The sequence below is a fragment of the Hirundo rustica genome, chromosome 5 (genome assembly GCF_015227805.2).
Source record: "Hirundo rustica isolate bHirRus1 chromosome 5, bHirRus1.pri.v3, whole genome shotgun sequence".
NCBI classification, from domain to species: Eukaryota; Metazoa; Chordata; class Aves; order Passeriformes; family Hirundinidae; genus Hirundo; species Hirundo rustica.
In genome coordinates this window covers 36,399,608-36,687,965 of record NC_053454.1, presented here as the reverse complement: position 1 = coordinate 36,687,965, position 288,358 = coordinate 36,399,608, and the positions used below count along the sequence as shown (strand labels likewise).

Below are 288,358 nucleotides of genomic sequence, written 5' to 3'. Positions count from 1 at the left end.
TAAGATTCTTGTGTTATGCCAAATACACACAGATAGAATTCATACCAGAGGGTGCGTAATTTATTGTTTTCCACACCAAGAGGCAAGAAAAAATGAAAGGCATCCAGCACAGATAGCACTATATATATTGCTAAGATAAAATATAATCATTTATGAGACCCCCCAATCCCATAAAAAGACAAATGTAATCTTGATGCTTGCACCTACTGTAAGATTTTTTTTTTAATCTATGAATTTAATTATTTATACTGTAAGTGTTCAGTTGAGGCACTGTCTTTTAAATTGCATTGTCTCTTTGATTTTATTTCTTATTTGAGATTTGAGGTATCTTGTTCATCAGCACTTGTGTGCTCAACTAGTTTCATGTATATGGAAAGAGTGATATTATGAACAAATAAAAATAAAATAGCACACATTTATCCTCAGTTACAATATCCCATTTAGAAAAAAGATCCAATAAGCATACTGAGCCAAACTGTACTAAAAAGGGTACCTATTTTCATTAACTGAAATGTTTACAAAAATGTTACAACTACTAATTTCTGTTCACCTCACTCCCCATGCTGAATGAAATGCAGTGCTTAAAAATCACACCACAGAAGTTTTATAGAGCTTTGAAAATTTCTTCACATACAAATGACATTTAACATATTTTTCAGTGATGCAGTTTCTACATTAAAAAATTGACCTGTAGATAGCTCTCCCTAACTCTTTCCTCTACATCTCACCAGAATGTTTATACATTCATCAGTCACATACAGAGAAAAAGCTTCCAATCGGGAATATGTTTGAGAGAATGATAATTTGAAATAGGTAAGGAAGACAAACCCAAAGAAAACTAATTTCAGAACTTTTCACTTACTGTTCATAGATTTTCCAAAATATTGTATTCAAAACTTAACTGAAAAATCAGTGGTAGAGAGGGTAGGAGAAGGAACAGAAGGAGAAGGCTGTGGGTTCTCACTTCAGGGCAGGCAGTGGATTTTTAGCTTTAATTTATTTTACCTGCAGTTGGTAAGTTTAATTAACCAGGTATGGTTTGAATATGCAGGTAATTCATTAGACTAAAGCCACAGTTGCATACAGATGGTCATTTTGCTTGTTAGTACTGAAAGACTTGCTCATGTGCTGACCTTAAGACCACATGAAATCCCATGTCAAGTTTGTTTTGCCCATGACGGTAATTGATGGGTGATCTCTCCCTGTCCTTAACTCATGAGTCTTTTGTTATATTTTCTCTCCTCTGTCCAGTTGAGGAGGGAAGTGAGAGTCTTTGGTGGGCACCTGGCATCCAGCCAGAGCTAACTCATCACAGGGGTTCTACAGAAATGTTGGAAAGGAACTATTTATAAGTGCATGTAGTCGTAGGGCACAAAGGGTAAATGGCTTTAAATTGAAAGAAAATAAGTTTAGATTAGCAAATAGGAAGAAATTCTTCACTTTCAAGGCCAGGTTGGATTGGGCTTTGAGCAATGCAGCCTAGTGAAACGTGTCCATAACCATGGCAGAGGTGTTAGAACTAGATGATCTTTTAAATCCCTTCCAACACAAATCATAGTGCTTCAATACTCACGGCATTGTCAAAGGATTTATCACAAAGTTGCATATTGTAATACGGAGCAGACCATCTCATTACACAAACCTGATTAAATACATTAGTTCAGCATCTGACTATTTTTCCAGTAAGGTGAGAAGAGGTGAAAGGTGCAGAAGTCAAGGCTACAGCAACATGCAAACATGCTTTTTTGGCTATCCCAGGTATTACAGGAAGGGTACCAATAAAGTCCCTGAAACAGCTGACAGCAGACAGCCTTCACCCCACCCTCCTCTGTAGACATCCTGCACAGCATAAGGAAAACATGTCATGGGCAAAGGTCTCCAGAAAACTGATTCAATCTGTCGGCATCCAGTGGGTTCACAATTCCAACTTACTGTACCTGAATTAAAAATAAGTTTGAGTGAGGTCTCCAACTCTTCATCTGCTGTCCCGCAAAGACCTGAAGCTGCCCTTCACAAGAAGATGATGGTTGCTCACTTGTTTTAGTGGGTACATCTACCTCCCAGATATTCTGATGCTGTTTTAAGATAGCTCACCCAGGGAGACATTCCTTATCTCTTCCCTGCCTTCATAGACCTTCTCCAGAAAAAAATCTGAGATAATGCTCCCTGCTCCTTTCTGCCTGATATCAACAGGTATATCTACCTGGTTTTCTGTCACTATTTTTCACAGTTTCTAAAATACTTTTTGTCTCTTTCTACAGTTTACTAAGCCCAGTCCACACTTCCAAATTTATATTCTGCTTAAATCCTTTATAAATGTAAGTCTGACAGAGAAATCTCATGATGAATGCCTTTAAATTCAAGACCTTATTTTAGAATTGCTGTTCCACAAAACTGTAAAAAATCAGACTGAAATTATGTATGATTTTAAAGAAAGAAATATTAATGCCCTGATTGCCAGTTGCACAGATGTAATCTGAGTGGCAGTATTTTCACCAGCACCAAACCAACATGCTTCCTGTCAGAATCCACTTGCACAGACTGTATTCTTTAAACTGTTCATTTTCCTCCACTCCAGACACACTGAACTCATTGTTTTAATAATTAGCATTAAAAAGCCCGAACTTTAAAAAAAACACAAGAAGCATACAAGTAACACAATCCACATAAAAGAAAAAAAACATTTGTTCTTTCATTAGATTGACTTTTGCTTAGATGCACTTAAAATACCACATCATAAAATGTATGTGAGGAGACCATTTATTGCATCAACAATTAAAAAGTTTTCTCTTTATTTATTTGTATAGGACTAGCTACCCCACAAACCACTTGGCCAAACAACCTGTTGGAGTTCTTCCAGGATGCCTTGAGACATCCACCAAAATATCAAAAGCTGTAATTACACTTTCATCATATGTTCCAATTCGTCCAAGAAGAGTCAAGAAACATTAAAGACAACAATCTCATCTGAAGCTAATTACTGACAACTAGCTCAATACTGCCTATAGAACTCATCATCTTTGATTTTATTCTTTAAAGAACAGTCTCATCAGTTCCCATGTATCTCAAAGTATTTCTTGAAAGGATTATAATTTAGTGACGATGGATTCCAGGTCCTGGGTTTCTGAAATTTTTATAATTTCACTGTCCTAATAGGTTCTTCATAGTTGGTCCAAGTTTGATTATAACCATAATGACAAAATGATTGGTTGAGGGAGAGAAGAAAAAAATGAAGGGAAAAAAAAAAAAAAAAAAAAAAAGGGGAAGAAAGGCTGTTGAGTTAATTTAAAAAAAAAAAAAAAATCAGATAGGATTTTGTCCCAGAAAATTAAAAAATAATAATACAAAAAAATTCCAATCAAATGTATTTTATGATTTCTTCTCCCATTAAAGTTTTCAGCATGTTTAATAATTTTATTTTTTTACTCACAAAACATTTGTTGTTAAAAAGAAAAAGTACTCTTACTCATATTTTAGAGATAGGGAAATGAGGCACTTTGGAAAACTGCAGCAGAACAGGGGCTTTAAGCCTGGTCTCCAAACTATCAAATTGGTCTTCTAAATACCAAAAAACCTTTCTTATTGCTGTTCTCAAAAAGCATCTGCAATAACTGCAGGCTAACCACATTCTGACTGAAGCTGTGCTGGAAACCAAATTGATTAAACCAGTGGAAACATTGCTGAAGAGATTTCCCTAACCAGCATGGTCAGCTAATTTTCAGATTTTTCTCCTCAAGAGAGATGGTGGACAAGCTACTTCAAGGAGAAATTTTTCTATAAATAGTTATCAAATTTTCCATTTAATCAGTATTTATCAAAATATAATATTAAAAAAAACCCAAAAAACTCAGTAATACTACAGTGGTTTTGAAAGCCCTCGCTTTCACCCTTGGTGATTCCTTTGGCTAAAGTATTTTACTTAAGCAAAGCACACTTTTTTGGTCTAACTAGTGCAACAGGACTGGTGGGGACCTCTCTCCTTCTCCAGATGGGAGGAAATCTCAGCAGATTACAGATCTGCTATAGTTTTCTACAGAAAACACAAAGACAAGGCACCCTAAGAAACACTGGGTGGCAGCAAGGTATGCTGAAGACAGTCTTCAAAAACTTCTGAAACTGGCTGTTCTTTAACATTTGATCTATCCCTGCTGAACCACAGTCCTGTAACCAAGACCTACCAAATGCTGTGTTTTCTAAAACTTTTTGTACCAGAAAACCTTCTGCACTGAGATGAGCCTCATGACAGTACACTTTTCACATCTGAAGATAAACTTTGCATCTGAAGTTAAGCTTTGCTTAACTGCATGGCATGAGGCTCCCTCTAAGGTAATGAATGGCAATAACAAGTCCTGCTTGGGATCCTAAACCAAAAATGTAATGGGGGGGTGTGCATAGGACAGAAGCTTAGCCTCGTTGGTGTGGACTCAGGATGACCCTGGGGGTTCCAGGGCTATCAGATACTGGCAACCACGGGTCAGTGACTAGCCAGGAGTGGGATAAGTCCTTGGGAGCTGGGTGAAACCAGCCAGGAGTAACCAAGAGAGCAAAGAACAAGTGTCAAACATATGTCAAAACCACCATACAGGATAATTTCAAACGGTATGCGGAACTACAGACCAGTCAAGAATAAGATCGGTGCAGACAAGGCAAAAATCCTAAAGTGAAGCGGAGAGATTTCTCCCAAGGATGTATTTGGAATACTCAGAATGCAGACAACTCACCAGAAACTACCACTTTTGCCAAGATTTAAGATACTGACCTCCAGACCCAGAGTGCCAGTGGAAAGTATAATTTAAGAGAAAGAGGTACATAAAACTTCTATGATTCTCTATGTACTAGAAATTCTGTGTATGCCTCATTTTTATCTGCATTTACTTTGATGTATAATTGTCACTAATATTGTAACTTGACAAATAATAACCCTTTGGACAATTAAGATTTTAATTATACTAATGATAAATTCTTGTCTTTGAATAAAAAGCGGGTTCTTTTTGATTATTGTAAGATCTTGAATATGACAAATTTGTGGGAATTCGATGAACCTGTAACTGAGATACATGCAACTATTTCCTAAGAGTAACACGCTCACTGGTTCATCAGATTCAGGTTAATTCTTCCTTGGGGAGGGGGCAGGAATGTTTCAGAAGAGTCAGAGCATTCAATAGGCACCAGTTCAAAGAACATGATACTTACAGGAGTAGAACCATTGACATCAACATTTTTTCACCCTTACAGCCTCAGAAATGTTTCAAAAGTGATGGATTTCAAATCGATACAGAGCACCAACTCACACAGCACTCAAACCCCAGGTGGATGACACATATCACAGAGCACCATTAACATATGGTGCTCATAAACTATACTGCTGCCCGCTCATATTTGGAGAGTTTTATGGTTATGTTCTACACAGAGTTATCTTGTCTAAAGGTATCACACAGATGGATCAAAGCTATAAGATCTGCACCTAAGAAAAAACACCAGCCTCCTGGCCAGCTTCAGTTGTAATAAGTGCTAGGGAAATAATGCCGTTTCCAGCACACTGAGCTAGAGTTGAAAGGGCTCCATGAATTCCTCAAGGCTACACATCCATACAAATGTCACAGCCTGAAAGGGAGAGGTCAGCCACACCCCCTACCCATGGCTTTTTGCATCACCTTTGCTTTGCTCAGGGATGATCATCATTTTCAGGCTTTCCACCCTCCAAGTCCCCTGCAAGCAGGGTGGGCAGTGATCCCACACAACACCTGTGAAGTTGTTTCAGCAAGAGAACCTGGCCAGACCTAGCACCTCAAAACTGAGACCCTGCTCGGTAAGTCAAAGGAGGTTTGCCAGGATTTTACACCACTCATCAGGTGCTGCCAATTAAAAAGTCTCAAAATAGAGGAATTAATGCAATCATATAAAGAATAATAATAACATAATTTGTAAGTTACAAATAAACCCCTGCATTCATAGGGATTTTTGTTGAATAAATGGAAAATATGGATCAATGGTGGAAACTGATATCTAACATGACTTCTGCTTATGATTTTGGAGTAGGAGTTCTAAACTTTGGAATGGGTTTTTAGAATAAGACTTATTAACTGAGAATCAAATTCTCTAGAAATTGCTCATTTTTTCTTTTACCCTTTGTTTTATTGTTGGATGAAGGCACAGAAAATTTTGCCAAGAAGGGTAAAATCCTGTATAATATAGCTGCTCTAGGGATAGAAAGATGTTATATAAATCCTCCCAAAGGAAGGGATTTGTATTTTTTTGTGGAACTATAAACATAAAGCAAATGGAATTGCTTAAGAGTTGCTATTTGCCCTGTTGGTTCTTGTTCATCTTGTAAACTAAATGCAATAAAAGAACAAAGACTATTTTCCATTTTTAAGGATTGTTTCTCCATCAGAGCTATTCAGAAACAGTTGGTGAATTCAGATTGAGGAGGTTTCTGTCTTTCTTTCCTATACTTGGCATAACTACTCTGTTTTTGAAAAATACAATATAATGTCAAAACCTTACACTTTACTTTAGTGCAAGGTAAAGAACTGAACTTTACCTGCAGAGGAAAATAAACAATATACTTTAGAAAATTGCTAAAGGAAAATTTAAAATCATTCATATAATCCTTTATGGAAGCACTTAAGGTAATATTTTAGGATAATAAACACAGTGAAGGAATTAAAAAAATTATTTCCAATTTTCTTGAACCAGAAAATATTCTTTAAACAAAACAAACAACCTACATGATAAATAATTTAGTAGTAGCTGCTGAGTGCTTACTACCAGGAAAAAAAAATAATTATTTATGCACTGATTTGTGGAATAGCATGGGTATTTTAGTGATTAGGGTCCTTTGCAATCAGACTGATTATTTCAGACCGCTGTAAAAATTTATTAAGCCTCCATCTACATTTCCTTCTGTGTGTGTGGACAAAGCAAAAGTGAAACTGAGTTAATGAGAATAAATTTATAGTACTTCATTAGTAACCCATGTCAACTTGGAAAAAAAATGGGCAGATGTTAATCATGCAGTTCATTCTCCTGGGTTCTCCTGGTTTGTTTTCACTGAGTAAATGTATTGATGGAAATGGAGAGTCTCTAGAGAAAGGAGCAAAATGTGCAAGATTTATCCGTCACGCAGAAGTGGGAGGAAAACAAAAATTTTTGCTACTTACATGAATCCTACAGAAAACACATTTTCCTCCCTACAAGTTGGAACACACACATCACTCCTGTTCTTGAGACACACATATCAGAGTGAATTTAAAGGAAAATACCCCAAAATTCATCCTCATTGGCATACATTATCTGGTCTCCTGAGGCTATTTTTAAAAAATACTGGTGATGATACTCAGCAAAATTATCCCTTTTGAATATAGTACTATACCCAACCACTTAGGAAGACTTCTGGCCCCTGGGAGTTCTGTTTTATCCCTTTGTATCCCTTGTTGGGCTCACACATCAATTCACATCATGTACGCAGTTAAGCCAAGTGAGAAGTAGGGAGATTTTCACAAGGCACACTACTGGACACAATATATTCATATATTTTTTAAAACTGAAATGTCACACACCTTCCCAGATATACCTTGAGGAAGGAAAATAATTTTTGATACAATTAGCTGCAGAAACATCTTGCAACCTCTTTGCAACAATTTGTCACGACCTTTCATAAATCAGAACAGTGTTGTTTAGCAGCCAATGAAAACATCTGTCAGAAGACAAAGAAATTAGTCCACACTCACATGCAAAGACGATTAAAATCAAATTCAGACATTAATAATTGATCCCAGGTGTCCCTCTATTCTTTGACCCATAGTTGTCAGTTGTCACTGATGTAGTTAGATGGTTAGAAAGCTTTTTCTTTTTTTCCATGGTGATTTGGCAAAGTTCTAAAAGCTTTTAAGAGTCGAATCTAGGAATGCATGCAATAAATATCATTATTGTAGAAGCCACAACAATTAAAACCTTTTTCCAAATTTTAAATCATCTTAATCTGGAGCATTATAGACCATAAAAATAGTAAGTGTTTGGGGATAACTTTGTCTGCACTTTTTCTTTGGAAATTTTGAAACAGACATTGGAGGTGGGTTGCAAAGTCAGCAGTACATTTTGATCATTCAGATGTGCAGATGTGCAAATACTCAAGATGACATGCTTTTGTTTTTTTTCTTTCCACAAGACACTGGCACTTTAACAACTGAAAAACAGTAATGACCAAGTTCATCAGCTAAGAAGCACTATGGCTTCATAACAGACTTTCTTAATTTTTGGGCCTATTGCATTTTTTAACCATTTCTCTTCATCTTTTAAAAACCAGATCAACCTGATATACACAGAGGGTACTAATACCTACACTTTAAATTTCAAAAGCCCCCATTACCATACATGGAATGGAAGAGAGTGGTAAAATCTCGAAGGAGGTTCTACTTTTGAGCCATCAATGAATAACCTCTGCTCTCCGTTCAATATTTTGGGTTGATAAAGCATTATAAACTGGTCACTAAAGCAGCAATCAAAATGTTACTGGACATTAAATGAAAAATGCACAAATTAGCAGTCAATTAAGAATAGTCAGAGTCTTTCTTTTATCCACACTTAGATGAAGACTGTTGACTTTTAGACACACATGCTATGTGGCATCACCACCAGGATGTCACCAGGCTCAGATATAGAGACTTGTGTTACTACGGAGACAGCTAACCTAGCAAAGAGACTGGGCCCACGTGGTGACCCTTGTGGAGAAGCAGGTCTCAGTTTCATTTTGTAGACCATCATCTATTCAGGGCATCCTCTCAGTCCATAACTTAAAAATAACAGTTTGTAGAAACAAGCCTTAAAATACTCATTTCCCTTTGTAAGGAATTCTCTCCTGACAAACACACGCGCGCACAAAAAAGCATGGGTGTAGAATAAGTCATCCAGAGAGAGAAAAAATTACATTCTTAGCACACTGTGCACTGCAGTAAGCCTTCCCCTCATGTTATGTTACCTCTTGTTACATTGCCAGCTGAGGCAATTTGTAGTCTTTCTTATTTTTCCTAGAATTCTTCACAGGAAACCTGCAACCTTCTACATTTGGCAACAGCAGGCTGGACACAGCCAAAAGAGAAGAGTAATAATACTGCAAATTATTAGCCAAAGGCCGAAGAACCAATGCTTCTAAGCCACAAAAAATAATGCATCATAGTTGTGTCAAGGGTACTCGATATGTTTATTTGATGCAGAGAGAAAAAGAAAAGTTTTGTTGGCAGGTTAACTTCTGACATTTCCTTTTGCCCCAAAGGCCACACACTCACAAAATGACCCCAGAAAACAGCAGCATAAAAAGATTTCATGTAGGAAGTGTTCTGTTGCATCAGAGGCCTCTGTGGCTTATTTAGAAGAGTGGCATCTATGGCTTTGCAGAAATACTTGGTTGCCCTTGCAGTAAAGGAACAAACACAAGGTTACATGAGAATTTAAACTCACTGTCTCCTAACATCCAGTCAGGACTATGATAGCAGCTCTCAGGCTCTTTTGCTTTTCCATATCCAGCTGGAACTTCATACAAAGAGGCAGATTTCCATGATGTAATTAAATCTTGCTGGAAATGAGATTTTTCACATACTTCATCAAGCTTAAAAGCAGAGGCATTCAAACAGACTGCATCTTTTTAACTCTTGTCTAGCATAGTCTTGTTCTTCTACCAGCTCTCATCATTATCCATTCAGGAATTCTCTACAATTACCATTACATTAAATTAAATTAAGTCCACTATCTTTCTGCTATGATCAAAGTAGGTGCAGATGTTGAGATTGTACAAGACATAGTGTGCAAAAAATGGGATGGAGGCTGAAGCAAGATCACAACACCACTATCCAATAAACCAGATAATTAGTAACAAAGAGGTTACCTGCTCTCGAGATATCATCATTTCCATCTCATTTAACTTTTTTATTATCTTACAAAAGAAAATATCCTATCAAAAAACATTTCTCACCATTTTTTTTGCCTTTGGAAAGTCACCCAAACAAATACTTATTTTCTTATGAATAATATCATCTAAATGAGATCCCTACATAGCACTTATAGCCCTCTCTGTTGTTATCTATGAGACTCTCATGTTTTTCAGTAACTGAGGACAGTATTTTTCCAGAAGAACCACTAGAGTCCCTGCTAACAATTTTTTTTATTATTTTTATTTTCCAGTTCAGAAATGGCTTGCAATACAGTATGGAAGTATTTAGCACGCACATAAGAGTTAGGTAAGACTATTTCACCCTTTTTTCTTTTTCATGGCTAATTGTTTTCAAATTCCTGACAGAGTAAATTAGTCAGAAAGAAAATCGAGACAAAAAATTGTACTGGCATTTGGTATTCTGAAGGCCCTGTTCCTAATTTCCTCCATTCTTTCATGTAATAATAGCTTTGGTTAAGCCTCCGGATACATGGTAAATTGGACTGAGTTTGAGTTCTTCCTCCTAATACCTTTTCTTGTAAAAGGGTCCAATGCAAATAAATACAAAAGGTCACATTAATTCATCAGTTTTTTGGAGGGGGGGAAATAAAGAGTAAAAATTGATTAAAAGTTAGCAAAATATTTTCAGCTTTAGAGAAAAGAAAAAGTTCATTCAGTTCTCCGCTCGCCTCCCCTGTGATGCACGATGATGATTCAAATCCACCAAGGTATGCGCATGGAGCAAAGCAATGCTGGCTCTCCTTTCCTGTGACTCATTATACTTGGAAGATAATTAGGACTTGAACACCCACAACCACACTAGGTAGGTGACAGATTACTTTTCATGCTTTTTTAGAACCTGGGGTGGCTTTTCAGGCCAGTCTAAGAATGAGAAACAGCTTTCCACCATCAGCAAGGGGAGTAGGTAGACCGTAATGAAGATTCTAACCACAGTCAGATGCTGAGAATGAGTCTGAAAGTTGAGTTTTCAGTTGATGACAGGAGCTAAATCCTATTGCGTTTCCAATTAAGTCCCTAAGTGTTTCCAATTGTTATGTTAATATAGAAAAACTTTAGCATACCAAGTTTAGAAAAAGATACGTATATATTATATACACATCTACAGTAAGTCACGAGGGCACCACAATTCTCACAGGCTCAGGAGCTGTCCCTGCAGGGGACACATCAAAACCTTGCACTGACATAATATGTGTTGTTTTCCCCAAATTTAACCTCTATTTTCCTCTGTAATGATTATTTTCTTACCCCTCTCCTGACCGCCTTAGTAACTTACCTATCTTCTTTACTTTGTCTATAAACATGGGTGCAGTTTTGGTCCATCATATTGCTTGAATTTTCTTAGTAGCACTGCACCTGCAGAGTTTACAGTCTCCTACAGTCTGCTGCTGCTAGAAGTTATCCTCCCCCTGGTCAGGCTGTAGGAGAATTCTCCAGCTACTTCCAATCAACATGAGACAGATTACCAAAGACATACAATTTGAACTAATTAACCTAGCCTAGATCCTTTTTGCATAACCAGGTGTGGGGTCATCCACATGACCAACTTAGCTGGCAGCTGTGAAAAAGTGAAAACCTCTGGGAGGAAGGATGTGATGAGCAGCCAGTAACCATTGTACTTCCTCTTCCAGCTGCATCCACAGCTCTCCCTCTAAAACACAGTCCTGATCCCCCTTGCAAAGGGTCATGCTCTCCTCTGCAGACTAAGGCAACATGCTAGCAGGCTGAAATCCGAGAAGAGCAACTCCAGTACAGCCCTTCCTCATGCTGTCCCAACTACTCTTACCAGTCTCTGAGGACCTCCTCTGGCTACAACTTGGCATTTGTAGGCCATCTGTTTTCTCCTCTGTTTGTGTACCATCAACACCATTGGACTGTTCCTCTTATTAATGTTGTGTCCTACCCAAGTTTCCATAATTCTGCTCTGATACTCTTCCCCCTGTTCCACCTAAGCAGTGTTAAGCAAATGAGATCATTTGGGTGTCTTCACACGACGTGTGGTCACTCCCTGGGACAACCTCCTTCACCTGTTCAATTAGACAGAGAATAATTTGAAACAAAACTTTTTCTGAAGGTCCTTGTTAAATACCAGCCGCTCCAAAATCCATAATTCAGGCATCCCTGAAGCATTACCATGCCTATGCTGGCTGAAAATAGGCTCCCAGCAGTTTTCCTCTGTACCTTTGCAATGTGTCGTATTTTATGCTTAAGTGCCTTAGTACTGAAATACAGTACACTTGAAAACAGTCATGCCAAATTTTTAATTAAAAGCTCCTTTTTGTTATAGAATCACAGAATGTGTAGGTTGAAAGAGACCTTCAAGATCATCAAGTCCAACCCATGCCCTAACACCTCAACTAGATCATGGCATCAAGTGCCACATCCAGTCTTTTTTTAAACACATCCAGGGATGGTGACTCCACCACCTCCCCAGGCAGATAATTCCAGGACTTTATCACTCTTTCAGTGAAAAACTTTTTCCTAATATCCAACCTATATTTCCCTTGATGCAGCCTGAGACTGTGTCTTGTTCTTTCAGTTGCTGCCTGGAGAAAGAGACCAACCCCCACCCTATAGCCTTTCTACAGCCATCCTTCAGGAAGTTGCAGAGAGTGATAAAGTCACCTCTGAGCCTCCTTTTCTCCAGGCTGAACAACCCCAGCTCCCTCGGTCGTTTTTCATATGGCTTGTTTTCTAAGTCCTTCCAAGTTACTTCCAATTAGGTAAGTGAGCAAAAATCTCCTTTTCCAATTTATAGAAGCTCCTATTTTTGCAAGAAATATAGAGACGTTGCAAAGTGTGCCCCAAATGTGTCATCATCCAATAAAATTCCACACGTGCAAAAACCAGCCCTAAAATAAAGATACTATGCTGACGAAGTTATAGCCAGCAGGAGGAAACAAAAGGTAGTGAGGTACAAGTTAAGAATACTGTTACAATCTAGAGAAGGAGAGCCCAGGGTATATTTCAGAAGCTCAAGAATGATATCTCCTGGCCAATATTGTAATAGAATTCCCAAATGCATCCAAACAAGTTTTTACTTCATCTTAAGGGAGACCTGTGACTGTGCCTCTTCAGGTCCACTACAACTCTTTCATCACAAAGTTTTTGTTCGGAAAACCAGAGGAGGAAAGACCTGGAATACGTCTATGCAACATGAAAGCTGGGAGGAGACCCAAAGAGGGTGAGCTGCACAGGAAAACTGCGTCAGTCTTTGATGGGTTTTGAACAAACACAGGTGTGGTGGCATGGATTCCTAGTAGGATTTATGCATTTGTAGCAAGAAAGACCTTGAAGAAGCAAATTTAATTGTCAGATAGTCTAGAGGAAGACTCTGTTCCTCAAAACACATAATTACATAACCATATATGATTTACAGATGGTGAAAAAGTACAGCACCTGTCAGAGTTTGCTAAGCCAAAGCCTAAAACTGTTTATCCTTCATAACATGTTTCTGAAAAATATTTTTAATTCTAGGTCCACTGCCAAATGTGGGGACTAATCCTTTCACCAGAAAAATAGACTGAAGCCTTTACAACATTGCCATCAAACAAATGTTTATCAGCTGAGGAAAAATCCAGTGTCCTAGAGGGCATTTGTCCTGCTGACAGAAAAAAACAGGTAAGGTGTGCTAAAAAATGTGCTCTGAAGTCAAGTGAACATTGTAGTGCTTTGAAGAAAAACAGTGGTACCAACATGAATTATTTTAGGTAGATGAACCAGATAAGGTTTAAATATTTTCTTCCAGATTTTCTTCAAGATTCAAAGCAACACTGAAAGGTCTTCATAAGGTATGATCTAGTAGGAGTAAGAATACTGACGAAGTAAGTAGTGCAGCATGCTAGAAATACATCCATAAAGGGAAGCAGCTAGTAGTGAAGATGAGATATCTTCACTGTTGGACATTCTGGTGCCCAGCAGTCTGGTCCTGGGAGCTGAATGCCTACTAGCAGGTTGGAATGTAATTTTTGTTTAGTTGTAGCCAAAGAAAATCCAATGTTGCCAGGCTGCCCCACAGAGCACAACAGTGCACTTTCAGTGTGGATGAGTGGATGATGTGTTCCAAAACTCACTAACATACTAATGGAAATGTTAAACACAAAAGATCATAAACCTAAGTCTTGTTTAGGACTTGTGACTCCAGGTCACAAGATGTGCAGCTTTCTTCACTGATTGCTGGCCGTCATGGCAGACTTAACAGATTTCAGTGATAACTTCAGGATTTCCCTTCACTCTGAAATCTAAGCCATTTTTATTAGCTATCTAATGTTAGGACTTTGTCTCTGATACAATTTATTTACATGTTTTAAGAAATGGGAAAGTGTAGCTGAGGTGAAGACATGTGGCAAGAGTATTCCAGATGGCCAGGGCTGTAGGGGAAAGAAACTGGATTACACTGGTGTGTTACAGACCCGCTGGGAAGAAACTAAACTGAGTAAGTTAATGATAAATTATGAATGAAGTATGTGCCATGAATATTAACCACACACACTGTGTACTTTCTGAAACTGTCTGTCTCCAGAAGAATAGTTTTGTAGCCGCAAGACAGCACTAGTTTATTTAGGGGACAAGGGAACTCTGTAGGGAATAGGAGTCCTGCAGAACTAAAGAAATTGTCCGGTGTTGTGAAAAACAGAAAATTATTCCTAACTTATACAACACACTAAATAACAAAGACATTAAACTTTTATGGCACTCCTAGGGATGGATGGAAGCCTATTTCAATAGCAGATTTAATTCTCCCCAGTTACTAACCATCAAGATTTACAGGAACCTGGGGAGGTGAAAAGCTAGGGAGATGCAGAAGGAGCATCACATCCCAGTACAACATTAATTAATAAGTAACAGAAGTGTCTTGAGACTCCAAAAATGTGGGTAGAAGTATTAGTGTCAATAAGAGATATTTTTGGAAAGGATACCTGTGTGACTTCAGAACAATGGGGTTTTTAAGCGCTGGAATGAAACTTCCACATGGCAACCATAAAAATGAAAAATAAGTTGTCACTTTAAATTTTCTTTCCTAGGCAAGTACCTTATTTCAGACTCTATTGAGTGGAGAATCCTTCTTTTGAAGTTTTTGAGGATATAAAAGTGCATAGGCACTTCTTTAGCCCATAGTACCATATGCCTTAAAAAGTTTGCTCAATAATAACAGATATGAAGGCTGTGCTGACACAAAAAACTGAAAACACAATGCTCCTGACAGCCCTTCTAAAGGCTCAAGTGTTTTTGGTCAGACACCTCCTGGCATAAACATGTAACTTCACAGATTTCCATTGTTCTAAAGAAGGAAGAGCAAAGAAGTCACCAGCAACCTCTGCCAGTGCCTGACTCAGGAATAGGCACATTTCCTGCTTTTCCTTTTTGTTTTACCAGGAAAAAAGGAGTCAAAACAACACTGGTCAGAGCACAATGTATCCAGATTAGCTGTTGTGAGCAAATATGAGTCAGGCAAGTATGAATACTACCAAAGCCGCATGCTTTCTGTTAGGAGCTGGGCTGAGCTGCTGATGGTGAGCATGTGCAACAGGTAAGAAGTGCCTGAGATGAACACAGGGCAAAGACCTGGGACTAGTGGCAGGCAGATTCTAGCAGCTGTAGAAATCAATCATTTGCTACAGGTCTTAGACTTCACTGAGGCAAGAATAAAGTTTAATATGTACTTTTTGGCTTTTATTTTTAGAAGATTAACCTGCCTTTTTGTGAACTACATCCTTATTTAAGGCATCCAGAAAATTATGCTCCGGCTCTGTGCCTAAAAAGTCACACGTAAAACCTACCATAAACTTCCACTCTGCTCTAAAAGTGCCAGCAATGACACTTTAAAGGCAGAAAATGAAGGACATGTTTCCTGATACATGGAGTTTTATATGAGCAATATCATTGGCATAAAGGGATAAAAATAGAAAGCATTAACATTTTCTTTGAGAATTAAAAGCCTGAAAAAGTCAGGATGTGTAGATTACAAGGTTGTCAATCATGCAAGAAAAGTCTGTATAAAGAAGGAATATATTGGCAGTAAAAGTCATACGCAGTATTAAGGAAGTGACTTCCCCTTTACTTTTCCTAAAAATGAAAATTTTATCTAGGTTTATCTACACAGGCTAACTGGACACAAGCCATGTACTTTACTCTGCTTTACAAACACCTAAAATTTTTTGTTGGGTTATTTGGGTTTTTCTTTTTCCCTTGTAATTTAGCTTTGGAAACAGCTAGGCATTCCAGCAGCAGTTTATTCAAAACGTCTGCTTCAGCATGGGAGGATAATGGCTGCTTTCTCTTATTGTCTATGCTATGAAAACTTCAACAGATATTTTATATTTGCAAAACTCTTTGAGGTTTGTTGAAAATATTGCAGCTCTTTGAAGAAGGACTTCAGAATTAGAAGTTAAATGGCACTAATAATAAGGAAGTAATGTCAAACTCACAAGATACCATGCTGTGTATCTCTTGAATATTATTTTCCTCGCATATACAGACAAATAGAAGGATGATTATAGAATTTCCTGCTGTAATAACTTAACCTAGCTAGCAACAGCACAGATTATCCAGTAGCATATTCTTCAGTGCAGGGCTGTGATGACTTGGAAATTGGTGGTAAGGCACACAAGCTCCGATGGCCAGCAAGACCTGGAGCCTCTGTGGCAGCATCCTCAAGTCCCATCATCATTGCCCTCAGCTTGCTCTAAAGATGGGGAACAGACCCTTTAGAATGGCATGTGATGTATTTTCTGAGCATCTGCTGTGTAGAAGTATTGCTAAACCAGGGGGAAAAAACCCAAACAAATAAATGAAAACAAGGCTAAAAAGCAGAGAAGAAAACCAGATTACTTAGGTTGGCAGTGTTTTAAAACCTATCCCTATCAGCCTGAAGCTGGAAAGTGACAACGAGCACAAAATTCAGGCAGCTCTAAGTTAGGCAGCAGAGCCAGGGTGAGCAGAGGGGGAGGCCAGGCTGTGCAGCAGCCCAGCCTCACTGTGCTGAGTGTCTGGCTGGGGAACCCGCATCTGCAGCCCCTGGGGATGTAAGTAGCTCACAAGGCCACACACAGCTTTTGCTGGATAAAGCCTATGGTGAGCTGTGCTCACTGTCCTGTTTTCCAGGGACCTCAGTGCTCAATAACTACTTAACTTTTCACCTGTTCACTCCCTGTCACCCTTCCAAAGAAGCCCTAATGCCACCCAAAGTGTAGTGGGCAGCAGGTACAGAGTGTGTGTATCCTGGCAGGGATAAGCTAAGTGAGTTGCAACAAATGAGGTGCTACAGTCTATGACACAGGAAAGCAGGCAAATGATTAATAGTCCAATGAAAGATTATCCTCATCTGATATTTCCACACTTGAATGAAATCCATCCCAGCTGCAATTTAATGTAATGCTTGTCTGTTTGGAGTTCCTAACAACTCTGCCTGAAGTACTTTCATAATTGTTTGCATTGATTTTCCAGTGATCTTTAAGAATTAGTATAAAAATACCTTAGAATCTTAAAGATTTTAAGCTGGAGGGTTCAAGATACTTTGTTTTCCAAGTCTAGATACCACGGAGTGGTAGGAAAACCCTCCAGCCTGCAAGAGAGTAAAATAACCTGCCAAGTCATAGCAAAGTGAAAGGCTGCTGCTCAAGTTGCAATGAAGACTTACTTCAAGGCCAAACTCCTTTCTGTAGCTTAAGGAGAAGAGAAAAATATCTTTCTTAGGTCTAACACCAAACACCAGAGCCTTTGTAAAGGTAAGCCATGCCATGCCATACCATCTGCAACTTGCTGTTTGTCGATAAATTATTAAGCATCATTTTCTCTTCTTGTGACTGCAGTGACCAAAGGTTACAGGAAATTTTCTGTCCTGTCTTTCCCTATTCCTTTCTCACAGTTTCAGTAAGCCCCTGCAAAAAAAAAAAAAAAAAAAAAAAAATAAAAAAAAAAAAAAAAAAAAAAACACACCAGTATCTCTCACAAAAGCAAAAAAATTATATTCTGTAATTCTCTGTAAGGCAAGAAAATTCACTGTAAAAGTTCTTAACCAAAAGGGCTACTACTGTGACAGTAATATGGAATAATCAGGGGGAAAACTTGTCATTAACAAGTCATTGTAAGATCTCTGAATTCTTCTAAGATCTATTACTCCTTTTCACCAGTTTTTCCATGCCCATGGCCTTTGAAAGAGCAGGAAGAATTCATTATTTTCTGACAAAAAAGGTGTGTGAGAAGGAAAAAAAAGGATAAAAAAGAGGAGATCCAGAGGAGAATGTCAAGATCTGGTGATGTTCAGCTCATACAGCAAGTTTAGAAGGTCAGAGTTTATAGGGACAAATGGTCCCTCTCCTGCAGAAAACCCTGTTTCTGCAGAAGGAAATCGGCCGACTACTTCATCAGTTATTCAGGATGGCAGTTCAAATCGTCCTTCATTTCCTTCCTCTTTCCATTATATTTCGTGTACCTTCTGATATATTGCTATTGTATGTAATAGCAGGTGTCCTACCTTACAGTAAACTTCCTAAGGAAAAGACCAAGGAAAACATCTGACAAACCTGAAGACATAATATTTTTGGTACCTTTAGGGGGGAATCTTAGGGGAACACACTTTCAAGCTGTGCCTCCCACCTCTCACTTGAGTGGAAAGGCTCAAGGAGAAAAGACTTAAAGACAAGCTTCTCCAGGGAGCTGGAATACTGCACCTGCAGTGAGTGCAGAGAGAATGCTTTATGTCAGTGAAGTTATTAAGACCTTTGCAAATGTTCCTGTAACCACAGTCCTGGTGGATTTTTTTCTTTTTGGTTTTTTTCTGTTAGTTGGTTTATGGAGGTTTTCTGCTCATTTCCCTTTGTCTTTTTCCTTTATCTTTCAGACTGAGTAGACAGTAAAATAATGAGCTTGGTATTCACCAGATTTAAAGAAACTATTAATAGATAATGGGGATGAGGCTTAGATTTAAAGATAAGGTATTAATAGATAATGGGGAGGAGGCTTGGACTAAATACCATACAGGAAGGGAGGCTCCTTTGAAAAGCATTCCATACTTATAATTTCTCTTACAGTTAAGGTAATGGTATGATCCTTTCAGTTAACCTCTGAATATAACCAGCCATCTTCATTCCTATCTCTAATTTCTTTATCTGACCTTTCAGAAACCAATCAATCATAAGAACAGTGAGGATTCATCACAGAGCATCCCTGTCAGAGCTGGGAGGAAGGAATAATCCCCATGGTCACTACTATTCTATCCACATGTACTTAGTAAACTTGTCTCTCCGGGGAGAAAAAGAACTTTACAATGTCGTAACATTTTCATGGACATTTTGTAGAATTTTCTTTTCTGATGTTTTCATTAACTCTCAACAAAGTCAGATAAAGAAAAACAAGTAGAAAACGAAACAGAAAATTTATCCATTATTCCTAGGTTCTGTCTTACTACTGGGTGAGTCTTCAGTTGTTACTTTCACACTACTTTTTTAAAACACCTTTCTGTAAGTGCTTGTGACTTCATTTAAAAAAATCCAAATTTGCTCTTCATTGTGGAAAACTGCCTTTTCTTAGCCAACAGGATACTTCATTTACCTCAGGTCTTTAAACTTTCCATCACCCAAGTCAAACAGAGCTACCAGGTTTCTAGATCTAATTTTGGTGGATTGGCTATTTTCTGAGCAGGGACTTTAAGAGGTTGAACACAGCTGAGGAAAGGAAGTTCTGTAGACCAATATTTCAGCTAATGCCTTCTTCATAAGGCATCCAGCCAAAACATTCATCTGCAGAATTTCCTTCCTAGTTATAGTGAGATTTCCTAGTGATAGATAGAGCTTTCAAGAGACCAACTCTCACTCACAGTCTCAAAGGCAAGGAACGAGAACTAGAAACAATATATAATCCACACCACAAACATCTGTACCCAGTGTCTTTGCAAGTTTTCTTCATTTTGTGTGGCTGCTCATCTTTCTCAAGCATTTTTCAGGGGCCAGCCACCTTTGCTGGGGAATTCCCCCTCTTCTCTTCCTTGTGAAAATACAGGTGGCAATGATAACATTGCTGTTCACTTAGGATTTGGACAGTGAGTGTTCACTGTTTTATTGAAGAAAATTTATTTAAGGGTACATTTCATAATTTTTTGCATGTTTATTATGGGAATAATTACCACTCAAAAAAGTGTGTTTCTGATGTTTATGATACAATTTTCACTTTTCAAAATAAAGGCAGCACTTGACCCTTACCTCGTCACACATGTATTAAATAAATTGCTCTGGGTTAAATTGCTCTGATAAAAACTATCCTCTGGGTTTAGATGAAATATTTGAATCTTAACTGTTAATGTCCAGCCTGAATTTGCCTCAAGTTTACACTGAGTCTGTTCTACTGATTCTGGTGGAACTATTACATTTTTCAGTAAATATGATGTCAGTATCAGAACAGAAAAAATATGCTTTTCTTGATTAGTATGGACAAATATCTAGATTTTTTCCATTCATATAATTAAACTCTATGTTAATAAATGAATTCCTTATATTAAAAGCTACTCCAGCTAGATTAGACCACAGATGGTGTCTCTGTCTTAAACAGAGTACGGATTTTGTAAGCTAAACATCTAATACTGTGGGTAAGGCAGGATTACGTTGGAGACACTGTTAATTTAAGTGTCAAATGCTTTTAAGAGTTGAAAGCGTTCGCTCGTGACTGTTATGAGTTCAGCATATGTTATAAATTATGTGCATATAATCTAAAAAACAGATGATTTCTGTGTAATGTCTTATTTCAATTAAGACATTAATTGACCAACATGTTTTAAAAAATCAGGATTAGGATAGGTGAGGCTTCTTTCCAGTTTAAAGAGAAAAATAATTTTTAGAGGAATCAACCAAATGGTTCCCTGGTAAAACTGGTAACTTTATTGGGAGAGGCAAGGATGTCTATTGTTTGATGCTTCAATGTCATTCATAAATTTACACTTGCATCACATCCAGGTAGCCTGCAGTAGCTGAAAATTCAGACGGAATATCACAGTATTTCCTTCATGAAGGTGTTGGACAGAAACTGGATATTTTGTCTTAATACCTTTGACTAACTTGATACCCTATCATTTTTACTGTCCCATGTGGACTGTAAAACAGTCAAAACCCATATAAAAAAGAGCATTGAATTTATAAGGCCTTCATTCTGCACCCATTTCTTACAAAAAAAAGCTGAGTGGCTTTGAATATCAGCTGTACCAATTTCAAATACTTTTAGTCCTCAAGGAAAACAACAATACTACAACCTAAACCACCTCAATTACACAAAAAATCCCCACCAAGGCTACACCAGAGATCCCTTCAAGCAACCCAAGCAGCTTCTCTGCAGCTACCAGGGTTTGGTAAACGCTGTTCAACAATGACACTTCCTGGCAAAAGAAAAACTGGGCAAGAAAACTGAACAGGAGTGAGTATTACTTTATGATTCAGATGCATATAAATTGAATTACAAGTCTGGAACACCAAATAACAAGGAGCTGTAAATAAAGGTCATAAACATTTCGTGTCAAGATATACACAAAGAAGCTGTAAAGCAATGTCACGTCTGCACTCTAGCCAAGCATACATGAAATGAACTATTAAGTTTTGTCACAGTGCTTTCCAAGGTATTAAACATAGCAAATAAATAAAAAATTATAGACCTTTCAGCCCATACAAGCATGTAGAATAAAGACTTCTCATCCAGTGTCCAAACAAAATCACTCTCCTTATTCTCCAATGTAGTTTGTTCTTTTTTCCTGGCCATTTTCAAGTGCTTGTGCATTACTGGTTTCCCCAAAAAGCCAAAGTATGAAAAGTCACAACAAAGACTGACCCTCATGTTATTGTTGACTTTATGGAAACCAGAAAATGCTGACATATTCACATTATGGCTTTGTTTCTTACAACTTGGAACTCCACAGAGCACCTAAAACTATTATTTCTGTGGTCTAAGTCTCCCCTGAATGAAACTTCAATAACCTCTAGCAATGAAACATCTCAGAGTTTAGATTATGCTTTCTAGTCCTGCTAAATGCTTTATAAGAATTTGAACTTGAAAAAACCAAGTGCCCTTTTCTACAGAGGAGATCCCAACAAAGATCGTTCATTAGGGAGAAAGAAAATGCCACCAAAACAGCTCTTGCTGCAATAAGGTTGACACTTGCAATGTTTACAGGAGAGAAAACAAACAGACGTTAACTTCTCCCTAAGTCTAAAACAGGCAGTCAAACCTAAAAGCAAAGCCAAGGTCTTCCAATTCTCACTCTACTATCCAAGCCACTCGGTCTCAGTTGCCTTAATTTGATGCCTCAAGGAGAGGTCAAGGTACGGACTGCCTCTCAATCTAAAATATGCTGGAAAAGAGCTGAAGCAAATGTCAGCCTTAGCACAAATAATGCAGCCAACTGATGAATGAACTGAGGGCTTTGGACCCACATTTAACTGAACAGACCAAAAATTTCTTTCAATGGTCTTTGAATGAAATCTTTAGGGAGAAATCCTGGTTCTGCTGGGGTGAGTAGGAGCTTTGAGTTCCTTAAGCGATGAAGTCAACAGTTAAGCAATGAAGCAAGCAGTCCAGAATTTACCGCAGAAAATATTCAGGGCTTCTCACCTCCAAGTTCAGTTTTCACATTTAAATTCTACTGAGGATAACTACAGTAGTCTGCCAATTCCAATTCACAAAAAGGCAAGGAGGGCCAGCCAGACTCCTTCTGTGCAATCTACTGGAGACAGCATCACAAACTTTCTGTGTCTCACTTCACATCCTCTGAAGTAGCAGACCACCACATGTGACTCACAGGCACAGCACAGGAATGACTCCAGCCACAATATTGTAGGTGCTCAGACTGCTATGGTAAGGACCACAAATAAACCTTATAAACAGAGAGGAGAAAAAAACTCCACATTTTTCTTGTTTACACAGGAGACACTATCCTGCTCCCCAGGAAGCCAATGATAAAACACTCACTGACGTCAATGGGAGTGCATTCAAGACTCAGTTTAGGTTAAAATTGGGTAGCCTTCAAGTAGTAGTTTTTGTCTTCCCCTTTACCCTCTGTATAAAATTGAACAACTGCATCCTCAATAAATCATTCATGTTTGTCAGCTTCCTGCCTCTCCCTGCATGGTGGGATCCAAGCAGCCAAACTGTTTATAGATACATAGACTTGTGTATGATTTTAATTTTCTTCGGCTCTAGAGAAGAGCAAGGCTTGCCAGGGGTGGTTTCTGTCACTACAGGATTCACTCAATTTCTTCATTCCCATCATATTTTTAAAAGCAGTGGAAACGTTCAGACCAAGACTCCTGTGGGTGTGGCAGTACACAGGATCCATAAATATTTGTGAAAGCTCCTATAAGCCTTCCATAGTTTTAAGAACTTAATCCAAAGATTTTCAAAAAATAATAAGACACCCACAGATACAAGAAAAGGTCTTGTCAGGTCCTCAAAAAGCATAAAGCAACAAGGATGCATAATGTCCCATTTATCTCAGAAGTTATTGGGTGCATAGCCTTCTTGATTAGAATTACTCTAAATCCTGTTTTCATGTATTTGCATCAATACCTATTAATCACACAGAAAACGCAGATTGCAGATCTCTGCCCCTTGACTTTTGCTGAAGCATATCTGGGCTCCTAAAAGTTAGTGTCAGTGTTGCCAAATGGCCCAAAAGTGATGATTTGGAAAGAGTTGATGCTACTGAGATACTGAACGCTGACATCAGAGTTAAGCATGCATTCTCACTTTCAACATCCCATTTCAGCTCAACAGTCACAGCTTAAAAAATTCCCTAATGCTTCAGTCCCATATACATTCACCTACAGATTTCCAACCACTCACAAGGTTTCACTGAGTATCTTATTTCCTTTGATTTATGACTCTCTTCAGTAGGCAAGAATTGAGGAAAAGCCTGAAAATCTTGGAGAAAACCAGAGAAATAATGTAAGTATGTTTACATTTGTTACATTGTTTCAGTATGTGGCAGTTGCTGCTTGTTGAGTGAGCAAAAGCCTCAAGGACTACAGTAACTGGAAAAATTAATAAAGGAACCATACAGGGAACAAAGCAATTAGGAGAATGTTGACCAAATATCTTTTCATCTTTCTCACACATACACATGTTTGATAATAATCAAAGGGGAAAAAAAAAAGCTTTTATGCCTGAAAGAAAATAGAGCCTCTCTACCCAGTTTGTTGCATATTCATCTTTCTGCAGAGTGTGGCATGACTCTTTCCGAAAGTCACTTATTGAAAATTTCAGTATTGTTTCAGCTTAATATTGAGACCAAGTTGCCTAAAAATATATGACTTCCTGAATAGCTGCACACAGTTCTTTGACAGCATTTTTGCCTCACAGAGATGTTACTGGGGTGGGCTCTTCCCCTCGTCTTCCCAAATATTTTCTTTATTGTGATCTAAACTTCAGAGAAAGATCCAGGAGGGTAGCTGTGCATCAGTCAGGCCCCACGCTGGCTCTCTTTAGGGGTGGGGAGCAGGCGCTCCAAAGCTATCCTGCATGGCAAGTGGGGTCTGCTCTAATTACTAACAGACTGCCATAACAGGCACCAATCTGAAGATGATTAAGTCTTCCCTGACAGCACTCCAAAAGACACTTACTCACCCTCCTCCAGCTTTCCCCTTTCTTTATAGGTGAAGAAAGGCCACAGCTAATATTGCTGCTTCTGCAGTAAGGCCAAAAAATTAGCAGAAAAAGTGATGGCTAACCACACAGCTCCATGGTATAAACTCTGTTAATGAACATAAAACCATTTCTAATGTACAGTTAATAGCTTCTGCTCCTGAAACTGCCAACATCTGCTGATTTATCATTTAGCTTACTTACCACCATTTCAAAGCCTTATCTTCAAAAAACAGGGCAGATGAGCACTGTGTCCATTGTCTAGGATTAGTACTTAGCTTTGGATGTTTTTAGCTTATTCTCTATTGAATAAAGTGTGCCATGATTGCCAAGGTTTCCTGTACAGACACACAGCAGAAAGAGAGCGAGCTGGAAGCCTCCAAGCACTGCAATCTTCTCAGAGAGCACAGCTTTGTTTGCAGTTCAGTGAAAAGGATCTGTCTGATATGAGCAGACCTTCACTGAGATGTCTAGGAGAAGACACCTGTACAGCAGAGAAAGCCAGCTAAAGCTGAACACAGAGAAATGCTTTGGCACACTGAATAAATTCTGCCCAGTCACATCTAAGAATATCCTCAGGCAACCCAAAGGAAGTCAGCAGAAAGTCCAGTAACTTGAAGAGTGGGAGACCACAATATAAGCTGTTGGCATTTACAGAAATTAAAAACATAAATCAAACAAGAAAATAACACCTTTATAAAGAATTTTATTTATTAATAAACCATATTTCCATAATCTAGACCATACACTGGCACAGGCAGAAACCCATCAATTTTCACTTTCTCATTCAGGACAATTTACGGTCTCAAATAAAAACCCCATGAAATTAAGGTAAGTGTCTAGTGAGTACAGCATTTTCTTTAGAGAAGTATATACCGACAGATAAGTCTTAATGAAAGTAGTTAAGAAGAAGACAATGAAGAGAGGCTTGTCACATGTCCACGATATTGTCAGAGAATTGTTGGTTCTCAAACTTTACTGAATATTTTCCAGCAATGTACTTAGCATGTGACCTCTCTGTGGCTCCACAGTTTCCCCAACTGTTTTCATAGCTCATAAACCGTTTAGGAAGTGTTTATAAAAACTGCTTGAGGAAACCGTGCCACAAAGAACTTGAGCTTCATGTCTCAGCAGTGCAGCTTTGATTTAGTTCTCTTCGATGGGATTTCATTTCGCAAATGCCCCACTAACATCTGCATGCAGGCCCTCTTGGGATAACACCGAGACAGAGTGCAGTTTTATGTATATTACTTGGCCAAGTTCCTCCAGCATGTGATGGTTGACTTGCCTCCCTCATGAAATCACACATGCAAATATTCCCCGTGCATACACTTACTGATGGCCACTTTCAGTGATCTCTGCGTTGGGAAGAAATATTATGTCATAAACACCATTGCAACATCTGCGACGGATCCTTTTGGAACCCGACACGGCCCACCAAACCCAGAGAGCACTCTCACATCACAAGTCCATGACTGACGGTGCTTGACCTACTGCCCTGCAAGCTCACCCCAGCTTTTTCATGCTTGCTCTAACAGGCTGTTTGGAAACACACAGCCAGAAAAGTGTCACAGACAAGCTCTCAGTATATAGCTCTCTAGAGAATGTTTGCAGAGTGCAACAATGAAACATGATCATGCAAGAACAATGAGGTTAAAAACCAGCACTTTACTATGCTTAATTAACTAAAACCAACATTAGGAACATTCTAGTGGAACTCTAGTCTTCAGCCACAGACTCATGACTTCCTGTGTCTTGGGCACAGGATAATTAGCAATTATCAGTAGCCTTTGAATATGCTCAGGATAAGGAGATTCACCCCTACAGAACGACTCATCATTGAATTTCTATACTGTAGCTTCCAAGTCAAATGTCACCAAGAATTCTACTAAAGTAAGAAATCCTTTAGTCATAACACATTTTTCTTACAAGTTAAGAGGAAAATTCTATTGGTAAACAAGTAATAGACGCAGCTCCAGTAGATACATTTTAAATATAGCCATCATAAACCTCTTTTAAGTACAAAAGGAACATCACAGGGCAAGTTGATGGCCCTGACTACTTGTCTAAATAGTCCTATACCCCACCAAGATCATCTTAAAATAGTTGAGGATAAAGCTCTTCAATCCTGTTCAGGTACCTATCTCTGTACACCTAAACTGGGTACTAAGCTTGTGAAAAAAATACCAATACTATGTGCAATAAAGTGCCATCAATAACTGTGGCAAAGACTTTATTCTCTTACTGGTAAAGATTAAATGTCCTTAAGCAAGACAAGCCCTATTTGTAATACAGATAAATTACGGCATAGACATAAAACTTTTAGCACATACTTCTGACAATAGAACTTTTCCAGTTCAAGGCTGCTTTAGGATACTAAAATAATGTTATTTAAACCCAGGAATTAGTTTTGTGATTTTTGAATGTCTAGTCAAACATACACATTCTCACCCCTGTTAATTAGTTATCCACTCCTAAGCAGTAAATAAGAAGCAGTCACTACCCTTGAGGAAAAAGCAGGACATATGTATCAGGTGTTAGACATAAAAACCAGCTTCAACTGTTTATTTGGCTCCCAGGCTTAGCCCAGGAATTCAAATGAAGCAGTCAGTAAAACACAGCTAGCTCCAAGGACCACAGGACTCTTTAGGAGTTATCAGACAGCACAGAACTGCATCTTTCCTTAGACTTCAAGTTACAATTAAGGTCAAGTCATTCAGATTTTAACTCCATCTAGACAGCCATGAAAGGGACAGGGGGAAAATGGGCACACCTTCTGCACAGTCTTGACATCATTTCAGAGTAATGAGTAAGCTGTGCTTGTGATATTGAGAAGAAATTGTAGCATGACCTGCGAATATATATATATATTTAAAAAAAAAAAAAAAAAGTCAGACCCACTAAAATTTTCAGAAACCTGTTATTGGCTACCTTCAATCAAAAAAGACCTCTTGTAATGCACACACATACTGTTATCATACTACAGGAGCTCCTTTATTTTTCTTTCCTGTTAAAAAAAGGAAGCCCAGATAATGCTCTCAGCTGCCCTCCACCTTAACTGAATGATCCAAACCAAATGTTGCTTATTGTTTAGATAGTTAAACAGAGAAGAAAAAGCACAAGGACTCAGACCTGAGAGATAAGATGAAATGAAAGGGGTCTAAACTGTAGCAAAGTGTGACCATTATTTCTTATGGTAGTTTTTAACTTTCTTGGAGCAATCAGCCACTTAGTGTGTAGCTGGTTGCTACAGTCTATATATCTGAGAACAACCACAATGAACTTAACTTCACAGCTATGGCTTTTGTACTTAAAAGAATGGCCAACATATCCAGTAACAGCTGGAACACTCAAAGTATAAGTTCTAAAATTTAGGTTTTATATGTACTTTGCTCCTATTAAGGTTAACTATGATTGAGGAGGCTCATTTTGCAAATGTAGAGAAAAACAAAAAATATCATTCAATAATGATGAAGGAAGGCTTCAAGCTATTATCAAATCCCTGCTTATGAAAACCACCAAGATAATGTAAGAGCTGACACATTAGTGTCCCTACTTCACAGCAACTTTGTCTTACAAGAGTTACTTCTTCATGGACAAAAGCCAGGCAAGAGTCGCATCTGCCTTGTTCAATGGAAGAGATTGGAAAGTCCCCATATTTTCCATCAATTGAAATCCTATGACACAATTCCTTTGGATCAAAAATAAATCTAGAATTTTTTGGGGGAAAAACAAAGATGAGCAACCAACCAAATTCAAAACCAAATCCCCAGAACATGATCATCATTTAAATATCCTGTGTTCTGAAAGTCTGTGGTCACCAGTTGTCTTGAGAATGAATGCATTTTTTGCTCCTTAAAAGACATGCAATCAGATCATAAGTGAACACAATCTAATATCAGCATTGAAGAGGATACAAATACATGCAAGCGGAGTGTTGCCCAATTCCTCATTTCTTAATTAACAAAATATCTACTGATCTCGCTATTCTTCTTCCCCCTACTATCCACCTCTGTGTTTGGCTGTCACAGAGACAGACTGAACATTAACAAGTCAACATCACCATCACATTGCTGTTTGTTTGTTTTACTACAAAAAAAAGCTGTGATATATACTATATATACTATATATATACTATATATATACTATATATATACTATATATATACTATATATACACTATATATATACACTATATATATACACTATATATACTATATAGCTGTGATAATACAGAAACAAATATCAGCTTCAAGTATCCTCCATTCAAACATATGTTTGCTTGCAGTAGTTTCTCTAGATAACTGACATTTGCCTTTGTGCTTTCTCAAAGTACCTGTGGCTTTATCAAAATGTAAGCCAACCTAAGGATAAGATACATCAAGTACACTATTTAAATTTACTGTGCTCAAGAGGGGTAATTCCCTCTTTGTGGAGTTAAGCTGCAGCCCTTCAATGTCCATTGACAAGCAGGAATGAAAGGGGCAATCAGCAAGAAACACTGTCAGATCGGGACAGCAATTCACAAGGGGAACTGCTCTGGGAAGGCTCCTTGATGGTGTTTTATGGTCATAGTAAAATTTTTTTTTCACACTTCTTGAAGTTCCTCACCATGCTATGGATTGCTGACTATTTTGGTTTTTTTTTTTTAGTATGAGCAAACTCAAGTCTATTTAAGAAATCCCTCTTTAGTTACCTTCATAATACATTTGCCTTATTACTGAGCAGTTAATGCTGCAGACATACACTCACACATCTACAAAATTAATTCACTGTCTTGCTGTAGCTACACTATTGGGCTGTAGCTGAATAGTTTTCTTTCAGACAGAAAATAGATGAAAGAATAAATCTTTAAAGCAAATTGAGTATTTCTATTATAAGTAAAAACTTGTAAATGGGTCTTTTTCTTCAGGGGGTTAAAATAGTAAAGTTAAATGAAGATGGGGGAATGAATCCTTGGGCAGAACCAAGGTGCCACTCACCGATCAACATGACTGCAAGACCAGCAGGATGACCAAGAGAGCACCTACTATTTCCTCCAGAAAACTGAACAAAATTATTTGCTTGTAACGTGCCAAATTCATGAGCTGTGATTGCAATAAAGGTGTGTGGTGTCTTAAAACCAAAAACATAACACCATTCTTCCACCTTAGATAGCAGGAGTAATGTGGACTTGAGCAGAATTCAAAGAATTTTTATGGGTTTTTTAAAATGTCGTTTCTAAACTATGACACATCTGTCATTACCTTGGTAATCGTCTTGCAATTTTCCATCCCACAAAAGTACGACGCTTCAACTGATGTAGCATGTTTTTAACTGGATGTCTGCCCACTACTTAAAAGGCGTCTTGCTTGCTTGACACAGCTATCTTTCTGCCAGCCTTGGAGTACAGACAGCCTAGTCTCATGTGGTTTCACTTGTGCATTTGTTTCTCCCCTTATTGCAGATTCCACACCTGAATATGTAATCTTCAATGGTGGTGTGCGTGCTTGGCCGGAACTAAGAAAAAATTATTCTCCTGCCTTGCATTTCCCAATGCATAGACGAATACAAAGGATTTGCACAGAGTACGTTTGACCTCTGGCCACTAGCAATATTTCAGCAAGGCGGCTTCTTTTGGGAGAACTGAGGCAGAAGAGAAAGAGGGAATTCCCACCTTTTTGCAATAGGTCTTGGACTCCAATAATTTAAGGTAGGGTGATCAAATGACAAACAGAAATGTCCCACATCTCATGCTCTTGAAGGACAGGATCATTTTATATCAAACGTTCTTTCAATGGCTTCCCCACTTTTCATTACGAAATGACAGTATGAAAGGATATTTAAATAATGATCATAGCTGTTTCCTCGGCTCAAAGGTACACATCTAGTGTTGAAGAACAAACTCCCACACATTAGGGACATCAGAAGTGCTCCACATACTATCAAATCTAATACACTGTTTAGTTTCTCATTGTCTGCTTTTCAGAACACATTTTTGGCCAAATAATTATTTGTCTTTCTGTTTTATATTGGTTAAAAAATTAATTATAAGGCAAGTCTGGTTCCTATTCATGTTTACCATAGTACAAAACCAGATCAAACCTAACTTCATTGATTACTTAGTAATCACACTAACAAAAGAAAAATGCCACTTAGATATCCTCTTTCTACCCTCCTCTCAGCTACTAAAACATACAATCCTTCGGTTACATCATTGTACAATCAAAAAACCCAGTTTCAGTATTTTAAACCCTAATAGTGTATATTTCTTTTCTGAGGGACTATGGGACAAGACAACACTCTGCTTACATTTATTTGTATCCCCATCACTCTATGTGGCAACCCTGAAAGCAGAGCTTCACAGAATTTTATGGCCTGACTCTACATTACACAAAGAAAGAGCTCAAGTCACCTTTTATGAGTGCTCAGCCTGTAGAGGGGAAATGCTGGCTTACCTTTGCTGGAGTAAAAACTCATTAACTCAAAACAAAAGCCAAAACAAACTAGGAGAAGTTACAAGAACTTCAAGAGAAGCTTCTACCCAGTACAAAGAAGAGTTTTCTGACAAGATTATGCCTTATTCCAAATAACAGAACAGTGCTACACCCACAGTGATTTACAGCTTCACAGCTGTACACACAGTTTCAGTGTGAATATGGACAAGAAATCACAATCCTGCAGTTACTAGTAAGTTACCAAACACAGGAGTCCAGAGAGAAAACTTGTTCAGGTACAGCCAGAAATTTGAGTGGTACACGAACACCAGTGCTTTGAACACCTGATCTCGGCATACTCGTGCATTTCAAATGTAGCAAGTTATTGCTTCCTCACTGATTGTTAATACATCTGTATGTTTGCATTATGTCTGACAGCAGTTGCAGGCCTCCAGCAGCATTTTAATAAGGTATTATATGTGTATTTTCTGAATTCGACTAAGAAATTTGCCCTACAAGACACTCCCAGGAAATAACAGAGGGGGGAAAGCTTCAAAATCCAAACAAAACAACCCCACAAGAGCCTCCTATTGTCAGTATAATAATAAGAGTACATTAGATTAGATCCCACTCAGGAAGATGAAACCTGCACCCAGGATAAAGCTGCACACTGATGAAAATTTGGCCACCTTAGAGAGCTTTCTCTTAGAACAAAAGCCCCTTCAAGAGTCAGAAGGTATGGAAAGCACAATAAAGAAGCTGTGTTTATTTCCCACTGGACTTTGGCTGTTGTTCCAAATGGCCCACCTCATTGTTTTCTAGGGTCAGACAAATGCTATGGCACCAATATGCTCACTAGTGCTCCATTACTCCTAAATATTGGAGAGTCAGGAGACTCTCATTTGCTAGGGAGAATTGTTCTTCTTAAATAAGATGTGCTCACAGTGCCTCCACTTCACTGACTCAGGAACCTAATGCACCTCATGAAAGAATAATAAAGAAATACCAGGGATTTATGTATTAAAGGCTGATTAGATTATTCTTTTATTTGAATAACTCTGAAAAATAGACATAAGACACCATTTACTTCCAAAGAAGAGACAGTCCACCAAATAGTTAAAGACAAAAAGCTATGCCAAAAAAGTGCTGTAGCATTGGTCAGATGATATGCAGTTCCTTCTTATCACCTTACAACTGTCTTTGGAGCCAAAAATTGCCCATATATTCTGCGAGCCAGAAGGAGGAAAATGCAAACCAGACATTTCTGAACTATTCTAGAAGGCCATGGTTATATCCTCACTTCTACCTCCACCCTGAACTCACTTGCAATGTGTCAAACACATGGCCACATTCGACATTTTACACATATCAAGCCTGCCAGCCTCACCTGTGAGGCAGTAGGTGAGCACCAACTGGATGTCCACAAATTGAGCACAGATTTCTCATGTGGATGCAAGCCTTATCAGGGAAGCAGGGAGGCGGAACAGAACTGATGTTTTGAGCCTTTTTTCCTTCTTCCCAACAAAATTTGGTGGCTGGAGTATGAAATTTATTTGGGGCTTTAACATAAAGACAGCTACCTTGTTTATTGACCAAAGTGCAGGATGCTTTCTTCATGTGCTCAGAACCATTTGCTTGCAATGACATGTATAAAAGCACATGGTGGTTAAGTACATGTGCTCATTAAATGGGACCCGCCTGATGAGGAACAGTGCCCCCCCCTGAGAGGAGACAGCAGTGTTTCTAGACATGCAAGTTATTTACATGTTTTAAATAAAACATGGCAGTCTGTAAGTCACACACAAGTGCAGAAAATGGCTTGTTTATTATTGAGTTCAATTTGGAATTCCTCCTCAAAAAAAAAAAAAAAAAAAATTGCATTGAGTGAGGGAAAACCCAATGACACAGTTTCAAGTTATTGAAGAGAGATCTATCAATGTTAACAAAAATACTAAAATTCATTCTAGGAATCCAACAATTTTTCTGAGAAGATTGAAATATTTTAAATCTGCTGAGGTTTACTCTTTCCGCAATTTATCTTTTTGCTTTTAAACCCTCTAAATGGTAATGAAGTTATCTTAATTTCCCTAAGGAATTTAAACCATGTTGTTTCTTCCAGAATCATATTGAGAACACAGCACTTCTTGATAGCCTTCACTTACTGAACACCAGCCTTGAACGTAAGCAATTTTTTTAACCCTTGCTTTGCATATGGACTACAAGAAAAAAAGCCCCTTGCTTTTCTACCCTACTCACCTTTCATTTAGTCCTCAACCTTCCTGAGGAATTTTGCTGTATTATTTTATTCATGAAAGAGACAAGTAAAAAGCTAAGTGGGTAACTGGGCAGTGTACTAGGTAAGTCTTTTAACTTTCACTGGTTTTAGGCCCACCCAAGGGTCGGAAGAGAATGAAACCAGGTGGTCTAACTGAAGTCCCATGGCAGAGATATGCTATATGGCCAAAGCAAAATAAGTGATCCCACAGAATCTAAAACATATCTGTTGACTCTTTGCAAAGAAATGAAAGCTGAAATGAATGGAAATTAAATTATCTCCTCCCCCCAGAGACAGTCATCTTCCCAGGTCAGAGGTATGCAAAGGAAATTTGAGAGTTCCCATGTCATGGCTTGCACCATAGCTATGACCAGGCAGACAATATCACTATTTTTTTCTCTCCCACCCCACCATCCTGACTTGGATCTTCCAAATATTCCTCATAACAGAACTATTACAATACAGAGGAGGAAAAAATAATATATGCAGATTTAAACGAAGCATTACTTGTGGAAATATGCTGAAACTGGAAATTGTGTGATTTTTTTATAAAGGAAGAGCATATTGTTACATAGCCTTACTGAAACATATGGTTGAATTAATTCTCAGAAATGATAAATAAACACTAGGAAAATAATTATGAAAATTTTCAGAAATTGTTGGTGGGAATTGGAAAAGAAGAGATGGCAAAAGAAGATTGTCAGATTTGCAACGGAAAGCTAGCTGAGAATAGATACTTTCAAAAACAAGCTTATGTTTTACAAATATTTACAGCAGATGAAAAGGCTAAAGGCATTACTTATATAAGAGAAAAAAAAAAAAAAAAAGAAAATATAAAAAAGAAAAAGAACCAACGATCCAACCAAAAAAAAAAACGACATCAGGAAAAAGCACAATTTTATCATTAAGACTAGAATGAAAATTTCTAAGCTTTAATGAATTTGTAAGTCCTGCCTAGGATCCTTGCACTGATTTTATTAGAATTCAAGTTTGGCATTAACAAGGATGAGTTCTACCACTTGTGTAATCTGTAAACATACATAAAACCCAGCAAATATAGCATACAAATATTTTAATGCTTGCAATATTTTAAAAAGTCGATTATTTTTCTCCAAGACTGTGACCAACTACCTTCCACATGAGCAATAATTTGTCTTGAAAATTTATCCTGTTTCATACGCAATCAGAAAAGCACAAGATATACAAAGTTACTGCTTTAAGGTGTAGAGTTTTAGATCACCAAAACTGCAGAATTAAATATTTTGGCCTATGATGGAGCAGATATTAATCCATCAATTAATATTGGGGGTTTTTTTTCACACTAGCCACAAAATATGTACACAATCACTGAAAAATACCTGCTGAACAGTAGTAACTACTGAATCAGTAATACAATCACTTCTGTTTGCCTACATGGGCCCTTCAACCAGCTTGCTCTGTAAAGAAATGTTTTTATCTAAAAGATGTTAATGATTAAGTCATGTTTGTTATGCTGACTTGACCAAGGTGGTTATCCATATAGAATTTACTGAATTCCTCACTTTTTACAACATTTAAGAAACAACCCCGTATTTGAGCCATTCAGTTCTGTTACAAAGAGATGCAGGAGTGAGATCAATTTCCTTCCCTTTTTGTTGCTTAACTCTTGCCACCAATCTCAAAAATGCAGGATTCTCAGAAATACCTGTAGCAGCCCTCACTGTTCCTGCTCGGACTGCCACAGAACAGGACCAGCACACTCTAGCTCTGTCCTGCATGCTCGTGTATATCTGCCTTTTGCCAGCAGAGAAGTTTAGTTTATCCTTATCCAAGATAATTTCCACTGTGCATGCTGAAACTCTGTTTCTAGTTAGTCCAACACTTGACCATATTGTTAAAAATACGTAAGTACATTTTTGCAGGAACTGAATATTAAAATCTTCTAAGCCAACAAAAAACCAAAAAATATGGATATGGTAAAACAAACAATTTCCAGGGAAAAGACTCACATTTTTCAAAGCTTGTTTCCCTGGATCCTTTATGACATGATTTTGATAGAAGCAGTGAAGTGGAATTTGATTTTACTTTCCCTTTCCCTATGGAGTGTTGGGGTGAGAAGACAGACGTGCTGCCCGTAACAGTGAGCTCAGCTGCATGACAAGCTGCACCAGGTTTGTGATCATGTATACAAACAGAGCCTGAGAAACCACATCTGTCCTGTCTTTGGGGTCTTCTACAGAGAGCAGCTGATGACAGCTCGAACAAATACATGCCATTTCACTATGGACAAATCCCTTTGTGTCACACACTTCTGCTATTATAAAAGTAACGATAACAAAAATGCTTTATCCAACTACAACATGCCAAGATAAAATACGTAAGCAAACTGGCTCCTCCCTCCCAAAACAACCCCAAAACATGTCCAACAAGTACCTAGATCCTCCACTGGTGCAGCTGTATGGTCATCTTGATAGTTGAGCTTATCCATTTTAGCCTGAATTTACTCTTTGGCATGGAATTGTTCATCCCGTGAGACTGGTTTTATGTTCAAAGCATTCTCAAAGCTTTGTTGCCTTTGTGGCACATTTTGTATCCATCAACATCAAGCCACAAGCTCCATTTTTTGCTCGTTAATTATGCTTATGCTGCTCTGCTCTGGCTTTGTTCATTGCAGAGCTTTGATAAATGAGCTCTCTGCCCCCACCATTCCGAGGACGCAGAATTCCCATCCAGTTCAAAATTAAATGATGAAAATAAGGAAATGGTTTGATTTTTATATTAGAAATTGACTAAGTGTGCAAGAGAAGGAGGGTAGGGGGAAAAAGGGAAAAAGGTGGGGGGGGGGGGGGGGGGGGGGGCGGGGAGGGTAAAGGAAAAAAACCTCCAGAATTAACCAGACTTGACTAGTAGCTCTGACTTCCTGGAGCCACTCAGGTCATTTAGCGCTGGATATGCTTCCAGCTATAAAACAACTTTGCACTTCATTTTTGCACCCATGGGCTGGGAACCTCAGCCTCAGCAAAAGCCTGGTTTTACTGCTCTGCCTAGGGTTAGGGTTACGCTTAGGATTAGGGTTGAGAAAACCACAAAGCCAGGAGCTCCAGGCACACTGCAACTACAAAAGGCCTGCCAAGGGCAGTTCAGCACTGCCCCAACATTGCTCCTTCCACACCGTGCTCTGTGGCACCTCAGCCTAGGAAAATGTTGATTTTACTGCTCAGCTTAGCGTTAGGCTTGATTAAACCACAGAACCTAAAGCTCTACAGACACTACTACTACCAAAGTCTTTGAAGTTTGAAAAACTGTAAAGCTCCTCTTATTTAGATGACTTTTCTTTTGAGTGCACCTTTTTTCCTCTGGTTAATAACTGCACAAGTGCTGCATGAAGCTACACAAGTGCCACAAGACCACTAGGAGATGTCCTGGGTTTGTGACCAAGTGACACATTCACTTTTAAAATTAACTCTCTGCACTTCAAATATTCTAACAGTACAGCTACTGTATATCAGCTCGATTCTACTTCTATGGAGCTGAACTGAAAAAAGCACCTAAAGCTAGATTTTGCACAAAAAGTACAATGCCGTCTCCTTCCAAAAACCATGAAGGAGTAAAATAGAAGGGGCTGGTGGACTAGGGATGAGGGAGGTAGAGAAAGAAAAAAAAAATCCCAGTCCTAAAAGCACAAGCCCATGACTGCTCAGTTATTTACTAATGAAAAGGTCCTTATAAGGGTGGCAGCACCTGCTTCTTATGGAGGAAGAAAACTGCGTATGGGTTCTAACCAGTAAAATTACTGTGGCCTACACAGATTGATGAGATGACAGGAAAGCAAGAACACCACAAAGAAAAGTGATTTCAAATTGTTTTTCATTACCAGCCAAGATTTCTGGCTTAAGCAGGTATAACATAATGACAAAATATGTCAAACATCAGAAGTTACCTGGTCACTCAGGCCACTCCAGGCTCCAAGGTCAGGTGTAGGGCAGCTGACTTCAAGCCAGTACAGAATAGGCTATTCCAGGTCTCTGCTCACCAGAGGGAGCATTTGTAAAGCTGTTTCCTGTGCTCTTTGCTCAGGCCGTGCTCAGAACAGGGAACATCATGAGCAGCACCAGGCACATCAGAGCACAGTAGCACAATACCATGGCTAAGAGGGAGTGTGTTTCTTTCACTTATTATGCTAATTCCCTCTTTTTGTCTGTTTTCTGTCAAACAAAACATCCTTCACTTTTTACTAATGTATTACAATAAAATGTACCTAGAGGGACATGCAGCTGTGTTTAAGTTCGCTTAATTTCCTTGTTCTCAGGAAACTTTGTGAGTTTCAGGCGTGGAATAAATAAGGAAACAAAACAGACTTGAATCAGAACAAGAATTTTGTTCCCATGAGCTGTTTCTTTTGTTCTTCTCCTGTTTCTGTCTCTGTGTCTGATTTCTCCTAAGTTACCACCAAGAGGATGGCACAGCCTTTTTATTTTGCTAACTGCAAGTCACTGTTGCTCTAGGTGAAACAAATGCAGTTTTTCTCTGTATTATATGTTGCCAAGCACTTTTACCTGCTGATTTAGACTTATTTATCCATTGTAAACAAGGCAGCAATATCTTGTATTCCTCAAATAGACATTTCAGGAACAAACATCATTGGGCAAATTTTGCACTAAAATAAATACTGGAACATTGAAATAAATACTGTGCAACATCCCAAGATTAAATAGGCTCACGTGTAGATGCACAGCACTTAAAATATGACACAATTTGCTTTGAAATAACTGAGAAGACGATGCAGATTTCTGGGGCAATCAAAACTGCTATAAATGCCGCTCCTGCCTGACCAGGTCATACAAGCCCTTCCTTGAATGCACACCTTGGGCAGTGGGGCCACACACAGGCCTTTTCCAGCCTCTCCTTTGAATCAGTCACCGTTGAAGCAATTCAGATTAAAGGTGGTACAGCCACTGTGTGCCCCTGAAGCACATGCACCAATGTTCTCTGCATACATGGACTTCTTTGACCTTATGCTTCTCATGTCTGACCTGTGTTTCCCCTGCTCTCATAAAAAGCCCCTCTCACTCTACATTTTAGTCATTTATGCAAACCATCCTTTTGGGATACTCCCCTTTTACATTCACTAGTGTACGTTACTAATCCAACAATTTCTATTTCTGTGTTGGTGCCATTTGACTTTTCAGCCACCATGAATGAGAGTCCTAAATATCTAACATTACAAAAAATTAAATAGGTTAATTAAATATGCATATGAAAAAACCAAAACAGACCAAGCTCATAGGTATGGCATTAGCTCAGCTATTACCCATTTGCAGAGTATTATCACAGTTTTCTTATTAGCTTAGTAGATGTGCCTACTAGATGCCTATACCAACTAGATGCCTATACCAGCTTTGCATGCATTTGCATGCACACAAAAAGGATCTTATTTTCTCAGTCCTAAGTCCTCTCACTGGTCTGAAGGAAGCAGGGAAGTAAAGCTGAATAACTCTTCCAAGTAGTTACCTGTTCTAATGTGAAGGTCTTTAAAGTCTTTATTTTTAGAGGCAGTGAATAATTTCAATTAAATCTCACACTTATTTTTTAAAGGTAAACAAACATATTGATTTTTCAAATATTTACTTGGAACTATTGCATTTCATTTGATTTTAGACTTGCTGATAATGGAGAAAACAATCAATAGAATACTCAACAGTCCCTTACTGCAATCACTTTCATACCACTGCAGAGTAGAAAACCAGCTAACCAGGCAGTACACTAACCCCAGAAACATGTGAAGCCACATCAAAGTCAGGGTATTTCGGTGTCTTTCCTGATGCTTATGTCTTCTTTTCATACACTTAGCTAAGGAAAAGCCCTGAATGAACCCTATGCCTAAGAAAAGAGAGTGGAAAAAGCTGAAGGGAGGGTTGTTCCAAAATAAAAATAGAGTTTACAAAGTGTGGTGACTTGTGTAACATGCTTTCATTCTTACTGACATGCAAGCCAGGCACATCTGATATTCAGCTGGCTTTTTTTCACACAAGATAGTGGGATTATATCAAACACACTGTGGCTCACCGCAGCAGAAAGGGAGGTGTGCCACATGACTTTCATTTGACCAACATGAATAAACATGTCACTAAAAGCTTTCTTAGGAAACATTGTCTTCTTGAAATAAAAAACATATTTTGAAAGAGAGCCCACAACAGAAGTCATGGAATCTTTAGTCTTTGCGTAATAGGGAACATTTTCTGGGATAACCATCATGGTGCAAGTCATTGGGACAGCCTGGTTGTTGGCCTTCAAGTAACAATGCACAAGGGTTCCAGATACTCCATGTTTAGCAGCTGTTAAAGGTACCTTGAAATATCAGGGAAACTGAAGTCCAGCTAGAGTGACTAGCTGTTAGTTTTTATGCTGGCAGTGGCCCAAATTGTGTTCATTTTACTCACAGGAGCCATCCAGCCGAGGTCAACGCAATGACTCACAGGGACCAGAGCGCACAGGACTTGGCGCAGAGTGACACAGAAGTGCAGATGTGGAGACTACTCTACAGCCAGAGACAAACAAGATTCACAAGGCAAAGAAGGTTTTGAAGTTGTTTCTGCTGACCTGTTCATGCACTGAGACCCATCCAGACAACCACAACTCCCTCACGGTAGAGTTTATTGCTAGTGTGTTATTTATGGTTTCAATAACCTCTATCCCAAGAACTCACCAGTTCAACAGGACCCACTGACATTTTTTCTGAGCACCTACTGCGAGTTAGGTCCAACTATTAGGCCTTGAAGAGAGAATGCAATTATAGATTCACAGTTCCCAAAAGAGCACCTTAACATGTTCACATTTCCCTGTATCCACAGTACAGGAAAGTATCTTTCCCAAGACATCATGTGGAATCTCAGACAGTTTTGTTACTCGAGATTAACCTTCCAATCCTATTCCTGATATGTCACCCGCATACCAGAAATGAGATCTTAGAGGTTAACTTCTAATTTTTTATATATTTTAACAAGCCAAGTTGTGGAAATATTTTGCAGCTGTATTATTTTCCAGTACACGTTTTTTTCAAATTCATAAATCTATTCATTTTGAGTAGATACTCCCAGATGTCACAGCTTCTTCTCTAGTATGAAGGACCTGGAAAACTCTGTGAAGAACCTCTGAACAACTGCAGTTTTATGAATTTTCATTCCATTTGGAATACGTCACAGTCAACAAGTTGGAAACGCCACCAGCTTTGACTTTGTGGAGCCTTTCTATGATTTTTCTCTCTGAGGGCATTTTTGACACTCCCCAAAGAAAGCAGGAGTTCCAACCTACAACTCCAAATGGATCACTAGAGGCAAAGATCACCTGCAGAGTAGCTTACTACACGTGCTACTCCCACGAGCATACACTCTGCTTAAGTACTCTTTCCAGGTTCTTCCTTGACAGTGGTTTTTTTTAGAACATCCCTTCAAGGGGAACTTCCAAACCACAGAAACGGAGAACATTACGATCTACTGCTGACTGTGATTTGCACTATCAGTTTGGGAGAGAGAATAAAAGAAAGACAAAGGGAAAAAAAGAGAATGGGAGAGTGAGAGTTTGGCAGAGGCCTGTTAGTGATTTCTACACCATCCAAACTCTGGATATGAAATATAGAACAACCTGGGAGTAGACCGGAGGAGATTGAATATGGCATATTTTGGATGAGGGGAAAGCCTATCAGCTAAAGAATACTGGGCTGGAAATTAGATCAGCCTCATCTCTGACATATTCTGACTTAGCGCAGAAGTCTTATTTTATTCAGTTTGGTATTGTAGTTCAATTTTATGCATATAGACTTAATACAGGCCTTCCTTTAGCAAGGATGTGATTATCAGCTTCAAGATTAACAAAATAAAAATATTTTGGTAGACATTTTAGAATTTCCTTACAACTAGATCATTTCAGTGAAATGTATGGGCTTTTTTGCCCTCAGTATTTAAGTTCTAAACCATTTGGGGAAAGAGACTGGTTGTATTGCTGACTTTTCACATATATCACATATATATTGCTGACTTTTCACATATATCACATATATATTGATTTTATTCCTTTGGCCATTAGTTCTTTGCAGTCATACTGGCAACATTAGCTGGCTTTTATCAGTAAGTCACTGACACTTCAATATTCCACTTTAAACCAGTAAACACTGGTTCATCTAAGTGCAAACAAATACTTTTTCAGCAATCAAAGATAGATATTTGCTGTTTCAGCAGAAAAAACCCAGGTTCCCAGTTTTCCTGCCTGGCTCTTGAAACAGGACGGTTCTTAGTCTGTTCCTATGCACGTAGCATCCACCATCATCTCATACACAACCCCGTCATACAGGCACACATAACAACATCTCACCCTCCTGTTCTTTTGCCTTAGAAATGAGAGGTGACACAGGTGAAGACAGTCCTCTCTGGAGACTGCCACTGGTATGTCAAATCCACCTCATCCTGGCCATGCCCTCAGTGGACAGACTTTAGGTAGAAAAAGGCTGTTTGTGAGCTCAGGTGAAATGCCCCCAATTTTTCTCATTAACACCTGGCAGTACTAGTAGTAATTTCTTCCCATCCCATCCTACAATGGTGTTGCCCTGCTGTTGTGTCCCTATCCCTCTGGGAATGAATCCATATATGACACAACCCAACAGATTCATTCAATGTACAGGAAGGGGCTACTTTGTGTGCTAATTGAAGTTTAAAGGACATGAGAGTTCACATATTAAACATGACTGGAAGTGTTTCTAATTCACAACTTTAAATGTAGATCAAATGTTTCCGACCTTATCTCAGCTTAACAATAGATTCAGGTACAAAAAAATCAGAGGGGGAAAGTGGTTACAAGCACATTCCTGAGGAGAGTTAATAAAATATTCCCTGTCTATCAAAGAAATATCTATACTTGTACTCAAATTTTAAATAGATGTTAGCTTTAATTAATTTTAAATACCAGAGTAAGGAAATATTTTTTTAAAAAAATAGTAGAGTACTACACCCCTGCTCACTAAGAGAAATTAGACATCTCCACCGAGAAAGAGATAACAGAAATTGCTTAAATCTGGCTACATTAAAAGCTGGAAAAATACTTTTTGTCTATGAATGTTGTCAAGACTGAGCTATTAGCATTTCACCATTCATTTACATTACTTGCTACAGAAGCTGACCATCACAAAGTATTTGCAGAGTGCATTTGCATTACCTGGGTAATTCTGGGCAAACCGAAATAGCCCACTTGCTCTGGAATTTCAGTGGTTTTCTCAGACAAATGATAAATGAGTTCTGTACATGCCAAGTTACTTGCATCAGTGTGTGTAGCCTGATTACAGGGTAATAGAATAAAACACTAACACTAGCATCAGACATATTGCTTATTTGATGGTTCAGCTCTTTTCTAACTAAAGTGCATCCTACTAGATTTGTTACAGGCCTCCCTCTTGCCATGTGGAATCTAAGGAAGAGCCTTGAGCTAATCCCAAAGAATACTCTCATAACCTAGCCCTAGGCAGATTTTACACTGATCCTTCACACTGCAATCAAACCTTGTTTAGTTTTGTAGTCTAAGTCTGACGGCATCTGCTTTCTGTCAGCTACAGAAAGCCATATGTGACACTGGGCACTGGAAAGCAGACAAGTTTTGTATTTTCATAGGTTACACCACATATTCAGGACATCACAAATGAAGAGACAGGTTTTCTTAACGTTAATCAGGGGCAGGATTGTGTTCCATAACACCAGAAGTTTAGACATGATTTAAGCCAGTCACTACAAAACTATCGCTTAACAATTGACTCATCTCCTACAGGAATAGCTCCTCTATTCAAGAGCAAATGACAACAAAGAATATTTTGAACATACACAAGAGGCCACCGAAGTGACTCATGCTTTTACTCTTTTGTTTTAGGCTTCTCTATGAACCTTGGCTTTCCTGTATCTTTCCCCAATCTAAGACAGAAGGAGAGAGCCAACACTCTGGCAAAATTATTGGCCATTCAGTCATACCTGCTGAGCTGGGAAAGAGTTCATGGAGAAATAAAGCATTTTGGAAGGCCTGCAGGACCAAAGTCCTCAAAGTAACCATGCCAAATGTAAACAGCATGAGTAGTCTTGTGTCAGCTCTTGGGTTATCTTACTTAGCATTTTATTTTTCTTCCATTTCTCTGGGAAAGTGAGATTTTGTAAAACACCTGGTCAGCTTTGCTAGTTGAAAGGTAGTGTAGGGAGAGAATTTCCAGTCAAGTTCAGTATGATCTGATCAGCTTTGCTTCTTGCCATCACTCCCTCACACAGACAGTTCTCACACCACCATTCAGCTTTAGCTCCAATACCTGGCCAACAATATATGGACATAATACCGCCTTACGCAATGTTGCCCTTTCTAGTGCAGCCATACTTGTAGCACTGTTTTTTCTCATCCAAAATATGACTATGTTTGCATTTTTTTATTTGCATGTAAAAAGACATTTTGGCTTCTTCCACTAACTGCTCTAGCAGCTTAGAAAGTAATTTTTAGCTTTTCTTTTTTATTTTTTTCTTTCCAGGCATCTCCATTCTCTAAGTCAATTTACAAGAACAATCCCTTGTAAATGTTGCCTCTCATATTTATTGTGGTGTCCTAATTATCTCATTCTTTGCAGTATTTCAGGCACCCTGTATACCTTGCCTAGCAGCTACATGCTGTTGCTGACATCAGCATAATGTCCTTGGTGGGAAATTATGCTAGTTAGAAATATAAAGCAACAATAATAAATTCAAGGGAAAAAATGCAAAAATGCTCCATGACCTCCCTGACTAACTGTTGTAATGGTCTGAAAACTGCAGATGTTTTTCCACTAAGTTTTTACAATGTTTGTTTTGAAATGATTCTTTCTTAAATCATGTTGTTTTCCTGTTGTAATTTCTGCAAAGCAGATGTGACATCTTGGGCTTAAGGGCTTTAAGCTGATTTTGATGGCTCAGTCTTGCTGCTATTCAGGCAGCACAGAAACTTCTCCTGCTGTGGAATGGGATTCTCTGTGTAAAGAACAAAGAATCACCTGGGAGGAAAGGGGTTGTCCTCACTGTTGGTGTTGGGACTTGGCTGCTGGATTTAAGGAAAAGATCCATCTAGTGCCTAGTCCCATATAGCTAGTTCTTAGAAACTGGAAGAACACAATGGGCCGTTATCAGCTGGCCTAACACATCTCTATTTTCAGCAGCCTAAGGACCCTCATATGCACACAGAGTAGTGTTACAGCAAAAATGGGTCTGAGAATGGCAGGAACATGGATTGCATCCTTGGAAGCATTTACAAGATAATTCTTTCTCCTAAAATTTAAAAAAAAAAAAAAAAATCTACAGGACAGTTAGGAACTGGATCAAATATATTACCCTCTTATATAACCAAGTTACAGTCAGAGCAGAAAGTTTTCTGCCATCATATGTTCTCAGAACAACTGCAAGAAAAGCTATGAATATCCAGCTGGTGAGAGTGATCAGGAACCGTAAATGCCTTGTCTGTCTGCCAGTTAAGCTGCAAATATTTTCAGTGAAGTTCAGAACAAACTTGTGTAGTTTTTTCCCAGTCTACAGTCTTAGGTTTCACCAAAATCTACAAAACTAGGAGGTTTATACCCCCAAAACCAGGTGGTTCTTATGTAGTACTACAGGAATAATAAAGGAGATGGTTTTTCTCCCTTCCACATGGCCCTGCTACCCTCCTCATCCTCAAGGCCCTCTTACAGACTCCCACCTCTCAAAATAGTTCTCCTTGGGCAGGGAGTTCAACTTGTGGTTGCCATTCAAAGGCTTTTGTGACAAGTACAGGTTGTATTCTGGAGTTAGCCAGACAGGCTGTGGCTTGTACAGTGCAGTGAACTTGAACACTCATTAAACACAGCTCCAAGACAGAGCAACATACCTTATGGAGGCAAAACAAAAGCCAAATAATGATGGCCTTAGGCCATCATTAGAGCATCTTACCAAATCTGGGATAACCAACAATGCAGAAACATTAAAAATGGTGATTTCAGAGCTGCTTGGATACTTAAGATATTAATTATTTTGAAATATGCTTGACAGGTCAAATGCTGCCCATAAATTTCCAGTGATGGCTTAAGGGCTATATAGGCATGATTGAAAGAAAATTATGGTCATAAGTAGACAGGAACTGAAATAAGAAGTTAACCCAGGGTGGCAGGCAATAAACCCAGAATTAATGTTTATTTGATTTTTCAGTATAAAAATAGCTAGGTTTTTCTCTTTTTACTCATGCTGAAAGGGAAGCTGCACAATGTGGAACAGTGAGACCATGCCTTCGTCAAATCCACCACTCAACAAAATTCTGTTACAGGTGTTACTCTAACTTAAATCTCTGTGTCCATATTTTATTTCTTTTTCACCTTGAATCAGAGACAAGACAGCAAGCAGTGTAGTCCCATAAGGCATAAAGAAGGCTGCTCAATAACCAAACTGAGCCCTCCACCTCCCTAAAGATTGTTCTTTCCAAGCTGTTCAAATATTGAATAACTCCAGAATATGATTACCCCCTCTACTCTATCATGTGCCAAAGTTAAACTAACCAAGCATTGTAGTATAAGATAGTTCCTTGAACCAGCTAAACTTGCACATTGTTTATCTCTCTACCTGAAAGGACCACCCAAACAGAATACCAGGTAAAGGTTATTGGCCATGCTCTGTGAAAAGGAAGGTGCAGGAGAAGAGGCTGTAGATGACACAGCAGTAAGGTGATTTAGTGAAACACAAAAGAGATGGAAGATTTCTGCTCTTTTCCTGGTTATAGCCACTGACAGCTGTAAGAAAAGCGGTCACATAACTTATTTGGCCTTGACTCAGTGCATTCTTAGTAAATTGGAGGCAACCCCATTGAAATGTATCTGCTGCCTAAAGGCTTTTTGAGCCGGACAAAAAAATGCAACACTTTATTAAAATAAAACTAAATTTTTATATCAGAAGAGGGTGAGGTTTTTTTCTTAGTGTTAAAGATAACAAAAATAGAGCACACTACTTTCAAGCAATCACAGAAAATTCATTTGTCTAAAATGTAATATTATAACTTGGTTTAAGGTCAAAAAGAATAACATTCCATTCACTAAATCTGATGCTAGTAAATATCCTTCTATTTTACACCAATGAATAAAGTCTTAAATGAAGAGATGCTATCTGAACCTGGGACTATAACCAGCTACTAAAGATTATTTCCTTTCCAGATAAACTCTGAGACATATAAAAGTAAGAAAATGCTAAATAATCAGTTGAGACCAAAAAGGTTACATTCTTAGATACCTTTTGGAGAGTGTTTTAAAGACCATGTGGGGAAAAGCTGATGAATTTAATAGGGTATTTTCTTAATGTGGGTCATATTAAAGACTAAGGTTCTTAAAAAAAAAAAAAAAAAAAACAAACCCATAATTGCCAGTGCCCACTAAGCTTCGAATATGGTATTTCCTGTCTGTTTCAGTTCAGATCAGTATCGGAACCCAGTTTCCCTGCATTTTCTGCTCTGAAGTCCTTCCACAGCCGTTGTCTGGAATACAAGGTAAGACAAAGCATGTTTTCCATATGCAGTGAAAAAGTCACCACCCCTGTTCAATTGAAGCAAGGAGTGAGACATTATTATTTACCGTCGATGGACAAGGGTGAGCCAGACTCTCCCAGCTTCTGATTCTAGTGCTGTATAGCACCATCTTCAGACAGGTCACTCACAGGGTGATCCTCAAAAGATGACTGAGTACCAAACTTTTAGTGGATTTAAGGGCTCACATCCCAATCCGGGGAAGCACTGTATAGGATCATGTGGCTTTCTAGACCAGGATTTCAACTCATGTGCTTTCCTTTCAGCCTGTAAAAATGGACAGAAAGCTGTAAGGAAAGGTCAAAAGAAAATTCGACAAGATTGGGAATAATATTCCCAAAATCCCATGTTTTTTTCTTAAGTGAAGTGCCTGAATACCTTCTGTGCAACTCCAGCCTTAGTTTCTTTTTAAGCTTATAGAAACAGAACTTCAAATCCGGCTCTGACATACCATTAACTTCTTTCCTGGCCATTCACACTGTAGCACTGAAACAACAATTTTGAGGCTTTCTAGAGATATTTGAACTTTCAGGGAGAGAACAGAGATCCAAATGGTAAAAGAAAATTATGTGAACCAGCAGCAAAAATCACTCTCTAGAAGAAGGGGGTGATGGAGTTTCAGCTCTGTTCAAGAACCATAGAATGGTTGAGACTTGCACATGTCAGCACTTGCACATGTCAGCAGTTCATACATTTGAAAAGTTGTAAACTGGTGTGACAAAACTGAGGGAGAATTGAGGAGAATTCTTGTATCATTGTGTATAAACAAATGGCTTCAACCCACTTACTGGTACCACTTACTGGTACTACCAGTAAGCCTCAGAAAGATCCTACAAATTCTTGATTTCAACCATCTAGAGACAAGAATAAGATGAAAAATACAAAATATTTATCAGAACAAGCCTCAACCCATCTGCAAGCCTGAGCACATCCATGGTGGAGAAGGCATTTTGCCACAGTAAGGAGCCATACCACTAGGACAGCTGATGAAGGTGTACTGGACTGTGTTTAAAAAAGGGGGAGGCTTATCCTATACTTTGCAGGCTTTTAAGCTGCTAAAAACACTTTATAAATTCCTCTGGCACCAGGAGCTACATAAGGAAAACATAAGTTTTTCTATATGAGCATAAGAGCTTTTAAAGCTTTCAAGGAAAGCTCAACTCAGTGCTTATATTATGTTTCCAATAAAAGGAGAGAAAAAAAGAGGAAGAGAGATTTTTGTATGCAACAATCCTCATTTCAAGCCATCGGTACCCTCTGAAAGGATTTGCTATACTTACACAGCTGTTTTCCAAATGTCATGCAACCCAGTTCCAGGTGATGGGTTTGTCACTGCAATTTTTCATCAGTACACTAAAGAAAATGCCAAAACCCAAAATTAACAACCAACTAAAATGAAAAAGACTCACACCTATCTTTACCCACTTACTTTGTGACACTCCACTCAAGCATATGAAAGAAGGTCAACTTTTAAACCTACTTTCTATACAGCCTCCCCTCAGTTCACTGCACAGTCTTGAGTATGCCATCAGAGCTGACATATGCATTTCTGAAGAGAATAAGTTTGTGCGGGGAAAGAAAATCCCAAAAAACCCAAATAAAAATTAACTAGTGTTTTGGGGTTTCTGCAGAACAGTTCTAATCTGACATTTAGTTTGCCTGCATTGTGTCATACAAAAAAAGAAAAAAAAGCCTCAGCTGCTGTCACTGGCTGCATGTCATAAAGAGAGGCTGTGTTTTGCACTGCTTAGACACAGTAACACCAAGCTGCTTTAAGCCACTGTAGAATTTAATGTCAATGTGCCTCTTGGAAACACAATAACACCATAATTAGGGCTGGCAAATAACTTGCTACTCATTAGCTAAGAGAAACAGAAGCAAACTTAAGTTGTATTTAAATTGACTGTTTGTTGTGTGTTGAAGGTAAGCCAGCTATTCTTACCAGTGGGAGACAAAGTCTACAGACATAAATAAATATGCATTAAAATGTTTATTTATGAACAAATGCATGGACTTCAAAACAGAGATACCTCAGGGAACACTGCTGACAGGCATTACATATCCTTCGAACCTTGAAATAATCAAATGCTAAGTATTGTGCCCACATGCTATTTTTAACTCTTAAAATGTAGCATTGACCACAATTAATACATGTGTGTATATTGTGATTAAAGTTTAAAATTTAAGAAAAAAATTAAGAAAAAAGAAGATTTTTAAGGGTTTCCATAAGAGTGAGGCCCCAAAATATTTTTAAGCAAGAATTATAGGTGACCTGAGACAATATGGCTTTTCAAAACAATGGAAAGTGTGTATAAACAGCAGTAACTAAGTAGCAGTGTTACTAACCTCAATTGTTTTGATACAAATATATTCTTCTTAAATAATTATTTGATTTCTACTTGGAAAATATCTATTTGTGGTACACAAAGAGCTTTTAGACAATGTGTGACTAAAAATCAACTTTTAAACTGGAAAATCTTCATTAAGCAGACAGAAAAAAACTAAGATGCAAGTAGGTCACCCTTCACTCTTACAAATTTCTCAAGCTGTCATCCAAACAGCACATAATCAGGAGGGCTGTGTTTCAGAAAACTAGACTCCAAGAGGGAGGACATTCAAACTTTCAGGAAGCTGGCCAAGGCTTGCAAGTATGGGATTGATTTCTTGCTCTCAAACGGATTTCCAGTGTATCTTGGCTTACATTACCAAAGGGATTCCAAAAGTCTAAAAATCAAACTTAGTAACAAATTTAGCATCAAATATTCATCAAAGAATATTTGCTTAACTTGGAAGCACTCAAGACCATCAGCATGTACGCTTCCTAGTTTCCAGTTAATAAAACTCTCTGGTTTATAGCAAAACAAAAACATCTTAGCTTTACCACAGATGAACAACTATCTTCTAGTGGCACCCCCAAGGAACACCCTCAGGGAGCCTGGGCAGCGGGCAGGCTTCCATCACCCACTCCAAATGGTGCTCGCATTCCTGCTTTTCTTCCATCTGCTGGGAGTAGGACACGCACAGACAGACTTCCTGCACGCACGCAACAGAAGTAAACTGTACCCATGATGAGACTGCCACACCAGCTCTGTGGGCTCTGTCTCGCACTTGCGCACCACTGTCTTTGGGTAAGCAGAAAGGTCCAGGTGAGACACTTGGGCGCTGCAGGAATAGGGCCACACTACACGGATGGAAAATACCTCCATCTGGGATATAGCCACCGAGGGAAAGGAGTGGTGAGTCTTGTGCAGCAAGCGTTTAGAAACTTTTCTAGGTCACGGTCCAAGGGGAGAACAAACCATGGGGACTGCAGCATTTTCTAACACAGGAAAATCCATTTCTTGAATAAAAATATCCTGACGGTTTGGCACACCTGTAGTTGAGGACTTTAGTGAATAACACCACTACGCAGTAAAATGTGCTTTCTATTGTGTTGCATGAAGCCAATATTTAGACTAATTTTACTTGACATTTTCCACTTCATATCATTACTTTTTCATCAATATGGGGGAAAAAAAGTAGTAAGATAGATTCCCCTGAGTAACATTTTTTCAGTATGAAGAATTTGTATAAGGGATTCTGGCCAAGATACAAATATCACATAAAATAATCAAATGCAATACCCTCTCCACCCTCAGCAAGTTGAAGGTAGACCTGTTTTTTTTATTTCCTTCTCCTCTGTCCTATTTGAGGTACTACCATGACCCATTGTGTTATGAGAACAAATGAGCTCCTGGTTTGATTTTTTTTATCTGCTGTACAGCTCTAGTGAGGTTTTAACTGCAGCTCACACTAGCAGAGAACATAAATTCCTATCACTAGCATATTCAATTTTCACGCTACATAGTGTGGCACGGCAGTCTGAAGGCCTCCCAAAAACATGCAGTTTAGACGTACCTTTAGCAAGATAGAAGTACAATTTTGCTGAGGAAGAAACTCCACAGCCTTAGCCAGATATTCAGGAGTGCTATGGATGCTACAGGTACAGTTCCTCCTTCAGCTGTTCATCCAGAGAGGTGAAAAGACATAGGTAAAAGCTGATAAAATTATCAACTCAGTATTTTACTGTTCACCTGAAGTGCGGCTGGGAATTCCTCACTTACACAATCAATTTCTGCCAGTTTTAACCAGCAAAGTTCTGTTCCTTAAGACAAGTTGGTTGAATTTTTCCTTATAAAATGGTGACGCAACTTCGTGCAAAATACCAATATTATATCTTGAATAATACAATATATTCAGATTAAGTTTCAATAAAAGGACATACAGTTACTACAGGAAATTGAAACTGCCCTACTTTAACATAAACTAAAATTTTGTGCATCTCCCTCTCAGTCCAGCATTAGTCACTAACGAAGACAGAGTACCAGAATAAAGAGATCCAAGGTCAATTTCTAACCCAGGTGGCCATTTCTAAGTGCTTCTGTGTGACAGCTTTCGGCAGCAGAAAAAAGGCAACTGGTCATAGTTTTGTACATACACAAATCATTAAGATTTTTACTTGCACTTTATACATATTAATCAGGCACAAACAGTCCCAACAAATGCCATGATCAGGAACAGAATTCTCACACTTGAAAAAGAAGTTTCTCCTTTGAGCTATCAGCATCTCAAGGACGTACCAGGAAGTGGTTATTTAAAGAGTTTTCTGATCTTTACCAAGAACTTTTCTGCTAAACGAAAAAGAATGTACAAGCACAAAAGCAGCAGTGCTTTGTGTTATGGTTCTTGAGGAAGAACAGACTTTCCTTTTCTTCCCTTTTCAGTGAAGGATCTTCTACACTATGTGCAGTCCAGGAACATCTCTGGCACTGACATTTTAATGATCCTATCCCACAAATTATTCCCTTAACCGATTAACCTTATTGTTGTAACACTACACTAGTCTAATTTCGCTTCTAATTTGGCAGAATTTTTCTGTCTGCCAAGACCACTCGTTACTTTGAAGCACTGTTTGAAACTCAGCTCCAACTATACAAAGAGAGTTCTTAAAATAGCCCATGAACTGTGTGAGTTAATGCCAGAATGAAATCAGATATTTGTCTGTGCTCTTCCAGCTATTTTATTTGATGTCTCCTGAGAAGAACCCAGAATCTGCATTTATTTACTATACTTCATATAATGCCTATGTATGGAGAGAAGGGCTTGATGGGTATATATAACTGTGATAATCTCACCTGTGAATTCACAGAGGATAAGATCATGAGCACTCATTCACATGAATGTTCCTTTTATGAACTGCCAACCACGGGATTACGTCCCAGGACAGAAACCTACAAAACAGGAGAAAGCAAATACACACAGCAACAAATACGAATGAAGTGCAATCAACGGTTTAAAGCACAGTATCCAAGGGTGCACAGAGGACATGTAGAAAGACCAGTTCTTCTTGGGAAGAGATACTGGATGAGTCTCTGCTGTTGTAACTGTAGGTGTATCAGTTGTTATTCCTTTTTGTTGTTGTTGTTTTTGTTTTGTTTTAACTGTGAAGGTGTTCTGAAGCAAAGGATTTGGTAAGAAACCAGAATTTGCTATATATTAATTCACATTTTACTCAAGTAGCCTGAAGTCTATGTTTCAAAGAAGTCTACATGGACAAAGTTTTAGTAGGGTACATTTTTACTGTGTTGCTAGTATTTAGTACCGCTGCAGGATGAATAAATAAAATGTAAGCAGAGATGTGCCTGAAGGGGAGGGTGTGATTTACAAGCAGTAGGTAGACTCTTATAACAATGTTTTAAAGAGGTCATGCAACCATAAAAAGGATTCAGAAAGTGTAAATTTTTGAATGATGCATTATCTGATAGAATTTTCTGAAGCCACAAGGCCCTCCTAACCTCTAAAATAATACGTAGAACAAATAATGCCAAAAAATTAAATACAGGAAAAAATATTTGTTTAGAAAGAAAAAAAGTAACTCTATATGAAGACATGAGTTCAGCTATTTTAAATCTACATCATTAGATGTTAAGTTGGAACAACTTTTATTTCTTCAAGTCAAAACTTCTGGAATTCTCCTAAAGATACATCTTGGGTAGATAGCAATAATCTATCACCACATCATTATGCTACTAAATTAAAATAAGCTGTATTATGTGAAGTTTCAGGTAACTACTTTACCAAACGTTTGAAAAGCTACCTTTTAAACTAATGGGGAATTACTTTGAGGGTCTTCACTTGAACCCTTGTTGCCATTTTGATTCTCAAAAGATTTAAGAAACGGGACTTTGGGGTGGAAATTTGAGGTAAAACTAATAGTGATGTATTTTGTCCCAGCTAGGAATGCTGCCTGGTGAACCTTTCAGCAATATAGGAATATTGGCAAAAGTCTTCATTATCCCCTGAGAATGTCATCTGGATTACATCCTCTCTAGCAGTGGGATTAAACCACTTGTAAAAAAAAGAGATCCCCTTTCATTTTTTTTTTTTTTAATTTATTTAAAGAAAGCAACTATAAAACTAAACCCATTTAAAAAAATAAAAGAGGAACATTTGTGTGGATTTCTCAAGACCCTGAGAGTGAACTTCACAAGCACTTTAGAAAGAGTAACTGTTTGGTTTGTGTTTTCAATGTGTTGCAAACTCTCACTTATCCATGGGTCTGATCATGACATTCCTGTGGGGCAAAATTACTAAATGATGACAGCACACCACCAATAATTCTGCAAGTATGAGGATGAGAATAAGGGGTCCAACACCTACAGACAGAAATCTAGAATCTTCCCACCCCAAAAAAGTTCTTTTGTTGAACCTACTGAGAAATGGTCTTAGTTGTAATCAATAATTGCCCACTACAAGAATTTTGAAGACAGATGATAAATATAGTAAGTAAATCACTACACTGTATTTTTTCAACACTGACCATTTAACGGTATCAAGAGAAAGGTTTGGGGTTTTTCACCTCTGCAACTCAAACTGAAAAGTAATGATTTTGGCTGCAGTTTAAGCACACCTTTGAGTAGGATTTGGGATGTCTATAACCATGGAAGACAGAAGTTTATAGCTCCAGCTCTGATCTTAATATTGGCTTTCACAAGGGCCTGTGGGAGATCCTCTGACAGCAAGCAGGTTTGAAAGCAGCTGTGATTACAGTCACTCTGAGGCTGCCAAACACTGCATGTGAGGTGAGACAATGCACCATTCAAATTTTCAACGTTTTCTTCCAGCAGAGATTTTACATTTTGATAAAGAAAGAGCACAGGATTAATACACCACAGAGAAGGAGCATGGGGGGAGGGAGGAAATCAAGGGAAAGAACAACCCTTGGTTGTTTTAGCAGCAGCATGGTATGAACCAAAGGCACATACACTGAACAGCCATATGAAATGATACAAGACATTTTAGGTACAGAAAACAGACTAGTTATGGGAATCTAATAGTAATATGAGTATCCACATTTGCCGAGTATTTTAATCTTAATTTTACAGCAAACTATTTGGAGGGCTCAAATGCTCCCTCTTTCCAAACAAAGTCTTCACATCACTGCATTCTCTAGTAGCCAGGTCACCGCACACCCTCTCTGCCAGCACGCCATTCACACCAGCCAGTGCTTTGGAAGAAGTACACCATCTCACACTAGCACCATCTGCTCAACAATCTGTCCAGATCTCACACACATCACTTAAAACAGAGCCACAGGGGCACTCTGAAATAAGATGAGCTCTTTGCTGTCCACAGAGACAGTTGTAAACTACATTTGGCACAGTTCTCTGAATACAGACAAACGACGTTTCCTACTCCTCTAGACTGGATCCTGACATTTGATCAGTTCATAGTACAAATTCTTTTTACTAATCTCTTCTGTAATTATTTTGCAGTCATCGCATATCTTTGTGTTGGGCCATGCAAAACTTTCTTAAGAGTTCCTCATGGACTTAATCTAAAATAATAATGAAATAACCAAAAAACTATTTCCTCTCATTTGAGCACGTTCTGATTACTCTTACTAAGGAAAAAATTTTATGTAAGTGTCAATGAGAATGTACAAATAGAAGGATAGTTGTTTTGATTTGCTCCTTGTTTTTCAAGATTATATTTTTTTTGTCAAATGATGTTGATTTAGTTTGGAAATCCTGAAGTAGTATAGCACATGAACAATGTTACAAGAACTACAAATTGGTCTCTGTTGTTTAGTATTGTTTTAAGTTACCTTAAAGCTTTATAAATTAATTAATGACAATTTATGAGAAATTACTTGCAAGGATGAATACTACCAGACAAGGAATGAATCCAAAGCATCTGTGCTAAAAATTAAATCACTGCACCCTAAGTCCACGTCAGACCCCTTAAACCCTTTACTTGATTCTCAGATGTTAGCTGCCCATGAGTTTCTGTTATCTAAACAATTGTATTTTAGGTCTTATGCAGATATTTCAAAAGCAGAAATGAGGAAGACAGAACTCATTCAGTTCCATCAAGGGCTGCTTTGGATGACAGCCTTTGGCCAAGACCTGGACTCTACTCTGTCTGCCCATGCTCACATTAGGCTTAGTCTTTGTACAGCTGACCGCATTTTTGCCTTAACACTATTTACCCTATCTTTGCTATAAATTTAGGACTACAAATAAAATGGATAAGAAGACAACTCAGAGAGAAAGCTCGTTGCTCAACATTGTACCTCTCAGTATCACCCCCACTGTCAGTATAATACTGTAATTCATGATGATGTCATACCAGGGAACTGAAGGCTGCATTCAAGTTGTTCTATATAGTTGTTTCAAATTATCATATGCTCTTTCTCAAACAATGACAATAAAGTGTGACCTGCAAATTTAAAAAGCTGCATTATAAATACAACACACTTTAAATAAAAATAAAATACCCAAGCCCAATTTAACCATGTTACCCAAGCATGTCTTTAATATAATATTCATCTGGGACAAAAACGAACATGGATAGCCTTTCATTTTCTACTGTTTGTTTGGCAAAATCCTCCATTCTTTTACCTTAGTCATGACTGCTTTTGACAAGAGTTACTTGGCTGAGAAGCTGCAAAGAAACCCTGTAGAGCACTACTGTAAGATGTAACAGACAGCATCATAACCTTTCAACAAAAAGGGATTCCAGCTATACAGTGCAATAGCAGACCTGTTTCTGGAATCACTTCTCATCCTTTGTGCTGGTCACTGTATTGTACTGTTTCAGGCCACATTCCTTCCTGAAGCCAAATTAGAATCATAAAATCATTTAAGCTGGAAAAATCTTCATCATGTAGTGCAACCATTAACTGAGCACTGCCAAGGCCCCAAGTGCTGCCTCTACACATCTTTTAAATATGTCCAGGGATGGTGACTCCACCATTTCCCTGGGCAGCCTGTTCCAAAGTCTGTTCCCATTTTGGTTCCTATTATCCAATCTAAGCATTCCCTAGTGCAACTTGAGGCAATTTCCTCTCATTCTGTCACTTATTACTAGGGGAATGAGGCTGATCCCCACCCGGCTACACTCTCCTCTCAGGTTGTTGTAGACAGCCATATGGTCTAGCCTGGGTCTCCTTTTCTCCAGCTCCTTCAGCCACTCCTCACAGGACCTGTGCTCCAGACCATTCCCCAGCTCCACTGCTCTTCTCTGGACATGCTCCAGCCCCTCAATGTCCTTCTTGTAGTGAGGGGTCCAGAACTGGACACAGCAGCTGAGGCATGGCCTCACCAGTGCTGGGTACAAGGGGACAATCCCTGCCCCGGTCCTGCTGGCCACGCTATTGCTGGTACAGGACAGTACCAGCAATAGTGGTACTTGGGCTTTGCCTACTGCTGTAGTTCTCTACAGATGAAACAAAACTATTGTCTGCAGAGTAAAACCAGCAGAGATCTTGCTTCTTTGTCTTTCAGTATAATGGAAGTATCCATTTAAGTCACCAGGACAGACCTCACTTTTCCCCTGCCACTAAAAGACTGCACTCTACTTGGTAGTTAGGTTGCCAACACCCATTTTAGTACACACACATACAAAAGTGAAAAAGAAACTAGGGGAATCATAGATAAGATTTCTGAAGTTACCAAATGAAGTTGTATTTTCTACTTGATGTGAAAGAAGGAAGAACAAAACAGTCATCAACCTTATATTCCAAATAAAGTGCTGCTAATCAAATGACTGCCTTTCTTCTCATTTCACTTCCAAAGCTGTTCCCAGAATACATCTTGTTGCACACAAGCAAGCAAATAGATTTTGTAACAATTGCCACTGATTGTCAAGAAGATGCTTCTTGCCATTTTAAGAATGTCAGTTCTCCAGTGGTTGCAAGAATTTTTAAAATTGTGGTTAAAACACCAACATTTTTGTCACTGAAGCAATCAGATCTAAGTACAAAAAGAATCCCAGAATCTCTGTGATGTGACAGGAGTGCATTTCAGAAGCCCTGAACTTCGAAAAGGTCTGTTGAATTCTGGGACAGACACAGTGACGCCTTTGTCTGTGCTTCCCCCTTCAGGCAAGCTGTGAATAAATCTTTCTAAGCACTTTTCATGACTAGCCCAGGTTTACCAATGGCAGAAAACAGTCTCTGATGTACAAGCGTCCAATGCCATCCCAAGACTAGGTGGCTATATAATAAATTCAAGTTATTACTACTGCCCACTGATGAGAAACTTTGTTAGCAAAACCCTGGTGGAGGCATCCCCCACAGCAACATATACCTGAAAGAAGCCCTCTAAGTGGTACTTAAGCACTTGTTTAATACTCATTTCATGACAATCCTCACTTTTTCACTTTGCAAGATGCATTACAGCTCACTGCTTCTTTCCCTTTAATATTTAGGTTGTCTTACAATCTTTATTCACAGCAAGTTTGTCAAGTGAGCTGTCCAGTTACTCTTAGATCTAATTACAAGGTATGTACACTATACAGAAAAACAACGTAACTTTTATTTATTCTTTACTATAATCCAAGAGTGAAAATCCTCAAATACTTTCCAGACATCACAGGGATGTAATACCTTCTTCAGAAATAACAAACCCCTAAAAGGTCAATTCAAAACGATAGAGCCACAATCAACACTTTCATAACAACTTTGAACTTTGCAGTTATTCCTGACATATTCAGTTCACTTTTCACTTGATATATAATAAAAACTGCTGTTTCAGGCTGTCATGCTGTGCTGGCTCTCCAAGTATTGTATATATTGTATACTGCCAGCTATGAAGTCATGCTAAGATTGTGAAATACATCAAAGCAAGGACATTCAAAGTTTCTTCAGGCATTCTCATCTAATTTCCTCCTTCTCTGCTTTAGCTGCAGTTTATGCTGCACTACATTGAGGCATGAGCCGGAGATTCTCATAATCCATCAAAAGAACAAGATGCAGACTTTAAAGACATTTTTCAGAACTACTGTTAGTGGGTGAACCTCAAAGGCATGACTGAAAACACCCAGTATATTCACTAAACCTCAAGTCTTTGTGACGGTCTTTTCTGGAATCAGCCAGCATCTCTCTTTTTCTTCTCCTGAGTAATATGAAATATTTCATGCTTTTGGAAATCAAAATGTAGTTTTAATGGTCATTTTGTTTAGTTTGTTGTTTTGGGCTTTTTCAAACTCAAATGAAACTCTTAGTGGCTACATCAACTTTGTTTAACATTACTTGTGACAAACAATTCTTGGGAAACTTGGATATGAGTAGCTACAGTGATTTTTAAGAATTGGCAACAGCATTTAGGTTACTACTTCAACGTTTTTTACTTACAGGTAAATATGCTGCTAAAGCAGATCTTTTGGTCATGCCACTAAACAGCCTAAATGAGCCATAGTTGATGCTATCCAGCCACCACAGTTAAATCCTATATTAATTTTTAAACGTGTCTCATTTGTAACATAAAAAATGTTATTCCCAGTGATGATGTCTGGGGGGTTTTATAGTAAACATTTAAGCTGACACCAAGTTGCTTTAATTGCATTATAAATTGCTTTGATTTTTCTAATTAACACCTTGTGCTTCCATCAGAGGAACACAAGAGGTCACAGAGTTCTTGTATTTCTGGTAGAGTTCATCCACATATGCTCCTACTTGACCAGTTTGCTGAAACAGCATTGGTCATTGTCTTTGTTTCTACAGTAACTCCAAACATTTCCTTTACAGGATGCTATCCTTTTCTCCTATGAGCTACTCCTCTTTCTGTCAAGAAATCCCACCTATGGCTGGGATGCAGCCAATGCAAATAAAGGGGTCGATCGGCACTGAAACTATGGTTATTCCAATTTTGATCTTGCTATTGCTACAATAAGGCTTCGTCCAAAGGTTTTTCAAATGAAGTGACATGAAGAATTTGCTAGTGGCAAGGACCAAGAATTTGGTGGAAGTTCAGGAATTATTCCTGTCGTATAGCAACACAACTTTCTTCTGGCTTTTAGACAGATCAAGCAGTAACTCTCTATCCCACTGTAGCTCATAACACTGCCATAAAAGACAAGGATACTGGAAGAGCTCATGCATTCACTCTTTTGAAGTTTCTGGATGAAAGAGACATTAAAATACCAAGATATTCTGTATTTGTGCTGGGCTCTTGCAAACTGGTTCCTATGCCAGCCTAGCTAAATGGCTTTATGGGATGCTGTTTTCTACTGCCTGCAACTTCCCTGTTCAATTTGCTTCCCTAAATTTTGGCTCATTGGCTGGCTGTGCTTTGCTGAACCAACATCAGCTAAATCCATCTTTCTTACTCAATAGAAGAAATAAAATTAAACAGAAAATAATTTTTTACTTTGATAAAAGAATCTAATTAAACTATTCATTATGAAACTATTATTATACACCAATCAACAGAAAAAGTTTATAAGCAGCTTCTCCTCAGAAGACACTTGGCAGCCTATTGTATCTGTGCTAAGAACACACTCTTACAAGACTCCTCCACTGCTTTAAAAGTATATATATATTAAGTTACTTAAGATATTTCAGGTTAGCAGCTATACTGGTAAGACAACTTTATACTGCAGCTGGCACAGTTTAGAGGTCCGCTTTTATTTGAAATTCAACAACTTAAAAGACGCAATGGTGGCCAGACTTTGATTCACCAATCACTCATCAAATTTAAGAATGACCAGCCTTTTTTCCTTCCATTTATATTAAATTCTTCAGGACCTTAACTTTCAGGAATGGGAGGCATGTACATTTCTAGGGGTGAGGTTTGGCTGCTTCAGTAATTCCACAAATAAAATACAAAAAAAAGAGAAGAGTGTATGGGTTTGGGGATTTCTACTCCCCTCTAAATTATTGCTAAACAAATGTAATTTGTGGTCGGAGATGGAGAGGATGCAACTGTTACCCACACTCCCATTAGGACAGGCTAACACTTCTGCTAATGCATTTTTGCCTGCCAGGACTTTCAGTCTACCACATATTAAACCCCAAAGTTCTCTGGAGCCAGTCTAACCAGCTAGCACAGTCCTCCTCCTTTGTGTCTTGTCTGTGGCAGCACCAGCTCTATAATTCTCAGTCTCACATTGGATTCATGAGGCTGCCACAATCCTATTCTACTTCCCAGCTGTATAGACCCCCCGCTCTTTAGTGAATCCAAAATTTGAAAAAATCATCTCTCCCTTAATTCAGCAAGCGACTGCATTGGTCCTCTGTAGTAAGAGGGGACTGATCTTTTGTTTGCTTTCCAAGAGTAACATTGTATTTCAGCCATTCTTAAGGCATTCCTCAACATGCCCGAAGGCAAGTTATATTGTTCATTGATTGCTTTCCTAATTTCCTATAAAAAGCCAACACTCTGTTTTTTATTATGCAATACAAACAAAGACATGGGCAGTTCAGAAGAGCGTGGGGGTGGTGATGGTTCAGTGTTTTTTATTTTCTTCTCCTCCACTCCCACCAACTTTTTTTTTTTTTTTTTTTAATAGGATAACTAGACAAATATCTTAAAAATTCTCCTGTGTATATTAGGAATTAAAAAAAAAAAAAAAAAAAAACTAAGATCTAATATAATTTGTTAGTCTAAAAGAACATAAGGAAAATGTTATTGTCCAGTCTCCTGGAATGCAGAATTGTCATTGCAGAGTTGGAACAAATGTTTAAACTCCAGTTTTTCTGAATACTAAAGTCACGTTAACCTTTCCCATTACATTTTCCCTCTCTAAACACCAACTATCTATTTGGATCACTATAAAACAACAAAAACAATGTCAAATGGAGATAAAGACAATCCAGTAAATATCAGATTTTGACATGGGGTGTTTTTCCGAGCTTTCTTTAAGCCAATTTAGAGAGCCATTGAAGTTCTTCAACAATAGTTCTTCAACTATTCATAGAGCAGGGAACTGCATGAACTGAGGAAGTATTAATTAACACTTGCATGAACCAAGCATTAACAGATATCTCACAGAAAGTCTCCCTTGCTTGAACTAGTCTACTATGGTACACCTAAAGTAGTAATAGCAGCTATTTCAAAAACTAACCCACTATACAAAGCACTTGGTCCCAAAAAAGGTGCAAGAAAAAAACACATTCTCTAAAACTTTAAAAAGGCTGTATGTCACTCTAAATACCAATTCATTACAAAAAAAAAAAAAAAAAAAAAAAAAAAAAAAAAAAAAAAAAAAAAAAGAACCACAATAACAGCCACAATTCAATGTGCCATACCCTGCAAATATTAATTTTTAAGAGACAAAGGCAGCCAAAGCTATAATTCATCAGCACATTCAGAATGAATATATTCTCTCTTGATAAAGATATCCTTCAGCTTGTATCACAGCCATAAAGTATCTATACAGATGTCTTGTTCATAAAGACTCAGGATACATTTTGGGATTCATTATGAAGAAGCCTTCAATACTAGCAAAATACAGCCTTCTGTTGACAGGGTAACCATTGAGATAAACTGTCCCCTCTACCACAAGTGCCAGCAGTAGGACCATTTGTTGTGTCTTGCTAAATCAAAACTACCTAGAGCAGAACATGGGGTTAGAGAGGAAAAGAAAAGAGGAAGAACAGATTTGGGAAATTAGAGCCATATGCAGAGAGGACCAGAAGTCAATTACCTTTGACAAATGCACTTTTATAAATACTCAAGAACCAGAAAATTGCAGGGCCTATGATTTTATCATACCTGGGCCTCCTGTGAAACCTTGAAAGGAGACAATTCTGTAATGCTTCTTATTCTTAAATTGAAAAAAGTCCTTGAAGATGTCAGTTTTCCATATGCATTGTGTTATGGCTAGGCATTTTTTCAGTGGCACAAACTGAGGACTGAAGCTCGTAAGCTGCCCTCAGAACTACAAGAAAGGAACCAGCCAAAAAGAACATATTTTTAGAATTCTTTTTCTTGTTTCAAAGAAATTTAATATGATCAAGGATTGTTTCACAGGCAGAAGGTTCCTGTAAACAACTGTGAGCCCTTACCACCTCAATATTTCTCTACAGTCATGCACAAAAAGTGAAAGCCAGAAAGCTTCCTGATTTTTCCTGGAGGATTATCTTATGCCTGTCCCTCAGTATGAAGGGCTAAACAAGAAATACATATTAGAATTTGCACTAAAGATGTTTCTAAAAGAGACGGGAAGATAAAATAGCTTTTTTATTATTATTATTATTTAAAAATAAAGTGGAATAAAGAAAAACCCAAAACTATTTCACAATTACAGCATCGCTGGATGCACGTGGCAAACAAAAAAATGGATGTCCACTATTTGATGGCATTTCAGCTTCACTTGGTGTGCATCACATGCTATATCCTGTAGCAACAGAAAGTGTGAAGCTCATCATATGTAGTTTAGTGACCTTTATGCATAGAACAGGCCATAGTATATAGTATAACATTATGTATATATGAGTATATAGAATAACTAACATATCACTGTTAACCTTCACTCTGATCCTAGGATTAATTAAGCTCTTATTTTTTATTCAGCACAAGTACATCTCCTTTCATGATCAATTTTGGTGAGTAATACTGTATTCAAATGAAAATTTTAATTATACCGTTAAGATGCAGAGAATACCGTAACCACGAGCCTTAAAAAGTTAGGGTAAAATAGAAACATAAAAACAAAAAGTAGGGTGGAAAAGCTTCTAAATAAGTTCAAATGCCTCAATGTCTGAACTTCAGCAGGGTTACTCCTGATCAAGAGCTGTTCATTGAAAACTGAGAAAAATACTTACTACTAAAAGTAGCACTGTAGACACAAGTCAAATAAATCTTTCATATTTGTTCTTCATTTAGAAAGTTTCAGAGCATTCCCCAAAGATTATCTGGACTTCATTAATGTTTTCTCAGGTCTAAACTATACAGATATTGCTTCTGACCTAAAACCAATCCCTTTGATGGTGGACACGGCACCTTTTTAACCAGCATACAGCAGCAATCCTTCACAGACAATTACAATCAGAAGAAGGTAGCAGAATAATGATGCAAATCACAGTTCACTTGGGGGAGTTGGAGCAGGAACTTTGTCTCTCAAGCAACCTGGTTCTCTTCTGACAAGGAAAGATCTGTACAGGCTCTGTGAGTGAGCAGCCCCACTGCAAAGGCTCTGGAGTCTTGGTGGACAGGAGTCTAAACATTAGTGACTTCTGGCCTGGCAACAAGGAAGGCTAACAGCACAAGGCTAAGTGGCTGTACCAATGAGAGAGCTATCAATTTTCCAACAAAATTATTTCGTTTCCTTAATTAGGGAACTTCAGTCTGTTCTGAATTCATTGTTGGACAACCTCCTACTCCTTCAGGCCTCTTCCAACCTGGATGATTTATATTATCACCACGTTGTCAGGATCATGATGGTAATTAGAGAGATCACTTCTACCAGTACAGCATCTCTTAAAATAAAAAGCATCTGCTTCTGAAAGCCTTTGTGTCCAGAAAGTTTCACATCCTAGATTTAGCTTTAATTGGCCCTACCTTGCTTTGAGATCAGACAAGATATCTTTATTATAATTAGATATAATTTCTGAAGAATAGCACCTCTCACACTAGCCAAGTCAATCTGTCTTAACAGAATCCATGCCAGCATATTTGAAAGATTACATGTATGAATCATTCCTTTAAAGCAATTACTGTGATGTTTTTGTTGGAAAATTCTTGCATTCCTCAGAGTCTCGGTGCTGTTTCTTGCAACAAAACCTGCAAGCACAGAACATTGTTTCTGTTGTTTCACATCACCAAAATGAGTACAATCAACGGAGTGAGATTTCAAGGCTGTTATCAAGAGTCAAGCCAGATTGTCTTGTGAAAGGAAACCATCACTATGTTTGTCATACTTCTGATGGAAGGAAAAGGAAAGGGAAAGGAAGAGGAATTACCACCTCTGTAGTAATGTTTTTCCTAAAACTTACATCTGAAATGGAGAAAAAGTTACTCACTGTAGTGCTATACTAGACCATTGATTTATACTGTTGAAATACACACATTCAGCTAAAACATTCTGCTCAACCACCATTCACCACCAACTCAACCATACATGATGTAGCTGTGTTTACGCCAGGGTTGCTGCAGGAACAGTAACACCTTGCCCCTGGTGGGATGGGGAGGGAGCAGAACAAGGAGGAAAAATGACATTCAAATATTCAATAGCAGTCAAAAAAGTGTTAAGTGAGATTAATACATTCCAGCTAATAGATTAAAATTACTTCATACCTTAGGCATCTCAGAACGTTTAAAGGTGTACAATAGGTAAGTATTACTTTAAGGAAGCACCACATGGGAACACTTATTATGAAATCAGACTTCAAATTAAACACATGGAAAAGAGAAATGCTTTGGTAATTTACTCTACGCCTACCTCTAAAACTCCCTGTTTCATCTTCCGCGCTGCCTGCTCGGTTCTGTGTCAAATTGTCTCCTAATGTGCTCCTAAGTCCTGCCTGTCTCTTGTTACTGCACAGGCGTGTGCCAGGCAGCAAGCCAGCCAGAGGCATATGTGCTGATGGCTAACTGATACCAGGTGATTCCCTGCCTCCTGGAGTTAGTGTGATCCACCGAGGCAGCTGAACCACCCTTCACCTCCGTACGTTAATCCCGAGCACACCTGCGTTACGCCAGTTGCGGGCACTGGCTTCAAGCTGGTGCACCTTCACCCAGAATAAAGACCATTTCAATAGTTAGACTAATTGACTCCAGCCTCAGGTTTTCCATACAAACTTCCCTTTTTCCTTTAAAGTTGGTGAAACTCTTTCTTCTTTGTGAGAAGGATGAAAAAAATGAAACTACTTACGGGGTTGGCCTATTTGCATAAAATCAAAATTAAGTGAATACAGGAGTTTAAAAATACAGTACTTTAATCGTTTCACATTTATATGTGACATTATAAGATGAGCATGAATAGACAAGGAGTAATTCTTTGAAAAGCACCAACTTTCACGCATACCAGTAGAGGTTCCTTTTCAACTTTGAGCTGCGTCACCTCCATCACTGGAGATGTCCATGGTAAGCAGTGAGGACTGTAGTGGCAGACATTAACTACTTTCCTCTCGCTACTCAACCACAGCATCACTGGCTTTCTCTTCCCTTCACATCAGCAGATACAAAACACACAGCAGAGCTTCACATACCTGTAAACACAAAGCCCTTTCAACTCAGTGCCTCCAGGACTGGATTCATCTCTGTGTTACTAAGGCTCAAGGGCAGCCACTAGTTAGCCATATTGGGAAGATATTCTAACATGTATTTGTATTCTGACAGTCCACATACCAAAACACATGTATGACAAAGCCATGCAGCACATACAACTTACCTCAGAGTGGAGCCTGAAAAACAAACCAATATTCCTCATGCAGATATAAACCAGTCTCTCTGCCAGGTTTCAGTTCAATATTATGGCAGCCAGGCCCTCACACAGACAGTTTCAAGAAAGGCTCAAGAATCAGTGAGGCTGCTGCTTTCCTCTCCTCCAGCTTTCCCCCAGAACACAGGGCACATATGCACTGGACCCATATCCAAATGACACCCCTCTCTCCATAACAGCCCAACTGAAAACTGAGTTGTCAGCTGCTTCCCCAGAAAGCTCACAAGTTAGAACAAATCTCTAGAGACTGAAGCTATTTGGTAGCAATCAGAGAGTGGATGAATTTCTTAGACATGCACAGAAACAGCTTCATGGAAACTCTCCCAAGCCTGGACCAAAAAAGGCTTTTCTAATCAGATTTAGAGCCTCAGATGCTCCTGAAAAAAGGAGTGAGCCCTTCAAATTTCAATCCATCCAACAGAGAAGCAAAAAGGCACTGACATGTTAAGATAAACAGGGACAAATGCCTCTTCCACAGGCAACAAGTACCATAAAATACCAATATATTTTTGGGGATCCACATCCTTTTGTGCACCTGTAAGCAGCAAACAGGATTTCCTTCACATATCCACTTCACCTATAAAACTCCACCACTTCTTCACTATGCCAGCGTAACTTCTGTTCTTCCCCAGCTTACATCTAGAACACTCCTTCATTCTGTACCTTAACAAATCATTTCCACACACCAACAGCAACTTTGCTTCAGCACCCAGCCACTCACCTCCATTATTCAATGCAGAAAACCAGAGGCTGCTGCTCATGAAAATTCAGCTTCTCTTTTAGTTTTGTAGTGTAAAAGAATTAAAATAACTAACTGTACATAAAGCACTGCTGTTCCTTAGAGAAAAAAACAACCTGCACAGAACAGATCTATGCTCACACACACCCATCCTCAAAAAAGGGAAAAAAACTTTCCCATGGCATGCCAACAGCAATCCCATTTGGTTTCCATCACCTGTGCAACACTGGTAAGGATCAAAGCCTATATCACCACTCAGCCACATTTTTGCTGGCTCAAAAAGATAACAGCAGCATATCAACAATGCTTTACAGCTGCCATAAATGCTTCTGTCCATGTCTCAAAACAAGCCACGTATTTTCTTTCTATTGTTTTATTTGCTGGAGTATTCGGAAAACCTTTTATTTCAAAAGTGAAGAGAGGAGGACTTCCCTCACAGATTTCTAAACTCTAACACCGTTCCTTGAAACCACTTGGTGTGTAATCTAAAGAAAAACATTACAAGAAGGCTATAGATTTCCTTTTGGGCTTCAGGTTGCTTTCTCCAGCAAATCTTCTCTTCTATTGTCTCTCCACTGCTCAGCCTTACAAATTTGTGCAAGGGAACAAAGATATTTCGCCCTCTTCTTCTTGCACTCTGATTCTTATTCAGCTTAGTCTGAGCACTTTTCTTATACTCTTCCCTACTTTCTGATGTGGAAAACTATGGTCAAGTAAGAATCTGACAATTCCTTAAAATACATATTTTGTTGTCAGTGAAGCTTTTAAGAACAGGGTGAAGATTTCATGTTTTAATAATCTTTGCTGCTATAATGAACATGAAAACACCACCAAAGCAGCAACACTAGAGAAGGGTGTGAGTGCCATGGAGCAGCACGTGCCCATTTCTCTGCTGCTCCTGTTAGGAAGACTGGGCTCTTCTCCTCACTCACATGTGTTAAGCTTGATGGAATTTTGCTGGAAATTTTCTCTTGGAGTGACTGAGAAGGGGCATCTTTAAGATGATTTGGAACAGGCAGCATTATGCAGCTCCAAAAGAAATGAATACAGTTGGCAAAGATATTTCCACTGGCAGTCAGGAATGCCATTAATAACATATCTAAAAGTACAAGTAGAATCTCATCTTTATTACCTCAGTAATCCTGGAAGGAAGAGAAGCCAAAAAAACTTGTATGTTTAAAATTTTAGTTATGTGTTTTCCTTCATGTTTCTCAAGAGACAAATCTGCCTGCCTTTTTCTGTGTAGTATGAGGGCCAAAGTTTTCTCATGCATTTCATTCCAACTTTGTTCTTTATTTTATACCTTCATTAGTATATATATAACCTTTGTGGTTATATGTGGTTGTACCCTACAGTTCATTGCACTGAACTATGCATTCTCACTTCTAGGAACGTCATATGAAAAAAAGGTCAGGGATCGGTCTTAAATTTTAGAGTAAGCTGTTCATATAGACACATGCTATGCAGCTTGAATAGCAGGCATATTATGCTTTGTCAGCAAAACTCATCTTTGGTAGCAGTTATGCTCCTTAAAACAATTTCTAGAATTACCTCTTAGCATCTGCTTCTCTTTTCTTGCTATCTATATGCTGATGCCATTAATATATGGGTTATATGGCTGTACATTAATTCTGCTGTTCCTACTTTTTTATAAAGTAAGTTTCTGATATATGATATGGTAGGAAACACAGTGGAAAGTACCTGTGGTTAGGCTGAAAAAGAGAGATATTTGGACTGGCTTCACTTTTATGCGGAGCACCGTGGAAAGGCACACAGGAAAATGCCTCAGGAGCTGAAGTCTCTCAAGGCCTCTCCTCTTCTTCATAGGCTGAGCTAATCTTACAGTATTGCCTCTTATAAAATAGGAACAGGACTGTATCTGAAGTACAGCCGCCTAAAGAGGGAACAAAGCCAGCAGCTGGAATGCAGCAATTCCCAGCAGTTAGAAATTGTTAGAACAAACCCTTCCATATTAGCAGTTTGTACATTTTGAAGTTCAGTAAAATAATATATTTCATGCAGACAAGTGTCAGATTTAATTGACAAGTTATATATAACTTTGACTACATTCACAATTAATTCATCCCTCAACTTCTATGATATTGACTCATACCTTTCTGTTTTACCTTGTTTCCTCTACTCTTTTCTACTGTCACTGTGTTCTTGCTTAATCAATGCCTAATTTGCCAACAGAGGTCAGGGTCTGTTTGTATCTCATGTGTGTCCGTTCGTTTCATATGACAAGGAATCCTATAAACCACAGCAGTGTTCTTTAACAAGTAACTTGTTTCTCACTATCTCATGGCCAGCAGTTCTGAAATTTCACCTTTTATTTCAGCTAACTGAAATGAGAGAAATTACTCTTGCCATGCCTGTGCCACTTCTTTTTAGAATTCATCTCACTCTTGAGGAATATCTTCATTCTGGGAGCAGAAACAGGAACTGGTTCAGTTACAAGACATTTATCCACAATCAAATTAAACACGTGTTTTCTAGTACCATCAGATAAAGTATTTACATTCCTTTAAAAGCCACTTCATAATGAGCTCTGTCCATCCCATTAGTGGCTTCCAGTTGCCCTTGAATTGTGGTTCAAGCTAATGTATTGGCTTTTTCTTTTGTTTAAAGCACTGCAGAAAAACAGGAAGTATTACAAGAACTGGCAGTGAAACCTGTGATCATTAAAAACCCAGTACTACATTTTGCAACATTTTTGATGAATCACTGGATAAATATTTGGCAAGAGCACGAATTCTGCAAGCTTGAATTGACTTTTCTCACCCTATTTTCTTGTCCCTTGATGCTTTGATCTTGTGTAAAAGGAAGAATGGACAATAAAAACACTTACACAGATCTTCTGGTTTCACAGAACATGCTTTTTTAATTTTGACAGTTTTTAATAAGGTTTCTGATTTTTTGAAGAACTGTAAAAAGAGAAACTGTGATTTTTCCAGAAAAGAAAATAAAGAATAAAACCAAAAGAAAGATATCAAAAAGAGTTATAAAAGAGATTTTAGGATATTCCAGTTGAAGTTCACAAAAAGAAGTATCTCAAGATGTATGTTATGAAATGGATATAAACTTTATAAAGAATAGCTATAATTGTATACTGAAAACAAAGGCTTTTTATCCTGTCATAAAACTACACTTAGATAAAAATATCTACAATGAATGCAGAAAGATTTGCTGAGGATGGGGAGCAAAAATATGAAGTAACTTAAACAGATGTTAAATAAGATGAATCCAGAAATTAATTTTGAAGTTAGAAAAATGAAAAGACAGCTGAAACTGAGAGGGAAAGCACTGCACTGCCTACAAAGGGTAGAACTGTTTCTATTTCTCTACTTACAAAAGTTTTATTCTTATTTCTCTCTATAGACTATCAGAATTGTCCTTAGATTTTATTGCTGACTAAGCCACCAAAGACAAGTTGTTGTTCTACTAAAACTGTATTATCCATTGCACACTAGGAAGAAGAAAACCAAGAGGAGAAAAAGAAACATTGATACATATAAGAAATGTACATACGCCTTTTTAAAAACCCAAAACTTCTCTACAGATATTCCAAACTTTCTGATTCCAAGGTAATAGCTTTGATGAGAATAAGCAAGGCAGTGAAGAATATGTAGTTTAAGGTTTCCTCAGTTAATTCTTTTTTTCCTGAGATATGTGAAAAGGCAGATTTCCACCATCTTCTTATAAACAACTCACGCATCTGTACACTTTTCCCTAATGTGATTTGATATAGTCAAATGGTCATTAGAGTCTTGCAAAAAGTTCATACTGAACACTTGTAGGCGGTTTTAGTTTTCAGTTTAACAGGCTATGTTTGTCAAAAAGTTCCTAATTTTCTCAATGGAATAGTTTAGTCTCCAAGTTTTCTGTGGGTCCTGATTTTTAATACCTGTCCTTGCAAAAGAACCTTGAGAGAGAAGAACCAGACACACATAGTGATTCATAGTTTTTAAAAAGGCAGCATTTTTTCTTGGCACCCACATATAACTAAAAACATTGTAAAAGCAGTATAGATACTATTGAGAAGTTAACAATGTGAGGATAACTCTTCATATCTAGAAACTGATGGTCATGTGTCCTGACAGGTAAGAATCCATGGATTTCATAGCTGGAACTGTCTGTCAAGCAACCCAGCAGGGCCTGTGATTTTCCTCAGTGCATACCCAAGATGAAGCTTCCATGATGTGAACCATTTTCTTTGGGTCTCGATGTACAACACCTAAAGTTATTCCAAAAAAAACAGCAAATCATCATTCATAGCATGGAGAAACTCAACCTCACAAATGGCATTAATCTTAATGAGATACAGTATTCATCAAGACACAGAGGTCTCATGATATGAACAGCAACATTGCTTTTGGTCAATATTGACTGAAACTTTCAGACAGGCAAAGTAGGAATGTGGGAGAAATTCTTTCCTTGGGACCACCACCCAAAATTAAACCTTTGAGCGGAGAAGTCATGAAAAAGAACTTAATAAATAAAAGACGAAATGTTCTTTCTTTGGTTTAAAAAGCTGTAAAATTTATCTTTCTTGTCTGCTATTCTCAGTTACAGAATATCAGCACTCCTTGTTCTTCTGTAAGCAGAATATATGACCTAAGAGAAATGAGAACCAAGGGGGGAAAAAAGACACTTAAAGTTAGTGTCTTTTTATCAGTGACAAAATATTTTTCTCCCCTTTCTTGAGAAGTTTAGAAGACTGATGCTTTTTATCCTTTCAATAAATATTTTTCTCTCTTTCTATTCAGACTATTAAAAATAATAAGGGGAATATAATACAACTTTAAATGAGAGTTTATATACCACATGCTTTATGACAGCTGCTTTTATTTCACTTTAGATTAACAAAGCCTTTATGTTGAGACTTCGGAGCTGACCTTACAAAGAAGCAATACCATTAGCCCTGAAGCACATGTTTCCCATTTAATGTTTCTGAGGTAACATTCTTTGTGAAAGTGAGAGAAATGAGAATGCAAACTTGCGGGAAAAATAAAAGTCTGACTGTCCTCCTTTTGAACAGAATTAAAGTCAGTTTGGACACTTGAAAATATGAAGTGAGAGGCCATGGCCTTACAAAGAGTTTCTAAACGTGATCCCAAGAGTTACAGTGCTCAGCTTTCCTTTAGTATGCCGTAGCTCTCTGCCATTTCCTCTCAAGAGGATGAACATATTTTGCCATCTCAATTTGAAGTGAAAGGTGTCACTTACATCAATATTATTTCAGGTTTAGCTAGCACTACTCAAATGATTTATAAGCTCACCCAACCAGGAGAGCACTATAACAGTTAAAGCAAATGAACCCAACAAAGATATTAGGGAATACAGCAGAAAGGAACTGCATCTGCCATATCTGAAAGAGCCCTAAGTTACTGTTATGCATGGAAATCAAACTAATCTTAATGACATCTTACAACTGCCGTGTTCTACTGCTTCAGTGCAAGAGTAATGTACTTTTTTTTTCCATCAGTAAACTTAACAGAGCCTACCCACAAGTCCTCCATCCTTTTGTTTGATGGTTTCATGCATTAGAGCCCATTCTTTAGATACAGACATATTCAATAGAATCAGATAAACACAAGAAAGCGGTGAACAAGGGAGCAGTTTGGAAGCCAGTGTATGCTCTTTGTATTTGGGGCCTTATCAAATAAAAGAAAAACCTGTATGCACAAGAAAAGGAGAAAAACTGTGTGATTTGGAGGAGAAGCTGAGTGGAAGTTGGACCAAAGTTCCTCTAAACAAGGAGAATCCAGGTTCCAAGAGACCACCCCTGCACAGGCATCTGCGAACAGTTTAGAATCGAGACATGGGACCTTTCTTTTTCTCCCTCTCTCTTTTTTTTTTTTTTCTTTTTTTTTTTTAGAGAGAGAAAAACAATTATCTCTTGAATCCAGGTTTAAGCACTTAAATTCAAAATTCTAATTGAAAACCACTACTGTTCTCTCTTCCTACAGACACAGATGAGAATTCTTGGAGGCTGAGCAGTTCTGAAAACTAGAGATGTTATTTAGTGCAAAAGACAATGAAGAAGCAGACTGCTTGGAGCATCCCTGTAACACTCTTGTCCTAAGCCTCAGGGATTTCAGCTGCTTTTTGCCCCAGGACCAATATTATTTTCAAAGAGCCCACCGTAATCTGCACAATACCTTTTCCGAATCTTGCAGTGAATATGAATTTACATTCCTGCTATCAGATGCAAACAGACACACAGGTTTTCTACGGCTTCCAAGAAAAGCTTATTTTAACTACACTAAGCAAAGCTGTACACATATGTACCTATTCTTTAGACTAAGGTTATACTCCTCCAACCAATGTTCATGAAGTTCCTTTGCTCTACTTTTTGATGCCTTTTCCTCACCAGTGGAACACCTTGTCCTGCACTTTGTCTGTGTGCCATACATCTGAACTCTTCCCCTTCAGTTTGGGCAACCACCCCTTTTCGGCTGTTTGTTTTGATTTTGTTTTCTGTTGCATATTGGGGAAGAAGAAATAACACAGTATTGGGGAAGAAGAAATAAGAGAAGTATGCTCACTTGAAATTTTTGCCGTCAGATATCTGGTATTTCTTGGCAATATTCCATGTAAGAAACTACCCTCTCCCTGCACAGTCCTCCAGTTTCCTCTGATATATTAAACTTCTGACTCTAACCTTTTGGTTTCCTGTGTTACTCTGATGACATGGCTGCAGTTAAGGGACTCCCATGTCTAAATTTGTATTTCAGTAAGGTTAGATATGTTCAGATACAAGAAATCTGAAAGGTGAAATGCTAGAAATAAAAATCAATCATGTGCAAGTGCAGACTTAAGTACCCAATATGTCTTACTGAAATGACAGTCTGAATTACCACATATCCTTGTACTCAGGCCCAAATAGGCTATTTTTACCACATTACAGTCCAAATTAAAATTTACTTTTGTCCATGATTAAATATGAACTCTGGGGAAATCTTCCCTTTCTTTTCTCCCTTTTTGCTTTCTCAAATAGCTGGTCTTTATATCATTAAGTGGCATGGAAAAAGCCAATATTTAGATTGTTGTTCAATTCTCTGTGCTTGGTGATTTTGACTTCAATTTCTTTGAAGTCTAGAAAATAATTTTTCTTCATGCTCTTTGTATTCAAGGAAAAAAAAAAAAAAAAAAAAAAAAAAAAAGATAAAATATCCACAACTCTTTTGGTGTGCTAAGAATAGGCATGGATATGTTGGGACAGGAAATGCATGCATTCCACACAATTAAAATAGATTAATTTGTTAGCAATTCCATAATAATCCCCAAATGCAGAAATTCTAAACAGTGTGTGGTCATCGGGGTAACTCCTCTTCTCTTTGCTGCTGCCAGGCTCCACAAACCAAGTCTTCCATAACAGTGAATATCACAGGGGGACACAACATGTCGAATTTTGTGGACTAATATTGAACACTGCAGCACCAGCCGGTATGATATAGTGCATATTTCAGACAGTCCCTGAATTTCCCACCTACTAAAGCCAACTCCTTTTTTTCAAGCTCCTTCATTTTATGATTTCTCCAGCTTTCTCTGCATGATCTCGTATATGACTGCCTTTCCTGACGTATTTCCTGGATAATTTAGCCACTGAATTCCAGTTGTACACATGGTAAATAGAGAGCACTTTCTTAAATCAGGCTGGGTTTGTCCTCTTGCTAGAATAAGAATTCTCAAAACCAGCCTGAAGTCCCCAACTCTCCAGAAAATAACAGCCAAATATGGTCACAAAAAGGAATTCAAGATGCAGCTCTCTGACAGATTTTAAAACCCATACCGCTTCTATGCAAATTTATATATACAATCATTCCATTATTCAAGTCTAAAACAATAAAAACAAACCCATGCTTTCTCTTTACACCAAGATTATAAGTTAAGACATGAAAATATGGTCTTGTGAGGTTACGGAAATGCTAACAGCTGAAAGTTTTTGTTCCCACATTACAGTTTCCAATTTTTTTTTTTTTTAATTAGGCCTTTCTCTCATTTGAGACAAATGCCATTTCTGAAGAAAGAAATGTGGGTGTAAAAAATTGCTACTTATTTTTTTCTTCATGGCCCTCTGATGATCTTATGCTGACTCTAAAAAGAAGTTTTGCATAATCTTGTCTGAGACAATGAACAAGCACTGTTTGAGCTACAGGGGAGAAAATGTAAGGATATAAACTCACTGCATGATTTTATTTTTCCAATTCAAAACTGAACATCCTTTGCCGCCCTGAATTATTCTTGATGGTTCACTTAGCTGGGAGAGAGAACTTCTTGGGAGTCACACTTTGGTCTCTGCTGTACAGCTGTCCCCTGTACACCTCTGTTCTGAGAAAAGCCCTCTGGAACATTGCATGACAGAAATTTATAGCTGGATTTGCACCAGCAGTGCTGCTTTTGCATTGCACTGCAGATGGAATACTCTCATCTCTGCCACACAAGTTATTCACAGCGTGATGCCACGTTTTAAACTCGTCTCATGGTTTTGTGCAGTTCCATTGTAAAATACATCAGATGCTTAGCTATTCAGATAAAAACCAGAGCTGAGAACAGGAAGGGGACACAATAACTTCACTTAATTTATCAGAGTCCATGAACCTGATAGTTGGTTAGTGAGGCCATGTAATCGTCAGTCTTCCCTTCTGACCCTTTATCCCACTCTGCACAGGGAGCCCAGGTTTGCATCAGGACTGGGAGCACCAGCAAGAAAACTTTTTCCAGGATACCAGATGTCTGATAGTGGGGGAAAAAAGGAAAAAAAAAAAAAAAAACAACAAACCAAAAACTTTCTTTGGAGGTGGAGAGGCTGCTGTCTACTAAAGAATCAAATGCACAAAAGTTGCACCCATCTCTTTCCCTTGTCACATCAAGAAGGGAACAAGCCAAGCCTAGATGTGGAGGGAAGCAGGTCAAAGGGGGAGTAGGCCACAGCAAGACTTTAATGACCTGAATCCATTTAATTTGTAGTGGCAAAGTGGTTTGTAGACCTCAAGAAAAAACAAACAAACAAACAAACAAAACCCCAAAGTAAAATAAACAGTGTAAGTTGACTTCTGAAAACTTTCTTCTAATCCATATTTGTTTCTTTGTGTATCATTACTACCTTTAAAATTTCCAGTCTAAGTTTGGGTGAGTTAACCAAAAGTGTATGATGTCAGGAGGATCTGGGTTCACACTTTCTGTGTGCCATGTGGAGTGCTAGACCTGGGCTGTTTTATCTGAGGATACTCAGAAGAAGGCTTCCACTCTGTGCAGGTGACAAAGTCCGTCATGTACTGACATAAAACCACAGAGGAATTCAGAAAAACGTCCAATCATCCTGCAACTACTCAGCCCTCTGCTGTGTCTGAAGCTCAAGTGTGGCTTCCATTGCTCCTAGCTGTGTCGGTGCTCTCTGTATCTAGGCTTCAGGTCCGCAGCATTTGCACAAACTCATTTTATTTCTCTACACCTACAAAACTTTAATTTCAGGAGAGTGAGTAGTGATGCAGCTCTGTGTTTTCCATCAACAGCAAATTCCAGCCACTGAATAAGGTAATAGTCTGTCACACTTCAAGGACTGAAAGATCCTAGACACATTCCACAATTTATAGAGGTAACACATTCCTGAATGCATCACATTACAGATGCTACAGTACACACAGCACTGAAGAGAGGAAGCATTCTGATTCCTTATATTCTTTTCACTATGAAAGGCAGGTAGGAATTTTGTTCCTTTTGTCCCCTCATGCAGAAACTTCACTTTTTTTTTTTTTTTTTTTTTGACAGTTAATATTAAAAAGTTACAAGCATTGAAGTTAATTACCAAGTGTGGTGTTCTCAGTCCTAACCACATACCAGCTCTGTAGCCATATTCTTTGTGCCCCTTCCTGATAAGAATTTTAATAAACTGTCTACAGCAATTTTAATTTTCCAAAAAAGTCTGTTGTCAAAGCAAGCCACGCTGTCTTTTAAGACAACTTTTACAGGATAATTCTGACATTACATGTTCAGTGGCTTGACAGTATGAAATATATTGGAAGTTGACCTCAGATTCAGCTTGTTTGAAATGTTTTAAAATAGAAAAAGCATCGATGCAAGTTTGATATTCACAAGTATCATGACCATAAAAACCAAGAAGTGTAGTATTTCTAATTAATAGTCCACTTTCCTAAGCTTGTATTTCTAAGAAATGCTCTTTGCAATTCAACACGTTGCCTCTAAAGGGTAGGTATACAAAGAAAAGACAAGAGATTTGCAATCAGAAAAAAATATAAAAAGTATCAAGTTGCAAGCTATTGTGTATTTTAAGAAAAGTCCTCAACATACGTTGTTTCTATAGAAATACAAACACCCTAGAAAACCTGGAAAATAAGAAAATAAAGGAACTGAGTAATAAAGCTGCTCTGAATATGCACATACCCATGCTCTTGAGTAGGAATTGTCATTTTTACACATCCTTGAGTTGAACCTTTATAAGATTTGTATTACTGGCACACTATAAATTATCTTTTAAGGATTAGAGTGCATAAGAGTAACAGTGTGACCAGTTCAACTCTGTGCATCAGTGCAACTTCTGTGCATACTAGTGTTACAATGATTGTAGCCTTTCCAGGCATTATGGGAATATTTTTGGAAAGTATGTCTTCAGTCATCTGGGTCCCTATAGAGTATTGTACAGTATGATAGAAACACTTTTTTTTTTTTTTTAATTTTTATTTTTTTTTAAATGCAAGCAGTGCTGTTATTACTGTACAGAAATCTGTTCCCTTCAGTGAAATCACTCCCATTACACATCTGCAAAGGAGGTGGATACTCCCTGTATTTTTTAGATGAGGAAACTGAGAAACTGTACAGCTTCTCAGAATTAGGGAATGAGTGTTATAGAAATAACAGCCAGATCTGGGTTTCCTGAGCTTTCAAGTGTGCTCACCGTTCACAGGACTTTTGTCTCAGGGGCAAAATTTTTTTACACATGGACACATTTTGAGGCTAAGCACAAGGGAGTGAATGTGTATGATATCCCAACTCAGGTGGTCACAACAGAAGATGTACAAGGCAAGTCACGGAATTCATCCAACTAAGTATGTATAAGGGAAAAAGGAGGAAAAGGATTCTCAAATCTGTGTTTTCATTCTTTTTGCTTATTGTTTTTTTCCCAAATATGTGCCTTTGAAATCAACAGTTTACCAATTTGGTTTATTGGTGGTGAATTTATTGTCGTTTTAAAATATCATTTATGTCTGTGTAGTCTTCCTTGCAATATCACCTTAATTTCTTGGCCTATTTTCCATTTTTCACAAGAAGCCATGAACAGGCACAAACACACGAGCCTTGTGGCACAGTCTTACAGCCAGATCTGTGCTGTAGTGACTTATGTCCAACCTTTATATCGTGGAAAGCATTTCATGGCAACACAGGTGAAAAGAAAGCAGCTGAAATATCTCTAAATAATCTGATCAAGAGACAACATAGCACAATATGGTGTATTAAGAACATTCCTTTCATATTAAAAAACAAATTGACATGCTGCCATGGGGAAAATCATCACGTAAATGATGGAGAAGATGAGGGTTAGTAAGAGAATTAAGATACTGGCAGCCTGCAGCACTAAGTGACATGCCCTACTTTACATTGCATTCCCCCACATTTTTTAAAGCCGAGTCACACCAAACCTTACTAACAAGAAGAGTCTCTTCCTGTGGCTTGTTACAGTGCTGTTCTAAGCACATGAAGAAGCAGAGTGCTTAGAGGATTATCATTCCTGCCAACATAAGGAATTCCTGCGCTATTTCCACAGAAGAGTCTTACCAGATGAGCATGGCAGATACACTGCTTTCAAATCTGAAGTTGCCTGTTACTCGCAACAGAAAGACAAAGACACCGTATGGATCTTAGTGATTCCTTTGGAGAATAGAGAGGAGGAAAAAAAAAAAAAAAGAAAAAAAAAAAGCACAGCTGATGTTCTCACTGCTCTGATAGTTCTGTTTGATTTTCCTTCAAACACAAAGCAAGTCCTTGATCTGCCTTTCTGCCAGCAGTATTTGTCCTGAGCCCATAGTCCACTGTGAGAAGTACAGTGGGAACTTGAGGAGCTAGTTCCACAGTTGTACAGACAGACAGTGCCCAAAAGCTGGTGAAATTTCAGCATTAGTCTGCAGCTACACCCTGCCTCTTTTCCCATTAGCAGTGCCAATGGAGTAGCTAGCACAAAATCTACATAGCCACCTATACTGCAAAAAGAAACATGATCTTGTAGACTGCCGATAATCGATTACTTATGTTTAAAAATACTAAGGATACTAAGGACTGCATTAAGCAAAGGAAAAATAATCATCCATTTTAAGAAAACTTCAGTGGACTTTGTATGTGTCTTCCTTTGGAATCAGAAGATTCTTGCGTGAATGAAGTCCAAAGGGAGAAGAACATCACTAAATCTGTCCTGTTTCTCTCTCAGCAGTGACGTGCCTGCTGTTTCTTAGAAATTACACATCTAACAGAACTGAAGCCACACTGACTACGTGGACTGCATACCTTCCTGGATTTCTCATGTTGTTTGGGCAGGCTGGGAGCCTGTCTTTGTGTGTGGCAATCCATAAAATGGCCTCACTGGGTTTTCTCTAAGTAAGAGAAATTCATCAAAGCACATCTTAAATTACTTATTATGGCATCATCTTGGGCTAAAATGAGAGCCCCACATAAGGAAAGAAGTTGTAAGGGATGGAAAGGCGTGGGAACTGAAAGATGACACATAGTAAGAGATACCATGTGCCTAAAGAGAAACTACTATTTCAGTTTTACAAGATCTAGCCTGCTTGGTACACCCTAACAAGCATCACGGATTGCTTGTTTAGGATGTGTGCAAACCAACTGGGTGACCACAAAGACTACAATAGTACAGCAGCTGACAGAGTAATGTGAGTAAAATGTAACTCATTAACTCTATACATAATTACAAAACTAATGTCTACTTGCAAAGTACTTTAACCTTATTTTATTCAAAGACAAAGATGCTAGATACACAAATGATCATTATGTTCAATTAGATCAAGAATTCTACTTCCTTAGATTCCTGAAAGTTCCTCACTACACTTGCTAAGTATTTCCATGGGAGCAGTACAAGGCTTCTTTTATCAGTTACAAGAACTCTTTCTGCCTACCAATCTGTAATAAGATCAGTTTTGATTTTTCTTTTTACCACTTAAAAAATTAAGAAATACAAAAACAAAGCACACAAAAAGATAGGTCACCCACTGGAAGCAAGCAGTGCTAAAAAGCATCCTAGGCAACTTTATTGTATTCTGTACAAGATGATGTTCTGACAGTAAATTTTAAGATAGCTAAAGCCTCAATTGTCACTGGCTTATCTTAAAAGCTAGTGAGAACAGAAGACCTTGATTTTCAAGAGTCATGTAAGAAACAGTGAATAACACTTCAGTTTCTTAACTGCTACCTTTCCATTTCTGATGTTCAAATTCATTAATTAAGGTGCTACTATTTGTATTTTATATGTAAAGTAAAAATGTTTCTTGTCACAGAAGGGACAAATGCTCTTTACATTTCTTATTTCAGAAGATGCTTGAAGAGTCCTGTAACTATCCTGTGTTTTCTAATGCTGTGGCTCATTTCTGATCTGGTATTTTATTTCAGCATAGGACGACAGAGCAAGGGGACCCCAGCTGAGTTGTACAGTACCTGTGGAGCAGGCTGATACTGCCACCTTGGGGAGGACTTTTTCCACATTTGAGGAGCCCATGCAAGTGTCATACAAATCAGTTTGATTTCCCCCCCCCGTCATATCCTCCCAGGAAGACAACTTTTAAAATCCTCTGCCCATGCAGTTGTAAGACCTTCCAGATGTGTTCCAACTTGGATTATATTCCATTCACAATAATAACTGGAAAGAAATGCTTTTTTAAAAAATTAAGTTTGTATAAGCAAGTTTTAGAGCTCATTCAGGTAGTGCCTCATTTACACTACTCGTAATTTTACAGTCATCTTACCATTTTAAAAGCCTTGCTCTGCATCCAGCTGGGCATGCTGTATTTTGCATAAAACACTCCCCTGCTTCTGGTATTCAAGTTTTTTTGGTAGTCTAAATCCTTGTCCATGCCAGCTTAAATTATCTAGGTGGATGCAAATGCTAGGATATCCATGACCTCCGATGTCATAAGGGGCATTACTGTGCAAAGGAACAGTCCAATGAAAAACACAGATCGAGACTGGCAATTTAGCCAAAGTCAAGATCCATAAAAAATTATTATCCATAAAAATGAGACTGATCTACCCTTTTGCTTTGCAATTGAGTGACTCCTCATCCAGTCTTTTTTGAGTTTGTATTCACCAACGTGGGAAGCACATTACCAAACACTTTATATATAAATGTGCCTTGAGACACAAAGGCTATGCACAGCACAGAGCTCTAAAGCAGCGGGAACTGAGAAGTTGCCTCAGGTCACACACAATACAGGAAAAAATTTCATGTCTGACTTCTCACTAGAAGAGCCATGCTCAAGAGCACTTGTCTCTGTGCTCTCAAAAAACATTCAGTAACAATTTTTTTTTACACAGCCACCTTCAGCCAAGTAACACAAACAATGAACTCACTCATGACAAACTATAGGGATTTTACACGAGGAGCTCCGACCTTCTGCCAGAGCTCTGGTTGTGCTTGTGGCTCCACAGCAGGAGACAACGGGCTTCTAGAGGACCTGCAGTCCCCGTCACTGCTGTGACTGGCAGGAACAGCCCTGCTACTGTGGTAGACCAACACTTTCCCGTAGAGCTATAACTCGGATGATAAAGTCCCCAGCAGGACTGGGCTCTGGAAACCACATTTCTCTTCTCCTGCCACCACATACAGTTTACATACTGGATTTGTATTACTGACAGGTATCTTCGTACCCTTGGAGTAAACCTGTGCCCACAGCCCCTGGGATTTACAAAGAGATGGCTGATCCTTGTGAACAGACAGGACAAGCTCATCCACTCTTCCATTCTATAACTACAACCTGGTAATTAAAGCACAAATTCGCATTTATTTTCTAACCAGTTACTTTCCCACCTATGGAAAATTGTCAAAAAAAGCAAGTGATAGGGCTTTTCTGGACAATCTTCTGTCTCTGGTTTTAATGCTACTATAGCATGGCAAATAATGTATTAGGCTAACAGCCAACAGCTAATGCACATGACTGGCAGTTCTGCAAGAAGCCTTCGGTTTTCTTCCTGGTTCACAAATTATTTCTGTATTTTAATATATTTGTTAATATTTTAGTTCATCTTTGTTAAGCAAACATCTTTATATCTGCATACGATTTACACTGTGTTACAAAAATATTGCAATTAATAATTCATTGCAATAAGAAGAGAGTGTGCATTTGCTATTCACATGCACATATGAAGACACATTCAAGAACATGCAATACAAAGGAATCCCACTACTGCATTCATCATTTGTACATTTAACTGCTGGTGGAATTAATTTACTTTTAAAAATATCAACATCATGCAATAACTTAAGTGACTTCAAAAACAGTATTTGCGGCTAAGTTACAAAAACTCAGCAGTGCCAATTGCAGACCAAATATATGCAATTGAATGAGGATCTATCAGTAATTGATTAACCAGATTAATGTGTACGTAACAGTCTCAGCATGGTACGGTCCTGCTGTTAGTTTCAAAGTTCACATCTGAACTTCTTTTTACACTGCACATGTGGTTTATGAATGAAACTGGAATGCAAGAAGAAATTAAGGGAAAATAAGGTAAGTAATCCAAAATGAAACTAATCTAGGCATTTAAGCATAGACTGCTTACAGGGAAAAAGCCTCAAATCTTTGATTATGATTTACAAAAGGAATGGACGAATCTATGTCCACTACTTCCTATTATTATGCTACGAAGTGTACAATGTATATCCAGACTGATGAATAACTGAAGACAACCATTTCATGAGATGTCATTCTCAGAAGGAAATTGATAATTGAAAAGTCCACAAAAACCTCACTGTGAGTTCAGGAATATTATAATGTATCTATTCAATGCTGCCTGTAACAAAATTAGTATAATACTAGGTCATGGATCTTTGGTGCTGTATTGAAGTTATTTCAAAAGATTGATTTAGGCATGGAATTTATATGAGAGAGAAAGCTTAAACTGCACAGCAAGAAGCTAAATAAATTAATTACGCAAAATCCCAGTCTAAAATTATTCAAAATCTCATCTGTGTGTACCTAAACATAGTATCATTAAAACAAACAAACAAACAAACAAACAAAAAAACACCACAAAACAAAACAAAACAAAAAAAAAACCAAAAAAAACCCCTCTCTGAAGCTCACATGTCATGGAAACTTAAAATCCACTATTAGCCACTATAGTTTTACCTTCTGAAATACATCTCAATTTATTTAAATAACAAGTTTTCCTGTTAGATGATCAGCACACACCAAAATCCCTTTGGATACTGGGTTACAGAGGAGTACAGAGAGAATGAGGGGTCTTGTTTACGAACACATAGAGTAACTGGAAATGATGCCAAGCCAACTCGCTCTATCCACCAGTCTATGCTTTTCTTTTCCATTTACTGTGCTAATAAGTTAGCTTGGTATGCATTTCCAAAATCTAATTTTAATGAGATTGGCTATTTCAGCTCTTCTCCTTTTTTTTTTTTTTTTTTTTTTTTTTTTTTTTTTTTTTTTTTTTTTTAAATGGAGATATTTACCTGCATCAGAAAGACTTTTCTGACTACTATCTATGTCAACGTCAGTGATAGCTGATGAAAGACATATTTTAAGCTGTTCTCTGCTGTGAAAAAGGGCTCCCTTAAAATCTACTTCTCCTTGACTATTCTTTTTCCTAAAACAAGTAAATATTTGCATCCTGAAACACTGTCACTTAATAACAGCAGTACCTATTTGTCACCATTCTCTTCTCCCTTCCCTAGTTTGCCTCCTTTTCCTAACCTGCTACTCTCCCAGAACGGCAACTGTGTTTTCCACGGTTGTTTCCCAACTCCTCCCTTCTCCGTTGTCTCTCCACAACTCTATTTCGCTTCTTCCTGTAACTCTTCTAATCTTTCAGGCAAGGAAAACCATTTATTATTGGAAATTCTTGCCTTTTTTTTTTTTTTTTTTCCCCACCCATGCCGAAGTTGTCTGAAGCACTTTATGTTATCTGTGCTCAGTGACAGGTTTGTGGATAAAAGCACAGACAATGGCAGACAGCAATGAGATGACCATCAACCTTGTTGTCCTTGGAAAGACTCAGACTGGCAAAAGCGCTGCTGGGAACAGCCTGTTGGGCAGCTCAGACTTTGAGAGCCGTCTCTCCCCCAGCTCCGTGACTACGCGCTGCAGCCTCGGACGCAGCGGCCGCATTTTGGGGCTCGTACGGAGAAATGGCTGCGAGTCAGCTCTCCGTGTTCGAGTACTGGACACTCCGAGCTTCCCTCACAGTGCTCTGAGCAAAGAGCAAGTGAGAGGCACGGTGAGAGCAGCCCTGGCTCAGCACTTCGGGGAGGAAGGCCTGCACTTGGCTCTCTTGGTCCTGAGGGCTGACCTGCCTCTGTGTCCAGATGAAAGCAATGACACAGTCCAGCTCGTCCAGGTAACCAAAAACTAAACAGAAGTCTCTGCCCTAATGGCAATTCTTTCATCTTCAGGTGACAATAGCTACAGAAGAGTTGACTGCAAAAGTGGGGCTGTTTTCAACAACAGCCTAATGAATTGCGAGTGGCAGATATTAATTTCAGAACAAAGATTGTAATTGATTTTGAGTCCTCAACGAATCAAAGCTCTATCCTCTTTCTGAAACTGGCAACTCAAGACTTCCTTGAGCAGCTTAAGGGAAAATTTTGTATGCATTTGATAAATTTCATCCCTAGTGTCTAAAACAGATTAATCATTATAAATACACCAGGTCTTTTTAACACCCCACTTACCTTGGAAGCACAGACGTTCTTTGAAGTAGTTTTATATACCATAGCATTTAGGTTACAGAGTCAAAATCGCTACAGTGTCCTTTATCACCAAAGCAGGCTTCTTGTCACATACAGGAGTTAGCAGGATTGCACCAAAGTTGTAATTTCACTTACACCTGTAAACTAAAGCCCAACCTCTCTTACTCCTATTAAAATTTTCTGTACTTACTGAAAGAAAGGTAGCTTGTCTTCTCCATTCTCCTCCATCAGATAAATCACAGAAATTGAACACAAACTCTGGCCCATTTGTAAGGTGTTGCATTTGATTTGTGTTTTACCTGAATTGCTGACAATAGTTCAGTTTTATGGATCACAACTGGAACTGAAGTTGGTGTTACATAGAAATTCATTATTTATTTTTTTCAACAAAAGGTGATTCGGTGTTTGTCAAAATTTTTTTTCAAAGAGCTGTAAACAGTATGGCACTATTGATCTGTGGTAACTACTGATTTCAAACTAATGCATGACATGGCTAAGCAAGCATTTTTCCTTATTTACGTGAACATTTTTTAACTGGAGACATTCTGTTAACATCTGCAGCCAGGGAACAGAGAACTGCTAGTACTGCATGATGACATATTTCCACTGGAACTGGATGTCAGTGTCTCGGAAAGGTGAAAAAAGACCCAGAAATTTCAGCAACTCGGATAGCATGAACTGGATTACTGCCAGGAAAAAAAAAAAAAAAAAACCAAAAAAACTATACATGTAACTGGTCTGTTAATGTACTAAGTATATGAAATAAGAGTGGGGAAAAGAAGTAAGAGACAACTAGTTAAGATTTGCTTTTCATTACAGGAACTTCTGGGTCCCACATGGAAGGATTTTACTGCAGTTCTATTTACTCATGCAGACAAGGCAGAAGAGGCTGGATACAGTGAGGAAACATACTTGCACAATGCCTCAAGTACCCTGTTGTCACTTCTGAACTCAGTACAGCAGAAATACATTTTCCTAGACAACCACAACAGCGTAATTAAAGAGGAAAGAAATATTGTCTTAAGAAAGCTCTTGAATTTTATACGAAAAAATAATTATCAAGTACTACTTAAACACATCAAGGAGTGAAATTAGCTTCAAGGTGCTCACTTGTCTATTTTCTACAGTAGGTAACATCTTAGAAACAAGAGAAAAAGCCATCAACTGGAAAACTCCACATCCATACCAAACACCACTGAACACACAATCAGACCTCTTTAGATTATCAAACTACTTGCCTTCCACAGAGTATCTCACACTACTGCATTCAGAATCCTAGGTTCAATGACAAAATCAGAACAAGCTAGTGCTCCAAAATTAAGCTCCTAATATGTGTGGTTACAAATGAGATTTTGCACTACACCAGACTGTATATTTTCCAGTCCACACAGAATATGGATCCGGAAGAATAAAATTTAAAATCTAAAATTAAAAAAAAAAAAAAAAAAAAAAAAAAAAAAAAAAAAAAAAAAAAAAAAAAAAAAAGCATGAGTTCAGACTCAGGGGGCCTCTTTGCTCATTTCTTAAGCTTTCAGAAGTTCCTCTGAACTTCCATTTCTAAAAACAGCTCTCTGGTACTAGAAGCTAAGATTTATCTACTGTAAAAGTATTTCCCTCCCATGATTCAAGACCAGTTATAACTGAGTTCTTGAATTACAAGGATTTTACTTAATAAGACACGATTGCGTATACAGTTTACAAGGCAGATAAAATGGCTTCCACGTGCTTAGTGCTATTCAGTACATTTAAAAGAACTAATTACTATTGCTTATTGCCAGATGCATGAAAAAAGTTTACAGGCATAAAAAAACCTAATTCAAAAAGAAAATCTGTTCATCTCCTCTTTATGCATGTTCCTTTTGATTTTATATCATTGTCATTTTGTTTACTCTCTGCTTACTGGATGAAGTTCAAAGCCTGCAAAATTTAGAAAGATTCAAGTTTGTTTTTAATTTCACTAGTTAAAATAATATTTACTGTTTCAATGGTTACATAGCAACAATTTAATATTATATGCAAAATATCTGAAGTATCTCTAAATAGCTACTTTAAAGGCTTATTGTAAAATGATCCAAAATATTGATTTTCATATTACTCTAAGGAAGGAATTTAAAGAATTAATTTGAGGCTAATAGCCTAGCAACATGACTATTTGTATATAACTATTAAATAATTCTAACTGTAAAAACTGAAGAAGTTATTTCTGTTAAAGCCAAAGCACTTTTTGTATAAAACGACATTAAAACAAAACCAAAAAATCAATTAATTTTATACCTGTTTGAGCACTGGAAAAGATTTTTTTTTGTTTGGTTGCTTTTTTGGGTACTCTTGGGGTTGGTTTTTTGGGGTTTGAAGGCTTTTTTTTCATGTTTGATTAGTTCCAGGAATCTGTTATTAATTATTTCTTAGTCCTACCTATTGTTTTGGAAAGATACACCAAGGTGGACTAGATAATGAACTACTTTAGCAAAGTGGCAGCTTTGATCTTAATGAAATTATAATGGCTTAGTTGTGGGGACATGAAAGTGCATCCATTTGTACATCCTGGGACATAAACCACCGTAGTTTAATCTTCCAGTTACAACCGATTGCAGACTACAGAGAGAACGCAGGCAAGAACAAAGGTGCAGAGGCTTATAATACGTTTGAAAACTGCTTGGAAGAAGAGGAGAAAAACTATTAAAAAGTAACTAAAAGAATAAAGACAATTGCGGTCTTCACTAACCAACTGCTAGTCCTGCAATTAGCGCACAAGGAACACAGCAGAGTATTCTCCTCATTTCCTTTAGCTCTTGCTAAATAGAAGCTCTATACCTTCAAGCTGTCCAGAAAATTTACTTGCCTGCCTGTGGTCCCACCACAAACAAGCCTTAGCAATTAAGTTATGAGCACCGAGCGGTTAATAACTGCTGACAACACACAACCTCAAGGACAGTAAGCCTAGTGAATCAGTGAAATGCCAAAATGCTGGAGATGAAACATATTCTGGAAAAGAAGTCGAACAAAACAGGTCTTAACCATGCATTTCATGTTTTTTATTGTGTTTGCATCACTTTCCATTGCAACATCTGTAAAAGTTTCTAATAACCATTTATTTATTTAATTCCGCTGTTTGCCATGGTCTCTGCCCTGCACACTCCTTTCCCTTTCACTTCAAATGGAACTCCTTTGTATGTAGCAACACACTGGTCATTGGTGTGAAGATCAGGTTGGATTTGCTCCCAAATCTTCTTCTTCGGGTTAAGTTCCTTCTCAGGATCTCCTGTTTCAAAACAAAGAATAACCTCATAGCACACAACTCAAGGGCCAAGAGCTCTATGTATTTACACACCTATGACTGCCCACAGAGCATCACTGCACACACTCTGAAGGGAGAAAGCCCCAGCATTCCTTCTGATTCTCAAACTGAAAACTTTGATTGCAATTAGGAATTGTCTAGGAAATATCTCCAGAACCTCTCTGAAAATGAGGATCTTTCAAGGTTGTATCAGACAACAAGCACTGCCAAAAGAAAGAAATTGCTGTTGAGTTTATACTACAGACCAAAATAATTCCCAAGAATTAAGTACATACAGACCACAGAAGTACACTGCTCATCAGGACAGGTTTATCAGCATCTTAAGTTTAGAAATTAATGATGTTTTTATAAGCAATTAAGTGCATTTAGCAGATGCTGTTACAGTTGAGGAATACTGAACTTGGAGAAGAATAGTTCAGAGGTAGAATACTAGTACATAATTTTAGCCCCAAGTTTTAACACTGTTCTGCTACGCTTTGTATTGTTTGATGACAAGCTCTAGTGCCCAAAACAACAGAAGCAGTAGAGATTAGCTAGAGTTTCAGCAATTACAGCCTCAGTCTCGATAAGTCTCAGTTTCCTGTTTCTATTCATACGTCATAAGACACCTACACCCTAGAGGTATTGACAGTAACTAACTACATTAGCAAATCTGATTATTTAAGGATCTCTAATGAACACAAAATGCAGGCTTTTTCTACTAATGTTTTGAAGTATTGTCAACAAATTAGATAGCATAGTGAAGGATATTTTTCCTAGTTTTAAATAAGCATGAAATGCAAAGTACAGACAAAAAACAAGCTAAATAATCTTGCTGCAAAGATTAACTGCTGACATAATCTAGGTAAAACAAGACAGCCAATTCACTGTACTTTTATTTTCGGTTCAAAGGTAAAGTAAGTTTAATCGCTTAATTCTAATACAACACAGATTCTATTAAAAATTTAATTAAAATAATTTAATCATAAGATTGTTGGGTGCTTTTGACTTCTTGTGTGCCATACAGGGAAGACAAATGAAAAACCCCACAAGAATTGCACCTTTAAATGCTCAAAGAAACCTCATGCTATTTCATTATTGTTATACTGTATGTTTTTACTTGCTTGTAGAGCCATATTTGCAGCATTCTGCCAAAACTATCAAAATCAAAAGTTCCAGAACAAGCAAGAATCAAACCCCAAAACCTAGGAATCATATCTTCCCTGAGATCCTCTCACACGAAGAGGTCTCCAAGTGAGCAGAACACCAAGTACTCCCATGCTGCACTACAAAGTGTTCCCAAAGGTTAAGAAAAACTGTAAGAGTACAGGGACTTTAACATACTTCTTTCTGGTAGCTGGTTGAAATTCATCACTACTTGCTAAGTCCTGACAAAGAAGTGGTTAAATCAACTACTGTCATTTCAGCCTGCCTTATGCCTTATTGGTATTCTCCTTTAAATGTTTTCAATAGTTAAGTCTACTCACATTCTCAGTGCCGGCAAACCTGGGTTATTTCTGTCTGTAGATGAGTCTAATACTGCAGATTCTACACACGCAAGAGAAGCAGCCTAGGCTAGATTCCTCTGTGAAGTAAGCTAGCCTTACCAGAGCAGTATTTAACAATGCAGTCAATTTATTTTACAACCAGAGTGCATTTAGTATTTCAAAGAAAAATCAGTCATAACATTCATAATTATCTTTATAATTAATATATATTTTATTTATATATATATATTTATAATAATATTTATAATATATATAATTATATATAATATATATAATATATAATATATATATAATATATATATAATATATATATAATAATATATTTATAATATTTATAATTAATATTAAACAGAGGAAAAAAATTAAATCATTTAATTACTTAAATAATTACACTATTAAATAAAAAATATTAAATGCTTATAGATAACTGTGCATTTTCACAAAAATAAATTAGCTTAATGCTCAGGTTCATGAACAAAGACAAACTTGGATTTAGACCACAGCGAATGCATACAAACTAATAAAATCATTGAACAGAATGTTAAGTGGTCCATTGTACATTTTCCTTTCCCTCCTCAAATAGAAAAAGCACAAATATTTGACTCCTGACTTTTATTATAAAAAACACGCTTTGGATGTTAATAAGTTTCTTTGGAATCCTGCGTGAAGCTCCCTTGGGATCTGTGGTGAGCTCATATTAGATTAACATAGGCACCAATTTTAAATACTAGCAGAGCTTTAGGCTGTGCATTTTCCTATGCCTTCTCCTCACTGCATTCCTTGTTCCCAGAAAATATTCTTTAGAAGAGTTTCTATAAATAAAATAAATTGAAGCTTTTAATGGTTTAATCAGCTTTCCACTCTCTTTACCAAAAATGGGCCAAATAAGAGGTCCCAAATTTGTTACACGTCATTCCATCTTGCAGCTTTAATATTACAAAAGTTTCACAATAAGCAAGAAACCTCTCGGCTTTATAACAGCTCAACAACTACTGAAGGAATATATCTCAGCACAGCAAGGGGCAAAAGGACAGTGATGTGTGACTTGACTTAATGCCACTTACCCCACAATGGATTGTAACAATGCAGCTGAAGGAAAACATCCATACACTCAAGCTTGGATTAAAGAAATCTGCTAACTACAGGCTAACCACTGCACTCCAGCTTTTTCACTTTTTATTCTTCTAAAGAGATAGTAATTTACTAAATCGCCAGTGATTCTTAGACCTGAATGATAGTTTAATCATAAAATTTAAGTAACAGATTTTTGGTCCCTGTGGCATCAAAGCATCTGCTATCAGAAAAGAGATTTCACAGTTAGGTATAAATCCTAGTACTATTGCTATCTTAAGGCAATTACTGTGTAGGAGGTTATAGAATTTACACATTCATGATAGAACAATTCTTCTACAGTTTAAAAACCTGACCTTTTCCAGTGAAGATGAATAAAATATTGATAAAGTATTTAATGCAGAAAAGGCTCAAGAGACCTCAAAGATCCATGCACTGGAGTACAATATAGTGTTAAAAATTCCACTGAGGGCAAAGACATCAAATAAATAAACAGAACAGTACTCCAGGCAACAGCATTCCTTATTAAATCACTCCTCTATAACACTCAGGATGGTTCTAGGTAAACACTCCAGTTGCTACAGAAAAAAATTTAATTGGTTTGAGACAAGATACCTTTTGCTTACTTTGACTAAAATGGCCAAAGAAAATGAGTCTGTATCTCATGAATATTTTGTATAATGGAGAGAGTAGACTTAAAAATAGCTCAATTCCAAGCTGCTTGATAGACAGCTGTGTGCATTTTAGAATTGCTTTATTGTTGCTGGTGGTGCTTCTGTTGCTTCACAGACTTTCATACTTCGAACTTAAATAAGACCCAGCTGTCCTTTCTATTTTAACTTCAAGGACTCCCACTGAATCTTTATGCTTTACAATTACTTTTTGAAACAAAAAATTGATCACAATATAAATGGTTGCAATTAAGCAGTGAAATAAAATGACATCTGACACAACAAGGCATCTATCCTCCTGGTAACAGCATCAGAAAAGTGCCAGATGGTCTTTGAGGAGAAAACAGCAGCTAAGAAATGGAAGGTTTTAATACAAAAAAGGTGAGTAGAAGCTAGATGTTCAACCCCATTAAAATCTGTGAAACAGTTTCCCAGTGAGTTTCCCCATCTCCAAGTGAGTTTCCCCCTTAGTTTACAACAGCAACACTGAAAAGACAAGTACCCAACAAATAAATTTGCAGAAGCAGATGTCACCATGATTTTGTAGGTCTCCATCTACCAATGCTTTTTTTAATATCTTCCTACTCAAGATAGTAAAATTACAAGTCTGAGAATTCTTCGAAATAAGTTTTATGTAAGAAGAAGATAGATCACTCCATTTAGTACTATTAAGCATTAGGTAAATTTTCCAAGTCAATGATTAACTTAAATCTCATACCTACAAAATTTTCCAAGCAGCTCTTCATGAAGCATTAGAAAACAGTGCCACATTTCAGACTACAATCTATAGCCCTGGATATATGCAACAAAAGGGGTTGTAAAAACCTTCATTTGGCACTTACCAGAGCCCCACATCTTTGGCTCTCCACCACAAGGAAACTGATATAATCCACACAAAATCCTGTCTCACTGGCTACAAGGCATAACTTCAGAACTAGAACACCACCTGTACCCTATCCTATATCTTTTAAGGATCAAAAAGTCAACACGGTGCCTGCATACCATAACACCTGGGAATAATTTTAGAACAAATATTTCTGTAACTGATTTGCTCTAGGAAAAGTTTTCTGCCACTGTAAAAAAGCCAAACAACTGGAGTCAAACAGTTCAATTATTTTGACAGAACTCACTTCGTTAGTCATGTGCAAGAACAGATATGGTGGTGAACAGAAAATAGCGCTACCACCAGCTCTCACATTTTCAAATGCCAGGTATATGAAGCTACTTGAGATCTAAGGTTGGAGGAAGGGTGGATCGCAGACAAAAGTAAACAAAAAAAGACACTCAACCTGAGCACAGGGCATTTTTGAGGGGTGAACTTGTACATTGTTTTCTAGGGCTTATGCACTAGAAGTGTTTCTTCTACAACTTGATGCTCTCTTGCACATTCATTTCCACAGCAACAGAAAGCAGTATGAGTGTATTTGTTACCTGTGATTCTCACAGGTAACAAAGGTCCAACATTTAATCCATCTTTACTCACTATAGGTGATAATGACTAGAAGCCATGAGTGAGTATTCCTACAATTTAGTCAATGCAATTACTGAAGCATTTAAGATTTCAGTATAGCTAACTAATTCTGCATCTCAACTAGCAAGCTTGGAATATTTTTAAGATAGGAAACTGAAACTGAAGGAAAAAAAAATGCTGACTGATTTAGTTTTAAAACACAGTATTATTTTAAAGTATTTTCAACTGGAGCATTAAATCACAGCAAGCTGAGCTGTTTTTCTGTTTCACAAAGCACCTAGATAAAGTATTGTTTCCTTTATCATATTCTAAGCAAAATACATATTTTTTTAAAGCATCACAATTTCAGTCTCGAGAAGTATAAAAACATACATATACATATATATGTATTTCTGAAAGTTATTTCATGCAAATATGTTTAAGCATAGAGCTTGCCAAGAGGTTCATAAATCAAAACTCTGCTGTACAGCTAGAAATTGTCGGAAGTGCAATAGCTTAAAAAGGCTGATGTGGCTGTAGGCAGAAAATACAAGTTACAGCATTTTCTCACATGTGAAAGCCAACTTTTGAACAATAAATTCATCCTGAAGATGAACACTTCACTGATAAATGCACACACATACACTTTCACCCAGTATGGGAAATACTGGGAGTTGGACCATGTTTTCTCAAGTTAAAGTGGTGGAGTGATCCTGACCAGAAGTGCACTGCTCACCAAGACCTCTGTGATCCACTTAACAGCTGACCCGAGTAGATCTGGGCTTGGGCTGTGCTGCACACATTCCTCAATTCCTAGAGTGCAGGATAAACCTAGGCAGCTGACTGGAAGAGAGGAGTCGACAGGCAGTTCCCATATGGCACCAGCAGCAGCGTGTCCTCACCTTTATGGAACAGGGCAGCACCAAGATCTCACACAAATGTCCTTTATGACTGACAGCCACAATGGGTAAAAAAATAGAGCAATAACTCAAACAATGGAAAGGGAAGAAACTCTCCCTATGTGCAGGGAGTGCACAGCATGCTGCAGGTGCATTACAATCATTTGTGCCACATAAGATTATCCTAGTCTCTCTTTTCAGACTCAGCTCCAATAAACAGCATTTTAAATGGCAGTTTGGAATATGAGTGCCTTTTTTACTGAGATCATAATGAACCAGCACTTCCTGATGAAAACACTCATAACCATTATAAAAATAACAAAAAAACAGTGCTAACCAATACAGCAACAGAAGGAGCTGATCTGACTGCATCCCTTCCAGACTGAGAATAATGAGCTTGTAGGAGGGAAGCATTCATCAGCACGATAAATATATGATGCTTTGAGTTCCCAATATGAAGTCAAATATTAATCATTTTCATAGAGGTGGAAGAAATGGAAAAATAGATGAAAAATCATCTTTTGATAAAGTTTAAATTTGGTAGGATTCTCATTTATATTCTGAAAAAAAGATGGATTTACTGATTTAATTGAGAAAAAGTCCAATGTGTCTTTCTGGAAACCTAAAAAGACATTTTATTCTCAAACAAACAAAAAACCCCTGGTGTTTTGAATATTAAGGGCTCCTCTCATGAATATGAGACTTACAATCCCTTCTAACCCCTCCATACCTTCTTCCTCAAAAAAAAAAAAAAAAAAAAAAAAAAATTTCTACCCAAAGTTCCAACACTTTCATTACAGAGAGGAGCTGGAATTAGGAATTTAATACTTCATCACTTACACTGAGACACTGTGAAAGATGCTTTGCATTTGCATGTTGTAATTTGCCAAATACAAATATGTTTATTCATATATTTCAAAACTGAAATACTTACTAAGACTTAAAGGAATGGGGTATTTTACATTGAAGTTTTATACAACTTTATGATGTTAAATTTTTTTTGACAGATTATAAAGTATTTTCAATCCTTTATTTACATAATATTAACATGGTAATAAAAACCCCAATAGAATTAATTCAGAAAATTTCAACAAAAAACCCAACCAGGCCTAATAAAAGCTGGTTTATGTGCTTCAGCAGTGAAGTTACCTTGGCATACCTGTTTCTATCATTTTCCTGAATACCTACTTACCAGGAAAACCTTCAAAAGTGATTCTGTCCCCAGGTACTGCTCCAGGTGGGGGAGCCAGAATTTCCACCTTTTCTGGGGAGCTGGCACACATCACCATTGCTTGAGATACTACTCCTCTCATCTTTGCAGGCTTCAAGTTACAGAGTAGTATTGCCATCCGATTCTGCATCTTGGGGGAGTAAAACAGAAGGATGTGAGTACTTAAAATGCCATGTGGTTTTTGGGGACTGCCATTATTTTATTACAATGAAAGAATTATAGTGATGAGATCTTACCCTGACAAGTGAAGCTTAAGAGAAGCACGTAGCAACAGATTCACAATTTTAATGCCTGGACACCAGTAACGTAACAGTTAAGACCCTTAAGAGCTGGCCAGTGAATAAGGGATTAAATGTTGAAATGTGATGTATTTGTCATGGAAACATAAAATACACAATTTAGAAAATTAAAAACTAGGCGAGGCATTTCACTTGCATTCCACCTTTATTCATAAAGGCCATCAGTTCATTTTCAATATAGCACTATTAACCAAACAATTTCTATTTAATTATGATCATAATTTAATGATGATAATACTAAAAAGAAAAACAAAACTAGACTACAAATTAGGCCCATAGATAACATTTCAAACTGTATCCTAGAAGCATAGAGGTCTTTTACATAATGAGCTCACTTGAATCTTAAATTTAATCTTAGTTAACCCAAATGCCTTGAGGTTTTCTTAACCACTGAAAATAGCTGTATATACTCTACACTGAATTTGTTAGCACAAACCTGTAAAACTACATTTCTCCATTCGTTGTTTTATTTTAATAATTACAGTAGTAAACCAGAGAAAATATTCTTTGTTCAGAAAAACTACCACACTGTAGACTCTAAAACAAACCACACTTTCAAACTGAATAAAAATGAAACCCTGAACATTCTTAAGAGACAAAGTAAGGATATTTTAATTTCCATGCTACTAGTGCACATTCTATGTAAGTATTTAACATTTCCAGATTTTATTTTCTGTGCACCAAAGTACAAACTTTGAACAAAACCTGCATGATTAATATTAATAAAACTCATATGATCAACTACTTAAACACTGCATATTTTCCAAGGAGAACACCTTAAAAAGCAAAAATATAAATAGCCAAAATTAAGCAGTAGATAAGAAAAAGTTATCTTGCATAAGTCTCAAGCCAATCTATTGACTGAAAAATTCTCAAGTTACCGCTATGGAAATAAGTAGCACAAAACACAAAAAATGGTTGTAACATGTCAGTTACTAAAATGCAAATTGTAGCATTATTAACACTGAATAACAATTAATGAAGGAATGCTAATTACTGGGTGGACATCCCAATAATCTAGAAAGAAAAGATTTCAAGGCATCTAAGTGGAAGAAAAGGTTTCTGCTACAAAAATCAGAGTATATACTTTGTAACAGATTGAACTGTAATGTATCCTCTTACAGAATGGTTGTAGAATAGCATTTCTGGAGGATGATGGTGGCCTTTTGTCTTCTTGTTAAATTTAAGATACATTCCCTGCATTCCTGTTTCTCACTTCTGATCACTGACATGAGGTTCTCTCAGGTTAAAGAGGAGGAGGTACAAAAAGCGACACTGGAGAATTGCCTGAATTTCAAGAACAATTGCCTGAAACAGTAAATAAGCCAAATGGAGTGGTAGAAAAGCTGTCAATTCCTTCTGACATTTCAGAAATTTCCCCAATTGTCCCCAGCTGCCAAGAGTTCAGCAATGGTGTGGTCCACCTCAGGCCAAGATCCTTCCATATCCCTATTACTTGTGACACAACTGCTCATGACAATAGAGGTCCCAACTTCTGATGTTGCTTCACCACTATGTGAAAAAACCACAGCATTTCATATCTAAAGTGGGCATGCCAGAAGTTTTCACACCCATAAATAACTTGCACTGCATACTGAAATGTTAGTGAAGATACATACTGTGCTTCCTAACCAAAACTAAAATCAGATGATACAAATACTACAGCCTCAAACACTGCTAAATTACCACATCAAACACCAAAATCATGAACAGCTGAATTTTTTGTGAAGAAATTTATGGCTACGCTCCTTGATCTGATGTATATATTTTTATTTCAATATATGGCAGTAGACACATGCCAGGCCTTCACATTTTTGAACACTTCAAAACACACAAAAAGATGGAAGCTTGCCCCTAAGAATTTACTGTCTTAACAGAGACTTGCCAAAACCGAAAACAGACACGCAAACAAAAATGTTCTCAAAGAACATGCAAGGATGATTCCTAATTCTCTGTTAACGAGTACTTCAAATTATTTTTCCACTCAGAAAGAAGGTTAAAGAGAAAAGACTCCTGCTGCCATTTCATTCTATCCACTTCATGTGTGTAAGTCTATTTAGAATGGCTTCTAAGATGTTTTCTTTTACATGCTTTCTTGAAAGCAGACTGCTAAAAGCAAGCAAGTTGAGATTTTGCCCAGTGCAAATCCAGTAGGTGGACAACACTGGGTGATCAGTGCAGAATAGTTACTGTGCTCAGCTGGGTTTTTGGTTCAGTAACTTTCTGTAGCATCAAAACAACAATCACAATTTTAATTGTTTCCCATGCTTGCAGTCTTACCGCAGGGATCGTGTGAAAATAAAGATTGAAAAGACATTTAAGAAAGTGGAGCTTTTTCCATACTAAGATCTATTCTTTCATGATCCATTTTGCTCTGCTCTTTTAAATGCCAAGCTTGCATTTGAATTAAGGAGCAGCCTTCAGTCAATTCCTCTCACCCTCTAGAAGAGATGTGAAAGGAAAACTAAATCTTGAAGTCTTAGGTTGTTCAAAGGCACCCATAAACCATCTGTGCCAAATACCAAAGTGTATCAGCTAAAAAAAAAAAAAAAAAAAGCATAGATGCAGATTCCATTTTGCCCAAGGAAGTAAAAATATGCACTTTGTATTCCACAGTTGCTTAAGCAATTCATTGCCAGCTAACTTGAATTTACATGCTCTCTGCTTTACTTCATGCCAAATATTTCAACAGGTTATAAAAGAGAATTGGAAGGCAAAGGTTTCAAAAGTTTGGATCATACCAAAAAAGTTACTATGATTTCTGTACTACATAGTAGGAAACCTAAAGGAAGAGCAACATCTGTTTAGTTTAGGAGTCCAGTGTGTACCGACGGCAGAGGAATTGGAATAAGACCCCAGGATAGAAGCATTGCAATCAGAAACTGATTTGGGGTAAGGGTACTTCTCTGGTTTCTGGCCAATGTTGTTAAGCATTACTTCCATCTGCATTTTATTTTTGTTTTCATGACTGTACAAATCTTTTAGCAGAATAAAAACATATCCTATAAACAGATGAATTCCTTAAGATACTTTAGGAAAGGAAAAGCTATCTGTAAATAATTTTGTCAATACCTTATCCAGAGGAACATGTTTCACTAAACCGCTGACAACAGTCCTTGGGCTTGCTTCACCAACATCCACTTGCTCAACATACAGAGTGTCTGCATCTGGATGCTTTTCAGCAGTAATAATGCAGCCAACACGAAGATCCAGACGAGAAACATCTACAGGCTTTGCATCGCTACTTCCAGCAGCTGGCTGCTGCTTCTTCTCCTTCTTTTCACCTACTAGAGAACATTTTGTTCATGAAATAAACATTTAAAAAAGCACAACTAATGTATATGACTACTGCAAGGGAAAAGCAAGCTACAGTCTCAGAAATAAGCATAAATTCTGTGCAAAACACAAAAGAAGAGTAAAGAGTTAGCACCTCTGATACCAGTTTCCAGTGGTGAATCATCATACACACTTCAATTTATATTCTTATCTCAACTGATTACCACCTCCTGTTCGTAAAGTCAGCCTGAATTTAAGTGCAGCTAATGCGTAAGTGACACACATACACTGACAAAGGCCACATCAATAAGCCTGATCATCCCATTTCAATAATTAGCAATTGCCAGTAAGCCTTGCCACGGTGTTTAACCAGCAAAAGGAAACTAGGGGATCACAGTCCATCAGGTTATGAGTGCTCATCAGCACTGTACAGAGCCAGGAGCTGCAAAGTTACCCGAACTGCACTGTCACAGCGGCAATGCAACCCTTCAAGATGACCTCAGCCAACATTCTGCATTTCTCAAACAGAACAGTGCATGAAAATGCTAATGGCTTATGAGACACCCTGGTGTGGTGTCTTTATCTGAAGATCATCACACATACTGTATAGTATAAAAAACAGTGAAGCAACACTCTCCATACTCAGATGCTTATTTAAACATAGAACCATAAAATATGCAATATTCCTTTCAAGATGAGCAAGTCACATCCAGTTTGCAGATAAGACTGTGCTGTTCAGTAGACATTCAAGACTTGTTTAACAGCTATAATCTCTGGGAGATTAAAAAAGTCTAAGTTGTGCTTACTTCAAATAAGCATATTCTGTTATTCTTTCATCTCAGATAACTTACATATTAATGTAAACTAAACTCCCTTCTTAAGGGAGCAACAAAGGAAAAATAGACACAACATGCAATTTGATTTCATTCATTGTTCCAGTACTGGCATGAAATTAAATGATACATTCAATAATAAAAAGGTATTTTTTTTAATATAAACAACAGCTCTTCAAAAGTATTTGTTCATTTATGATAAAAGAAAAGCTCTAGTGATTATAATTGGGGTTTTTAAATGTAATCGACAATTTGATTTATAAAATAAGTCGTATATACAATAATAGTAAGAGAAACTGGAAAAAAAACACCAAGCAAAATAGCTAACATATAATATATTAAGATCATTTGAAAGACCTGCTAAGTTTATCCTTGGTATAATTCCACACTGTTCTCCATGACATTCCTCTACAAGAGGTGAAGTCCTTCCTCAAAAGAGAACACACCAAATGTGTACATGGTGTGTATATATACAGATACATACAAAATCTTCATTTCAATGCCACAGGCTAAGGAGAAAAATGCACTCCTCTGGCCAGTGTCAGTCAGTCCAGAATCAATAACCAGAAAAATCACAAAATAAGGTTTGCAAGAAGTAGAACAAATAATATGAGAATAACCAGAGAGGAAAGAGATGACATAGGTGACAGAAAGCAAAGGGATTTAAGACAGTCCATCATTTCATCAACTTCTAGACTTAAAAACAAATTTTACATATTGGTTATGTCAACTGTTAAATGTAATACTTTCAACTGTTGCTGAACTCCACAGAAATAGCCTGTGCAGGGCTACTATTTAATGTTTGTGCTATAATTCTAGCACTGCTTTCCATATGAGCTGAGTAGGTCAGAGCATGGTGCTAATAACACCAAATCTGTGGGTTCAATCCCAGTATGGGCCATTCTCTTAAGAGATGGACTTCACAATCCTTATGGGTCCCTTTCAACTCAGAATATTCTGTGATCTGTGTTTGTCTGACTGAATTTAAGCTACCTGTATTGTACTTCCCCACATCATATATAGAAAATTTTATTTTTCCTTACTAACTGAATACTTGCTCTGTAGCCACTGAATACTTGAGGGAAAAAATTAATTGCTTGATATAACATGTGGCCGCTGCTTTTGTATTTAGAGCTCTGTAGAATATTAATGTGTCAAAGGCTGAAATACATCAAAAAATATAAAATAGCTTATGAGTCTCTGTACAAATCACCAGAAAAACGTAAGACAATGCACTATCCTAACATCCAAATTCTGAAAACCTGCACGAATCTAATCATGGCAAATTGATAACAATCTGCATAAGAGAATGATTGCAAAACATCAGTTTAAGTTACAAGATACACTTGCACAAAAGTACAGCTGTCCAAGAGATATGCCTTTTTTCTTCTTCGTGGTGGTTTTTTAAATGAGGAAGTGCAGTTACATCAAACAGAATTTGGCATGTATCCCATGCAAGGAAGAATCTGTAGCTTACCTGACAGCCTTCATTAGCTTTAAGTACATTCAAGATTAAAGAGCTAGCACATAACTCTTCTTACTGCAGATGTATGGAAGCTTTTTTTTGTGCTCAAAATCATGCAAAAGCACTTGCATAAATTAAATACCTCAACTGTCTATCAAAGACAAGAAAAGTGAAGCACCTTTTTTTTCTACTTTTTCCTTCTTTTTCTTTTCTTCATCTTCACCTTTAATTTGATCTTTGGAACCAGAAGATGCTGTAACTGCTGTAGGTTGTGGAACATCCTCTGAAAATGAAGCTGTAGAAAGGGTTGTACCAGGAGGAACTGCAATCTGCTTTACTAAAATCAAAATCACAAAAGTTAGGGGCAGTACCAGAACTCTGAACACTGACATTTTTAAGTGTATAACATAAAGGAAAAAGCAGAGAGAACTGAAAATTTTACTTAATATACTAAACCACAACTCTAAGTAGTGAACCACACTACAAAACACATTTCAGAACACAAATATGATTATTATGATCAATTAAAACAAAGTGTTTGGCTATACATTTTTTAAATGCAAAGAAGTGCTAAATACAGGAAAATATGCAAGCAAACAACATCTCTTTTTGCATTTGATTTCAACATCTAGCTACTTTTTCTACCAATTCCCTATTTCCCATTTGTTTAGTTTCAGTTTATAGCTCTTGTCATACCGGAGACTGTTCCATAAATCAGTTATGCACAACAGTTATGTTACAGCGTATTCAGGTATTCAACTCAACTCCTACAATTAACTTTGGAAACTGAGCCTGAATAAAACAAAAGTTACCTGCAGCCCTAACATGATCTGCTGATTTCTCATTTCCCTTCTGTAAACTCTGCATATTACCCTCAACAGGTCTTTTTAATCTGCTGATACAGAATTCTGGACATTGCACTATCAATCTTACCAGATGAAAAGTGTAAGAATCACCTCTCTTCTACATTCTGCTCTTCAAGAATCTCATCAGGGCTTTTAATCCAATAATTGTACTGGATAAACATCATCAGTGCACTAGACAGTATCATCAAGGCTCCCTTACCCAAGAAAGGATAGGTAAGATGATCTTTTGAAGTTCCTTTCAATCCAGGTTGTTTTATTATTAGCAACTGATAAATCCTTCTGTGTCACCATTATAGAATTCTCCATTCTGCATATATGTTTTGTTTTGCATTTCAGATATTTACTAACCTTCCTGAAGAACTGCACTTTGTTAGTTGATGCCTGTCACCTTCAACACAGAAGTAATTTGCACAAATAATATTCTTATAAACAACTTTCTAAAATCATCTCAATATGGGATGCACTGTACCAACAACCACTTGCTTGCTAGTTGAGGAAAGTCTTTGTTTCTCAGGTTTTGGAAAAAAATATCTTGTTTTGAAAATATTTTGAAAAAATTTTGATCTTCCGTGTTCATCTAATTTCTGTCTTCAACCACGTAGTCCTTTCAAAGCTAACAAACATCTATTTCCTTCAAAAGAAAAGATATTAATTTAGTCCTACTACTACTCAGATGAACTAGCCAACAGATTCTGTAAAATATCCTACACCTGTCAAGAACTGCTGCAGACTAACAGACAACAATGGTTTGGGTTAGTACATGAAAAGGCTTTATTGGTGTTCAAAGGAGAAAAAGAATTCTCTGTATTCAGAACATGTTAATCTTTTTGAAGACTGAATGTGCTTTTATACCAGTAAAACATTCAGTACAGTTAAAGGCTAGCATCCAGAAACACTGGATACAATCTTAAACGATTTACACCACTGACAGCATGGGTTAATAGCAATAACTGTTTCAGGGCAGAAGAAGATTTTTTGGCTATAATTTTAAAAGACAACACAGTGTATGTGAAACACTTCAGTTTGGGGGTTTTCTTCCTCTTTTCTTTTTTAATATGAAGTATGAAATGACGGTACAAGCTGAATAGAACTACACGGAAGAGAGCAAAGACCGAAGTCCAATGTAAGACTGGTCTAAAGCATGGAATCATAAATTCAGAACACATTGTTTCTAAATTTACACTACCACAGCTTTCCTAGTAAGTCCCTGGCCATCTGTACTTTGCACCATGGCTTGATTTTTCCATAGTGATTTTTCAGTCATGCTAGATTGAATACTCAAAGTAGCAAGAAGAGTTAGACATGCAGGAATTTCTACAGCATTACAAGGAATCATTGTCAACAGTGAGGTTCATGGCTTATTATGAAAGGCGCTGAAAAAAAAATACAAAGAACTAGTTCCATGTCTGGTTTAGTATATGCATCTGTCAGGCTTGCAGCTTATTAAAATGTTGGAATCAAGTAACTTGTCATAGTCATGGACCCAGGGAAAATCCAGAATTTGTAAGAAATACCATAGCCACATATGGAACAATAGAAAATCAAGAATTAAGTTAGTTTTGTGCTAACTACATCTATGTTATATAAGAATAGCACTTTTTTTTCCCTACCTCCATTTCGAATTTCAGCCTGAATCAGCTCCTGTTTCAGCCCTTCAATTTCTTTCTTCAGTTTAGCATTTTCTACACGGAGCTTCTTCTCTTCCCGGAGAGACGCTTGCAAGACTAGAATTGATACATTAAAAAAAAACCAGGTTTCAGTAACTAGCATTCATCACTTTGGACACAGAGGTTTGTTTTTAAAGAAAAGTGAAACATGGTGAGCCAAACAGCACAGAAGTAAAACCTTTCAAGGAGTATATCATCAGAAATACTTAGGAATTATTTCCTTTATTGTTGAAATAGCCAGTTTTACAACACTTATATAATCAAGTTGCCTCTCAATATGCTATCTTCTCAGTCTTCTTTCTCTAAACAGAATCACAAGAAAAAATTCCAAGAAACCTACAGAAAAATCTTGATGATGTTTGTAATGTAGAGCACCTTTATGCACTGATACAGTTAAGTACAAAATATCAAAATTGAAGGTATGACACTCTTGAGAGTGCCATAGTTGTGAAAAAACTGTAGTAAATTCAGGATAAAGAGTAGTCTTGTATTCTTTCCAACTCACTCACTCTCTTCAAATGGAATCATATCCTATCAAATTTCCATAATTTGTGCATTAATTCTTCCTCATCCATACCTCATCTATTTCAGAGTGAAAAAGAAACTCAAAAAACAAAACAAACCCCACACAAACCACAGGACAGTGAAGTGGTACTACTATTACAAGGTTTATCTTGGAAAATTTGAAACACACTTTAAAGGCTGACAGCACCAAGTATTCTCATTTTCTCCTATGTGCATTCACTGATAACCATCTGGTTAACAAGTTTAACATGATAGGTACATCCTTACTGGCTTTTTCCTTGAGTAGGGCTACTTGTTGCTTGAGGTACTCAATAACTTGATCGGCCTCTGCACCCTTCTGCTCCAGTCTGTTCAGAACTGCATTGTTGGCTGCCATCTTTACCAAAAAACGGGATAAAAACCTAGATAAAAGACAGCCTAAAATTAAAGAGTTCTTAATGCAATAACACTGTTATCTCTTACCACATCAAGCAGTTCTCAAATCAGTTGCTGAATAAGAAAATTTGCTAAGTAAAAAGCTGGGCTCCCACCTCCTAATGCAAAGTCCAACCAAAAAGCAACAGAATAAATAGAATCTGATATTTGACAGCTGCTTTCAAGTATTTTGGAAGAAAAGCTATTTTTCTTCACAGCTGCAGAAAATGTGTTCTTCCTTCATGAAACAGAAAAAAAAAAATCTACCTTCTCAGAAAGAAAGGTATGACGTGTGGAAGAAGAGGAAGGAAACAAAAGAGAAAAGATTGGACAGGAAACACTGCATCCTAGGCTTAACTGAAAAAAACCAACATATACACAAAGTGCATATCAAATTTTATTGAGACTAAGAAAATGGAATCATCCCCTCAAAAATTCCCAACTTTTCTAATAGGTTTATTCAGAACACACTGAATACTTCATCCATTGTGCTTGTGCATATATTAAGAATTTACTGCTATTTTACTTTTAATACTCATAATTCAAAAATATTTTTACTTATCTCAGATAAAACCCACTTTTGTTATAGGTTTACACCTTCAGAGTTACTTTAGCACCAATTTTGATTGTTCAGTTTTGCATCCACTGAAATGGAAGGGCCAGCACACAGATAACAAAGCAGCAGGGAACACAAAAGACCAGCAAAGAGCACAAATAAATGCTGTCTAATCTTCTTTTATGATATTCACCATTAACTAATGTTTCTCTAATGCTCCGGAAAGTAGCTATGCCTTGTGTACAGCCTTTATTTTTTGAAAGCTACCAAATCTGGCCTACCTTCCTTCTCAGAAACATTTGTGTCTAAACATAAGAGCTCAAATAGTGGCAACAGAACAATGAAAAACAGTTACAATCACTCATATCTGCAGTAGACAGTGCTTTTTCCTTCCCACTCAGTATCTAAATGAGGAAAGAATCTGTATTAACAGCTGCCTCATCTCTAAATCAAGAAAACTGGTTACAGGTGGGAAGAAAAGATCTTTACAAGCAATAGGGATTTAATTCCTGTGAGGTGATTTAATTCCTGTGAGGTGATTTAATTCCTGTGAATTTGTCCAGGAACTGCAACAAATGAAAGAATTGGTAAGGAAATGGCAATCCAGGCACATTTATTGGCTCCTCAACTTTATCAAAATCCAAAAAATGCCTTTTCTCATATCAAATTGGCAGAAAACTTCCTATTTTATTCCAAGGCTATTGTAACACTATGATCTAAATCTGCTTTTAACATACTAATATTCCATGTTGGGATATTCAACAAAAGTAATGCTGAAGACAAAAGAGATTAGAAATAACTGAAAGGTAAACAGCTACAATCACACTCATGCCAGGATTAACATATTTGCCTCTGCTGCACTCTAAAAATCAACACACATTTTATACCTGATCTTATGTTACACATAACTCAAATCTCCACAGGAACGTGTTTCAATAAATTTAAAAAGTAAAACCCCCCAGGAAACTAACTACAATTATTCAGAAATAGTGTATTTAAAAGTTCCCAAAGTAAAATTCACAAAGCCAGAGACAGGCATAATAGTCAGATGATGCATGGGGTATCTTGCAAATTTGATGCATGAACCAACATCCTGCCTTCATTGCAACGCAATACAATCAAAGTCTGTTCTACACACACTGTTTCACTTAAAGACGTGAGAGTATTATGGCCATCACACCTTCCACTCACCCACGCTAGCTTTTTCTTTTAAAAAGAAAGAAACTCTCCTGGAGCAAAGAGCAGAAAAATCTCTCCAGAACAACTAAACTAATTTTTATATTCAAATTAATGTCTGCTAACAAGAAAACAATATTGTTTTCATGGACACACTGAAAACAGAGTTTCAAAAAGGAAAACAGTGATTCCAATAAGTTTCTAATTGAGATGTCAAATGGAAACAGACATAAAAGTATTATGGCACAACACAGCATTAATACAAAGCCTGGGATATTACTGTCTGCATACCAGTAACATTTCTTGCAAGCTACAAATTCTCTCAGGGGAACACAATACTAACAGTGGAAACTTTGCCAACAACAACAGAAATGCTACTAAAACTTCAAAGTGAATAGAATTGGTACATTTTATAGATTTTTAGCCAAGTTGGCTAATGAACTGAAGATCTGGAAATGAAGTTACATGATTACAATTTTCCCACTTGTCAAATAAATTTCTATAAAGCTAGTATTGTAACAATAACACAAAGGAAAAGGTATTTCCGATGCTAATATAAAAAGGCACCAGGCTGAAGTGAACTGCTACAGGAAGAAGCACAGGAACCCATAAAGCAGAGTGATAAAACTGTATCCAAAAAGGGCACATTAAGGAAAAAAAGGTAAGATCCACCCTTTCTTATAGAATTCAAAACACATTAAAAATATGAGAACTGCAATAATCAAAGGTTACAGTCAATCTTTTTTTTTTCTTTTTTTAACCTTTACCCTTTCTATTTTCTTTCTACTGTCCTGTCACCCTAACACAAAAAAATTCTAAAACAACCCACTCTTATTGGCAATACACAAACTAAAAATTGGAAAGAAAACCAGAAATAATGTAGTTTAAAAACCAGATCATAGCTCACTGCAGATACATTCTGACCTGTTTAGGAGAAAATGTCCCAAAGAGCAACTGAAAGTAAAGTCACTTCATCCAACTGTGCCTAATGAGCTCCTTTCCCTTGTTTTGAAAAACAGGTATGGCGTAGTTACATTCAGGCATTCTGGAAAAGGCCTCCTGAAGTTACCTGCTTGCTTAGCTAAAGGAAAGTGTTTTATCTCTGTGTTACTTGCAAGACACTCAGAACTGCTCCAAACCCCACCTGCTCCACTCAATGGAACTCAATCTTGAAATGAAAGACTCAAGCTGTACAGTTATTCATTAGATTACACATCAACACGTGAGACTTGTTCAATTTCTCATCATTCTACCTGCTGATTAAGAGAGTTGCCCATCTTTTTTTAAACTGAAAGCACTGCCTGCTGCTGCCTTCGAAGTAGCTGCAGTACCCTCACAGGAGAGAACAGGCACTGTCCTACATTGTTGCTTAAAAAGAAGTAACGTCAAAGTGTCCCCAAAGTGGCAAACTCCCTAAAAGAAATCAAGACTTCTCATATAGTACAAATTACCCCCAAATTTTAACATGTTTTACAAATACTTTATCAACATTGGCTTCAGCTTTAGAATATATTCAAGTCAAAAACTGAACACACAAAAGACACTAAAAAACATAAACCTGGTTGTAGCTTACTCTTAATTTTGTTTCTCATTAATAGCAAGAAAAAGCCAAAATCCCCATAAAACTAATAACAAAATTTTAAACTTAAAACTCTAAAAATTAGTTTTAGAATCTATTCATAATCTGAACATGGAAGCAATTACTTTACACTATTGGAAAAACAACTATTAAACAGAAAAAAAACCCCAAAAGAAAACCAGAAACAAACAAGCACAATATAAACACCTGAAATTGGAAAACAACTGACTACTAAAGCCTAGAACAATTAGCTCTGAGCATTCCTTTTTCCAGCTGGAAGTTTTAGAAAGCTCAGTACTTTGAAGCTCTCGGCTTTTTCTTGCAATGCTTTGCTAATATCAACACACAAATTAAGATTACAACTGCAGGAGATTTAACCACAAATGCCTCCTTCCCCTCTCTTCCTCTCCCACATGCACGTTAATTCCTCCACAGTAAGAGGGTAAAATTTGGCAGCCCACCACACCTGGACAGCATTCTACTTTGCATGGAGCTTTGCTCTCACCCATCGCTGCCCTTTGCTCTTTGTTTGCCATGGAGGAATCAAATATTCCTACAGCAAAGCTAATTCTATTCATCTTTAACGAAGAACAGGTAAATACCACACAATGGCCCAGGTGGCATTCTCTGTGAGGAATACATTTATGGTATGTTAATGAGTGGATGCCAACCAAGACCTAAAACTTCATTTTCTCACTACAGGAAAAAAATGAAAGATCTGCAAAAAGACATGTTGGCTTGATGGAGATGATCCATTCAAATTAAACAGAACCAGTGGCTTAATCCAAAAGTTATCAACACCACAAGGGTAATATCTCCAATGTTAACTAAAGTTCAATAATTTAAATTATATAAATGTACCTAATGTTAATTCCTCTTCCTAAGCTTTTGGTCTTAAATCCTAAGCAGATCTCAAATTAAAGTAATTTTCTTCCTTTGCAGGATTGTGGCCAACTTTCTATAGCAAAGTATTCTACTTTTTGTAAAAGACCAAGTACCAACAATCACTTTGTTTCTGCAAGAAGAGTGTTCAAAGCCTTCTATCTGAGCATCTTTTCCGAGTATGGTCCTTTCTGGCAGACAATCTTACAAAAACCCATAAACGTAACAATGTGCCAGCTGTTTCCCAGATTCTGCTTTCCTGTGCTTTGCATTTCTATGAACTATGTGAGGATACAGTGAACCAGATTTGAGAATCTCACATCACACCTTTCTATCCTGCAAGGGAAGGAACAACAGTAAGCAGATCAAAACAGAAGAAAGCAGACCAGAAGTATGTTTTCTTCGGCTGAACCAAAGTATCACTGCAACTAGGCAACTGTTGTAACTCACCCCAACTCTTTCAACTTGGAGAATTGAGATCCATGCTTTATAAATCAATTTTTTTTCTTAAGATTTCTCCTACTTTCTGATAAAATGTTCTAGACCTGATGCTGTCAGCATCTTTGGCTAAGACTTATACCTGATTTGATGATTTCACATTTTTGATAGAAAAATTTAAGGTCTAGCTTTCAAACCTCTGAAAGTTTAAGCTATATAAAAAAATCCAAGTCAAAACACAGGAGAGCTACATCTAATTAGTTTTGAGATCAAATCTTAGTTTTGACTTGATCACTTGATTATCCTCACACTTTACTCTTAAGTAATGCAAAGAAAAACAGCAGCAGTTCCCCATTGCCTTAGGGAAGCAATGACCGGAAATACTTTGTTACAAATTTCAATTAAACAGTTCTTTTGCTAGGAAATTTTGGAAATCACGTGTATTTAGTAAGTTTCATGCACTTACACCCATCACCACCACAAAAGGTTGGGTATTTCACTGGTTTTATACCTGTTATATGTTATAAAACACAATCACGGCTTTTATACCCATATATCCCTTCTCAGGAAATTAATTTCCAAAAGATCATGTGATTCCAGGCTTTAACAGACAGAAAATAAACAGATTTATTTATTGGAAATACAGGTTTTCCACAGTTTTATGTGTGTAAAAATATAATTCCCCAATAAAAAAATCCCTCAATTAGAAAAAAACCTCCTCAATCAAAAAAAGTCAAATGGAGCTGTTCACAAACAGTTTCAAAAAATGTGCCTTTTAAACCCATATACAAATGGGCAAAGGTATCAATAACACACAGTATAAGGCTGAGAAAGAAAACAGAAGAATTTCAAGCATTAAGTACTTCCGCACTGCATTACTACCAAACCCATTGCTTCCTTGTTATAATGGAGCAAAAAAAGACATAGTGCACTTACACTTAAATACCATTTCAAGCACACTTGAGACATGCACTTATCAGTGAAGATTTAACTACCAGCTCATCTCTCTTTCAGAATTAGGTTTATTGTTGTCTCTGTAAGGGAAGAATGTATGTTTCCTGAATAGCACAAAGTTCACACATCTAAAAAATACTACCCAAGACCTTAAGCAAATATGTGTAAGTATTCGAAATGTAGATCCTCACCCAGGTCCTTTTCCACATACAGCCAAGGAGACCTATATCAAAACATTTTTGGCAGAACAACTGCAAACACTTGAAAAGTAACAATGAAATTTTAAAACAAACAAATGAACAAAACCCCCAATCAAACAGCCAAACAACCCACAAAACAAAATGACCCCCTGAAAACATACAAACAAAAACCACCCCCAAAAGAAATGAAAACAATCCCCCCCCAAATTTAAAAAGGTAAAAAAACAAATCAACAAAACAAAGCAGAACAACCCCCAAATCCCCAAAACACTACTGTTTAGGTTTTTAATCAAAATTTGAGCAGTATTGGTGGACTGCAGTATAAAAAGTCAAAACCTAGAAACTTTCAAATGAATCATCACTTTGACTCTCAGTACTGGGCTAGTGATTCCCTGCCAGGTACTAGAGATTTGGGCACTATAAAAGATCAAATGAAATTTTAATGGCTACCCTGGTATTTTTTTTAAAAAATAATGCTCTTTTTAAAATGAACAAAATGAAATTACAGCCTAAAATATTAAGAGAGTGTTACAAAGTATGGCAGCGTAAGCCTTAGAGATTCATAATTGCAGAAAAACATCAGATCTCTTGTCTTCCTTTCTCTCCAAACTGTGATTGCTTTAAACAGCCAAAAAACTTGTTTGTTTTTTGTTGTTTTTCTTCTAGCTGTTAAATACAATTTATTATGTATTCCCTATCTATAAGCTTCTGCGTGGTCACTATTGAAAGGAATTTCCCAAGCACCAAGTTAGTAGGCAAAACTGCAAATTTTTGCTGTATGTTATTTCAACTCACTTTTCATCTTTGGCACTGAGAAAGTCAGAATAACTGCTTTGCAGATTTCTAAACACCCAAAATGTCTAACACAGTCCATCCAAGTAGGAATGTCAGCTCTGTGGAATGATTTGCTAGCTCTGGAGACTACAGTCCAACCCTTCTGGCTGCCAGATAAATCAGGCTCACTCCCAGCTGCAGACAGGTCCTTTTGGTAGTCCTAAGAGCCTACTCCGCCCCATTTTAAAGGGTTGTAAATAGTAAAAACACAGAAAACTGAACTTTCTCGTACTAAAAAACACTTCAGCATGAAAGAGATTTTTTTTAACATATGACGGAACAGCACACAACAAAAGGCCCATCCACTGGTAGCAATTTTGACACAACAGAAGTTACTTAGTAATGACTATTTTTAAACGTGAAGACAAGTCGGCCTTGAAAGGGAATGCTGTACCAAAGTTACAAGCAAGTCACGGCATTAATGAGACAGGCAAAAATCAAATCTATAAGCAGCAATGAATGAGGAAGTAACGCATCCATTACAACATACAGGGTAGAAGCATGAAATTAACTGGCCTAATTTGCATTAAAATGGAGGTCTTGGATTGATATGGTAGAGATCATTAGAAACTCGAGAGTCAGAAGTAAAAATCATTTTAGTATTTCGTTCAATTTGCATTTCAAGACTTTAGCTGATGCCACATTGTATTAATTAACTGCAACATACCTTAACACGCTACAGCTGCAACACTCAAAAGGTTAAGAGTACTTGCAGCTTCATCCACATCCCTGATGCAAACGTGTGCTAAATATCTATTCAGGGAGAAGTTTCTACTAATGCTTGCCTCAGTCCAATTCTGAATCAATTCTGTATTCTTTCCCACCTCTGAGCTGACACTCCAAGGACTAAATAAAGCAGAGACATGATCACCCTTAAGGAGTTCTGCCAGGTTAAGGCGGCAGTCAAGTATTTGGATGAAGTCTGCAACAAAATTTACACCTTAATTTATTAATCTGAGCAGTCTGCCTGGTAATTGAACAGCCGAGGATAGCTCAAAACACAGCTCAAGAAAAACAATTTCTTTGCGCCGCTTGACTGAAGTCTCACCAGGTTCCACACCCACTGCATCTGCCAGGTCCCTGCAAGTGCCGTAGAGATTCATCTGGCTGTGCTTTGTAGTGCAGGCTGCAGTTTAAGTAGCAGCTCATATGCCAAAACAGTTGGACAGCCTTATGTATTTTTCAGCAATGTTTATCTTTCAAATCCCACTGCATTGATATTTTAATAACGCTATCAAAATCTTTCAGTAAATGATCACCACGTGCACAAGAAATCCCCACAATAAATCCCGTGATGGAACAGATGCAACACCCACAACACGCTGCCTCATTTCTTGGACTGTAATCACTGATTTCCAAACCCAAAATACATCCAGGTCTTTGGAACAGAAAGCTTACATCAAAAACTTACAAGGCTTTTTATTGATTTTATTTTTCTTTCATTTTGTTGGGATTTTTTTGTGGTTATATGTAGATGTGTATGCATATACAAATAAATATATATATTAAAAAGTATTTGCTATTCACATCTCAAAGTATCCTCATAAAACTTCCCCGACAGGTGATGAACTTTACAATTACAGACACACACATATGCCTATAAATTCAGAAATTTAAGAGGGCTCAGCTGCATCTGGACAAGCCTGCAAGGTCAGCATATGCCACAGGAACTCAAAGAATCTGTACTGTGGTTCACCCTCTAGGGTTTTACTGGGAAAGTAAAGTGAAAGCTTTAGATTACCGTTGTAACTACAGGGTAAAGTATTCATAAATCAGAGAGAAGAATCAGAACTGCACTGAAATCTACCTGTTGGTGCCAAGTAGAACAGTTTCTTAGGTATTTTATTGTTTTTTGTAACTTTATCCTAAAAAAGTGAACGTTAACACTACTTCCTTAATTTAGAGCAAGTACAGCAGTTACAGAAAGGAAAAGGAAGAAAGATCTGTTACACTCTCTCCCTAAGAGAAGCCTCAGTCGAGAACAAAGATATATTTTTTAAATATCTCTCAAAATCTGCTATTTTTCTTTTGGGTCTGCCACAGCAGATAAAAATCCTTGTCAAAAAACCCTCGCTGCTAAGAAGACACTTCAAAAATATCTTTTCCTTAGGAACTTGAAGTTTGGGAATAGGAATATCATTCCGCAATGTATTTTATGTCTGCTACAGTCTGCAAAATAACGGTACTGGTTGGGTAGTTCATAGGAACATTGATCCCCCTGTTCCAATTCAGTTTCTAATGCTCTTAATATCTGAAACCTGTCTGCTAGTTATCTTACACAGTCCAAGTGTGTTAAAAAAAGAATCTTGAAATTTACTACTTTTACATTAATATCAACTTTTCTACTTGTAAAAGTAGTTTTTTGTAGCACAGCTAAAGGAAAACACGATTTAACCATTCAATTAAAACAAGTGCTCAGGTTAAAAATAACCATTATTTACTCACAAAAGCACTGAGCAGACCTCATGCAGATGTATTTTGAAAGAGTCGGTGTCCCCTAACTTCAGACACATTAGCAGCTGCTGGTAGTTACTGAGGCAGAAACTTTCGGTGTTCTCTATGAGGGCCAAATAAAACCTGAAGAAAAAACTGAAAACGTGCATGTTTGGGTGCACGTCTTTGTGTAATCAATTCAAGAATAATGACAAATATCTTTTAATGGGGAGCAACAAAGCTGTGAAACAAAATTTTCAGGGTAAGAGCAGTCCTTGAAGAACTTTGAGCCTGCAACTGCAGCACCTTATTTACACAGAAAAAACCTTCCCCACACATCACAAATAATTGTACTTTCCAATGCTGAATTTACTCAGGATGATATTTTAATGAAAACCTATAAAGATACTAACTAACCCTGTGCAGAGAATTATTATTTATTCAGCAGTGGAATGAAAAGTCTAAATGAACTTTTTTATGTAAAGTGGGCTGACAGCTAAGCAGCCAGAAGCAGTTTCATGTCACTTCAAAATCACATGCCAGCAGTATCTACCACTTCTTTGTAGTTGTATGCAGTGAGAAGCACTTAGGGTTCACAGCTTTTAAAACTTCTGGGAAGAAAATTATTTCCCCTCTTTTAATGCTGATCTGTGCACAGGGAAAAAAAAATCACAAAAGCAAACAAACTCCCTGTGCACTCATCTTGGATGTTGAGAGGGGATGTCAGCTATTAAGACTGATAGTCTCTGACAGAACAATCCTCCAAGCAGCTTTTGGGGAATAGCCATTTTTCATTTATGGATTGAAACTACAGAAACAAAAGACATTTTAAGACAAGTTAGCTAAATTCTACTTTTGCTGTGTTCCAAATTCTTCTATTAAAAATGCAATAATTTTTCAACAAATATTTTCAATTGACATATGGTGGTTTAGCATCTTCAAAAGTGCTAATCTGAAGGTAAGTTTTCAGTAAAATGCAAAGGAAAAGAAAATATCTGTGTGCCTAGTTCTTATCACGAGTATTATTCTATAGAGGGTAATTTGGATGTGAAATTCCTTATACACTGTGCTCCACCAAGGCTAACTGAACCCCTAAGAAAAGATTAATTTCCCTGGGGTACAATTCAGCGTCATATCCTTGTTGGCAACAGTGACTTCCTTAGTGTGCGACTGTTACCAATTATTAGAGCCCTTGAAACAGAAGGTTTCAAACCTTACAGTAGGACTAGCACAGATGTGAACTCAGGGCCTTGCCTCCAGAGCAGCTGCCAGCAAGCCAAATGCAATGCCTCTCACATGCCATGCACCAGCCCCTGCACTCCTGGGGGAACAGCAGTCCCCAGCTGCCCCGGACAAATGAGCTGCTGAAATGATCTGTCCACTTATCCTGAGAGACTGAAACAAGATGCCACTACAAAGCTGTATATTAAACTGTAACTGAGAAACACTCTGGGATAGAAATCAGATCCAATAGCCACGGATAGTTTCTGAGAGAGGGTCCTGAAGTCACAGACCAAGCTTTACACCATTAATTCATACTCAGCTATGTTGGGAAAACTCCTGATGAGAAGGAAATGGAAATAGAAGTCTTCTATAATAGGTAGTTTTATGCCAAAAAGATTGAAGCAAATGACCTCAAGAGGACATGTGCTAACTTGAGGCAATTTTTGATGATGTTTAATGCATTACCAACTGCCAGGAATTCAATTTTCCCCTAATCCAGAATAGAATCTCTGTCAGCATTTCAGAATTCTGAGGAAAGAATGAGTTCTACATGAATTGTGTTCAGCAGATGACAGTTAAATACAGTACATGTTGCTTTCTAATAAGAATGCTAGTTTAATCTTCACCCTCACCCTCTACAGTTCAGAAAGTCAAAGAGTTTCTAGGCTGTTAATTTATATAAAGTGGCATAAGAACTTAAGACTTGAGAGTGGTGAGGCACTGGTGGAGGTTGCCCAGAGACCTGCTTCATAAGCAACTGTTCCCTAGAAAGAACAGGAATCTGGCACACTGAACTTCGTAATCAAGACTGACAGTGGTTGCCATGCCTAAAACCAGTTACAACTGCCCAGAAATTTCTAACAATACTGAACTTAAAAGCATTGGCTAGAAGCACAGAGTACGCTCAGGCAAGGCACTTCTCCTCTTAAAATGTAAACGTGGATGTTTGGAAAGCTTAGGAATACTCAAATGGACATGGTGACAATCTAAAAACATTTGGAGCCATCATACTACCCAAGCAAACTAGCACATTTTTATTATGCTCAAAAATCACTTTCTCTTGTTTCATCTGTCAGATCTAGTCAACTGATTGGAATGACAGGGGCTGTATTTTCAGGAGGAAAATACATTATTGCAATATGTTTCATGCTTGTTATGGACTTCACCATTAGAAAACTTCATGGCTCAAAAAGCATAAAGGCAACGACTCAATCAATTAACACAACACTACACCACAAAAACTACAGAGAATGACTTCTCATCTGGGAATCTCACACACGTATCATCCAGCTTAAAGAAAAAATAAAAATCCAACTTCTAATTTCTCTAGAAAGCAAGTGTGAGGGACACAGGCTAGAATAAGGGAGAAGCAAGTCAGGAAAGGCCTGACCAGGCACCTTTTATTATAGGTAAACTGCCTCAGCTGCTCAAGAGGCTGCCCAAGCAATACTCCTGTTGAACTTATACATACTCAAGACCCCCTACAACTGGCACAGAGATTTGCCTTTGTTCAAATTCCCCTTTCCTGCCTCTCAACTTTTTCACGACACTTCAAAGAAGATCAAAAAGCTTGAAAGAAGTGCAGTTGTTTAGTCTACAGAAGAGAAGATAAATGGGAGACCTGGTCCTGTTCTTCAAAGAAAAAGCAAGTTGGTACGAGAACGGGACTAAACTGTTCACCAGGTCTGATGCAGACATGAAAAAGAAAGCAAGATTTAAGTTCTGGAAAACTTTCAAGTAAGAGTAATAGACTGAACAGGCTGCCTTTAGAGGCTATGGAATATCCATCACTGGAAGGTTTCAAAAACAGGCTAGGCAAACATCTGTCAGAAGTGATTAAGTTACAGTCGATGAGAAGATCATTTGCTCCTCTTCTGCTAAGGTCTTTTTGTTACACCCAGTGTTACAAACCCAATCACGTTTCTGTCTTTTACATGCCTGTATTTTATTTAACTTCAAAAAACATGCAGTAAAACCTGCCCTTCTGTGATATTTCCACATATTCAAGTGTTTATTTGGGACAACATAGTAGACATCAAAGATTTGTTAAATGTGAAAGCAGGATAAAGAAACCACCTGTGAAGTGAAATACCAATGTATTAAATTTACACTCAGTCTGAATAAACTGACCTCCAACATCATAATGCAGACAGCACTGCATCTTTTTGTCCTCCAAGAGAAAAAAATTGTTCAACTGATGACTGACTGATCTGCAGTCACTTTAAGATGTTCCTTATAGGATTTTTTTAAAAAGAAAGCACTTTTCCCTAAGCACAAAGAAATATAAAATTAAATATTACAAAATATTAATAGAAAAAAAGACAGTAGAAGGGTGCTTTGAGAAGTATCCAAACTTTTTTTAAACTACATTTAATTATGAGTAAGGATGGCTTCCATCATACTGGAGGAAAAAAAAGCCATTGGAGACCTTTTTCCTCCCCCTGCTGTTTAATACTAATGTAACTATGGAAATGAAAAATAAACACTGATTTCCCTTCACTCCCTGCATGACAGGAAATCTAACAGTGGAATTGTTTCTTGGTAAAGGTAAGAACCATGCAGGTAACTGTTCAGAGGAATACACAGGTTTCTGGGGGTCTCTGCTGGACTGTCATCATATACCTCATACCACTACAAGAAGGAAGAGGTGCTGTTTGCTCTGCTCACATCTGATGTTCCTACCAGCTGCCCTCTGTGTTGACTCCTCACTTTTGTCTATGTTGGCTGGCATTTGACCCTCTTTAGGTTTTAGGTAACACTCCCTTAGAAGAGACAAACATGAATTAATAGCTGTGACATAAGGCAATCAGATTATAATCAGGAAAGTTAAAAAATACTATGGTCAATACCAGATCTGTCTTTCTGCACCAATCCTAATGACAACTGTTTTACATTATTTTTATTATATAGGTATTTCCCAAGTATGTTCATGGGACTTGTATAGTGTGTGGGATTTGAAGGCACAAAAGAACTCAATTCTTCTTTTCATTCTTGGTCTAGACAGGTCTGGGATAACATTTATCTCCTATTTTTCCTCTCAATGTGTGTTTTTTCTTGTCAATTCAAGATCTACCCTTCAGTCTGATGTCAAGCTTTTTCAGAGTAACATGACATCCATAAAATTATTTATTCTACTTCAATGGGGAAAGGGCAGGGAAGATGAGAAACCAGTAGCATTAAGAAAAATCCACAGATTGTTTAGCCCTCCTTTGATAAAGAGGTCCTAGGTTAACTTTCATACTAAACTGAGTTACAACAACATCAAAGCTATATCATCATACCTTTCTGTATTAAACTTATTTTTCAGATTGTTTTCCCACTCAAATATGCTTCATTATCAGAAGCATCAAGTCTTCAAGGCTGTAGGCAACTTGAGTCCTATTATTCCAATCTGATGGACTATTTTAAGATTTGCACAAATCTTTTTTAGCAAATATCCTTTTTTATTCGATATCATTTTCTTCAAACAATCCACTGCTTCCAGTCTGGAGAATGAGAAGTTGTTTCCTTCTCTCTTTACACTTAAAGGTGTAAAAGAAACAAAGGTATCTAGAGCAATGTATGGAAAATGTTGCCATATGCTGGGGGGCTGTGGACTGGCAACACAACAAAAAACTCGTCCCTGTTGATCTGATGCACGCTTCCCTGCACAGAACACGGGCTGTGTGCTAAACCTTGTATCTCTGCTGAGGATGGACAAAATGCCGGGTTATACTCTGTTCTTCACTCAAGGCTACGCAAAAGTATAACAAACGTTATACAATTAACCAAAAGTGAGGCAGCATCTACGTTTCCTTTAAAAATAGCAAACGTTAGTGGATACTCCGTGCTAATTTCCAGGCTAACACGGCATCTTCTTCTTGCACAGCCCACCACTCTACGCCGCTTCCAAACCCTCACTGCAGTGACAGGAGTGAATAAAGGACCACAACCGCTGGAAGATGAACCACTTCGCGTGCGGCCGCGTCCTCCACGCAAAGCGCGGGATCTCAATTTGCAAGGCTGCCCTACAGCTAGAGCGCACGTCGAGCGCTGCGATAAAATCCCTGGTAAGAACTGAACCACGACCGTAACGCCGCTTCCTGCGGCCCTGATTCTGGCCCTCCGCCGCTGAGTGCTCTCTCAGAAGGGCGGTCTCCCTACGACCACCGCCACGGGGCACCCCCGCTCCACCCGACCCGACCCGACCTGCGCTGGCGGCTCGCAGAGAATTAGCAGGGGCCAATTAGCGGGGCCCCGCCTGGCTCCCACCCACCCCAGGGAGCCGGGCCCGGCCCGGCCCGGCCCGCGGGGCAGCCCCAGGGCACCCATGGCGCCGTTCCCCAGCGACTGGCGAAGAAGCACCGAGACGGGTCCCGGCGGGGGCACCGGAGCGCGGAGAGGGGCACGGAGAGCGCGGAGAGGGCAGAGCCCGGCCGAGCCCGCGGCGCCGCCGGGACACTCACATGAACCGAGGAGCCGCCGCCGCTGCCCGCCCGGGGAAGAAGGACCCGCTCCCGGGGCTGGCACAGCGAGCGCCTGACGTTTGCAAACGCGCCAGGGAAAGCCTCGCTCCCCCCAGCAAGCGCGGGGCTTAGGCGCCCAACGCGTCGTCCGCAGGGCACTGGCAGAGCACGCGCACACACGAGGGGAAGGGTGTTTAACTCTCTCGCTCTCTTTTATTTTTATTTTTGTCTTGTTTTCTTTATGTTGTTGGTTTTGTTCTGTTTTTTAAGTACCCGGGACAAAAGGAAGCTCAGGCAGTGTGCAGGTCGCCCTTACGGCCCTACAGAGCGGCTGGCGGGGAGGAGTGACGTCACTGGGCGGGGTGGGGCCGTGCGCGGCGGGGGCGGCGGCAGTCGCGCAGGTACCACCGGAGCATTTGCCTTTCCTCTCTCCCGTTCCTTTGCCTGCCCCCTTCCCGTCCCTCCTTTTCCTCATCCCCTTCCCCTAGCCCTGTCCTCTTCCCCGTCCCTATTCCCTCTTCCCCATCCCGTTACTCCTTCCCTATGCCCTTGCCCATTCCCACCCCCTTCCCCGTGCCCCTCCCTTTCCCCAGGGGGTCTCCGGGCAGTGAGTCCTTAGTAGCACAGGGGTGATCAGGGTCCCCAGCATTTCTGTGAGTCATTTAGAGAGCCTGGTTTAGTTCCTGAACAGACGTGTACATTGGAAAAGTCAAATGGTGACAAGCCCCGTTTTAGGTCTTTATTGGGACACTGATGTAGCAGAATTCAACTTCCTTTCAATACCTATTCTGCATTTTAATAAACTTTGTGAAATCACTCAGTTTCAGGGTTTTTTGTGAAGCAGCGACGCTAGTTAGAATTGTACATTCTATTTCAGATATTTTATCAAATTAATAATTACCGTAGTTGTAGCAGGAATATTTTAAGACTTAAGAGCAAAGTTGTTTTGTGTAAGATTTTCTTCCTGTGAAATGGCCCACTCTGTTTAACATACCATGATTTAATGAAAAAGTGTAAGTATAGGGTATTTAGGCTATCTGCTCTCCTGAAATTGCTCTCAATTGCTTTAAAAATACTTTAATGGCAGTAAAATAATGTTTTAATTCAGAAAAAGCTGCCTTCATTAGGTAAGGGATATTTACAACTGAGTACTGCATTTAACTAAGTAGCCATTTCAAGTGACTAATGGGGCTAATTGCCATTATTTCTGCATGTGGACGCTTCAGGAATTTATAGATGTGTTTCACATGGACTCATTCAGGTTGGTCTCTGTTTACATGCAATGTTTGCTTCTGAGAATCAGATTTATTGTGTTCTGACTTTTTTTTTTTCCTAAGGGCAAAGTTCTAAGTGTACCTTAACTCAATCACCTTAGCACTGGTGCAGTGAAGAAGTTGTAAATGATGGTTCTAGAAAAGGCTGGCTTCTAGATAAAAAACGTTTGTTCTCTGAGAGCAGGAGATATTCAGAGGAGCAAATAAATTGCTCAATAGATGGAGTTCCACTTTGTATTTTGTTTCTTGGGTTTGGACATCAAAGCTACCTTTAGTGCAAGATTTTTTGAGATAGTGTTAATCTGAATATTGAACAGGAGTTTCTGAAGGTCTCTTTTTCCTGATTTTGCTGAGAATGCTGGTGAGTGTTTTTGTGTACTATAAAGGTTTCTAAGGGGGATTTGGATGAAGGTGGGAAGCTAGGGAGGGTCGTTCAGAGGTGGGTTGCAACAAATTCGCTTCTTTATTTCTAATCTTTATGCCAGACGTTTCTCAGATGTGATAGACTGTCTCTCATAAATGCAATAAATGGTGCTTTGGAAACTGTGACTCAATAATTTTAGATGACACTTATAAGACAAGTCTTTGCTTCCTCTTCCATCCTTGCTATTTTGGATTATTGGAATTGAATTTCCAGAATTCAGTCCCAAAACTGAATTTGCGTTAACTGGTTCTGGTGTCAGTTTAAAATAACAAACCTTTCTTCTTCTCTTCCTGTTTTTATTTCAAAGTGACAGGAAGTTCTGCAGGATATAATAAATGCTTTCAAATCATAAAATTAATGCAGCATGTGTCTTTTCTATATAGTGAGTTTGAGGTGTAAAATTGTGTTCATTGAAGTAAGGACAATGTGTAGCACTCTCCTGTGTTTATAGTTCTGCCAGACTTTGATGTGGAGTGAAAAAAGAAACCAAAACAAATAAACAAACCCCCTCAATTTAAAAACAGTCCAAGAAGAGCTTTTTTCGGGTGAACTTTTAAAATATCTATAATAATTCTTTTTGGATTTAGAAATGTCAGTAAGTTACTAGAGAAATGTCGAGACTGAAAAAAAGTTTGTAAAAAAACCCCGTTTCATGTAAGCTGTAATATCTGTCCCTTTCTAAAGGTGGTGGAAGGCTTAAGTTTGTGCTTACTTGTTTTATTTTTCAACTCAGTCTCTGGAATTAATGTAAATTGAGAATTAATGAGAAATCAGTTTGACTCTGAGGGTAGTAATTGGTAGAACTGGCTGATTTCTGTCATCAGAGAAAACTTTGTCCATTGCTTTCATGGATCTCCTGTAATTAATTCTGTAGTAAGAGAACATGTTTTATTGCATACCTTTTAAAATGCTTTATTGATTCCTTTAGGAGGGTGACAGGAAAGGTTGTTTGCTTATCTCACGTCTTGCTTTTTGCCCATTTGGTTTCCAACCAAAGGCAGTGAGTGATAAGTGTGCAGCTGCCTTCTTGAACACATTGCAGGTGCTGTCATTCCTCCTTGTAAGCCAAGTGATCTAGAGAGCAAGGAGAGTTTAATCTCTTAAAATGTTTATTGAATTGATGGTATTTAACAATTCTTTCTATTAAACTTCCTAAGTGTCAGCTGAACGCAGGGACAACGTATTAGAGAAGTATTATCTAACAATATTTTTCTACAGTAAAAATGAGAACAACTTACCTTCGGAAATATATTGTACACTACATAATTACCTTCTTACAGACATAATGCATCTTGCTGCTAGGCATAATCTTACTCCCCCTCCCCTCCACCGTGATCTTAATAATGGTTTTCTTTTATTTTAGAGCAAGCATTAGAAGACCATTGTGCCAAGCACGATTATAATTGAATCTGTAAACTAAGCTATTTTTTCTAAATGTTTAATATATATTTTCTTTCTGATGTGCAGTAGTTTATTTGGCTGACTTGGTGTTTTTACAGGAATGGCGCTTCTTATAAATGCGCAGCTGAAGGTTTCCAATTGGAACTGCTGCGTGCCAGTAAATCTTTCTGCTTGCACTCTGTCCAATTGATGGCTTTCCAGTGGAAAATTCTAACTGTAATGTGCATTGTTCACATCCTAAAAGAAATCATCTGCCAAAAAGTATGAAAAATTCATGAGATATGAAAGTATTGTATCTTTACAAATAAGACTTTTAATACAAACACTAATATAAATATTCCAATGCACAAAGCTGTTTCGGATTTTTCTTCCTTTTTTAAGTTTAATTCCTTAACACTATGCATTCATATTCAATATGATTATATTTACTAGAATGTTTAAGTACAAATCTCATGTCTGTGTTTCTTCAGGGAAAAAAAAACACAAATGAGATCAGTCTTTTTTATTTGCTTTGTATCCTAAGTTGGACTGTATTAGTTGAAACAGAAGGTATCTTTCGTAATATCCATTTGCATAGACTTAGTAAGTATGTTTAGTACATAAGGATCTTTGTGCAACCTGTATGGGGTTGGGATGCTCTCAGCTGGGATTCACAAATAAATTTGTGGGTTTTTTACGGGGGATTTTGTGCTTTGAAAAAGATGGTTCCATTAGAGAAAGAATAGTTTTGAGACACCAATTTGTTTAGTCTTCCGTTTCTCCTGTGTGACTTCCTAAGAAAAAAAGATCTTAATTGCATTATTTAGTAAACAACTAGTAACCTGAGACTGTATCTTTTGCTGATAAATTTTTACTCTGTGTTCTCTATTTAAGGAACACAAATTGCTCTGAAGGGCCTAAGATTGGGTGAAAAAGATGTTTCCTTTAAAAGACACTGTGATGGGTGCCTCCACCTTCTTTGCCTCAGCTCTGCCACATGATGTCTGTGGAAGCAATGGCCTCCCTCTAACACCTAACTCCATAAAAATTCTGGGGAGATTTCAAATCCTTAAAACAATCACCCATCCCAGACTTTGCCAGTACGTTGACATTACCAGAGGTAAACATGGTAAGTATCTGTTTAATAAGCAATTTTTTGGTATGATTGGAGGGGTTTTTTGCTGACAATATATATTTTAAGGTGACTTATTTAAATATATTTAAGGCAGAATACTGCCTTCATAGCACCAGAAAGTGGCCAGTTTTCAATCTCAAAATTCCTGAATACCTTTGTTATGACCAGTGATATTGGCTCTTTTGTTTCTTCTCTGTAGACTCAAAGCAGAGATTAATTCTCTGTCCTGTCTTGTTGTGTTACGCTAACAGATAAAAGCTAAGAACTTCCTTCTTTTTATGCCTCACTAAACTTCCTGAACTCAATGGCTCTGCTGTGTCTCTGTGTGGAATATGGAAATACATGTATTTTTGATGGTAAACTCCTACACCCATGTCCTCATCTTGTGAACATTTTCATGTGATAGTTAGATTTCTTGTGCTTAATTTGCAGCTGGTGTTGTCATCTCATGTCCTGGCTGCAAGCTTCCTGTATTATTATCTTTTGATTTCTTTAACGTTTCTCCCACTCATGGTTACTTTATTCTAGTACAGATTTGGAGGTTTTTTTCGAGTACCTGTTATCACACTTATTGTTAGCTCAAATAAAACTTCAGTTGTTTCTTTCTGCTCTAGATATTCTGTTGCAAGCTCAGCAGGACTACAGCACTTAATTTCCACAAAAAGGCTGCAACACCTGTGACAATTTAGGTCATTGCCACCTTTAACTTTTAAATCAACAGTGTTCTTGTACAAAAGTGCACTGTATGTATTTGATTAACTACAGGGTCTCATAAAGTGGGGCAGATAATTTTTTTTTTTCCTGCTTTAGAATGCAGTATGATGGAATGTTTCAGATTTTTACAAAATTAAGTTATTGCCAACTCTAGATACTGAGGTGTTCAGTGCATCAGGGAGTTCTTTATGTGTTTTCCTTTGCCCTCAAGCATATAAATTTTCACTTGTGCAGTCAGGAAGTCTAGAAAATGTAATAATTTTCATTTGTATTTACTAGTACTGCTTGAAACAAAACCTGGGATTTTTTTTACAATCCTGTTTGGGATGAAAGGTTAGGAAGTATTAACTAAGATAGCATTTAATAAATAAAAAATAAATAGTAAAACATGGCTGTTTGATTACAAGGAGTAAATGAAGACTTACATGCGTGTATAAAAATGAAGAAAAAATACTTTCTTGAAGTAGCTTGGAGGATAGTAAATAAAATATCTAACCACAAAGCCAGGAGAGTGTTTTAACAATGGTTAGAATGGCAGCTAATAATTTTGATATAATATCGGAAATTTGGCGGCAAATTTTATCATTTTGATACTGGCAGAACTTTCCATGTGTCAGTTCTGCGCCTAATGATTTAATGTTTGTGGAGTTCCCTTTGCAAATGTCAGTTTCTACTCTTGCAGAGAAATGTGAACGCAGACTAGGAAAACAATGCAAAAATAAATCAGATGTATAAATTCCCCCACAAAGACTGTCAAAGGGGTAATGTAAAAATAAAAACATTCAAATGGATTTTTTTTTTGTAAAATGAAACTTTTTAAAAATCTATGCTAGCGTTGTAGAAGGCAATCTCAAATTTTATTCTTCCAAAGCAAGCTTGTATGATCTTTGCAAAAAAGGGGAAACAGAGATGACTAACAGGCATTCCAGCTATAACGTGATGACTTGTGTTCCTCAGTTTTCCATCTTTTTTTACCGTAACAGTCGTGGTACAAAGACATTTGTAATAGTCTAGTTTGATTTGATTTGATTTTGAATGTGAACATTGACTGCTAGGTTTCTGGGGGTAGCAAAGCTGCTTTGGGAGTTTCCTCACATGCCCCTGTAACATCTTACACTTTTGTCTTTTCCTACCTCATGGTTGTTGTCTTCAGTGTAACAGTAGTTTTGGTTTTCCCTCCATATTCAGAGCCAGCCCATCCACCTCCAGAGCATGTGGGATCCCTACAGCTCCTGTGCTCACCATGGGTCCCTTTTCCCAAAGCTGGGCTTACTCTGAGTCTCTTCCATCAGCCCAGCCACGTATTTCTCAAACTTATGTACGCTTGTCTTTGAGACCTCTGTTCTTCAGTCGAATCTGACTGACATTGGCTGAGGCCTTCAGTATTTTTTAGGAGATTACTGGATGCATGGGTGGTTGGATTGACAGTGCTTTGCATGAGGAAACTGGGAAGATAATTTTCTGTACCTCACAAACAAAAAATAGTGGTGTTATCCATAAGTTGTACATCTCGTAATATTTAATGATGTGTAATTTTCTGTTCAGTGTATATCAAAATACTTTAACGTCTGCCAAATAGGTTAAATGAGAAGTCTGTACTCTCGGAGTTCCGTTCGGATTCCAGTCCTCTTACAGTTTTTTGGGTTTTTTCGAATTAGAGAGACTGGTTGTGGCGGCTGAACACTGTGAAAAGAGTCTGGAAGATTTGCTACGAGAAAGAAAACCTGTCAGGTGAGGTGTCAAGCTGACTCACATCCACTCATCACTGTTTCATGTCTCATCTGTGACCATCTTTTAACTTAACTGGTTTATCTAAATTTTACTCTGTTAAAGTTTAACCTAAAGACATTGTTTAGCAGATAAAAATATGCACCCAAAGAGGGAGTACTCATTTCTGTGAAATTTTGTTATGGGGAACTTGCTTACAATTGAAATACTTTGTAACTCATAAAATACTGTCGTTTTGGGGTTTCCTTTTAAAAGAAAATCAGACTTATGACAGGATATGTAACTTTTTAAGAACTAATGTGAAGATTAAGTCTGCTAGGTGATGAAATGCAGCTTTCCCTAGAACAGATAGAATTTGTTGTGTGTTTTTTATTTGTAGAAATCTATTAATTTATCATCTAGAAAGTGGACAAGCTGTCAGATAATATGCCCTGTGTTTGTGTTAGCATTTTTGTGGACTTGAACTGGTATGACAGTGTGTGTTGCAGAGGGATGTAGCTTGAGGAGTGTTAGGGAAATACGGCTTCCATTTTTTTTAAAGATAAAGAGGAATTAGGTGTAAAGGGTTTTCATGTGTGATATGTGTTACAGTTCTTTGCACAGTTTTGTGTCAGGTTCCTATTGTGCAAGGCTCCAGGAGCAGTTAAAGCATCAGAAGCTCTTTTGATTCCTTTTTAATTCAGTTCTCACACTGTTCTTTGAGCATGTGTGTCTTGGTGTCAGATGAGAAGCAGCCCAGACTGTCTGCTTCCCTCTAGACTGTTTTGGGAAAAGTTTGCATGTAGCTATTTTAGTTTGCTTTGAATTGCTTGATGCAGTATACTTATGTAGATTCTCTGACAAAACTTCCTCAGATAGATGTGGTCTATAATACACATCCATTATGCCCTGTTATACTAGCATGTCTTTTGTGGCTCCAGAAGGATTTTTTAGATCTTTTTAGATAGGTTGGTAAGTCATGCAACTTTGCGTTTTGGTGTGCTGAAAGTAGTTTGTGATATCACCTCAGCTCTTTGGGCTGTGGCTCTGTTAAAAGTAGTTGCACAAAGCCTGGCTTTATTTTTTTTTTCCTCTTGTCTTCGGAGAGTTTTTATTGTCATAAATTTTTCTACTCTATGATCTTTCTTTTAATGAGCCAGTTGGGATTTCTTCTGGAAGTTGTAACACTTGAGGATAAAGGCTAAAATATAGCCTGTATGCATATCCATAGTTTTAAGAGACATTAGTGATTCATCTATTGTAATTTACAGCTTTTGCAGTAGTAGCTAAAGGATAAATTATGTTCACTTCAAATGAAGTTTCTTCATATGAAAACAGAATATTTTATTCCTATGGTGACCCAGAAACTTCCTGAAATAAGTAGGGTGGACCAATTCCCAGTTATTAGTTATGTGATCTGTCTATATCAATTACCTTTGGAGGAAATATTTGGCTTTTTTATGAATTCTGATTGCATTGGTCAGTGATAACATAGCTGGCTACACATCTGGAGCTGATGCGTGTGCTATTGCAATTAATTTTTCAAACTGTTTATGGAATGTGAGAAACTGCTCTTCTGGTTCCTAGATTAATTTTCCTTATGCTTGCCAGTAACCTAAGTCATTTGCACCTGTACCACAAGCTGATGTAAAATCAGCAGGAAATCTTCTATTATGTTGGTGTTGAAATTCAAGACTTTACATTATGGACAGTCTATCTTTCTATACATTTTGGAAAACAGGCCATACAGCTGTTTGGTAGTTACATGCAGTTAATCTTTGCTGAAGTCATGCATCAGGTGTAGTATAAATTCCTTAGTATGTGAATTATATTTTAAAAAAAGAAATGTAGCGATGTTCTTTCTTCAGTTAACTTCAGACTTTTCCCAAATTTTCTAATTCTAATAAATCAGCTGCATGTAGGGGCCAAATACTGGAAATTAGAGGTTCGAGTGTTTATCTGCTGTGTGTCACGCTGCAGAAAGTCATTTTACTGAGCATGCCACCAAACATTTGCTAGAAATTGGAGTTGTGACATATTTGAGAATTCATTCATTCATTACCTAACAATACTGTGTCAGCAGTCCCCAGGAACTGCAAGATTGTTTGTCATTGTCCTCAAAGTTAGCGTGCTTAACTTCATTTTCAAAGATGAACACAAGTAAGTGTTTGGTAATTTATGGCCTGATTATTTTCTGCTTCGAGTGTTGCATATTTGGGATCCTGGAATAAGCACCTTCTGCTGTAAGAACTCTTATCAGGTAAATTTCAAGAACTGTCAAAGGGAGGAAATGAGTGTCAGCTTTTCACAATTCTTACCACAGGTAAGCAGGTACTGAAAAGGAATTTATTACAGCTCTCTAGTGTTTTGTTGAGGTGGTTTTTTTTTTTTTTTTTCAGAGGATTGCCATATGGACACAGTAACTGCAGTTAATGCTTCTAAAAGTGACGATAATCCAAATTTTCTTTACTGTACTTCCATTGGGCATCATACTAACAGCAGGAGAGCTCTTTTGAAGTTGTGTGCCACAGGAAATTCAGGCTGTAACCATGGATAAAAGGGTACAATAAGGGTAGGATAAGAATTTTAGTCATTGATATGGGATAATAATTTTAGGCATTGGTATCCCATTTTTCACCAGACTGCTGTCCACTGTCTTCTCTGAGAGAGATTGTAGTCCAGGTCATTGTTTCCTGTTTGCATATTCTCAATTTAGTGTCCTGTTTGTTATGCTCACTGAAAGGATGCACTTAATTTAAATTTATAGCAGTCACACTAGTGCAAAATCAACTCTCTGAAGTATGTTCAGGAGTCAGATGTTTAAAAGGCTGGGAATTTATGTACAGTTGCACAAAAATAGTAAATATCTGATTTAAGCTCACAATGGTTTATTGCTGTTCAGAGATTTGGAAATGTGTCTCAGTCTAGCTGGCTTCCTCCGTCTTCCTGCACATACAAGGATTTTTTTCCTATGAATGTATTGAAAATAAGTCACAAAAAAATATGGTGGGTAGATGTTTTATACTCTAACAGTCTCACTAAAGTGGCAATCAAAATTTTTGTTTTTCCAACTTGCTAGTTGTTAGCATTGCTACCAAAGACAAGAATGTAGGATGTACGTTTATCTTTAAGGTTCTCCATCTTTTGAACACATTTCCAACTATTCCTTTGAGATACCTTTTCCAGACAGTGTTAAAGGAGTTATTTTCTCTGCTCCTGTGCTGTTATAAAAGGAGTTGTGAGCATTTCCTTTTCTGTCATGCATCAAGTGTGTTTCTTCTTTGAAAAATTTGGTCTGCACTTGTATTTATAACAATAAAAATGCCAGCAAATACGGACATTCAGCAGACTTTTGGCACCTACAGTAGTTTCTGGATTGGTCTTCCATTTGTGGCTTGGACAGTCTAAGTCCATTCTTTTCTTCAATAAAATATAGTTGTCATATGTTTTAAAAGTCTTGGTATTGAAAAATTACTAGTGAACCATCAGATACAAGGTATAGTTTGTTATACATGGAATATTTGATGGGAAGCAGACTGTGTCTGCAGCTGTTTACTAGTTTGGAGAAAACATGATCTGATGGATTCGGATGAGTACATTTTATTTGGCTACATTAAACTGTTTTCTGTTCACTGATTGGACTAGAGTTCTTCATGCCATCATTGCTGTTAGTACTTTTGGCAAACTTGAAGTGAGACTGTGGTAAGATATGGGGAGGAAAACAATTTCTGAGTAGCCAGGCGTTCTTCAAAAATATTTGCAAAACAGGTGCAAGTCATCAAAGGGCCAAAGGTTTTACATGATTTGACTTGAAGAGCTGCATATGAGCAGAGTTTCATGGGCTGAGTGTATTCTGCTTTGAATCAAGTCTGTGTTGGAATTTCACATGAGAAATCCATATATCACAATAAGGCTGAATTTGGCAAGGATAAATTACGTAATAGTAAAATCAAGCAGCATTAATAACCAAACTTAAAGGGGTTTTTTTCCCTAAGCATGTATGAAGTACTGTAGTTTTGGCATTTAGTGTCTCTAGACTTTTTCTTTATTTTCTTGTTAATGCTTTACTTGCAAAGGTAAGATGAAAGATAATCTGTTTGTCTGAACTTGTTTATATATTGTCCAATTATCCTTTTCTTCATACAGAAGTACTGGTTTATTTCTGTAAGTAATTTTTAGCCTGACTGCAAATCTTCCTGTAGCATTCCTTTTAGCATAGGTTGTCTCCTGTGATTGCCTTTACTCTCACAAGAAAACAACTGTCTGGAATGAAAAAGGGGTGCAGCTTGCATGAGGCATTAGAGGGGAGCATTGGAGATGTTTGAGTGATCTTTTTAGGTACGAAACCAAATTCTTTGCTTGCATAGTTGGTTGCACTGTTTAATGGCAGCACAAAGACATTTCAGAACGCTTACGTGTTCCTTCCTTATATGTGAAACAACAGTGAGTGCATGCTTATTTCTAATCTTCTCTTCCAGGAAAAAACAAACAAAAAAAGAGAATAATCCAGCTCTTTCAGACTATTGCTACTCTGACTCTTGCTACTAAAATGTGGATATGATAGCTGTATATAATTGTCCTAGTTTCAGCTAGGGTAGAGTTAATTTCCTTTCAGTAGCTCTTACAGTGCCATGTTTTGGATTCAGAATGAGAATGGTGTTGATAACATGCTGATGTTTTGGGGCTTTGCTAAGTCACGTTTATCCTGAGTCAAGGATGTTTTTCCTTGGTTCGTGCTCTGCTGGTGATGAGGTACACAAAAGAAACAGGGAGGGAGCAAAGCTGGGACAGGTGACCCAAACTGACCAGTGGGATCTTCCGCACCACGTCATGCCCAACATCAGCTGGGGGCAGTTCCCTGGAGGGGCCAGCCTGGGTCTGGAAAGGGGGTCTGGCATTGGTCAGTGGGTGGTGAGCAGTTGCATTGTGCATCACTGGTTTTTCCCTTTTCATTACCAATATTGTTATAATTTACCATTATTACTGTATTTTACTTTATTGTCAATGAAGACATTAATCTTATCTCAAGCTACTAGTTTTGCTTGGATTCTTTTTCCCAATCCACTGAGATGGGGGGGAGAGATGGAGGTTGAGTCAGTTACTGCATTGTGCTTAATTTCCGGCTGGGCTTAGACCATGACAATATAAAGTCTGTGATTGGTGAAGTATATCATTATTTCAACCTTTGTTCAACTGTGCTTTTTCTGTAGTTCCTTGTAGACACATCATACAGATTTCCGTGCTAAAAGAAGTATTAAAGATCTTGAATAGAAGATGAGTTATGCTAAGTTAATTGAGAACAAAAGTACTGGAGTGTTTTGAGTCTACAGTTTCTAGTGAAAGAAGATGTTGAGTTTCAAACAGACAAAACACCATTCTCAGCGGGAGGGTGGCTTCATCCTGCAAAGATGTTTCTGCAAGGAATTGTGTAAGGATCATGTTAAAATTCCATTCTGCATTAATGAGCAAATTACTACTAATGAGCTAATGGCTGAAAACCCAAATGTCAAATTTACTGTGCAAATCTTAGGGGATTTAAAGCACATTATTAATCCTAATGTTGATTTATGATAGTTGTGTTTAGCATAAAAATTGCTGTAGATTGTGAGAACAAGATGTGGTTCGTATATGGTTATTCTAACAAAATGCAGTGTCTGACACTTCATCCTGCTTCTAGAAAGGGGAAAAAAAAAAAAAAGGAAGAGAGAACACTTGTTAGACCTGCTTTATAGTGCATCCTTCTAGAAACGGATTTTATTTTCTTAAGTGCAAATTCTTGCTTTTGGACTACTGAGCAATGTCTTCAGGGGAGCATTTGTCACTAACTGGGGATCAGACAGCTGGTTTATTTAGGTGCATTGATATGCTTGCAAACATCTCTAACGTCATTGTGGTTTGAGATTTGTTTCTTCTGTGCATGTGGATATTCTCTTCTTGGGTGTATAACTAAATAGGTACCAGGGCATCAGACGTTGTGATGGGAGCGTTTAGAAGGCTGGCAGATCAGGCTAGTTTTAAGGTTTTATTCATTCATTAGCTGTATACATCTTGGTAAAGGTTAGCTCATGCATATTGTTACTCATCACTGAACTGATACTTACTGTAAGTTAGCTGTGGGTATCCAGTACCACGGAGCTGGTGCTGTACAGTCAACAGTGGCAGCTGTAGCCCTTGGTGGTTCTTAGAAGTCAAGGTGGTAAAGCTTGAGAGCTCTTCAAGTGGAGCACAAACTGGTCTTTCTTCTGCTATTATCTAATGCCTGATATTTTTATGTAATCAGAGTTATCCAGCCCCTGCGCAGTGTGATTTCCTGTACTTCCAGTAGTGCTTGTTTTATGTTTTGCCAGTCATCCTTCCTATGTATTTGGGACCATGTCCTGCATATTTAGAGTTGGTTTTGCCTCTTTTGCCTTTTAGACTCGCAAATTTTGGTGTATGGATTTCTCCTTCATGCAACTGCAGCCCTCTCTGTTTCCCCCTTTGGTGATCACATTTCTCTTGTCACTTTCAAGAAAATTTAGTTTTAATTGTATGGTGATTGATAAATTCCTAGTTTATAGTCACAGGCATCTGCTTTGTCTACATGTGAGTTTATGGTTACCTCTCCAGATAGGTGTTTCCTGCCTGTTGTGATGATGTGTACTGGTTTATAGATCAAAGTGATGCACTTCCTAGCAGCCTTTGCAAGATTAGTTGTTAGCTATGAAATTCCTAGCAGCACCACTGCTTATTGGCCTAGTTGTAAAGTCCCTTTGATCACTTGAATTTGCAGGCTGTTCTTCTCTTGAAACTTCTCGTTCTGTTTCACTTTTCAGCAGTGTCTGTACCACTGATACAGGCATCCAAATTTTTTTGAGCTAAACACCAAAACATCTAGGCAGACTTTTCACCTTAGATATTTAGATGATTTTTTTTTTTTAAATATGTTATGGCCAAGTTATTTGTTAAATTAACACAGTTGCAACATCCAATTTGCATGGAGTGCCTGGCTTTAGAAGATCTGTGCAGTGTGGCAAGAATTGTTTATAACTTTAAAAGTTCCATTGAAAATTTTTAAAATGGGGGAGAAGAGATTTAATTAGGAAAGTGGCTTGTTAATAATGCTTAATCCTTTCATAGAAATGTCTGCAGAAAGTAATTTTAAAAACCCAGTGCTGTCTGATTGCAAGGACAGCATTATTTATTGATAGCTAGTCATGATTTCTAGAGCCGTCCGTTCAGTTTATAGTGCCACACAGCTGCAGAAATGTTAACTGCATCAATAATTACCCTTCATTTTCAGCTTTTCTTTTGAAAATTTTCATTGGTCAGGTTTTTCTCATCCACCTGGGGCACCACAGTAAGAATGAGGGAATCTATCATCTTGTATGACGAGGTCGGGGACCCATCACTTACTTCTCTTGCGGTGTGGAGGAGAAAGTCGGTATGGCTGACATTAAGTAAGACTCTATTCTCATGCCATCTTAGATATAGGTCTTCCTTTAAAATAAAGTAAAACGTGCAGTTGTACTTTATGACCTCAAACGGGAGAAAGCACTCCTATGGTCTTAAAATGTCAGATCAGTACCTTGCCCTCATTTGCAGCAGGGAGAGTTGATGGAGTCTCAATTACAGTGTATGGCCTTTTAGAAGTGCATGCATTTGTTCAGGTGTTCAAAAGAAAGCAAAAGATTTTTGGAGATCTGACTTCAATTGATTTTAATTCTACTACTTTTTATGAGATCACTCTTTTTGGAGAGGAAGAGGAAAATGTGAGATACGTTGTTTCCTTCAATGTAATTTTGGCCCTGTTACTTGTGGTACTTGTATGCAATGCCATTGAAACTACTTCTTTATTGTATATTTTGAGCTCATTGCCTTGTTTGTTCCCCCTGTTAGGTCTTGTTCTTTTATTGTCACCTGTGCATCTAGTTCTGTTGTGTTACTCAGAGTGTATAGTCAGTGGTAAGAATGCTGAGTCTCTGACTGGGTTTTAAATCAGAGCTACTTTACCTGATTTTTGTATCTAGTGATTGAAATAATTTATTTCATTGCACTTTCTGGTCCAGTGTAAAGTATCACTATATATGTTTTACATATGAGCCAGCTGAGGCTAAGATGAAGGAAAAGAAAAACCAAAAAAACAACCAACAAAACCCCCCCCCCACAACTTTTTAGAAGTTAATCAGGGGCAAGATCAAAAACTGGGTATGTGGATTGTTTTTCCGGTTCTGTGCATTAAACAGGATGGCACTAGAAGTTTCATTAAAATAGCACTTTATAAGGTGTACTTACTTTTCAAAACTACTTTTTTTCATTTACTCTCCCATTTTTGGGGATGGATGCTGGATGTCCAAAAGGAATTAAGGTGCAATTAAGTTTGAAAAATTTTTGGTTTATGACTTAAATCATTGAAAGTGATAATGATCTGAAAAATCACCTGTCTGATAAAAAGTGTTCTATTCAATCTGCTCTCTATATAAAGTTTTTCTTGATCTGTGTCTTCATCTATTTTTATGGACTTTTATCATGCATTACAAGTTGAGACCTTCATAAAAGTGTAACATTATCTGTGTTGCTTTTAAAGTCATGCTTGCAGCTTAGAACTTTAAAAAAGGAATGAAAGGACTTTCTGAGTTTCCTCAGGTGAGCGATGAATTTGTTGAAGATATCCTGTGTGAAATAACCTTGTGCATGAGTTGGAGACTTCTGACGACTCTGTCTATAAAATTCTTTTTTTGTGTGTGTCTTGTTCTCTGTTTGTTGCATTCCTTTCCAGTTCATTTCATTCTGGTAATGTGAATGCATTTCCAAGTAAATTGGCAGTGTTTACAATCTTGGTCCCCAGTGCCATTTTTTAATCAAACACATAATAAAGTGCTAAATAAACCATTCCCACCTGCATCAAACTCTTTATGTTCTGTATAGGGTATTTTGTAATTTATTTACCCAGGAAGACCCAATTTATCTGCACATCTGGTTTTCAACCCAGTTCTGCTTTTTATCCAGTTTTCCAGCTGGTTGATTGAGGAATAAGGAGGTCAGATGGCTTTCTTGAGGTCAGTGTAGTGATTGTCTCAGCTGGGATTATACCCAAACTTTATCCTTTGCTGAACCACTTGGCCACACCACTTCTAACCAGTCTATCCACATTGTTGGCAGTAATGGAACTAACTGCAAATGTCATTTTCTTTGTTTTATAGTTTTGCTTGTATTGAAATATTGTCACTTTTATGAGTTCAGAAACATTACATCTGTTCACAACCTGGTTCCCTTTCACTTTGAACAGACACAATTTTTTGTGATGAATCTCCTTCCTGGATTCCAAATGTGTATTAGTTTCACAAGTTCAGGGATAATGATTGATGACGTTGCTGGTTTGTGTTGCTCTGGTGTGCTTCCTCAGGGCAGACCCTGTCTGACACTCTGCTTTGGAAGAGGAGCCCAAGTTTTTGCTCCTGTGTATCAGGCTATAAGCTTAAGACTCCTGCTTGTTGAGGATCTCTACCCTTAGAGTTTAATTTTTTACAGGAATATTACAATGTTAGAAGAGATGAACAGATTTAATAAAGGACTCCTTTAAGCATGCATTGCAGTGTATGTACCCATGAACTTTGAGTCTGAGGAAAGAGAAACTCAGAAACATGGTATCATCAGCATAATCTTAACCCTGTTTGGTCTTGCTCCGCCTTCCTATGAGAAGTCAAAATTATTCTGGTTCCAGTTTTTATCAATTTCCTCTTTCCTTAAATTGCTACTGCACTGAAGAAACATGACTTGCTACTAATCCACATATACATCTCTAGTACCTACAGAATGACAAGACTGTGCAGTAGATGTAGCAGTAGGTGATGGGGAGGCTTGCTTTCTGACACCAGTCCTGTTTTGTTTTCGGATTCTAGTAGGGCCTCTTCACTTCTAGTAGTACTTCACTTGATGAAACACTCTTATTCAAAGTAGTCTATTAAGTACTCAGTGCGCTGTCAGTGCTTTCCAGGCACAGCTTTCTTCCTTCTAAAAACTGAATTGGAAGCTCTATGTTGACTGATACAAAAGCATAAAAGGAAATTAAATTTACAACTGGCCATAACCAGTTAAAAATACCAGGAATGTATTTGTAACAGCCAGAACTATTTCTCCTTCCCCAAGATTTTGCTCCTGCCTTCACTTTGCTTCCAGCCTGTTGTTTTTGCTCCTGTCCTGCTGTACAGGTACATAAATGTGATGGGTTGGCCCTGGCCAGATGCCAGTGCACCTATGAGTGGTAGTGGAACTGATGCCCACCTTCACCAAAAATTAATTCTTGCAAAACCAGCACAATCACTCTGTACCTATTATCTACCCTGTAATATCTGCTTCTGCATCAAAAGAGGCGGTGATGTCGTCTAGAAGATAGGAATGGACACAGTAAGAAGGCAGGAAGATCTTTTGAGATACCCAGTTACTCTTTCATATTAAACTATTTTGTCGTAACATTGAAAAAAGATGGAGAAGATGTATTTTCAGTTATTGCCATGAATGTGCTTCTCTTAAAGATAATGGAGTGAATTTGTGTGCCGATTGGCATTGATTTTCCTTTAAACTGGAGGGAAAGAAACCTGTGTGAACCTGTAACTTCCATGATATTGATATGAACGCTGAAAATTCATCTCTTCATTGTTTCTTTTCTCACATTGGAATTTTTTTTGATCAGACCGTTTAATAAGTCAAGCCTCTTGACCCCACCCATGTCCAGTTTCCAGCTGTGTGATCTGCAGTCCTCTTGTTCTTTCGTATTCAATATGTCATGCATGAAGTAGTTTTTAATTTTCCCTTCAGCAATCTGTGGTGTCTGTAGCAACTACCATGCTGCTGGCTGTGAAATGCCTTTTTCCACTAATGCTCTTCCTGCTCCAGAGTTGAGCAATGATGAAATAGGAGGGAGATTTTACCAACAGAATCCTTGATGGCTGTGGAATGCCACAGGAACTAGTAGGTGATGTCATCAGACACAATGCTTAGGAGGCAAACTTTTGTTTGATCCAGAAGAAACCTTGGATTAGAGGAAGTTGGAAGACAGGAAAATATTGAAGAAAATTTCACATGTGTTTGCTCTGTATTCCCTTTCTCCTAGGCCTCTGCCTGCCTTTTTTTTTTCTGGATAAAGGATAGTGGTCTGAAATAACTTTTGGTCTGAGCTAATGTGACTATTTTTAGGATTTGGAAGACCAGTAATTTTTTCTAAAATGGAAATAATTAGTTGCAAGAAATTGTTTGTTCCTAAAGCATCCTATCTTGGAGTCCAGTTCCCACTTCTACAAGTAGTTGCATTATCACCCCCATTACTCGCAAATAATAAGTTAATAAATAGCCACTTAAACTGAATCATATATAGGTAATATTATTTGGGTTATTTTAGCAGGAATTTAGTGTACCACATTTTTGTCACAAAGTTTTTGGTTTCTACATAAAGCAATTTTTTTTGTTTGTTTGTTTGATCTTGCATTTATGTTGACCTATGGCTTGGGCAGCTCTCCTTAGCTGTTCCTTCCCAGGCACTGCTCAGTCACTACTGGGTGAGTATGCTCACTCTTAGCTCTCCAGTCCCCTGACTGTTTTCAGGGCTTACTGTATTTACTTGGTTCCTGATAATGCATCTTTCTCACTCTCTCTGCTAAAATCTGATCCTTTTGAAAAAGATAAGATTCTGGGTATGCCAACTTCTTCCAGTACTTTCCCTTTCACCCTGGCTCAGAAGCTGTTCTGATTGGGATCAGGGAGTGTAGTGGGTGCACTAAGAAGCTTTTCTTCCCACCCCACCCATCTGGATCCAAAAAGTGACAACAGTCTCCTAAGCAATCAGATTATTTCATCAGTGGGTCTGCAGAACCACAAGAGATTGAAACTCTGCTAAAACATCTGTTTCCTGACAGGTTAGGTTTATTATTCCTGAAGTAGACTTCCAGAAAATGTTTTTGTGTCCTTAACAGTAAGAATTCAACAGACTGGAGATCAGGCTGGCTGCTAAGTGGAAAAGTTAATGTTTTTTGTGAAGGCACAATGCAGCCACCTGTGTACTATTACAGTGTGGAAATTAGTCATTTGTCTGGTATAGCTTTTGGTCTGACAAGTTCTGGAGGTAATAAAACAATTCTCCTTTTTGTGGGTTTTAAGTCGACTTCCCTTCTCTCTCCACCCACAAATGCCATGCACATGCCTCTTAACCATGCTGGGTTTTGTACTGTTGGCTGAACTTGCTCATATCAACTTGTAGAGGTTTTTTTTTTTTTCCCCTCATTCTACTTACAGGATGGATCTGAGGTAGGATTACAGTTTTCCTTAGTGCTTCTTCTTTCTATGCATTCAAGTTACAGCCCCAAACCAGGTATTGGTTTTAATCCTTACAGTCTTTTAATTCATGATTTCTAGTATGAAGGAACACAAAATTGCCTTTTTTCATGGCTGTGTTTCTTCTCCAAACCAGGACAACCATTAAATTTAACCAGTTTGATTTTATACCCGTGTACAATGTTTTCTCTTGAGGAGAACCCCTGTTCAGAGGCCTAGCTGACGAGGCTACAGCTGAATAGATTTTTTTTTTTTTTTTTTGGCATGCAGATTGAGGATTAAAATGCAGGCAGCTTCTTGAATGTGTGTTCCTTTTGCAAAGAAATTTGTTTCTTTTCCTGCTGGTGGAGAGGGGTGACCTTATCTCCTGTGTTGTTTCTGGTGCTTTTGCTGTTGTTCTTTTTCCCACCACCTTCTTTTAAAGGATGGTGCTGATACCTCTGCAGTTCAAGAGGCCCAGAAGTTAAACAGGGCTACATCTATCATAGTTCAACACTGGCTAGTCTATTGAGAAACAAGCTTCCAGCTAAGTGGGGAAAATATTTCTGAGTCTGCTCAGATCTTGACACCAACGTTGGATTTTTGTAAGTGTCCTCTTCATTTAGAGCAATGTTTTCTTTTTCTATTTATGGGGTTTTTTTAACAGTCAAGCTAACCTAGAGCCTGGAAGCAGCTTTCTGAGTGTACCTCCTGCATTTGCCAAAGGCTGATGCAATGCTGACAGTGGCTGGGAGAGAGCTGGGACCCGCTGAAGCAAGGGGACAGCCTTGGTAGTGATCTCTGGTGAGGCTGGGAACATCTGCTGAGCTTGGCCTCTGGGAGTTTAAAGGACAGAAATCTCTTGGCCTTGATAACAGCAGTAAGTGAAGTTGTCAAGCCCTTTGGGATTAAATGCAAATCTCATGGGTTGTAACAGCACAGTGTATTTTCCCTAACATAGAAGAGCTCCACAAGGTGCAGCAGCGCAGTGCCGAGGTTGTTACGCAGAGTTCCCTCTCTGCTGAAGGACCGTCAGAGCGCTGAGCACTGAGTGCACTTTGGAAAACAGCTCCCACTCGTGTGATCCCGATCGTTGTAACAACGTGAAGGGTTCATCTTAAAGAGCAAAGAATCCCAAAGCTGTGTTTTCGTGTATGTGCCCGGGTTCTGGGGTGCTTTTTTAATGAATTGCGAGAGAATGTGGAGAATAAATGGGTGGCTGAGGCCCCCTGGTGCCAGCAGAACAGACTGCCTGCGTCCAGCAAACAGCCGCCGAATTCCACTTTTAGGGTAGTTACTTTGGGGCTTTTAATATGCCATAATTACTTCTATTTTTTAACACAGGGAAGCAATATTTAGGCTAGAATATCTCGTGATGTGTTAATTGTTCACATGCAATTGTTCCCTTACTGGAAACATTAAATACGCCATCATTTATTTTTCATGTCTTGTTTTTGCAAAAATGAGCAGAAAATGAGAGAGGGGATTCTGTTCGCCACCATTATCACTGGTATTGCAAAGTTTTTCAATAAGCAAGAGAAGGTGATGAGTATCCTCCAATACAATGCTATTGGATGTTATTTTTTAAAAATGAAACCTTAAAAAAGGGCTGTTAAGTTAGGTTTTTATAAGCAGATATGTTTTGATTTATGGACGTTGTGTAAACAAGTGCCTGCAGAGGAAAAATTATGAAAAATATCTGAAATAGCTGAGGGGGAGTGGACAGAATGAGGAAGAGTAGAAAGTTAAATGAACTCTCTCTAGGTGACATGAGATCTGTGCCTTTTGTTCTTATTTAGAGTGTACTTTGGAAGCCTATCATGGTGATCTGTACAAATTCCTGATCAGGTATTCATGGAAAATCCACTTTAATGCTATCAGTCTTTAGAGAAAATGGTAACTTTGGTCAAAATATATATAGTTATGTCAAAATGTTTGGGGTGGCAAGCTTTGTTGTTTCTTTACAAACATGGTAAGGTTGATACTTCCAGAGCTGTAAAACAAAACTGCTGAAAATGCAGTTTTCTGCCCTTTTTTTTTTTCTTATTTTAGATTTTGAGATGACTGAAGACTGTAGGTATGATCTCGTCAGGCCTCTCTGCTGTCTTCTGAATAAGCTGTGGTTACTATCTGAGTTCTAAAAACTTTTTGTTCAGGTGAACTTTTTCATTAATATCAGTAGGAGACTTAAGAAGAGCAAATAAAGTTAAGAGAGGGTTAAGATATTTTATTTCCTGATTAGGTGAGTTTCTGTTAAAGAGAGTATTTTATACTTTGTCAGCATTTTCTACACTTCCTAAGGACCAGTTCAGGGTTTAGAAACCTGGTTGTGGGATTTTGAGGAGACGTGTGTATGGCATGTGTGTATCCCTTAAACTGCTCTGGAATTGTAACTGTCTCACTTTTGTTTGGAATAGCTGTGGAACACTACATTGTTACAGACTAAAAAGGGAAACATTCACTATGTCCTGTTGTTGATTTATTTGGTTTTTTTTCAGTTCTTCAAGGATCTTATGCATAGCATATGAGGTTTTGCAAGGTTTACAATATATGAATCAGCATGGAATGGTCCATCGAGCACTCTCCCCTTGCAATATTCTTCTGGATCGAAAGGTACAGCTACAGGAATAAATCCGTGGGTTTATTTGCTGCTATCAAGTGCTGTGCTGTGTCATAGATTGAGACTGGACAGTCACAGTCCTTTCAGTGCGGAAAAAAAATTGCAGATCTGGAAAGTTGTTTGGTTTGGATTTTGGTTTTTTTTAAACTACAATTTTCCCTCATTTCCTAACTTTCAAATGTAATGCTGAATTTATTGTTCCATTCTGTCCCAAACCACACTTTTTCTGCCTTCTCCAGGTGGTAATCTAAGTCTACTTGTCATCATTGTGATTAGTTGCAAGACCTTCCTGGCCATTTGAATAGAATAATTCTTATGACTAATTAGCCATCACTAATATTTCTAGTGCTCCATGGTGATATGATACTTGGCTTTTAAGATATCAAGGGGGGTTTTTGTTCATGTTAAATTACTCAAATTTAAGTGTCTGTCAATTCTGTTACCAGACTATTGAGTTGGCAGAGTGGAATACAATTTCTGCTCATAGAAGCTGAGAGAAATTGATTGCTATTGGTGTCCTCAGAGCAGTTTCTTCATCAGAACCAACAGCTAAAGAGTTTAGCCTGTCTGCATGACTCCTCTACCAATCCTTTTTTTAACTCAGTTTAAGTGGAATAACTAGATGCTCCCCTTGGAAGGCAAAGACAAAGGAGAGGACAAGAATAAGGAACAATGTATATTTTTAAATGCTTGTAAGCAAATGAAAATCATAATAATCCTCTAACATGCAAAAGTACTCTGGGATTTTAAGATACACCTAAAATGAATAAAAGAACAGAAAAGGGCCATGAGACAATAAACTAAGCTCTCCCCTGCCCTTTGAAAGCTTTCTGAGGTAGCCTTCCTGTTGCACCATCTGGAGGCTGGCTGAGTGTAATTCAAAATCCAGTAGAAATAAGTTTAACTTCTGTGCCTAATTTTTTGTTGTTTTGGTGTTAGCCTTTTGTCTTCACAGTTTAAAAAAAAAAAAGTATCTGGAAAAATTGTTTCTTTGAAATATGTGTTGATACTGATAAGGAGAGGAAGATAATAATGAGTTGATGGGAGGTCTGCCGGAGCAAGGCCGTACAAATTGAAGAGTTGAGGGAATAGTATTAATGTTTAGGGAGTTCTAGGAGTCCAACAGGATTTTGAACAGTTTTCAAACAGGAAAAATGTTCAGCGGAGTATTTAAGCCTTTTCAATTTACTGAAAATACAGTGTAACTTTAAAATTTCTGATGTGTTCCAAACAAAGTGATTTACATAATGCTCTTGAGACATAAAAGCATTAGAAATAATCACCTCTTTAACTTGCAGTGCAGATGAGACAGAAATGTAAGAAGGTGCTTTTTAGAGGTTTTTGTCCTCTGACAGCTAATGCAATTTGAAATATATATATATATATATATATATTTAACTTAAACACAGATTCTTCCAATGTTGGATTCTGCTGCTCTTGATAATTTTTTTTCCCCTTTTCAGGGACATGTGAAGTTGGCTAAATTTGGACTCTACCATATGACTGCTCAAGGTGTTGATGTTGACTTTCCTATAGGGTAAGGATGCAGCTACACAATACAAATATATCAGAGACTTATTTTTTCAGGAAATAAATTATGTTTAGAGCACTCCTTATACAGAAACTTCTGGTAATGTCACTAAAGAGGCTGTCAACTAGGTGAGATGAATGAAAAATAGGGAATGGGTACCATGCCAGCATGTTAGCTTAATTCTGTGTTGTCAGTCTTTATTCCCTAGATTTGCCTTCAGATACCAACAGTTCCCTATGACTTGGATTCCTAATTTCAAATTTAGGAGAATCCCTGATCAGTGCTTTGCTGTTGCCCACCAATGTCAGGTTTCTGTATCATTAAAATTTTATGATTTATTTTCAAGTGATCATACTGTATTACAAATCACTGCTTTGTTGCAGTGGAGCTTTTGTCACTTTTTGGTTTTTGGAGGTGTCAGATTAAATGCTGAGCTGATTCTTAAGACATGGCCAAAAGGAACTGATGTTTCCTTTCAAAATGTGATTGTATATTTTTTTTAGGTATTAGAGTGAAGTATTGACAAAAAGAAAAACAATAATATTATTTTTAAATCATCTAGTAGAATGTAATATATGTCCTTAACACTTTTTGTTACTTTTTTTTTGCAAATTCAGAAGTTATTTGATGGGAATACACTATCACTGAAAAGGTTACTGCCACCATCCCGAAGTATGAGTCTAGGATACACTTATTTAATATCCTAATGCTGAAACTCAATCTGTGTTTTTCCTAAGATACGTAAATATACCACTTTGAAACCTGAGGTTTCCTTTCACAAAATGACAGAGCCAGTGATTGGGATTTGACCTTTTATGTAGTAAACAGTATGCTGGAGTGAAACTTTGCTGCAATGTGTAGATTTTGACTGAATAAAATAGGCAGTATTCTGGTCTCTCAGAATGCCAAATTATGCTGATTATGTAATGGGAAGTCACGCTTTTTGGACAGATGGATGGTATCTAATGTTGCTACATCTTTCTAGGTACCCATCATATCTGGCACCTGAAGTAATTGCACAGGGAATAGGCAAACCAAGTGATCACACTCAGTGTGAGAAGCCTCTGCCTTCTGGCCCTAAATCAGATCTGTGGTCTCTCGGTATAATATTATTTGAGCTTTGCATGGTACGTAAAAGAATCATTCTCTTGATTTTGACTCTGGGGGAATAGTTTCATTAACCTGATTGCTCTTGAATGTGGGGTTAATGATGCCCTGCCCATCATCCAGGCCCAAATATCAGAATATGTTAGCATTCCTACCTGAACAGTACTGATTGTTCAAGGAATAGGATGCATTTTGGTATGTGGGATGCTTGGTGTGTGTGTGTTCACCATGAAGGATCGTTACCTGTGGAGACACAAGAATTTGATTACAAGGCAGTTACATTTAAGAGAAGTTATCAGTGATACATTTTTGCTATATCATGATGTGAAACTGTTTCTGCCATAGTTAAGGTAAATAAGGGCTTTTGTTCTTTCAGATAATTTTGATATGTCTAAAATTCTCATGTAGAAGCTTATTTCACTGGTTTTGTGTAAAGATGGAATACAATGTTATCTAAATATTTTCATGTAGTAGCTGTTTCTTTCAAATTCAAGTGTAATTTGACTTTGTTGTTTTTAGGGGAGAAAATTATTTCAGAGTTTGGAGATAGCAGAAAGATTGAAATTTATACTTATGTTAGGTAAGTAGCACAAAATCAATTTTTCAAATTTCCAAGCAGTTCTATGATTAGAGCTTTATAGAATAATCAGCTTATGATGCTCAGACCTAAAGCACTTTACCTTTGTCATCTTTCATCTGCAGATTTAAATAGGCATTTGTAGCTGTTGCTTCTCTAGGGAAGGTATGGGGCTGGATGCCAGGGAAAAAAACTTGGGAAGAGCTGGCAGTATATTAGAGTAAAGGCAATCTATTAAAAAAAAATAAAAGACAAGAAAGCATCCTCAAGAATGAGTAATTTTCATGATTATATGTTAGTTTGTGTTGCAGGATGTTTCTGAAATGAGATAGGAATTGAGGCAGCTGAAGAAAACTATACCTACAGTGCCTGTGTAGTAATGCCCAAGCAGGGAGAAATAAGAAGGACTCAAACAGGAAGACAGAAATAAAGAGAGACGAGAAGTGTTTTAGTGAACTCGGGCTTTTGTCTCTGGTTTCACCTTCAAACTATAAAACATCACCGCACCATTGGAATTTTGGCTTAATGTAGATGAGTCAGGAAGTGGGACTATCTGTGTTGCTTTAAAACTGGATTTCTGGTTGTGTTTACGTGGAAACCATGGGAAGGGGAAAGCCATGAGTTTGGAATTTGAAGCCTTGACAGTAAGTTATTATTATCCAGAGCAAACAGCAATACTGTTAAAATCAGTTGCTGTCAGGAGAAATACCTTTTTCATTCAGCACCTAATGCTTGAGTGCTGAAATTCTGTCTTGAGGATTTAGTAACAAGGCTTCCTGAAGCATCTCCTTATACTTCAATCTGAATTCAAGTTGTTGGTTTATCCTCTAAAAAGCATTCATGTCCTGACTTGGGAATTATTTGTTCAATAAAGTAGTGACAAGAACTTCTAAAATACTGCTAGTATTATCTACAAAGAGCAACAGAGGCAAAAATGACTTCAAGATTCATGTAGGTACCCTTAAGTTCTTCCAAGGATTTTTTTTTTTTTTTTTTTTTTTTTTAAATAAGTTGACAGGCTGTTCTACTTTATTTGGCAGAGACTGAAACTCAGGACTGGGACTGTAAATAGATATTCACTGTTACCTTAGATGTGCTGCTTAACTTTCCTGAGTTTCTGTCTGCATAGTTTATAATTGCATTTCTGATTTTGATAATTCACTTTCAAGTGATTTGGTGGCAGTGTCAGTAAAAAGCCAAAATTAAGTGCTCTTTATTTGAGTGGACATTTATCTGATGTCATGTTTCATTGGTATCACTTTATTAATAATCTCTAAGTTTTTATTGTTCTGTTTGTTTTTCAAAGGCTGCGTAGATGATATTGTAACTGTATTGGCTGAAGAACATGGATGCCTTGATATTATGAAGGTTTGTGAAACTCATTTGCTCTTCCATGCTGTCTTACCCAGAATATTTTATTATTGCTGCATAGTATTTTGCATATTTATTTTCTTAATTCATTTGGTCACTTGCTGTATTGCAGTATGATGAAAAACTTGGAAGTCCAAACTACATATCTAAGATCCTTTCAAGTAGCCAGCACTGGTAATATTCTTTCTTAAGATTGCTGTCAGTCTCAGTAAATGTTAATGCTCTCTGAGTAGTTTAATAAGCTATAAATTTTCTTTAAGGTTTTGGTGATTAAGTATTTTTCTTTTAGAAATTAAGTCTTCTATCTGGTCCACTTTACACATTCTGATAGTGTAGGTTTATATAGTTGAACTTTTCCTTACCCACAAAAGCGATCACTGAATTTTAGTGTCTGTATATTTTGGGACATTATGTGAAAGACCTCTGATTGTTAGCAGAAGGAAGTTGCCAGCTACTGCATTGTTTCCAGCAGGGTACAGAATATCTAAATTAAAAAATAAGTAAAAAGCTGCATACATTGCAAATTTTTCAACTTTTTTTTCACTAAGTCAAATGTAGGATTGGGAGGTGAGAGGAATTGCTTCCCCCAAATTTTGGTCTCACACAGCCAATCTCATGTGCATAGGTGTGAGATTTTATTGCCCTTAAAGGAATACCCTGTATGTTAAAAGTTAAGTATGAGCCAAGTGACTCGCTGAATTAAGCAGCAATAAACAGACCTCCTCCATATTTTTCTTATGTTTCAGGACCTTTCTGAAAATATCACTGCTCTACTGAAGAAATGCCTTACGTTCCAGCCTTCTAAGAGGCAAGTATTCAGTCCAAGGGCCTGGTAAACTCTGTGGGTCACTATGAAATTAGAAGAACTGTTGCTGAGCCTTTTTTTGGAATATTGACATTTGGGCTACCTCTAAGAAATCCTAAGTTTTGTGCTTTTCTATGTTTAAAAGAGAAGAATTAGAGGTCTGAATTTGGGCTGTAAACAGACTAGTTTGTGGTGCTGCATGAATTGAAAAATGTTGATAGACATTTTTTGCTATTAAAATTTCTGAGATCCAATATAATTCAAAGTAACTTGCTAATATTGATTACTGGGGGCCTTTTTTTTGCCGAAATGCAGTGTTTTTTGGAGCACTTTGCTCTAATTGTTTTATCCTCTTCTCTTAATTTAAGGCCAACTCCAGAGGAGTTGCTCCATGACAGTTTATTCAGTGAAGTATCCTCACTATATCCTCCCTTCCACAAACCTGCTGGTCTGTTCTCAACTTCTCCAAGGTGTGCAACTTTAACGCTACCTGAAGACATAAGTCAATTATGTAAAGGTAAAAGCAGGTAGTGGGATAAATGTCATTGGAGGGGGAAGGAAAATAAAGTGTTACTGTGTTTTCTCTCCAACAAATTATTCACAGACGCTGTTAAATGTTACAACACTAGATTAATGCAGTAAGTTGTTTAATGGAGGGAGACACAGGCAAACATGTTTTGAGTGATGTGTGCGAGCCAAAGGAGTCAAACTTTAATTTTATGCTTCAACCTCAGGGAAAAAATAACGTTAGTATTCAAGTCCATGTTCCAAAAGCAGGACATGTGCAAATATAAGGTCATTTTTTTTCCCCACTTATTAGTAATTGAATTCTGCTAGATCATAGCATAATCATAGCTAGATCATGATTTTTGGAAGTACTGGAAAACAAAGTCTTTGTGAACAAGGTCACATTCTGGACTAAATTATTAAACTTCTAAGTTTTAAACTACAGTATGTTGGAAGTGTTATTGCTCTTAAATCCTGATTAGTTTTGTCTTAGGAACTTGGAGATGTTTAGAAAATCTCATCTAGACGAAGATTTTTGCCTTGTTGGAATGAATGTGGTATGTGAAGGGGAGAGAGATTATAACTGCTCAGCAGGAATCACTTGTTTCTTATTTTAAGTCTTAGTGCTATGTACAAAACACTGTTTTGTTTTGTTTAAAAACACACAGAAAGCGAAAGTTCACACTCAGTGTATTCATGTGAGGGGTTCATGGCAATCTGCAAAAATATCTTCTTTTTTAATGACTTCTTTCCTTAAATCTCCTTAAAGAGCACTTGCAAAGGAAAGGTCACTTTTCCTCTAACTTCACAATAAGGTTATGACCTTTCAAGAATTTTTTTTTTTTTCAACAGTATGTGTTTAGAGTTGTAGAAGGAAATACAAATGACCTAAAAGGCTGTAATTTATTTTTGTGTCATTTCTCCCAATAGATGAGGATAATGATTACCTAGCAGAAAGATCAGTTGAAGAGGTTTATTATCTCTGGTGTTTGGCTGGAGGTGACTTGGAGAAAGAACTTGTCAACAAGGAAATCATTCGATCCAAGCCACCTGTCTGCACACTTCCCAAGTAAGGATGGAGAAGCACTTTAAGGAAAAGGAGGGAGGATGGATGGATGGATGGATGGATGGCAAGAGAACATACTTAGTTTAAAAACCTGTACATGTGAAAAACACTTAAAATGGCATTCTTGAACAGAAGGAAATTGTCATTTCCCCTCTTATCCAGTTTAAGTCATTATTTGAATGCCTTGCATCTGTCACCTACCTATTGCTTTCTGAAATTGAAAAGATGCTGGTGAATTGGAAAATACTGAAATGGGAGTCCCTAAATTTTGTACACTTTGCAACAGAATTAAGTTTTAGTAATGATTTCTCACTATGCTTCAGAGGGATATTTGTAATTTAATTTCATATGTTATGTAGTGAATTCTCACATTCTGAAATCCCTTTCACAGAGCAGCAGTGCTGAATGCCGCAGCAGTTATTCAGATCAGCTAGTTACTTTTTTTCAAAGTGCTTTGTTTTATGACTTAGAACTCTGAAACAGCATTTTAGTGATTGCTGCTTTTATCATACTGCTGCACATGTTGCAATTTTATGTAGAACGTTGATATTTTAATCCTATCATTTGATCTTAATAGCATAATTATGTGCCCATATATATATCAATTTACTGGATCTCTGTTGAAAAAACAGATGGAGTATGTGTACAGCCAAAATGCAGTATCTTTTAATAGAAAAATGGTGGAAATAGATTTTTAAGTGTTATTTTGATATCAAAAATAGTCTGAGAGTTCTGAGGGGTTGCTTATTTCTTTGCCCATGCTTGAATGCAGGTGCTTTTCAGTTATGAAAGACAAATATTTTCCACCATACTGTCTATCTTGAAGATGAGAGTTAATTTCAAAAGTACAGTCTAAGTGACACTGAGTATACTAGGTTTAATTCTGAAAATCAGTTTCATGTGGCCTACTTTAAAAATATCATAATAATGGAAAATTTGTGTACACTCTATCTTGGATACATTTGTATCCTTAGATGGACTGCAACAGAAAAGGTCAAACTTCTGCTTGGGGTTTTTTGTCATGATAGCAACTGCCTTTCATATGGTAATAATATTTTATTTTTACTTTTCACGGTAAATGACAGGCCTGGTCTGTTAGAGATCAAGGAATAAAAGGGGATATTAATCCCATATCTCATAACTCTTTCTTTGTGTGCAAAGCAAAGTTACAGAAAAACTGAAATGTGCCATTTTACAGAAAAAGCTGTCTGAATAACTTAAGGTGATTGTATATTCCCTTGATAGCAGGTTTCATGCCATGCAGTCAATACAGTATACTTCTAAGACCTAATACTTTGTTTTAGAAGAGGAAACTTCTTGATGTAAGAATTTTTTTTCCTAGCTCAAGTCCTGTGTTATAAAATGACCTGATTCTTTTTTTGTTCTTGTTTTTGAAGCTTTTTATTAGAAGATGGTGAGAGCTTTGGGCAAGGACGAGATAGAAGTTCCCTCCTAGATGATACAACTGTGACTTTGTCTCTGTGCCAGCTCCGAAATGTAAGTGTGTATTTGCATTTCTTATGTTATTTTCTGCAGAAACATTTGTTTAAAGGGAATATGTAACAGCAGGTCCTACTGCTGTTTATACCAAGAGGAGTGTCACTGATTCCAAGAGAACACTTAGTGTCCAAGTCAGATTCTGGTTTGTGCTATTAAACTGCTTTGCCTGCAAAAGCTTAGTAAATTTGATTTGTCTTCTGTCCCTCCCTTTCCTTTTTCTATTACCTGTTTTGTTCTGGTGTAGTGCAAATATTTCTGTACCATCTGGTATTCTACACGATTGTTACAACTATTTTGTATGGGAATGTCTTCTGTATGCTTTAATTACTGTCTGTCAATGGCTCACATTATCCAAAAGAAAAATCAATTCATTTCTGTTTCAGCTTCTCAAAAGCTTTATAGTTAACATTGGAGACCAATTTTCCACTAGTTGATTACTAGTTTCTGAAATATATAGCATGAAACGTCTAGTTCAAAAGATGTCTTCAAACATTTTGCAAAAAATGCTGTAATGCAGTTTTCTTCCATCTTCATTGGGAAAATCAGCATATGAGAACTCATGATTTGGCTTGATGTAGTGATCAGTTACAAGATTTACTGCATGTATCACTGAAATGCTTTAATTGTTTAAGTGTCTTTGTTCATTGCTACAGTTTTGTTTGTAACTGGCAGTAACACTAATTATATTGTGGTTATACATTTCACCTATCTTTGTTTGCTAAATTTGGTGTAGTGGTTTAAGTGTCTTTTCTGCTGTGAGATAGGATTTGGAGAAAAGCAAGTAGGCCCAGCTTAAAGGTACAAAGATAGATTTATTAACACACACTAAAAGAAGGAAAAATGAGGATTAAAATGAACTTTTTAAAACAGTCTTCCTCACCCACAAACTGTTCACTTTCCTACAAACAACATAAAGAGATAAAACCTGTGATTTTTAGTCAGTTCTTTAGGGAGAGGAGTCTCTCTTAGTTTACTATGGAATTTTCCCCCACTGACAACCTAGAGCAGTTCTCTTGTGGGTTTTAACTCTTACAAAAACAGCCACCTGGGGAAACCTGCTTCTGCCAAGTCACTTCCCATTAGCGGTTTCCTAAGCTGCTTATGGGTCATGGACTCATGCATACTGAGGTGTCACTTTTTAAAGATGAACAGCTCTAAAGGCAAAGGATTCTTCATCTCAGGGAACAGAGGTGTCTTCTCACTTCTTCGCTGGTGTAGAGGGCTTCTCACCCCTCTTTGTTTAAGCATCTCATGGTATCACAAAAATCACAACTAGTGATTCAATATCACTCAGTCCATCACAGATACCTTTGCTTAAATCTATAAGTCTGAACAATCATCTCCCCAAATGCGTATTTTCCCCATGATTTAAAGGGATAATCTACATATAGAGTTCATTACTATGGCTCAATAAGAGAAGTCTAGCTTAAAATGGCAACCTCCTCAATCCCTTCTCTCAATAGTTTTTCAACTCTCTCTTCACTGACTGCATCTCTTTATAGTTTGATTACTTTGGTTTTTTCCTCTCTCTCAGGAAAGGGTTAGAGCTTTTTATTTTGTGCCACAAAAGAGTAGAGCTTTATTGCTGTCAAATTGGGAAACTATACTGCAGTGTTTGCAGCTTGCGTTTTATAGTAGCATATGGAATTCTCACGCTTTTTAAAAAAAACACCCTTTCTATATGATTACAGGGGTGAGTAAAAAAAAGAAGGTGACTCCTGACTCTGACACCTTAATTTTGGAGGTAGTGTGTCAAACACTGTGTGAACACATCTCTTCAGTAGAACTTTGCACTGCTTCACACAAATGCATCAAGGCTGACAAAGAACTGGGTTATTTTCTTCAGTTGGTCAGTGGGGCTGGCGAGGCAGGAGGGAGGTTAAAAATATATAACATCTATTTTAAAAATAATACACCCTGCTGCTTCCACTGTTGTTTTCATTAGAGGGTATGTTTTTTAAGGCTTTTAAAAATCATTTTGATCTGTAATTTTGGATATTGCTGCCTACTTCTATAGATGCAGCAGGAAAGAATTATTTACTGAAGTTTCCTTTTGTGGAAGATGCAAGACCGAACCTTGCAGTGTTAGTTGAAATAAGTTTTTGAACTTGCGCAATTTTTCAAACGCCTTTTATAGAGCAGAGCACGATGCTCATAATCAAAAGAGGAGCAGTACTGAATGAACTGAGAATGAACTCTTCTGTCAGCCCCAAGAGGAACAGGCTGTGTGCCTGCAAGTTAAGGGCTGAACTGCAAAACAGGGCACTGCAGGAAACATGGCATTAAACATTATTCATGCACCGTAAGATGTCTGAAAACTTCAGTCAAAAATCCAGCCATGTTTGTCTGTCACCTTTGCTGAGTGTATTTCCTAAAAGAAGTACAAGTTTGCATAGCTCTTGAACTGATTAGAACCATAAAAGCAAGTTGTGCAGTTGCTTTGCAGCCACTTGGATAGGAAGTCCATGTAGAAAAATGAGGAGACAAAGACCTATGTAATACTACTGATCTCTTAATCCATGGTGCATATAAACTATTTTTTGTGTGGAAATAGTTTTATGGATATCTTTAGGCAGGAGAACTTCCATCTACTCCAAAAGCCTGTATTTGTGGCCTTGCCCACAAGACTAGACAGCCACCGAAGGTAAAGGAAGAGTCTTGACTCTCTGGCTTGGTGGATAGTTCTGCTTTTATTCTTATGTCCTGCTCAGCCTTGAGACCCTACCGGATGGAAAGCCGGTGCCAGAGAGTGCTGGCTCCTCCCCTGCCGTGGCTTTTTCCCCCAGGGGGCAGGGCCCATAGGTGAGACCCAGAGGCACCCCCCAATCAGTGTTCAAGGGGAGGAAACAGGATCAGGTTCCATCTCAGTGAGGGGGGTGGGCACAGCTGGACAGGGACAGATAGAAAAGAACATTACAAATATAAACCCAGTTAATGCATTACAACATGTATTAGCAAAAGGTTTTAGTGTTGAAGGCTCTGTGCTTCATTGCTGGTGAAGGACTGAGCTAATGCTTAGGTCTCAAGGCAAGTTACTGAATTTGGAAATTAAATTCCTATTTAATAGTTTTTGTACTCCGCTAAGATTTCCACTTGAATTCTGAGCAGCATTCTGATAATGAATTATTTTTCTTCCTCCTTTCAGAGACTGAAGGATGTTGGTGGAGAAGCATTTTATCCATTGCTTGAAGATGAGTAAGTATGTGTGTAAATTTGTACATCTGTAACACCCTGAATTTTGAGTTACTAGTTTTATTTGAGTGGCATATTGCGCAGCTAGACACAACTGCCTCCCAAAAGCAAAACTAGCATGTCTTTGGCTCTGAAAGTCAAGAGCTGATAAGCACACTGCACTTAAGGCCCTGATACCAAACTGAGGATCTGAGCCTCTGTTTCTGACTTAGAAATGCTTTGTGTGGTATTAATTATTTTCAGTGATTTTTTTTCTTGCTGTTCACTCTTACTATCCTTTTTTTTTCCCAGGCAGCCAGCTTTACCTCATTCCAACAGTAGCAATGAGCTCTCTGCAGCTGCTACTCTTCCTCTGATCATCCGGGAGAGGGACACAGAGTACCAGCTAAATAGAATTGTCCTGTTTGACAGGCTGTTGAAGGTATGGAGTCCTTGGCATGCTGGATAATTGGATTTGGTCTGCTAATTGGAAGATTTTGAAAGACCAAGTAATTGTGAAAGGAAGCAGAGATACGAGAGACCACAGTAGGAAAGGGGGAAGATAAAAACCCCTCAGAAGTATAAGATTGAAAATAAAAATAGAACAAATTATTCTCAGCACTGGTGAATATAAAAGTAGATTTTAAAGTATACACATGGAAATAGAGCTGCTGCTAATACTGGTTATTTACTGATGAAAATAATTTTACATCCTTTATTTCATAACAGACTAAGTTATTATAGGTATAAATATATTTCTGCATTTCCAAGGAGTAAAATATTTGAAAATATGGCAGTGCCATGTTATAAATGTGAGGTTTATACTGGGTAAAGAAATAGCAGCCCCTAATTCACATATATGCAGAGAGATGGATTCCAGTTTAAGAATGAGAGAGCTGATGCACAAGGTTTATCAAGGATAAACTAGAAGTCTTTAATTAGAACAAGATGGATGCATAGTACAAAAAGAAAGATATAATGCAGAAAAAAATCATAGTACAAATTTGGATTAGTAGATCTATCCAGTATATACCAAAGCACATGAATGCATTTACGAGAAAGAGGGGATATTTTAACATCAAACAATAGTCCTTCATCCAGGCCTTCCATTAGGAATTAAATTCACTTTTTTTTAAACTTGTATTCACTATTTAGGCTTTTTCATTTGGGGAAAGACTGTCTCAGGTTTGGGATTTGAATTGTTTCAGTTACATGATAACATTTTTGGCAGTTAATCTCTTCTCTTTGAAGGCCTACCCATACAAGAAAAACCAAATTTGGAAAGAAGCCAGGATTGACATCCCTCCCCTTCTGAGAGGCATAACCTGGGCTGCCTTGTTGGGTGTTGAGGTAAGGGTAAGAAGCTCCAGTACTGACTGGGGATGGAGTGGGTTAGGAATGGGGTTGACAAGGAAGCTGGAATGGGTTTAAAGATTTGGCAAGTAGGTTACTGGAATTTCAAACAAAATGAGTTGTGAAATTATGCAAATAAAGATGATGTTCTGAAAAACTTACTTCTTTTCTGTGAGGTTATTTGGTTTCAGAAAGCATATGTAAACTTGACTGCCTTTAATTTTGATTATTATTTTCAGTGGAAAATAATACCCCAACATTTGGTAGTTAACAGGGGTGTTTTGTTTTGATTTTTAATTTTTTGACAAATGCAGTTGACAATACTTCTGCTCCAGTTGGCAATAGCTGGACAAAACAGGAGAAGACACAGGAAATGTATTTTTCTCACCTACCAATCAATACACTTCCCAGAAAGAATGGAGGATAAATCAATCAAATGCAGTCCTTTTGGACGAAGGAATGTCCAAGAAATAAGGCCTCCTCACAGAGTTGCTGGAGCTAGCCAGCTTTTGGGTTTACCTTACTTGCAATCCTGCAGCAGCAATCATAAAGATTCTTAGAGATAATGCATCCTAAGTTATTCAGGAGATTTAGCTTAGGGTATGATCTTCTGAGTACTATATAATAAAATCAACAAAAAAACGTAAAGGTGAAGAAAAACTGCTGGTCAGGCTTGTAGCCTGAGTCTTAGGAAATGAGTCAATTCTCATGCTTCAGTAACTTGCCATCTGTATAATATGGGTGTTTTCCTGTCCCATAACATTAAAATGGACTTGTTAATATTCCTGCCTTGGGATTTATGCTAGGACAGGCTACTTAAGTCATCTATATTGGCAGTGTCAGTTAGCAGGCAGCTGGATTCAGTGCTTTTAGAGATGGTGCTGAAAGCCACTTGCCAGAGGCTGAGGTAAGCACTGTGTTTAAACTGAGAGCTTCTCTTGACTTGAAAATGGGAAACTACAAAGTATGTAGCTTTCTGTGTAAACAGCTGAAAATCACTGAAGATCATGCTGAGGAGATCTATAGAAATGTCTGTATGTCTTGAGTTAGAAATAGAATAAAGATTGTTTTATTAAAATTAGGCTGTCAGAATTTTCTTTTCTTCTGCTAGCTAAAGTTCTTAACAAAAACAGTCAAACTGCATATCACCATGTACATTCTCATATGCACTTATGTTGGTGAGGGCTTTCTAAATTCAAATATTCTTCTTTCACCTTTAGGGTGCCATAGAAGCAAAATATGATGCCATTGATAAAGACACACCGATTCCTACAGACAGACAAGTAAGACTTAAGGGTGTTACCAAATATTGTCACTTGAAGATCTTTCCCACTCATTGCTTGCCTGTTACAGCACATGTGGATAACAACAGTATGATGGTTCCCCTTGCCCTCTTACAGCCTTACACTGTAGCAAGAGTCTTGCAAAACAGAGGAACACAAGTACTTTAACTCAACTTTCAACATGGGGAAGCTGAAATCCTTTTTTACTTTATAATCACTGTTTCTGTAGCAGCAGCAGTGCAGTGAACAATATTAATGATTTACTGTTAAAAATCCTGGGTTCACCAAATGCTTGTTGTGCCTGTTGGACCTTGTAGCAGGTAATGCTAAGTACCTTGAGGTCCTGTAATGTGAGCTGTACTTTACAGAAGTGGGGGTTTGAGCAATTTGGTTCTCCAAGAGAATGTTCTCGAATGTTCTCTTACCAGACATAAAATGGTGTTAGAAACAACAGCTGTTCCTTTCAGCTGGGTGAAGAAATACTTTCCATCAAATTGGCTGCAACATTGAGAACTCTGATTTGGTTCCTTTTTAGAGCAAAGCAATATTACCACTTAAAAGGTGTCCAGAAGTAAAAAAGTAAAGAAGTCATCTGCTTTCTGACTTTTTCAAGGGCTAGAACCTTTTAAAAAATATGAGTGCAGAAAAGGAAAAAAAAAAAAAAATCTCTATTTTTAAACTTTGACAGGTCTGTTAGGTTCCCTGTCAGTTTTGATTGTGAGAGTGATGGAGGATGCAGATCGTGTGTGATGGTGGTCTGACCTACATATTTTGGCTGACTTCCACCTCTGGTGTTGCATGATTGCTGTGGTGCTGCCCCACTCATCCCAATTTCTCTTTGTACGCTTGGCTTTGGTGCAGATTGAAGTCGATATTCCTCGTTGCCATCAGTATGATGAACTGCTGTCATCACCAGAGGGTCATGCAAAGTTCAGACGTGTATTGAAGGCCTGGGTTGTTTCCCATCCTAATCTGGTGTATTGGCAAGGTGAGTTTGACTAGTTGGTGAGGGCAGATAGTGGAATGGAAAGCTTTGATTGACTTAAAAGTACCTACTGCTTTTCACCCCCACAATATAAGCCTTTTTTTGGGTGCTTTCCTTTCTGTTTCCTTTGAAGAATGAATCTGTGGGTTGTTGCAAATTTAAATCCTAATTTATATTTAATTTGTAATAAAAAATTGCCCCACTCTTTGTTATATATTCAGTCTCCATAAGTTTCAGTCACTTTATTTTAAAAAGAAAAGTCTGTTGCTTGCTATTAAGCTCCCAGATAATACTGCAAAAGTTACTGAGTTCTTGGGACAGTAATTGGCATTTCTTGGATGCTTTGGCAGAATAATCAATTTGGCATTATAGCTGAACAATTTGAAATGCTTTCTGTTTTCATGCATAGATTTCACAGTTGTCTCACCATTACTTGTGAAGGCCTGATAATGCGAAACCAGTATCTAGTGTGCAAATTTTCATTATAAATTAATGTCTTTATCCTGTGCATTAAATGAGGTCTTCGTGCTGTTTCTTCATGGGTCTTCTCTCTTTAGGTCTTGACTCTCTTTGTGCACCGTTTCTGTACTTGAATTTTAACAATGAAGGTGAGCACCTTTTTCTGCAGTGAGTGAAGAAAAGCACAGTCTCTTGTCTGTATCTATGTGCAGACAGATGTGTGAATCCACTTAGAGTTGGAAACTTTCTATATCTACAAAGGAATTTTTAAGCTCTTGTTGCCACAGGTCAAAAAAAAAGTTGGGATTTTGAAAACTGCTTGTGGTGTACTGCTCTTCAGCAGTGGTTCAAGTACAGTTTATTGCAAAGTACAATAATGATATACAATAAAAAGCGCAAATAATCTTAAATAGAAAACCAAATAAATGCTGCTGTAGTACTTGTATTTTTCAGTGAAGCTGTAGTTCAGCCTTGCTTAAGGTGAATGCATTATTTGGTAACCCAAGTGTCAAACTGTCAGACCAGCTTTGTTCAGAAAAGCTGATGCGAGTTTTAAATGCCTGAAAGTTTCAGAGCTGCTTTAGATATATGACCTTTATCTTCTTAGAATGTGCTTTGTTCATAACAGGTGTAGTCCAAGCTTTTATTGTCCTGTACTTGGCTTTATATAACATCTCTATGTGGGAAAACTAGTTTGTTAGGACAATGACTCCTATTATACCTACTGTGCATGCAATCATTTTTGTATGTAGATTGATGGAAGTATTTATGCTTTATTATCTGGTTAATAGTGAACTTTTTTAGGTGTAATTAAATTCTGCCTCTGTCATTGCATCTGTTTTTCTAATTCTTTCAGCTCTGGCATATGCCTGTATGTCTGCTTTTATTCCAAAGTATTTGTATAACTTCTTTCTGAAGGATAATTCTCATGTTATTCAAGGTAAGTCAATCCCTTTATTTGGTGTAGTTCTAAGAGAAGTAGAATTGCTTCTGGATATGTAAATACACTTTTTCAAGGGGTTGCAAAACGGGGATGCAGTTAAAATCATGAACCTTTGCAATGAAATTTGGAACAGAATACGTGATTAAGGATTCAGACAGGAGAAAAAATCCAGATGTGTACACACACAAAAGTGTCCTATGTAATATCCAAGGTAAGAGTCAGACTATCCTGCAAAGCTGGGAAAGCAGTAAGTCTTTCTAGTGTTGCATTGTAAAGGCTTACCCTTCAGGTGATCAAAGTCATCATGTAAGAGGAGCTGTTTGGACAATAAGGGAAAATGAACAGTATAAAGTAGGGGTTCCTCAAAAAATAAAAGTTATGGTATTCAGGAAAATAGGGATTTGAGGGGAATTTCTTATTGAGAACATGATGTTACTCAATAGAGGACAGGAGCTGGAAAACCCTAAGGAATTATGTTCTGTAGTTCACCCTTCAACACATATATAGGTAACTTAGAGAAATTAAAATAATAGCTTGGAATGTCTGTTCTAATTGAAAAGTAATTTTAAATTTCATGGAAACATGGAAAAGGAATTGTCTCCACCTAGAAAGTCACCTTGGCACAGTCTGTGTTGGGAAGATAATTTGTCTTCCAGACAGCCTTTAAAAACAAACAAAGTTGTTTCAAAAGCCATTAGTAATTAAAAGAAACAGGTGATAATTTATGTTTTTAATTGCAAAGTTATAAATGTTTATTGAATACTGTGTATCAGCATGGCTTACTGTCCTTGTATTTCTTTTAAGGAAATTTTTTTGTATATTTCTTGTGAAACTCATCAGCTTTAAAGTGTCTGTCATTTTTTGTCTTCAAGGAAGGTAATTAAGAACTGATCAACAAAACTAATTAGATGTAAAAGCATTTACATATTAGATAACTGGGAGAGAGCTAATATAAGGAGAGAATGCCAAGGTTAGGAGAATTTATTTACAGAAGACAATGGGTAAGAGGTGTTATGAACTGAATAAAATAATACTAAAAATTATTCTAGAGAACATGTTTGCATACTTTTGTCTGTAAAGAAAGATTGCTCGCAGTAAAGATCTAAAGATGAAAAGAATAAATATTTTCCTCTGGAGACAACTACTTTGAACTTCAAGATTAATAGCCTGGTAAAGACTTTTCTCAAGAGGTTACACTGTTCCATAAAATAATACTTTTGCTCTCTAGGGTTTCCTGATGTTATTCCTAAGGAGCTTTGCAAAAATATGTATCAGCCAAAGTTAGAAATACAGGTCAGTAGGATTCTGTGAACCAAAATAGCGTTGGCATTCCTGAGTTCCTCTTCTACATCTGGCATCATCAATGACTCGGGGAGATTGGACCCTTTAGGGTTCTTTCAGTATTCTAACTAATCCTTTCTAGGGTTGTATGTCAAAACACAATGTATAAATAAAAGTTTAACAGAAAATGCTGTGTCATTTCCCTGTCTTTTTAAGGTAAAGGAAAGGGTTAAGAATGTGTCATTTAACTATCCAGTGCAATTTTAGCTGCTTTGTGTCTTCAGTGTAGGTAGAAACTGTGTGGAGCATTAGGCTGCCAGCATGTTCCGGAAAGAAAGTTCGCATTCTCTCCCTGTTGCTCCCCAGGACTTGCTGTCCACGCCCTAATTATCTGTTCTTGGGAAGCTGGAAGGAAAGGAATTACCCAGTGTTACAAAATTGCAATGTTATTGCCTCGTCAGCTTTCTTCTAACAGAGTATGTGGCAGTGTGGTCAAAACTGGGAGAGGGGCAGAACTGAGAGAAATTCACTGCCCTGTGTTCTGCTGTCTGTTTCTCTTCAGTTAAAAACAAGTGTTATTTAGACAATTTAATGAAATTTACCCATCAACCTGATAGGCCAGGCTGAAGATTGAATAAATTTTATCTTTTATAGTGGGTATTTCTCCTTGCTGGTTACTAAACAGTCTTTGACTTAGCATGTCAAGCATGCATCACAACCTAAGTGTGTGCCAAGTTAAACCATTGTTAAAAATCCAAATTGAGAAGTACTAAAGAAGAAAAATTAAATGTTTCTTCCTCTGTATGGAATGTTATGGTAACAAGGTGTACAGTGACGGTACTCACTTGCTGTTTTATTATAGGTTTAAAATGAGTGGCTTTCCTACAGCTCTGTTGTGAGCTAGCAGCATGTGATGGCTTGTGGTTTTGACAACAGTCTTGGCTTTGTCATTTCAGAGTACCTGACAGTGTTTTCCCAGATGATTGCGTTCCATGATCCAGAGCTGAGTAACCACCTCAATGAAATTGGATTTATTCCAGATGTAAGTGCTAGGGGTCCTTATATGTATTTTCCAAAGGAATTAAAAAATGGAAAATGACAGAAACTGGGATGCAATGCCTTTCCAAAGTGCTTCAGTAGCACTTTGGCAAAAGTGAAACTTCCATATTAATAGACCTTCCTGAATATGCTGATAAAATGGTAAAGTTTTGATTCTCATTTTGCGTGCTTTAGTCCTTCCTGTTCTGCTGAGATGGTAAATACAATAAAAATACTACTAGCCAGTTATTATAACTTTATATACAGGTATATATGCATTTATTTTCAAAATGTGGGTTAATATATAGTGTTAATAGCAAAAGTACTGCAGCTGATTGAATACTGTTGATTAACACAAATGACACATTATTTTGCAAGTAATAGAAAAAGTATGTGATCTTGTAGGTATGTCAGACCTCGGAAAACGCTAAGCACTCATTTGCTGGAGTGTGTCTCAAATATGGGACAAGTGCATAACATAGATGCAAGTTTTATGCTTCCATTGGAAAAAAAATAACTCTGAGGTGGAGGAAAATGAAAACTGAGAACACAGCCAAAACATAGTAGAGAGCATGGGCTTTGTTGGAAAAGGCAAAACAAGCCCTTCTTTAGAGTCTTACTTCTGGTTATGGCTGTAAATAGTAAAGCTTTCCTCCATTTTTTAGAGAGGTGTGTATTAGTCAAGAAAGCCAAAATAAAAATGTCTGCCTACAAGTACTGATGTTTCTGAAAAGTAGATCTAGGCAAGGCCGTAGAGATAACATTAATTGATATGGTCTGTATCATTCTATATTTGGCATTTAGGAATTTGGGAATTGCAAGCTGGTCACAAGAACAGAGAATGACTGAGAGGTCAAAATGGAAGAAGATAACTGAACTCAAGAGATGTTGATGTAGAAATACAAATTTCATAAGGAAGAAATTTATGTGCATTGCTTCTGTAAGCAATACAAATTTTAGTTTATCAGAAAAGCCTTATGGTTATTAGGAAATATTTTAAGTTGGAGCAGCAAGACCAAGCCTCTGAAAGTCACTTGTTTTACACCATTCCTGAGAGAATTTGTGGGACTTTGGGACCGGCAGATACTCATTATCACCGTTTACAAATATTGTAATACAAAAGAAAGTATATACTTTCCTTTGTAGAGGGTGTTTTTAGTGTAATAATGTTGTTTGACTGATACAAATTTAGGAGATACAGTGGTGTCAAAATGAGCAGAAAAGAAAGCCAGTGTATTGCCTTAAAAAGAGAAGAGTTTGAGAAAGCCACAAGTATTTCAGATGATGCACGTCTGAAGAGGACAGGTGAAAGGAAGATGAAGGGGAAGTGAGAAGAAGGAGGAATATTTAACTGTAGAAAGCCTAAATATTTGACTAGATGAAGTGCAAGGGTTAACAGCAACACTTAAGTTCCTGAGGGAAAATCAATTTTGCAGCATCACTATGCAAATGCATTTAATGCTTATTTTTTAAAGGCTGCAGGTGACCAAAAAAATTCTTCCATGTATTTTGTCCAGGTTGCTAGTTCCCAGTAAAGAGTTAGAGATGTAATTTCCCTGACCACCTTACAGGTCCTTGTATGGGCTACTAATCTACACCAGAGCCCTGTAGCAACCCATCTTGGATCTTAGCTGATATTTCAGCCACTCCTTGTGTCTACTTATACAATTATAATTCTCCTCTGAAGACTTCAAGGTACAAGACAGATGGAATAGTTTGAAATCACGTTTTGCTGTATTTTAGTTTTTGTTGTCCTAGTCATTGGACAATACATAGTCATACATTAGCCTTGTCTCTAAATCTTACAGTCTGTAGGTGATTAGGTAATGTAGTGAACAATTGCAAAAAAGGAATTTTTTCTTTTTTAAAAACGGTTGTATTGAATAAAAATGCAAGTTCTAAAGTTAACACTAACCTCTTAAGAGGGGTTGTCCTTTCTGAATTATCTGTCAGCGTTTGGGGTTTTTTTTAGTAAGTAAAAGTTGTTCTGCCTTTTAGATTAGTCAGAGAGGTGATTTTTTTGTAACTGTAACAAGGCAGCAGAGGATCCATCAAGGTGAAGGATATGCACTGTAGAAATGAGATCTGAACCAGAGTTTCGTGCTTGAGTACTAATCCTATCAACGTAAACCCTGATTAATCTTTCATCATTGAAACGCAGGCTCTGCTGCAGGGAAGATTGTGTTCCTGGCACCCTCCTCATTTGCTTCAGGTCACGTAGCTCTCAGAATATTGAACACTGCTGAAGCTTGAGGCGTTGTGAATATTATTAGCTGATGTGGTGCCTGGATTAAGTACATTGCTGTGGCTGTGTGATTTACATATAAATAGAGGGATGATATATACAGTGAATCTTACAGTTCTTCTTTGCTCATTCTCCCAAAGTTTATAATCTTCTGCACCCTTTATTAATGCTCTATAACACATACCTTATTTTACTGACTAATTCTGACCCTAAACAGCAGACCGTGTAAAACTGAAGAAAAACAAAGAAGTGTACAATGTTGCTAAAAGCGTGGTGATTGCCATAAATTAGTCAAAAGCACTTCCAGCTGGGAATTATGGAAGGTAGCCACAGTTGTCATCTATCCACTGACACAGAAGGCAAACTGATTGCAGTTCCTTAATATTATTGTGCTGAAGCTGCTGGCACAGGTAGATACCTTAGCTTGGTTTTGGTGATATGCACAAGGTGTCAGTAACAGGGCTTCATCTTAAAAATCCTGCCCTTGAAGTACTTTCTGTTTGTCCTGTTATACAATTACCTAAAGATTAATCTGGAAGACAAGTTTCGTGCTGATATGTTTGTCTTGTGAAGAAAGTGATCGTTCTTCAAATTTTGTTTGTGTAGGTGCATATAGGTGGATATAGTCTAATATTAAAAATGTGATTCAATTTGCCTTATCTTTTGCACCTTTCTGTAGCCTTTAAATATATGATTGTCCAGGCACCATATAGGATTGAAGCTAAGTATGCGTGTGTGTATTTCAAATGCGGAACAGGAAGGTGAAAGATCAGGAGTTTGTAGTACTGATAATTTCCATGGGAAGGGACCTATTGGACTCACACAGTCCTACTGCCTGACCACCTCAGGGCTGACCTAAAGCGTGCTGTTAAGGGCATTTTCCAAATGCCTCCTAAACACTGACAGCCTTGGGGCATCCAACCCCCTTTCTAGGAAGTTTCTTCCAGTGTTTGACCACCTTCTTGGTAAAGAAAATCTTCCTCATGTCCAATCTATATCTCCCCTGGTGCAGCTTTGAACTGTTCCAACGTATCCTGTCACTGGATCCTGGAAGAAGAGTTGAGCATTTCCCTCTAAACTCCCCTCCTCAAGAAGCTGTAGAAAGCACAAAAATAGTTTTTATTAACAACTAAAAATTAAAGCAAAAAGCAGCAGTTGGGACAGTTGTTCTAACAACTCAGCAAAATAAAGTTCCACTTATTGTTGGACAACACTGTTTCACACATGCATCAAACAGGAAAAAAAAAAAAAAAGAAAAAGAAACAATCATTTAATAGGCAGGGAAAAAAACAAACCTCTTTATGTTTGGATTTTGCACCGCATATAAACTGCAATATATGGTACAGCTAAAGTATATACAAAAAAGAAGTTATACTTTTTCTATATAACTTATTATTGAAGAGAGTTTTCTTTCTGATTTTAAAAATATAATGCTTTAAGACAAGGAGGTGTTTGTAAACCTGAAGAGGTTATTGATGCTATTAGTAAGCAAGGGAAGGAAAGGGAGAACACGGGTGGCATTACTCTCTGATGCAAAGCAAAATTATAATTATGGCACTGCTCCTCTCAGGGTCTCTCTAAAAAATGATGAGTTGGTTTTACAGACTCTTTTTTTAATGGAGCTTATTCTCAGGCTGTTCCAGCGATTCAGATGCTGCTTTGATTACACATTAAGTTCACTTTCCGTCTCCGGAGAGTTAAGTGTCAAGTAAAACCACAGCGCCCTTAGGTCTCAGGGTTCTTTTCCTGGGTTACTGCAGCGGCGCGGTGCAGTTCCTGGCAGCGGCCGCTGGAGGGCACCATTCCCCAGCGCTGTGCGCAGTCCCGGCCCCGAGCGCGTCCCGAGCACTGTCCTGGAGTCAGCGCCGCTCCTCCTTCCCTCCCTTTCGCTGGCATCGGGGAGTCATGCCACCCGTGTTGTGCCTTCCCTTGCCTTTCCCTTGCCTTTCCCTTGCCTTTCCCTTGCCTTTCCCTTGCCTTTCCCTTGCCTTTCCCTTGCCTTTCCCTTGCCTTTCCCTTGCCTTTCCCTTGCCTTTCCCTTGCCTTTCCCTTGCCTTTCCCTTGCCTTTCCCTTGCCTTTCCCTTGCCTTTCCCTTGCCTTTCCCTTCCCGGCTTACCAACACCTCCTTCTCTTAAAGCATTATTTTTGTTAAAGTCAGAGGAGGAGCTCCCTTCAATAAAAGCTCGCCTGACACCTTCTACTTAAATTTTTTGACCTACTTTTCATGTCACTGCTGATAGGTTTGGTGAGGATGGGTTTGAGCAAAGAAGTGATTTTCCCTGTGATTAACTTTTAATAATCTTCAAAGCTTCACATTTCCTGTATTTTCTTGTATATTTCTGTGTAAATGCATGCATGATAGAGGTGTTTGTGAAATTAGGAGAAAATGAAGATCTGCTTTGGTAAAACATCTTAATCATATATATGAAAAGGGGGAAATCATTGCTTTTAAATACCAAGGAAATAATGCGGTTCACCTAATATGTGCCTCCAAGCAAAGAGGAGCCTCAGGACACTAGGCTTGTTTTCCTACTGCATGAGAAGCACAATATTGCATACAAACAAGCAGATAAACAGGTATTAGCTGATCACAACCACTGCAGGGGATATTTCAGGGAATGGGGTATGTTGTTATTCCTAGGATGCCATCTATTTAAAACGTGACATAGATATACACAGGGAAATAGTATGATTGTATTATAACACTAAAATGGTGGTAGAAATTGATTTGGTTTGCATTTTGAACTCTTAAAATCCACTGGTGAGCTGGAGGTCAAACTTCATGAAAGCCTACTGAATATTAAAAGGGGTGGACAGGTCATTGAACCTTCCTTAGTTTAGGGTCAGTATGGTTCAGATCTCAGATGCTCAGATGAAGGCATAGGAATAAAATTTAGAGCTGTGCTAAGAAGGTTTTTAGCAAATGTGTACATCATTTAGTCAGAGCCATAACCCAGTTCAGAGTTTATGGAATAAGAAGTGATTTATTAACATAATATCAGGTATGTTTTCTGCTCCTTATTTGTTTACTTCCAGTAAAAGCTCAATAGGAGGATTAATTTGCACTTTTTATGAGTTAAAAAGTAATATATTAAGCTTTATGTTTAACTGTAAATCTTCATAGCACATGAGCTATGCAGCTGAGTAAAATTTAACAATGATTGTCTCACTCTTGCATTCCTAATTTATGGAAACTTTCTGCACAGTTTGATGTTTCAAAATAATAGATTCTCTTGCCTTTGTCTTGCTAAATACCTCATTAAAAAATTAAAAATTCTTAAGGTGTCATAAATGCTTAGCTCTTCTTTCTCTGTATGGTGTCATGAGGATGAAAGTTTGCAGGCATTAAAGGTTTTCTGTAGCTGTTGCAGCAGCACAATCTTGTAGAGGTGTAAGTGCTGAAGCAGGACACCTTCAGCTGACACTGCCCTAAAATGGTCACGGCAGAACTCCATAAATGTAGTTAGCATTAGTTAATGTTAGTAAGCATTTACTGAGAATGAAACTCTGCTTAATTTCTTCACTGGCAAGTATGCATTTTAATAAATACCAGCATAGCAGAAAAAGGGAGAAGTGTTTTTTTTTTTTCTCTTGAAAATCATTATTTAAACTTTTACTTATTTCTATTAAACCATTTTCTTCCATAGTCAAAAATATATTTTAAACCAAGTTGGCTTATGCTTTTTCGGGTATCCTTGGCTAATTTTTGCTTAGACTGTTGAGAATTGCAACAGTTTAGTAGAGCAGGTTTTTGAGGTCTTGAAGACTTTGGAGGTTATATTTTGCAAACCAGCCTAGTAAGAGTGGTAATTTGTTTTGTTTTGCTTTCACTACATTGGCACAAACTAATAATTTGAAAAATTTTTGGATGAAAAGAGTTTCTGAGGGGCTAAGAGTTGTGTGATAGATCTGCCACTGCAGTTACTTTCCTTTCTAAATGAATTAATGCAAAAATAACAGTTTTTAATGTAGTTGATGATTGTCATAGACAAGTTGAGTTCTCAAAACTTTTTTTTTTTGTCTTCTTCCCCCTATCACCACCTTTGGCAGCTTTATGCAATTCCTTGGTTTCTTACAATGTTTACACGTGAGTATGCTTTTTCTTCCTCCTCTGATTAAATGTTCTTGTATTTCTCAAGCCTAATTTTTGTCACTTTTCCAGCTAAAGCCTTTCTTAATTGATATGATAGGTCATTTAGTAGGATGCTTATAAGTTGCAAGGATGTGATGTGGAAAACTCTAACAGTGGAAAACTCCGCAGTGTCTGTCCTGATTTCTTTCTGCTCTGATTTGCCAATAATTAGTATTTCTCCTGCTTTTTTGAGTTGTTGTCAAGTTATTATATAGTTATTATGTTTTCATTTTTATTATTATCTGGATAATTTTGCACGTGCAGTATTTAGGGTGTACTCAGAGGAAGCTGTTATCTACTGGAAAAAGAGGTAATAATAGTTAAAACGCAAAATACCAAACTACACCAGCATCCCTTGCCATCACTCAAATAATGTAAGAAAGAGAGTGACTTTGTTTTTGAAGGTAATCATATTTTTGTTGACACATTGCTATTCTGGTAGTGCTAGTTTACTGGTTTTGTGCATGTATATTAGGAAAAAAGAAGAGCTTCCTAATTTGGTGAGTTTTAATTAAAGATAACAAAATTAATAAATCAAGTCTCGAAAGCAATTTAAAAACTTCTCTTCTCAAAAATCTCTGATTCTTTTCATGTCATATCAACATTGGCAGATGTTGAATTTAAATTTTTTAAGAAGTGGTAGAATGAAAAAAGCTGATAGGTTATTTCTCTGATGAGATATCAAAGAAATTAATGTGAGATTCTTGATTGCATTTTCTAAATATTTTGACTGTAAAGCACTGGTTCTTGAAGTTGTCCCTTTTTGTATACCCTTCATGAGAATCATCACAATTGGAAAACTAAGGAGATGATTTCCTTAAGCAATCAAGTTCAGTAAAGACTTAGAACTATTTAGTTGGAAGATCACGTATTTTAAGAGAGCCACCTTCAGCACTTATATATAAAATCTTGCTATTTTTAATAGGCCTTTTTCCTTGTCTTCCTTTTATTCTGCCAATTTTTTCCTTTTTTATGTTCATTTTTTGTCTAATTGTAAGTAGTTGATCTTATTGTTTAACTCATTAATGTCATCTTATTGTGCAAAACTGATATGCATGCCTTAATACATAATTGTACTGTACCAAAATAAAAATAGATTGCCTAATTCCTGACATACTTGAAATGTGAAAAACCACGTGCTTCCAAGTATTCATTAAGAAAAGGAGACAATGATTTCTAAAATAATCAAACTGCATATGAAGACAAATGTGATCCTAAACAGGCTGAGTCCTCTTTGCTCCCAAATAAAAAAGAAATCACTCAAGATGGGAAAGGAAAGAAGTACGCAGGCAACTCATCAACCCTGTTATTGTGTGTATATTCTTACAGAGTTCTATTTATTGTGCTTATTCATTATGCAGATGTCTTTCCTTTGCACAAAATTTTTCACTTGTGGGATACGTTGCTGCTTGGAAATTCCTCCTTCCCGTTCTGTATTGGAGTTGCCATACTTCAACAGCTGAGGGATCGTCTTCTGGCTAATGGATTCAATGAGTGCATTCTCCTTTTTTCAGACTTGCCAGGTACAGAAAATATTGTTTCTTCCTTTTTTCTCTGCCTGCCCCAGTGTGTATCTAAATACATATTTAGAAATCATGGTAGATTTAGGTAAACTCACTGTCAGAGCATGTGGATCGTAACTACAATTTCTTGTAGTTCGTTGAAGAATTTTGCTGTCATCAACAAGAATGCAGTAGGATTGTTATTTACAGGTGAAGATTGGAGTATATTGTTGAGAAATTTAGAACAATTAAAAATAATTCAGAAACAACCATTTGTAGTCATGCCACATACAGACACAATCAGTTGAAATGAAGTATTTTTCTTCATAAATTGTGTATAATTCTAAATAGTCCTTTTCCTCTTTGGTGCTGGTATTAGCCTGTTTTCCTTTCAAACATAATTAAACTTTTACTGTGGAAGTAATTAATGTAAAAGGATTAGGGAAAGCAGTATAGGAAGCCATTGGAATTACTCTGTTAAATATTTCCATTTGAAATTAAAAGCTTTCAGAATAACTTTCAAAATTGTATCAGAGTCTGCATGATCATTGTGCAGACATTCTGTGTCTTTGCTCAGTGGGAGGTGATTAACCTATCCATACAAACTGGTGCCTTACAAAAATACATGGCAGTTAACCATGAAATTTGGATCTTCCTTCTGAGCAAGTACCTAGTAAGACAGTAGAATGCATTTGAACTGAATAACCTGAAAGAAGTGTTTTAGTTTATAGTAACACAAGTAGGAAGGGCTGATGCACTCAGAACATGCTTATGCTCTTGTATTAATTCCCTCTCTCCTGCTCAGGATCTTACTAATGTAATACAGTTTTAGGTAAGAGGTTGGCACTGTTTTAAATGTGTGGCTTTTCTTTCGATAACTCTAACTTTGGGGTTATTCCTGGGCTAATTATGGATTTAGTGATCTCTATTTAAATACCATGTGTGCAATTCAGTTATTCATTGTTCATTTAAACTGAAGTTGTTCTTCTTCAGAAGGACTGAAGGAGAGAATGAAGTTTGGGAGAATTTAAAAGGTCTTCTTAAGTGTTGCAGTCTCCACAGCTGCAGAGTCTACAGAGGTCAGCAGTAGTCTAGGATATGGTACCAAGCAGATGAGCCTGAGTTCACAGTTGCATAAGTCAGTGAGTTACCACAAATGAAGTTATGTGATTTCTTTAAATACTGTTGTCACAAATTGTCTCTCACTGTATACCCTTCTATATGGGTCTGGATTTCAAAATTGGTCTCCTACTTATTAATTTAGTATGTACTATGCACTTGCTACTGTATTTTTCAATTTATAAGAACTTTGATTAGGCCATTCCTTATAGTGTAGAATTTTGATTTTCGGTCTGTGTGTTTAGTCATTTCAAATGCTTGTGGTTAATTTAATGGGATATCTGCAGATGGCTGAAATGTGAGTGCTAAACTGAAAGATTGATCCTTTCTCCATCCTCTCCTTCCCCATGTCTTAGCTGTATGTCCTAGTTAAGTACAAATCCATTAATATATAACTTTATTTTCTTGCCTACAGTCATTTCTCCTTATTTTTCTTTTTCTTGAAGGGTGCTAAATTATAGATTTCAATTTATCTTAAGTCAGCTGATTTACTAACAGTGGGAAGTACTTTATGCTGAGGTCATGTATAAGAACACATTAGTTCTTGTAATACATATGTGTTCATATAATAAAATTAAATCACTAAATCTGTAGTGGTATAATGAACATGCATTCTGCTGGTTTTAGTTGATGACAACTTTGCTGATACTCTGGTAGGAAATACAGGTTTCTGAAAATATTATTTTTCCTTAAATTGGTGATGTCTGTGTTATTTAAGATGTCAACAATGGCACAATTGAATATTGTGAGATAGATCTAAAGCATACCATAAAATACTGCTAGTAAAACTACTAAGGGATAAAGAATAAGGGTGAAAGACAGTCCGAGTGTGTCTTAAAAGTTAAATGTTGTTGGTCTAGCTTAATCAGTAACTTTTTCAACATATAATTCTTGTAGCCTTGTGCCTTTGCTTTGTGACCTGAGCCTTATTTCTGTTTAAGAAGTATTGATTCATTATGCATTTTGTCACCTGTGTCTTCCAAACAAGACTTCTGTTATTTTGGTTACGAAATTGTGTGCCAAGGCTGAGAATTTCTGAAGTAATTTACAAATAAACTTCACCTGAAAATACATCACTCCTAGGAAGAGATTATGTTGTTCAAAACACCTGTGATAATTTTAAACTAAAATCAATTATTGCTCAACAGTCTGAAACTCCTGTGATTTTTAAGCTTTGTGTGCAAGGGAATGGCTTATTTCAGGCTGCCAGTGAAAGCAACTTCCTTTCCAGACTGATAGAGGTATTTTACTGTAATCTTGAAACTTTGTTGAACACTTTTAAGATTTCTTGTTTCTACAGAACAAAAACCCCACTGCCTAATTTCCAATGCACTCTACATAACACAATTGGAATTATTGTTTTAAAATAATAGTGATGTGAGGAAAACAAAGGGGCGTTGTGTCATTATTGATTACTTGGTTCTGAAAACTCTTTCCAATATTTGTCTCAAAGCTTTGGCTATATTTGATCTATAAAGCCAATACAATTGGGAAATACTTGCTATTTTTGGAAGCTCTGTTAGAAATTTTAATTTATTTTTATGTTCAATGTCCTAGCAGATTAGGAAATTTATTTGAGATTTTGACAAAATAAATGGCTAATTAAGAATACTGGAAAATCCTTTTGCAACAAATGTCCTAGTTCATTCATCGTGGAGGAGAAGGGGGCATATAAGCAACGGCTAAAATTTAAATAGAATTAAATGGTTTAAGAAATTACTACCTCGAAGTGCTGTTTGTTGGTTGGTTGTTTTTTAATTTAAATTCTCTTTCATTTTTTCTTTCATATTTTCCTTGTATTTAAGGAGCTCTGTTACGTACAAACTTTATTCAAACAATATAAATACCAGAGAATATTTAGGAATATTTGAGACAGACAAACAAAACCAACCCTGGAATTGTTGCAACTTTCTTTACCCGTAGTTTTGAGATTTAGTAAATTTTACCTTATTCAGGTGATGCAGAGAGAGTAGAGACATTACACATTACCTTTGTTTTTCCTGTAAGTCTGACATGTAGCAGGATGTGTCAGGAAAATGAAAATGGTAAGGGTGACACCACTATGATGAGATTCCTGAGGTACCAACAGCAGAGACAGGATTCTGCTTTCAGACCAGTGCTGATTTGTACTAAGCCTGGATATCTCTTAACATCATGTATCAGCAGATTTACCACGCAGAAAGCTTTTCATGCCCTGAGGATCAACTGTGTAAATTTGCTTTGAAACATGCAATTTTTCTTATTTTGTGCAAGTTTGTGTGATAATGTCCACTATTCAGTGCAAAAATTATGGTTATTGTAGTTGGATTTGATTACCTGCTGTACATTACCTGCTGTACAAGTAGTAAAAAGTCAACAGCAGCTTTTGTTAGGAAGCATCCAGACACATCCAGCTCTTTGCAAACAGCAGAAGGACCCTTAAACCAACCCACTGCCACCTGGAATAGGTGTAGTATAGAGCCTGGCAAACTCCTGTTCCTCCAGTGATCACTGCCAGTATCAGTGTTGACCTACAGAGATGAGTTCTGAGAGCTGATGACAGGATGGAGACAGATGGTGTTAGACAACAGCGAAATACCAAGCCTAAACATGAGATAAAACATATTCAAACAAACCTTTTAGGTTAGTTCAATAAGCTCGTCTTCTGTAATTTTGGGGCAAGAGGAAGTTTCATTTTTTCTAATGCTGTGCACCTTAGGAAGGTGTCTTTTTTGCTGACTCCAGGCTAGTTGGTGCTTCCAAAGGAAACCCTTGGCCTCAGATGGGAAGTTCATAAAGACTGACTGAAGAAAAGCAATCCAGTGCAATGAGGAGCTACAGTAAGATGGTTGAAGTAGAAAACTTTGTGAGACACGGGCATGTAGTTTTAAGATGCAAGAGCTGACTGTCATCAAACCACAGACATAAATGATTCTCCAGGGAACAGATTTTCTCTAATGTGGGAGAAATTATTATATCCATTGCCATTCTAGAGATGTGCTAAAATGCAGAATCCCGTGCCTGTGGAAGCCATATGAGTGCTTAGAGGGATTGCATCCAGCTTATAAATGAACTGAAGGTTAAAAAAATAGTGGAAATTCTCTACTAAGATTGTATGGAGCCGTTTTGAATGATGCAATTCTGTTGACAGCAGCAAAATTAGACATATATCAGAAGGCTCTACTTCAGATATGTTTCTGACCCTAGGTAGCTACCATTTTACTTCCTGCTGTTTTGCTTCCTAAAAATCCTTTGTCTGCCCACATCTGAGATCCATATGCTTTTATTCTACTGGAATTTCTGGTAGTTCAGCATTTAATTAATATAGATCTGATAAGAGGAAAAAATGACAGTTGGCCACTAAATCCACATTAAGATAATGGGTGTTTAGTGCCCACCATTTTGTTTCACCACCTTTGAAGGGACTTACAGACATACAGTGGCTTTTCATATTCCAGTGAGCAGTAGGGGGGGAAAAAAAAATCATACAGTGTTTTGATTACCGTTCGACGTTTTTCATGCACTTTTGAAAATATTGCTTAGATTAAGGCTCTGAGGAACAGAAGCCATAACAGCTCTTCTAAAAGCAAACTTTTTTAGCTTCAGCTACAAAATTTTGACAAAATACCGCTCTGTTGTTGTTCATGGACGATGGCTCTGGGAAGTATTTTGCTGTGGAGCTAGTGAAGCTGATTACATTTTTCAAGTTACATTTTCTTCAGTATAGCTGAAGAAAAACAGCTTTGAGAGACTTTGGTCTCTTTCACATGATACACATGATAATGGTGTTGTAACTATGACAAAAATACTGATGGGAAATATCAAAAGACATCAGAATTTAAAAGGAAGTCACTTTTCCTAGTTTTCTTTTCTTGAAATATGTAGGTCAGGCTGATATTTATGGAAGCAACTTTTTCTGAGCATGATGCTCATCTTTGCTATGTTAGATGGCCTTTTGGATCATGTATTTCATGACGCAATTCCTCAAGATTATTGACATTGGGACAGAAGAGAGAGATTTGTTAGGGCACACCTGCTCACCAAGGCTGTCTGGTAGTGTCAGACTCTGTAAGACTGATGTTGTTTTACCTGAAGCTGTGAATTCTTTAATTATTCACCTTTTCCATTCATTGTGACACAAAGAAAACAGTTCTAGATTATAGAATCTACCCTCTTGAGACTAAAGAGAATGTTGGAGTGAGTAAAACACTGAAATCCTTTATTGTAGTCTGTAGTTGTCACTGGCAGAAGAAAATCAAATATATATTCTTTAGCAAAGGGCTGTCTGCTGCAAGAGATGGCACCCTTCATAAAAAGGGTGAAAAGTGAGTTCCTCAGCAGAACTTTCCTAGTCCATGTCTTAAAAACAGTCTGACACACAGCTTATGCCCCCTGTTTCTTGAAAGCACCCTGATAGTGCTCTCCATAGTGAAAAGGCACTTCAGAAAATAGAATAATCCATCTGTTAGTCACATAGGATTTTGTACAACTTTACACTGGAGTAAAATGAAAATACAGGAAGGTAGACTGTCAAACATACTAGCATTTCTAGGATCTCTAGGCATGAAATGACAAAATTCAGGCTGCTCGTATCTGAGCTCTGTTTCAGATGTGGTGATTTTTTTTCCTCGTTACAAAGTTGTCTTGGGAAAATATTTCCTTTTTTTTCCCCGTTAAAACTACAAGCATAGTAACTGATTCATCAACTAGTGCTAAGAAAGCAATACTGTGTACTAGACTTCTTTTCTTTTACAATTGCAGAGAATGTTGCTGAGAGAGCAAGGTGCCTCATAGGGTATCTGTTTATAATTTTGTTATACTGAATATGTTTGTTTGCTTGTACAGGTATAAATGTTCTGCTCAATAATCTTTAATTCTCTACTGTTAATTGAGGAGAATTTCTAAATGGGTTGCACAAATAATGCAGTATTAATTTTTCTCTTTTTTTGAAATGTACATTATCACCACATTTCTGTATGATTATAGATATACACAGGGAGTGTATTTCTAGCATTGTGCTAGAGGTACACATTACTTAAATACCAATTGGAATGGCAGTGTAGGCTGGAAGATAGAAAAATCTGTCAAAATAAGGACTTTGAAATTAGGTTAAGTGAACTCTCAGTGCTCTTATACTTTGGGATAGCTGTCAATTCCCTTTGATTTACTTTCACATAATATTTCACTTAAACTCTTGCCTTTATAAAGCTGCATGAGGCATTTGATTCTCTCTGTCCAAATTTCTTCATTCTTAATGTCCTAAGGGTATACTGGAGTTTAGTAGAAATCAACAGGAAGACTAAAATTAAACATGGAGAACTGGAGCAGGGTTTGTACCTAAAGGTATGACTTTGTTAATACTGCAACCTTGGAATAAATTCCAGGACTGCATTGTTAATGTTGAAGGGCAAAACTTGTTCAGGAAGGGCAGGTATCCCAACAGGGAAGAACTCACACTGCATGTGAACAATGTTGCCTGCATTCTGAAAATGCTGATAGATAGTCTGAGTAGCCAGCAGGGGTGTGTCAGGTGGCACCTCTGTCACTTCAAAAATTTAAGAAATCTAGACAAGCATCTATAGGGGATAGGGGGAATAGTCTGGACCCATTGTATTTGGCTTTAGAGCAAGGCAGAGCTAGACAGTCTCTTGCTAGTTCTTCAGTCTTCAGGATAAAAAAGAAAAGCATAGCACCACTCTAAGGAGACAGTCATGTAAGCAGTCATGTAAGCTGATAAACCACAAACTTGTCTGCTGGAAATGCAACCCTGACATGACAAACTTTTGTGTCTTGAATCTACATTAATGCTTTCATGTGTAAATTGAAATGACGGCGTTAACTTAGGTCTTTCACAGAATAAGGGAGCTTTTTCCCATAGCTTATGTGTAGGTTAATTATGCTGCAAGCTTTAAATAACTTAGAAAATGTACACTGACAAGGCTGAACTGCTGTTAGTTACTTAAAGCTATTAATTTTGCTATGTGAAACACTAACATAGACTTGAATAGTGATAAACACTGGAAGTTTCGGATCTCAGTGAGTTGTCCACTGTAGTACCAAAGGGCTAGAGCATGTAGAAATGAAAGAAATTTAAGTATGAGTACATAAGCAAGATGGTTATCCTTCCTGTTTACAGTTGCTGCATTTGTGGGAAATAACATTTCAATCCTGAGTAAGATGTTGCTTGCTCTAGCAGTTTAAGAGTGTTACATGGTTCAGGATACCCATTAGGCAGATCTAAATACTCTATTTATATTTATCTTTACCCCGAGTTTTTCCATCACTGGTATGGGGATGAACAGGTCAAATTAGAGGCTTTCATCCTTTTCTCATGGCAACAGGTACTCCTTTTCAGGATTACCTGAATTTTCATCTTATTTTAAAAGCAGAAAATCTGAGTTCCTTAGGAATATCCTCAAGGCTAACAGGAAAGCTAATGCTTCTACTTATGGGTCTTAAGAGAGTCATCAGTTTTATAAGCATTTGGCCTGGTCAGAGTTTCAGACTGTAGAGTTTTTTACAGGTTTTTACCCATTACACCTGGGAAATACATGAAGTAGCTCATAGTTACCACCCAGATAGAAACATACTACAGCATGATCTCTATTTTTGCATGCTGAGTTTCAGTATTTACATATTATTTCTGTGAAGCACAGACTTAGGATAAAGGTTAGTTTCACTAGTATTTCAGATTCTAAAATTGACTTAACAGATATTAAGCAAATATTATAATAAGAAGAACATAGAAAAACAAAAAATAGTTATTCCTTCAAAAATTGACTGTTGTTGGATGTTGTCTTGGTGGCACCACAAGTTCCTTATCTCCACGGCTTTCTCACAAGTTTCTCCTCTGAGCTGATCCCTGCAATTCTGTAAACCTGTCCTTTTATGCATCTTCTGGTTATTATCTAACTATGAAGTGAAGTTCATTTTTTTGCTGAGCTGCTTTATTATCCCTTGTGTATTTTTCAAGATTTTCATAGTAGACTCCTTCTGACTATTTCTGTTATATATTGGGAATTCCCGTGCTTCTGTCTTTGGCCAGTGTCCTACCCTGGGTTAGGACTGCTCCAGATGTCTTTAACGTTTTGTTAGTTTGTAGAAATATCTGCTGTTCAACAGCACTGGCACACCTCTTAACAATGCTTAGAAAGCACTTTCTTGTTGGAGCTTAGCTACAGTCTTGATGTAATCTATTTCTGTCTTCTTTCTCAATAAGACATAGCACGTGGCATCTGGGGATTTACTGACAGTAAAGCTTTACGCTTTGTACAGTCGCTTGGCATTCTGTGTCTTCCCTGCTCGTGTCAATGCTCACACCATCACGTTTCCATGCTGGAAGGCATTCTTTAGTAAACTTTTCTAGTGAACTGCTGAGTCAGAGGTATTTTTACAATCACAAGTAAGAAAAGAATCCGTGTTTGCCCTTTATGCAATCTAATATCTAGGGAATAATTTATAGTGTTTAATGCTGCTTCTCTCTACTGCTGTCCACAAAAAAATGAAGTCACGCAACTATCCTGCAATGTATGAAATAAATAATGTAAAAAGAGTAGCTCTACATTGACCTTTTCATTTATAATAACCTTCTTAAAGAAATAGATACAGAGATGTTGGATAGAAATGTCACTTTTCTTCCTAGATTTGTCCTTTAGAATATGCACACTCAGTGTGCCTTTTTATATGTCATCAGGAAAAAAGAGTTTATGGTCTTTCACCTCTATTTCTTCTAAGAGCAGGAATCAGGAGGTTGAACTTACTGATCTATTCAGTACCAGAGCATTCATAGCACAGAGATTTTCTGGCCTATTTATGTGGCTGTGTGGTGAAAGCTAATGCTGCCTGGCAGGGTAGTAATAAAGTATTTGTGATGGAGATGTCAAACCAAGCTCATAATGCTGGTCTATTCCCAAAATGCAGAAGCAGTTTATTTTGGCTGAGTTTCTTAACTGGTATCCTGTTACCCAAGGAAAAGGCTCTGGAATTGATTAACTTCACACAAAGGTTTGGTCTGTGTAGATTTTCATTAGGAAAGGATCATTTTGTCTTACGCTTTTCTCCATTACTTTCCTTCACTTGCTGTGAACAGCATATGCAGACCCGGTTTTGCTGTAAAAATAAAAAATTCTATGTGCTTTTGTCACAGGTGTATTGTGTTTAAACTGATGCTTTTTTCAACATCTGTTTCAAGTGCAATCTACTTCTTTCCTGTATCTATAATAATAAACCTTAAACTTACATAGCTTAAAAAGCAGCTGTGTCAGGCTGAGCCATTCTTTTCAGTTCAGGCTGTGGATAGAGGCAGGTAGCAGCTTGGCAAGAAGTTATAGTTTAGCATGAAAAACACCTTAGAATAAACTGTAAGTTTGATTCAGAAAAGAAGCAAAACATTTCAGTAGGCTTAATGTTAGGATGGTGCCATGGCAACCAAGATGCTACTGTTAGATCATTTTTCTTTCCCTTCTCTACTCCTGCCTTTATCAATTGCTGTGTAATTTTCATATTTAAAAATGTCAGAGAAAGACTTTTGGTGATGAGCAATTGGCTGCTGCTGTAGAGTTGTAAGGCTTGGTTGCTGCTTGACTGTGAAATACCTGAGCTCATTTGAGCCCGAACTCCCCTAAACCTAATGTTTGAAAATGAAATTGTGACTTTGGTTCCGAAGGTGCTTGGGTTCTGGCTTTGACTTTTTGAAATATAGGTGCTCTGCAATTTTTCAAAAACAGTTTGAAGATGTACTAAGTTTTGAAATTATAACTTATTTTCATGGTATTTTTATTATGTTTTAAGTGAGGCTTAAATCTTTTCACACTTCATATTTAATGTCACCATGTTATTCAGCATGTTTTCATTACAGATTTTCCAATGAAATAATTTGTCTTAATAAAAACAGAAGGCATGTTTTTTTAAACTACAAAATACCCCAGGGTTGGGATCTTGGAGAGCACTGAGATGTTACATATACATCTCCATGAGTAAGCATGTCTTCTTCATCCTTTCTAAATGTTACTTTCACGTGTTGCTCACATCTGGAGATCTATGCAGACCCTGCTCTCAGAAGAATGCTCTTCTAACTTGTTTGCTCTTGTCAAGTACTCTGGCATTCTGCTGAGGTAGTCTCTGCTCATTTGTTCATAGTCATGTTCAAGAATCTAGGCTCTGACTTGATATATTTATGCTTCTGACATACCAGTGGTATGTTTCTAATAATGTGGAAGCTCTAATGTTTTCTGGCTTGTAATGCAGTGACTTGGGTGCAGGAAGAGTACAGGCGGGATTAATGCTGTGTGAGTGCAAAGTCTTGGGGAGATAACAAGAAATGGACTTTTCACCAGAGACTGACTCATTTGTCATATATTTGAAAGGGCATGGGAAGAAATTTGGATTGAAGTAACACAGCAGACCCTTACTTATTAGCCAAAAAGAGGAGAAAAGATCTTATCCAACAAGGGTGCACGAGATTGCATTGCATTTTAGTTACTGACGGGAAGTGGTTTTCCTTCAAGTGAAATTGCAAACAAATGATGAAGAAGGGCTTGAAGGTTACTCAAGTGTGAAGCCTGTTCATGCAATGTGACTAATAAATACTCTGTAAATATTTATAAGAGTTTAATGTAGTCTTAAACCCCAATATCCTGAAAGTAATTGGTTTTTTCGTGTTTTTTTTAAAAAGTGAGTAAATTATTTGAGTAAATTCTTTCACCACCCATAGTCTTGTCTCCCTTGTGGGTGATAGATGTTGACTGTTCCCATTTTATATGCATGTGTGTGTCTATGGTTTGCACATTTTTGGGGGCCATTTTGTGGTTGTGTGGCTTTTTTATTGTTACTTGGTGGAAACTGCAATTGCCTTGTTAGTAGGGGGCGTTTTTTTGGGTTTGTTTTTTTTTTTTTTTTGCATTATTGAGAAGCAGATCAATTAATCAACAGACTGTAAATTTGTTTTAGGCTTTTGATGGCTTCCCCCACAAACCATTAAAAATTCTCTCTTCTTGGAGTTTCATTTTCAGCCATGCCCACTGTCCTCCTGAAACGCTGCTTGGAGAAATGAGAAACCAAACATTCCAAATCCACAGAACAACAGGCATCCTACATTTTTTACTTACACCCTGATGTGTGAGAGCTGGTTATGTATTTTACAAACACACAAACAGAAGGGATTGCAAGGATCATTGAGTCCATCTCCTGGCTCTGCACAGGATACCCCGAGAGTCACACCCTGTGCCTGAGAGCATTGTCCAAATGCTTCTTGAACTCGGTCAACTTTGGTGCTGTGTCCATTCCCCTGGGAAGCCTGTTCCAGTGTGCAAGCCTATTTTCCTGTTCTCTGAAATGGATTTCTTTTAGAATTACAGAGCTTGTTTCTAGGAAAAGTATTTTGACCTGTTTCAGTGTTTAACACTGTCAGTCTCAATTTCTGCTTTCAGTTTTATCATAGCTTTACTGCAAACAGTGTTCCTATTCCATCCCCCAGCTCTCTGTTTTCAATTTCAGATATTTGTTGGCTATTATGCCTTCTCACAGCCAAATGCTTTTCATGCTATTAACTGTTATTGTTCAGATTTCTTTTTCTTTACTAACGAAATTATGCATTCATGTCTTTTATTCTAGAAGTACTACTAATGTTTCCTTACCTAAGAATCTCAGGAAATGAGGCTTATAACTCAATTACTGCAGTCTCTTTACAAAAAAAAAAAAAAAAAAACCAAGAAAAACCAAAACAAAAAAAGAAACCACACACCCCCCCCATAAATGTACTACAATCTTGAACTGAAATTCTCAACTTTTTATAAATAAAAAGAATTTTCAGAAATGTAGAAAAAAGTGCAACTGTGATGATGGTGCTTTTGGGTGTTTTCTGAGCTTGAGGAATAATAACCAGTGAAAGGCATCTCCTCTCTTTACCTGAATTTAGAAATTGTGTGAAATTCTCCAGTTGTGTGGATTTTGCATGGGAATGATGCTGAATAACAGTCTTCTGTTACAGCAGTTGAAATGAAAAATGGTTAGCTACTGTTGAGGCATCACATAGTTCATTTATTTTTGACACCTATTATCCTAAGCAGCTAGGGAACCTGATGTTGTCAAGGAAAATTGTGATTTATTTTCACACATCCACAAAAAGGTTTTCAGAGCTAGAATTAAAATCACATAAGCCACAGCTTTACTCTCAGACTTGTCAGAATTTTAGAAGCAAGACAGCACGTAAGCACGTTGTCATTGATGGATTTAAAGCATCTGCTGCAGATTGTATCCTACCTGAATACGGACAATTTTTTGAATGGGAGAGTAATAGATCACATCTTCCAGATTTTAAACAGTCAATAATCTCATCTGACTAGATTATTCTACCCCAAGATTCAATTTCATCTTACTCTGCTCAGCACCCGGCTAATGACTGAGGTTTCTGGAGTAGCTCCCAGATTGATGGCAAGGGATCAAATCCACTGATGGCAATGAGTGATTGATGGCAGTGCATCAAATCTGTTTGAGATATACAGATAAAGCCTGGCTACAATGCCTCTGTTTGCTTCATAGAAGCTAATGCTTTAATCTAAATTTTGACTGTTGTAATGTATCATACAAGATCTTGGGACAGACACAAGAAGTGCTGATATCTCTGCTGTTTGACTGTTGCACTACACCAGTTTTATCATAAAATGCAAGCTAGCATCATTTTTCTCTTCATGAGGTCACATACAGGTGGTGCAAAAGTAACCAGTCCTTTTATAATGATAAAAGAGTAAATGGGTTTTATGTTACCTCTTGGTAGAAGATAGATACATGCAGAATGCTTAGTGTTGCAAAAAATATATTTCCAATAGGTTTACTCTTTTTTTTTTCTTTTACATATATATTTCATTGTACTTTCCTGCTTTTTAATTGACCATATCTTATTTTAGGATGTTTCTCGTTTGATAAGTGTCAGCTTTCCTTTTTAGTTGAGTGATATATCATCACAATGACACTTCACTCTTTCAGCCGGGATGTTTCACTGAGAATGTCTGGTTGGGTTTGGGGCTGTATTGTTTGTTTGCTTGTATGTTTAAAAAAATTCTCTAAAATCTCTAAAACAATCCATTATGTTTACCATCAAGCACAAATTAATGTTGAAATCTATTTTCCAGTAAACACATAACATGTAGGTTTGTCAAAATGGCTGGCCATGCGAAGTTCAATGGCTGAGAGCTTTCAATCTGGCTCTTAGTAAGATTTAACTGACAAATAAAGACAGTTGATCCAAAAAATCCTGATGTCTGTACCTTGTATGAAATCTACATATTTGTGCAGGTTATCTACTTTTGATGAACTGCACAAATTTACGTTGAACAGTCAATAGTCTGACTTGTAAAGACTTTAAGATGCCTTACAATGACTAGACTTCGATTACTGCCCTGACTTTGCATTGGTTAAGGTTCCGTTATGCTTCCCTTAAACACATTTTTGTATATAACCAGGGATAGATTAATTCTTGAAATGTCTTTACTAGTTTTTGATTTTAAAAAACCCTCTTGAGTGCTTTTCTTTTTGAATAGGAAAATGCTTTTGAAATCTACATTTCCTTTGAGCAAGGGACAGAGAGGCAGACAAAGGTGTAGATGGGTATATGTATATTTTGCAATGCCATAGCTGGGTTACTCGGCTTTACTGATATTTTGCTCTTGCATTTCTTGTTCTTCCTTTAAATGCCTCCCAGAGATCGATATTGAGCGTTGTGTTCGCGAGTCGATCAACCTGTTCCGCTGGACTCCCAAGAGCGCCACGTACCGACAGTACGCGCAGCCCCCACGGCAGGCCGCGGACAGCGGCGGCGCCAGAAGCTCCCTGTCCTGCTTCTCTGCAGACTACCAGGAAGCTCCTCGAAGTGACCTTGTAAGCAGCCTGGGAATCGGAAGGGGGAGAATTGTTCAGATTATTCAGATTACATGTTTCTCCTGTCTCTCCCAACTCCTGCTCCTTCAGTTCTGTTACAACAACCCAGCAATGTCCATAGCTCACCCGTAGAACTGCAAACAGGCTTTATCGTAGGAGAAAAGCAGTAAAAAGAACAGTGTGCCGGTGAGAAATAGGTAACTGGGAAGTGATGCAGGCAGCTTTTTCCATCTTGGCATGTCAAGTTAAGCATATGCCATAAGTTACTCCGAGAGTTTAGTAGGTGAGTTATGCCTGTGTTTATCTTGGCAAAGAGTAACTAGTAACTGTGAGAATAATCTGCATTAAATGGATACCCAGTTTAGCAAAAAGACTTTTCTCCTCTCTCTCTAGTAGAATCTAATTGCTGTTTCTCTTGTCAATTGCACTATCTGAATACTGATGATTTGAAATTATTCCTTTCTTTCCTCTCAATAGTATAAATCTAGTTAGTCTCTTAAAAATTAAATTTTATTTTGTTGGAGCTTTTTTTCATTCCGCATTCTCCTACAGTCATTTCATTCATGAACGCATTCCAATAATATGAAAAATATATATACACCTGCTATGCCTATTTGGTGAATTGCATTAGGTTTTAGTCTTTCCTTTTTTTTTTCCTAACTGCTAGGAGACTAAGAAGCGGTGTTGTCATTCAAGTGAATCTTTACATTTAGTCCTTAAACTGGAGCTTGATATTCAGTCATTTTCTTGTTTTTTACTTTAGGTTTTATTTTATTTCTATTGTGATTTCTGGAAGCCTTAGCTACAAATTCAGGACTGCAGTCTTACAGAATTTAAGAAACAATAGGTGGATCTAGAAAGGCAAAGGGGAAGAAAAATAAAATTACAGGGGAATAATGGTTGTTGTCATCCAGGGATTACAGCCAGCACAACGGCTGCTGTACTGCTCTGGAGATATGTAGAGAGGCTTTCTGGAGGAGCCAACAGCTGCACTTCCATAGAATAATTCAGATAGGACCTCCTAAAGTCATCTGGTACAAACTCCTGTGGAAAACATATCAAACACTGAATTCAGATGGGGTTGCCCAGGGATTTAATCTGTCAGGTCAAGAAAATTTCCAAGGAAAGTATTCAGTTTCTCTTGGCAGTCTGGTCAGATGTCTGGACATTGCTACCAGTGAAAATGATTTTGTGTGTGTGTGTGTGCTAGCTTTTCTGAATGTTCTGACAAAAGAGTAAAAAAACCACGTCTTCTGATTTCTGAGCGTTTGCTTGTGCCTTTATTTGTAAAAGCAAAATTCAAAGCACTTGGATAAAACAAAGAGGAAGATAGGAGAAAGCAGCCCTGGTCTACTGAACGAATAAGTAGTAAAAAGATTTGTATTTGTAACAGAGAGAAAAATCCTTATCTCAGATTAAGCAAGGTTCTTTCCATATTCTTCTGTTTCTTGAGAAATGTTTTGGGTGTTTTTTTCCTGGTAGTTTTCATTTTCATACCAGAAGTTGTGTTTGTTTATAAAGCTGGTAATTAGGCTCATCCATCCCACAAGTTCCAAGAAATTAAGCCAAAGTTTTTAGCATGCTAAAGAGGAGATAACTAAATACTAGAACTTCTATTGCCTTCTCTTTCATTTCTATTTCTGTCTGCCTAACAGCAAAGACCTCTTCATTTACTGGAGTGCAGCTGAAGGTTTAACATCTTTTGAAGTACAACTATATTGAATCTTTTGGTTACTCCTGTATTTTGTTTTTTAGCTCATTGTATATGAAAGAGAACTGCATGGATTCTGGGACTTATACAGAAATATGTAAGCAAAGAGGAAGCTAATCTCTTAGACACAAAAAAGACTATTCATATCTTAAATTATGGTCTGCAAATTGTTGTTTGCTCTCATTTGCTATATTTTTGTGTGTCAGATTTTGAGACAGATACAAATCAAGTATGTTATGATTCAGTCAGGAGCCATAGTTCCAACTTGGATAGTCCCATGTAACATGAGTCCATGATGAGCTATCTCTCACCTGTGACCAGTTCTGTACTTTTGGATATTTGTCTTCATAAAATGACACTTCTCAGGGATTAGAGCAGTATTGATAAAAAACTAAATTGAAATTATTGGTGAAATACATACGCACAAAGGTGGTGTGGTTTGTTTTTGTTTGGGTTGTTTTGTTGGTTTTTTTTTTAACTTTAATCCTGGAATTATCCATGTCTTTCTTCAAACATGTCCTCTACTGATGTTTGCTGCCATGGGGTAACTTTTTATCTGCTTGAAAGGGGTGAAATCTGAGTTCAATCTTTAGTTAGCACAGTACCTTTTAATGGATTTTCTAAAACACCATTGTCCTTGCTCTTCAGTTTAGCTCTTAAAAAAATAATTTTGCTGTTTCCTTACCTATTTAGTTGGTCATTCTTTGGACAAGTACTTTACACTACATTTCTGTCTCTGGTTTTATATTTGTGGGTCACCTCTGTATTTGAAAGTGGGTAGGGTACAAAACAATTCTTTTTGAATAAAGTTGGGGGTTTGCCTCTGAAGGTAATTTATGACTTCTTGAAACATTAAATGTTTAGTAGTTTTAATTGTAAACACCAGCTGTCTCTTACCTCGATATTTGTATTTTCTTTCTACGCTGCTTCAGTTTGTTTCTTAAGTACTTTTTATTGGCTGCTCCAATATTTGTGTGTATCTGCATGTTACTGAACTTTGGTTAATAATAACAGGAGAAGTATTTTCCCTCTGGGTGTGCATTTTTCTCCCTAAATCAGCAGTCAGTAAAACAAAACTGCTTTGACTCTTTTTATCACTAGCACTGCTTCATTTTTATTTTAGTAACATCTATTTGTGACTTTGTAAATAGGCTTGGGTGCTCTCTTTTTTCCTCCTGGCCTTGTGTGTTGCTTAATCTTTTACTCTTTCAGCCAGTAAGCTTATTTCTACTGAGATAAAATCTCAAGGAGGAAATAGTTTTAGAGAGAATGAATGTGCATCTTAAGTGGGTTTGCATTGTTTGTTTTGAGAAAGATAAAATGTCGAAAAATAACAACGGAAAAAAACCTTTAAATTCACTACTAAATTTACACTACAATCTACTCAGTTTTGTGTTTCTAACTTTTTTTTACCCATACATGGTTGATTTTTTTTTTTTCTTACTCTTCCTGCGACTTACTTTTATATACCCTGGAAGCTCCTGAGATATTTTTCCTGCATGTCCAGGAGTCAGAAAGACAAATAACACTGTAATATAACAAATGTCTGCTGTATCTGTGTCTCCATTATTATAAATATGGTAGACATACACTCTCTCCAGCTACTTCCATAATTCTAAATTAAAGGAGAAAATGTTGCATCAACATCTGCTCACGTGTGAGTGTGAGAACTCTCAGAAATCCAGAGACTGATACAATTACTGACTTGCCTTGTTCTTCTACTCCTAGTTCTCTTTTCAAGAGTGGGAGTTCCTGAGAGATGTTGAGGAATGACAATATTCAGGTGGAGAAGAGTCTGCCAGATGATTATTGATCCTTGCAAGGATTTCAGTGCCAAAAGTCCAGTTCAGCTGTTTGTTTTTGATGAAGTAGTAGAAATACCTAAGCAGCAACATGACTTAATGGCTTGATCAAACAACACAAATATGAAAAACATGTTTTTATCAGAAATAGCATCAGCAAAGTTTCCTGATGATAACTTTCCTTTACAAATAATTAAGGATAGCTTGTGTGATAGACTTCCTACAGATGGGAATTCAGGCCTATTTGTCATATAACAGCCCTCAGTTGCTTCTGAGTTCCTGTGTGCACCTAGGAAGTATTTGTCCATATAAAATATATCGGCTAGGTTTATATTAAGCCATAAAATAACTGGTGTGTAAATCCATTTATTCTTCAGAAAGAAGCATGGTCAGTAGTGTACACCAACACTTCTGTTTCAGTGTACAAGCTAAGAAATGTCTGTGTAATGCTTATGCTGTTCATAATGGCTGTTACTTACATTCTGCCTAAAGGGTCTTCTGACTGCCTTGACCCATTTCAGGTTTCTTTTGTCTTCTGGTTTTGTGTGGATCTTGGTTTTGTTTTCCTTTTCCATTGTTCTTGCACTTAACAGAAAGCTCTTACTCACATTTGTCTTTAGTTCAAATTATGCAAAGCATTAACTGATCAGGATCTCAGTTAATGCTTCTAATTTATTTTACATTTGCCTTTGATGCTTCTGTTTTTCTGGTTGTAGCTGCCAACAGTTTGGCTGAGAAGCTGAGGTTATTTGTCATTTTTTAGATTAGTTGGTAAAAATGCACTTTTTATGTCACTCTCTTGTGAATGAATAAACAAATCACTGTTTAATGATGCATGTCATAAGCCCATCACATTCTGGCAAATACTTTAGGAATTGTTGCAAACTTCAAAACGTTCTCTGTTTATTGATTAGCTTTTCAAAGTTTTTTTGATACTCATAAGCCAGGCAGCCACCTACCAGGAAGTGGTAGGGGAGTGTAGGGAAACCTCGGCTTCCTGAACTTTGGTTCTGCAGATTAAATTATTTAAAGGAAGCCTTATTTAGCACCTTGTCTACTCTGACTGGTTTTGAAAATCTATATGTATTTTCTGTAATTTTAAGACTTTTTCTGACAGAAGATGAGGCATTAAATTACCAGAGTGGCTAAAATACATGATATAAGGCTCAGAAAATAATTGATGTTAAATGTTAATTTTAAAGTTTGTAATGAATGTTGTGGGTGTTTTTTTAAGTTGTAATGCAATTTACAATTATTTAAATTGAATGTAAACTCATTGAAACAAATGTACTGCTTAGTTGAGACAAAATTAAAGGCGTATGTTTGTAATGATCTAAATACTATTTATTTGAGACTGTTTTAGTTTGTGAGACACTCACTCTAGATCATATTTAAGGATTGTAAGCTTGTTTTGCACCGACTTGGTTTTCCCTGGGGTGTGTTCATCTGCTTTGAATGTAGATGGGGCAGTTGGAGCAGCCAGAGCACTCTCTGCTGCAGCCTTAGGCTCAGGTTCTGGATTCACTGATTGTCCACTAGTCCATCCTCACAAGCCTTTGTGATTATACCCACTTTGAAGTTGAAAGCTGCCTGTATTTGACCTTTTAGACCTCCCACAACTGGGATTCCATGACTGATTAACAAATGTGCAGAGGGGGAAAGGGTAATTGAACCAGTAAAGTTAATTATATTTTAAAAATCTAGCTGGCTCTTTCTCTCTGCATCTTGTAAGAATATTCTTTTTAATTTTCCCCCTGTTGGAAATTATTTTAAAATCAGATTTGAGGAGAATATTAGGAAGTACCTACATACCTCCATGTTTTAGTAATTTTGGGGGGGCTGTAGTGGTCCTGGTTTGCAATCTGGCTGGCTGACTGAAGACACAGTTGTTATTTTGTTATTTTGTTTGTTTTCCTGTATTTTGTGACTGACTCAGTTTATCTTTGAGAGGGAGTGCTATAGTGGAAATAAGTCTTTTTGGCAACCAAAGCCAAACTGAAGTTTCCTGAGTGACAGTTTTATTTCACACCTTGTTAAACAATCTATATTTGATAAAAGTAGTGGCCTGCATCTAAAAAAGGGAAAATTAAAGAGCAGTGCAGTGTTTATTTAGATTTACTTTAGAAGAGAAGTAACAGTCAGAATAACCCACTAAGTGTGTTAAAATACACTTTAGGACCAGCAGAGATCTAAACAGCTTAATGCTTCATTCAGCTTCTGATAAGCACACCTAGATACTAGTGAGGAATTCTCCACTTGGTGCTACATTTTTTATTTGTGTGCTTGTAGCATTAGAAGCAATGGAGTTTGGGAGAAATTTTTGAAGTCAAGATTTGGAGGAGAAGTAGACTGAAGGATCTTAATGGTTTGTCTCCCATACAAACATGCCCAGGTACACAGCTATAGCTACCTCCTGCCAGTCGCAGCAACTCTAATTCCAGTTTGCAGCAGCTCCTGTGCAGCCATACACTGCTGCTGATAGTTAGGTCTTAGAGCACTGTGCTGTGTAACTGTGTTATTAACACAATTTTCATGATGGGGGGAGGGGATGTATTATGTCAACCTAAGGTGTCTTTTCCATCTACTCCTCAGTTTTCTGTCCTCACCTATTCGTTTTCTCAACATACATTTCTATAGGAACCTGCCTTAGGCTAGTCTTGAATTTAGGATTCCTTTCTTAGCGCACCTCAGGCCAGGCTAGGTGCTTTGTTTTCTCACTAGAGTCAGGATGCAGTGTCATCATGATCTAACTTTATTAGGAAGTGCAGTTGGAGGATAGAAGAGACTTTCTGGATGCAGCTCTCTTGCCGGATGCTGTCACTGCCTTCTGGCAGATCATAGCCTTGTACAAATTGTCTGATGGCCTGTGTGATGGTGTCAACACCATCTTAATCTACAGTGAAAGTGTTACAGCTCTGTATATATATTTTCTCTTCTGGCATTATTAGGAGTGGAAAATCTGATTATCAAATGTGTGTGTGACAGCATAACTAGAAGAAAGAATCCATACTGGTTGTAAAGTTGAGCCTGCACCGAAGTTGTCATATGGAGCCCATCCTGCAAATGTGAATGAATACATTTTAGGCTTATGGGCATAAATGTTTCTGTTGATGATGACTTTCATATAGCTCAACAAAGCTTGGGCCCGGGTCACTAAAATGGGTGGAATGGTGCAGAAATCCAAGATTTATGTGAAAAGCACATACAGCTTACAGGGTAACTGTCTGGCTGTACATCTTCTCAAAATTTTTGTCGTTTACTCAAATTCACTGTTCATCTAAATAGCCACCAGTTAAGGGGGAGGCTGAACAGCATGTTTTGACAGGCTTCAGAGTGGTAAATGACTGAAAATGTCCTAGAGCTGTGCTGACATTGTTTATGCCAGTTCAGAAAACTGGAATGTGAATAAATAACAACTACAGATGAGAGAAGGTAGATTCTAAATCCAAGGTCTCTGACCAAGTGAGATACGTGATCACATTATGAAGGAAATTCCTCTAGCAGCTGCAGTTTGTATTGAGATGTGTTATTAAATTCAGGTTGGTTTAGGTTTGGTTTAGGTTTTGTTTTCTTGATTTTTTTTTTTTTTTTTTTAAAGAGGGTGGGGGAATCTCTGACTGTTTCTTAAAGATTTTGTAATATTTTTTCTCAAATCAAAGGAATACAATTTCTTGTCAAGGACAGAGCATCTGTCAAGAGGGAAAAAAAGAGGCACTGGTGGAAATCATTCAAGGTTTGAAAGATGATTCTTGCTTCTGCCTTTGCTTCAAGTTTTATTGCACATTAAGGTTATCCTGTGAGTATTTTCAGGCACAACTGGATTATGTCTCAGCATTGTGTTTTGAAATGATTCCATGAAGTGGTGGAAAAGCTTTTACATTTTTTATTCTATCAGGGCAATAACTGAATTTGCAGCATGTCTGCCCTGTTGCATGCAAGGGAATATTGTGTCTTTCAGCCCTGCTGACTCAGTTTATTCACTCAGATATGTTATTCCAGTGAGAGAGGTTTCCTTAATAATGAGCTGGTCTGTGAAGCAGAGCTCACTTCCATGTTTGTACACCGCCTACCAAGGTGTGTGCAGACATTTGGAGGATGTTTACGATTGACAGTGGGCTGGAAGTTGCTGTTTGCACTTCCCAAGGTGTGAGCTCTGAAGTAGGGAGCTTTGTGGGGAAGTCAGGGTGGTGGAGGGGGTGGAAGAGCATAGCTTGCCAAACGAAAATGGAGCAAACTTAAAAAGGAAGTGGAGGAAGAGAGGGAGTCATAGGGAAGGTAGACACCAGTGTCTTGACTAGGACATATGAGAAGCGGAATATGATGGCTACAGAGGACTGAATCTAAGTGCAAGAATCAGTTTGCTAGAGAGGTTGTGTAGAGAAAATTGGCACTCAAGTATTGAAAAATTGTAGAAAAGGGTTCTTAAAATCTGAAATTTTGGCTGTTACTCCTTTGTAAACAGTCACAATTGAACATCAAAAAGCACTGAAGCCTTTTTGTATGACCCTTTGCTGATAATTGTAATAAAAATGGTCGGGAGGGGGACTGGAGAGCCTAAAACATTATCTTACAAGCCTTTTAAAATTTTTTTGTAGTCTTATTTCTGTGTACCTGCATACACTGATTTCAGAAATATTTGAAAAATATGGAATGACATCTTTCATGAGACATGTTCCTTCATGAAGGACCTTGATAGTTTGAACAGAGTATTTTACTTGAACCCCAGATTTTAATTATACTAACTTCCAGGCTGAAGTTCCTAGTATATTAAATAAATAAACTAAGTTTTGCCAGCTTCAAAGGCAAAGGAGGAAAACCTTGCATCTACTCAGATAAAGCTATCCTTTTCATAGATAGAAGTTCCTTTATAGCTTCTGTGTTTATCAGATGGGACTGTTAAATTCGAGTTCAGCAGAACTAAAGATCCTTGGCTATTTTCTCAAAAAAAAAAAAAAAAAGTGTTTATCTTCATTTAATAGCCATGATGAAATGAGTGTAAGAGATTACAGGCTAATGGGAAAAGAGATAGCTGTGATTGCACCAGTCTTGTGTTCTGGAGTGCTTTAATCTTTCTGAAACTTAACTTCCAAATTGAGAATGGTTAAGCAGCTTTAATTCCTAATATTAAAAAAAAAAAAAAATCTTAATGCCTATTTCTTCTTATTAAGAGCAGTAAATGCATATGGATTAGCAATTCCCAGGCCTATTTGAAAATTAATGGGGTGAGAAGAATAAGCACTTTGAAAGTAAAGAATGTAAGGTGTTGTCAGAGAAACTTCTGGTGACAAGGAGGCCTCAGACTTCAGCTTGGGTACTCTTTCTGCAATTGCCATCCTGCTGATTTAAGGAAACAACTGACAAACAGTTGCTTATAGCTGAATAGTCTAAAGCAAGATTCATGCTTGTGGTTAGAATATGCTAAAATAAGTTTCTCTTCTCAGGAAAGCAGATAAAGCGACTTAAGTAGTAAGCTCAGTATCTTAGCACATGTAGACTTGTGCCTACATGGATGTGTGAAAATCTGAGTATCTTTCTGATAATTTTTATGTTTCCTAAGTAATGACAGCAAGCATATGAGTATGCTCTGTATATGAGCAGTTCTCAATTTCAGTATTGTTGTCAGTATACAATTTCTTAAACAAGTTGGTAATTGGCCTTTTAACTACCTTCTGGCACTGTGCTTCAAGTAGAGCTTTTGCCTTTTTTAAGAAAGAGAATGGTTTTTTAGAAAGTATGTACCATATCTGCCTTGGAAAAGAGTAAATAGATCACAGCAGGAAGATAGTTGAAAGGAGGAAAGGGTTTTTTTTTTTAATTTGTCCCGTTTGTGCTCCCTATAGAGTATTGCATGGAAATTTTAGGTTATGAGATGATCATTATGCTCCCTTAATTGTTTAAAATGAAAAAAAAAAAAAAAATTACAGATGATAAATTCAACAGGATATTGCATGTAGCTGTCCTGAGGTGTGCCTACCTGCCACTTAATGTAGCTGAAATCGTAATCTCATTTGCATTCTACACCCTGTTCACAACTTGTTGAATATTTGTAAATAATTACCAAGAGACTATCAGTGCCATAATCTTTTTTGAGTGCAGATAACCTAACTTAAAGGATTTGGCTTACAGTGAACCCTCTTCCTTCCTTCACCTATTTTTCTTTCTGGTTCTTCACAGCTGGAGAGCAATGTCTGCAATGACATAGTAAAGCCTAAACAGGGAATTGACGCAAATGAGTCTTAACATTTGTCAGGACTATGTCTAAAATGTCAGCCTTTATCTTGTACATCTCCTCTTATTTGTCCATGCTGAGGTCAAGAGAGTAGGCACCGAGGTGAGAAACAGCTGCAACACAGTTGTGTAGAGAAGTAGGAAAGGTGTTAAAGGTTTCAGAAAAATCTGCATGATTTGTGTGTTCAGTGGATGTGTTGGCCTGAAGAGCTGTCTCAACTCAAGTCCAGTTTCTGACGTAGTTTCTTACAGCTTCAAGGTATCTGTAGCAAGATAGTGGTTATGAAGATGAGGTGTGAGGATGGGATAGAAGGATTTACAGCTTGATATTAGCCATGTTTAGTTTGTGCAGACTGACAGTTCATTAGAAAATTCCCATGAGAAAATGCCTGAGACGAATTAGTTGTTACCAGATACAGCAGATGTAGTAATTTTTTTTTTTTTTTTTTTTTTTTTTTTTTTGCAATTAGCAAAATTATCTTATAAGAGCATGCATATATTTCACTTTGCAATTTGAAGAAAATAAATTAGTCTGATAAAAAAGTTTTTAGAGGAAGAATTGCTGAATCAATTCTATTTCCAGCAAGTCTGTTGAGAGGCTTCAGTTTTGTTCAAAGCCTGTATAGAGGTACTGTGTCACTGAATCTACCATTGAGGCAGATCTGGACATAGTAGGTCAAAACAAAGATGGTTGTAAAATTCATATCTGAATGTGTTTTTTCTTAATTTCATCCTAGTTAAAGGGAAAGAATACTTGTCCTGGTTATTAAAACCTATTAGCAGGACAGGTAGTATGTACCTGTAAACCACTTTGTAAGGCTTTATACTTTTAGATAAAGAGAAAAGGTTTTTATATCAGATTAGGTGCATTTTGGTTGGTTTATTTTTTACTGTAGGCTTCATGCTTTCTTCTTAAGGTTTCATTCTTTCCTGAGGCATTCATCCCATCGACTGAATGGGACAGTTGAATAGACAAGAGTTGTATAAATAAAAGTAGGAAATGGTTTTGTAATTAGAGTCCAACATAATGTAAATATTTCCCCAGAAGACTTTATTTGGGTCATCTCAGCCAATTTCACTGACTTCATTATCCAAGTGTTTATTGTTACTTGCAATCATGTGAACCTGCTTCAAGGACTGAACTCTTTGCAGCAGACTTGCTCCCCTTCCCTCCGTGGTGTTGCTCCTCAAACATGGTCCTGAGGCAGAAGCTGTTGTCTGAGGAGAGTATAGCAATGTCTGCCAGTTTGTTGTCAGGCAAATTAAGCTGTGTCAACCAAGGGTGTATTTATGCAATCAGTATTTTTTATGCTTTACCACTTTTCTTGAATCTTGCTGGGAATCCCCTAGACATGGGACTGCTGAATTCCTTTGGCAAGTCTGAAGTTTGTGAGAAGAGCTTGACTTCTTTCCTTCCTCCTCCCTTTTAATGCGATTCCTTTTCTTGGACTCTTCCTGGGAAAATTCAGCTATACAGGTGGGAGGTGGCTTTAGACAGCAGCCAGCAGTTGGCTGTGCCCTGTCACGCTGGGTTTTTTTTATAGGTACAGGTCTCCCTTGAGTATTGACTATTCTATTGAAATAAATAATAAATTATGCAGAAATTATGTCTTTTTCTGGTTATGAAGCATCTTGACTCTATTTTTCTGAACTTGGAAGGAGAGCGTTGAGACTGGCAATTTGTAACTTCTTCTGTTTAGAATATTATTATATACAATGGAGAAATTACTGATTTTGTTTGTAATTTTGAGGACTTTTGGATAACTTGCTTTACAGCAGAGGTATTTCTTTCTGGGACATAACTTAAAAAAAAAAAAAAAAAAAGAAAGCAAGTCTGTCTCTCTGCTTTGTCTAGATTATTCCCTAAATTTGGAATAGTCCTCAGATTAGATGAGGAACTAGTATGTTTAAAAAAAAAAAAAAACAAACTAGGGCTAACAGTTAGTTGGACTATTAACAATTAGTAATGCCTCAATTTTCTTCAGAGTGCTACTCCTGTTCTCTTGAATCATGGGCTATAAGCAAATAATGTATTGGTATGATTACTGCAATCCAAAACAAGATAACAGAAGTGGAATATTTTTGAGAAGCAGAAAAATTGTTACTGTGATGTTCTTTAAGAAAGTAGAATGAAGAATTTCTAGTACTTGTGAATATTTCTGGGATAATTCACAATTAATGTTCTCTTATGAAAAATAAGAGAATAAGATAACTGCCGTTGCATGAGTGCTACCAGGGGTGTGGTGTTGTGTCTTTCTTGTGTTGTGTCATAATCTGTCACGTTCCCCAAAATAATTCTCCCATCCCACAAAACTAATGACAAATTTTCCAGATTATTATTTTAAAAAGAGATATTATATTCCCACATATAATATAAATCTTACATTTCTGATGTCCTGATCTGTGCTTGGACTTTGGACTGGGTTAATAACTGGTGTTTAGATAGCTCTGTATCTTTCAGAGACATCCCTGCAGTTTCTGTGGCAAGCTGACTGTTGCTAGCCATCTTTTCTGCTCCAGTCATGAGACCTTTCAGCTTGTCTTCTCAGAAGTGTCTTCTAGCCAATTCACTTAATTTCTGATGCTAAGAAATGTTCTGTGGATGTTGTGAGCCCATCAGCCACAGTGAATAACTCATTAACAAATCACAAACTGAAATAGTTTGCACAAATTGTCAAACAATTTTTCTATTTTAACAACTTCTAGCAGAAGATAGGGCTATAGTTGTCAGAAGGCATTTGGCACTGCTCTGGAGCTTTTCTGTCTGGGGAGTTAAACTCTTGACTAGTTCAGAGTTATTAAAAAAAAAAGGTGTGTTTTCATCTAACTAGGTTGTTACCCTTGAAATTTGTCAAATAAGTATGTTAAAAACAAACAAACAAACATATCTCTAATTATTTCACCTCTAATATTTTTTTTTTTTTTCTTTTGAAGTCTAGGGACTCCATCAAGTTGGATGACCTGAAGGCAGAGGCATCCCCACGAATTTCAGCAGAAGATCTGATTGACTTGTGTGAGTTGACAGGACCTAGTCATTCCAAGACCCCTGTAAAGAAAACAAAGCCTAGCAAGCCAAAGCTGCTGGTGGTGGACATCCGAAACAGCGAAGAGTATCCTTCCAATCTGAGTGCTGGCCTTGCTAAATCCTGCTTGTGTCAGTCGCTTCCTCATTGTCTACAGACTGATGTTAGAATGGTACATGATGGAAAGAGAGGGATCTGGTAGAGGGGGAGTGGAAGAGCAGAAGGCCGGGTGGTTTTTGGCATGGAGAGGCCTGGATTGCAGAGCAGGGGACAAATCTATTTTTCCCTTCCCATTTTAAGTTGTGGGTTTAGTGAAATCACTTTGTACCAGTAGGACAAGTGCTTTGATGCTACGTTTTTCTTTATAACAGGTGTTATCAGCGGACTTTCCCCATTTAATATGACCAATATTTTGGAAAGGCGTGAGGTTTTCCAGTTAAATGGAAGGGAGATAGAGCTCATGTGCTTTGCCAGTCCCTCAGTGGAAAATGGATTCCTGTGGAGTGCCTTCTAGCTATGTCAGATAATGCAACCGTGTAGCCATCCTAACTTAAGTCCTCCAGTAGCTGATAATCAGAAAAGACTTACAGGTGTTTTGGAGCTATATTTTTACCACGGTCACTACCTTGTCTACACCTTACTCATGTATTCATTTTCAGGTATACAGTTCTTTGCATAAGGAGTATTTTTTAAAATTCTTTGGGTTTGTTTTTTTCCTGAAATAGTGTAGTTGCAGGACTGGGATTGTTTGCATTTTGGAAGGGAGGTAGTCCTTCTTAAAGATGTTTTGGTATGTTTGAAGTTTATAGTAGACTAAAATGTGCTGCCCTTTAAATAACAGGTGGACTGTTATCCTAACACCACCTAGTATTATCAGGTAGGAAGTGCCATTAAAAAGGCATCCTGGTAGGTTGCACTCAATTTGCCCTTGAGTGCACTGGTTAGTGTATCATTTGCAGAAGAAAATATCTGGTATGTAGAAAGTTACCAAATTGTCAGCAGTTGTGAATATATGAGGAATATATGGGAAACCCTAAGAATACTGTGTGCAGTGTCCCGTTCATTCTTGCAATAAGGAAACAGGCTTTGTGCTTGTCCCAAAATTTCAACAAAAATGGGATCAGACTGTGCGTTTCTGTGGTGTGTGTTTTAAAATGTGACAGGCCACTGTGAGGTGTTTCAAAAATATGATCATTTTGTATATTTTGGTTTTAGTCTTTTTCACCATATATGTCTGTCATGCTAAACTTTGCTTTCACTCTGTTTTCTTAGTGCTTTGAGAAAAGCATGAGAGGACTTCCAACAAGTATCAAACATGTCTCATATTTCATAATAGGACCCACATGAAAGCTGAGGGATTGTTTTGTAATGAATCTCATGTTGCAAGGCCAAGAGCTACCAGCCCTCTTTCCCAGAAGACAGCTTTGTAACAGGCGGCTTTCGAATGAAAAGCTGTTATACACAAGGCAGTGTTTCAGTTGGCCAGCAATTCTACTAAGGCTTATTTCAATAAGCATGTTAGCAGATATATTGGCAGCCTTCCATTCATGTTTTGAAAGTTATAGCTGCATATATTTATGGTCACTCAATCCATAGCACAAAGTCCTGGCCTTTTTGTTAATTGTCTTAGCAATTAGAACTTTTTTTAAAGACTAGGTCATGTTTCTCTAAGTGTACTCAGTAGTTTATGTAACTAAATTTGTCCAAAGTTATTTTCTGTCTAAATGATGATCATTTCAGAACCCGATGAATAGCAGTGGGAGTTATGTGGTTATAAATGGGGTTGGGGAAATTAAATTGGCAAGAGGAGTGAAGGAGGAATATAATTTTCCCATTCAAAATAGAAATAAACTGACAACATTAATGAATGGTGCATGATCATCTTTTGTTCTTTCAAATGCTTTTATATAGCCATGCTTTTCCCACACTACAACAATGATGATCATAAAACTAGAACTGTTACATAAATAATGAGAAACGAATGAAATATTACCCAAAGTCAGTTAAATCTTACCCCCATTTAAGGCAGCTCCTTTCTTTAGTAGGATTAATTATATTTTTATTATATTGGGATTTAATTATAAATTTAACTAGCTTTCTGCAAGTACAGTAACAGAGTGACTAATCTCAATATTTGACATTGTGTATATTTTTGCAGAACTTTGCTCTTTCCCACCTCTTCAAAGCTGTTTTTGCTTATAGCTGGGAAAGGAGAATGTTCCAGGCATGTGTACAATCTATGAAAATAATTCAGAGTTTTGTCAAGGACATGGTGAACTTTCAAATTCATAAAAAGCTAGGCAGTAGTAGTCCAACTTAATTTTTATTTAAGAGACCTTCACATTCAGTCCTTGTTTGTAAAATCTCATTGAATGATCATCCTCTGAAACTGAAAGACAGCTAACTGTGATGTCTCAGAGTTGTTTGCTTTTCAATACCCATTACACACTTGCTTTTAGTGGGACTGCAGATAATATACGTGGTGCTCATTGTCTGGGAATCTGAGGTCATGTACATTAGAATTTCAATTTGGATCAAAATAGTAGAGGACTTGTGGGAGCTGACAGGAAGTTTGAGGACTTTTCCTCATAATCTCTGTTTAGTTTTGGTTCTCATTTAAAGTACTTCATTCTTTTTGCATAAAATGCCTCTAGAAGAGGTGCTCCAGCTGCTTATTGGTGTTTGGCTCCTGTGAGCAGATTAGAGTTGAAGAGAAATCCACAAAATTAAGTATACTGGGGATATTGGCTCTTTAGCACTACGTGTTTAATTTAGCAGATCGTTTTCTGTAGTGCTGTGCTCTGTCCTTTTTGAACCAAACAGCTCTTCATTCTGTGCTTTCTTTCATATGTAGTGTTGGAAGGTTTTTCTCCATATGAGTAAAGAGTAAATAAGGTTTGTCAAAATACTGTATCATGAAAGACCAATGGTGATGTATCATGGCAGCCAGGATGAAGAGCATGTTCATCCTGCAGTCATTCGTGTACCACAGGTTTCTCTGCCTTTCAGACCTCCTTAACTGATCCTCCTAAGCTTTAACCGTGGCCACATTTCTGGCAGCATCAATGTCCCTTTCGCATCAGCATTCACTGCAGAGGGGGATCTCATCCAGTGCCCAGCAACTGCCACACTGCAGAGCTTTAAAGGAAGGGTTGTGGTGATTGTAGGAAATGCAGTGAAGAACACAGCTGCCGTAAGTATATTGCTGTAATGTGTATTTTTATCCTTAGAGATATATTCATAGCATGCATAAGGCAGTAGTACAATAAATGCTAGAGTCTGGAAAATTTAGATTAGAATTTTGTGTACGGTGACAGGATTTGGAGTGGTGGTTTTGTTGTTGCTCATTTCTGCTTCTAGACAAAGACATTTCACTAATAAGTGGTCCACCTCTGAGATGGTTGGTGTTTTGAAATGAAATCGCTTGACATTATATTCCTCGGCTTTAAAATCTTTACTGTTGTCATGTCAGAGAAGTGAGATTGGTACTTCTAATGTGCATCAGTAAGAGCTTTCAAAATTGGCTTGCATTTACTTTTTGTGGAGTTAGGAAGGACACATAAGGTGAGTTGGATGGGGACAGATACATTATGAAGTGCAAAGGAAAAAGATATAATTCATATTCCTACTAGTAAGAAACAAAGTATTGCCCAATTTTTTAGAATCATTTGTTCCTGCAGTTGTGCTTAGTGAAGAGGAGAATGATCCTTTCTGGTAACTTTTGTGTGATATATTTATTGTCATTGCCTTTAGCTAGAAAGGAAGAATATTCAAACTTGCCTATTCCTTTCTATAATTAAATATTGGATGGTGTTGAGAACTCCCAAAGTAACAAGTGAAAGTACATAAGTATGTCTTTCACTATACTTCTCTCAAATGAAGGAAAGTTATCCCTATTTTTTTCAGACACACTCTTAATTATGGTTTACCTTTAGGTCACCCATTTCTTAAGCCTGTTGACACAAACGACATGAACTGTAACCCCATTATGACAAGGAGGGCTGTGAATCATTAAAAGGTCTTCATGTCAGGAACAGCAGAAGCATCAGCCCAACACATGATGTTCGTTTAATACGAACCTGCATTTCATCATTTAGAAAATTACCTTGTGATATATATCAGGCTTCTTAAATAGTAACAGAGATGGCATGAAAGAGACAGTAAACCATCTCTCACATAGTTTCAGTTATGAGTATCTAGGTTTGTGTGTGAATCCAGGTAAGTTCATTTTTTTAATGTTTCAAAGTTTTTGACATGAACACGAAAGGTGTCCTTCGCTGGGCAGCTAAAGAAATATTGCGCTATGCTTAGTAAGTGCAAGTACTTGAGTCACATGGGAGGTGCTGTCTTATCCTTTAAACCCAGATTTTCTGCAGCTGAGACAATGTTGACCCAGAATTGTCAATATTATAGCTTTCCATAAAGAAATGCTGCTTTGCCTCTTGATTTGCTTTGAAGAGTTCTTGAAATCCTAACTAAAGAGTTTTGAGCTTTAAATAGCAACAAAATACTGGATTGACCAGTCTGACCACAAATTAATTCAATGCTAAAGCCTGAATACTGGTTGGGACTCACCACCTCTATCACACCCTTAAAGTATATATAAAACCAGCCTCAATTTGACTGTGTAGATAAAACCTTTTCTTTTGTGGATAATTTTTTAAGGCTGGTTTGAGTTTTACTCTGCACAGCTGCATAGAACTGTCTGCCACTCTTCTCACCCAAGCTATGTAGCTCAAGGCTTGACAAGAGCAATAGTTATTACCTTTAAAATTTTACTAAGTAATCCAATCATAGGAAAAAAATTAGAAGAGAATGCATGGAAACAAATCAAATTTTTATCCATGTTATAATATGCTCAACTTTGAATGTATATTTTCTAAACAGAGGTATGTATTTCCAGATGAAATGGGATGAGCCAAAAATTGTACCTTCTGCCATAAGGGAGAATTTATTCAGAAGTGCTCACTGATATTTAGTCCACCAAAAATTTGGAGATTGGCACTGCTATATGTTTAGTTTAAATTCTATGTGTTTAAATTCATATAGGACTGTGAGGCAGGGGTAAGTGTGAAAACTAATTGTTTATGGGGCTGTTTATAATTAGAAGGTTGAGTCTTCCAATTGTGTGTCATATGAACAGCCTACTTGGCATCACGTAAAAATAATTTAAAAAGCAAAGTGAAATATACTGAACAGACCTGTAGAAAAAGTCTTTTTGCACTTCATTTCTGTTTCTGTTTTTGCATTTGATTCAGTGCTAGATGATAAAAGATTTAAATTGGAAAGAAAATGCTTTCTAGAATATGAGATGTGATAGGCAAGACTAAAAACTTCCCCACAGCACTGTTCCAGCACGAGGAAGCCAGCAGTGTCTCATAGTGCTTCTGGATCTGACAGCCCTGGCTGTAGTTGAACACTTTCTTAGTACACAATTAAAACTGGGTAATGCTGTGTGGTAAGCCATTGGTGCTACTAACCCTAAAAGTTAAATTAATATATTGGTTGATGTACAAGAGCCTTACTGAATGCACCATTAGCAGCATAAAGATACTGAAAAAGAGGTATTGTGTGGTGGTGTTCGACTCACATTTCTCTGGAGAATATTCCTTCCTTTAGGCTGCTTCTCACTTGGTGCCAGTCTTTCTTCTAGGTTTTTCTGGGCACTTGTTAACAGAGCAGATATTTGTCTCTGAAAACAGAAGGAAACCTCTACATAAAGGGCATTATTTTGGAGTTCGTCAATCAGATTCTATTTTGATATTTAACTTTTGCATAGTTAAATGGCAGCATCTCCTAAGTGAGTTGAATTCCCCTTTCCCACCTCCATAGACAGATAAGCACCTTGTAAATTCCAGTAAATTCCATTATGGACAAGAAATCATTACAGTTGGGAATATAATAGTTAAATGGGCAATAAGTGTTCAACTGTAGCTTCTTTTTTGGTCTAGGACAAATAACATCTCCTGATTTTTGTCACTTTCAAAGTCAGAGATACAGCAAGTGAAAAGGTGAATTATAGTTATGCATATGTAGGACAGGGATTATTTGGGGTCTTTTTATGGAAGAGTGACATTACTTCATCTTCCCTCCTTCAGTCATCTCTCAGGTGCTATGCCATTATCTGTTTCCATTTCAAACTTTTGTATATAGCACTGCAGTGTTGACTGAATTTAAAACAGGAGAAATACCTTGCCTGACACTAAATCATTCTCTAGCAATTTAATTTTGACAGTGGCACACTTCTATTTCTGTCACATGGTTGTTTAATAAATGTGTTTCCCCCTGTGGTTTAATATATGTGCTTTATTGTCATCTAAATGCTATAACAGAATAAAATATGCAGGACACTTTAATCTGTCTAATAATTAGCAACTTATTTATGTTTTGCTTGGAAGAAGACAGATAAGCTCTAAGTCAAAGCTTAAAAAACATCTGTCTTTATAGCTGGGAAATAAATTCTAAATTGGAAATTCTAATTGTTACATCGATTACTTTTTGTCTGGATAAGTTATGCTGCTATATATATTGTCTAGACAACTTCTATAAGTTACTGAAGCAAAGTAGTCATTCTTACTGCATTGAAATAGCTAATAGATAAAATACATGAATTATCTCCAAAACAAGGACAAGAAGTTCTGATTTTCCATGAGATCTTTCTGACCCTTTTCAAGGCAAGAGGGAGGGGGTCAAATTCAAAATTCTTTTTGTATAACATATTCTTAGCTTGGAAAAAAAGATTTTTTTTTTTCTATACAAAAATAGTATATAGCATTTTCTCTCTCCCAGCACACTGTCAAAAATGCATTTCTTCTTACATGAAGACTGAGATACATAGGTTAAAGTGTCTGGTTACTAATGAATTTGTGTGATTTTATTGTCATCTTCCCCAGGCCTTTTTAAAAGCCAATGCCAGAGAAGCAAGTCCTTGCATGATTTTTTCAGTTACAAACTTGTCTTAAAACCACGAATGGATACCTATGAAGGTTCATAGGGTGATCTGAAGATTAGGTGTTGCATAGAATACTAAAGGACAGGTGCTTCTAAAGACAAATATATTTATTTAGAAGGGCCTAATGAAATTTCTGGAGTGCAAGTAAACAGAAATTAGGCAGTAAACTTCTGGAGATGTTTCCACTATACGTCTTTTAGACTCTGTTTCCCTGTAAATAGTTTCTTCAGAAAAGTGACTGAACAATTGGAATAAAAACTCCTCTCTTTGCAGGGATGGAGGGGCCCCTTACGATTCCCAGAGTGGCTCTTTCCTGTTTGTTTTGTTAAGGCCCCATTCTCCCATCTGCATTCAGACTCAGAGCCTACTGGAATCATCAGAGCCTCCTTGTTGCCTTTAAAGAGGAAGAGATTAAGCTTGTATTTTGAGAAGTTTGAAATGTTCTAGTTAATCAGCAACAATTTTTCTGGTTGTAACTCTCCCCAGTACATGGTTAAGTCTTAATTATTTTTTTCCCTAAATTTAGCCCTTTTTATTATTGTAACATGTAATGTATGCATGCTTTCCTTCGTGGAGAGAAAGCAGCCCTGCTGCTGTTGCCAGTTCATGCTCTCCACACAGCCTGAGAGACACGTGGGCTGCCAGCCAGGAGTTGTGCTCTGCTGTTGTATCTCTGCCCCTGACCCTGGCTTTGCTTAGTGTGCACTGAGTGCCTCAGGTACAGCAGTGACCACCTGAATCTCTCACTGTTCCAGCCACGTATGAAAGAGGAAGGGAGAAAATGCAAGATCTTAGGAGCAGAATTTGAGCGTTCCTTGTCCTCTGAAGTGAGTGCCAAGGAAAACAGGCTAATTCTAGACCTCCAAAATAGGTTCTCTTTTTTTAATTTTTTACTGAGACTGATGATAGCAGTCACTGGAAATTTTAGTTGTTATTTGATGTAGGAGTTGTTTGTCCTGTCTGTGTGCCTTACTATGCATAGATTTGGGTGCTTTTGGAATGAGGTATCATGGAGTCCTTGGCTTTACCTATGAAAATATGTCTGAGAGATGCTGGCAAGCAGGATGTCAGCTCTTTTCAATCATCTGGGAGATCTCTGAGGACAGGAAAGGTGGCAGAATGGTGAACCTGAATCTTGGAGTGGTGCTGTCAGAGTTTGTCCGGACATCTCTCTTGGCTGTGGTTATAGTCCCCATTAAGGACAAGAGCGCTCCTTCAGAGGTGGACTGCACCTAGTGTTTGGAAAAAGTACAACAAATCACAAAGAAATGTTTTTCATTACCAGGTACTTCTTTGACCATTTTTCAAGATCTAGGGCAACCCATAGACCTGGGAGAGGAGGTAGAATCTTCCACAGAGATTCATACTTCTTTTTTTATATCCAAGCCAGCTGTTATGCCTGTTTTCAAAATTACATATTTCTATTCCCTAACAGCTTTTTTATTTTCTGTTGAGTGAAAAATAGTTTTCTTTCTGTATTTTCATTTTACATTCTGTTCATCTATAATGTGTGCACTACATTTATTTTGTTCAGTATAAATTAGCTGTGTTGCAACAGCTAAATATCTGCAACTGACTTTAATTCTCAAGTGCTCACTTTCAGCTGGGTTCTTTTAATGTATATCATTTCTAGGTGTAAAATTTAAAATACAGGTGTTTAAAATTTATCACTTGAAGAAATTTGATTGTTTACTCTTACTTTCATTCTCAGTAAAACTTATTCTGAAACCAGCTATTAAATACCTATTTGTTTAGGCTTATTTACTAATCTTTGCATGTAAGTCCTTTAAGTTACTGCTGTGGTTTTTTTACTGATGGAATAGAAAGTGTTCCCTTTTAGCCAGCTCTACATATAGAGAATTTTCCCTTGATCTTGTTAGAGCAGTTGGTTGTATGTTGCACCCCTCCCACCCTCTAATATGTGTTTGCACCAAGCTGTCCTTGCTGTGTTTTATTGGGTTTTTTTAACTTCCATTCAGTTTATGGTAATACAAGCAACAACTAGGCACTGTTTTTGTTTTGTTGGTATAGGAGGTTTTAGGTTCCTGTCTTTTCCATGGTCTTAAAGTGTTGTTTCATTTATCTGGAACCCTTTAATATAAGAAGTATAAAAATGATCTTGTGTACTGGATCTGTGTTGTGGAATATAGAGAGCGTTGTTTAAAAAGTTGCAGACTGATCACTCTGACTGTTGACCTTTCAGAGAGACATAGGTGAGCTCTTGGACTGAAATCACACAGCAAAATAGACTGCAGTTCCTGAGAGTTTGTGTAGCATGAGTTTACAAGTGAAATCTAGGAATAATCTTGTGGAAATGAATGAATACTACAAAATTTGGTTGATATTTCTCCTCCAACTGCTGTTTTCCTTCTGACTCATTCAGAGTGTGTTGTTAATATTTATACCATTGTAACACTGGTCACAGCAATCTTTTTTGGTATTCTGGTGCAGTATGTTACTCCTCCTTCCCTCCCAGAGTGCCCTTTAATTACAGCCTGTCACAAGAATGTCTGAGAAAGCGAATAATGTGTACATAGCAACGCTCGTGGCTGGCCCGAAGGGTGCTGGGAGTGGGGCTGCTCAAGCTGTTGTGTTCTTACACTCTGTGCTGTAGACACTCTGACAATGTGACGTGCCTGGCATGAGACATGCAGCACTTGAAAGCTGTTATTTTGCTGCTTGGAACAGGGTGCAGGTCACTAGGATTTCTTGACGGTGCTAAAAGGAGCAGTCCTGTTATGCTATTTATATTGAGAGCATCACCAAGGCAGGATAAAATGTTTAATATTTGCCCAAATTTTGGTATGAATTTGCTGTGATCTTGTCTGTCTGTAAAAGCCTGACTTTTTGTATCTGCGTGAAGAGTCTTGGCTGACTAATTTCAAATGCAAATTGCAACTTTCTGGCTCAGTTATGCTCACCAAGAAGGGTGTTTTATGTGGAATTGATGGATGCATTAGATAAAAGAGGAGCTGTGTTTCCAAAGTCTTCAGCAAAGTCATCATATAGTAGTCATTAAACAAGTTTCTCACTTATTCATCCTTTCATATGTAATATTTGCTGTGAAAGCAGCAAACAGACTTTCAATTTGGAAGTTCATTATAAACATTAAATGCAAGCAGGGAAAAACACAGTAACTGAACTTGGGAATCTCATTTTGAGGAAAGGCCACCTGAAGCAGAAAGTAAAAAGCTTAAAGTCTTGTAGTATCGCTTGAAGCCTTTCCTCAGATAGGCACAACTCCCATTTCCCCCACCTAGTCCCCTTGTCTAGATGAAAACAGAAGCATTACAGAGGAGTGTGATGCATAGGTGATATGGGGAAAAATATATTTCAGAAGTTATGTCAACACAAACATTTGATAAATTTGAGAAAGTTTAATCATATATAATAATTTATAATAAAGGACATCTTATTTCTATTTACAGAAATTTATTTCTGTATAATGGAATTGAGTTGTACACTACCTTTATATGTTTCAATACATCCCTCTTTAAAATGTAGGTGCTTTGCGAGTTGCTAGCCCATGGGCTTATCTTTTCACCTTGTTATTTTCAGTCTTAACAGCACCTTTGTAAATTGGATTATTTAGTAATCTACAAATTACATATTCAGGTATCAGTTAGTAAACTTCTAGTTGACACTCTGATTGCATTTATAAAGGAAATAGTTTCTTCAGTTTCTGCTGTAGAAAGTCTGGGGCATTCATTCAGAAGAGCACATTGGGATTTTTTCTGATGCACAAGATTTTGTTCATTTGGATAACTGATTTTTTTTTCCCCCAGCTTTTTAGGAAACATTAATTTTATTTTTTTTTTTAATCTTTATTTCTTGGATTCAGGCTACTGATATTTGGCATAACAGGGTCAAACTGGGGAGAAAATCTATGTAGCTATTTCAAATAGTCCTTCCTCTCATGCCACTCCATCTCTGCATACACCAGAAGTACCACTCCCCTGCATTTTGAAAATAGTGGCTTCATAGAGTGTATTTTGGCAAGGCAAAGTACCAGGTGGTGTTGGAACATTTCAGAAACATGGTGAACAAGTTCCTGTTCTTGTCTGTGACAGACGGGCTCCTCTCTCTGGGAGAGGATGGCACAGACATGTACAGAGGAACAGAACTATAAAAACTCAAACCTTTAATAAGGAAGACTGCTATGCCAATAAGAGAATATTTCTAAGTCTATGCTTTACCAAAAGTTACTCTTTCTATTTTCAGTGAGAAAAGTGGAAGGCAGAAGGTGAAACTAGGAATGTCTTTAATCAGCTCAAGTCCTATTGCCATGTGACTTAAACCTGGAGCCTTCTATGCAGTGCGTGGGAAGATGTATGTGCAAAGCTCTTGGAGGCTGATATTGGGAATTGGATGGCAACTCTCAACTTATGTCAGTGTGCCTCTAGGCCCCTGACTCACAGCTGATTCCCGCTGTAGTGAGACACTGATAGTAGTACATTTCCGGCTCAGTGGATTTTCCCTGGCTGGGTGTTCAGCTGCAATATTTTGAACTGTATTTGCAGCATTTCTCACTGAAACAAGGCAGACAACAGCAAACAGTTCTGTGACAACTTTAAAAAAATGAAAAATAAATTCCTCTTATGGTATATCATCTTGTGCTTTCTGCCATCATGGCTATCAGACACAGATTTTGCAGTGCTTGCTTCCCAGAGGCCCTGCAAGAAGCGACAAATTCCTCACTATAAGGTTTTAAAGTAACCTTATCATATGCAGTGAAGAAAATGTATTTTTAGACATACCTTGGTTACTAAAGCAGTTCTAAAATACAGTGGGACACAGGCCTTAATGCCTCAAGTACAAGGAAGGCATTTGTTTGTGTATTTTCTTTTAAGATTACATTGAATGATAGTTATATTAGGGTTAGGGCGTTCAGAACACTCGGAGTAGGTTTTACAGTTTATTATTACCATTTTTAAATTATCAGTAGTCAGAGGGTGGAACATCTCTGTTGACACATGGGACATTGTACTCAGGAAATAACATGGTGCTTCCTGCCAGCCTGAAGGCTTGTTGCCATTTTTCATTTCTGCTAGCTCTGAGCAGTGTTGGTGTCCAAGACACACAACTGTCCATTAGTCACAGGTGGAGAGCACTGTGAGATGACAGATACTCATGTGAAGTAGAGATATCTGGAAGGAGTATTTCACTAGGAATATAAACTATTTCTGTAGTTCATGGTATGCACAGCTGAGTGCTATCTTTGTCTCTACTTTACTGTATAGTGCATCTTTATGGACTGTGATTATAGCAAGAGGTATTTGGACTCTCCTAGTGATGTCTCTGTGGACATTACACCACCTGTGTAGCCAAGAACCTTTCCAAAAGCATAGCATTTAGTTTGCTTATGAAAGCTGACATCCACATATGGTGTAAATTTACTGTCAGCTGCTTTGATTGCTTGATTGTGGGGAATTTTTTTAATTTTTTTTAATTCTTTGACTCCTGTACTGAATAACCCAAACTGATGGGGGAAGAGATGATTGAACTTCAAGTCGTCCCAAGGCAACTACCTGAAACAAATTAAACAGCCAAAATGTTCACAGGTAATCGTGTAGTATATCTAGTTCTGCCTGAGTATCTGTTATGCTGTAACAGGTAATTAGGAGGAAAGTAATTGAAAATAGAAATCCCATGTATTGAGTTTGGTTGGGTTGCCGACAGCTGTTCTTGAGTTGGTAATTTAGTTGTTTGTCCAAAGTTAGCGACGTGGACATCATGCTTGCACATGTTCTCAAATAGCATCACTAATTATTTTAAAGAGTCAAAAAGGGAGTTGCAAAGGTTTTACGTAGCCCATTGGAAGCACTCAATGATTTTATGAATGGTTCTGATTTGACAACCAAGTTTAAAAAAACAAAGACTTGGATGGCAGAGCAATCTCTCACAGCTACTGGAACTTAAATAAAACTATTAGTTTCTCACTGATTAGTCCATTTTGTTGCTTGCTTTCTAATGCACTGTAGTCAGTATATAGAAGGAAAATTTGACATGTAATTTGGAAAATATTGTTTGGATTTTGGTATTCTGAAACATAATTTTGATTTTTTTTAACATAATTATTTTGATATACAAAATATCTTATTCAGTGCAATAATGTTTCAAAGAATTACTGCGTGGAAAGTGGCAATTGCTGCACTTGGTTTATGGCATGAATTAATTGAGGAGAGAGGCTTTCAGTGGTGGGGGATACCTGCTCATCCTACTTAACCTGCCTGTGGGCAGATTGGTGGGAGCAGGGAATATTAGAGGTGTTATATCCCAAATTCATATCTGACATCTGTGAAATCAAGTAACATCAAGTTTGGCAGGCAAGCAAATGACTGTGCCCTCAAACTGTAATGCTTGTACACTTGGGAACCTACAGAAAAGAGCTGGGAGTTAGATTAATGCACAGAAAAATATTTGGTAGTTCATGCTTTGAGAGAGGCTCCAGTAATTGACCTGAGATTAAACAGTCCTTTTAGAATGAGATAAAGTCCTGCCTAAGCAGAGATAAATAAATTTCATTGTTATTAGTGTGACACTTTCAGGACCACAGAATTCATCCCAGCTGTTTCAACACACTGGCCTGGGCTCCTGCGTTGGACTAGCTGGTGCAAAAGAAGAGTTTCCTAGGGTCACATGTTTTTTGTTTAATTTGCCTTACAAACAGAAAGTTATTGTCACTTAATTACTATGTTATGCAGTGGGCTAATGATACATCTGTTTCAGTTTGCAGCTCATCTAGTGAAAAACAAGTACCCAAGGGTCTGCATCCTTGATGGAGGAATCAACAAGATCAAGCCAACTGGTCTCCTCACTGTTCCTTCTCCACAAATCTAAGTGACTGTAAACATTCAGGACAATCTGTCTGAAGAGGAAAAGCCTACCTACAACACAGATATCCTGAATCTAAAGGGCATTATGGCATCTTCACAAGCTATCCTGATGATCTGTGTCTTGCCCTGCAGCTGTAGAGCCCAGGAATTTTGTGGTTTTTCTGTAGTATAGAGCTTCAGTTGGAACTGATCAAAACTGGAGCTTTAAGTTTTCCAAGAAACTTCTTTCAGTATTGATATAGTGCAGAAGTGCTTGGGCAAGTCTGAACACAGACAGAGGAACTCATCTGGTTTTTGGTATCTTATATTTCTGTGGAACAAAATTAGTTGGCATTTGATGGCTCTAAGGTGCACTTAGATTATTTGAAAAAGTATTTTACTGTGAATATTGAAAGTAGCAAAATGAAACTGTACCATGTATATCATGTGAAACAGTGTGTTCCCTAATATTTGAAAAGTAGTTGCTGTATCTTCTGACCTGCTTTATTTCTGAGAAAGTGGTTTTTTTCAGCTGGTTTGGAAATAAAGATGTGTCCCAAATTGAAAGTCGCTGTTAAGAGCTGCTGCTGATTCAATCCAAAATTTATCACAAGATAGAAAAATTCTTCTATTCTTTTGGTGAATTTAACAATCTGTTTCTATAATTGTATCAAATGTAACAATTTCTGGAACAATTACAGTTACCAGAAAGGTGGGCTTTCAGCAATACTGTGTACTGTGTCTTAAGAGTGCAAGTCATTTATTCTTAAAATAATAGTGTGCTTCCATTTTAGAAGCTCATGCCTTGGAAGGAAAAATTACAATTTTAATTTTCCTGTGAAAACATTCTAGAATCATCACTCTTGTATGAACCGGAAGTTGAGAGTTTTCTTTGGCCCTCTACTTTTTCAGCTAGTGGTGTCAATTTTCTTGGGGATTTTTAAAGTCCTTGAACATGAGCTTTCAGACTGACAGATGGGGACAGCAACCTGTTTCTGAACTAGACTGGATGCAAGTGCTGCAGATGAGTGAAAGCAGGCTCCCACAATGGGCATAAGGTGGCTGTGCAGTACAGATGTGGGAATTACTTTGCAGTAAGAAGCCAAAAGCATTTAAAGCACCGACAGAAAAAGGAATTGGCTTATCTCTTGCTGAGAAGCTAAAAACAAACTTGATTCGGATGACTATCACCTTTCGAGAGATGTGGGGAAAAAAAACACCAAAACACCCTAATTCCTCCCCCTCAAAATCCCATGTTTGGTTTGCTGTCTTGTCAGGTCCATTATTCTAAAAATAATGCTGGAGATGGGAGGAAGGCTAGCAAAATAAAAGAATCTGTCTTCAAGAATGCTCCTTGAAAATATTACATTTAATGCAGTTATGATAATGTAAGACTGCCAGTATGGCACTGAAATTAAATGGGAAATGTGGAAGAATGTGTTTTAGAAGACAAGAAAGTGTTAGATTTGTCTTTTTACATTTTTAAAGCTGGAAAAAACTGATGCGACATGAGGCTTAATAATCACTGAAGTGTGAGGATTAAAATGTGTTTTGTAAAATTAACAAAATTATACCAAAACCCTGTTCACCTGGTTACAGTTGCACTTAGTTTGCATCATGAATTTGACACCCTGCTCTTTTATTAGAGCATCATCTGAAACATGGCAGTTTCCACAATACAAGCTCACTGTAGGGTAACGAGGATTTCCTCTGGAGATGGGATTATTGTACGCCTTACTTGAGGATTTTATATCAGGAATAGGGAATAGTTTTAATTTGGCAAACAGAACATTGCAGCAGCTAACTTTATTTTGTTTTTCTTCTGTCACAGCAGGTTTCCAAAACAGAGTTCTGAGAGAGAGGTGGTCAGTGAAAGGCTGGGAACAGTGTCTATAAATCACAGGCAACATGATCACTTGTTCTATGGAGTATTTTAGTGTTGGTGGTTGTGGGTTTGGGGATTTGTGGTTTTGGAGGGGTTTTTTGAACTGAAACTGTGGAAGATGAGACTTTATGAAAGGTGCTGAAAGAGGAAGTCTTCATTTTCCTGGTGGGGCAAGCAGAAGGTTTTGTAGAGCTCTTGAAAGATTTCTGGAGGCTGAGTTTTGCAAATGTGCATTTCCAAAGGAAGCGTGGTTTGTCCAGCTGTACCATTCTTTGTTTTAGACTGCAACTGGATGCCATAAAGATCTAGTAGGAGAAAAAAAAAATATATTAATGTTCCATGTTGGTGTCTTCTGCTGCTAGCATAAAAATATCCTAACTAAATATTTCCCACTGTTTGGCCTAGAAAATGCAGCCTCTCTTTGGCTGTTTTTTCCTACCACTTTAAAAACATCCTGAATCTACCCCAGCCACCTGGACCTATAGCTTCCTGCCAGGAAAGCCATATTCCCAGAGGGTACCCAGGTGGGCTTCTAAAAATGCAAAGGAGTTAATTTTCTTTTGGCAGCCTTAGACCTATTGATCATTGCAGACTATGAAACAATCGCTGCTGGCACTGGAGTGTCCTTCTCCAAACAACATACAGTCCTGTGAGCTTTTTACTGCAGTTTGCATTTAAGTTCTTTGGGATTTATTTTGTTTTTACAAGTGGATATTTGTGCTGTTTGGTCCACTTTTTGGATCAAAGACTAAGACTAATTCTTCTTATCCTAGGAACCTCCCTTCCTGCATCAATTTTGTTTCCCTTTGGCATCCTGGTTTCTCTGTGCCTAGATTCTCTGTGAGCACTGTACTTTCCCACTTCAGAATAGGAACAACTCACCTAATGTAGCAGAAAGGAGGAAAGTTGCAGTGTTTACTTCACTCTAACTTTCACTAATCTGGTTCACTTAAGGTACTTTTAGTTTGTTGACTTTGGGGAGGTTTTCTTGATTTTTGTTTTGTTGTTGTTTCAATTTAGCGTAAATCTTCCCTTTCAGGTTATGTTCTTCTCATTGGTAGTCTTTTTTGGTAGAGATTTTTGGTAGACTCTTCCTGGTATTTCTGAACTGGACACAGTAACCGTAGCAGCTGGGCAGATGCTGGTATGTATTCTTTCATTTAAGTAATTTATGTTTCTCATTTCCAGGATGATCACTAGAACTGCTAAGGGCTAAATAATTTCTCAGAGCGGGTAAATTTCATGTGATTCTTTCCTTGCTTCTTTTTCCCAGTTTTAATCTATCCTTGGGCTTACTGACGAGACCACTGCACTTCAAGGTGTTGCCTGTGCCTTTGTTCATTCATGGTCTGTGTAGGCATCACACAGTGGTGTGATCTTATTTCTGTGACCTTCTGGATATCAGTATCTAGACTTCTTTTGATATTTTAGCCAGCTAAGGAAGATGTTTATTAGAGTATCTCTTAGCTGGACTTCAGAGCTGCATCACAGAAAACTCAACAAAACAAAAAATCCCAAATGACATGACTTAGTTCTTCAGCAGCTGCATCACTCATGTTATTATTGAAGGAGGTAGTGTGAGAGCCTGTTAGTTCTGTGGTCTGAGATATACTTGCTGCTCTTATTTACAGGGTGAGAATGTTGTACAGAATATCCCTTTTCAAGATTTAATTTATGTTTGTACTTTTAGTAGCTTATCAAGTTCCTTCTGTTAATATAAAAATAAGGTATGGCTTTATGTAGCTTTCACAGTGTTCTGATTGAGTTACTAAGAGTTCTGGGAATTGTGTGGGACTGAGTATGGCCTTTTAATCTCCCATTTCCAGTTATCTTTTCTTTGTTGATGAGTCAGACTGGCCTCTCCCATTGTTACATTAGAAACATTACTGTCATCAGTCTTACCTTGCTATTTTTGATTCTTTTTGCTGGGCCCAGCTTGTGAAAATTGACTGAAAGAATTATTATTCTTCCCAAAAGTGTTTTTTTCCAGGAGAAGTAATGAAATGAAACTTGATCTGTGCTGACTTAGCTAACATGAGATTTGTATATTTGACTAGCAAAATTGCAGATTTTCTTTTCTCTTTGAATCCTAAGCTATAATGCTGGTATTGTCACTCTTTTAGGTTTTCAGACTTAGTAGAAAGCTGATGCCAGAAACTGCAGTGTTGTTTGGAAATCGTGTTTCATTTGCTTTTCCAGTAACCATGAAGCTTGAAGTTTGCTACTGGTAGTATCTTCTAAATAATAGCACCAAAATACCTGTTAGACACCAGTCTCTGTTCTATGACAACGGAGTCTGTATTCTGTTCAGTTCAGTTGAAAAACTCTTCTTGTACTGCTATAAGCATGTGTGATTGATGATAATTCAATATTCTTACATGTCTCTCATTATATCAGCATTTAATAAACCAATGTTATACAGCATCTAAAGAAACTTAAAAAACATAGAATCAGTGGAGTGTTGTTACCACTGAATCAATTGGTAAGTATTTTTTGTAAAGCCTTTTCCCAAAATTTGTTTAACCATAATATAATCCATGTTCAGATTAATCTCTAATTGTGGTCTTGCATTAAAGGTAGAGAGACACCCGTGCATGCACTCCTGTAATTCACGTATTTTCCTTCCCTGGTGTTAGGTTCCTATGTGTTTTAGGAGCAGAGACACCAGGTTTTCAGACACAGTAATCTGTCTAAAAGAGCAGATACAGTAAAGCAATGTGGTAGTCATTGGATTCAATGGGAACAATCCAGGGAAAAGTTGCAGATCACTGGTTTAATTAATATTTTCTAACTAAAGCAGTATTAAATGTCTCCTCTTTGTCTATCTAGAATTATCTGTCATTACCTCATTTTAGAGAGAAGCAGTGTCTGGTGGTATCAACTTTTTTCAGCTGAGCTGGCCAAAAAGAGTAAAACTGAGAATACAGAACAGGTACATGTAATAATTATGGGGTGACATTCTTGCCATTTTGTCAATTAACTTGATTTGACTTGGTTCAGTTGCTACCCTAAATGCTTTTTTTTTTCTCAAGTCCTTTGAAATTTGCATGAGCTAATATCTCTGATTTTACATTTTTGCTTTAAGTAAAGCTGTTATTTCAAACAATGTTTTTTCTCCAGTGTCAAAGAAAAAGGTGACATCACATGTAGGATGTTGTCCTCAAGAGAAGAACTTGTTGGCTTTCAAGTTTTACATGTCCTTAGTGTGGAACCAGTTCAACTGGAATGCCCATACTCCAGGTCTGGAGAGATGCCCCATGTACAGTAAGTACCTGGAGGAAGGAACATGCAGAACTTACTTTAGTATAAAACTTTATGGCTATATATGTAGCTGTAGTATGTGTATGAATACAATATAGTTGGTGAACAGCTTCCTTTAAATTGGCAAGATTGTTAAAAACTGCCAGCTCTTTTTGGAGGATACTCTGAACCTAGTTAGAATAGCTCAAAGAGGTTGCAATAATTAAAATTTCTCCTTTGCAGTAATTGTATAGGTGTGCAGTGCACACACATACACATTAAGCCAAAGGCTTTTCTAAACCAGGTAAGTCCTCTTATCACTTCAGAGAGAAACTTTGCAATTATTTTCAAGGAGAAACCAGCAAAATGGGCAGTTAGTACCCAGTGCTGTTGCAATATACCTGAGTTCAGTTATTCTAGTTACTCTTTAAATGTTTTGTGCCTCTTGGTCCTATATGTGCAATTATAAACTTACCCTTTTCTTCTTAAAGCCTTAAAGATAAACCATTATTTGCCTGGGCTTCTTTGCTGTCATCCTGCCTGATAGTGCTTTTACTGTGCACTTTACAGGCCCTCCCTCTCTCCCTCCAGGATTTCATTCACCTTTTCATAGTTTTTCACCTTTAGCTCACCTTCCCTTTTGGAATCATGTGATGAGTTTTCTTTCTCAGAAGAGTTTTCTAATGCACTCATTGTGTTTCCTATTCCTGGAAGCTACTTGTTCCTTATTAGCTAGTGCCTGAAGCCACTGGCATTGGAATGGGCTTGTAATGAAATGAGATTGCTGTTGTGCACAGTGGATGAAAGGGAGGGAGAAGTGGAAAATTCCTCTCAGTGCCTCCCTTGGAAAGGCATCCCTCCTATGACGAATCACTTCATGGTGATGGATGCGAACCAGTGGGGGTAGCAGGAGAGAGTTGAAGGCATCAGGGAGTTATTCTCTAATTGCTCTTTCCTGGCAAGGTAGAATAATTGACATGTAGAGCTCATGCTTTAAATTACAGCTTCTTGCTCACTGCTCATTACAGGAGCACCAGTCCCTCATGGACTGGGGCTGCTCTTGGGTGAGCACGTCCTGAGACTCTTTCATGAACCTGTCACCTCCTCTTGTGGCAAAGACAAGGTGCCTAGGTGCCTGCTTTCATTTTTTTTCCTTTTTCCTTGTCTTATTTTTTCTTTTGAGGTTTTTGGTTTGGTTTGGTGGGGTTTTTTTGTTTTGTTTGGTGTTTTTGTTTTGGTTTTGTTTTGTTTTGGTTTTTGTGGGTTTTTTTTTGTTGTTTTGGTTTGGTTTGGTTTTTTTTTTTTTTTTTTTTTAATTAGTGGGGAAAGACAGGCACTGGAAATATTCAAGCAGCTCTATTGTATGTGCTGCACATAAAACTGTGCAATAAATGGTCACAGTAGCAGTAATCTAAGCATGTGGATATTGGGGATCTCCACTGTACAGCTGTTCACTTGTTGCAATGCTGTCTTGTCCTGTCGCAGAGCTTCACTTGCTCACAATTTACAGCACCTTGATAGATTACTACAGCATTAAACTTTTGCAGTTTTGTGCAGAAACATCAGGCTTGTGTCTGTGCCACAAGGGGTGGACCAGGCTAAGTGAAGGTTATTTCATGCAATAGAAACAGCTGCTTGTAACTCCTGGCCGGTTTTCATAAGTCTTCAGTTACTTACATAGAGGTCTTGCAAAAATCTGAACCCTTTGTTATATGTCTAGATGGGACCCAAGTTCCTGAAAATCAGGCCCCCACACTCAGTGCTAAACATTTGAAAATTTGAACTTGAGCTTGGAAATGTTGTCCTCAAAATCGTCAGGATTTACATACACTGTAAATGGTGTCAGTGGGAAATGCTGGCAGAGCCATCCCTTTAGTGCTGTTAACCCGTTTTGCAGACCACCCATTCTGTCTGTGGAACAGAACAAGCCTAAGTGAGGCATTCATTGATAGCATTTGTCCTTACTGATCTCATTTAGTTGATTAAAAGAAAAAAATCTCCTGCACCTGTTTTCCTTGTGAAATCTTAGACTGACTGCAAAATCCTCCTAAAGTCTCTGCTGACCCTGTTTCAGATTTCGTTTTCAGGGAAATGCTTTTTAATGAGAAACTTTTAAGAAGTTCAAATAGTAGCAGGCATGAAGATTGCTTTCGTCACTGTTTTAGTGATTCAGCAAGGTACAAAAATGATCAGAGGCACCTTCAGGTTGAAGATAATGTCATGACTCCTTGCTTTAAGTTAAGTATAGGCTTAAATTCCTTAAATGCTTTATTCTGATCTGGCTAGAAACAATTAGCAGGGGTAATCAAAACTTAAGCTTTGCCTGAATCCACTCAAAGACCTGAGGGATTTCTGCTACATTGTTTTGTTCTGTCAAGCTGAAAGTAAAAATACCTCCTATAGCCAGAAAGCCTTAATCACACAAAGGAATAGTTGTTAGAATAATAATAATAATAATGGTACTTCAAGGGAAGGAGGAGGGGGTAGAAACAATCAAAACCAAAATGGAGAAAGGCCTCCCACCAAAGATGTTGAAGTGATGTAAACAGCTCTGAGAATACACACACCAATCCTGGAGCTTCTCCTGGTTACACGGCACATCCCATTTGCGAGCAGTTACTGTCAGAGGTTAGAGGAGCCTTTCTTGCCTGTGGTGATGGAGCTATTAAAATTAGGTAATGTTTCAGGGCCCTGCTCCAGGGGAGGTACTGCTTGTGTAAAGGCTGCCTTTACTCAGAAGTGGCGTAGCTTCCAAGGAGACAAATTATCTCATTAACTCTTGGCGAGGAGACGGTGTGCAGCCAGAACGCTCAACCAGTTTTCAGCATGGTCTTTGTCACATAGTACAATTTCTAATTGCTGATTACTTTTTGGCTGATGTTGAAAGCCTGTCCAGAGTGCAAAACAGTAAGTAATCATCCTCCCCCACCTCCAGTCTAGTTCAGTGGAAGCTTCACAGAAGAGGCAGGCAAGTCTGGCTGAAAGAAAGACTCCTAACATTTGGTCATATCAAACTCTCCAAAACTATAAATTAAATTCCGGAAGAATCATGCTGTAAGTAGGTTTTGTGTATGAATGCACATGTACTTAATACATTTTAGAAGTGGTTTTTTTCCCTCCCTCTTCTAATTTTTTTTAGCATTTATTTCATTGCCTGGGCTTTGGGGGATTCTTTTGGGTGTTTTTTAATATCCATCATGGAATATTGGGAAACCATGGGATTTCTCATAAGTGCGTCCACTATAGGATTGTTCTTGTTTGCAGTCAAGAAGCAACAATTATTCAAGCATTTTTTTTTGAATATTCAGAAGAAAAACAACATTTGGACTAAAAGCCATTATTTAATGTATCTTTTAAAAGTGATATACTAAGGAAGTCACATTGTTGTCCTCAAAGTGATTAAAATTTTGGAAAGCTCATGTCAGTGAAACCAAAGGAGTGTGCAGAAGGCAGAGATGCTGAGTAGAATAGATATTCCACTCAAATTTGTCCATTGCTCAATAAAACTCATTCAGCAAATGCTCAGTCTCTAACCCTGGTTCTTTCTTAGGCCTGTCCTGTAGGGTCCCAGTTTAAATTTGAGTGTGAACATAGGCTATCATTGCCTGTCTACTTACCCTGCCTCATTTTCCAGGTACATAGAAGACAGGCTTCGTTTTAATACATAGGAACTGGAGTCTAGGGAACAGTTTCCCAAGGCAAGTCTGGGAGACTAGACTGCCTCGTCACCAGGTTGTTGTTGAGTTGGCTCGTACTGATGATTCCTGCGTTACTGACAGATGTGAAACACCGGAGCTGTGAAGGGAGAGAGCCTTGCTGATGCTGACAGATTGGCTCACATTTGGAGCATCTTGTGGCAGGATTTGTTTTCCCAGAGGCTGCAATTCACATGTGTGCTGTATGTGACATGTATATTCTGTTTTGACAGAACCAGTGTGTGGGAAGCTCTTTCTACTTGCAGGCTGCATTTCAAAGGTACAATGATTTATGGTGATACATGGAGGGATCATTTGAACTATAAAGGTTTTCTCTGGAGAAATCTGAGATAGCAAGGTAAATTAATGCTTTCTGTGGAGATTAATTATACCAAATTATGCTTAATTAAAAGGAATATTTTACTGTAGCTTAATAAAAAAATCCAGAGTCTTCAGTCTCCAAGTGGGCCTCTTTAGATATCAGTAGAGCTGGAGAATATTGGCAGTGCAGGAGGGACTTAAAGTCAGGTATTATTGGAAGAGTTTGAACTTCAGACCCCTTCAGAGGGGGAAGAAGGACTGTGGAAAACTGGGGAGACTTGCAAGTCAAATAAAATATTTGTGTAGGCGTTTAGAATGTACTGTCAGCATGGAAAGGTTTTTTACCATTAAAAAAAGAGTAGAAACTCTACTCTTTCTTCGGATTTCAGAGTAGTTCCAGGTAACAGACAGCTCCCTATATTCTAGCTGTTAACCACAGACAACATGGGAGCAACTTAATACGTACAGAGAACAAAGGGATTAATGTCAAGCATTGCTGAACTAATTTGTTATCCAGAAATTCTCATCTTGTGCGAGTCTGGAATGCATCCGTTCTCCCACTATTGCGCTTGTGTAATTATTTGTTTAAGAGGTATTCTTGTGTTTACTGCCTTTCCTGAAGCTGGTGTTTGCTTTGCAGAGCCCCTCAGGTAGGTCTGGCCTCCTTGGGAAGTCTAAGGCCCAGTCATGCATAAATGAGGACACGTCTCATTAGTGAGCCAACAGTTCAGATTCTCGTAAGGCGTTCAAAGCATGACGTGCAGAACATTTCATGCCAAAGAAGAGATTATCAGATATGCATTTATGTCTCATGGACAGTTGTTTAACTTGAAAAGTGTCCTGTGGCACACTCATAACATAAGGGTATCCTGAGAAATTAGCAGTTTATTTTATAGAATGCTGCAGATTGTCTATTCGGATTTCTTTGCTCTCCTTTTTCAACTCTCAGCTATGTCAATTGTTGTTCACCAGAAACAGCACTGATGTTGATTGTGTTGGTTTTTCATGCCCAGGGTTTTTGGCTTTAGCCAGCTGTTATATCCTACTGTTTCCCTTACTGTCTTTAGGATTTGTATACAACTATGGAACAAGACTTCGGTGTCTTCCAGTGGCAATCATTCCACTTGGAGCTGAAAGGCTGGGTGTTAACTAGAATCCTGAAGGATGCAAGTGTCCATTTTTCCCCCGTGACACAGATTCTCTTTCATGCCAGCCAGTTATTGTCTCTCTTTATACCACTTCCAAGGGTATAAATGTTGTTCTCACTCAGCCCGTGATCAGGCTGATTTCTTTACAGTTAAAATTGCATACAGGAAATCTGACATTAATGCAGCAAGCTGAATATCATACTTAGAGTAGTAGCTTAGACAGCTGCTCAGTGGAGTAAATCCAATAGTCCTACTCAGCAAAGATAATGATGCATTTTTAGCTGGGGATCAAGCTGGGCACTCTTCTTGTTAAAAGCATCAGTCAAGAGCTGCAGTGTAGATTTGGACACAGAAGAAGGAAAGTAAAATGAGGCAATCCAGGCTGGGTATTTGCTGGATGTATCTTATACCCTGTGTCTTTTATTAGGATTCATTGTGAGTAAGAAACAGTCACTTTTAGGAAGAAAACTTCAAGTCTGATCTGCCCCGGATGAATAATGAGGCAATACTGAAGCTCATAGTAAATAACATTGCTTTGTCCAGAAACTTCCACACTGAACTGAAGGAGGAAACTTGACTGTGTGCTCCAGTGTTTCATTTGTCTCTTTCCAGAGCCTTCATACAATGATAGAAGTCATGTTTGTTCTGCATGTCTTCTCTGTGCTGTTAGGGCTTGATTTTCTGTCATTGCTCTGATATGCTGCTGTTCCTGCAATGAACTCTCCTATTGTTACCTCCCTTTTTTGTTTTCTGGAGTTATTATTTTTGCCTTTTCTAGGTGCTTGCTTTCCTGGCATTTCTTGGATATGTTTCAGGGAGTGTATCCCAGTGCAAATCAGTGGGATGATATGATAATCTGGCATTTGATAGCACAATCTTGGCAGAGCTATCTGAGTGTGAAATTTTACCAGACTGGGCATTAAAGAGCAATGTTATTGCAGATTGCTGGCTTTAGTGTGGTGTTTAGCCTGGCTGACTCAAGGGCCCTTTCAGCTCTCAGATGTCCCCGTGCAGTACTGCAAACAGGCATCCTCTAGACCAGGGGTCCCCCTGGAGCACCTTCCCTCAAGGGTCAGGGATGAAAGCTGTAGACAAAGCTCTTCAAGTAACTATACTAACTGCTGTTAACCTGAATTTAGGGGAGGACGCTTGTGTTCAACAGGTGTCCAAGGTGTTAACTCTCTTCCCTTTGCATGCTGCAGAAGGAATCCTAGGTGTATTTTTTAAAAAGAACCATGTCTGAAGTCTGTTGGAGAGAGGCTTTTTGTAATCTGAGAGCATTATAAGGCAATTTCAAAAAGCAACCACCTTTTTAAAGTAGTTTGGGGATGAGTAAATGTATGAGGTAGAGAGGGTGTTCATTGTGTGCTACACTGTGCAGTAAAGAGGACCAATAGCCTGGATGGCGTATCAGTGGCAGCTTTGTGATGAGCTCATATTTTCAAAGAATAAAAAGTGGGAAACTGCATACAGTGACTGACAGGCTTTTTAATCACCCTTTGTCTGTGTTAAAATATTCTTAATTAAATAACGTTGTTCTAATGAGAGACTGCAGTGCTGTGCTGACAGGGCAGCGTTCAGGGAGCAGCCGTGCTGCCGCTGCTGAGTGGCATCAGTGTCAAGTGAGGTGTGGGTGGCAGAGAGCTGGTGCTGGCCATCTGATTTACCAAAAAAAGAAAACAACTCATTTGCTCAGCTTTTGTTTCTTTTGGGCATTAGGGTGGGAACACGATGAAAAGTACATTTCCTTTGCACTTCTGCCTGTACTTTCTTGTAGAAAAATACACCCGCTCTGCAGGTAGCAAGGAGGGAGTGTGCAGTAGAATTATGTGAAAACAAAACTGAGTTCAATTTGACTGAAAGACAGGTTGTAGTGGTTTAATCAAATTAAGAGCTTTGCTACGAGAGATTGAGTTACTCCACACTAGGAAATACCTTGACTTGTTTTATTTTTTAATCTTTGACATGGATGGTCAAGAAGTGGAGCTCTATCCAGCTGTATCGCTGCTGTGTCAGAAACATGGATTCAATTTGCCTCTTGCTCCTTTAAATCATACTTGTTTCCAGGTTTGTTGTTTTATGAGTAGTTGTTTTCTCTTGAAAAGAAAATTGTCAAAATTGACATATTTTCATCATTTATGAAATGTTTTCTGTGTTGGGTTTAACTTCCCCATTAAGTGTTTTTTACTTCCTCATGAAATGTTTTTAGGAAATAGCCTTCATCAATTACAGCAGAACAAGAAAAACTGCATCTCTCTTTAAACTGAAAGAGTGAAAGTGGACACCAGCTCTATGAACACAGGGAGAGCTCTCTTAAAAGTGAAAAAATGTATCTGGTTTATCTTTTGCCAGAAATCTATTCACAAGACTGCCAAGTGCTCATACTGAAGAGGGGAGAACTGCTGTAACCTCCTCTCTGATGTTAGGTTAGCAACCTGATGCCCTGCCATTGCACTGCCCTTGTCTGCTGGAGGTGTCAAGTAACTGAGCAGAAGAATGGAAATTAATTGGTGATAAATTTATTTTGACACAGATGAGTTGTGTTATTCAGAGGGAGAAAAATTCAGGCATAATGTATTCAGGAAATATAGTGAAGCAGTCAAAACTCAGAAGTTTGTGAAGCATATTTAGATGTCAGCATCTCTGACAAGTCTCAATAACTCATACTGTTGCTGAACATTAAAAAGGGGAAATTTTTCCTTAACTGTCTGGAGGTTTCTTGGACACATTGGGGTCAGGACTCAAAGTTAACTAGATTTAATTAGTCTTTTTTAGCTTGGTAGTGCGGGCAACAGTAGCTGTACTGACAGTGAAACGCTGCAGATTGACACAAACTGTACAGATAGAGTCCAACCAAGATAAACTCACATCATCTTCTCGTGCACATGTTGGTGTGTGTCCTCAGGTGTAAAGTTCCTGCTTTGGGTGAACAGATTATTCCAGTGAATTACTCTTCTTCCATTATGAACTTAACTGATAACCAAGATGTTTTGAGAATATGTAGACCTCTGAATTATAAACATCTTTTTGCCAAATGAAATGTACAGCAGTTACGTTTCAGGGAATATCATTGCACTTTATCAGGCCACATATTCATTCCAGGCCAAACACTATGAAAACTGTGAAAACTCATGGGCTCCTCTGGAGAAAAGATTTTTCAAAGTGGCTCTGACATTCACTGGCAAAACAATAACAAAAAATAAATATTGAAAATATTTCTATTAAAGAGATACTACTTTTTAAGGGGGAGAAAGTGATTTTAAGGAAGATATGCTGGGGAGAGAATTCTTAGAATGGATCTCATTCTGTTTTGGGGGTGAGTGACTGATGGTTTCTCTCACCTTCCCCAATCCCCCTTCTCAGTTCCAGAGAACTTAACTTTTCATGGAGAAGATTGGTGTGACAGCTCTTGTTGAGCTGAACCTTTGCTTACAGCAATTCCTGTAAGAAATATTGATTTCTTTTTTCCTACTCTTGTGAGTCAAAGTATCTCAGATGTAGAAAGGACCCCTTCTTTTCTGTATCAGAGAGGGTAAAAACAGAGTAGATGAAGAAAAATCTTGCTTGCATTCTGAAATCCGACATAATTTAGCATGTGAAATGTTGGATGTCATATTTCCCCATGTATTAAATGGCATACCTGAGGTGCTTAAGAGACCTCCCACTAGGCCATGAGGGGGGACAGTATTTATCTTGCATATTGACCTTGGCAGGGCCTGAAGTGAAACTCTTACACTCAGGAGACAAACTATTTTATAATGCTGAATGCAAAGAGCTTCAAGTGCTGTTAGCAGGCTTTGCTGAATTCATCTGTGAGGTTTCCTTTGGATGATGGCACTGTACCAGTCAGGAGGGTATTGCAAGAGTCAAGTCTTTTTTATAAATTTTTTTTAAATAATCTTTTCACATAAAAAATACCTGGAAGAAGAGATGAGAAGACTGTTTTGGGACTTTTATCTTTTAAAGCAAATGGCCTAACAGCTGGGATTCCCCTGGAAATAAATTCCTTGTTTATACAGCATCTAGTGTAAGATCTCTCATAGATCACAATGGCACAGTATAAAAGTATTAATAAATTATTGTAGCATCACCTATTTGGACACTACTGACTTTCCAAAAGCAATCTTTCTCTTGGAGTGGCATGGGATTTTCTCCATCAATTCTTTAGATATTTTCTAGTCTGAGGGCCCAATGCCCAAAATCTCTTGTCACTTTTGTGCAAACTTTTGCGCAAACTTTTGCATCAGCAGAAAGGTGGTGTGAAATACACCCTGACCCATAGCTCAGACACTTGGCATTCAGAGCATGCTGATGTTAGCAGCAGAACCAGGATGAATTGCATGGTAGGAAGAGCAGCCTGGAGGCATTGCTAGGAGGCAGTAATTCAGGGCTGCTGTCAGGCTCTGGCACAATACCAAAATATCCCAGAACTGTCATGCAGGAAGCCTGGTTGCCTGACTACCCATTGCACAGTCTGTAACCTTCTGTTATTTTACACAGCAGGGTTGGTTATACAGTTCACATATTTTTTACTATAAAATGACACTGTGTTGTGGAAATCTGGGACACATAGAATTTTCCCAGCAAAGAGACAGAATACTGATGGTGGTGTTTTTCCTGCAATGTGGATGTTACTTATCACTTATATCTTGACCATTTTTTCTTTCCCCATGTAGCAGTCCCTGCACCTGAGAGAGGCATCAACAGTGGCAAATTGAGAGAGAAGTTTGATTAACCACGAGGGATCAAAAGAGCCGCAGGACCCGAGTTTGGCCGGGTGATTAAGTCACAACCTGATCTCTACAGACATTTTGGGTCGTCTCCAAGGGGAGGAGCTTCAAATTAGGTAAAACAAACCTTCTGGCTGGAGGTCAGGAACAGTACTGCAGCGTGAACCCTCCATCCTGTGTTTACATCAGGTACCCCTGGAGGTGCCAGGCACAGCCGGGGCGTGCGCAGGGGCACCGCCTCTGTGCCTGCTGAGAAGAGGGGGTCACTGGGGCTTTCAAAGCATGGCAACAGGGCAGATACTGTTTTGGAGGAGTTCTGCTGGAGTGGGGGGATAGGTAGGATGTGCTATTAGGCCATACAAACTTTGCCTTCTGTGATTTTTTTGGCTTAGAGCAGGGTGGGCGTGTGTATGCGCTCCACATGGTATTTTTAACTAGCTCATGTTATGTTTCTTTGAACCCTTTTTAAATGTCAAGAGACTGAAGGCTTTTGTTACAACAAGCAGAGCTTGACAAACTGCTGAGGATTTGCACCTGTGGAATGGGGCGAACCTGGCACTAGGGGAGGTCTTTCCTTCTTAGGTAGTGCCTGCTGACCCCAAAACCCCTAGGGAGGGGTTTAGGAGGTCCTGCTTTCCACCACTGACCAGCCTTGGCAATACTTCTCAAGTGACCCTTCTTACATGTGTTATGAATGCATAAATAAGTATAATTTTTTTCCTATATATGTATGAAATATATGCCTTGTTCTGCTATATAAATAAATGTGTAGTATTGGAATTGTCTGCCTGCTAGAGGCATGTTCAAATTTTTATCTGTTGCACTTCATTGTAGCTTCTTCAGAGGAGGTTGAAAGTTGATTTTATTTTTTAATTTCCAGTGTCTTTGAGAATGAAGAGTCTAGAAATGTAGATAAATCACTGGAATTATTGCAAGAAATATTGACTGGGGGGAAAAAAATTATTACTTTTTTTTTTTTTTTCATGGAATTTGGCTCTCTTTTGTTGACGTCTTTTTCCTGTTTGCCTTCTGAAATTAAGTAGAAGTTGTTGATAACCTTTTGTTTGTTGTTTTCTCATCCAGCAATTATTAGCATTTAGCTTTAGGGAGCTCTGCAACCCATCACCTTTTCTTTCCTTAACTTTGTCATGGAAGAAAAAAAATTTATGATTCTGACATGCATGAGAATTGAATATAACTCCTGACTAAATGAGTAATGTTGGAATTCATGAGCCAGAATGTCAGCTAATGACAAAACAGCATAGTTTGAGCCTTTCTTGCCTGTTTGCTGCCAGCTGAATTGACTGTGTGACTGTGACTGCGTGAATGTGACTGCTTTCCTAGCGGAGCAGTAACGCTGAGTCATGGCAAAATCTGCCATTACCAGCTGTGGAACTCATTGTGTGTCAGTAAGTTGGGGTTTGACTTGAAAGAGGCTTTTGTCTAAAGGTGTGTTGGCAGTAGCAGGGGGAGTGTGACGAGATACAAACCAGAGCCATGAGGGGTTGTTCCAGAGCTTGCCACGTCTTGTGGCCTCACAAACATTGCTGAGGGCAGCAGCAAGGATGACACATGGCTGCAGACCTGCTCTGGCAGGTAGAGAACATGGCAAGAAGCAATCCCTTCTTCATGAGGGTATGTAGCCTTTTCTCTTGTCTCCCGCAGCAAAAAGCTGATTTTCAGCATTAGGAGATGGCCAGAAGGCCGGAACGTGTCAAAGAATGGAAAAAATGAAATGTTGTCAGGAGCTGGGAGTGAAAGGTTGATTGCTTGGGAGAGCCCTCCCCCAGCATGGACCATGGGCAAGCAGAAATAATTTGTGGGTTTCAATACAAAATAGTTGCTTACTGAGGAGTTTAATTGAGGATTCTGGTGATGAAATCAGGAAAAAGAGATATTTGTCCTAATTTTAATCTTTGTTTATAGTTACACAGACTTAGAAAAAATGTTCTGCATTTTATAACAGAGAACAAATGCAGAGGAGAGAGAACAGCTAAGTGCTCTGTGTCTCTGCCTGCTATTTAAACAAGAGGTCCTCACACTGATAAGGGTTTCTATCATCACTTGCTAAGGATTCTGTGCTTTTTAAAAAACTACTAGCTAGGTCACAAACTCATTTTACCTGTCATCTGCTGGGTGAAGGAAACAGTATGATTGTTGAAATTATTGTTAAATGGCTGATGTTGGTGCCCTTTGGTCAATTTAAAATACTAGTCTTAATTTTTACGGTATTGAGAGTGTTATTATATGGATGGGCAACAGTTCTTCACTTGGGTTTGGTTCACTGTTTTTGTTTGTTGAAACACTGGCAAAAGATGCAAGTTTTTATTTTCTTTTTTTGGTGTGCAGAAGGCTCAAGTTGCAACATTCAGGACATGGACTTTTTGAAAATATGATGGAGTCTTAGGGCAGGAACTAAGTTGGTTTCCTGCCAGATCTGAGCTGCTGTCTGGGGAAAACAAGCAACAGAGGAAAGGCTACAAAGCGAATAATTTTTTTTTTCTTTTGACAGCTGGCTAATCTATCTGAATTTGGAAGGTCATAGTCAGAAGGCATCGGAGTAATAATAGCAAAGTGTGTTTTAGAGAATGCCCTGCTGCTTTATTGCTATTAGGAAAATACCACAGGAATGGATTTTTAAAAATAGCTCAGCATTACAGGCACAAAGGGTGTGACTGTGGCTGCAGGAAAATGTTCTAGCTTCTTTGTTCCTAAAGTCAAAAATTTCTTGTTTGCTTAATATTTATCTGGAGAAGTAAATTGGCCGCTCGTGCCAGAGAAAACAGTGTTTGGGTTCAGCAAGTCCTGAGGCAAAAAAACTTTATTATTGTTTGGGCAGGATCTGGAAAACACTGCCAGGTGCAGTGCTTGATACCTAACTTAAATGCTCCTTGTAGATGGGGAGGCCCAAACTTAAAAGTGTGCAGCTGAGGAGAAAGACTTTGATAGCCTGTTTTTCATCAAAAGCTCAAGACCACAGCAGCAGCAGAGAGCTGGAAGATGGAGAGAAAAAAGTCGAGGTCTTGGAACAAGCTGGAGGGTAAAATGCTTTTGGAGAAACTCTGGAAGATTTGTGAGAAGGAGGGAGAGGAAAAGTCAGTGTAGGGAGGGTGAGAGATACAGAATGTGGGAAGCTGTACCATGGTGTGCTGTGGTGAGCACATGCAGCTCCAAAGCCCACAGACACTTCCCGTGGGCAAGAGCAGAAACACTCCAGTTCTGAGTTCACAGCCCTGGCTGCTTGCTGCTTAATCAAAGACTTGGTCATGCTTAGAAACACCAGCAGTGCCCACTCACCTGCTGTCAGTCCAGTGTACCCTCAGCATCCCCAGCTCCTGGGGCTGCCCTGGCACTGTGGGGTGGGCAGTGCAGGCCTGATGGGCTGTGAAAATTCTGCTGGTTGTGTTTCATGGACTGCCCAGCTGGCAAGGCTCAGAGGCAAATGGGAACTCCTACAGTGTGATTTGTAGGGACTTGGTTTGAATCTGTTCATACCTGGAGGCTCCAGCCCTCACTGAAGCAGGGGCAGTAGAGGCAGGATTGGGTCCTGCCAAGAGTCAGAGCCTCAGCTGGGGCTGGTAGTGAGCAGCACAACTTCTTCACCAGCCCAAAGGGTTCAAATGACTGGAACTAGAGGAGACATTTTACAGGTGAGAGTGTTTCAAGTGTGGTGTTTATACAATTGCTGGCAGCTCTGTGGAAGAGCTTTTGATAGGTTGATGTCACTGTGGGCTAGACTGGAAGCTCTGCAGCAAAGTAGTAGTGTCTTGAAATGTGAGGCTGGAAGAGCTCTCCCATTGTCTTGTCCTCATGCTGCCCTGGTTTGTGTTGGTATAAATGCAGTGTTTAAGTCTTTGAAGGTTGGTAGCTTTATTTAATTGAAAAATCTACTCTGGAGTCCTTAAAGTAGTCTGCATATGAGATAGGAATGACATGTTGTACCTAGGTAGGAAGAAAAGCAGCTGTGGTGCACAGTAAAATGTGATAGAGAAGGGGGGGATGTTGCATTTCAATTATTTGATGTGGGCAAAAGAGATTGTTCATTTTCAGATACAAGAGAAATAGGATTTAAAACAATATTCCTTACTTTGAGTAAAAATTCCATTTACAGCATCCGCTTTGAACTGCAGCTTGGATGTTTGTTTCTGGAGAACATGCAGTGAGTTTCCCAACTGCTTGGCAAGGGACAGGGTCCTGTTAAAAATTAACTAGCGGCTGAGATAAATCCCCTACAAATAGCTCAGAGAGCGTGGTGAATTCATCGGTGTGTGATGTACTTGCTTGTGTCACGGCTGCCCAAGTTCCTTTGTAATGTGCTTTGGGTTTCTTAGCTTTGAGTTGCCCTGTCCAGCAGTTCCTTCAGGAGAGAACATCAGGTGCATTTCTTTGAGCAGCACTTTAATGTCTCGCTGGACTCTGGTGGTGAAAAAGGGATGAATGAAAAAGTTCCAGGCTTCTAGAAGTCAAAGGCTTGTCAATAAAGTCTCTCCTCTTCGATAATGCTGGATAACTGAAGTTTTCAATTGTGTTACTGCTTTGAACTAGCTGCTGTTGCAGGTTAGGCTGTTTCGCCTGAGTCTCTATGGCTGAGGTCAAGAGGACAGTGTGTGGCAGGAGAATTTGTAAGTTCAAATGGCACTTGCCTACTCTGGGTGCACGATATAAGCATTTGCTCACTTACCTGTCGTGTGGGTGAGTTTACTCACCTTTCTTACAGCAGTATGAAAAAGGGTGTGGAGAGGTGCACAGTGAAAATTTTTACTCATCCCTTGAATGTGTTCAGGGAGGGAGCTCACAAGCAGCCTGACCCCCTCAATTGAAAGGCTGGTGGGCAAGGCTTGAGACCACTGGAACAGCCTGTGCCTGTTCTGCTGCAGCTCTGTGCAGTTCTCTTACGAGAGCAAGATGTTTCTCTTCCCCAAAGGGAGTTGTTGCCACTGAAACATGAAGCAGGGGTTGTCTGTATTGAGTGTCAGGACAGAGCCATCATTCCAAGGATATTTTTAATATCAAGGTTTGAAAATTCCCCTCACATAATGTTTTGCATGCTGCAGGATTACCTTGTAGTTGCTTTTGGCAGCCTCATATGGTTTGGAGATGCTGTGTTCCCAGGCTGTTCCAGGCAGACTGGCTGTTGGAAAACTCACAAGTCTGTTCAGGGCCAGAAATAGAGTCCAGTTGTTTTGCAGTTGTGTACTGCTGAGTGCAATTTGCAGGATTTCTTGCATTCTCCATTTGTGCCTCCTGTAGTTTCATGTATAGCTGCTTCTTGAAATGTCACACTCCCAATGTCTACTGCATGCTCAGGATATTGCCTTATTTGGCGATGTTTGTGTGGTTTTTACCGGCAGATTTGGACCCAGTTGCAGTACACAGGATTTCAGCTGGAGCAGCAAGCGCAGAGGGTGGTACAGAATGGGTCTCCCCTGGTCATGGTCTCCCTTTAGGGAGGAAGCAGACTTCCATGTCAGGGAAGGAAAAGCTCTTTACCTTCATTCAGGCACACAAAAGCTTGAATTTGCCCAGTGCCTATGTAGTAGCCTAGCTGATGCCTCTGCCTAAACCTGAGAAAAAATTGAAGAGAGTTCCACGCATTAGGGACCACCAGGTCACAGCCAGCCCCAGAGAGAGGTAGTCATGGTTTGTGTTTGCTGCAATGCCAAGCACACTCTTTGGATGAAGTGGTACCCTGGGAGAGGATGGCTGAATGAAAGATGAAGAACAGTCTTGTGTGAGAGGCTGTGTGCTGGAGCTCTGTGGCCAAGCTGTAGTTGAATCCTTACAATTCCCATCTAGGTCTCTAACTCACAGTGTAATCTGATCAAAGGCCATATGGTGATGAAAGCATTCCTGATGTACCATGTACTTTCTCTGCCTATGTTTTGTATTAATGTAATATTTTTTCAAGCCTGTCACATATCTTTATTTGGTGAGCAAATTACTCCGAAAAAAACCTGGCAGAGCAGCTCACAGTGAATTTCATAGTGAGTGTGCCAGGGCTGTTTGTTCATACACAGATGAGCTGTCAGAATGCTGAGGTCTCCTAACCCCCCAGAAAACTGCCTGATGTACCTTGTGAGTAATTAAACATCACTCAGTTCTAAGGAGCAACCTTCAGTAATGGAGTTCACCCAACTATAATATCTTTAAAATCAGGATAGAACCAGTGGCATATGACAGGAGAGTGACTGAATTGCTCACGGTTTAATGACCCCTCTAACTATGCAATGCAGGTCCCTGGTTCCTATGTAAATTGATGTGCACCACAGAATTGTGGACTTTATCACTAGTGAGCAGTTCCAATGGCTTCAAACCCAGTGTACTCACCAATGGCTAAAGGAATCCCCATGACTATCAGCAAGAATCTTCCACATTTGAGAGAGAACACTCAGCACTGGGAAATTGAAGATTTGAAGAGCTCTAACAACTTTGGGTCTTCCAGTTGATCCAGGAAACTGAGGTAAGATGACATTCTTTGAGCCAACTCAGAACTCCAGAGGGATGGAAGTCAAAGTGTCTCTCTTGGACACCCCTCAGAATCCTCTTAATCAAATTTCTTGCTGTTATTTTCCTAATTTAAAACATAACTGGCACTGCTCAATAGTTATTTGCGTTTAGTTCTCTACTCATATTTTGCTGGATGTCAGGATGGTCTTTGCTGAGGATTCTGGTGGTGTCATCACCAGCTGAGGTAGCACGCACTGCATGAGCTCCCAAATGAGAACTTCTTGGTTTTGTACTAGACTTGAACCCAGGGGAGTGAGAATCAAAGTCAATTTTCACTGGAAGGCTTTTTTTTCTGTTCTTTGCGGTTCAAAGGTGCTGGTGCTCAACTGGAGTGTATGCATGCCACAGTAATCCTGCTTCACACAGAAGGGAATTCTGTCTTGAACCTTTCTGATAGAGGAAAAAAATCTACTGAGTCCACTTCTGTATTTTTTTTTTTAACCTAAAATGGGGGCAGTGCAAAAGGCAAGCGAAAAGGTGATATGATCCCATTTCTGTTGGGGCACCGTGGTACCAAAACAGATTCCTGAAATTCCTTGAGAGTGTCCATTTCAAATTTTAGCACTGGTGTTGCATACAAATGCAGTAAAATCATTCTCTGAGTACACACTCTACTTTGTCTTTCCAGGTATTTACCAAATTCAAAATGAATGTATCAATAAGGATAAGAGTGTGAAACAAGAACATGGACTGCTGAAATGTGTGGTAACTTAAAACCTGGGAAAAAACGTGTCACAGAGGACTGTTCCTGGCCTGAAGAGAAGGTAAAAATACAAAGTATTAAGTTACAAAATTCCTGAGGGCATGCTGTAGTAACTCGTGGTCAGAGGAAAGCAGGATTTGGCTGTGTCACAGGGAAAAGCATCCTTATGCTGTGTGCCACACGGATCTTGGCTTCCTTGCTCAAACACTGAATACAGGTTTGGAAGAGGTCACACAAATGCACGAGGAGAATTGGTAAGAGCAGAGCCCCTAGAATGTGATTTGATTCATTTTGGACTTACAATCCTGAAAACTTATGTGGGGCTGGTTTCTGAAATCTAGAGGTGGTTCAGTCTGTACTGTTGAAAACTTGTCTTTACGCTCCCTGATGGTCTTTGGTCTGTTGGCATTTTAAACAAATGGAACATTACACACATTCCAAATGCATTTCCTCATGTATCGCTATGTCTGCTTGATGCAGAGCCTGGGGTCTGACAAAGGAATCTCCTCAAGCTTTGAAAGTAAATGCAGTGATCTTTCAAATCATTACTGAAACTTACCACTAAAATGTTTCGCATTTCTTTCTGAAGTTGCAGGTTTACGCCAATGCATTGTTCAACTTCCTTTTTTGTTTTTAATAGATGGGAAAAATTTGAAGTCATAAAACACTGTGTGACTACAGGATGTCAAGATAAAACAGCAGGTAAGAAAGTGTTTTAAACACCAGGAAAACGTCCATAATTTGGGTGTTTGAAAGATAGATCTATATAAACAAAAGTTTGCATCATATTTAACTGGACCTCACTTGCTAATTAATAACTCTGTAACATTCACAATTCAAATTTTAAAGACAGCTATACTTTCTTGTTGCAACTTTTTAAAGGCTGATTGGACAACTTTCAAGGTGAGTGTCACAATGCATTGCTAAAATCAAGAGACTTTGGATCAAGCTATCTTTCTGAGAAATACTGTGCTTCATTTGTAAGGAGAAATAACTTCTAATGGGGTGTATATAGAGACCCCTGGCACATAGGTTAAAGGCAGCTGCTATTTGTGGCAGCTTTTCTCCAGCAGAACACAGCAGGATGATGGAGGCTGCTGTCATAAGTGTTCTTCTGTTCAGGGTTGTCTTCTTATGACTGAGTCTTAGGAGGGCAGTTATTGTAATCTCCAACTATGGTAAAACTAATGTTGACCTCCAAGCCTCAGGTGATTATTGAAGGAAATCTAGGGAAGCTTTTTTTCAGAAGGAACTGGCTTCACTAAAAGCGCTCACTAGTGATTTAGTGATACAGCGCTGATAAGGGCACTGTATAGAATGGAATCTAGAACCAAAAATCTTATCTTGGCCCCTTCCATTCTGCTGATTTTGATATCAGCAAATTCATAAATGCACACAGCCACTGGTCCCAGTGCCTGTCACTTATAAAAAATCTTATTTTCAATCTCTCTGGGGAAAAGAGGTGAACACGTCTTTTAAGAACATTCAATTATAAACTGGCAAGAGGTTAAACATTTGATAAATAGTTTCTTGTTAATCTAGTGTAATTTCTTCTGCTTGCTTAAGTATCTAACCGGGAATTTCTATTACCTATTTACTAAATCCACAGCTATAATCTACTTCATAGGAAGACCTCAGGCCATATTTTCATCCCTTTCTTGAGGCTCATCTGGAAAAGGCAGTCCTGGCTGAGGTGCGCGACTGGAGGGACCCATCTGAAAAGCACCTGGAGAGCAAGAACTGGAGAAAGTTCCTTACAACAGAACCCCTCAGCGACCTCACCTTGCCTCTTCGAAAGATGGAGAGAAGGCAACACACAGTCACAGCACAACCAGCTTTGGAGGTGAGTGAGCCACAAAAGCTCACCCAGAGCTCAAAAACTCTGCTGAACTCCTGTTTTGTCCTGCAGCCATCACAAGGCCTTACAAGTCCATGTTTTATTGTAGCAATGAAATGCATTGATAAAACAGAGACCTGAATCCCCCCCATCACCTAAGTACTTATTGCTGTCTACCTTCTGAATTAATTCAGATTCTGGGTTCTAGAGATCATTTGTAAAAACGGCAAAAAACTCTGACATCCTTGCATTGACAGGGCTTCCATTTTAACCAGGGAATCTTAATCTCAGAAAGCTGTAGTAATATGATGAACCAGACTAAAATGTGTTGATCTTATATTCCTTGGCATCTAACAGCAGTTTGTTCCAGTTGAATCAGAGTGAGGAACTATGGTAGCTCCCCCTTCTTGTAAAATGGACATGTAATTTGCAAAAGCTCTTAAACTACCTGTGAGACTTCTATTAAAGCTAAGTTGAAAATTGTCATTCTTCCTTCTAAATAACAAATATAGTGCTCTCTTCATATTACAGTGAAATGTATTTTGATTTTTAAAACTGGTAATAAGAGCTACTTCACTCTGAGAGTGCCATATTTTGTTTCATTTCACTGCAAAGAAAATTGTGACTTTCAACCTAGAAATAAAAACAAGATTCCCAATTATTAGCAAGTAACAGTCTCTTTTACTGATTACTTAAAAATAAGGACAAGGTATTTCAACTATTCACAGATATTTCTGACATATAACAAAGTAACATATGAGAAAAAGATAATAATCATATTCAAAGCAAAATACTTTAAAATTGAATGTTTACAAACATTGCTTTTTTCCTTTTCAAAATGGTTGCTGATACAGTTTTGCAGGAGATTCTCTGTTTGGTCACATACATTTCTGCTATACACACCATGTTTTGTCCTAGGGGATGAATGGGAAAAATATTTTCAGAGTAGCACTTTGTCAGGAACGTGGATTTGGAATACAACTGCTAATGGTCTTGCAAATTTATTTCTGTGAACTTGTACAAGACTGAACATGCTATGCAGCTGACATTTATTTTACATTGTATTTAAGTATTCAAAAGAACTGATATCTATTTCTTTTTTATTCTGCAAAACTAACAACATTTTACCAATCTCTTTTAAATAATACAATTACTTTGTCAATTTTAGAATTGCTAGCAGTGATGATGATGCCCACTTAAAAAATTCCAAACCAAACAGAAGAATTCCCTGGGAAACTGCACAGCACACACATGATACATAACTATAAAATTAGTCCAAAGTTTTGATAAATACTTAGTTCCCACTAGAAATAATAGTTGTTCTAGTTCTAAAGAATAAAATGCTTATTATATACAGAAGGTTGGGTGGAGTATGGACATTTGACAAAGACCACTCGAGGCATTTCATGGTCTGAATTGTTTGTACAGTGTTAATGCAGCTGCCCTTTTTCCTCGTGCATAGGCTTGTGCCACCCATGGGAAGGGATTGTCCTGGCAGTGTCAACAGGCTCAACCTTACGCGAACTAAGTTCATGTCGTGGCTGCTCAGTCTTCAGCTGAACCAGGAGCTTCTTGCAGGATTGAGATCCCTTTAGGACTTGCTTGTGAGCTCGATGCAAATTTGTAGAGCATTTTCAGATGCCAGTTTCAATCATGTGAGCATTTGGTCTTTTGCCTTCAGTACATTACAACATGAAAAACTGTACCAGCATTTTTCAATGAGCACCATTTAACTGACTTTGATAATTTGGCATAACCAGCAGTATTGAAGAAGATGCTGAACTCCTGCCTTGTAAAGAAAGAAAGTACAGCTGCCAATTACCCTGCAACTACAGCCTGTAAATACTAAAAACATAAATATGTTAACCATACACATATACACAAAACACAGCAGTAGCAATATTACAGGATGCAATGCCTACTCTCTATAACAGGTTTTGGTTACTACAGATGCAACAGCAAAAATAAATGCTATTTCATATATGAAAAAACCTTTCTTCAAAGGTCAGTGGCAGTAAGCCAAATTTCAGGTCCACGCTGTCACCAATCCAATGTGACTCACACAAATTAATCAATGACAGCACTATGGGATGATAATGGCTGTGAGTTAACACTGAAACTTTGAGATGGAGCTTTCTTTTGCTACCATTTGTAACTAATTCTCCCTTTTTCACAAGTGCTCTTTCTGTGAGCACTCACCAGACTTGACAGGGGACAAAGTAACTACACATAAAATATGATTTAGGGTTAAGGATTAATAGAAGAACCAGCCTGAGATTGGATTTCCTCAATCCGGGGAGCTGCTCTCCATGTATTTCAGTGAAATTTCCATGAGATTGCACTTAGCAGATGACTAAGAAGTTGTGGCTCTCCCACTTTTTCTTCTTTTCCATGCAATTCTGTTTCAAAGTTTGGTAGGAATTGCATGACAAGGGCAGGAGGACGTGACTGTTGGTCCATTGTCTTGGCTAATGCTCTTCAGAGCAGCGTCCTCTCCTCAAGAACACATCATCTAGTCCAATATCCCCAGTTCTTCCTTCTCCTTTCTCGCCTCTGAAAATAACCTAGAAAGAGAAAGAGAAAAATTTGAGTGGGGGATGAAAGCAACATAATACACAGAGATAATTCATTAAAAAGTGTGATGAGGGATTCTGGTCTTCATTCAAATTCTCCTCAGGTTTCCAGTAGGTCCCTTGAAAATCAGTACCATTTAGTTGTTTTTGGGTTTTAATTAGCTAGAAAATAATACTTCCACATCTCTTCCTGATTTCTCTTTGGCAGAGGCCTTCCCTACTTACTTAAGAGTTTTCCCTTACTCCCTGATCTTCGGATAAGTGTCCCAGTGGCTCAGGTCAGCAGCCCTGGCTGGCTGGCAAAGATCCCAAACTCAAGTGTGGCATGAGGCAGCTCCGGTCTGTAGCGTGATGGAAGGCAGCCCATGCTGACAGCTACTGCCAGGGGGCCAGGAGAGGCAGGGGGCAGTGCAAAGGGGGACTGCCAGATGTGATAAATTTAGGGGGAAAAAAAAAAAAAAAGTAACAATGTAGCAGATATATTGTTCACCTGTTACAAATGTCCTCATTCTCAGTCTGACATTGTTAGCTGTAAATGAAAGTCAGATGTATTTGCTACTGTTGCTGAGGTAAATTTTCTAGAAAATTATCTGCAGTAATTACAGCCTTAATATTAATTTTAGAGCTAGACACTGTGTATGTCTTGTAGCCTGCTCCCATCATAAACTTTATGATGTCTGAGCTTTTCAGAGCACCTGGTATTTAAGTCAGAGTAAAACAGGCCCTGAAATACCAAAGTCACTTCTTCAGCTCTGAAATAAAAACTGCCCTCAGAGGCTGAAGAATAACACTGAGCTTTTGATGCCAGTTAATCACACAGTGTTTCTAAAATTTCAAGGTATTGAAAGATTCTCCATGGCACTTCAGGCAGTTTCTTTTGATTGCACTAAACAATTCTGTGTTATGGGCATTGGTAGGTCATTATTCACCTCCTTGGCCTGATCACTGCAGGGATGCTAAAGGGCATAAACCCACATGTAATCTCCTTGCATTACCAAAAATTACTTCTTTTCAGTATCTTTGTCCTGGTTTAGCCAGCTACTAATCCACAGGGGATGGTTCTTCCTATTTCATGGCACTGTGTTATTCAAAGCATTACTCATAAGGAATCTTGATAGAGGCTTTTTTTTTTTGAAATCTCTCAAGAGTGCGCTTCTGTCCATGAGGCTGTTCTTTCTCAGGTGGTGGTTCCCTTAAAATGGGCTGTACCAGGTAGCTCAGGAAATAACACAGTAGCCTGTTCTACAAGTCTGTTTCTGTAGCTGGGATTTCTTTTTATTTTGTGCATAAAACTAATTTTAAAGAAATGCACAATAAAGCAATAAAATGCACAATCATCTGTATTGTGATTCCATTGGCAGAGATCAAAGTAGTAAAACAGAGTGAAAATGAATCCAGAAGATGAACACTGCAGTGCTGCACCATTTAAGTGTCTTCAGCTTTTCATGCAAAAAACCAAAAAAGCAACACAATCATCAGTACTTACACTCTTGATGCCTAGTCCTCTTAACGTTATGTGTGTCTGCCTCCAGCCATGGCCACCAGTTCTCCCCCAGACAGCTGGGCCGTGAGCACCGTTTTTCCTTACAAACACTTGGAGGGCACCAGCATGGAGCCCAGGCACCTTGTGCCTAAAGGACAGGCACAAATCTCCAGCCTGAGCCATGTGACCCAGCGGCAGGATGAGATGTGCTGCTCTTCCTTCTTTGCCCTTGGGATCTGAGATGGTAAGGTACTGTCCCCCTGCAGTGGAAAAAGCAGTTAGCTGGGGGGCCGGGCTTGTTGGGTTTTTTTAACACTACTAAGTTGTAGGACCAAATGCACAAGAGCTATTGAAAATAAATAAAGGGGTCCACGAGGGCCAGAGAGTGTAAAATAAGGCATACAGAACCACAACTAGTGCAGCTGCCTCCTACAGGGTAAGATTTACATTGCTGCTCTTCTCTATACATTAGTACCAGGCTGGGTGCTGCCCATCTAATTTTTTTTTTTTTTTTTTTTTGACAAAGTAAACTCTCAAGAACTAAAACCTCATGTACTCCATCATTTCTGACAACCCCTTGGTCACTGCATGATTTTAAACCCACAGTGATGTTAAAGCTACTGTGCAAATTTATGCACCTTTCAAGCTGCAATCTTTTGCAGTTGGATAGATAAGGGAGACCAGAATAAATGCTATCATGTAATTGAGCTATGGCCCTGTCCCTTTCCTTTTGTTTGGGAACGGTGTTAACAGGCTAAGTCTCAAAGCATATCCATTTGCAACTCTGATAGGCCTCTTCTATTTAACTGTAATTTAAACTCTTAATCTGGATTAGATAGAGAAAACAAGAAGCAGTAATGATTTCCACATGGCTGTTAACCCCGAATTCTAACAGTAGGAAGTTGTCAGTGAACATACATACTCAATTCAAAACCCTATTATTATCTCTTATCATGTATGAAGTAAAAGTGCCTTCCAGAAAACACTCAGAACATGAGAAGCTAAGGATCTCAGGCATGGCAACATCCATTAAACCTAAAAAGAAAAAAAGGCACCTTTCACACCAACACTCAGAACCGCACTAAATGAGATTTTACATCTTGGAGAAAACCCAGAACTATATGAGTAGTTTGTACTTTTCATTAAAGCTTTTGCAAGGTGCATGAAACCTTTAAAATCTGAAAGTACCAAAAGGAAAAGGTTTCTAAGAAAAAAAAAAAAAAAAAAAAAGCACCTTATCTTACACGGAATCTAAGAATATTTTTTCTTTATGTGATTGGATTCTACATTTTTTTTTAATTAAAAAATGCCATCTCTACCTTAAGTTAATTAAGAAAGGGACATTTTTATGCTCCTTAGTTAAAACCAAAGATTTAGAAATATCATTGACATACAGCTAAACAGGATGGAAAAATATTTTTTGTCTCCCTGCTACTACTCAAACAGAACATTATTTTTTGAAAGCGTCTCTTTGAGAGTCACAATGATTTCCCTCAAAAGCTGTAAGATTTAATTACAATGTACCAGGGCTTGTCACACACTTAAAAGGAAAGCCAACCTGGTCTCCAATTCACCACTTCAACATAAGTTTTTAAGTTCTTTGGTCTGAATGAGATTTAACAAAGCAAAGCATTATGCTGCTGTCTGTGCCCCTAGATCAGCATTTAGCCATGAAGTGGGATCCATTTGTCCAAGGATCTGTTAAAGCCTTTTGGTGGGTATTTTCTCAGGGAGTTGTTTTTTGGTTTTTTTTCTTTTCGTGCATTGGTTTTGCAGCAAGGTCACTAATTGCTAAAATAAGCACAATAGAGTTTAAATAACTGTACCTGTTTGCTGAAGATACAATTATACCACTATGAAAGTACTGACTTATTAAGTGCATCATTTTCAGATAGTTACTGTGGCAGAATCCAATCAATAGGAAACAGATTTAGGTAAGCACAAAGCAAACATATCTGTAGGCAAGCCCCTGCAGGAAAAGGTCCCCTCAAATCAGCATTTTCTGCAAGCAAGATAAGTTTATAATGCTTCAGCATAGCACCTTTCAAAATGCAGATTCTGATAAACCAGTACATAGCAAACTTTGCAAGGTGAAAGCAAGGAGTCAGGAACAAGCTGTGAAAATAAATCCTTTCAACAAGGTATTTCAGACTGGAGGGAGTGGGTGGGTGACTTCAAGGGACTAGTTTTAACAGGTTATGTCAACAGCAGCAGAACACACACAGGAAATAAAAAGCTGAGCTTGTCCCTGACTACTGGGAAGCGCTGCAGGGAAAAAGTGTGACAAAAAAGAGCCAGTTAATAATCATGGTTCTTAGTTCTTAAAAGTCATAGCTCTGGAATTTAGTATGTATTAACAATAATTTTTGAATACAGATAATGAATATGCTTTGAGTGACTAATTTAAAAAAAATTTACACATAATTCCTACTTTTTTTGAAACAATGGATTTAAAATTCCATTTTTCCCAAGTGCCACTCTGTAGGCAGGAGAGCTGTTTTCTCATCTGCAGGAGGAACGAGCTCTGCCCTCCCAGTCATTCCCAAGGCTTTTCAAGCGTCACAAGGAGCTCCTGAAGTACTAGAGCAGCCTGTCTGGGGGGACCCTGCCCAGGCAGTGAAGACAGCGCCTCCACTGAGCCAGCCAAACCGCCTGGAAAAGGTGCCGGGTCACCTGCTGCGGTGCCTAATGACTGCCCCATCAGCGGCAGCGTAAGGCCAGACAGCTCTGACAGGGCGGTGCATGAGGAAAATGGCTCTCAGTGCCCTCACCCTCCCTCATCTTAACCTGCACCACTGTCCCACCCGAGAGCGGTTCTTCCCTTCCGCAGGCTGCCATCCCTCACATAATGTGAGCTTTGTGCACTTCAAAGGCTGCTCCTCGGGGATGCAGTAATCCCATCATTACGGGGAGCCAGGGATGTGTGTCTAATCCCGGCACTGTGGGGCAGGCACTCCTGGGGGAAGGGTAGGCAGGCAAGGGCAGCAACCTCTCAGTGCCACACCAAAATCAATAGGAGACAAAACACATCCCCCGTCCTGGGACAGCAGAGGTGGGAGACAGGGAAGGGTCGTGAACATACCCTGGTGCTGATGCCAGTCTCTTGCCAGTCTCCTGCAAGCAGCTACTATACACTCCCCTCTAATGACTGGTGTAATGTCACTTTTTATCATCCCAAATAATCCCATTTTCAGAAGCCTCTCTCTTCCATCATTTAACTTGTCTGCCTTCCAGTTACCTAACATATTTCCTATATATAGATTGACTTTATCGAATTCTACTCCACGCTACAGCACTATGAGAGGTTAAACTAGAATATCATATCTGGCAGCAAAACAAAGCCTTTTTCCAGTACTTTCTATAATTTTGCTAGTGAAAGCGAAATAATTATATATATGTGGTAGTTTGAAAAATAAGCTTTGCTTCACCATAAAGTAAGAGCTGTTCTCTAGTCCACACTTTTTTCAGACTCCTTTAAGACAAACTTTTGCTGACTACATTTACTACTCCTTCAGAGACATTCCCATTTTAGAGATGTCAGGTGTGATAAAAGTGTAAATTTTCAGTTGCTCTTTCACATTGGGAATCCTCAATTTTGCTTTTTATACACAGAAGAGGCATCAGCGTGAAATACATCCCAGAACTCAAGGGAACAGAAGCTGTGTAATTTGTCCTCAAGCAGGAACCATCATCAACCTCAAGCCTGGGAGGTTCTTCAACTGCAAGGTGTGATTGTACACAGATCACTTACCTGATCCATCTCTCACTGCTTCCCAGTGCAAGTCATCATCTTTGTCCTTCATCCATCCACACAGTCCACTGTCAAAATCACAGCTGTGCACAAGCACACCTGGCAGAACAGAGCAGGAGGTCACAAAAAAAACAAGAAGTGATTCAGATTGTTCTGGTTTTCAATTGCCCGTGTGACTGACACTAACAAGTGTGAAAATCAAATGTAGAAGAATGAGCCCCAGGAAAGGAATCTGCAAAAATACTAAAACAATAAAAGGACCCTTGTATTATTAACAATTCATACTACTTTTGTGCTGAATATTTTAGGCAATAAAAGTGTTAAGGTTCACATAGGCAAAGGGTTGATTTTACATGGTTTTATAAAGCATAGTTTAAGAGAGGGGCATAAGATGTAGGAGTCCTGAAAAATTTATAAACCTCCGAGAAATCTCAAAAACTCATAAATCCTAGGTCCTGAATAGGAGATATGGTCTTTACCTGGGTCATCGTTTGCTTCAAATTCATCAGCTGTAATCCCTCTTTCAATTTCAAGTATTTCAAACAGATTATTGCTCACTCCAGGCTGGCGTGGAACTGTGAGAAAAAATGAATGAGATAAGGAAGTAGGTCACTAACTAGCTTTATCTCTAACAAAAACCAGCAGAACAGCTCTGGGCATTGTGCTTTTCCTGGAGATTTCAATATATTTAATTATATTCAACGCAAAGACTCATAAACTTTATGCCTACGTGATTTATGATTTGTGTAGTAACATTTACCTAAGCACTGTAAAAGGTGATTCCAAATCTCCTAAAGGCCCTTTGAATGAAAGCTCCTTTTTAACCAGAGGGGAAAGCTTTAACCTTGAAGCACACTATTCCTCTCTCCAAGTGCTTTTCAGAGATAGTGGTTTCTCAATAAAATAAAGCCACATGAAAGTCCTCACTCAACCCTTCCACAGACATTTCAAGGAGAATCTCACCAGGAGGCAGCAGTACTTGGAAGAGGCCCCACGTGCACTAAACCTTTGAAATACAGCTGAAGGTACATCCATCTATCTGCAAAGGATTAGAGCTCCCAAAACAATTATCACGGTTGTACTGGGAGTTGAGAAGGAGGAGCTCTAGTGGAACGTGGAATTTAACTGTAATTACACTTTCTGTTTTCCAGCACAGTTTGTCCTTCAGCTGCTGTTCCCAGCTGCAAGGAGAAGGAGCAGCTCTCGGTGATTAAGAGGCCCAGAGGTTAATAGACATTCAGCATCCAGGACAACCTGAAATTTTTGAGATCTTTGTGGGAGCGATGGCTGCCCAAGTCAGGTGGCTACAATGACTCCCACGTATTTCTGAAGATGCTGCAGCAGTCTGTGTAAGTTTCACACAGATTTCTTGCCTGATGGACAGCTGTCAGATAGAGATAAACAGATTGTACTGAATAGAGCTGTCTTCGAAAATTCCTCCTTTAGAGGCAGGTCTCATGCATAATTCATAACAGTAGTAATGTGTTTCAGACATGTCCTCAGATTTTATAGGCACCTCTGACACCTAAGGTATTTGTAAGGATCTTATCTATTAAAAACTTGACATGTTTTCCATTTGCAGTGCTAAAATAACTATTATTGTCTCTACAGAACAAGTGAGAACAAGAAGAATGAAGATAACTGAAAGGGCTGTTGTTTTCAGAAAATCAAATCAAAGGTTAAGAAGGAACTTTTGCACAAGGTCGACATGAAAATAGCACTGTTGAAAAAGCTCCTTTAAAGCCAGAAAAGAAAAGTTGAAATTAGGACAAAATAAGCAAACTCTAATGTAAAGTACTATTCTAGGCTAGAGATCTAAAATAAAAATTTTATACAACAAAAACGAAGAGTTAAAAAGCTCAAAATCTGTAGGAAACCAATGAGCTCCTAAATATAACAGTCATTATTTGAATCATTAAGTCTCCCTTTTTTTGTTTTCTTTTTTATCCTTTGGAGATTTTAGATTATGTCTGTTTGCAGTCTAGGATATTAATGCTCAAAAGAGCTTTAGACTTAAGACTGACTTGGGTATTAGAGGACTTAATTTTTAAAGATACCTTGATTGTAAATAGCATTTTTTGCTGCTTCATTTCACCTGGGCTATTTTGCCTTCGTGATTAAAAACCTTAAGATTTAACACGAAAGAAACCTTACAAATGTGCACAGTCCACATAACCTAGGCCAATAATGGCCTTGCACTCCATCTATGCACAAATATTATATTCAGGCACATAAATCCACTGTTCACCCTGAATTATGTAGGTGGGGCAGTCGAACAAACACGTCTACGCTGCACACCCAGGGAGCACCACCTTGCCTTTCCTCACCTCAGATTGTGCCAAGGGAAGAAGACACTTTTGTTTTCTATGCTACACAGAACAAGCTAGCAATTTGCTTCAGAACTGCTGAGCACAGCACAGCAGGCACCAAAGGCTCAGACCACAGGTTCACAGGCAGGTAATTATAAGGTTCTAAATGAGCGCTGCGGCAAAGAGCATGAAGGGAACTCTCTGCTATACTCTAAGGTTTGTAGGATACTCAGGGGTCACAGTTTTAATGTCCTGTGCACCCTCTTCCCAGTCTCTCATAGTCCTTGTTTATGGAAAATACTGCAAAAAATATTAGGAACTTATCTTGTAAACTACTTCAGTTTACTTCTTCAAGTACCATTCCTAGTGCACTGAAGTCTTCTAGAAACCTGAATTACATCTGTGCACACATACAAGAATTCTCCAAATTCAAGTTGATGGATCTGCCGATAATTAAAGCTCTGCAAAAGTATTTTTAAAAAAAATTCCAGGAGAGTCCTTTCCAAACACTTTATAAACTTCTGGACAAATACATTGCAGTGCTTTAATACAGTCACTTCAGTGCTTGGACCTAATTACAGGAATGGGCACTCAATTTGAAACAAGGGTTACCATAAGAGTTGCAGGACTCTAAATATGACCCACATGAACTCTTCTTTTTGCCACGATAACCAACACATTGAGTGGCAATCGTGGGAGAAAGTACTTGGTACAATTATTTTCTTCAAGCTTCCCAAGCCCTTTCTGCTGTACTTTATAGTGTATCAGTGTGCTTTTCACTTAACTTCAATGGTTTGATAAAGCTTGTTAAATAGAAACTTGGCTTCTTTTACTTGGGAGAATTTTATAAGCTTTGAGTGAGCCAATACATCAACACTACCATATTCTCCAAGTTCATGAGCTAACTTCCTCATAGATGCACACATCTGGGGGGAAATATTAAATAACTGTGATTATTAAATATTAAATAAGAGCATTTTCTTTTTGGATTTTTTAACCTTTGGGAAACAATAGAGCTTATTTGATTTAATTGCTGAGATTTGGAGTATAAGAAAGTACAGGTATATATATCAGCTTGTTTGCAATAAACTGAATAATTGCTGTTTTGGTGTTACAAAACCTAAACATGGGGTGCAACTTCATATCATTAGTAATTGTTATTACCATTAATAATGCAGTTCTCTGGCTTACAGAAAAAACTGCTTTTGCACTGTATGTGCAATTCCACTCCACACAGTAATCATGACTAAGCTTCCCATTCACTAAAAACAATAACTAAAAAGAACAAAGATTTTTTGACTGAATAGTTACAACTGAAAGCTGTTAAACCCCACTTGCAAAAAATTCCCACAAGTGATGAGATCTCACACACAACTAGGAGAAAACAGCTAAAAAGTAAGGGTAGTCCAAAGGTCAGTCAGACTGAATAAGTCCTGTTTTCCTCCAGGGAAAATTTTGATATATGCTGGGCTAAAAAGAAGGGGCAAGATTTCAAAAGAGAGGAAGATTTCACCCTTTGTTCAGACACCCACAGTGTCCAGGATATGTTTCTTAAAACTCTACAGATTTAAAGTCTGCAGTAAGAATTATTTCAGGAAGTGCTTTCATGGACTGTGCTCCCTTCTCCAGCTATTATTTACATATAAGAGGAGACAACAGTGTCAGCATGCCACCACTTTGAAGTCCAGTCTTGCATTTCTTGAGCAGTTACAAGGCTCACTAAGTTTTACCAAAATCAAGCATCTTGGTATTTATCTTTACAGAAGGTTTTCTCCAAAGTGACCTGCCTGCTTTTGTATGAGCATCCATTCAGGAGGTGCAGATTGCCAAATGAGTTTCAAGGAAACACAGTTAAAACAAGGAGTGTGCAGAAGCTTGCGTATCAGACCTGGGGACAAAACTTGCTGGAAGATTGAGGGTGAGACTTGTAAGACTCTTAGATTTAATGATTGAACTTCAGAGCACCAACAGGAACAAAACACCTATCATAAATGCTTAAATATAGAGACAAATACATTTTAAAAGGTGAGGACAAATGAAATGCTATTGTAAAATAATGCTACTCTAATGATATCAAGGAATAGCAAACCCCCTATTTCTTTGCTTTTATTATTTCCCTTTTTTCAACAGCCTCAAGGATCACAAAACTGCACTTACAGCACTAAGGACTTTGCAGTCACTGAAAGGAAGAAAAGAAAGAATCCAGTTTTAATGCAATATTTACATTTTTAATAGCTGTTACGAGAAACATTTCCTAACTTTTCGGCTCCACTAAGGGCTAAGAAGGAAAAGTGCTGAACTGTCTTTTAATACAGATAAGGGGGGTTGTTCTCGCTCTGCTGATATCTAGTATGATGATTTAAGTTTATGCTTTTAGTGCTTATCACCCAGATCCCAATGGTGGCAGAAATTCACAGTTTTACTGAGAAGTTTGATCTATTTGTTAGAGACTTATAACTAGACAAGATTCCTCTATACTTCACTGTAGTTTGTATGAGTCCTGAAATAGTTAAATATTAAGCTATCACTGCATTCCTCTCTCATTGCCGTTCCCCCCCATATCCATATCAGGAGAAGATTATCCTTGGTGCCAGATTCCACTGTCTGCATCTGACTAAGTGGTTCAAAGGCCAAGTGTAGGAATTCCATGTTAAAAAATACAAATTTTTTTTGTTCTCTAAAAAAGCAGCTCACCAAAGTCACTACAGGCTTTTTTAGAAAAGGGGTAGTGCATCTAAAGAAAAGCAACAACCCAGTACCTTTCACAAATTGCAAAGGCATTTTTATCATTCATGCTCTTGTGCACTGCTGAACAGAGCAATTTCTCTGGTCCTCAGCTCATTTCAAGTTGAGCAGCATATTCAAGAGAGTTCTAAAGTGAAATCCTAGAGCAAATTTACTCAGTACATGGAACAGCAGGTCAAATAACAACAAAGGGAGAAAATAGGGAGCAATGAGTCACCAAGGGTACCCCAGCAAAAAGTTAACTAACAAAAAAACCTAGAAATTGAGAGATGCTTGCAGAAAAAAAGTACATTTCCCCTGGAATGTTTCCTCTCCTGATGTGGACCAATCCTAGAGCACGAGGATTTTCAGGATTTGGTCTAGGACATCTGTGCAGCAGCCAACGGGCCCCTTGCCATGGATTGCCTGACAGAAGTACCAACTATTTGATGGCAGAGCAAAGCAGTGCTGCTTCCTCCAAGTCTGGCTGAGGCTTCAGAGCCCCATGGGAAAAAAAGGAAGGGAAATGTCCATGCATCACAAGATATCCTAGCTGAAAACACAACTCTGAGGTCTTTACCAGATGCTAATGGCTGGGAGCACAGAACTGCCAGTGGTTGTTGGGTACAGTGCTCTCTATGCTGGGTTTTGCCCACCCCTGTGTGGTAAAGCACAACATTTTGTAACTCTTTGGAACACAACAACCCTTGGAGACACAGGAGGAAGCAGCCACCTAAAATGACACAAATCCTTCTGAAGATTTATAAAACCAAAGTTAAATCCTACTTCATGACCTGAATGGATCTAACATCTATTTTCTCCTCTGTTTTCCAAGAAAATAAGAGTCCCAAGACTACTGATTGCTGCCTGTATTCTCTAATGGGAAACAAAGAAAGGCATCAAGAGCAAGGCTTTTTCTTCTCTTTCCAGACAGGCATATGGGGACCACAGTACAAATTGATTTTTGAGAATTGGCTTCTTTGCTGCCTCAACTGGAGAAGCAACTGATGTTGGGAAATAAACCTAAAGAAGCTCAGTATAAGTGAAACAAAATTAGCTTATATCTATAAACCCAGGAATATTGCAAAGATGTCTGATGTAGGTGAGACTAAAACAGAAACAGCTTTAAAGAAGTCGAAGGAAATAGCTCAAAACTCCCTTTCCCTGAGGAAATATAGAGGAAAGTGAAAAATTCACAAATGTTTTTGGAGGTGGGGAAGGTTTGGCACATCCCCATAGCAGCTAAGAAGCAGTCAAAGGTTAGCTAAACGCTACTAGTTATTCCAGTTTCAAATCCTGTATTGTCTTAACACCATGGCTGTTAACACTGTGTCTGGCTGTGAGGAATGATTTTGGAGAGGCACTGCTTACACTCAGTGGTAGTGCTGCCATCCTGAGCTCGCAGCGCCTCACCCCAAGCAGCTGCAGCCAAACAGAGCCAGGCACTGCTCTCCCACATGCCCAGAACAGGGACAGCACTGGCCAGCAGGAACATGAAGCTCAACCCACGATCTGTAAGCTAACGTGAAATGTGTTTCAGCTAATACACCTCACCTCCCATTTGCCAGGGGCCAAGAGCACTCATGCAGCCAGGTCTGCAGCCCAGCTAATGCCCAGGAATGCAGCACCTGGCATAACACTCCCATGCTGCTGAACTCCCGGTGTGATGGCATCTGGGGATGTTCAATTATCTCTGTGTTATCCTTGCAAGAGGGTACTGAGGAGAGGCAGTCCCACGCTCTGCACATCCCACTGTAGTAATGTATGGGAGCTGCAACTTTTCTACCCGCTTTTCTAAATGTTCCACATGGGGGAATGTAACTTCTGCTCTTCCCCACAAACTCCTGCAGTAACAGCATCCAACAGGTGAAGAAACACCTTACTCTACAAGCAGTGCTTTCCTTGAGAAAGTAGTGCATTCTTCTGAAATGGAACTGTTTTGCACTCAACTGTAGGTTTCAAATCCTTAACAAATGCTTTTTGTGCACTCCCAACACAAATGGGTCCAGACAGAGAGAAAGCAGGAGAGGACTCCAATGACAACTACCTAGATGATATCTTCAAAGTATCCAGAAGAGAAAAGAGAGAAAAACAGAGCAGAAAGCAGAGCGGAAAGGAGAGAAAAAGATAAGAGAAAGGAGAAAAAAAGACACCAGCCTCATGAAAGATCACACTACTAGCATCATCTGGAGCACAAGTGGAGTGTGCTTTCAGCCACATAGTTATGTCACACACATATGTGTATCAAGTATGTCTCCTGCAGGGAATAGAAACAAAAGTTATAAGGGATTGAAGACAGACATCTGTTGACTTGATCTGAGGACTGTCTGTCCCTGTATTACCTGCTGTGGCCAGGAACAGTTGGTGCTTGACCCATTTCAGTCCTGCTGTGCTGCGCACTGAAGCCTTTGAAGCTATGTATGTATATCACAAACCTCAGAGTGTGGCAGTTGACCTAATCCAATAGTTGATAAACACTTTGCAAAGGTCCTGTGTTTGTTACATGTACCATAAAGTAAGCTGAAGTCAGACCAAGCCAAACTTAAAAGGATTTTACTTTCCTGTTTTCCAAACTCCTACATCTGAAGCACATGTATCAAAAGCATTAGCTTCAAAATCCCTCTAGGGACAATACAGAAAGAACAATTGTAAATAAAAAGCGTTACACAGGATTGTTATGACTTCATGAAAAGAACTGAAAACTATCCCTCTGCTTTAGTATTCCAGAGAACACTTGCAACATGAGACAGACACCTGGGAAGCACAATGTTGGAGTCTACAATAATTTCCAAAAATGATATTTTTAACTGTTGGTTCCTATTAGATTAAGTTTTTTCCTTTTAGAATTTCACTTAAACGTATCTCTATATTTTTAACTGAACATGAAGCCAAAAGTACACTCTCCTAAGCAGTACCAGGATTTGTCTTCTAACTTTTGTCCGCTTCAGTTTCCATTTTCTAACTGCCTACAACAGATAAAATGTCACAGGGAAAAACTCTTTTACAAGGAATGAAATATTGCACTGAGTAATGACCTAGAACAACAAAGCCCAAGAAATTACCACACAGATGCCAAAACAACCAGAAAAAACCTCCCACACTGCTTGTGCACCTGCTCTGAGACAGCAAACGTCTCCTCCTACTACACTGCTTCAGCAGCTTTATCGTACAAGCTGAAGAGCTGATCCAACATACCCTCCCCATCTCTAAAATTAGCCTCAGAACTAAAGATGAAGTCGGGTGTTGAGTATTTCTTGGCAGATATGCACAGCTCTGTAACTGCCAGTAATGTCTCCTGTGGTATGCACTAAAGCTGGCACAACGGTGCTGTAGATTTCAGAGGAGCTCTTAAAGTTACATGTGTTCATGCTACGAGAATCTTTACTATCTTCAGCTTTTCATGTATCCCTTTCCACAGACACTGTCCATAAAATTACCCTCTATGCTATTTTTATGGATTTTCCCCATTGCTTAGTCATGAACATCTGAGACTATTTGAAGCCATACAAAATAGTTCATATAGAAGTCTTCAGGTAATCAGGCATGATCCTATTTCTTTACCATTCTTAAAGCTCTGGTAATACTTTGTTTAGGAGGGACTCTCAACTCTCTGAATTTAAATCCATTGATTGCTTTATGAGTTATGTTGCACTTCAGTACTTTTCAATAAAATGTCTCATTTTCTTAAAACCTTCATCTGAAAGCATGATTAAGTACTTCTACAGGACAATATACTAAATCATTTCAGGGGGAAAAAATCAGCAATTTTTTGATTAATTGATTCAGAACTTCCGTACCAAACTTTTATTAGGTAATAAAATCAACTACTTGTGCAGCTTTACCATATAACCTTTTTTCAGTTTCATTTCTCCATTCTCAACGGCATAGTATTCCAAAAAACCCAAACATGCCTTCATCTACAGCTTTGATAAACAAAGGCATATGGAAAATTACTTACTGAACACATCTCCTCGGGGTTTCTGAGGATCTGGCGGGATTCTGTTGTCATCTATAACTCCTTGGGAAGACGTAGTTTCAACGGGAACATGTGGTGGCTCTTCAGTTGTTACCAGAGGAGTTCTTTGTGGTGGTAGTGTAGGTCTTACCGTTGTAGGCTGAGGCGTTGTTGGAGGTGGAGGCTTCATCACTGGGGTCGTGACTGGCCTTGTCACTGGCACGTATCTGGTGGTTGGCCTGGGTGTCTGTTGAGTTGTTGTTCTGGGTGCAGGCTGAGTTGGCACTGGTGTAGGATGAGTTGTCAGCACAGGCGTCGGACGAGTTGTTGGCCTGGGTGTTGGACGAGTTGTTGGCCTGGCTGTTGGATGAGCTGTCGGCACAGGTGTCGGCCGAGCCGTCGGCCTGGTCACTGGCCTTTCTGTAACAAAAGTATGCAGCATCTGAGGAGTTGTGCCTTCAGCATCAACAATCCTACTCATTTTACCATTGCCTCCCTCATGGAGAGTGTAATTTGCCTCGAGTATGTGATAGGGACCAGGTGGTTCAATCATAACAATAGGAAAATCTGCAGAGAGAGTCAAGGGGGGAACAAAATGGACCTCTCAGCCTCTCACTCCAGAAACTTGACAATCTATTTCATTATGACACAGAGAAACTTGGATGAAGTATTTTTTCTTCCTCTGAAGGTTTCCATTAGTTAGAAATATACTTTAGCATCAGCACTGCTAAATTATCACATCCCTTTAGGTCGTACTTGGCACTGCAGCAGTTCAGAGATAATTTAGAATGACTGAAGGTCAAGACAATTCTATTCCACCTCCTCTCAAGCCTCAAGTCTCCTTCAGAGTTGGCAAAAGTTACAAATACGCGCTTCTGGTTAAAAAAGCATGGGCAGGAAGCCATGGGTTAAGCAGTCCTCTAAATTGGAAAAGTTTGTAATCAGGAGTGGAAGCAAGTTTAGTAAGACCCCGATGTTACAACCATTTTGATCACAGATGGGCAGACACCGTTGGCTTAAGAAAGTTCTTCTAGACCTTTCCTTCTAAACATTTCTCTTTGTCAATAAGCAGTAATCATTTTAGAGATTGAACCAAGCTGGCCTTCACTTAGATCCTTCCCTTTGCTAAACACCAGGAAACTCAGTAAATTACATTTTTCAGCCTTCACAAAAATGAGGGGCTGGACTGAGCACCACTTTCACCCCAGTGACAGTGCCCGCAGTAAGATCTTCTCCAGTGTTTCATAAAGAAAGGACAACAAATTTTAACTTAGTTTCACAAGGAGAGTTTCTGAAGACATGAAACACAAAAATATGTTTTGTTGTTTTCTATTGGTTAAGAAGCCTTCTATATCTCACTGGAGATCTTAAAAGGCTCAGTAAGAACTCCAGTCACAAATTTTGTGTACAAGTGTTTCAAGTATAACACAGTTAAAATGAACAACTACTGTTTGCTAATCAGTGAATTGTTTGATGATAGCAGGTAAAAAGGTTTTCCCTCTGGCCACTTTTTTATTACTATCCCTTTGAATACCCTGCAGTTTTGACATAGTATATTAAAATATAAAACATCTCTTAGGACCATGCCCCAGAAACACACATGAAATGTGCCCACATATACTTGCAAGCACTTAGGATGTGACAGAACACTTTTTACCATGCTGCAGGGTAAAAGGGCAAAAATGGTGCTGCACTTTAAAGAGATCAGTGAGTCACCAAAGACCAGATCCCACAAAGGAATGCAGGATCAAAAAGATCCAGCAGATGTCACAGAGCTGCACAGTCCTGCGGGATGGCAAATATGGGAGAGCTCCAACACCTTATTCTGTACCAAGTGGGTGGCTGCTTCTCCCAAGAGAAAGGTGGCCAAGGGAGTTTTCCAACAGCAAATCCTTCCAGAGAAATCCTCCCTCTTGGCTCTTCTCACATCTGGGAAGAAGCAGGGAGTGGATGGGGTGAGCTGCTGAAACGGGCCAGTTGTGGAGTGTACATAACAACAGGGTATGAGTAATATGCACTGTTTGATCAGACATACCCTGCTTACTCAGTTGTTCTCATCCTGAAGCAATCTCTAGAATCAAGCTGTGACTAGGGAGAGGTGAATTTCTTTCTAATTATGAAAATGTCTCAGGGAAAGATATTTTTACCAAGGCATGCTAAGACCTAGAAAACTCCAATTACATTCCCTGGCCCCTTATTTAGTATTAAAAATAGTAAAGAGAAACTCAGCCTGATAGTGCTGTACCTTAAAGTTTACAAAATGGGACATGTAAGCTTTCAGAATCTCTATTTTAAAAGGAACATTACATACGTATGCAGTTTGTTCCATTGTCTCTGTACCCTTCTTTACATTTGCATTTGTAGGATCCTGGAGTGTTGTAGCAGTGTGAAAAACTACCACACCGATGGTGGCCAAGGGAACATTCATCTATATCTGCAACAGAAAATTTACATTAAAAAATCATTTGCTTCAAATAAACCTGACTTTCTGCTTATCCCTGCAAAAAAACCCAAACATTATTACAACTTTGATTATTGAAAAATAAATAAAATTTTTGCCAGTGGGAAAAGGAAAATAGACAGTCACAAATCAATGTGATGATGCATACATTAGGGGAAATAAGGACTATTGGGCAACTTTGGTATTGTTCAGCTTTTACCTTAGCATCAGCTTCAGACATGCCTTAGGTAGATTACAGCTGAGACCATTAAGATCGCAATTTTAACAACCACTTCTTAGAGGTGACAGAATAAGAAAAAAACAGTGTAGGAATATGCATGTTCTTAACCACACAGATATTAAACTGGTTTTTCTTCATAAAATCCTTCCTATATTATATCCTTCCTGTATAGATGTTTCTACATCAAGTAGAAACTGCTGGAAATGTTTCATATGGCATATCCACATTTATTGTCAATGATGCAAGCAAAAATCCCCAAATTCCAGTACTCTGAATACAAATTTCTCTGAAAAAAAAAAAATACTTAAGCAAACATAAAGCAATGCCTCATTATCTCCACACAATCCTTTTTTCAGTGAAAGAATCATAACCAGATGAGACCCTGCGAAATGAAGGCAGAGAGACCTGGGAATATCTTTGTTGAAGGGCATACACCAACTGCATTCCAACCTCATGTCCAGACAAAAGCAGGTTATTTCCCAACTCCTGCCTCTTCCCCACCTGTCTTCAGGGGAAGGAAAGTTGGGCAGTCTGGGTTGGGAGGAGCTGGGGTGTGCACATTTTCTTATCTTGGATCTTGGGACATGCTGCAGAGCACACCAGTATTACAGTTCAGACACAGCCTAAGCTCAGATACAAGCCTACAACTGCCAGTGACAGTGAACCCTGCAGAAAAAAAAAAAAAAAGCTTTGGAAAGGAATTCCTGGGGTCACCAGCTCTGTTCTCTCCACTAGCTTCCACACAAGAACCAGTTACAAGGATGTAGGCCATAGACATGCCTTCTCTTTCACAGTCTCTTTCTATAATCCATCCCCTTCTTAAAATACCGAAGCAGTGTAAAACAACCTGCTTCACATTTCAGCCATAATAAAGAGCCGTTAATTTAATTTTCAAACAGGCAGCTCTATTACATGCACGTGAGAAATAGCTTGTTATTACCATGGCATTGGTATTTGCCTCCGATGTACATCAGATCAAAGCCTTTATGACACCTGCAAATGTAGCTTCCAAAAGTATTGACGCAATGCCTAAATCGTGGGCAGAGAACCCTCCCGGTAGCACATTCATCAACATCTGTGGAAACAAAGGAACTGCATTATTCTTAATAACCGTTAAAATACAGTGTGTGCTGTCTAAATGAAACTGGTTTCACATAATGGAAAGCTAAAGAATAGCCAAAGTATTTTTCATAAGGGCCCTTGGTCAGCCAGCAGTAATACCTGAGCACTTCTTCTGGCTGTGCCCTCTTGTTTAGCTCTGGGTCACAGGCAGACGCCCAGGGAGCAGCTGCTGCTCACCCCCTGCCTGGGGGACTCTCAGACCAGGTCAGGCTGACACACTAAAGCTGTTTGTGCTACCACTCACTCTGTAGTCCTTGGACACCGAGCTGAGGCTGCTGAGCGCTCAAACACTAATTTTTCACCGAGGTGGAGACCTGCCATGCACGGCTGCTTCTGACGCACGCAGCTCCTCGTGTTTGCTGGTTATCTACAGGGCACAGTTCAAGCCTTTGCTCTACAGCTCTATCAGGCTCTTGATCTATGGGAAAGCAAGATTTTGCTCTCCAAGCAGTTCTTTTCCCAAAAGAAGCACTTCAGCTGCCGATGTCAGAGTGCAAAACAAAGCCTAGTGATTGATGCCCTGCTGCTCTTGTGAAAGAGGCCTGAACAAGGCAGAATCTCTTCCACTGCACAGAAAAAATGTTACCACAAAGCTGCTGGTTAGTTAGGGCAGCTACCTTAGGTGGGGGAGATGGAGCTTCGGCTTCTCTCCCAGCTGTGTTCCCACAGCCAAAAGAAGTGACTTAAAGCCATGAATTACCAGCCATATAGGTTTGTCCCAGTAGCTCCTGCTGGCACTGTTCCACTTAGCATGAAGAATTACTGAGAACAGCAGGGATTCAACCCCTGAGATCTCACACTCCTGACCTGCCTGCTTTCTCTCCATCAAGAGCATTACTGGAATGGTGCAGTAAAGGCCTCAATGAGAGAAAACAAGGCCAATACTGGGCAGCTCTCCACATGCCTGAATCTTCCTCTAAATCTGTCTCTTGATTTGAATTTATTGTTAACATTTTAGGCTTTTAATATGCTACTAAGTTTTACAAACTCTACCACATTTCTTATTATAATTTAATCAACAAATCACAATTTTCTACCCTTTAGCAAAATATTATTTCAAGGCAGCAAGTTTGAGACTCTTGATTACTAAGAGTTAGTTGTGTTCTTTGTTGGCTTTGGTTGAGTTTTTTAATCTTTAAAACACAGCTTCAAAAAGTAGTTCAGTGAGAACAAGATTAGCCACTGAATATACCTCATCATGGCATGGATTATGATCTTTAAAAACCTAATGCCGCATGTCCTGCTTTTTCCTCTATACATATTCATATTAATTCACATTTTTGCAAATTTGCATAAGGCAAAAAAATACGTTAAATTATGGCAGCAGTGTAGTAGTAGGCAGTTATATGCCCTAGAGATAGAGGACAGAACTGTTAATCAATACACTGTTAAAAACTGATGCAAAAATACAGAAAAAATGTAACAGCCTTCCACTTGCATATAATGAGAGGTGCATGGATGCTCATTGCTGAGCGGAAATCCACTTTCTGATCAGCAGCCACAAGATGATATGCAAGTGATTAGTTTCCTGCAGTTCTCAAACAGTACAGTGACTGTGGCTTCTTTCAAGTCAACCTACACCTGGACTAAAAGTTGTAGAGCTGTTTCCCTTTCCTGCTGCAACATGCTGTGGTTCATACCTGCTTCCTATGAAAAGCAGGGCATGGAGGGGTGATTTGGAGTCTCACCTCAGCTCCAGGGAGCTGCTCCAAAGGCACATGAGGTAGTGTGATGGTCAGTGTGCACCAGAAAAGCAGAATTGTTTCTCTCTCTTGCTGCAGGTATGACCATATTATCAACTCAAGCACAAAATAACTATGGGACTAATTTAAAAACAGTATGATTTTTAAGTTTACATGGCTGTATTTTCAATTTTCTAAACACACACACAAAAAGGAAAGAATTGATTTTATAGTGAAAAATCATTATTTTCAGCCCTCAAATAATTTCAGAACATTTGAAGCTGAAATGTGTGTATGGTTCATTTCATTAAATAAAAATCCCAATACAAAGACCTGGCAAGACTGATTGATTTATTGATTCAAGAGTCATCAGTCAATTAATTAGCTGTTTAATCCACATTTTCATGGAATACTTTGCTGAATTATGTTTTCCCTTTGTTGTCATTTAGTTTATATGATTTACCTTTATAGTCAAATTGGTGGCTCTTTACAGATTGTCTGAAAGAAACATTTTAAACAAGAGAATGATCAGCAAGCGTTAAACTAACAATAGAATAATGCCCAGAGGAATTTCTACCTGTGCTAAAAATAGGCATTGCATTCCCAGCTGTCTTTCAAACTCTCCTCAAACAAGGATTTCGTGAGCTGTAGCCAATGCACACTTCAATTTTCTTACCACCACCTACACTTCTATTTGTACTGCAGCATTATCCAGACCCTTGCTGGAGCCAACAACTTCCCCAACAGTGCCAAACTTGCACAAACATGAGGAAAAAGCATAGCCTTAGATCCAAGTAGCTTCACTTCTCTGAGGTATTTACTGCAACTCAAACTTGATAGTGAAATAACACAGAAAGGGTGCATGTCACAATCACTTCTTACCAAAAAAGGGGAGAACATTATGCTGCAATGTGGGAAGAACAGACATCTCCTGCTGTAACTATTTTCTCTGTATTGTACAAGGCTGCTCTGAAATTCTTGTGGAAATTTTAGAAATAGGTTATGAGGTCATTCGGAATGATGCATACCCAGCTAAAACGTGTGTACACAGTTCTTTGCCTTTCTGAGGAAAAAAAGTGGTTTTTTGAAAACTGAACTGAAGAACCCAAAGAGCTTCGTAGGACTGGTTTGAGTATTAGTCTTTGGCAATAAAGTACACTTTGTTTACTTCTAAGTATGAAGTTTTCCTGAATAGAAAAATGCACACCAGGAGAACGTTTCAAACATTTTTTTCTAGCAAATTTCTCTACTTGGTGTACCTTTCTTGTATTTACACTTAAAATCACGCAGCTCACTACGGCATGACACAAATATCTTCCAAAGATCTCTCTGCCATAATATCCACAATGGGATTTATCACAACTTAATCCCTTCAGCATGTAACAATGGTAGGTTTTTTTCTCCTGTTCTTTCCATTTTTTTCCATACGCAGATGTGCCAATCGTACACTTCAAAAAGCCTCTGATCTGGTGTGGAACCTGATCTTCTCATCAGAAGATCTAGAGTCTGTCCCTTCCTCTGCCAACAAATTCTTGGTCAGCATGGGTCAGGCACTTGGAGAACCACCTACCCTGTGGACAGCCAAGATACCCAAAGGGAACATTAGGACATCGCCACTTTCTTACATTCTTTCAGTGCTACTGGTTATGGAATTGTAGCACTTCATAGAATATAAATAATAAAATCACTGGAGCATCATATCCCACTCAGGATGTATAGTTAATGACTGATGAAATCACATGTCACACTGTTCTTCAGACCATAGTAGAGTCTGTTTAACCATAAGCACCTTTTCCATGTTCACAAACGTGGGAACGAAACATTTCACTTTTATACACTCTAAATTCCTGTGCTTATTTTAACTTGGGAGTATCCACAGTTTGGAAGACAGACAGAGCATTCAATCCCACTAATACTGGGAACATGCACAGACCTTCACCTTACCCCACTGTAATTTCAACAATTTTAACAAATTATCCCTTCTCCCACTGAGCTAGGCACCACCTTGTTGGATATGAGGGAACGGGGATGTCCCGATTCCTTTTTTCACGCAGGCAGGTATTTTGGAATTAGCAGTAGTTTAAAATGACCCAGTAGCAGGAGTGGCAAGGGCCAAGGGTTTGGATACCAAGGAGTCTGTATGGGCTTTAGGCAGACAATGAAACTCGCAAAACTGGGAGGAAAACATTGGAGATCTCTGACACGAGGGCAACTGAGCAACAGCCCTGTTACTATTCTCATTATTAACAACTTCAAACTGCCTGTTCTGTGCATGCTAAGTACATCTGATAAACTCTCTCAAACTGCATTCTGTGTAAGGATAAAAGCATTCTGGGGGGAAAAAATTAAAACTAAATCTGCATTTGATCACCTACCTACACAAGTCCTGCCATCAGGCCCAAGCTGCAGCCCTGGAGAAGGACAGCGGCAGCGCACCTCCCCTTTCAGTACGTCACAGCCATACTGACAGTTTGCCATCAGGCAAGAAAGGGCATCTGGAGAAAAACAATTGAGCATATTTAGATAAAGACTGTGATCAGTAGTAGAAAATGACTGAAAACTTTGGAGAATTAAGACAACATATTTACGATAAAAGTGGGAAAATGCTTGTTGAGTTTCACAGGTATCCTTCAAAGAGGAAATACGTCTGCTAGTAAAATTTTTCGTTCCACAAACTACATCTCTAAGAAAATAAAAAAGTAAGAGAAAACAACCACAATTGTATTAAGTTGTGTTATTGAATGCAGTCACCTGAATATAAAGCCTAATATGTACTACAGATTCTCCCGGACGGTACTGCCATTTAAAAAATTTAAAAAATCTCTAATTGAAGGTAATTTCTCTCCCCTTCCCTCTGTCCAGGTATTCAAACTAACTGTTTTTATGGGAGCAAGTAGGAACCTGATCTCCAGAGAGATGGCAGTACAATTTTTATAGCAGTCAACCATCCCATATCTGCAGTATTAAAGATTTTAAATTTGTAAGGATATAAGGCAGCAGAAATGCAGGTGTCTTGCTCCAATGAAAACTGCAAGCACTTGTCCTCCAAGGCCAATTAATAGTGATTTATAGCACTGAAGAATGCTTTGGGGGAAACTTTCAATAAAGCTAATAAAATCAGAACAATTGCTCTTGTTTTTTTCTGCCTAATTTAACTAGAAAAAAAGGAGCTCATCTTGCACAGCTGCCTAATTTCCAGCAAGATTAATATTTTACTTTGGGACTCATCTTCATTTCATAGAAGTTTTCCCAGGAAAACTCGAGCAGGGGTTTTGAGAAGCTGGAAAAAGCAAGCACCAAGGCTGGCCATACTTGAGCACGTTCCATCTGGCATAAGCATGTAGCCGTTCAGACAGTAGCACTTGTAGCTGCCGTAGGTATTCATACACCGGTGTTTGCACGGCCGCGGCTTTAGTCCACACTCATTCAGATCTGAAATGAAGGGCACAAGGGAAGAGGGTGGGAAAAGAAAACACACAAGGCATGCGTGGCAAAACTACCAGTCCAAGCTGCTGGAGAAGGAAGGAAAAATACAGCAATTAGCTTTTTATATGCAGTTCAGCTGATAGCAAACATCCACAACATCCTGCATAAAGCGCCGTTCATCCCTCCAGCCAAGCAGCTTATTTGGCTTGGTTCCACAGATATTTTTTCAAAAATGACAATATTAGCATTAGATGAAGTGCCAGCTGTTTCATTAGGCAACACACAGGCTCAGGCTGCCCACATCTTGCCACTACTCATGTTGATGCCATGTCAAGGACCAGGCAGCACTTGGAAGGAGGAGGAGAGAGAAAGCAAGCATCACTCTGCAATCACTATCAGTGATTCTGATAGCAATTCAGTGATTCATTATCATGCTTCAACATCAGTGGCAGAGGAAAGCAGGAAAGCTGATGCTAACTTACTTTAAACAATCTCAGAGAGAAAATGTATTTCTTATTGTCTAGAAAATTCTGAAAGTATCTGACATCAGCTGTATTTATCAAGGACTATCCATGAGAACTAGCACTTCAGATTTATAATTTAATAGAGAATTCATGGCTTGAACTGAAAATATTCAGCCTACAATTTCCATATTAGTAGACAGAACTTCAAACAAGAAGATGATTTCCTTCAGAATTCTCTTCCAAGAACACGTGTTGACTTTGTCTGAGCAAACCAGAATAATCTGTTACTTATTACTGTTGTTAGTTATGTGTATAGTGATGAACAAAGATGACAACAAAGATGAAAATAATCTATTCACAAATCCAGCCAGCAAGAACTTTATAAAAGATGAGTTATCAACCATCATATCTAATATTGCACCATACTGTCTGGAGGTCTTTTGCAGACAGAACTGCCATTTTTTCCAGAAGTTTTCAAAGAGCCATCTTCCAGTACTAAGCACTGTCTTATCAAGTGTCACTCAATCCATATAGCAGAAAAGTAAGCCCTGAGGCTCCCATCACATCACAGATACACACACAGAGTAGCCACTTCATAAAATGCCAGCTGAGGAGGTGACAGATGCCTTCTGTGGACTAGAGGCAAAGGCTTTGGGTTAAGATGCTGAACCAGAAAGATAAATATACCTCTGGTTACAATGACATCAGTAATTCATTGATTGCTTTTCAGAAGTAAAGCAGAAAACTTAAATGGGTCTATGTAGTTCATGGAGTGAGAAAAGCTGCATTCACTGTAGAGGTGAAGTTAGAGAACACATTGATTCTAGACAACTACACCTTGAATTTTACAAGTTCTTAAAGTTTGGGCTTTAAATTTGTCCTAAAACTCTGTAATCCCTTCGTTTTTGAGAGTAAATTCTTCACCTTACTCTTTTCTGACAGAATATTTATAAATGGAATTCTAAAACTGAGAAATATATTCCCTTTCATTTTGACTAGTAAAGTGCAGAGCTATCAAGAGGAAAATACATGTATCACACTACAAGTCACTGGCGTAATCCAAACTCAGCTGTGAAGATTTTGGCCTATTATGTCACTGTTGTTCCTGAGAGCTCCAAACAGCATTTAGTGTATCATAAAACTTGTTGTCTTCTGACCTACTTTGTTTCCATCTTCATGGGGTCAAGGAATAGCCAGCATCATGCAGACATGGCCCTCCCCAGAACCGTTCCCTGTACTTCATTTTCCATGGTCTCAGGAAGAACAGCATGTTAAAGGACAAGAATACTTCTGGCTCCTCTCTTCTACAAGAGGGTAGTGGTAAGGGATGTAATTTTCCATTTCTTCATGTGTGATGCTGAACAAGATGTTTCCAGGAAACCTGAAGGGGAATATTTTCTCCTCAAGTGGTGAGGAAGATCAGGTGAGCCTAAGCAGGACTTCAGTGAGGAAAGATTGCCAAAATAAGGGCTGGACCTGTGCATGATAAAGAAGAAGTGATGACCACCTCTGCAGTCTTCCTGAGGACCGTGAGCTGCAGAGACAGTACCCGTTTTCAGCTCTCACTCTTTGGGAGTTGGAAAAAGTTCCAGCAGTTGCAAGGAGAATATATTTCTCACAGCAGGCACCAATGCCACACTCACAAGAAAGTACCTGCTGGGTTTGAGAGAAACAGCTGTAGAAGAAAGCACATTTTTTCCTGTGAAAGCAGGATCTTCTGCTAGGAGTTGTGACTATAGGTATATGCCTAAACCAGATCCAAATGCAGCAGATGATTATGCTAGAGGGCAAGGACAAGTTTTCATTGTGAAAACCTTTGTGTGAAAAAAGCTTTACATAAAAATTTCCAATAATAAGCAGATGAAAGCTCACATTTTGAAAGGCAAACTTCTCTTGGCAGCACAAAAAAAAAAAAAAAAAAAATCTTCTCCTTTTTCTGTAAAACATGCCACAAGTAGGCAGTTCCTGACAGACATTATAGCTGTATTAACATATTTATTAGACATGCAATGTGTCTGTTAAAAGTCATTGTTATATTCAAAAACTCTTTTTGCATTTGATTTCAACTCATAAATGTATCCTCAAGGAACCCAGAGTATTGAATATACTGAGGTTCACTGACAACCATCATTTTGATGTAAGCGCAAAAAAAAAAAGAGTTCTCTTAGTCTAAAATAGCTGTATTCTTCCTCTTTTCTACAAAAAGCATCACTTTACAAAATAAAGGCATAACAAAGCTAGGTATAAAATACTTAACTAGACGTAAGGACAGAATAAGGAAAAGTAACACTGAAATTAGGTTGACAGGGCAGGATTTCAACAATGTCTTAAGTTCTAGTGTTTAAATTCCACTGCACTTCAGCTCCTAAGTTTAGATACTCCTGACAACTTAAGAACTGCCGTGGACTTACTTCCCGAGTTATGACCACAGACCCAAAGCTGAAAATAAGAGTTTATGACTGTTCTCAGTATGTTACCCTGCATAGAGTATAGATTACATTATGAGCCTTAAAATACTGGAACCTTCTATAGGAGTCTGAATTCTACACCACCACTTGATACTAAGTATTCTTAGTACAGAAATAAAATCTCTGGTATGGACAAACAGACAGCTATTAGTAACATACTATCAGTATAGTAACATACTATAAGAATAGCAAAAAGTTTAACAAATCCCTTTAATTTATTTGTGGGAATGTCCACTCATTGTCCTGCATTTGAAAATTTCATTGTTCAATTTCCCACATTGCCTACAACCACACAGCCAATGCAAAACCAGCATTCTTGATTTCAAAGCAGCACAAGGCAGTAGAGTACAAAAAAGCAGACTGACTGTTTTGGGCACCTTGAAAAGCAGGTTTGTAACAAACACAAGCTGCTGAGCACAAGTATTTTATCTCTAAAGAAATGAAACGAAATGTGAGTGCAAGGAAAGGACGAGAGCATTATGCTGGCAAACCCGGATGTGACTCCTGTGACTGCTGCGCTGCATCACACACAATCTTGGACCAACTTCAGTGCACATCCGACAGTGGGCCGCTTATTTCTAGGCAGCTTCAATACACTCTGCTATTTTCTTAAAATTAGCTTCTGCAAAGTTCAGCACTCAAGACCTTTTCTGCCTTTTTTTGCCTATCACCTAATTTGGATCAGGCAACACTGAAGTTAAATATTCAATACCACATTTACCTGACTGAAAATAGAAAGCCAAGGATCAGAAACCAAGTGCAAAAATTAAACTGTTATCACCATACTATAAACAGTAGATCAGTTTTCATTTCCAGCAATTGCAATCACACTACCATATCAACCTCATAAGAGGCTTGCATCACCTGAAGAGTTTTGTTCACTTAATCTGATTAATCAACAGCTTCAAAATTCAGAAGTTTTTTAACCCTCATTTTCTACAACTTCCAACTTAATCTAAGTCACAGTTTTGCCTTTATCTAACTTGATAAACAATTTCTATCACTATCATTTTACAAAGGAACTTAGAAGAAAAGGCAGGCTCTGAAAGAAAAGCAGAAGAAAGAAACAAATGCAAGTGACAACCATGAGTATGGTAGAGTCAAAAGTTCTCAAGATACACACAGCAGCATCAACAAACTACAGCCAATTATTTGCTCTGCATGCTAAGGGCATACTGCAGGTTCAGCTTTCACATCCTAGCCATTGATGGGTCTATCCGCCTCCACCTCCTCTGCAGGGAATTTCACTCCTGTTTGAAGCCGTGCAGAAAGGAGGAGCACAACACCTGAAACACAGGACCGCCTCACCCCTTGCTGCTGCATTTCTTGCGTGATGGTCCAGGGGGTGGAATACAAGAGCTTCACTGCTCTGACCGAATGGACTTGTGTACAGCTGCACATCTTCAGGGGATAGGGAGAAGGCATAAAAAAATATGGCAATATGCACTACTTCATTTATAATTTAACAAATATGCATATATATCAAGCGCTGACAAGAATTTCAAGCAGGGAAGTTTGCATCATTTTCCTAGAAAAAACAGAGTTAGAGAATAGAAAGTTCCAGAAAAGCAGCCTTAGATTTTCTTTTGGATAAAGACAACCTTTCCCAGCCAAAGAAGGTTATCCTCTATATGCTTTAGATTGCTAGCAAAAATTACAACTCTTGTCTTACTGAATATTATTTGTATTTTCTTCAAGGGCAACTACCAATTTTCTGATGAACACATTTTGAAAGTATGAATTCTGTTATTATAACTATAAATTAAGAGAGGTGGCAGAGGGTATTTTCTCTGAGGTTGCTCTGTTTCTTCACTGCTTACAGCTGTAAAGCTGGGATCAAAAAGCCGGAAGGGAAACACTAAAGCCTCTCAGAAGATATGAATGCTCTAGGGAGAACACACGGTTAGCTCTTGTGTAGTCACTGCAGTTTGATTACTGACGAGACAACGTAATTAAAAAAGTATCAGGTAGTCTTAACTTCTGAGTGATCTAAAGTGAGGTATGGACTGTCACAGCAGCTGCAGTGCCACGGGAAAAGGACAAGCACCCAGAATCATCACACAGTCAAGGGCTGAACAGTTCTGCTGTGAGGCTGGACTGATCTCTTGGATCAGTCCCAGGAACACAGCCTGAACCATGGGGCACGTGAACAGATGAGATGTAAAGCCTGTTTATTGGAGTTTGTATACAAAGAACACCTTTCATCGAGAACATGAGCATACTTTACAGCCCAGAAGCATTCACACATCCTGGAAAGTCTTCCATCTCTGTAGGGAACTCCAACATTTCCTCTGCTAACCTGTAACTTCTGTTATTGTTCTAGAACAGGATTGAGAAAAATGGTCCACAGACTGAACAGGGCAGGTACTGTATTAAGGTATAATAACATAGGTCACATTTATCTGGTGCCATTTGAATCTCCTCCCAGCAAAAGCAGACTCTACATTCACTGCGCACTTTCATCCGAACACTGAATCAGCACATGGAAAGAACACAAACAGTGACCCCAGGAACGGCTCAAGGGTCTCACCATGTAGCAGACCAGCAGCAGCTACCTGAATTGGTGCACATTTGGGGCACCACACTCAGCTGGCATCTCAGAAACCTCATCTACATCTGCCAGAGCACCTTTGTCACCAACACCATGCAAGATTATTTCATAAATACTGCTCAAACTGCTTCCTTCGATAACCCATCACATTTTTTTTCCTTGGCATTTAGTGGTAATAAAATAGTTTAGTTCAAGACTCCAGCAATTTGCAAAGCATTCTTTCAATATTGTTAAACTATTTACTACAAAATGAACCTGTTACACATACATGTAACTGTTAGTTCATGGCACTGTTATCTAAAAAAGTTTTGGACTGACTAAAACATATGTAGAATAAAATCATAACGCATCCTTTAAAATGTCAGCCCAGAATAAGGGAGAAAAAAAAGCAGGATAATATAAGAGATGACAGAAACTTTTGAGAAAACTAAAAAACACAACACATTTCAACATCAGTTTGGGAAGGATTAGTAAATCTGAAAATAAGTATGTATCTATTTTTAAATAAAGTAACAGTCTAAAAATCAACGTATCAAGAAATTCAGCAACATCAGGGTACATCCTTGAAGAAGGAAATCATTCTAAATATCACACTTTTCACTTTTCTACCATACTTCCTCAGCACTTAGAAAATGCACGAATTTTCCTGTAGGCTGAGACAACTGCAAAAGAGATGTAATTGAGATATCTTTGTAAGTGAACATGTCTTAGCCACCAAAGTCTAAAAGTCACATATTACAATTCTCTAACTGTTTATGCTCTACAATCTTTATACCATTACATGCTTTGGACATAACTTTTGAGAAAAATACCCCAAACAATGAAATTTGATAATCCAGTAAGAGAAACTTCATCTTTACAGCAACCCTTTAGTAGTTTAACGCAACTAGTTAGTTCAGGATTAGAAACACTAAAATGAGAATGCATGAATTACAAGGTTTTTAATTAAACAAATATTATTTCACTATTCAAACATGAAAATTGTGACTTCATAAAAAACCAACAATCCTGACCATAAGGTATTTAATAATTTGTTTCCAATTAAGGAGAGCAAGTAACTACATTCTGTATATTAATCTCATCGATTTCTTCTGAATGAAAGCAAATTTTCCCGTGTGTCATCCCACTGCAGATGTCAATCTCTCTACAATTATAAGTCCAAATATCAGACCTGCTGCAGTAGTAACAGACCTGGCATATGAGTTCATTACACTATAACACACACACAGCATTGGTAGGGGTGGGTAGAGAGATCAACAATACTTCCATTACTTCAGAAAGAAATTCTTTCTTACCTTGGTTGCAAGTTTTTCCAGTGTATCCTGGGTGGCACTTGCACTTGTTTGGCCCAATGCATTCGCCGTGTTTGCACCCTGGCTGGCATATAGCTGCAAATAGAGGGAAACACATTATCTTTCCACTCCAGTCACAGCTGACAGTGCTTTACTTTGAAATAAACAGCAACTACCTAACAAATAGTAGCACTGTCTATGTTATATTCAGAAAATAACTACAGAACTCCAAGAAATAATAGAAAGCCATTTTTTGGTACCCCTCTCAATATAACATAAATAAAACAAACTTTCAAAGCTTCAATAACAAATAACATTTCTTCTCTTGAAGTATAAGAACTCATGCACAAATATATTTTTGCTGATGGAGGATTAGCCAACAGGAATATTTTCCTGCATAACTAAAAATGTGACAGATGAAAATTTTAAACAGCATTTCTAAGTCTTTTGCATTTAAAAGGATTTTCTATTATTAAATCTACTTTTTAAACCTACTGGGAAAATGCAGTGTTTACTATGCTCCAAGATGTTGTTCATCATTATATGACAAAACGCAGACACACAATCCTGCTGAGCTCTATGCTAAAGCAAGATAGACACAAAATAGACAGAAATTACATGGTAGCATAACCTGAATTCCCTGTAACCAGGATTTATCTATTTACCCTAGCTTAAGGTTTTTTTTATAAAGTAACAGTATTGTTTGGAATTTGCAAGTAACTGACTAGTTCCAACTGCAATATTAATATGACAACGGGCTGTATCATAAAACTGGACGTATCAAGGACGTAATTCAACAGAACTCTGCCAGAACACACTCAAAAATGTAATCTGTCTTCTAGCCAAGATGTTCAACAGGGTTGGATTAAACAAAATTCAAAAAGAAACAAGATATTTGTTCTTGTTGTAGAAGAACGATCTAAATACATCTTTGATGTTCTGAAAATCTTCTCCATAAGATTCAAAGCATCCAGAATTGACAATTCCCACAAATATATCCAGAGAAGTAACTGTTAACATAGAAGGAGTTTGCTCCAGTTTTAGGACTCCCTTTATTATCAGGCATGTTTTTTGTTTAAGCGTAGTACATATATATAAAAGTGATATGTTCTTGTGCCTTAAAACCTTGTTTTAAATCTACAGCTCTGTTCCTGATGGATCTTCCTAGTATGACTAAGTCTCTTTCCAAACAACTGTTAAAGAGTATCTTAAAAATGCAACAGAAATGCAAGGTTTTTATTTCTACCCCCTTCCCCCCCAGAAACAAAGAAATGAGATTCCAATTTAGAAACACCTCTCAATGGAAGAGTAAGGGAAAGGAGCTTCTCAGACTACTAAAAGGGTTTGTTCAGGAAGTATGTCCTTGGGTAATGGACAGGTCTGACTGAAGAGCAACTGATCCATCCTGAGACACTTCTAGAACACTGTACTTGGAAACACTTCCTGCTTTTTTAGTCACTGTGGCTGTAAACAGGAAAAAACGATCTCCTTTTTTATAAGCTCATTTAGATGCTGAGATTCTTATCTTCCTGGCATCACAGACCCAGGTCTAATCAGAGGTGATGGTGGCAAACTGAGAACTATGAAGATCAACTCAACATCTTCAAAGCAAACAGGGAAAAACAAAAGCTGTGATCTAAACTACAGTAGAGAAAAAGGAAATTATTATAAATATGTTTTTGAAAATTTGTTTGTTCAATTTTCAACTGCACTTTAGAGAAGATCCATACTGTGAAGTACAATACACTTATTTAAATCAGTACTTTTTAAGAAACAAAAAGTACCATAGGACCACTTAGGTGTAAAGTGCAACAGTTCAGTAGCTGAACATGTTGCAACTTTAGTTCAGCTGAGTTTTTTAAAGCCTTGGTCCCTCTCTCAATTGCACAGATTGTACATTGTACATATCTCAGCAGTAGCTGAGACAGGAAAAAAAATCTAATACTTGAAAAATCTCTATTACTCCAAGGAAAGCTTCCTAATGACTAGCAAACCACTATCCATAAAGTCAAAGTCATAATAAAGCGCTGAGGTTTTTGGACATTAAATGGGTATATGGAAATCTTTGTTTGCTGCCAAACACCGTTCTTGAAGAAAACCTGTTTATTAAAGTACATTCAAGGAACTTGGGCTACTTTAGTATTATGAATCTTATTTAGACACAGCTGAAATTCAATACATTATCACAACTGAAGAATTTCTATATACAGGAGAAAAACGCTTTGCAGTATGCTTAACAACATCCGTAGCTCAGCCAACACCACCGATAAATCTGATGGCATTTCCTATGAGGAATCAAGCCACTCACAGGATAAAACTTGTCTATCTTCCTAGTAACTTTATCAGGGCTTTGCAGGGTGCTCGGGACTAAAGAATCAGATGGTTCAGCCAGGTCTGCATGCCTGGCTGGGGTCCCCACTCACTCCTACCAGAGTAACCAGGCCCAGAGGGCTGGGTCAGCTTCAGCTCTGCCATCTCCAGCATGAAAATCCCTATTCAAAGGAGAAGCTGCCCATACAAGGTAGTAAATCCACTCACTGACTCTCAATGAGCTCTACTTGAACACTGGCAACAACCAGACATAGGTACAAAAATAAGCTCAAGTCAGACTTTCAGCATTTCTTTTAATAGCAGACAACTATTTCAGCTGTTTGGCATGAGTCTGAGCATACACTACATGTGCTGATGTGACTGGGTGTTTTAATTCTCCACTCTACTTTGTTTTCTTGCAAAGCTCCAGATACAACAGAACAGAATACCTCAGTCACTCCATTCAAACACAGACAAATGGAGTTTCAGCATTTTTTTGAAAACAAGTGGACCCACAAGTAATGGAGGGAATAAAAGTCTCCCAATTACTACTTTTCGCATCTTGAAAATTCAAAAATTCCTCCACAACCAACAAACCATCATTTCCTTCGAAGTGACCTACATTTACAATGACTGAAATAACCTATGTCCCCAGATTTCAGTCTGTTAGGTAACACTTGCTTCCCTACTAGGGAAGAAGGAAATGTAGACAGAAGAGTTACACCAGGCTGAGAAGTCACTCTCTTGTGAACATAGGGCAGTGAAATACAGAAGAGCCTGAAAAGGCCTGCCAAAAATCAGTAAAAACTTTCTACTCTTTATAATAGTAATTGTTGTAAACAAAAGTTAAAATTATGCTTGCATAGACAAGTGCCACTCAAAATGAGACTGCTAATTTACTGTTGAATCAGTATCAAAACAGACCTACCACATCTCCAAGGATGACCCTCTGAAAGCTGTTAAGCTGCACTCCCATTGGGTAGAAATGTGGACTGACATAGAAAGCAAAAAAAAAATCCTAAGCACAACAACTTTCATCTTTACTCAAGCCTTGCTTTTTTACCTGTGCCACAGAATAAACTGCTACTAAATTTTCCTTTTCATTTTATTGACCAATTCATTCAAGGGATAATCAGCAAAAAAACCTCTGGTCTCATGATCATTAATTTCAGTTGCATCATTTTAAATGACTTTTTTGGGGTCCGATATGAAGATTTGCTCTCAGTTCCCATTAACTTCAAGGAGGTATCCTAGAGCCTTTTATTTGGCCATAAATCTAACTGAGTACCTATTTCCTAGGTTGGCAAGAACTACATTTTTCCTCCAAAATAAGGTGACAAATACAACATTTTAAGTCTCACTTAAACTTCAGGACAAATTAAACTTCCTGTAAAAATAACACAAGGAATTGAAATATGAATGGGTGGTTTGGGTTTATGACTGTTCGTTTGTTTTCTCTTTTTCAAGTGTGAGAGAGTGGAAGAAAGAATTTCTGGTGAAACGCACATGCTGTTAGCACGTGCAAAAGCCAGAAGCCACCAATCTGGCAAGCCACTGCTTGCTGTTGGTGATATCCAAGCATGACTCAATCATTCTGACTTATTATTTTTTTAATTGTTGCATAAATGCAACAAATGAAAAACACATTCAACGAATTCATTATGGGTCTGTAATGCTGGGTTGTTGGGTTTTTTTTAATTTCATCTGTATTTTCTCACTGCACACAGTTCCCTCAGAACTGCCTTGGAAGTACCCCTCAGACTCGTACAGTTCCTCTGCACGAAGCTGCCCACTTTTGAGGGCATAGGTGACTACCACGTGCTGTCCCCTCTATTCCTTCTCTTCTGGAATTTTAACATTAATGAACTATTTGTTGACTACCAAACAGTGTTTGTTGGAGTCCTAACCAGAAGATTGCGCTGCCTGATTCCTACCTGACTAATTTCTCTTCATTTGCGGCCAACACTGGAAATCCCTGAGCTTTCTTAATGGACTATCTCTAGCTACTAAAATTCTCTTTGGTTTTCCAACACTCCTAGCTATGTTTGTTCATTAAAACAGCACTGAGTCTAATTCTTACATTATTTTTCTCTGCTTTGCCTCCCAATTTCTTAAATTTTTTTTTCATCTCTCTGAAGTCTAAAATTATGCACAGAAATACCTGCATCTGAAACAAACTATGCAAACCATCTGCCTGAATGGTGTTGTTTCTGCCCCCTCTTACCTAGTAACATACAGTCCCCTATTTATTCTGACTCCAGATTTCAGCTCCTTAAATTCAATTTGCTCAGGCACAGCAAGTAATTTGTGCACCAAACCAGAAATGATTACATAATGTATTCAGCTTCACAAACCTTTATTGGATCCCCTTACACTGCTGATTGCAGAACACATCTCCCATCTTCAGATCGTTTCTTACATTGGCCCTAGTGCCAGCTTTCTAACAAGACTGGCATTTTAGTGAAAGAAGATTTCCTCTACACTGCCTCCTCCACCTGAACTTGGCTGCCTTTCTCCTGGGGTGCTCACAGACCACAACGCCAAGTTCCATAACACTTCTCTCCCTCAGAGTCAGCTGCAGCTCACATCTCTGTCTACTTTTTGCAATTCTTTGTAAATTATGCAATCACATAAACATGCTCAGGAAAATTAAACTGCCTTATTCACAGTAATTTTGATCTAGGGTCCCAAATGTATGAGCTGATTTGTAAAATACATCATTGTAGATCTTTCTAGAGTAGCATATTTCTTTTTTGTTCAACTACATACTTCAATTACTCACAACTGCAAGAGAATTCATAAAGCTTATCGCACCTCAAAGTTACTAAAGGTGGTAAAAACACATCATACCCATAACTCACATGAGAGAATTACTTCCGCAAAAGTAAAAGATTTTGCTTCCCAAATAAGCTTATTAGTAGTCACAGAATATAACTCTGCAGAGATTAATGCCTAACTAGGACAGGGGAGGGTATTAATTTTCAGATAATTTCATCCGCACAACACTTCTTACTCTATTTTTGGGGGGAAGATATTAAATGTCCTTGACTAACTCCTGTAACTAGAAACTTACAATACATTGGACAAAATGGTAGTATCCAATGCCCAAATATTTTTTCAGAAATTACTTGCCCTTATTTGCGACATTCCTGTTGTCAAAATGCATGCTTGTTTTTATGTTCCATTAAGTAAGTGACTCCTTATTTTTCATGCACAATTCCAACACTTGCCCAAGTAAACCAGTTACTCAGTTTGCACATATGATTCTGGTAACAGCACATTAACATGACAAACTGCAACCAGTGTGGGCCATTTACTGCAGTGAATTCTTGGCTTGGCTATGACTGCTGCCAAATGTGTTTCTAAACCACACAGACAAATCCAGACCCTGGTTTATGAATTTGGAACAGCACTTGCTATTTGGAACAGCACTACACAGCATGCATAACTTAAGCATGGGTAACACTGAAATCAATAGGATTTCATGAAGTCAGCAGAATTTAATCTAATGCTTATACACTTAAATACTCTTCTTTAAAAATCAGCAAAAGTCTGGTCTAACACACACAAAATTAGAAAAGCAAGAAATATTTCATGCTTTGTCAAGCTTCATGTTTGCATTTCAAGTGGTTCACTAAAACTGCTTAAAGAATGGTGCTTATCATCTCAAATGCCTGCTTGTTATTTGAATTTTTCTGTGTGTCTATGGAATTCCAATAGGTAGAAACAGGACAGCATGAGTGTTTCTATGTTGTGACGGAAGATAAACTGAGTCCTACTGATATTTTGTTTAATCGAATATAAAACATGCACTGGCTTCAACAGAGTAACTTCTGTATCACAGTAACAAAGCTGATTTCACAGACATGAATGGCTGAGTGTTTTGCTCCTCCCTGTCTGAGACCAGTGCCTCTGCCACAGGGATATGGAAACAGAACCACTAGGTTGGAAAAGACCTTCAAGATCATCAAGCCCAACCCATGCTCTAACACCTCAACTAAACCATGGCACTGAGTGCCACATCCAGTCTTCTTTTAAACACACCCAGGGATGGTGACTCCACCACCTCCCCAGGCAGACAATTCCCGTACTTTATCACCCTTCCTCTAAATAACTTTTTCCTAATACCCAACCTATGTTTCCCTTGATGCAGCCTGAGACTGTGTCCTCTCGTTCTGTCAGTTGCTGCCTGGAGAAAGAGACCAACCCCCAGCTGACCACAGCCACCTTCCAGGGAGTTGTAGAGAGTGATAAGGTCACCTCTGAGTCTCCTTTTCTCCAGGCTAAACAACCCCAGTTCCCTCAGCTGTTCCTCACAGGGTTTGTGCTCCAAGCCCCTCACCAGCCTCGTTGTCTCCTCTGGACGCACTCAAGCATCTCAACGTCCTTCCCAAACTGAGGGGCCCAGAACTGGACACAGCACTCACGGCGTGGCCTCACCAGTGCCGAGTACAGGGGAAGAATGACCTCCCTGCTCCTGCTGGCCACACCATTCCTGATCCAGGCCAGGATGCCCTTGGCCCTCTTGGCCACCTGGGCACACTGCTGGATCATGTTCAGCTGCTGGCACCAGCACCCCTGGGTCCCTTTCCTCCTGGACACTGTCCAGCCATGCTGTCCCCAGCCTGTAATGCTGCAGGGGGTTATTGTGGCTAAAGTGCGGGACTTGGCACTTGGACTTACTAAACTTCCTCTTGTAAGACTCTGCCCATCCATCCAGCTGGTGCAGATCTCTCTGCAGAGCTCTCTGACCTTCCAACAGATCGACACACGCTCCCAGCTTAGTGTCATCTGCAAATTTGCTCATGAAAGACTCAATACCCTCATCCATGTCATCAATATAAATATTGAACAGAGCTGGCCCCAGCACAGACCCCTGAGGGACACCACTGGTGCCTGGCCCCAGCTGGATGCAGCACCGTTCACCACCACTCTCTGGGCCCAGCCATCCAGCCAGTTCCTAACCCAGTAAAGAGTGCCCCTGTCCAAGCCACAGGCTGCCAGCTTATCCAGGAGTGTGCTGTGGGAGACAGTGTCAAAGGCCTTGCTGAAGTCCAAACAGACAATATCCACAGCCTTTCCTGCATCCACCAGGCGGGTCACCTGGTCATAAAAGGAGTTCAGGTTGGTCAAACATGACCTACCCCATCTAAACCCAAGCTGGCTGGGCCTGAGACCCTGGTCATCCTGTAAATTCTGTGTGATGACACTCAGTATAAACTGTTCCATTACCTTGCCAGGTACTGAGGTCAGGCTAACTGGTCTATAATTACCAGGATCCTCCTTCCCACCCTTTTTGTGAATGGGTGTCACACTGGCCAGCTTCCAGTCATCTGGAACCTCACCAGTGAGCCAGGAACAAACAAGACACATCAATTCCTAAACAGCAGCAGACTACAGCCCTGGGTAGCAAAGAAAACTGTGCTGATTTTATTTTGCTCTAACAGGCCAGGTTCTATACTACTGGAGACCAAGGGCTGTAAAGTTTCCCTATTCTGGGAAGGACAACCTGTAGTGGAAGTGCAGAGCAGGCAGTGGGGGGCAATAAGTGCCTCAGCCATCCCAAAATTACCTCCTGCTGCACATGATTCAATGCCTAGGCCTCCTAGGTCTGACAGCTTGTAAATGCATTGCTGGAAGTACAAACAACTTGCAGAAAGGGAAAAATATTGCACAAGGCTTGAGGGTCAAATAAAGAAAAAGAGTGAAAAGGGGAAAAGTGCTGTATTTTAGAAAATAAGTGTATCATTATACAGGCATCTGGGATTAAATAGCCCTGTTAATTTCCTTCCCCCTCATTTTCCCCAAATCAATTGCTTAAAAAATGAAAAACAACAAAAAATTATGTTCTTGTCACATATTATAATTTTCATGTAAGCTTATGACTTCAAGCTATATCTCCAAGTCATAAGCTTGCCAAAATTATTTCAAGAAATATGTTCAGCTAACCTTTGGGCGGGCACCTTAGGCTGGCTATTCTCTGCCTTAAGACGTAGAATGCTGCAAAACAAATATCCAAAAGAGAAAATCCAGCTTTTTTTTTTTTTTTCCTCTCTGTAAGGAAGGTGGACTTGGCTGTGGTTTTTTTATCAACTTGTTACATTCCTGGAGAATTACATACATTCAACATTCAGAGCTTCTCTGAAATAAAAAAAAAATTCTGGTACACATTTAAAAATGGAAATACATCAGTATTTCATTATGAGAAGTAACAAACACATTCTAATACATAAGAGTAATTAAATATAATGATGTGATGCTATTCTTATTCAATCAACTAAGGAACTACACTTTGTCAAGTTTCATACAGTAAGTAGTTGTAAAAATTCTCATGTTTCATGGTTCAGGTTCAACATTTCCATCAACAGAACACAAATGCATTTATTAAAGACACAGTATCCTTTCATGTAAATATGGGTATATATTTTAAATTTAATGCTGTGTAGCCGAAGCTCAAACACAAGGGCTTAGCAACTGGATGCTAATTTGGGAGCAATTAAAATTACATTCATTTATATGTATTTGAACATCTGCAACCAATAAACACATTGGCATACAAATTTACTGGTCATTTTTATAATGTTTAAAAATATAATGTCATCTAAATTAAAAGTAATACTTAGAAACCTTTCCAGATCTTGCTACCACATGAAACAAGATATGCAACAAAACTTAAACAGGATGAAAACACAGATATATGTTTAAGGCTATTTGAAATCAATTTATTTGCCAATAAATTTAATGGCTCTTTAGGCTACACAGCCTTGTGAGAGCAGACTGGAACCTGAGCAACAGCAGCTCTTTGTATTTTAAGTAGTATGCAACCAACACTTAAGGGTTTTCTATGACTGCAACTTACACTAGTTTAAAATAGTTTTAACTAGGAAGTCTCTTATCTTTGGTTACAGTGGAAAGAAGCTCCTCAGGTTGTTGCTGGGCTTTCAGAGATGATGCAATTACAAGTACACTACAGCTGTAATTGGTCAAATCATGTTACTGACATTTCCTTAGGAAAAAAGTGGGCTGCAAAACTACTAATCTGCATATGAAGTGCATGAGGAATGCAATAAGGAAATGGAAAAGGATACTGTATCTTTAACATAGTGAAGTCATGCTTTAAAGGCATAAAGGTTCTAAATTGGGGAAAAAAAACTGAATAAAAATAGCAAAACCTCATTTTTATTCTTGAATAGCAATGTAAAGCAGTGTTGCAATTCTGTATAAAACGCCTTTTCTTTGAAAAGTACCAGGGATGCACAAAAATATCAGTCATTTTACAAGAAGCAGACATGCTTCATATCAGTATTTATTAAACACTGCCAACACACTGCATTAATTAAGACTGTGATGTTGCAACCAGAAATTCAGTAGCAAAACTCTTACTGACTTTAGGGATGCTTCTGCTAGTGGATCAGCCTCCTAGAAACCAGTATTTTCACAGCTCAGTACTGACACAATCACGGTTTTATTTTTGTGCATCATGGACTATACAGAATTGCCATTTCCACTGAAAGCAATGTTATGTGCAGGAAACAGAAGTCCTAAGCAGCCCATGGCCTCTTCTCCCATTGATGTGTCAGATGATTTATATGGGTAAACTCCCATCAGCTTCACAGTTAGCTATACAAGATCTCCTTCTCTGCATCAATAAGAGCACAGCCACTGCTTCCTCCCCCTCCCACCACCTCCCACCCCTGCAGGAGATTGCACAGATCAGGCACACAGCCTCTGAGCTCATTAGGACAGGAGCAGCAGCACAGACACTGCAAGAGCCTTCCCAAGGGCTGCGAGAAGGCAGCAGCATGCACAGTTCCCAGCAAAGCACCCAGTTACGCCTGCATCTGCTATACATCAACTTGTACAAGCTCCTCTCTCTTGCAACTTCCTGAAATTGTACGCTTTCTACTAGGTTTGGCTAAATCTAAATGCCAGCCTGACATCCTTCAATTAACATGTTTTTAATGATGCAAAGCTAAGGGGAGGTGTAAACTGATGGTTTGACTTTATACATTCTTGACTGTTCTGTCCCTAGGCCTTTAAGTCAATTGTGCTGGGAAACTACCTTGTTAACCTATTCTGGGTTTGCTTCCTAGGTAAAACACTCCAACCTCAGCACAGGGAGATAACCAGATGGAGTTACAACCATTGGGCTCTCTGAAAGAGCACACTCATCTTCACCACCCCTTCTGGAGACACACTGCATAGATTTTCTTACTGTTTAGGGAGAACTACACATAAAAATGGGTGAAGTAATCAAGCATCACTGCTTATCAAACCCATGTTCAGTTTAAATTTTATTCCTGTTGGTCAAGCTTTCTACCCATCAGACAAAATCTGCTGACTCCAACTGCCAGACTGCAGTCAGCAGAGGATCTAACAGTAGATCTGCATCTGTTTATAGATGCTGCATATCTAGTCTTCTCTTCTGTATCTATGTTAACACAGCAAAAGGAAACCATTTTTGTCATCACCTCTAGCAAAGGAGTTGTCCAAATTGTAATGCAGAATGAGAATTCAAGCCACTTCATATTGCTGTTCTTTTAAAAAACCTGCTTAACATTTTGAATCTATGTGAAAGTATTATATCTTTCTACAGTTTTTTACTGTTAAACTGCAGCTAGAATTTTGAAACAATCTTTACATCTGTAGTATATCCTGACTACATATAACTGGTGTACAAATCAGTTACAAAAAGACACACAGCCAGGTTCAAAGCAGGAGTGTTTTGTTTATGAAAGATATACACACACAGAGGCAGAAGCCATTTTTATAGCTTTTGAAAGAACTACAGAGGTATTTGTAAGTCAGCTAAAAAAGAGGCAGACAGACCATTAGTTTTAAGAATAGTTTTGAGGCAACCTGGACAGAGGAGTGGCAAAAAACACCCATAAAGAATTTTTTTTTTTTTTTTTTTTTGCATTTATGCAAGATGTGTGTCCTGATGTGTTTTTTCCTGTATCCTTTAAAACCCCTTGAATGGGCTCTGGGTTAGGACAACACATTCAGCACCACAGATGCAGTTGCCTTACAATGCAAAAACATTCATGAATTAAAAATGCACTACTGATACCTGCTTTCAAAAATACTCTGTCACAGGAAGTCACCTCCCCTGCACTGAGAAAAGAAATCCAGAAGAAACTCCCTTCTACCCTCACTTTGGCTCTGGGTTATAGCTCAGCTGCGTGCACAATAGTAAAACATAAAGCAAGACAACAACAACCCTATTTTTACACATATTTCATAAGGTACTTTATCAACATACCATCTTTCACAGAGGTAGGCTTTTGTGCGATTACTCCCACTTACAGCTATTACTCCCACTCCTACTAATTAAAGTGCGAGTAAATCCTGCAGGCTGGGCAACAACATGGGATTTTTGGACTCATTTCAAGTGGGATATTTAATATCTAACTTTAGAACATTGATGATGTGAGTCCCTCAGTGTAAAGGATCAACTCTATCAATGATGAGGGCACTTCATGGGAGCTAATAGCTGGTGTTTAAACATAATTTCTGTTGCTTCCAAATTAGCCTTTCTACATACTAGGTTTAATTAATTAATTTCGTTTACATACCAAATCAAAATCTAAAAAAAGCTTCTTAGTTATCTTAATGATGGAAGATATGCACAGTTCTAAATCTAAGCCACTAAACAAGCGTGGATGGATTTTCAATTTACAAGGACTAAAAAATGCCAATGCATTTGAGTTACATTTGTTCAGACCCTTTGAAAACATGCCTACATTTTTATCCATCTCAAAATGCATCTAGTTGCCTAAACACAGATCCCACTCAGGTGTTCGAAAGCTGCAAGAAAGAAAAAGAAAAAAAAAAAATCCAACCTGTTTCAAAGTTCTTGATTATTTGTTTGAAGGACACTTTCTAAGCACATTTACTAGAATTTGAAAGGGCACTAGAGAAGGGAATTTCGTGTCACTGCAGAGCAAATATCACTACTGGCTGAGATGTTACAGCTGACACTGACAGGCTCTGGAAGCAAGTTTACAGATAGATCAGACCTACGTGCACAAGTCTTGATTGGTGTGAAGAGGAGACAGAGGATGTTGTAAAGAAAGTAGTGTAAATTAAAGGAGGGCCCTATTTCAACTTCTTCCTACATGTTTATAAGAGCAGAAGACAGCTGAGTTATGCTGAGCGGCGTTGCTAAGCAGCACTAAGCATGATTATGCTCCACCTGCACTCCCTTGCCAGTCAAAGGGACATAAAAGGAGTAACTTCACAAAACCAAGTTCAGCTAACACAGCTCAGTGTCCCTGTGCAACTCTTTGGACAGATTATGGAGGGAAGATCAGGAGCACAGAGTCACCAAGGCTTAAGGCCCTAATGACACTCGTCAGCTCCAGCACACTACTGCTCTGCTAGAGCTGACATACCCAGGCTTAAGCACGTTCCAATTAAATCACACAGCTGGTTGAAACAAACACATTTTTTTGCTCAACAGCTGAAGGCAGAGGGCTGCCCACACATGCTCGGTGGAGCAGCTCAGCTGGACAGCAGAAAATGTATCCAGGTATGTATTAGTGACCACTTGCCCTTGGCTCATCACAGTTAAGCGGTCTCTGCAAACCAGGACCACCCTGTCATGTATCTGTGTGCCTGCTCCACTCCGGCTACAGCATGGCTCTCACCTTACATCTGTCATCAGAAAGATAAATTCAGAGATAATTAGTGCCCACACAGTAAATTATGCATGAGTAAGCAGGTGAGAGTCCAAAGGTGCTGTAGCAGCTGCAGGCATACCAAGGACGGCTCAAATTGGTTTGAAAAACAGGAGCTCCAACTCATTAATAAAGAGCTCAGCATTATTGCCTAAATATTTGAAGTTTCTTTTTTGGAGGCATTTATAAATTGGGCCTCACCACTAGCTTTTAAGCCTGATTCTATACTTGTTTTCCTTGTCCAAACAGAATTTATACTAAAACACCCAAGAAAACGTACATCTAGTAGAGAAAGTCGGACATCTATTTATCTGACATCCATTTGGGGATAGGGTTTAAAGCTTTACCTTTGACCAGCGAGAAAGCAGAAGAAATAATCACGTACTTGGCTTTTTGGAAAATTTTCAGCAATATTCCTTTGTATAGTAAAATACCTAGATTTTCCTTTGAGGCCAGGAATGTTGCCTTCTGTGCCAGGTTAATCTTTCATACTGGGTGCCACATTCCCAAGGTGGAGAGTTGACTACAGATTTTCTATTTGGCTGCAAGCACTAGAGAGATTCACTTTCATTAATGTAATCTCTCGCTTTGTGATACGTCTGGAATTTTCACCACCGGCAACTGGGGCAGATTTTTTGTGTTTTATTTGGTCAATAGTTTGTCTCCCGTTTAAAACAGAGAAGCAGCTGCTGATGGTTTTAGTAAAATTTTCACCTAATATCTGAGACTTTTCCAACTCAAAAATTATCAGAATGTGAAGAAAAAAAATGGGGGAAATGTTTTTTGACACCTAACTGATAATTGTATTCTTTTGAAAGTCTGGTCCAAATTACTAGAGATAATCCCAGAAAATACTTATCTACGTCTCCTGTATGTGTATGGAGACGAATTTGTGAATAATGGACTAAAATGCAGTGGAAGGAGGTGAGAATTCACCTACCTTTAGCCTTATGAAAAAAACCAAAAAAAATTTACAGTATCTCGAAAAGCTAGCACTAAAAATTATCTTACTGACAAAATTCAAAGAACAAAAAATAAATTATACTTTCTGTGTATTATTACTTTTGTCTCGTTTCCAATTTTTAATTAGGAATCTTTTGATAGTATCACTTTATGCTATTCCTCTCTCCCAAGATCATAAAAATGCAAACACAAATCAGATTTGGTAATAATGAGAAACTGACTTCCACCTAAACATGAGCTGTAATTTATGGTCACAACATGGGAGACAACTTGTCTAAGAAAAGGGCACAGTGACACAGTAGTCTGGACTCTTTTGGGTTTGTTTTTTGTTGGGTTTTTTTGTGGTTTTTTTTAACAATGCAAAGTATTGGTATTTGCCAGTTAAGCCTTCATAGCCTCAAACATTTAAACACACAATGATTTTCAAATAAAACTGCATCATGAAAGGTGGACATAGATCCTACTGCCTCTGGAGTATCCTCAATCAACCTACTACATATTCTTCCTTCTTCACAAGTATTCATGCCAAGAAAAGGACTACTTGTTACCAATTAGAGCCCTAAAACCCAAAATTATTCATGGTATAGCCTGAGAGCTATCAACCTGAGAACTCTGCATCAAAGAAACAGGGATGTTGTATTTCAGAAGTACTTTCCATAGTTTTTTACTAGTCATCTTATGTATCTATTAAACCTTGTGGGCTTCTAACATACTTGGGAAAAGAGAAATCAGTCTTGCTGTTTACAGATTTGAACAAAACCTTTGCTGAGAGTTGCATTTCCAAAGCTTTTCCTATCTTTTGCCAAACATTTGCCCTGCAGACTATGAAACTTACAGCATTTAATGCTTGTTTTACTTTGAAATTGGCTTGGCAGAAAATTACCTCATCCACATATGTTTGCGTCTGAATTAAAAAAAAAAAAAAAAATAAAAAAGCTAAGAACCAGTGTTCATAGGCTTGGTCCTGCAAAAACTTCAGGATGTCCCTCATGTACGAGTGTTAAACACATGAGTAAACATCCCCAATATCAAAGGTTGTAAATTTAACAAGCTGAGGTCTCTCCATCACTCCTAACAATTTTAACTTCTACACTAGCTGCCTCCACAGAATTCCCATTGAAGGTATAGTTAATAATGAAGACTTTGAAGGTGCCACTAATAATGAAGACTTATCTACTGGTTTATCCTGCAGTCATACCATCGAGTCTAAATAGATGTGAGAATCTCAGAGATGTCTCTCTTCACGTGTGACCCAGTAGAAGGATGCTGTCAGGCAGATTTATCCCCTTAGTTTGGAGTTACCGTAAGAATGCATGAGCTCAATACTTAATTGGAACATGTCCATCAATTTTGGTTTCCTTCTTGGACGCAAATATTATCACCCTGCAGTGTCTGTAACATGACACAGTGTAGTTTCACCGTGTTATCAGATCAGAGCATGAAATGAAGCAGAAACAAAAAAGAAATTTCCAAATTCTCATTGTCCAAACTCCATTTTACCTTACTTGACTGCAGTCGTTTCAAGCACTGCTAAAAACAGGCAGAATTTTAACCTGACAGCATCCTTCCATGTCAGTCAGGTGCACACGTGCAAAAGCCTAGGCCCTGCTTTGTAAAGACGTGAAGACATGGCTAGGTGTGTACAAGCTTTCTCTACAAGTGACTAGAAGCCCCAGCAGCAGTGATACTCACGTTGGCACTGTCCCCAGGCCACTCGGGCCCAGCCCCAGCAGCAGTCAATTCTGCTTCCAAAGCGACACAGTCCTGCAGATGAGACTATCTGTCTGGGCCACCTGTACAAGACAGTTCAACAAAGGCTGGTGAAACATTTTGAAAGTTGCTAAAATCATCTAGAGTAAAAGAAAAAAAAAATTAAAAAAACCTACAAACCAACCAAAAAAACCCCAAAATACAAAGAACAGCAAAAACCTCTCCAGCATGGAGATACTTTTTTTTTTTTTTTTTTTTTACTTCTTTTTTAAGAGAGTAACTACTCTTAGCTGAGCCAGGGATACTTCTGTCATTAACACTCTGTTTAGTTCAAAAAATGCAAATAGCACTAAGTAAAGGGGGGGAAGGGTAATTAGGATAAATGAGCAAAGCCTGAAAAAGCTGAAATGCCTGACATTACGCTCACTGCTGCCACTCCCAGGCTGGCACTGAACAGAAGTTCAGAAGTCTGAAACAGAATTTATAGTATGGATTAAACGTCATCATAAAGTTTCAGCATTACTTTAGTTCATAATATATGGCAAAGTTTTCTCACTGATATGGCCAAACTTTCTCACTATAACATTAAAGAAAAAAAAAAAAAAAAAAAAAAAAACCACAATTAAACCAAAAACTTCTTCGACTGTAAAACAGAAATTAAATATAGAAGGAGAGCCGTAGTCTTCCCCTGTTCCAAGGAAAAGATACCACGGCCTCACGCAGTTATAAACTATTGAAACGAACCAGTAGTGTCTTTTAACGACAGGCTGAAATCCCGTGAGCGCTGCATTTGAACAAATCCTATTAAAAAAAGAGAAATCTGGGTAGGGCGAGGGTCGCGCTGGCCGCTTGCCCCTCACGGCGCAGTGCCCGCTCCCTGCGGCGCCGCCGGTCGCGACACCTGACACGACACGGCAGGACGACCGACACGACACAACGCGACACGGCCCGCGGGCACACGCGCCCCGAGCTTCGTGTTAAAACTTGAATCGAGATCTCCGCCGCCGTCTGTTTCGAGTGCCTCCGGGCGTCAATAAGCTAATTTTATCTCCACGGCACGCGATGCGCTTTGTTTTTAATTCGTGCGGGACGCAGCCCCGCCAGAGCAATAAACTTATCTTACAGCTAAGCCCTCGTTCAGGCTGCCGAGCAACGCGCGGCTCGGGGCGGGGGGCTGCGGGGGCCGGCAGGCTCCGTGCCGGGGAGCCCCGGGAGCGGCACCGGCGGCCCCGCGCCTCCACCTGCGGCCCCCGGCTCCGCGCCGGCCGCGCCCGCGGCGGGACCGGGAGCGCCACACGCGTCCCGCCGAGGGCTCCGGCCGAGGGCTCCGGCCGCCCCCGCCTCGCCGGGAGCCAGCCGCGGGGGCCGGTGCCCGGCGGGAGCCCGGGGGCCACCGCAGCGCCCCGCGTCAGAAAGGGGAGAGCCCTGGCTCCCTCCGCTCTCCCCGAGGGAACGCCGACTTCGCCCTGCCCGGCCGCCGCCCCCGCTCTCCCCGCGCCTACCTTCTGTCAAATTCCCCGGCCGCCCCCAGCGAGAGGCAGGACGCCAGGAGCAGCCGCAGGGAGAGCTCCATGACCGGCGGGGGCTCCGCTGGCCGCCGAGGCGGCCCCGGGCGGGCGGCGGTGGCGGAGGCGCTCCCGCTGCCGGGCGGGCGGGGGTCCGGCTGCCGCCCGGGCCGGCCGCGCTGCCACAGCTCCGGGGCGGCGGCGAGCTCGGCGCCCTCCCTTTCCCTCTCCTTCTCCCTCTCCCGGTCCCTGACCGCCCGCCTGCCGCCAGGCGCAGGAGGCGCGGCGCGGGGAGCGGCAGCGCCGCCCGTCCCCGGCAGAGGCGCCCGCGGCCCGCCCGGCGCCGCCTCCCCCTGCCAGGGGCACCTGGCTGCGTGGGACACCTGAGAGCGGCGAGGAGCCCCAGCTGCTGCGGACGGCGAGGCACGGACCGCAATCTGCGGCACTGAGAAGGGTGGGCTTCCCTGTCATGAGCTTTTGTACCCTGAACTTCCTGAAGGAAAATGGTTACGCCCTCCTCTCTGCAAAGCTCCCGTCTGAAGCCGAGAGCGTTACTGTTTGGCCTTGTTTTACACACCAAACCTCCCCAACAACAAAGCTTTTTGAAAGACTTACAAGATGTTTTGTTGGTTTTCGTTTTTTTTTTTTTTTTTTTTTTTTTTCCGTCTCAAACACTCCTATTAACAGCTCTCAGGTGTTGGTGTGTGTGACATCAAGTGTCCCAGCCCTTGTCCAGAACAAAAAGGGACAAGTTTAAACACTAACCACACTGCATGTAATGCGCTTGCACCACTACCGACTGCAGTGACTGCATCTGTAGTCACCACTAACATGTTAAAATACAGCCCTTATTTTTGTTTGGTTTCTATGAACTACGGCTTTGGGACTTACCAAAGGACATTTCTAATAGCAGCCTGTCACCAGTTTAGGGTCAGAGCTGTTCTGAGATCTCTCTGATGAGAGACAGATGGGGTCAACCTCTTGGACTGGATTGCAGCATTTGTTTGATTTGTGCCTACATCAAGGCTAAAGCTCATCAGCTGTTTCTACAGTGGTCTGGCTGTAGCTTAGAAGCAGAAAACAAGGATTTTCTCTGGTTTGTGCTGTAACACAAAGCCAAACCCTTCAGGAAGCAGCTGGATGCCAACCATGACTTAAAGCTTCAGATTTCAGCTGGTAGTTCTGTGCAGAGCATTTTCCACCCTCAAAACACTTAACAGATAATTCAAGTAATATTGCACAAAGGTGGCCATTTATTGCACAAGATACAAATTGTGCCAGTAAGCCTTCAAAAATTACACCTTTCCTCAGAATGGTTTTACTGCTTTCTGCTCACATTTGAGCAGAAGACACGCTCCAATGCTCATTCCCCTTTTTTTCCTCTTTCCATGACCATACAATCCCCGTGACAAGCTTTCTGTCCACAGCATCAGCCCAGAACTTTTCAGACACAGAGAAAAAACAACTGTAGAAGCTACAAGGTGACAATACTGCAAGGTGCTTGAACCCGTGCTCAGATGACATGCAAGCCCCCTTTGGGGACTCAGATATAAAAACTGCTCTGAGGACCAAACCTGGTTCCCTCCATTCACATGAGAAGCTGATAGCCAAGTGGTGGATGCAATGACACAGTGCTGTTTGAGAAAGACGGAAGAGCATCTGGTTTGTATTAGATCCTTGCTGAAATATAGAGCTGATTTCCCGCTCTTGACTGATGGACAATTTTTTTTTTTTTTTTTTTTTTTTTTTCACTTGAAAGTGTGATGTGGTATAACAAACCATGCATAGTGAAATCACTCTCAAGATTTAATGGGCAAAAGGGGAGACAACCTATTTGTGATAACCACAGGGATTTCTTTCTGGTAACAGCCTATGCATGCGCCTTTCCAACTTGTAGAAAAAGCGTCCACAAATTACACCACAGCCAAGTCCAGGACAAGTGCCAAAAACGACATTGGAACATCACTCTGAATTAAGGTCTAGGGCAACCTGACACTTTGCATCTCATATCCAAAATTGCCATAAAATCTGTTCTTTTAATGCAATGCTGCATGATGGTACTTCATGTACACAGCAACTTTAAAGTACACATTATTCCTTTAAAGCATGTTCACTCATAAATGGCAGTAAGATCATTTAATCGCTCCAGACTGCACTCAGCATTTAAGACTTCCTCAGCAGCCTGTTTGGCTCTCTCGTATGTTACTACTAGTGTGCTGGTCAGACATGGTGCCTACTCTAATTAAGATTGTCTTCTCTTGGTTAACTTCTGCTGCCTTTACAATTTGTTTTGGAACATCAGCCCAAAAAACAGTTACCCACTCACTGAAAAATCACATATTATGCTTCCATAGCCATCAGTGGAACTGAGTATCCACTCACGAATTAATTTGTTTTGGCAATGGTTTATCATCACTAGTAGAGTTTTCTTAACAAGACAGTTTCTCATATCCACAACAGTCAAAGGATTACTGAGTGAGCTGTCAAAGAACCAAATCACTTGATGAGTTAAAGGTGTATTAAATTGTGTGGATGTGCCTCAAGATACTACACAGAAGATGGAGAAGTTGTTTGCAGTATGGCATAAAAAGCACTTTTGTGCCTTATGTTTAGTGAAGCAGTGTGAAAGTCTGGCAAAATGCCATCGAGTGAGCTGACTTGATGTCCAGCAAGACAACAATAGAAGTCCAGCAGCTGTGCATCAAGCACTCAAATGATAGACTAGAACAAGTGTTCAAGAAAGTTTCTTTAAAGATACTGGTAAGACACTTGGTTAAGCATAACCTGATAGTCAGATTTTTAGCTGCAAATTAGCAACAATGAAGCAGAAACACAGAGGAAGATAATATTTTGAACAGCAATGCTGGTATCCTTGTATACAAAAAAGTCAAAACTCATAGGAAGGTGAATTTTGCCTGAAAAGGTGTTCATTTTATACAAGCATAGTGATCCTTCCTGATTTTTTTTATCTTCTCCATTCCTCCATAATTATATTTATGTATCTTGTGCCAAAAAAAAAAGCCACACTATCAGTCATGATCTTCATCTCAGACTTCAAGTCTCACGGGTATATTGAGCTCAGATTGAGACCCTGCTATGCAAATCAAGACCCTAAACTCGGTAAGATACACTGTGTTGAGAGCAGAGGAAGAGCTGAAGATACTTGCAGCTGAAAATACTTGCAGCCGACCATGCCATTAGCAAGCCCATTAGGTTCTGAATTATCTATCATTTCCCAGGGAATGAAGTCCCAGGTATATATTCTACTCCTGTATTCTGCACCCTGAGTGATGAAGGCACATCTGACTGCACACAAATCTGAATCCTGGTGATAAGGCAGCAGAGAGTGAAGAAATGCTTTGAGAGAGGGGCTTGCTAATTCTCCTGCAGGGAGGGTAAAGATGGTGAGGGCAACTGCTGCTTCTGGGATGGCGAGTGTGACCGAGTGACATCTGGCACACTGCAGTTTCACCACACATGTGGGAACATGTTCAATGCACTGCTCAGGACAGTAGTGATGTTTCAAAAATCCACAACAGTACAGTGCAGAGTACATTTGCAGTGTATACTCCATTAAAGAATCAAGAATCAGTGTAAGGAGCCATACATGTAACTGGTAATACAAGAACATCAACTAGAAACACATGTCAACAACAGCAAACCCAATTCTAAGGAAGACAAGCTTATTTACAGTTTTGTCTAGTGAAATAAACCTTCCTTGTGTGCATGGGACCTGCTCCTCTCTAACAGTACTACTTACTTTTACTTTGCCTGGGGTAGGCTGTGCCCAGCAGCCTCAGTGTTCCAAACTCCTGCTGCAGGATGAAGTCCAGGTTTTTGTAAGTTCTTAGTCGCTATAACCATTCCCAAGGGGGAAAACCAACAGAACAGAAACAGTTTTCTGGAATACTCCCTGACATCATCTGGGCAGGCAATATTTTTTTTTAAAAAGAGCTATAAAGATACAAGTGTCAGATATTGTAGGCTGGCATATTGGTAAATATATTAGATGACAGAATGTGGTAGATATGACAGAAATCACACAGAAGGAACTTTAAAATTTTTCTTCATTGCTACTCATACCTATGAATTGGACATAAAAACATCAATAGAAGATACTTCTTTCAGGGTATTCTTCTGCCAAGTAATTTTTTTTTTTTTTTTGAGGAAGGTGTTAAATTAGTTCTTTCGAGTCCACTTTCCTAATATTGACTTCCTCCTTGTTTTAAAGTGCATTATGAATGTTAATAAATCAAGTCCTCTATTCAGCAGAATCAGTCAATAACACTTCCATTTACATAAGCAGAAATTAAGGAAGAGAAAATGACTTTTCCACAAATCAAATAAACTGTCATCAAACCAGGAACAGATCTCCTGTTTTCCAATTTCATACTTAAACCACAAATCCATCCTCCCTCTTTTCTAGGTATTTCACCCTTGTTGAGGCTGAGAAAGTTGACCACAAATCCCACACTATCCTAAGACACTAAATCACACCACGACTTGCGTAAAAACCACTTGATTTGCAGTTAATGGCAGGCAGGATCACAGTCTGCATTTGTGCTGCGAATGTAACATGTATACCTCCTACAAAATGGAACAGAAGGAAAGAATCCAAGTCCAAATTTTCTATGAGACTTTCAATGTCACATCTTTTCCTCTGGGGCTATGCAATTCTGTGGTATATTTAACAGTAAATTGATTAAGTAAATATTATCTCTGTGACATGGCAGGTAAGAATTCTATGACTCCCATGCTAATAAGAAAACTATAGGGTGTCAAGGAAATACAGCAATTCAATCAACGAAATAACTCTTGTACTCCAGCTCTTTCTTAGTAAACCTTCTTGAAAAGGTAAGAAAGTCATCCAACCTGTCAGACACTGTAGTATCGAATTATCTTCTATACCGATAAATCCTGTGCTTTGGATAATAGTTCAAAAGCTTCCAAATGCTTTTTCTGCATGAAGTCTTCCAAATTAATTTGTTTTTTTCCAGTAAGTTTTTTTTCCACACATACTTAATCCTTCTTTAAAAACTATGAGTAGTATTTTTGTTGAAGATTACTGCATTACATTTTAGTGTGAAGAAGTTATCTTCCCCTATAAATAAACAATAAGTTGCCTTTCAAAACCCTGTACAATTTCATATGAATTAAATATGCATATATAATTTTAAAAGATTTCTAGCTCTCCACACTATCAATTTTGATACCAAACATATTTTGCACAGGTTTAACATTATCCTGTTCATTAGGGAGTCAGTCTACTTTGCCTCACCTTTTTCCATGTAATTTGTGTAAGGTTTCAGTAATATACTGAGTCCAATACAACTCCTATACCTTTACAGCGTGTGTTTTTCAGGTTGTGCTGCAGCTGTTCATGTCCAGTTTTACACCGTGCAACCCATGCCTGATGCTGCCTCCTTTCCTCAGGAAGGCAAGTGCTTGAACCCAGGAACACCGTACTATACATCACTTGTACTTTGTCACTTAAATCATGAACATCTCCACGGGCTGCATGCACGTGCATTTAGCAGTCAGAGGGATGAGACCAAAACTGTGGCACAAGCAGTACATTCAGCCTTGGTGGAATTCACCAAAGAAATATTACTTATATGGCAAGAAAATGCACACTCAGCAACACTTAGGATCAACAATGCACTGTCTTTTCATGGGCAAGAGGTGCATAAAAACCTTCTGTTGAACAACATTAGAGATAGATGACAGATTCTTAAAAAAAGAAAAAAAACCAAAAATGTAATCCTTAGATTACTCTCTGTAACTAAATAAAATATAAATAAAATAAAACAGGAAAAGAGTCACGTATGTCATACAGAAGATAACTATTAAAAAGCTTTTAAGAATCAAAACCCACAAATATGTGAGCTGAAACCAAACTTCACCTCACAATTTCTGTATAATTTCAACAAAAGAAAAATGTAACATTAACGGAAGAGATTTGCATGAAGACATGTTCTTGATCATAATTTTAATACGAACTGTATTGAATCAAGCAGGCCAGCAGTTTTGTATATTACCTGAAAAAATTATGGACTTCAGCCAAGTTTTCTCTTTCATGAGCAAAAACTGCAAGCTAGGACTTCTTGGGTTGCATAAGAGTTTTAATATATATAAGGAAGAGCCATAAATCAACCTGAAAATTACCAGAATTGTCTTTATGACAAAAGCAGCAAATAATCTGGTGCAGCATGGATTCAATAGTTCCTGCTCATGAATTATGGTCCTTACAGCAAGAAATACACTGGGAGATGCAGAACCAGAAGAAAATTATTTACAACTGCCTAAGGTACCAGTTTAGACTGTCAAAGAGTTTTCATAATTTTGTTTCTCCCTGTGCCTTGGGCTCATTGCCAATATTGGGGAAGGGAGGAAGAGGCCAAGTATGGGTATGCTGCCCAGACTTCCTATAGAAATTACAAATTATAGCAATGCCTTTCCAGAGACAAATGACCAAGCACTACTTTAACCTGGTTCTTTAGGCTGTTTTGTTTTGTTTTGTTTTCATAATGAAGCTGAATCTCTACATAAATTCTAGCAAAGATGGAGTAAATTAGCTGAAAATAAATAAATCACTCTTGGTCCTGGTTTTCCCTCAGTTTCATATGGTTTCAGGTGCTGTATTTTTGCTTGCCTAAGCTCAGCTATAGTTATATAATGACATGCATCCTCTTGTACTGGTTGCTGATTAATTGACCTAGAACTACTTATATAAATGAGTTTAAATTGCTATTCTCAAGGGGAAAACGGCTGTGTCTAATGTAATTATTTATTTCATTTCAATCTCGTTTTGACATACAGAAAATTCCTAGAATATTTTGAGATACCAAGGGGAGGTAGTGGGCAGGAAAACCTACTGCAGATGCTCTGAGGAAGAGTTTTTGTTTAGTTTTGATAATGTTGACCGAGCTTCTCTGTTCAACTTTATATTAAACTGCAAACTCTGAAAGAATAGTTGAGAGTGAAAGGGACCTCTGTTGGTCACCTGGTTCAACCTCCCTCCTCTTACACCTCTTACAGCTGGTTGCCCAGGATCGTGTCCAGGTGGTTTTTGAATAGTTCCAAGGATGAAGACTCCTCAACATCTCTGCAATAGCAATAAAATTTCCCTATGTTTTAAGTCAAAACAAGCAAACAAGATCTCATAGAAACAGTGTATTAAGAGACAGTGTAGTAATAGATATATAAAGTGTGTGATTGGTATGATGATGGTACACAGAGAGCTGCTTGGGACCCTTTTAATGTCTTTCAGCATTACAAATTTTGTTTGTGGTTTCTATTAGGTAGCATTTGAGAGACTAAGATGTACATGAACTTCACATCTTCAGAACACACTGTGAGAGACAAGAGGATGTAAA

General features: G+C 38.3%; 4 protein-coding genes and 2 long non-coding RNA genes across 14 annotated transcripts; 3 read left to right on the top strand and 3 right to left on the bottom strand.

Annotated features, from left to right (window-relative positions):
- Positions 1-46,561: 46,561 nt before the first annotated feature.
- Positions 46,562-52,077, bottom strand: LOC120753502 (uncharacterized). The gene is made up of 4 exons (XR_005701131.1): positions 51,981-52,077; positions 48,087-48,159; positions 46,856-47,073; positions 46,562-46,758 (listed from the first exon to the last, which is right to left on the bottom strand). It is a non-coding gene; the product is annotated as an uncharacterized LOC120753502 (long non-coding RNA).
- Positions 52,078-83,452: 31,375 nt separating this feature from the next.
- On the top strand, positions 83,453-85,286 carry GIMD1 (GIMAP family P-loop NTPase domain containing 1). Its single transcript, XM_040065320.1, has 2 exons — positions 83,453-83,845; positions 85,017-85,286. Exons 1-2 carry the CDS (start codon positions 83,453-83,455, stop codon positions 85,284-85,286), a joined length of 663 nt encoding a protein of 220 aa, XP_039921254.1.
- A 1,924-nt stretch (positions 85,287-87,210) lies between these two features.
- On the bottom strand, positions 87,211-118,507 carry AIMP1 (aminoacyl tRNA synthetase complex interacting multifunctional protein 1). Of its 2 annotated transcripts, none has more exons than XM_040064387.2 (7): positions 118,371-118,507; positions 103,503-103,636; positions 102,654-102,767; positions 100,356-100,514; positions 97,676-97,890; positions 94,266-94,434; positions 87,211-87,459 (listed from the first exon to the last, which is right to left on the bottom strand). In XM_040064387.2, coding segments are annotated over exons 1-7 (960 nt in total). In that variant the 5' UTR covers positions 118,373-118,507; the 3' UTR covers positions 87,211-87,292. The 2 variants fall into 2 exon arrangements, with proteins under 2 accessions (XP_039920321.1, XP_039920322.1); XM_040064388.2 differs by having other exon boundaries at positions 97,676-97,887.
- TBCK (TBC1 domain containing kinase) lies at positions 117,811-207,838 on the top strand. 5 transcript variants are annotated; one of them, XM_040064382.2, is made up of 27 exons: positions 118,798-119,497; positions 119,597-119,631; positions 122,343-122,577; positions 124,956-125,028; positions 139,788-139,902; positions 141,373-141,446; positions 142,426-142,567; positions 143,067-143,127; positions 144,431-144,492; positions 145,242-145,303; positions 145,669-145,817; positions 146,738-146,876; positions 148,271-148,370; positions 151,519-151,568; positions 151,857-151,986; positions 152,796-152,894; positions 154,118-154,180; positions 155,042-155,168; positions 155,723-155,773; positions 156,481-156,564; positions 158,805-158,890; positions 165,183-165,219; positions 166,626-166,787; positions 180,562-180,737; positions 193,413-193,588; positions 196,535-196,694; positions 207,183-207,838. In XM_040064382.2, the coding sequence occupies exons 3-27, from the start codon at positions 122,385-122,387 to the stop codon at positions 207,291-207,293; spliced, it is 2,682 nt and encodes an 893-aa protein (XP_039920316.1). In that variant the 5' UTR covers positions 118,798-119,497; positions 119,597-119,631; positions 122,343-122,384; the 3' UTR covers positions 207,294-207,838. The 5 variants fall into 5 exon arrangements, with proteins under 5 accessions (XP_039920319.1, XP_039920318.1, XP_039920316.1 ...); XM_040064385.2 differs by lacking the exons at positions 118,798-119,497; positions 119,597-119,631 and adding an exon at positions 117,811-117,974; XM_040064384.2 differs by lacking the exons at positions 118,798-119,497; positions 119,597-119,631 and adding an exon at positions 118,726-118,771.
- Positions 207,839-228,540: 20,702 nt separating this feature from the next.
- On the top strand, positions 228,541-231,778 carry LOC120753372 (uncharacterized). Its single transcript, XR_005701082.2, has 4 exons — positions 228,541-228,747; positions 229,423-229,558; positions 230,138-230,199; positions 231,107-231,778. It is a non-coding gene; the product is annotated as an uncharacterized LOC120753372 (long non-coding RNA).
- A 214-nt stretch (positions 231,779-231,992) lies between these two features.
- Positions 231,993-281,107, bottom strand: NPNT (nephronectin). 4 transcript variants are annotated; one of them, XM_040065314.2, is made up of 13 exons: positions 280,980-281,107; positions 279,460-279,560; positions 272,075-272,125; positions 263,819-263,911; positions 256,927-257,046; positions 255,990-256,109; positions 251,751-251,885; positions 250,441-250,563; positions 248,133-248,549; positions 239,621-239,716; positions 239,142-239,240; positions 235,394-235,650; positions 231,993-233,898 (listed from the first exon to the last, which is right to left on the bottom strand). In XM_040065314.2, exons 1-13 carry the CDS (start codon positions 281,048-281,050, stop codon positions 233,803-233,805), a joined length of 1,779 nt encoding a protein of 592 aa, XP_039921248.1. In that variant the 5' UTR covers positions 281,051-281,107; the 3' UTR covers positions 231,993-233,802. The 4 variants fall into 4 exon arrangements, with proteins under 4 accessions (XP_039921248.1, XP_058276751.1, XP_039921249.1 ...); XM_058420768.1 differs by lacking the exon at positions 256,927-257,046; XM_040065315.2 differs by lacking the exon at positions 272,075-272,125.
- Between the last annotated feature and the right edge of the window lie 7,251 nt (positions 281,108-288,358).

Coding starts and splice junctions, on each gene's coding strand:
- GIMD1 (XM_040065320.1), top strand. CDS start 83,453: ATGGCAGACAGCAATGAGATGACCATCAACCTTGTTGTCCTTGGAAAG. Junction 83,846..85,016: donor ACACAGTCCAGCTCGTCCAG/GTAACCAAAAAC, acceptor TTTTCATTACAG/GAACTTCTGGGTCCCACATG.
- AIMP1 (XM_040064387.2), bottom strand. Junction 102,768..103,502: donor CCTACTCAAGGAAAAAGCCA/GTAAGGATGTAC, acceptor TATCAATTCTAG/TCTTGCAAGCGTCTCTCCGG. Junction 100,515..102,653: donor GGCTGAAATTCGAAATGGAG/GTAGGGAAAAAA, acceptor TTTTGATTTTAG/TAAAGCAGATTGCAGTTCCT.
- TBCK (XM_040064385.2), top strand. CDS start 122,385: ATGTTTCCTTTAAAAGACACTGTGATGGGTGCCTCCACCTTCTTTGCC. Junction 151,987..152,795: donor TGTTTGACAGGCTGTTGAAG/GTATGGAGTCCT, acceptor TTCTCTTTGAAG/GCCTACCCATACAAGAAAAA. Junction 180,738..193,412: donor AAGCTCCTCGAAGTGACCTT/GTAAGCAGCCTG, acceptor TTTCTTTTGAAG/TCTAGGGACTCCATCAAGTT.
- NPNT (XM_040065314.2), bottom strand. CDS start 281,050: ATGGAGCTCTCCCTGCGGCTGCTCCTGGCGTCCTGCCTCTCGCTGGGG. Junction 257,047..263,818: donor TGGAAAAACTTGCAACCAAG/GTAAGAAAGAAT, acceptor CCTTCATTTCAG/ATCTGAATGAGTGTGGACTA. Junction 248,550..250,440: donor CAATGGAACAAACTGCATAC/GTATGTAATGTT, acceptor CTTTTGTTACAG/AAAGGCCAGTGACCAGGCCG.